Source organism: Poecilia reticulata, chromosome 19 (assembly GCF_904066995.2).
Source record: "Poecilia reticulata chromosome 19, P_reticulata-male-v2, whole genome shotgun sequence".
Lineage (NCBI taxonomy): Eukaryota > Metazoa > Chordata > Actinopteri > Cyprinodontiformes > Poeciliidae > Poecilia > Poecilia reticulata.
The window spans coordinates 11,459,588-11,695,821 of record NC_088848.1 but is presented as its reverse complement, the minus strand read 5'-3'; the positions used below and the strand labels follow the sequence as shown (position 1 = coordinate 11,695,821).

The 236,234-nt window shown below is 39.6% G+C and overlaps 15 protein-coding genes and 1 pseudogene across 28 annotated transcripts; 10 read left to right on the top strand and 6 right to left on the bottom strand.

The window, feature by feature from the left end:
* Window positions 1-806: 806 nt before the first annotated feature.
* ccr10 (chemokine (C-C motif) receptor 10) lies at window positions 807-5,406 on the bottom strand. Its single transcript, XM_008437595.3, has 2 exons — window positions 5,180-5,406; window positions 807-2,530 (listed from the first exon to the last, which is right to left on the bottom strand). Exons 1-2 carry the CDS (start codon window positions 5,358-5,360, stop codon window positions 1,374-1,376), a joined length of 1,338 nt encoding a protein of 445 aa, XP_008435817.3. The 5' UTR covers window positions 5,361-5,406; the 3' UTR covers window positions 807-1,373.
* Window positions 5,407-12,103: 6,697 nt separating this feature from the next.
* Window positions 12,104-19,985, top strand: LOC103481605 (receptor activity-modifying protein 1). The gene is made up of 5 exons (XM_081600508.1): window positions 12,104-13,520; window positions 13,712-13,789; window positions 14,789-14,899; window positions 15,119-15,272; window positions 18,559-19,985. Exons 1-5 carry the CDS (start codon window positions 13,484-13,486, stop codon window positions 18,791-18,793), a joined length of 615 nt encoding a protein of 204 aa, XP_081456634.1. The 5' UTR covers window positions 12,104-13,483; the 3' UTR covers window positions 18,794-19,985.
* A 729-nt stretch (window positions 19,986-20,714) lies between these two features.
* On the bottom strand, window positions 20,715-25,144 carry LOC103481604 (UDP-glucuronosyltransferase 2C1 pseudogene; annotated as a pseudogene). The gene is made up of 2 exons (XR_014085035.1): window positions 25,007-25,144; window positions 20,715-23,955 (listed from the first exon to the last, which is right to left on the bottom strand). The product of XR_014085035.1 is annotated as a UDP-glucuronosyltransferase 2C1 pseudogene (transcript).
* A 2,421-nt stretch (window positions 25,145-27,565) lies between these two features.
* On the top strand, window positions 27,566-31,399 carry LOC103481831 (endonuclease domain-containing 1 protein-like). 3 transcript variants are annotated; one of them, XM_081600506.1, is made up of 3 exons: window positions 27,566-27,759; window positions 28,697-28,911; window positions 30,363-31,399. In XM_081600506.1, exons 1-3 carry the CDS (start codon window positions 27,732-27,734, stop codon window positions 30,969-30,971), a joined length of 852 nt encoding a protein of 283 aa, XP_081456632.1. In that variant the 5' UTR covers window positions 27,566-27,731; the 3' UTR covers window positions 30,972-31,399. The 3 variants fall into 3 exon arrangements, with proteins under 3 accessions (XP_081456632.1, XP_081456633.1, XP_081456631.1); XM_081600507.1 differs by lacking the exon at window positions 27,566-27,759 and adding an exon at window positions 28,021-28,330; XM_081600505.1 differs by lacking the exon at window positions 27,566-27,759 and having other exon boundaries at window positions 28,337-28,911.
* A 703-nt stretch (window positions 31,400-32,102) lies between these two features.
* Window positions 32,103-33,092, bottom strand: LOC103481603 (DELTA-stichotoxin-Hmg2b-like). 2 transcript variants are annotated; one of them, XM_008437187.2, is made up of 3 exons: window positions 32,965-33,092; window positions 32,749-32,871; window positions 32,103-32,649 (listed from the first exon to the last, which is right to left on the bottom strand). In XM_008437187.2, exons 2-3 carry the CDS (start codon window positions 32,850-32,852, stop codon window positions 32,199-32,201), a joined length of 555 nt encoding a protein of 184 aa, XP_008435409.1. In that variant the 5' UTR covers window positions 32,853-32,871; window positions 32,965-33,092; the 3' UTR covers window positions 32,103-32,198. The 2 variants fall into 2 exon arrangements, with proteins under 2 accessions (XP_008435409.1, XP_081456635.1); XM_081600509.1 differs by having other exon boundaries at window positions 32,749-32,894; window positions 32,965-33,053.
* Window positions 33,093-33,447: 355 nt separating this feature from the next.
* Window positions 33,448-34,909, bottom strand: LOC103481602 (DELTA-stichotoxin-Hcr4a-like). Its single transcript, XM_008437186.3, has 3 exons — window positions 34,786-34,909; window positions 34,477-34,602; window positions 33,448-34,001 (listed from the first exon to the last, which is right to left on the bottom strand). Exons 2-3 carry the CDS (start codon window positions 34,578-34,580, stop codon window positions 33,572-33,574), a joined length of 534 nt encoding a protein of 177 aa, XP_008435408.2. The 5' UTR covers window positions 34,581-34,602; window positions 34,786-34,909; the 3' UTR covers window positions 33,448-33,571.
* A 2,857-nt stretch (window positions 34,910-37,766) lies between these two features.
* On the bottom strand, window positions 37,767-42,285 carry plaub (plasminogen activator, urokinase b). Its single transcript, XM_008437185.3, has 11 exons — window positions 42,150-42,285; window positions 42,017-42,071; window positions 41,832-41,936; window positions 41,603-41,762; window positions 40,563-40,660; window positions 40,326-40,367; window positions 40,032-40,230; window positions 39,800-39,951; window positions 39,528-39,668; window positions 38,574-38,722; window positions 37,767-38,486 (listed from the first exon to the last, which is right to left on the bottom strand). The coding sequence occupies exons 1-11, from the start codon at window positions 42,255-42,257 to the stop codon at window positions 38,292-38,294; spliced, it is 1,404 nt and encodes a 467-aa protein (XP_008435407.2). The 5' UTR covers window positions 42,258-42,285; the 3' UTR covers window positions 37,767-38,291.
* A 3,158-nt stretch (window positions 42,286-45,443) lies between these two features.
* Window positions 45,444-56,167, top strand: hid1b (HID1 domain containing b). Its single transcript, XM_008437184.3, has 19 exons — window positions 45,444-45,635; window positions 46,471-46,620; window positions 47,954-48,124; window positions 49,202-49,324; window positions 51,220-51,326; window positions 51,674-51,790; window positions 52,254-52,482; window positions 52,775-52,831; window positions 52,919-53,059; window positions 53,187-53,277; window positions 53,407-53,558; window positions 53,827-53,905; window positions 53,976-54,140; window positions 54,217-54,441; window positions 55,102-55,250; window positions 55,322-55,393; window positions 55,484-55,575; window positions 55,771-55,929; window positions 56,015-56,167. The coding sequence occupies exons 1-19, from the start codon at window positions 45,507-45,509 to the stop codon at window positions 56,076-56,078; spliced, it is 2,472 nt and encodes an 823-aa protein (XP_008435406.1). The 5' UTR covers window positions 45,444-45,506; the 3' UTR covers window positions 56,079-56,167.
* A 742-nt stretch (window positions 56,168-56,909) lies between these two features.
* fads6 (fatty acid desaturase 6) lies at window positions 56,910-76,287 on the top strand. Of its 2 annotated transcripts, none has more exons than XM_008437182.2 (7): window positions 56,910-56,993; window positions 66,016-66,529; window positions 69,870-70,036; window positions 71,446-71,626; window positions 71,789-71,976; window positions 74,533-74,712; window positions 74,912-76,287. In XM_008437182.2, exons 2-7 carry the CDS (start codon window positions 66,289-66,291, stop codon window positions 75,059-75,061), a joined length of 1,107 nt encoding a protein of 368 aa, XP_008435404.1. In that variant the 5' UTR covers window positions 56,910-56,993; window positions 66,016-66,288; the 3' UTR covers window positions 75,062-76,287. The 2 variants fall into 2 exon arrangements, with proteins under 2 accessions (XP_008435404.1, XP_017166466.1); XM_017310977.2 differs by having other exon boundaries at window positions 65,733-66,529.
* Window positions 56,930-65,265, top strand: ush1gb (Usher syndrome 1Gb (autosomal recessive)). Its single transcript, XM_008437181.3, has 4 exons — window positions 56,930-56,993; window positions 57,155-58,229; window positions 61,936-62,383; window positions 63,515-65,265. The coding sequence occupies exons 2-4, from the start codon at window positions 58,066-58,068 to the stop codon at window positions 64,334-64,336; spliced, it is 1,434 nt and encodes a 477-aa protein (XP_008435403.1). The 5' UTR covers window positions 56,930-56,993; window positions 57,155-58,065; the 3' UTR covers window positions 64,337-65,265.
* A 2,147-nt stretch (window positions 76,288-78,434) lies between the features above and the next one.
* trim16 (tripartite motif containing 16) lies at window positions 78,435-84,548 on the top strand. The gene is made up of 6 exons (XM_008437180.3): window positions 78,435-79,359; window positions 81,154-81,249; window positions 81,523-81,756; window positions 82,569-82,740; window positions 82,985-83,080; window positions 83,740-84,548. The coding sequence occupies exons 1-6, from the start codon at window positions 78,655-78,657 to the stop codon at window positions 84,336-84,338; spliced, it is 1,902 nt and encodes a 633-aa protein (XP_008435402.2). The 5' UTR covers window positions 78,435-78,654; the 3' UTR covers window positions 84,339-84,548.
* An 853-nt stretch (window positions 84,549-85,401) lies between these two features.
* tvp23b (trans-golgi network vesicle protein 23 homolog B (S. cerevisiae)) lies at window positions 85,402-91,633 on the top strand. The gene is made up of 7 exons (XM_008437179.3): window positions 85,402-85,508; window positions 86,579-86,652; window positions 87,630-87,774; window positions 89,172-89,261; window positions 89,435-89,560; window positions 90,979-91,107; window positions 91,195-91,633. Exons 1-7 carry the CDS (start codon window positions 85,500-85,502, stop codon window positions 91,219-91,221), a joined length of 600 nt encoding a protein of 199 aa, XP_008435401.1. The 5' UTR covers window positions 85,402-85,499; the 3' UTR covers window positions 91,222-91,633.
* A 1,451-nt stretch (window positions 91,634-93,084) lies between these two features.
* On the top strand, window positions 93,085-109,527 carry exoc7 (exocyst complex component 7). Of its 8 annotated transcripts, XM_081600197.1 has the most exons (22): window positions 93,085-93,308; window positions 93,458-93,523; window positions 94,288-94,472; window positions 94,548-94,653; window positions 95,168-95,390; window positions 97,382-97,549; window positions 97,828-97,839; window positions 100,358-100,450; window positions 102,240-102,308; window positions 103,445-103,590; window positions 104,351-104,503; window positions 104,595-104,693; window positions 104,793-104,855; window positions 105,246-105,312; window positions 106,537-106,575; window positions 106,697-106,759; window positions 106,837-106,957; window positions 107,069-107,164; window positions 107,246-107,309; window positions 108,558-108,599; window positions 108,692-108,825; window positions 109,289-109,527. In XM_081600197.1, the coding sequence occupies exons 1-22, from the start codon at window positions 93,231-93,233 to the stop codon at window positions 109,389-109,391; spliced, it is 2,190 nt and encodes a 729-aa protein (XP_081456323.1). In that variant the 5' UTR covers window positions 93,085-93,230; the 3' UTR covers window positions 109,392-109,527. The 8 variants fall into 8 exon arrangements, with proteins under 8 accessions (XP_081456323.1, XP_081456324.1, XP_008435397.2 ...); XM_081600198.1 differs by lacking the exon at window positions 97,828-97,839 and having other exon boundaries at window positions 93,086-93,308; XM_008437175.3 differs by lacking the exon at window positions 100,358-100,450 and having other exon boundaries at window positions 93,086-93,308.
* A 3,886-nt stretch (window positions 109,528-113,413) lies between these two features.
* LOC103481593 (galanin receptor 2a) lies at window positions 113,414-118,701 on the bottom strand. The gene is made up of 2 exons (XM_008437172.3): window positions 117,330-118,701; window positions 113,414-115,668 (listed from the first exon to the last, which is right to left on the bottom strand). Exons 1-2 carry the CDS (start codon window positions 117,668-117,670, stop codon window positions 114,999-115,001), a joined length of 1,011 nt encoding a protein of 336 aa, XP_008435394.2. The 5' UTR covers window positions 117,671-118,701; the 3' UTR covers window positions 113,414-114,998.
* A 65,940-nt stretch (window positions 118,702-184,641) lies between these two features.
* kcnj16a (potassium inwardly rectifying channel subfamily J member 16a) lies at window positions 184,642-192,775 on the top strand. The gene is made up of 2 exons (XM_008437171.2): window positions 184,642-185,480; window positions 190,671-192,775. The coding sequence occupies exon 2, from the start codon at window positions 190,681-190,683 to the stop codon at window positions 191,950-191,952; it is 1,272 nt and encodes a 423-aa protein (XP_008435393.1). The 5' UTR covers window positions 184,642-185,480; window positions 190,671-190,680; the 3' UTR covers window positions 191,953-192,775.
* A 4,840-nt stretch (window positions 192,776-197,615) lies between these two features.
* On the top strand, window positions 197,616-202,695 carry kcnj2a (potassium inwardly rectifying channel subfamily J member 2a). 2 transcript variants are annotated; one of them, XM_008437169.3, is made up of 2 exons: window positions 197,616-197,811; window positions 199,548-202,695. In XM_008437169.3, the coding sequence occupies exon 2, from the start codon at window positions 199,773-199,775 to the stop codon at window positions 201,042-201,044; it is 1,272 nt and encodes a 423-aa protein (XP_008435391.1). In that variant the 5' UTR covers window positions 197,616-197,811; window positions 199,548-199,772; the 3' UTR covers window positions 201,045-202,695. The 2 variants fall into 2 exon arrangements, with proteins under 2 accessions (XP_008435391.1, XP_008435390.1); XM_008437168.3 differs by having other exon boundaries at window positions 199,545-202,695.
* Window positions 202,696-236,234: the final 33,539 nt, after the last annotated feature.

Genomic DNA, 236,234 nt, shown 5'->3' with positions numbered 1-236,234 from the left:
GAACATGAGTGCAAAATTATTTACTGACGCAAAATAGAAGTAGCAGAGGACACAACGGCAACACGCTTTAATAAAATGGAGATACAAATTAATAAGAGAATGAACTGAGGGTGGCTGTAGCTCAGTGCGTAGTTGTCAATTTGCTTCCAAGTTGCTTACTGAATTGCGGATCTTCGTGTACTGGTGAGGGTGAATGGGTAATTGTGGGTTTAGTATAAAACAATTTGGGTGGCTGGAATGACTAGAGCAGAGCTGCATAAACTCAATCTATTTATCGCTGCCCTGGACCATCATAACCAAGTTGTAGGTTATAAAAAGCCAGGTCTCTATGAATGTGGCTTGTCAGTTGTTGTACACTTCAAATGTACAACTAAACTAGTTTAGTTTTGTCTTGCATCATAGCAATCCATTTACTATTGAAATCCATTCAAAAATATGAGGAAATATGAGGAAATAGTAACTTAATAGTAATTCAAAAAAAATGGCAACCGTTTATGTAAAAGCTGCTTTATGTATAAAATCAGAAAGTTAGCAAAAAGATGACTGTAGTTATTCCAGAATATAAAATGTAATTAAATTATAAGAAAGTTGATAAGCTTCTATGTTGAGACAACTGCTGTAAGTTTAGATAGAGTCTGACTTTGAACCACAATATACAACTTTTACTGCACCAAGCCAAAATGGCCAAGATTACAATGAATTTGCTGAAAAATCAGAATTTTTATTTTCAGGTGAATATTTATTATCCTCAGCAGAGACTGATAAAAAAGAAAACAGGCAACAAAGAAGAGGTGATATATCACTGGTTTATTTGAATTTCAACAATAAGGCATTTAATGGTTCTTCATAGAAAACAGGACAAACTTTGTACAAAAAAAAACGATGTATAATGCAATAAGTTACAAAAATTGAAAGCAAAGCCAAAAATAAAACATTTACAGATTGAACAAATCACAAGGCTGCAGTGAATTTCTATACAATAAAGCAAAAGGTTATTTTCTAATACTTGGGTATTAAAATGTAAACTGGATAAAATGGGTGTATAAAAATTAAATGCTCTTTTTTTTTTTTTTTTTTTTTTTTAGAAACCAACATCTGTGTCCTTATGCTGAGTGGAAAAATCTGTACAATATATTAGCTTTTATAAGAAGCTCCTTCTTGACACATGAGACTGGAGTTTAAAGATCTAAAAGCAACTGATAAGATCTGCTTTGTTGTGACGCAGTCAGCTGCAGATGCTTAAAGTCGTGCTGCCAGAAACCAATACAGAAATTGAGGAGAGGATCCAATGACTTCTAAACTGATTTCTAATGTCCGTTCATTATGCTACATGACATGTTAAAGGCAAATACACTTATGTTCTACTTTCGAGATTATTCGCTTGTTGGAAACTGAAACTTGAGAGAGGTTAATCCATCCCTACTGGAGTAATTGCGATCAGGTGATGTTGGGGAGACAACCGAGAGGACAGTGAGAGCAGGAGAAGAAGCAGAGATTGATGTGGAGTGGACACTGTGCAGCTTCAGCTGCAGTCCACATGGGCAGCCAGAGTTATGCATGAGCTGCAGTACGTCTTTGCGAAAACGTACGCCAACCAGTGCATACAGGATGGGGTTGAGGCAACAACGTGTGTATGCCAGAGTGCAGGTGATGTACACCCCCATCAGATCGCAGAATTGCCCCGCTATTTCCCGAGACAAAACCACCGTGTATGGAAGCTGGAAGATCAGGAAAACCAGCACCAGGGCAACCATGAGCTTTAGCGTGCGCTGCCGGTGCCACTGCTTCCCACGGCGATGCCCGTGGCCTTCCCACAGAACCACACCTATGGAAGTGTAGCATACCACCATGGTGAAAAAAGACACACAGAAGACGGCAATGATGGCTCCATTGGTGGCCATCTTGACGTGCCCACTCTTTTGCATGACACAGTATGCCTTGTTATTAAACTTAGAAACCCCAGAGTAGAGGATTTCAGGCAAGCTCAAGAGAATGGCAACGATCCAGACAACTACAGCAGCAACTTTCCCCGCCGTTAGTATCTGGCTGCGCAGTCGTAGCATCTGTTGGGCTCGTGCCACAACCATGTAGCGATCAATGCTGATGCAGCCGAGCAGCAGCAGTCCGCTGTACGTATTGATGGCATAGCATGCACGCATCACATTGCAGAGGGCGTCAGGGAAAATCCAACCCAAGTGAGTGTAGGATGCCTGCAAAGGGAGAGTGAGGAGCAGGGGGAGATCAGCCAGCGCTAGGTGGAAGAGAAACACATCGGTCATGGAACGAAGCCGGAGCCGTCGGTAGAGAGCAAAGGTGGCGATCACCAGACAATTTCCCAGAACTCCCACGAAGAAAATCAGGCAAAAGGCGCATGTCTGAAACATTAGGATGACATACTCCTCATTTGTACTGAGGCCACAAACGTCGGTGTTATTGTCGTAGTCGTAGTCATATGCGTTTTTGCTGACGTTTTCCAAGCAGTTTATAAATTCACTGTCGTTGAAAACATTGCAATGGGAGTAGTCCATCTCTGTGGGGAAACAGAAAGAAAACATGTAAATTCCTTGTGCAGTGAAGTTTGGTGACTAAAACACAATCACATCCTTAACTGAAAACTCAAAGTAAAAGAAACATATCGTCTAACCAGAGTACATTCAGTTGTTTATCCTATATTTGTTCCTTTTGCTATTTAATTGGTAGGACTTGAATTTGAAAAAATAAGCTTAACTGGAACCATTTAAAAATTTTGTGTGTAGTTGGTAAAGCTAAGCTGAACCCCAGAACCTCCTGCACATTTAAACCATTAGCTTTTTGATCAGCCAGTGGTGAATATTGTGAGTCATTTCAGATTTGTGCAAAATGCCATGCCACAACTAAATTGCGTGAGGACGTATTATTGTTCTATCGCACGACAAGTTCCAATTTACATGAAGCCTGGATTCATTTTGAGAAGAGTTCTGCCCACTCCGTCAAGAGATCAGGAAATACAAACTGGTACAAGCAGACTAAAAGTCAAGGAGCTGCAGCTCTGCTGTTCAGTTTGAGTAAGCAGCAGAGACACTTTAGTCATACTGAAGCGTGTTGCGTGACACTGGCATCAGGTCGTTGGCACAGGGGAAATCGTGGGTAGCTAGACGGTCGACAGATCAGTCAGTGTCGCGTGCTAAGAGCCTTTATAGGCAGTTTTCACAATCACTTTTTTTTCATTTCATGTTTCACTGCACCACTCTGCTAGCAATGAGGCAGATAACAGTGTTAAATTGTCCTCTTTACTTGTAAGAATACATTTCATTACTAAGAGATCAAGTCTGTGTTATGGAGGTTTTCTGAAAAGGTAAGCGGAACATTTCTTTCTGGGTCGGTTTGTGTCTGGTAATTTGAATGTATTATCTGCTCGAAATGATTTCTAAGGTTTCTTAAATAATCAGAAATAAGTTAAATGTTACATTGAAATTAATTCTGCCCAAGTTCTGCTTTTAAAAATCGGAAATGAGTGGAAAACATTAGTTGTGTTGCAAATTTTAAAAAAAGGAATGAAATACAATCTGTGTACAGGTTAGAGGACTAATAAAAATGGTCAAAAGGAGAAAATGAATCTGAATTATATGTCTTCCAAAACCATCAAATGCGAACTTATTGTATTTTTGTCACATCCGCAATGCAAAGCAGTAACTTTATGTAATTAAAAAAAAAAATTCTGAAATGAATTCTTCAAATCTCACAAGATATTCTTAAATATGCAGTCCAAATACTCTAAAATAGTAAAATAGCAACGTAGAATATCAGGGGTTTTCCATCCAATCTACACTCCAACTCTGAATGCACCGACAACGTACCTATGTTGTCATACGACAACGTACAAGAATGACAAATTTGTCATTCTTGAGAAACTGAAATTTACCAAAAAACCCCTGCTTCATTTCATATTTTTGTTCATTTATTAAAGTGATAGCACTTTATGTTGCATGCCACCAAATGTCCTTCCTCTCCCGCTCTGAGTCATCAGCTACTTCACTTTGCTTTTGATGTTTTCCAGATTTTAGTGTATTTCTCAGTTGGTACTAAATCTACTCCAAAGACGAGTCAAGTTTTTTATTTTACTTTTTTAAACGTGCTCAGTAATACTAACAAAATGTTATAATTGAAATTTAAAAATCTACATTTAAAAACTTGCTGCTTTAACGGTATAAGATAGCCGGTTGAATCATGACTCTGCTTAATAGACCACATATTTGTCGGAAGAACTATCGCACATCTCTTCTAGCTTTCCAAAATAATCATAAAATCAAATTTAACTTCTTAACTTTTATCTTAATTAAATTGAACAAATCCAGAATTTTGTACAATTTTATTGTATTTAAAAGCAATAAAATTGTTTTCTTTAATTTTTGAAAATACAAAGCTAAAGAAAAAAAATAACATTAATAATAAGTGTTTTACACATGAAAACTCTGGCTTTAGAAATGTGTAGTTTGGATTTGGAATCGTTCTCAATTTTTAACAAATGATTGTCGGTGGGTTCTTTATTTAGCGGCCTGATGTTACACACTTCACTGTAAAATATTCAACAAAGCATAGCAATATCAGGAAAACCAGCACCTTTTAAATAAAGCTGAAAGTGAGATTGTTCCCCCACTGACTAAGGGATGTCGCCAAGTTTGAGTGGGCAGCAGTTATTATTTCAGTCATTTTTTTTTGCAGCTGCGTGTAACGAGTGTGTCATGTTTCTGTTCAGGAATGCCACCGCAACTTAATTGATTTCTAGCTTTTTTTGCTTTTTAAAAAAAGTATCCATATCTCAGATTTCCTTCTGAATTGCACACACATAGCATTTTAATGTGAAAAGAAATGGGAACATAAAAAAACTCCCAAAACAAATCACATGAATGAGTCATGAGTGAGCTAAGATTGTGATGAACCTCAATCAGACATCCTGAAAGTTTACGGTTGGTGGATTTATAGTGGCAGTAAAACTAGTAAATGTTTCATTTAAATCAACTGCTGGGGCTCAACGTACTATGCAGGTTGATAAATAAATAAGTAAGTAAAAAAATAACATAGATATTACTTTACTAAATCCAGCATTTTGCTTTGGTCGCTATAAATATCTTCCTGCTTAAAAGCAATCACTTTTCAGTCTACATTAAAACGTCCACTTTCCACAATTGAACGTACGTACCTGTGATGTTTGAGGTGTTGAGCATGTCCCAGGTCGTTTTCCTGTTCCTGCACCAAGAGCTCTGAGGAGCTCGCACTCTTAAAAACAAGGCTGTGGGCTTAACCTCAGCTACCACGAGCCAATAAAACCAGCTCTGCGTTTTGTTGACCTTTGTATACCCCTGCATCGACGATGCCAACATGCAGAAGTCCTGCCTTCTTTTTTGATGACAGTTTACATCAGTCAAACAGTTTTACAGTCAAACTCTCTTGTAAATGTATCTTTAGCCAGCAATGCTAGAATAAAAGTGAAAACCATCAGATAAAGACCTACAAAACCACAATTGGATGTGACTGACTGCAAAAAAATTGCAAAAAAACAAAGTAACTGCAGTCGAGAGTGCCCACTGAAACTGAGCTTGAGAAAACTCAGCATGAAGATGATTTACTAAAGTTCATGCAGTAAGTTCAGCTGGCGGACAAAAGGTGCCATCACACTGGGTGTGACTGCCAACTTGGACATGACCCGGTTCATAACCTCTCTCTCACTTCTGAGGTTATGATCGTTAGGGAGTCGACCCTCTTTCACCTTTAAAGGCTTCTCGTGCCTCTGAGTGTCCGTTGTACACAAGCTGCTCGGACCTCAAGTTCACACTCCTATTCATAGCATTAAGCTGAACAACTGCCTTCCGTAACTAGATGAGAAGTCTTCACTGCAGCCTCTTAGGGTGAAATTATACGTTAATGTTTTACACAGTTTACCAAAAAAAAAAAAAGGGAAAATGAACAGAAGAACCGGAAAAGGATGAAGTGATTTCTCACAAAAATGTGAATGAATTTTTGGTTTCCTTGCTGTCCGTAAGAAATGAATTATCTACACTGGGAAAAGAGTGGCACCGTCGTCTGACTGGACGTATCGTCACTGTCAACACAAGGAGCCCACGCAAACATACAAATTTGGACTGCATGTGCCCATCTTTAGTCAGGCACTCAAAAGTTACAAGACAGACACAAGACCGTCACGAACTGGAAGATAAACTGAAGTTTCAATATGTGACACTTTGCACATTAAGGTGTATTTATAAGAGTTTAGTGTCAGACTAGCAAAAGTAACACATATTACAAAATGTGAGTATGAAAAGTTCGGTTTTTACAGATAAAAATCGCTCTTGCATTTTGCTTCAACTCATATTATCGTTGAAAAAGGAATCCGAGCTGGAGAGCGCTGTGTTGGAAGCATCATGCCTACTGAGTATAAACTCAGCCTGCTGGGCTCTGCAGCATGCAACTTTCCAAACCACTTGATGTTTCTTTTTGCTAAAAATAGCACTTAATTATCTGGTCTAATAAATGCAATGGCAGCCTAAAATATTGAGATGGTCAAGACCTAGGGAATCATTTTCTAAAGCACTGCAAGAACGAAGCAAAAAGTTATAGTTTGCTCATTCTTGTCGGATGAGAAGCTTTTATGACTCAGACATTTTCACTGCTGTAATTGTGTAGAGAGTTATTGAAATTGGTGTCTGTCGTGACATCAAAACCAGAAAATTTTAAACATGTCAACATATGTTAAACAAGCTCTACAGTAAACGACAAACGTGATTAAAAAGTTGCTTAAAATTTAGCCCAAATCAATAATTCAGAGACCAAAAATCCCCTCTTAGCATTGTGGGGTTGTCAGATTTTTGCATCAGATCAAAAAGCATGAAATAAGTCTATAGTACATTTACAGCCAGTGTTTCGGTGCAAATCAGGCATCTAGGTGCTGCAGAGACGATCACAAGCAAACACCAGACCACACTGGCTTGTTTCCAGACCATGAGAAAAGTGCACAATGCGCCGGTTTGCTGCGCTTTTGCTCATGGGAACTTTGGCACGCTTGACAGCTGTGCTCAGATGTTGACGATCCTTGATCCACATTGCGGTTGACATCTGATTTTATACTTGTTTGTGTGTGTGGTAAATGCAAACTGGTGTGAAACTGGTGACCTAAACTTCAACCTGTGTATGCCACTTGGGCTCAACTGTCAACACCCAATAAAAATGCAAATCAAGAACTGTAAATGTTTAATATTTTAAGGTTTCAACAATGTGAACTGATCTTCCGTATTACTGAAATATACCTGTTTCTGTGTTTTGCAGAATTTCAGCCCTGGGTTCATTTAGCTGTCATGAGAACACCAGTGTCCTGATGGATGCATTGACTAACATATAAGCATTTTGAGAATGGGAGATAAAAAGGAAAAAAAAAGCATTTATCCACAATGTATTTTCCTACTAAAAAAAGTTTTGAAAATTGCAAAGAAAGTATGTTTTACTTTTGAAATTGAAAACTAAGTATGATCTGTAGGTGATAACTGTAAGTTTGTAAGGAAATGTTTTGCTTGTGTCACAATACCCACCATTTTTTCATGGCAAAAATCTTTGGTAATTTGTAAAGCTTTTAATGGTTTGAGTTTGAGTAACAAACAATGATCGAAGCTGGACTAAAATATTGTGGGGAGGGGGGGGAAAGGATTACCTCTGTGGCAGAGCAAACGTGGACTGATTTTAAAACACTATTGTTGGCAACATTCTCAATAAATTACCATTTTATTGAGATGATTAATAAGTGATGCCCCAGTCAGTATTTTAAACTAGTTGAGTGCCGAAAAATGAAATGTTTATCAGGGGACTTACTACCTCGATCAAGAAATATGCTGCATATGTTTTGGTTTTATTTCATATAATTAATGTTTATTTTATTTGCACGTTGAACTTGGTGAACTAAAAAATGGTGCAAAAAACGAGGTTGGATGTTTTACGGCCAAGAGGAAGTATAATCCGAGTCAGCAGGTCACACCTCAAAGAAATCCGGAAATCAGTATCTGCCAGTAAAAGAAATCTCCTTGGTGCATCTGCAGGAACTGCTGATGAATGCCAGATAACATCAGTCATATCCCTTACCTCAAATTACCTCACATTAATATAATAACAAAAAATAAAAATTTTTAAAATAAATTGTTGATATTATTATTATCTTGTTTTTGTCATAATGCTCAACTATTATACTTACCTGGTTCTGGGTCTTGATTTCTTTTTTGTTTTGCAAAATTTCAAATGAGAACTCAAGTCACAAGTAAATATTGTTTAAATTGTTCAAGCTGCAAAATCTCTCCTCTTTTTATTTTATTTATTTTTTTGCTTAAGTCAGTAACTTCCTCGATTGTCTTGTTTGTTTGCAGACATCACTCTCAGGTTGCATTAAACATCCGGATTGGAACGCAAGTGGAACGCAAGATCAGAAGTCCCCGTGAAGTAAAGCTGTTTTCTTTTCAGTATTATAAGCACGCTTTTGTTGATGCAGCATTTTAGCTGTAAGAAGAAATGGTATTTTACACTGTCATTTAGTAAATAACAACTGAATCTTCTTTTATCGTGCCTGTTAAAGCGTGACTGAAACTGACTAAACCTGAAAGTCTGTTATATTTTCATAAAGGGTAGTTCTCCAAATGAGCTTCACATTAAAAAAAAAAAAAAAAAAAATTAAGTAATTTTACATTTTTTTAATTATAGTTATACTTTGCAGACATAATTTGTTTAAAATATATTATTTGTATCTTCATCAAATTACAAAAAATAAACATAGTTTTGCTGTTTTTAATACTTGGTCCTATATTGAGCTAATATTGAGCTAATAATATGAATAACATAATCACATTTCAACCATGGTGCTAATGATGCATGAGATCATATCAAATGTCAAGCTATGCTTATGCATAACAAGAAGGGAAATGGCAGCAAATAAAGAATGCAATGACGCATTGTAAACAACAACTTGTTTGTAAAGGACAGATTTAGCTTATGAGCTACTGCTGTGTGAACAAGCACATCAAACAAAAGCTTATTTTTAAATTTGAGGACTGCAAGAGATATTTTACCACTGCATAACGTGTCCTTGAAATTATGTTAGACGTCTGTTCGACTCATTACCAGATAATATGTAAGCTGATTTAAATATATTATTTACAGAAAAGAAAAACTTAATAATGGCTGCATCCTGATCCAAAAAGGTTACAGATCTTCTCAGCTGTTTACTTTTCTCCTTACAGCTGAATTCTAGAATTAAATAATAAAGAAAAAAAAAATATTTCCTGCTCTTATAAACAAAGGTGCTTCAACTCTACACTAATTGGTCTTTTTAATAAAGTAACTGCCTTCTCTTTCTAAGGACGTCATCTGTAGTAAAGAAAAAAAAAAACAAATGTTCTTGGGAGCTTTTTTGTCGTTCCGCACCCTTTAGTCGAAAGCAACTGTAAGCAGACTCTACCTACGGGCATTAGTCAGTGCAGTTGTGAAACAGGAAAGGCAGCAGTTGTGAAACTGTGAGGGGAGAAGGCCTCTGGTCAGGAACAAAGGAAACAAACATAAGAGTTTCATACAAATGGGCGAATTTCTGCTTCGCATCTGCTCATTTTCACCACTAGAGGGATGATTTATAAACATTTAGTTTCACCACAGTCTGAGAGTCAACAGCGGATACTTATGTATTTTGAGCAAGGAACCTGCCACTAAAAAACATTCTTCCACTATAAGAGTCCAAACTATAACTTAACTTAAAAAAATAGAAAAAAAAAGACCTGTCTAAAATTTAAAGAAAATGTCAATGTAATTTTCTCTTTCAAATAAAAAATAAAATAAATAAAAAAATTTTACTTGTATTGAAGTTTTTATATTCCAGCTCTACAACAGACCTTTTTGCCCAGTTACAAAAGCCCTGCGTTCAGCACGCAACATGTGTTTTCTTTTTGACAGTCGTTTCAAACGCTAACAACTTAGTCACGACAGGTCTATGTGTCAGTGTGTCTATACATTTGCAGAGGAGTGGTGGTTTATTTGATGTGTTGACAGACTGCAGACAGTTGTTTCTCCACTTCGAATTGGGTGCTATGAGTCAATCTGACTATCTCATACAATGTGGTAGTTTTTTTTGTTGTTGTTTTCAAGGTGGTGATTTTACATAGAACTCTGACTACTGTATAGCTGAAAAAAAACACAAAAAACACCGTCTGAATTCTGATAAGATTATGCAACTTGTACGCAAAAAGCAAGCTTCAATGTTTGGGGCAGAGGGGAATTAATCAAAGTTAAAGCTGTGAACAACTCGAAGGTCAGCAACTTCTAATTTCTTCCACATTCTTTAAAATGCATGTTATGGAAAACGAATGACTGTGCGCAACAGAAGATACTGTCTAGGAATCCGTGTTAACCTCAAAGACAGACAGATGAAATATTCAGTATTAGAGTTGCTAAATAGATTTAATCTTAATTTAGTTCTGTTCTGCTTATCTATATAGCACAATGATTGTAATTACTTACATTCATTAAATAATTAATGAATGTCATCAATTGCTTAATGTCACTAAGTGTCATTATTGCACTTAATGACACAAATCTAATGTATACAGATAGAAATAGATTCAAATTAAGTTACACACACACAAAAAAAATCATCATAAATTTGTACTAAACCTTCCACTGTCTGCCAACAGAACCCAAAAAGTAAAGTGGAAACTATTCACCACCACCACAGGAGACTTACAAGAGACACCCTGAACACATTTGTATCAGCTGATGCCCATTTCTAGTTTTCCCTGGAGCTCTACCTCAAAAGATGGTTAATGAAAATAAAGGAATTATTTGCTGCAGCTTCTTTGTTCTGAAACAGAAGGAGACAATAAGTTTACGTCAACTTCTATACCAAAGCACTTCTAACTATAAATTTCTTTTCCCTAAACAAATAAAAAGTGCAAAGTGTTGGTTGTTGCATTTATTTATTTTTTTGACTCAAAATGGTGCGAGTTTTGCTGCATTTAATAAAAAAAACCAAAAACTCTCTGAGCAAGTTATTTGACCTGCCACTCCCTGATCAGCGCTGACCTAGTTAGAACTGGCCGATTCTAATCTGTGGCAGATACTGTATGTTTGTTGCCTCCTCTGGAATTTCCAGTAACACTTCAGCATTTATGATTTCTAGCTATAGCATGCGCTCTCACAGCTCGAATAAATCACAAGACAAAAAAGCATCTCTCGACTTGAGAAGTGTGCTCTCACGTCAGCAGATCTTCAAGTTACAACCATCTGAAACCACGTATAAAACATATAGAACTTACAGGACACCGTACCTGCCTACAAGTACCATACATGATCACAAGAATGTCGCTAAGAACTGTAAATTTTGTTTGTGATTTATTACCATACTTCATTAAAAGTCTTTTGTAGCCATTCAAGTAAATGGAAAAAAAAAAGTCCCCTGACGTTTCCTTATGTTTAAGTGCTATTGATCAAATGGTCACTCCGGTTTTTAAAGTTACAGCTAAAACTTAGAAATGCTCACAATGCACACTTAACCAAAACTAAAGGATGATCAGCTAAAAGTTGTCAGAGTATGACTACTAACAATGTTGCTTTTCAAAAACCAAAACAAAGCATTTAATATTCTGAGGGACAATTCCAGCTAATTTCAATTTCAGCAGTTTACAATTTTCTCAGTTGCTGACCATTGAAAGTACAAAGTCCTGCAAGTTCCCTGACAGAGTTTTTATCATCAGGCGTTAGAAATTAATTACAAAAAGACCACGAGATGAGGACATGCTGCTGGTGTTGTGTTTGAGGACCCAGAAAAGTGGGAGTTTTAGAATTAGATTCAGCCATTAGATAATTAAAAGGAATGTAATGGTTATATGTTTTCCATAATGACGCAGTCTTTACATTTTCTGCAAAGAGAATTTTGTTTTTGTCATCTCAGTTTTTAGGACATTTACATTTTCTTTCAAAACACAGAAACAAATGACTAAAATACATTTTAAAAGATATTTATTTGAGCAAAAAAGCAATGGCTGCAAATTAAAACATTTTTACAGATTCAAAAGCAAGCTGTTTGATGCATAAAATAAGGAAACATGCTTCATTATTTCTGTTTTGCGCAGGCATTACTTTGCCACAGGTTCACAAACCATCTTAGTGTAAAGAAATTCTCATTCTTTTTTTTTTTTCTGCATCATTATCACGCTTTGCGAGAAGAAACGCAGCTAATAGTAAACAACACATTGTAACTAGGATACTGGTGTCAACGCTCTTTGTGTCCGTAAACATCTGTCAGCAAGCTGTGAACCATTGAGTGGCGGAGAGAGCAGCTTCCTGTCTCACGGGCAGACATGAAAACAGAGGCCTTTACAATAAGCCTCGACGTGCTGTGCATTAAAAACCGCAAAGAACAGGAAGTTGTCGTACTTCTGGCACAGAAAAGTGACGGCTTGAGGAAAACGTATATGATTTGCAAAATTATAACAAGATTGTACTTTTTTTTTTTTTTTGCAAGTCCACAAAATGAGCCGGCGCGTTGATAAAACTCTCTCATGCATGTCCCGCTGCAGACGTCCACACAGAAACTGTTTCGTGCTCGATTTTCGTTCTAAACCAGCTGCTGGTTTGAGTCTCGTCTTCTTCACGCCGCAGTGAAATAAAGAAGGAAACTCCTTAGGAGAACCTTCAGTAAGAATTTTAGCAAGCGACAGGAAATTGCAGCCTTGTTTGCTATAATTTACGGAAACATCAAGATAGCAGCAATATCGCTTGTTTATATCTGAATTCTTTGATGTACTGGTGCATAAACAAAGCAGCGCTCTGTCTTGTTTGCTAAACACAACTGTAAAGGTTGTGTGATAAATCATCCAGTCAGATGCTCTGGAAAATTACATTTATTGATTTAAATTTGCTGGCAAAAGCAAAAAGAAAGTGACTTTTTTTCCCCATAAATATGAAATCTTTCTGTTTGAATCTTAGGAAGTGGAGACCAGACTCCAGCGGACACTTCTCAGACTGCAGGAAGATTTCAACAACTCATAAAAGTTTCATATTTTAGTATTACTTTTTCATATGTGGACATATTTAGGCATTTATTTGGTTTATGACTTGGGAACACAAAACGAAACTACATGTTTAATAAATCAATTAGTGTTGTCATAACTTTATGGTTACCTGCCTATTTTAGTCGCCATATTTGCAGCTGTAATTCAAAGAAACCATTCAGGTTTTTTGGGTAACTCGTCGTGCTGTTTTGGTTCTGTTTGCTACCAGTGTCAACGTTTTTTTTTTTTTTTTTTGGTATTTTTCCAAAAACGAGGCTATGAAATGCTTGTGTACATCAGCAGCGAGCAGAGCCAAGATAAAGGGGGCTGGGCTGTTTTGCAAACATACCAAAGGACTGAGGCATTTAGCCTCAGCGTTTCCTTGGGTCACAGATCGACCTCAGAGATTCCTGCTGCTCTGATCATCTCTGGCCACCATGATCGCCTACCTTCTCTTACCTGCCGTCATTCTCCGTAAGCGTGTGATTTAACAATACCGGTTAGGCACTGCATAACCTGATTTTTTTTTTTTTTTTTTTTTGCTTGTTTGTTTAGCTTCTTATAGCAGGAGTTAGTTGTGTTTTTCTTCCCTTTTGGGTAGGCACTGATAAAAGGCAAAAATATTAATATGGATGATGTTTAGTGCTTAACTTGTGTGTTTGCAGGTGTTGCCGTGTCACAGCAAGGTACCGACACCGATGAGCTGAACAACCAAACGTTCAGTGTTTTCACACATGGAAACAGTAAGGTTTCTCCTACGCTTTGGTTTGTAATTGCTCAAGACTACTTCAATATGCTATTAATTATATTGATTAACTGCTGTTTCCATCAGAGAACAGCAGATGACGTTTCTATTTTTTTTTGTCTTGGAAACAATAGATATACTGGGTCATTAGCTGCTTTATATACTGGAAGCAGCTAATGACCATAATAACTGTAAATTAATTCAGTTTTTCCTTTATAGAATAAAGTAAGTTGATTTAATGTGCTGGTAAGACATTAAGAAGTTCTGTTTCTAACGAACTGAGGAAAATGTATCTAATTCAGGGCAATTCAACATAGTTTTGACTCAAAGATTTCAATAGCACAGATTGGAAAATTATCTAAAAATGAATATTGGAGTTCAGCCTGAGCTATCAGATTTTTCATTATTGTTGATAATAAACTTTTTTAAATATTTTTTTTAAAATGGCAGCCAATGTTTTTATGTAAATACTTCAACTTGGATAAGAATTATTCTTTAGAATGAATTTTAAATATTTTATTTTGTCAGATTTTTATCGGGCAGATCAGCTAACCACTGCTGCTGAGCTTAAACATGATTTTACAGCAAATAAAAAACATTTATTACGAAAAAATGCATTAAGAAATTCAATTTGTTCAGACACTGCTATTGAAACTGTTCGCTTTCTTTATTACTCAGAGCTTCTGAGCATTTTGCTTTATCAGGCAAGTTGACAAAATGTGCTGATTATTACAAAAGTAAAACTTCTCCAGTTTGTGGGTCTAATTCACAAAAAGGTCACAGAATAAAGAGTATTTCTCTGAACGTTTACCTGCAGTGAAGTTAGATAAAGAAAAATCTCCTTGCAATAGCAAGGAAAATAACTATGATCAGCCTAAAGGGGATACATTTTAAAGATAAGCCAAAGAAAGCCCAGAAAAAGAATCTGTCCAACAAAGCAAATTATTTTAGCAAGACAAATTGTTACTGCTCACTAAAGCAAAATTATTTCTTTCAGGTACGACAAACCCAAACAACAAGACAACGAGTTTGTACGAAGACGAGCGGAAAGAGATTGAGGATGAACTGGAAAAACAAAACACATCTTTAATTATAACGGAGGATAATGGTGAGTGGAGGACCGTTAAGGACACTTTACTAACTTCACTTTATAAAAAATATAAGCAATCAAAAGGTCACCAAGCTTGACCTTTCATCTAAATGCAGAATATCCTCCAATTCATCCAGTGAAAAGGTTTGTCCTTTGGTGTAGTTTGAGTCTGATTAGATGAACCTGTGGCTGTCTGATTGGCAAGAGTATGTGTAGAACTTTTTTATTTTCCTACAGAACATTTCCAGGACCTGGAGAATGAAATGTCATACAGAAACTGCCACCGGGGTAACCTGAGAGAGTTAAGTCACCAGTACTGTGGGAACATTTTTCATGCAGAAATGCATGATATCCACAAAGACGACTGGTGTGTCCTGGAACACATTGCCAGGTATGTCAAAAGAGTTTTGAGTTCTTTCATAGATATTTATTTCCACCTACTCAATGTCACCTATTTTGGTCCATACGGTGGTGACGAGAACAAAAGCAATGCCTGAACATTGTTTTTTTTTGTGTGTGTTTTTTTTAACAACAAATTTGTAACATTTTGTTTTTTAAAATTAGCTCTAATTCTCAGTTTATTTAATGTAATTTTTCTTAGTGGGTGAATGTATAATTGGTAATTACATTATAAACATAAATAAAACATGGATTATCCACGCACGCTTTAATAGACGTAAATAGAATTTGTAAACACAACAGTTGGGGTAAAAAAAGAAGAGAAAAAGAAAAAAATGGGTAGCCTACTGTAAAATTTGTTTGAGTGGCAATATTTTCCCACCAAATACAAATATTAAAACATTTCTTCTTGCCTGGAATCATCTTTTTTTATGTAGAATAACTGAAATAATCTAATCCGTGTTATCTTATTTAAACTTGGAGCGTTGCCATTTTCTTTCACATCCATGATGGTCCTAATTTATCTCACAGTCTTCATCTTAAGAAAACATTTTCTTAAAAATGTGTCTTGTAAATTCATAAACTCTTCTAAAGTTAAATGTATTGAGTGCACCAACACGACAGTTACTACTGTTAATCTGCTGTACCATTAATGACCATCTATCAACTGCAGTTCCAGCACCAAACCACACGGGGGCGCTGTTTTCAACGTCAGTTCCAAAATGAAAGAATTTGTACTTGATACATGTAGCCTGCATTAGTTCATTTTTATCAGACTTATATTGAACTGTGAACATATTACAGACAATAAAATAATTTACAAGTAGCATTTTAACAGAAGGTGAAAATGTAGAACAGATGTAAAATTGGGTTCAAGAACAATTTTAGCTACTATTGGAATGATTTATACATTGAAAATGTATTTTTTTAAAATAAATTCCAAAATAATAAGTTAAGACCAGCCCTGTTTGGTGAGACTGGGGATGTAAGTTGTTTGATTTGTACTTAGAGGGCATGACGCAGGGTTTGATTTAGAAAGATGTGGGCCCCTGGGGCCAAAGCCAGTCTTGGTGCCCTACCCACACAATTTTCCTTTACGCATGCAAATTACAGATGGCTCAGCGTGCATTAGCTTTAAACTGTTTAAGCCTTGATTTCATAAAAATGGTTTTGTTGTTTGTATGTTCGATTTTACCCCTTCCTCATATACACAACAGAAATTCTTGAGATGTCTTTTGTCCATGCAAAAGGAAGAAGACATGTCATAGTGACTATGCAAAATCTGTATATATCTGTGTATCTGCACATGCTGAATCTGGCATAGTCAGTTTTGACTGTCAAATCTGTGCATATACAGTGTATGGTTGTGGATCATATTTCACAACCACAACAAACACACAAACCCCCCTGCATCCTACGAGTTGTTCCACTGAGATCATGTGCCTCGAGTCGTGTGCTTTCAGGTCTGCACCTGATTCTGCTGATCATCGTATTTCTCAGCTCGGACGTGCAGCATAGGAGGATAGTATTTCTTCACCTTGTGTGCACAAGCAGGCTTGCTGCAGCAGCTGCTGTTTGTTGTGCGTTGTATTACGTGTCACAGTTAGTCTGAAATCTCTTTTTACTATTAGCAGGTGACAGTTGTATTGGTCCGTGGAGAGTCAGGGTTGTAATATTGGTAAATTGACTTCAATCTCTCCCCACCATTTCGTGTCTGGACCTTTCAATTGATTGCCTAAAAAGACATGTGTAAATCACAGTATTTAAAGATGATCCCAAAGGGACTACTACAAAATACCAAAGATATGAAGCATACATTTGAAGTTGATGTTCATCTAACTTTAGCATCTTTATACTGTAAGCATACCACATTCTATGCAATCTTATTCACCCCCATCTCAGCATTCAGCCTTGCAGTTTTTGCTCCAATTCAAGCTTTCTATCATCCTTTAATAACTCTTTAGCAGCATTCTTGGCCCCTTCAAAAACAAAAATGACAACTACAAAAAAAAGAAGAAAAACACTTCCTTGCACAAAGCTGCAATAAACTGAAGCAAGAGAGTTAACTGCAAACAGGCGTGCTCATTATATGCAAAAAAATTATTGACTGTGGTTTTGCTAGATATTTCTAGTATTTATACCTTTTTTAATTCACTAATATATTCAAACTTATTGAGCATAATGTAGAGTAGCTACATGCTGAAAGTCAAACACTCAAACCCAAGACATCGTGCATTGTAAAATCCTTCTCAATTAATTCTGAGCACCGTTGTTTTGTGGAAAGAGCTAACAACTATTCAATTCAACCATAATTTAAATTTGTTGGAATTTTTACCCAGACATTGTGGAAGGACTGGACACTCATAAAGTGGACTAACAGCATTGGTGTGGGTGTTCATGGAGCTTTGGTTTGTTGGTTCAGTTCTACTGGGAAATATCCGTCATTAGAACAGAGTCTGAGGAAGTTCCTCCTCTTCCTGCTTTACAAATAGTTTCCTCCCTCACTCACCCAACCCCCAGTTTCTATATTCTGCTCTGTTTATGCGCCATCAGGAAATAGTTTAACCACAGCAGTTTTAGTTATGTTCGCTGTGCCACAATATTACAGAGCTTCAGAGTTTAGCTGTAAAGTTTCAGTTGTTGAGATACAAAATAAGTGTCTCAACAGAAAGCAAAATCAGTCCAAATAGTCAGAATAGCATCTATGAGGGTTAATATTGTAAAAGCACTTTTGATTTAGTGCTGTCCAAAAACAGACACAGTATCCATCCGTTGCTCATGCCTGCATAGGCCATTCATGCACTCAGGCCTAATGGTAATTTAGAAGAGCCAATTCACTTAACAGTCCCATTTTTAATATTTGGAAGGAAGGTGCTGTACCCAAAGAGTAAATAACTTACTCCATGCAACAGCTTAATGAATACATACATACATATATAAATACATTTTAATTCTGATGGTCTTTCCATTATATGGAAAAAACATTCACATGATTTCTACACGTGAATTTCACATGTTTTTCGGGGTGCTCTGTCATTTCTATTTGTGCCACGTCTTTTCTTTAAATTTCAGTTTGTCTTTTTGAATATTTTGGTATATAACAATCATAAGTTCTTCAGTTCTACTTTTTTGTACATAAACATGCAACTACTGCTGGGGAAATCAACAAACCTGTTTCTTTTTTCTATCACTCCACGGACCCAGAGAATTCCTATTCTCTTCCCTTATTGTTAATAAAATAGCCGTCTTACACAATAATTTCTTTTTATCTGCTGCAGAATCTACAACGAGTTGACGCTATGTGTGGAGGTTGCGACTAGTGTAGCTGGCTGCTCTTTTCCAAATTCTGATGTCCATGACTACTTCTTCTACATCCACTCCACCTATTTCCATAACTGCACGGAGAAAGAAGAGCCGCTTAAAGATGCCCCTACCAGCCTGGTGGTGGCACTCATCATCATCGAAGTGAGCTTTATCTTTGTCCTGGTTTGTCTGGTACTTCGGAAAAGTTAGGAACTGACTGATCCATATAAAAAAAAAAATGTACTTAGCTTTGAACATTTTGGCCACCAAAGCTTTAAGGAGAAGATTCTTTGATTCATATATGGATTCATTTGTGCAAAAAAAGTGAGCTTTGTAAAATGTCTTACAGAGGTAGATGGATGAGAAGAAAAAAAACATACTTTATTAGCTCTCCTGGTTTTATCTAAAACAGGATTTTTTTTCCGGTTTTTATATGTATCTACATCTCAGAATCTGTTTTGCTTTTCAGGCACAATGATTAACACGACACATAACTTTTAATTTTAAAACATAGTCTTATTGAAATATCAAGACCACACACTAAGCAATAAAATCAACATTAAAAAAACTAATTCTCGTAAACAAACACTTTCTGAAAATAATGATGAAAAATATTACATTTTTGATTTATAAAAAAAAGTGAACCTTTGTCAAACTTTACTTAGAGAAGACTGATATTTTCTATATGTACCACTAGAGGGAGCTCACTTACTCCTTTGAGTCCATGCTACACAGTTGTAAAGCTACACAAACACGTCCATTCTTGTCTGAATTTATGTTGACAAATATATATATATATATATATATATATATATATATATATATATATATATATATATATATATATAATCAGTTGTGGAAAAAATATCCCTAACTTACTATGTCTAAATCATTCAATAGCAGATTTGTAAAAGTTCTCCAATTCATTTTCAGTTTTTCATTTTATTATCTAAATATATTCTTTTCTGAGTAGCTTTTAAAACTTGAACCTGATGTTTCTGTGCATTTTATTCTAAATAATTTGGAAAGGCACAATCTCCCCCACCCTAAAAAGTTTCTACCACACAGCTCTTGTCTTTTTTGGAAGAGTTTTTTTTTTCTTCGTTTTTCTTTTTATGCATAACACAAAAGCAAAATAGCAAACAATTTTCCTAAATGTCTCTTTTGTTGTTGTGTAAAGTAAAATAAAATAAAAAATTAGCATGGCAGAATAGTATTGATCAATTTCCTCTCTGAACAAGAAACACTAGTCACACACTGACGACTGACAAATTCTACCTCAGCCTTGCTAAACAACATTGTAAGTAAATCTTGCATCAGATTTTTGAAAATCAAGTGTAAAAAGGCACATTCCATGTAAACTATCGCTGTTTTATTTTTGAAAATAAAACATACAAAATTATTTTATTCTGTATTTTATTGATGTGCAATGTGAAAATTGTGTCAAATTCCTGCTGGTGACAAAATATGAAACTGCGCACAATCGGACACACTGTAAATCTGATAAATAAAAACCTGTCATCATATTAAAGCAGTTCAGGTTCAACCAAACACAATTTCCGTTTTCACACCTATGCTTCTCTGAGCTGCACTGCCCATCAAAGATTTGGGTTTCTGGTGGCTAAAGGGTGCTAAAAGTTTACCGAGCCATCAGGGATACGTAGCTGACAAACATAACCTATTTTCAATTGGTTTTATTTTTGTTGTTGTTTATATGGACGATATAAAACAACAACAATTGTTGCTTGAACAGCACCTAGCCCCTCTTTCAGCACCCCCAAAACAACCTAATTTGGTCCATCTATTGTCTATCTTGAAAATGTGTTTTGGTGGGTTTTCAAAAAAATATGCTGAGGAGGTAATTCAGTCAGTCAGGTGATGGAGCATCCAAAGAACTCAGTTTTGATGACACCTGATGTGAAATGGGACACTGCCATCTTCTGGATTAAATTAATAAAACTTACTTAAAAATTAAAAGCAGAGAAACTAGTGCTCTCATTAATACTATATATGTTGCAGTTTATTTTAACATCAACATGATTTCACTTTATGATACCTAATTAAAGTCACACTAAGACTAAACACATTAGGAATTAAATAGATATATAAACACACACACACAGACAGCAAATCTGATTTGTTTTTGTTTTATGTCATTGCTTACTTGCCAGGTACATATTGTTGATGGTGAGTAAAACAGTTACACAATTACACTATAAAGAATTGCACAGTTTTTATTAAATGAATGCATTAAGTATTGCCAGCTTGCTTACAATTTGATTATTAAAGTAAATCACTTAAAGCTTCAAGGCAGCTGTGACTGAACAATAATAATGTCATTTATTGTAAAGCAAATGTTTCTAACACAGAATTAAGTAGCATTTGTTAGTGGATTGTTATCGATCTGCATCAGCAGCACAGGACATGACATTTTAATACAGGGAAAACTTTAGTTTACAGTAAAGTTCACGCAGGGTTACTGGTGTGTTTTGGGGGCACTTCTGAAGCCGTTCGGAACAAATCCTTTGGACACAGGATTTTAAGCTAGGTATACTTTTGAACAGTTGCATAAATGAAAACATTAATAATCCAGCCAACCTGGGACTAAAAGAAAACTAGTGTCTTGATCCTGCAATGACACGCTGTCAGTTTTAGGTGTTTACAATTCATGAGATAACTGACCTGGTCATTCAAGTTCGTTCAAGTTTAGTGTACAAAAAAAGAAAAGAACACAACAGATTAAAATCGGCCAGTGTTTGTCAAACTCTGGCACAGAAGTGTTGTAGTTCAAATAGGTGCAACTTGCTCAACGATGTTCTCTTCCAAGAGTAAAGGTTTTCTCTTTCATCCAATTCAAACAAGCCGTAGTTCTTCAATGTTTTTTCTTATTGTCCTCTCATGAAATCTGGCATTTAATATGCTAAACAAAACCTACAAGAGGTTTTGAGTACTTTCCAAATTTCCTGAACATTTCACAATCTGAACGTTAGACAAATTTGCTGAGATCTGACAGTACTTTTTTTCTGATGAACATTTGATTACATTTTTCATAACACCATAGTCTGTACAAGTGATGTCAAACAGCAGTTACCTCGGCACAGCAACAGAGCAGTGGGGAACAGGCACTAACAGTAGACAAAATTGGAGAGGGCTGACAGGAAGTGAAAAATAAGTAAAATGAATAAATAAATGAAGGGGAACCCTGTTCACATACTTGAAAAATATTTACCGGTAAACACCATCTGGCCAGTTTTTATTTGTATGGGGCATAGGAGAGGGGCATATGGAGCACTCATTGCTGCTAGATCAAACCCCAGTGGAGCTTTGTGTGAGCTCTGCCAACTTTTGAATAACTATTCTGCCTAGTAGTCTAGAAATTGCCCTACAATCCTTCATTATCGGGATAAACAATATGCTTCTCCAAGGTCATTGTTGTTTGATGCTTTTCTAGCTTGCCTATGTTAGCACTCACCCGGATGCTCTAGAGCAGCAAAATGCCACATTTATAGGCTCTCAATAAGATAACTGACTAAAGAAGTGCATTTCCTTTCTACGATGTTGCTACTGCTTCTGCCCCTAAAATAAAAACAATAAATACTGACATTCTTGGATCTATTGTGAGCTTTTGCATATTTGAGAATCGATTCAATCATTTTAGAATTTGCCTAAGACTAAATCATTTTTATATGTAAAACCTGAAAATGCAAAAGTGTATTCTTACATCAGTTACATCACTGATCCAAGTCAAGTTTGAGAGCTCTGACTTACTCTTGCTTAGATTTTCTCTTCCTGCTCAGCTGAAAGCAGAGGAATCGTATGAAACCTACCACGGTTGCTGTCAGCATCAGCAAAATTGCCAACAAGAAGACAACAACATCCACAGAATAATAAGAATACCAAGGCATCTTATAAGACTCTGTTCGTAAATGTGCGGCTCCTTTGTGCCTCATGACAAACTCTATCCAGTACACTGCAGTATCCAAAGGATGCATTGGCTTATCCCGATGGAGAGAGGACAGGTGCTTCATGTTCTTTCTGTAGGAGGGATTGTTAATGACATCTTGCACTGCTTCCAGGAAGTTTTGTCGCGTGAGCTGTGTTGCGTCCACCACCCTCGCTGCTCCTCGAGCTTCCAGTCTCAGGATGTTTTCAAACTGGTCAAACAGAAGGGGGATGCCGATGATGGGCACTCCATGGTAGATGGACTCGTAGACACCGTTAGTGCCACCGTGGGCCACAAAGGCTTTAGTCTTTGGATGACCCAACAGGTCGTTCTGTGGCATCCACTTAACCAAAAGGGTATTGTTGCCCAAGTTGCTAGGCCGCTCACCAGCATGCCTCCATATGACTTTCTGAGGAAGCTGGGCAAAAGCAGCAGCTATTTCTGAGGTGATGTCTTTTGCCAGACCTTTAATCATTGTACCCAGAGACATCAGGAGGACACCATGCTCTCCTGAACTCTGAACAAACTCTTCCAGCTCTTTGGATAAAGGCTTGGAGGGCTTGCACTGAAATCCACCAATGTAGGCAACATTTGGCATGGTAGGTCTGGGGAATTCAAAGACAAAGTCTACCCTCATGAGCCAGATGTCTGCACCTTGAAGAAGGTGATAGAACTTCACGTCTGGACCAAAGTACTTGTACACCAGTCTATCATAGTGAGGGCACACAACGAACTTGTCAACGCACGTGTTTAGGAAATAGAGCAATGTATTTTTGACTCTTTCGATAAATGTCATCTTGTCGGTCACAGGGTGTGCAGAAGTTGGAACATATGAAGTCGGAGAAGGAGCCACAACAAAATGGCCCTCTCCACTGGTGATCCATCTCACATTATAAACTGTTGGCAGCTTTAGTTCATGAGCCACCAGAACTCCAACAGGTAAACCTGGATCAACCAGGACCACATCAAACTGAGTATTCCGAATACTCTGCATAAGAGTCTTGTTCTCAAACATTTCCACTCCCATTAAGCTGGCCTGTTTGTGAATATCCGACAGTGCATTCAGCATCTCCCAGTAAAATTTAACAAAACCGGTTAGTGATCCTTCCTTCTTTATTTCCAGCATTTTCTTGAGAAAGTTCACAAAGAAGTCCTCCTTTTCAATGACTATGGCTTGTGGCAGTGTGACAGTAATGGTGCGATAATGTGGTGAAGATTCTTTGACATACCAACTAGTGGCTGTTCGAACAACAGTGACCTCATGGCCCTTAGCATGAAGATTTTGGATCAGTAGGTTCATGTTGACCCAGTGGCTGCCGTCCACTGGGAACACCATAATCTTCCCTGCCTGGACACTGGTACCAGTGAGGAGGGGCACACACAGCACCAGAAAGAGAGACGCTCCTTGAAGACTCCCCATTGAAAAGCCCTGAAGAAGATAGTCGCATATAAGAGTTTAGAGAAAAGATGCAACAGTGAAGGTACAGTTTTATACATTAATCCTTTAGCAAAGAAGACAGAAGAAGACATTCCTTCTTTTTATGCTACTTGAAAGTGTTAAGGTAACATGTAGACAATATTCCATTAATATTACCAGCCCCCCCTTTTTTTTAGAACCTACTTTGCTGGGGTTTCATTCATGCAGAGTTGGGCTGAAAAGGTGGCATCAGAAGCCTGTCGGTCACTGATTGGCCAGGTGTGTAAAGGTGATAGAAATATTCCCCCAAACACCATCAGACAAAAAACTTCACTTCAACTTAGGGGCTGAATACAAATAGAAACCAACTTTTTAGACCGTAAACCCACTGAAATACATTAAAGCTTTTGGTGTTTAGTATAATAAAAATATGGAACGTTTCAAGTGGTCTGAATACTTTCTAAAAGCACTGTACAAATCAGTCAGAACTAACAGTGTACATTAAATGAAATGAACAATTACACTGCAGAACTGAGATCAATGGACATCTGGAAATTATTAGAATGTTTTTTTTCCCTGTGCATGAGAAACATTTTAGTAGCATAGGCTTAGTAGCATAGGAATGCATGATTTTCCTTAACCTTGACTCCTCCGTAAAAAGCTCAGCTGCAGTTTCTCAAACCCTTCAGACATAATTGTACCAAGAAAGTTGCAGTTCTGATTTTGTTTCAGTGTGAGTTTCAAAATCAGGATTTTTACACAAAACAGACATAGCTTTGAGGTTTTACATGGGAAACACACAGTAGTTGCTCAATAAATCAAAGTCCAGTGGAGCACATGTTCTCACTAATGCCTGGTGTTAGTTTAGTCTCTAATCTCAAAATGTGTCCTCAAGAAACTTGATATGAAACTATTACATTTAAAACAATTATTCCCCAAGAACATATTTTTTTTCTGTTTGCAGGTCTGAACTTTAGGAAGCTGGAAAGAGGAAACTCTACTCTGAATCTCATCTGTTGTAGTTGTTATGTTAACATGTTGCAAAGAAAGAGTTGTAACCTACCTCGCAGCTCTAACACAGCAGAGGAAATGTACGTTTTGTTCTCTCAGGACAAAAAGGTCTCTGCCTGTGTTGTGCAGAATTTAAGTCCTGATTATTGTGTTGCATAAGAAATGTGGGAGGGGTCTGTGAGGACTGGACTTTAAGTTCATCTGTGTGAGTTTGAATTCAAGGAAAAGGAAACATTCTGCCAAGAGCACCCGCCCTCCAAGTATCAAAGGCTCACAAAAAATGCAGATTCCATAAAAATGCTATGGTTTTCCTTATTGAAACATTCCTTTTCTCAAAAAAGGGAATTATTCTTCAGTTGGTAACAAAATGTTCGCACAATATTTCTTGGAAGTTGCTAACGCTATGGAACTCTAATTATTAACAGATGCTAACATAGTTCCATACCATATGAGAAAGAAATGTCCTTTTTTTCCCCATTTTAGGAAGCTACTATTTAGAAAATACAGGAAATAATACCCATCAAATTAATTTTGTCACAGTAAAACCAATAAATACACGTTTTAGCCAACTGATTACAGAATATTTCAAAACCTGCATAATACTAGAAAAAATTTAATGTGGAGAAAAACCGGTGTTATGTTAATTTCAGGACACCAGAGGGCGCTGTGAACCAGTTAGGGATGAGTGTTTTCACTTACAAATAGTTGGAAAAATGCTTCGTGGTGTGTTAGAACATCACATTTGACCAAATTTGACTCTTGGAGTTGCAAAAGTAATTAAAATGGTGAGTAAATATAGATAACTCCCAACACTTAGCACCTCTACGGTATAACAGTCTTAAAGGAATAGATCAGTGGTCCCCAAACTTTTTCCTGTGAGGGCCACATAACTTTTCCCTTCTCTGGTGGGGGGCCGGAGTCAGTTTGTAACAGAAAAAGTGTGACGACTGTAGGAGTTCCTAAATGTAAAAAATATATTGTTTTCCAGAAAGCACAATCAAATAACCCCCTCTGGGTTCTTCACAGAAAAAAATCCAGGAAGGATTATAGTCATATTTTCCGAACTATGAGCCGCACTGGACTATAAGCCACAACCCCAAAGTTTTTTGTTTTTCTTTTAGCCAGTAAACATACACATATAAGCGGATATCTCTGCCGCTCCAGGTTTTCCACAATGATGCAGCAGCAGCAGAGGGGGGCGGACACCCAAAATCTGAGTCATAACAGATCAATTGAATATCACATTTATTAGGGTTGAAAGTTGCCAAGATTAGATTTAACAGAACTGATTAGTTTCCGAACGGTAACTGTAACAGTAAAAGTGCTGATCCTTCGTGTCTGCAACTAGCATGTGCTAAATCAGTGGTCCCAAACCTTTTTATTACCGCGGACCGTCAAGACTTGGAAATTTTGATGCGGGCCGGGAGAGGGGGAGGTGGATGAAAAGTCAGATAAGGCTTCTGCCCAATCTGGGTTGTCTTGGAGTTTTTATCGCAGCCTGTGGGGTTTCCCTGACTTGGAACGAGAATCCGACCTACTGAATGTGACAGGTAGCCAATCAAAAAGCGCGGTGACGTAAGAACAGAGGGGAATCCCAAACAGCTGACATATCGCGCAACTGAGAGTCCGGTAGATATCGAAGATGATATGTGGAAATGTTTATTATTATATGTAAAGGTCATTATTATGTATATTCAGTTAAAAATGTTAACTATGAAAAAACATATTCACCTTCAAATCATAGCACAGCAATGATTCCACCGCCTTTTCTTTTTGTTACGTCTTTTATTTCTTAAAATGATTCCACAAACTATCACTACTGCATCTACATAGTCATCCGTGTTTGCTTATTCTAAATTCCAGCTATGTTGGGGGTTTTACTGAATTATCCTCTGGAATCGGGATGTTCGTGACTGGAATCGGTTCGTGTTGCTCCTGCCTTGGACACACGAACCGATCGAACCTGTTGTACTTTTATCAGCTCTGTGGTCACAGAGGTTTGGAGAATCGGCTGACAATTCTTAAATCTTTCCGTCTAAACCAGACTTAAGACTCACTCCTCTCGACCACTGCCCAAACGCTCTCACTCTGTTCGCTATGGTAACGTTTATATATCCCTTCAAAATAACAGAAGCGCCACAAAAATGAACATTTTACTTTCTTGAAAATTTTAATTCACGATACTGACTAACGGGAGCCCTGAGCTTGTTTCTCTGCAACGAGACGGTTCCATCTGGGAGCGATGGGAGACAACAACACCCGAAGTGTAGCTTATATCCACAGCCTGCTTGGTCTCTACGTGGTGAAGAAGTTTAAAGCTTCATTCTCTCATTATCAGCCGGCCGCAGAGCGGTCTTGTAATGTGGGACTCACCTACCGGTCCGGGATAAATCCATTCTCCTGTCTCTTCTCTGGGCCTTTTACCCTTTGCAAAGAAACTTTCCAAAGACATCTGATCTGTTTCTTACTCATTTTGCTGCTTGTGGGCTCAGTGTTGGCGCGCAAGTAACCGAGACTTCTAATGATTCACTTCCTGCTAAAAAGCCCCCTGGTGGTTGAATAAAAAATCCACATATAAACGGTTTATAGTCCGGAAAAAACGGTAATGAAAAAAAATCTGAATGCTCTCTGGTATTGTTCAGGGGGCCGGACCAAATGTGGAGGCGGGCCGGATCCGGCCCGTGGGCCGTAGTTTGGGGACCCCTGGAATAGATCGTCTAAGTCACAGACGGTCACAAGGTACACCAGGACAGCAAAAGAGTTAGAGGTGAATTTCCATGATGACGGGTGGTCATAGCATTCAAGGTATGTTTAAATCCACATCTCCGGATCAAATTACACCTACATCCAATCACTCTGGGTGCCAAACTGTTTTGACTTGTCCAATGTCAGGTGCTCACTGTGCTCCTTTCACAAAGCATTTAAGTGCAGGCACATAGTGCAACTTTAGCACAATCGGCTAACTATTCATGGAGGAACAAAACTGAAATGCCACATATAAAATTGACTAAGTAATCTAATGTCTTAAAATTAGGCCTCTGTCTCTTTAAAAACTCCTGCTCCTCCTGAAACTCTGCCTTCAGGAAGTCACCATAACGTTGCTCCTCTATTGACCTTTTAACAACGCTTTTACCAGCGTGGTGCTGAGAAGTAGCTCATATAATGAGCTTAGCAGGTGTGCAGTTGCGTCAGGTGTTCGCTAATTGCTGCTGACTTGTTTAAACGGGCTGAGTGGAGGAGTTGTGTGGAGTCGCGAGGAGACATGCTCTGTGAATCGGAGCTGCACCTCAGAGGAGGAGCTGCACCTCAAATTAGCCCTCGGTCCAGATTGAAGGATTTCTTAAGCATTTTAGGAAGAATCAAGGCAACACCGCAGGTATATTTTTGATGCGTGAATAACGTTATTTCAAGCTCCAAAAAAGTTGGTTTTACAAAATACTGCCCCTTTAAGGCACCTTCTTGGAGTCTCCATATTTCTTTTTTTGGATTTGTACAAACGTCCTAACTAATAAAATTTTATGATTTAAAGTGGCATTTACACAAATGAATTCGTCATCTGTTCAAATAAAAAGGCATTTGAAGAAAGTCATTTTGAAACTTGCTTCTGCTTTCATTCAGAAGTCATGTGTTGGTAAAACAGGAACATGCTCTCAGTTGATTCCTAACTCTGTGTGAAAGCAGATGAAAATGACGGGTTTGTGCACATCTCTGCTTCTTCTGGCCTCCATCTCTGCCTCTGTAGCTGATGTTGGGGACTTCACCCCCTGCTTGCAATTTTTCTACAAATCCTGGCCCCCGAAAGGCCTGGCTGGCACCCCGATCTGCCAACGTTACAACAACATGTACCAGTTTGCCACGTTATACAGTCGACCTCGCCGTTCAGCGTGGTTTTCAGCTTATTTATACTCCGTACCAACTGGGAAAAGGCCCAAAGCTTCCTGGAAATATGAGCCACAGGTAAGTCGAATTCCCATTTTCAGTTCTCTGATTTTGATAGGATGAGAAGTTGAATGCTGTACAAGTAGTGGTGTCCCTAAGTATCAAAATATTTTATTTACAGGAGAAACGGGTGCCTCCTGATTTACTAGTTTAAAACTCGTATCTGAAAAACCTAAAAAAAAAATTCTTTAGTTTCTAAAGGTCTAATTTTAGTTCACTTAGGTAATAATTTTCAGTGTTTTTCAGAATCTGAAGAAAAATAGGACATTTCTAAAAGGAGAAGTGATATTCGTGTTTTCACGGTCAGCAAGTTTATGCAAATAAGCCTGTACTATTTTTTTTCTGTTAAACTGCTGCACTGAATGTTTAGTTATTTTATCTACAATGGCCCTAAAATGCTAGAATGCTATTAGTCTTTCCTTTTGAAGATTCTAACGTTTTAATAAATTAATGCTTTCTTTTCTAGTTATTAGCTTCTTTTGAGTTTTTTTCTTAAACTTTTAGCTATAATGCCTTTATTTTGTGAAATAACACACTATTTTGAGGTTTAGTAATCTCAGAGATTATTACCAAATATAAAAGTGTTGTTCCAAATAATAAAAAATGTAAAACAGAAACCAGACAAGTGAGTTACTGATACTTTATACAAAAACACTAATCAGCAAAAACACTGGTGTGGTGCCATTTCCTTTAAAAAAAAAAAAAAAAAAATAGCCAAAATTCTGGAATCAATAAATCATTAGGATAATAAAATCAAATAACAGACAAATTCAAATAAGTACCTTTTTGATTGTGTACATCCAGACGAAAATCTGATTTTAAAAAAGGGAAAGTGGACTTTTTGTGGGTCAGTGAATGGTAAAAAACAGTCAACTATTTCATTTTTTTTTTATTTTTTAAACTGTTGTTTTAAATCAACCATTCGCAGAAGCTGAATCTAGACCAAATAAGTCAACCCAGACACAGTTAGCAGTGCAAAAATGTAGACGTAATTGCAAAACTGAACATAAAACTTTTGAATTTTGTCTCATTTGGTGATTTGTGCTGATCAACTTGGTGTTTCCAACAATGTTGTGGCTACCTCTGAAACCATCCTTTAGTTGTAGGATCTATGCACATATATATTTTGTCTCACAATCAAAAAATGGTCCTGACAAAGAATGTGAAGGTTGAAGTTAACCCATCAGGATCCCACCCATGATCCATCTCTAGAGGTAGTAGCAAATGTGTATCTACCATTAACTGTAAGGGTTAATATGGGGTTGCAGAAAGTGTGACATAGTAATATGATATAAAGCAAAGACAGAAGCAAGAGTCGAAGCATGGCCATCACACCCTAGAAATGGATCATCAGAGAGTAAAGCAGATAAAGAAAATCCAGCTTTACTTGCATTTGAATTACACATTCAAATATATCTTATTCATGTCATTTTTCTGAAACATTTTTTCCCCTTTTGGTTCATGAACAGTTAGCCTACCCTTCAGCAGATGGCAACATGGTCCCCTTCTTGCCTGGACCAGTGGACATGAACATCGTGGAGAGCCAGGCAGTGGACCTGGACTATATCAACTCCACCTACTCTCGTGGCCACCTAAACCCTAGTCTTCATCACCAGACCTACCAGTGCCGGTCTGCCACATTCACGCTCACCAATGTGGTTCCGCAGAAGAAATGGTCTAATGATGGACCCTGGGAAGTCCTAGAGCTTACTGTCAACAAGACCTTGGCAGCCTACTGCCTTGGAGAAGCCTACATAGTGACAGGCATCATGCCCTACCAGAAAGAAGAGCACTGGATGAAGAATCGGGTGGCAGTGCCAGAATACCTCTGGTCTGCATACTGCTGCCCAAATTATAACCAGAGTATTCCTGACCGACTGAAAGATGCCTTCCCCACCTTCGCTGCTATTGGACGCAATGACCCCAACAGCACAGAGGAGATTGTTCCAATAGACAAGACGGCTAAGAAAGTGTACAGGGGATACGATGTGAAACAGATGTCTCTGGACTCGCTTGAGATGTACCTGAAGGACAGATTCGATACAGTCATCAGTGTTTTTAATGAGCAATGTGGTTAATCAGATTACGCGTAAAAATTATTGTTCGGATCTGAATTTTATTCAACTGAAAGCTATGAGACATTTTCTGCCTTGTAACCTAAACTCAGTTAACTTGAGTGTCAGAAACTCCATCAGCTGCTTGTGATACTGTGGTTCCACCTGTAATGATACCACAAAGTCCTTCAGTACCTGTTCCAACCATGCCAACTCCTTATCGCATGTTTAATTTGCTGCATTTTGTTTTCTTACGGAAAATTGCTACCTTATAAACGGTGTCTGCAAACTTACCCCTTTTGACCACTAGATGGAGTCGTGGAGCTGTATGTGTGAGGGCATTCTCGCTCATAGATTTTTTTAAATATAATTTTGTATTGTACTATAACTTACCGATAAAATGAATAATTGAATGAATAAACTTTCTGTTTACAGAAAAAATGTCCACTTCATTATCTGTGAGCCTTTTTTCTACTTTAAGAGTTTTTTTTATTATTATTGGAAGAGAGGCGCAGATGCTGCACTCAAAATAAACATGCAGCACCCAAAGTTCAGTATGGTAGTACTGAGGTGTTATTTAAAAGAAAATATAAAGCAGAAGTATCCTGTTTGGAGAAGTTAACTTTTTTTATTGTTCTTGAAATACAAAGGGGTAATTTGGTCATAGACAGGCAGGTAGCAGACTTTTGAAGAGGTAATGGATGATAGTTTTTTCTTTGTTTTTAAATGCATTTGGTGTTAAAATGACAAATTCTGACTTTGAACAGTCATGAATTCTTTAAACCGTATACTCCAAAACCAAAGTAGTTTTTGTTTGTTTTAGACCCCAAAATTTGCACATTTTTAAAATTTTTGATCATGCAACCATTTGTTGGCATGTCTGGATGCAGCTACACAGCATAACATTCAGATTGGTGATACATTATTATTTGCCTTTAAGTTGACTGTTCAGACTGGCTTATTAAAAGGGCTTTAATTTTTAATTAAAGAACACAACTGGAGGAAATGTACTTTCACACTGAAAGTATTTGTTTATTTGATTGTTTATATATTTTTTAAATATGCTGGAGAGAACTATGTTGACAGAAATAAACCTGTTAAACTTGATTTTTTTTGTTTCTTTTTCCCGTTGGCAGCAATAAATACAACTGATGCTTTGAGTAATTATGCTTTTATTGCATGAACTGGCTTAATATTAGCACAGGTTTACACAGAGCTGACCATGTCTAACATGAACTTTTTTTAATACAGTCAGTTAGGACACTGTGCCATTTGGGTGAAAAGCTTGTCCCAGATCTCCACCTTCATTATGGCCCTGCCCATGGGGGACATGGTGGCCTTGATGTTCACGTTGCTGCCCTCAAAGTTGATCCCACAGCCATTGGACTCCTGCCGGACAAAGCCTTTCTGCTCCTTGTTGTAGTACATCTCTTTGTAGAGGCTCTCATTGCATTCTTTGCCCACATTGTAAATTCCCACAGCCACCCAGTTTTTGTACATGTTGTAGTCATATGGCACTGAGAACATTATTGCTATAATCTCCTTGGCACTGTTGGCTGATCGGCCAAACAGCTCATAGGTCAGCACTCCTACAGCACCTGTCGCTTTTCCGGTGTCTTTGGAGAAGTTGCAGACTTCTGTCTTCTGTGGACGGACAGTGGGCTGGGGAGGGCTGTGGACGTTGCCACTGTCTAAGAAAACCCTTTGCAGAAACAAAAGTCATAAAAAAAAAATCAGATTTTTTTTTTTTTTTTTTTTTTTTACTTTATGGGTAGGAAGCTATATCTATTTTTGCACTTACTTGGGGTTAATAAGGCAATACTGGTTGCTAAGGTTGGTGATCTCGATGGTGACATTTCTTCTGCTTTTGAGGGCGGCAGCCACAGCCTCTGCTGATTCACTCATTTTGTTTTCGAGTGTTTAACTACAGATCAAACAGACATGCAGCTACTAATAATCAACGCACTGACCAGAAAAAACAACTTCTCAGTTAGTTCAAGAAGCAAAAAGGACTTACCTGTCTGTGCCACTGGTGTGTTGCGCGCTTGTGCGATGCCGTATTTGAATCCCAGACTCTAGTGCTCAGGTAAATCTTACTGGGGAATGTGAGACAACCCACAGTGTCTCCACCCACAGCAGATTCCCAGCTGCGTTCCGCCCTGTCTCAAACTTCATCAATCAGGTATTTCTAATGATGCACACAGAAAATAGGTGCAGCTGAACGTGGTTTTTCTTGTTATAACTGTATTTTCTTGCCAAGGTATGAGACTGTTGAGTTTGCCTCACAGTTACTCCCTCTCAGACGAGTAACCACACCCTTTTCTTTTGTGTCTTACTTTATTTTTTTTTCATGGTGATCATCTTATAATGCATTGCAGTCATCCTGTCAAATGACTGTGTTGCACACTGCTTCTGATTTTAATGCATTAGTTTGTATTTGTTTGTCAATTTTTTTGTCAAAGAAGAAAGGACTGTCAACAAAGCAAAGTAGACAAGTGGATTAGATTCATTTTTACTTTTATTTTTTCAAAGCACTCATAATGACAGGAATCAACAATCATGAATGTCAACTATAATGCTTTCAGATGATGTGAGCTGTTCATTTTGACAGCATTGCAAACAGTTCATCTGCCCATCTTGTCATACAGCTCTACTTTGATGATCGCCTTTCCAACATCAGACATGCAGGCCCTCACGTCCAGATCCTTGCCCTGGAAGACCACTCCGGAGCCATTGGCCTCTTGGCGCAAAAAGTTGGTGAAATCCTTGCCTTTGTACATCGTGTCGAACAGCTTGCCATCGCAGGCGCGCGTGTGCTCGAAGATGCCCACGGCAAGCCAGTTCTTGTAGATGTTGTAATCGAATGGCACAGAGAACATGATGGCCATCAGCTCGCTGCAGCGGTGGTCACGCATGTTAAACAGCTCGTAGGTCAGGACGCCCACGGCTCCAGAGGCTGTGTTGTCGTCCTTGGTGAAGGAGCACACCTCTGTCTTGGTGGTGCGCACGGTGGGCTGCGGGGGGCTGAATGGGAAGCCACTCTCCATGTGAACCCTGCAAGGAGTAGAAAGGAAGTCATGAGCCATTTCATCAAGAGTAATAGAAAAACTATTGGAGCTCTTTAAGTTGGAAATGTGGCCCCTGACACCTCAAAGAGAAATTGGAGGTCAACTTGGTGAGATTATAACAAAGAAGGCAAAAACTGGAGATAAAACCCAGCAAAGGATGGAAATGAAAAATGAAAGATAAATCCTAAATTCTCATAATTTAAAAATCCCCCCCAATCACTAATCAAAAATATATAAAAATAATAATTAACATGCATATGAAAAACTGAGAAAACACCCCAGATTTGTAAGTCAATAAACAGTTGAAACAAAGATATGCAAAATAACTTGCAAAAAAAAAACCCTGCTAAAAAACCCAAGAAATGAGACCTCCAGATTAACTGAGCCATTAACAAATGTTTGATTGTATTTCAGATGCAGATCTTGGAGGAAACTACTGGCTGTCTTTCAGAGGCTCTTACTTTGGATTGATGAGGCAGTAAATAGTACTGACGTTGGTGATCTCTATGGTGCAGTTACGGTTGGTGGTGAGGGTCGCGGAGTGGGATTCTGCTGTCTCAGGCATGGTGGTGGCTGTTCAGGAACGACTACAAGGAAGCAATTCAGATGAGAAGCTGAAGCAGAGAGCAACCAGGATGCCATACATTACAGAAAGTTATCCAAAGAGAGCCACAAAAAGCTCCACCAGATATTACCACCAGAGCATGTTTAGTGTTTGATAAATCCGATAAAAGAAAATAGAGTAAATATTTCAAAATAAAAACACTTACTTCAGGTAATATGGCACTCGTGGGATGGCAGAGAGTCCTCTGAAAAGAGATTCATGCTTGGTTTAGAGACGAGCTTGAAGTCACACCCACTTAGACACACCTCATCTGCTGCAAGGTGTGTTTCTGTAGTCCTGCACTGCCGCACCAGGAATGTCACTCCCAGTGTTGCTTCTGTGAGAGTTGAGGACAAAAATGCATTTTAATCATTGGGGTCTTGAAGGACATTTTGCAACAAAACATTACAGATAAAGCACTAAAAGTTAGGTCAATAAAGTGGACAAAATGCTGTTTTATTATGTTGAATGCAAATGGAGTAAAAATTTGAAAGAGGGGAGAGTATTTGTTTAAAAAATATCTGTGAAAGAAAAACATTAATTCTACCATTTTAAGGAATTAAAGGTAAAAAGATTTGGCCCAGAGGATGGGAACAGCTAAACAAAATAGTCTGAGCCCCACCCAAAATGTCCAGTGACAAAGTTAGACTAGTCACCCAGACGAGTTTGTCTAGATAACCGTCAAACTACCGGTGATGAATATTGGTTTTCAGTGTGTTCTTTCTCTGTCGGATTAACTTTGTTTAACCACAAATGAATCATAATGCAAAAGTAAATTATGAATCATGAAAACTACTACGGTTTTTTAAAATGTTGAATGGATGAACTGATTATGTCGGATGGGTGTGGCAGCCTTGCAAAATCTAGAAATCAGCAAGGAGTCACGAGTTCATCTGTCTTTGTTCTGAAACTTGTTCTGATCTCATGGAAACTTTTAGGATCCTCTGCAAGCACCACAACTCAAGAGAAAATAACTAGAAAAGCAAAACAGCAGAAGTTCTCTGTGCAGTTGCATTACAACTGATGCAAAATAAACATGGACAAATACAAAACCAGACAAACCAGAAATCTCCATAAAAGTATTCAAAAATACACACAGGAATAACGCATGCACAGAGACAAAAATCTGAGATATTTTTAAAAGGGAAAAGACATGAAGGGATGCAAAAAAGTCGACACAAAACAGGCAGGCAAAAGCAAGATAAAAAGATGCAAAATTTGTAAATGTCACAGCATGGAGTAAAGCCTTGACATAAAACAAACCTTTAAGAGAAGAAATGCATCAGATAAAATACTTTATTTAGGCAGAAATGAGGACAGGAGATTTAAAATGGTCAAAAGACATAAAAACATAGGGACAAATAAACTACAAGCAGGAATTCACAGCTACAAACACACAGTAGAACTGGAAAAATGAACGATAGAACCTCAATGTGATGGGAATAAAATCCCAAATATATGACGGTGTGTGAACACATCAAATATCTTTATGTGAAATGTATCCACCTATTCTGCACACACAGGTGACAACAGCTAAACCTGGCAACAGACATAAACTAAACTAGCAACCAAACTTGTGGATAATTTCGATATAACAGACATAAAATACAATTCTGAGAAAATTTCTGATGTAGCTTAAATATTTGCCATTAAATTGTTAATTTGACATAAAGCAACTACAGTATTAGTATTTTTTTTTCAATAACTGGATTAAAATGGTTTCTTATTGTGGGCTTCTGCTCAAACTATTACTTCCTGGCCTTTTGTGTGTATTTTGTTACAACTTTAGCACCATCTTGTGGCACTATTTTTCTACTTGTCAATTCAAAGAAAGTAGAACGTTTTATCCCACTGCTTCTCCATATTTTCCATGTGCTGATGGATCCTCGTGCTGATCCTGGTTCTGGTTTTGCTCAAAGGGAGTTGTGACCCTCGACTGCTACTGCCCTCTTGCACTAGAGTGCATTAAGCTGATCGAATCACATAACACGGTTTCCCCCAGATAACTTGCTGTGTCCGGTGGTAGAGGTGTTAGGGGCGTCATCCAGCAGCCTTACACATTTTTAAAGTTGACAGAAAATTTGAGAATATGACGAAGTAAATATATGCTATTGGAAGACACTCAATACCTAAAAATCAACTTTAAAGTCTTAACAAAAGGACAAATAAATAAATACACATTTTTTGTACTTCAGTTGTTTCATCCTAATTTAAGTGTCACTTTGTTTGCTGAAGTTGTTGGTGTGTAGACTGGGTAAGATGGACAATAAAAAAATACACCGCATTCAAAATACATACTAACCATTCTATTTTGCCATTGTGCTTCCAACCATTTGACCTACGAGACTCTTTAATACTGTTACCGGTGTAGAGAAAATTATTTCAGAAATAAACAAATTATGCCTGGCCTGATGGGGGGCCAAGTATAGCCTGGTGGCCCGTCAGGCCACCAGGCTATACTTGAAAAATCTCAATGTATTTAACTGCTGTCAGCTCTATGTAGACTAGCTGCACAGAGAACTGGACTCTATTCCACAGAAGACACAGACGTTAATTGTGAGTGAGAAGGAAAACCAGAGAAGTTTGTTTATTTAGGTTTGAGGATGTCTAAGGTGATACATTTATCACAGATGGATTCCATCTCGTCGCAGAAAAATCTGAAGGATGATTTGATTTACTTTTTTTATTTTCTCATATTTTATTGAATAAATAATTTACCCCTTTATTAGTAGATGTTATTCATTTATATATTTATCAGTGTTTTGAACTAAGTATTGTACAAATTGGAAATAACACATTAATCAAAGGTTCAGAAAAAAAGGAATCATTAATTAAAAGGATTCTTCTTGTTCATATATGGGCATTTGATTTAAAAGTGTTTTTTGTATTAGATTTAGTTTTACAGTTTTAAAATCCCCTCTCTTACCTCTCAACATTCAGCTGTCCCTCTATGACCTGACTACTGTCTTAACTGAAGCCATCACTTTCAGTCTTTGATGACCTGCTGTGCTTCGTTTTGTATTTTGACCACAGGGTGGCAACGTTGTGCAACGAATCATTAAAATAACAGACACCGATTCCTTGATGAAGACACCAAAGAAGATGTTTGGCTTTCATTTTGTTTTTAAGACAGAAGCAGTAACTCAATTCATTTCAATTCAACTTTATTAAAGCTACAGTACCCTGATTCATTTACAGACATAGACAACAGCAAATTATCAGTGTAAAAACTGTATTTGCTTAAAAAAAAGATCATGCCATGAAGCAAAATTACAGGCACAATTAAGAAAAAAGAAATACACAACTTGTATTCCTCTGCACAGGTTTAGAAGTTAACACCAACACATTTTATCACAGGTTTGTTTGTAGCTTTTCATATATCAGGAGAGAATTTGTTCTTGCTTTGTTTCTATTTTACATAAAATATATAAAAGACAGAGAAAAACAACACTCCGTGAACTGAGTTAGCACAATTGCTAATTAGATGGAATAATAAAAACTGATTATTAAAAACAGAAACGTAAACGTATTTGCTATATCATTCAGTCAAGCTTATAAGGTAGTTCAGCTTAAGTTGTTTTACAGCTCAGAAATCCCTAACAGTTGTCATTTTGCCTTATCAACAACAATTTCTTTGTTATTCTCCAAACAACTGGTGGCCTGAGCTTTAAATCATTTCTGAGGGAACATGCTTCCAGTAGTGATGTTAGGCAGATTTGTCTTTTCTTCTATCCATTTGTTGTAATTGGTAACTCTGGTGTAAACACCAGGTTTATTTTCCTTTGCACATCCGTCTCCCCAGCTAACAATTCCAAAGAGGAAGAGCGTGTTGTCGACTTCGCAGACCAGCGGTCCTCCCGAGTCACCCTGTCAGAGAGAGGCAGAGAGCTTTAATGGGAACAAACATCATGTGTGGGAGAAATTCTCGAGTCAGGTATTGACATGCTCAAATACCTCACAGGCGTCCTGGCTCCAGTCGGGATGTGCGGCACAAAACATGTTGTTGTTGACCATATCTCCATAATAATCCTTCTGTCGACACACATCATCAGCGAGGAGGTTCACCTGAGCCTTCCTGAGGAACTGAGAGTTGTACCATAACCCTGCAAAGAAAAGGAACAAATAAGACATTCCACAATAAAAACTGTATATTTTTACAATAGTACATCAATCTTGTGTCTTTGTTTTAACATGCGGCCATGCAAAAAATAGCATTTCCATGACTGTCAACACAATCTATTAAGAAATATTAAGTTAATTCACGGATGCAAGTGCTTTTTAAAAAAAAAAATTCCTGAGGTCATACTATGACTATCCAAAGCTATCCATAAAATCTTTAATTAAGATTTTTGGACACCTTTCGCAAGGTTTCATTATTTTCAATCATTTAAATCAGGTTGAGGTCTGGACTTTGACTGGGTCATTGCGACACCTTGATTATTTTCTGCTTCTTTAGATATGCTGTTGCATGAGAGTCAGAGGTGGTGATGTTGGGTTTAAGAAAGGTTCCTAAGAATTGCTGGGTGACATTCATGGTGTGAACGGTTTTGGGGACTCTTTCCCTAGAGATGATTGGCAACTGTGTTAAATATTGTCCACTTGTGTCACATGGATTCTCCAGAATTATGGAGTTAAAATAGTTTGGTAATTAAATTAATATCCCTTCCCAAATTGATGCACAACAAAAATGTCTTATTTAGATGGTTTTCGATCTTGGCGTGATGGACCAAATAAGTAAAACTGATGAGAATGACCACATGCGATTGGACTCATGATGACCAACCAATCAAGTGCTGATTGACTTTTCAAGTAGAAAAGGCAAACATTGTTTTTCCATGGCTGTTCTGACAGCCTCACAATTGTTAGTCTTTACATGAAGAAGAACAAGGTATATCAAACTTTCTTCACCAAATTTCTCCTTCCCATATCCAGCAATCTCACAGGTGGTCCCTGGCGGGAGGCTCTGCAGAGGCGGTGGGAGACAGACAGTTTTTACCGAGTCAGTCTCTTCAGCACACTTTCCATATATGGCCTTCAACTTCAGCAAAGCTGAGGGAAATCAGCACAAAAAAGACAGTTTGTTTTATTTAAGCTGGTAAGCTTTCTTTAGGTAAGTCAGATTTTATGTTGTTGGCTGTTTTTCTTTGGGAGGTCTTCGTAGCAAATAGATCCGTTCATACCAATGTCATTGTTATAGTTCTGTTCACTGTGGTTGAATTGTTCATGGATGAAGATTTGCTCCACTCTGAAGGTTTGCTCCACAGTTGAATCACTCTCGTTGATTGCATTTTTTCCCAGCGTGACAGACAAGCGTTGATGCCTCGTCTGAGAGCTAAAACATGAACATACAACAGAAAAATCTGTCATTTCTTGGCACCGGCTCTGTTTGCAGTAACTGGCGTAATGTCCTACCCTTCAGGGAAGCAGTGGGCAGCTGTGATGACCCAACAGGCAGATATCAGACTGCCCCCGCAGCGGAAAACATTCTGCTTCGATTTGCTAAGCCAGAATATAGCAGCGATCCACGGGTGAGATTCCACAGTAGAAACTGTTCCGCCCACAATCTTTGTCTGCTTTCGTATAGTCCGCTGACCACATGTCAGCTCTGCAGCTGGAAAAGAAGCCAAATTCAAAACTGTTGTTGGAAAACACATACAGTACATGACCAGAAAACAAAACAAAAAAACATTTGCATTAGGAGCTTACATGCTTGTGGCATGATGGGTGAAGTTGAAGGTACAGGTGTAGCTGTAAGATTGAAAATATTTTTTTTCAAACCTTTGGAGCATGCATGGTGTGTACCTGAAACATCCCTAATTTATTAAGATATTTTCCAAATCTTTCTTAGAAAAAATAGAAAAAAAATCTCAACTTGTCTAAGAGATTCAAATCTGATGCATGTGAATAAAAAAAAAAATCTTATTTCAGGAAGAACATACTTACAGGATTCAATGTCACAATTAGGGATATCACAATATTCCCGGACCAGCTGGTGGTTTTGTCGAACGTTACACCATGGGCGTAGTCTGTACCGAATATTTCTGAAAGAAAAACACAGTCAAGAACCAACAAACAATAAATATCTTTGGCTTAAAATTGACAGTTTGACTGTAAAGACCACATGGAAAAAGCATGCATCCTCAGTAGGTATTTGGATGCCAAGATCTTCTCAGAAAGTTTCTAAGTTCTTATTGAATATGTCATGTGGCTCCTGGATTAAGCCTCTTGGCTTGGTTTAGATCATTTTTTGCCTGACAAATTCCAGTTTATTCATGTTAACACTAATCCCAGTGAGGTATGTGAAGCACAGGAAATTCTCCAAATTATACATGCCTCTACATGATGAAATTGTGTTCCAGTATTGTGGTGATGGTACGCAAACATATTAATCAGGTATATGGTGATATATACAAATATATTAAGCCATAAAGCCTAATCCAAACATCCACTCTCACCTGACATTGCTCAAGAGAAGGGATTGCTGCAAATTTATATCATTTGACTGCAATTGACCTACTTTCCAAAGATAGATAACCTTTTTACCACCAGACATTACAAACACAACTGATTTGCATTGTATTATTATATAGGACCGAACTGGAACGTCTATAACTGAATTTAAATCTGTATCATTAGATCGCATTCATTTTATTAAATCAAACAGTATATTTCTGGGTACGACATATACTGTTGTGAGGTGTCTTGTTGACATGACATCCATTATTAATTAGTGCTAAATATGTGAACTGAACTAAAACATTAAATGTTGCAAATAAGGCCAGGTATGCGACAACATACATGCAGATAAACTGCTGTGTTTGACCTATATTCTACCAAAAGTGATTCAGTGAATCATGACAAATCCCTCCGTTTTGTTAGAAGTATGACTAATTGAATGACAAAGAACTGTAACACACAATTTCCTTGTTTTGCTATCGGTATGAGAACAGAGACAGATGTTTAACATTCAAGCCATAGACCACCTGCAGTAGTTGTGTCGTCCAGAGTGAAGGTCTGAGGACAGGTAACGCCTCCTGGTGTGTGAATCCCAGATCTCGCATGATTTTCCGCTGACTGATTTCGAAACAGTCCCTCTGTAGAGTAATCCGATCCCTTCATAGCAGCTGTCACCTTTCTCTACGGCTACAGACACAAGTGATTAAAATGTGAACTGGCATCACTGAAGTTTAGCTTGAAAAATCAGCTTCTCACCTATTTCACAGCGTCTCCCAGAAAGCCCATCAGGACACATACAAAACAAGTGTTCACCAGTGACCAATGAAGGGACAGACAGGCCACCGTTGAGACAGAAAGTACCTGCAAGATGAAATGACACATTTAATGCTCAGGAAGCAAAATCAAGAAATCTTAATAAAGGATCTATTTACTGAAACTACCAGAGGAAGGCAGGGAAGCAGCAATGTTTCTTCTTCTTCCATGCCTCGAATGGCCCTGAAAATATTTTTCAATCAGTCGATGCAGAAAAAAATAAGTGAAATTTGACTTCAGATATATAAAAAATGTCCTTACCACTTCAGCTAAAGAAAGAGTTATCAGCAAGCTTAAGAAAACCCCTGGACTCCTTGTGTTTATCATGGTTCTCGAGTGCAGTGGGTGAAATCCAAACAGGCTCTGCATGTGTGTTCTTGCAGAAGGCTTTGGTTTTCTCTGCTTTATGCCTGAAAGATACTGAACTCTGATTGGCTATCAGCTGTCAAACAGCTGGCTGGCCCATTAGATTTTCTGGTGAAGAAATCACAGTGTACAAGGTTTTTGAATGAGTCACCAGAGGTCACCCACATAGTTTCTTCTCAATATGACCGAAACAATCCAGCACCTGTTTAAATGACTAAACAAATTACGGGTCATATGAAAATAGGTTGGTAATTAGGAAACCACAAAGTAGGATTTTATTCATTTAGGTATCATTAGTCTACTGAATGTAGGTTTCTATGCAATGTACAAACAATATATTGGGTAACTGTGACAACTACAGTTACCCAACATAACTAATGTAGTCATTACATTATTCCTAGTGTAATGATATTAGAAATATATAGTTTTGGTCTTCTATGGGTGTGTACTATCCGTCCACTGACATAGATTAAAATCAGAGAGGGACTGATGAAGATGTCTTATTAAACTAACGCTGCTTCATTGAGCAGTGTTAGTGTAGTCGACGTGAAAGAAGTGAATGTGTGAGGCCATTAAATGTACATTTAATATCAGTCCCACTCATAACCCAATGTAGTTACAAAATATTGCATAAGTAACCACTTATGTGAATGTGATTTTGTCTGGTTACAACTTACAACCACAAACCTTAATGCAGCGCACTGAATTAAAAAAAAAAAATAGAACAACACATAGCACCATCTGACTGTGATTTGGGAGAAAAAAATTGAGTTTTCAACACCTTTAAAAAAATAAAACACTGAAAGGTGTGTCCAGTGTTTATCTCAATTCCCTTTTACCCTTGAGGCTTATAAATAAAAAGTAACCATTGTACCTCATTCAAAATACAGACATTATTTGAAGGCCTCGGAGGGTTTTTAGAGAACATTAGTGAACAAACAGCATCATGTAGACTATATAAAGCAGCAGACAGATCAGGGATGAAGTTATGGAGAAGTTTAAAACATAGCTGGGTAATAAACCAACCCAAAAAGTGCTGTTCAGTCCATCAACTGAAAATGTAATGAGTGTTACACAACTAGAAACCTACCAAGACATGGTAGGCCAGATAAAAACAGTATTTTAATAAGTGGTGGTTTCTGGGGCGACATCTTGTGGGGGGGGGCGGCGGCATGAGACACCCCTGTCCTCTTCTTTGGTCCTCCAATTAACCACCAACCACCTGCTGCCCGTCCCTCACCAACAATTTCCGCCTGGGAGGGCAATGGAATGGAATGGAGCACTACTTGGGATGTTTTCCCAGGGCACCAAACCGGCTAGAACACCGCCTCACACTCTAATCATGAAAGGAGCAAGAAAGGACGTGGGGATGCTGGTGAAGCTACATAGAGCCACAGATTAGCTGATTTAATCTAACATTTTAACAGTCATGCAAATAGTCGCATAAACCGATAGGACCGCATTCCTTAATTAATTGCTAAAACTCACCTTCTCATAGGAGGTCACATTGATCTGTGATAGGCTGTGATTTAGCTGCATCGTAGTTCATGCTGATCTTTCTTTCCTTCTTGTTTTTAATTACGGTAACTAATGTTAATATGTTCAAGTATTCCATTTTGCTTATGCTTTTTATTTTTCATTAATTTGATTTGATCCTTTGCTTATTCAAGTCTTTTCCTTCATAGATTGCATGTAGGTAGCTGGAGGTAGAAGTTATTGATGGTGAAATTCAACTAAAGAAAATTGTATAAATAATTTATCATAATTAATAATTATATGACAAATATTAATGCAGTCTGCAGAAAGTCAAATTTGCAGCATCCTATAAGCCATACAGAAGGACACAGCCAACATGTGGAAGAAGGTCATCTGATCAGATATGACGAAAATTAACCCTTTTGGTTTACAGTCAAAACGCTATGTGTGGTGGATTACACACCAATCTCATGACAAAACATGGTAGTGGCAGCGTCATGCTGCTGCAAAGCTTTTCTTCAGCAGGTACATGGAAACTGGTCAAAATCTACTGAACAATTTAACAATTTTAATTGCAAATTGATTGAGTGTATGTGTTGTTTTAGAAAAGCTTGGGAAATATTTACTTACTCCCTTCTATAGAATTTGTGCTTGTATTAAACATACAATAGTTGCTTCAACACATAAAGTGTACTGCTAAACCAAAGTGTATTGTTGTAGTGATTGTTCAAAAGTCAGAACTTATAGGATATAATGTCAACCTATCAAGTTTATATGTATAGCACATTTCAGCAGCAATGCAGTTCAATGTGCTTTAAGTCATGAAAACATAAAAACGTCATAAATGCATCAATTATAGGGGGCTGGACATCAGTGGTTTTATTCATTGCTGATTATCTCCACCGGCTGTTGTGCTTGGTGACCTTATGGTGCCATCTAGTGGCCACTTCATAAATGTATTCACCTGCAGTTGAACTGACAAGGAGAGGAAAAAAATCTCTCTTTGTAATGTTGCATTCAGAGATGATCGTGCAGACAGTGATTATTTATACAGGTCATCATGACGTAAATCTTATCTGTAGAGAGTTTACCAGGAGAGTCACATGGTAACACGGGAAGATAAATATGTGCATGAAGTATCCCGGAAGTTTGCTCATCTGGATCCTGCTCAGCATGTGCTGCTTTCAGGGACAGTCAGAATTATCCCAAAAAAAAATGAAACATTTGATTTAGGTTTGCCATTGAAGCAACGGCGGTTTATTACCAATTCAATGCATATATTTGGAAGCAATATCATTACTTTTGATATAAGTGTTTTATTTTTATTTAGTCTACTTATACTTTATGGTTAAACTATATTTCTATTTGTTGTTTAGATTTCTTTTGAGAACGTGGCTGATATTGATTTGTATGTTCGTTTTTACTTCAATTAAAATTTTGAATTATGTATGGCTTTTATTTATGAGAAAGAAATATTCTCTCAACACGTCATGTCCCTTTTCTGGCTAAAAATTGTTTGATTTTTGGTATTTATCTTTTTAAAATTTATGTTGTTTTTTATTTTATTTCCGTAGATAATAAGATTGCAATTTTTCCTGTAAAATTGTATCCTAAATATTTTTTGTATTTGCAAACTTAGAATGTTTATCTTAACACGGGTAAGTTAGCCTTTTTTTTCCCCAGTATAGTTTCTTGTCTTCCCTTTTACAATTTTACATGGACTTGTAAAATTCGAGTTTTAATGAACGCACCAGCTGCGCTGCGCTCTGAGTTGAGATGAGGAGAAATTATCAGCAGAATCCGCAGGTAGGAGGACGCGGCTGTTGGACACAGAAAAAAATGGGAAACGCTGACACTAAGCTTCACTTTAGGAAAGCGGTGATCCAGCTGACGACCAAAACTCAGGTCTGTTTCTGTTTTCTTCGTAATAAAACTCTTGAACGCGAAAGGGGGGGAAAAACGTGATTCTGAACGATATTTGCTTACGACGATAAAAGTTGGTGTGCCAGATGGTAGCGTCAGGTGCAGGTCTTATTATCACAAGTGGAGTGGAAACAAACCGTTAGTAACTACACTTTTAGATTTGAAATAAGGATAGGAAGTTAAGACAAGGAGCAATTATGATTTTATTATTTGCACTGTTTTGCGGAAGTAAACCCATCATTCTGCCAGTTTTGCATCATTTGTTTAATGCAACTTTAATATATGAAAATGTGTTTGGCTGAAGACTGGATTAGCTAAGGTCTACAGAAATTGTACCTTGACCATTTCTTATTTTAAGGTAGAATCGAAATCTCAGAAAAATAAAATCAACGTTTTGGTCTTTACTTCATGAAAAAAATTATTTGAGATCATCCCAACTGCTGTTATCTGTTAAAGTTTATTTATCATCTTTTTTTTTGCACATTTACTAAACATTTCACCTATAAATTATCTCAGTCATATATATTAAAAAAAGTATAAAAGTATAAAGTACCAGTGAAAACATACTTAGTCATAAATTCTAAGAATAGATTTTTTAATTGCTGCATTACTAGCAGAACTTTTTGAATGTTTTGTCAGATGCAAGCTTCTAAGTTGAGTGAAAATTACTTCAATCTAGCTGGGTTTATAAGTGTGTTTTTATTAGCAGTTTTGTGAATACCATGTCTGCATGATTGGTGCTGCATAGCTGGTGAACATTTTTATGAAAATGAAAACTTGGGCACACAAACACTTTACAAAGTTTCCTGTACTGCAGCCTGTTGAAGCCACAGACAACGTGTTCTGGGATCAGTTCTGGGCCGAGTGCTCCATCGCCGTCCAGGATGTTTTTGCTCTGGTGCCCGCAGCAGAAATCCGAGCTGTCAGAGAGGAGTCTCCATCCAACCTAGCAACCCTGTGCTACAAGGTAACCTGTCCTCCTCAGAATGTCTTATTTAGATCATCTTTAGCAATATCACATGGTTAGATTTAAGTGAATTTCTGTTCCTCAAACATTTAATGGAACTGGTTTCTTTCTTCAAAATGGGAAAGACAAGTTGTCCTTTCACTGTTAATCTTCAGAAGTCAAAAAAATTACTTTCTGAAAATACTTAATACCTTTTTTTTTTTACTTTGTAAAATTATAATTTCAAATGTTTAAAACACCTCCAACTGTGACAAACAAGGTTTAATGAGAGGAAAAATTCATATTCTCAACATACAAAAATTTCTAAAACTTGCTGCTGGAGCTCTACTGCAAAAACTGACAACCTTGTGGTTACCAAGTTTAGATAGTGATTCATTTTAAGGCTTTCTTAACATTTTTTATCAGGGGACGCCAGTAACCATGCCAGATGAGAAATGCATTCTATTGGACAAGCACTCTAATTTAGGAGCCTGTACCACTAAAAGTGAAACTACTGTATTTCTAATTACAAAGCATGTCATTTTTTATGTTTTTTTTAACAGGGTAACGGTATCAAAAGGGTTAAAATCAATAGCTTAGTTGGTTTGTTGTGAATATGTTGTCCCTTTTGCGTGATCACGCCTGCAGACACTGCAGCCAACTCTCCCTTGTTAATCATCCAACCTCTAATCTGATCTTCCCACTGAAATATTTGACCCCTGGCTGAGGCTGAAGGATGAGGTCTACATCTAAAACACCCTTTACTCGATCTAAATCTGCAATAAAATGAAAATCTTCTCAGCCTTCTCAGAGACTCAGACTGAAAATAATGCATTGAGTTTTGTAGTGAATGAATTGGTCACTAAAACACAGAGAGTTGGTTTACAAGGTAGTTCCTACAGACAGCCAGGTTTGCTGTGTTTTACTTGACTGCTTGTATTGTTCATCCTGGATACAGTCGGAAACAAAGGAATGCAGGTGTTTGTTATTCCCACACTAGGAGTTCAAGAGGTCAGTTTAAAAGAGAAAAAAAAAAAAAGATGGGAGAAGGAGAAACCACTCGTTAATCAACAAAACAAGTTATCAATAAAATTAGAAAAATACAGATAACGATCTAAGAAGCCAATTTTTGCTGTTTTTGTGTTTTTTCTTCAAATCTTAGCTTGTTTTGAAGAATCCATTAACATATATTAGGTCAAAATTGCATTCATGTCCTCTATTTTTTTTAAATAGTTTCTGTTACAATCGGTAATCTACATGTTCTGCCATCTTTTTAATAAAAATAACTTAATTTAACTCTTCCAATAGAGAACTTTATAGTTTAATTTACATGTTTGACGTGGTTTGTGTCCAGGCAGTGGAGCGGCTGGTTCAGTGTGCCGACTCTGGCTGCCCCTCGGAGAAGGAGCGTCAGATCGTGCTGAGCTGCACTCGCCTTCTCACCCGAATCCTGCCGTACATTTTTGAGGATGCTGACTGGAGGGGCTTCTTCTGGTCCACCATTCCTGGCACGAAAAAATCCGGGGTACGACGCATCGCCTGAAGGAGCTGACACTCTGACAGTTTACCTTTCTTTTTACTCTTTAGAGGTTTATCAGTTATACTCAAGTTGAAGAAAGAGCTAAATGACATTTTCTGGATATTTTAGCTTTAATAACCTTAAATACATATATTTTTTTTGAACTTGCAAAGATATTTTCAAGTTAAGTAGGTACATATGGTTAATTCTTGGTATGTAATCTGTGGAAGCTGCTGCCGGAGAAATCCGTTCTGTCCGCAGACAGGAGTGTTCGACCTATTAGCTATCCTTCCATCACACAGTTTGTAGCCCTTTGATTGCTTCAGCTACAATAATCTGGCCTGGCTAGAAAAGATGCTGCTCTTTGATTTTCAGAGCTTATCCTGCATTGTAAGATAAAACCACTGCTGCTGTGGATGCAAAGGTCTCCATCCAAAGCTGGACTCTCTCTCCTCTCCTCCTCTCCCACCCCGCCCACCTGCTGCTGAGTCTCTGGTTACCTGGTCAACTGGGGACCCTGGTGCAAACACTGCCCATATTGTATCTCCCACCGTCTACCTGCCAATGGTTGAGTTAAGGAGGGATTGAATGTCTGTTAATGAAAGTATGGGACTGAGGAGAAGAAGGGCTGCTGCAGGCGTAAAAGGCTGATGGGCTCCTTGCAATGAATTCAGTTATGCAGAAAAAGTCTTTATTTTCAAGAAACAAAACCAATCGAACCTTAAATTAAATGTCTGCCTGGTGAGTGTGAAACTACATTTTGGGATGGAGATCTGTAAATACAAGGAGTGAAAGATGAGCCAGAATAAAAGTTTCTTTAATTGGTCAGTAAACCATATATACTGTAGATTTTTTTTGTCTGATACAACTGAGTCCTCTTCACTCTGCAAACAAAACCACACCAAAGAGTAATGCTGTCTTGAGTATGGTGCATTCATTGATCAGAAAAATTTACGGTTCTTTAGTTTTTGACCAGTCAGAGGGAAAAAAGATGAAAATCGCTCAGTCGGAAGCACATTTCTTGGTTTATGTCTTTATAAAAACCTGCAAGAGTTGTTTTCAAATGCTGCATTTGTGTTGCAGAGTTTGGACGAAGATGCTGATGAGAATGAAGCTCGGCCGCTGGCTGAATCCTTGCTGCTCACCATCGCTGACCTGCTCTTCTGTCCAGATTTTACCGTTCAGAGTCACAAGAAGAACAACCCGGTCAGTGAGTTGAAAGAAGAACATTTATAGCCGGTCATTACAGATTAAGGCAGAGTTGAACATTCTCTTAAATCCTTGGTAACATTAAGTGTGTTACTGTGCTGTGTCCAACTAAGGCTGGTACGTCTATTGCTCCAAACTGGTGTGATGGACAAATTTGATATTTAACTTGCACACACAGAAATAAAATGATCTCAGACATGTTGTTCTGAACTCCTTGGTAATTACTTACAGGACATCATACCTATAACAGGTAGGAAAACGGAGCTAGCCAGCGTTTTCTCTAATGAAAGGTGTCAGGTCTTGTTTTCTTAACCTTCCTGTGGTACAAGTCTGTGCCGTTATCTCCTTCATGCAATCCTCTGAGGTGATTTGCTGGAGTTAATGAGTGACTCCATGGCGCAGAGGGAGGCAGGCAGGAGTGGCCGTATTTGAGCTTGGTGGACACGTCTTAACTGAGCTCTGCAAACATTTTAGAGACTGGGGAAGTGATCTGTGCTGCCATCAGAGGAAGTGGTCAGTGTTTATTCCCACCTGCCTCTATGGTCAACCTAGCATGAAGAATAGCTGAAAGGAAGCTGTGGGGAGAAAATAAAGTTTTCACTTTTCCGTCAGTGTTTGTTCACCTGGAGGTCAGTGTTTTTTTTTCTGGAGAAAAAAAAAACACTACTTAAATTGGATTCAGTGTCTTATTTGCCTTCCAGTGTTCAAACCCTCCTAATTTCTTGAAAAGTGGTCTTGGTCAAGATTTCTCAAGGATTCAAGCCAAGTGTTTAAACATTTGGCTTGGACTTTGGTCATCCTTTTTAGCCAGTTTCTGTCAAGTATACTCATGATCGATATATAATGTTATCTACCAGCAGAAAGTTATGTCATAGATATTTCGGTTTGATCAGGTGTCATTTTATAAGAGTCAGCTGGACTGTGTGGGGGATCAGTACCACTATCTCTATAAAAAAGTCTAATATTAAGTCTTATAATTACAATAACTTTACATGCACACTTTTAGTAAAAATTTTCCCTTGTTGTGGTTATTTGTCTGTATTATTTATCAATAAGACTAAACCATCAAAGGAAATAAACTGATATGCAATTGGAGTGGAAAATGTTTTGTTTATGGATCCAACATGAAAAAAGAGGGAAACAAATAACACCTATTTAAAAATTGTGGTTCGAGTTGGTGAAGGGTTGAATTAATATTTTAACTGAAAATAAATGAGAATTTAACTCTAACAAGGCAGTTCCTTTAGAGATATATTAGCTTAAATGTTGCCATTCTGAACGTCTAAATGAACTGAATCGGCTAAATTGATGGATCATTCATCTCTCAGGTCATGTGTCAGGTTGTTGCCTTTTTTTTATTTTGGTATAAATTAACTTACAGTATTTGTTTTTTAGGTTTCACTTATTGGACAGCATAATGGTGGCATAACAGTTTCTGTTTCTGTTGTGCCACTGGAGAAGTTTAATACAGCATGCGGCTGTGTGCCCTTTTGTCAGATAACTTACAGAAACACCTCATCGCTTCTATTCTTAAAGCTGCAGTTATCTGTGCCGAGGTGTCAAAGCCAGATAATGTCAGCAGAGTGCACTCGGCTCATTCTGCTTGCTGATTAACGTGGACCAAGTGTCCAAATGCAGAACCTTCTTAGACCTACTTTTATTTCATGTTATGACTGAGTATGACAGAAAGATGATACCACAATTAATTATCATAACAGCACTTTTGCCAAATAATATCGTAATGACAGATTTTCTCTTCTCAGTGATCAAATCTGGTTTGTTACTAGATGTCACAAGGAACACTGTACCTTTGTTAGAGAATCGTCTTTCACATATTACTTCAGCATATATCTCTAACTATATATATTTTTAAAACTCTTGTTTTGCTCCAGGATGCCTCAGAGGAAATGCGATCCATAGATAGCTGTGAGTACATCTGGGAGGCCGGGGTGGGCTTTGCTCAGTCGCCTCCCCCAAATTACATCCATGACCGAAACAGGTGAGACTGAGAGCTGCATTTTATCTGTTTAGCTGCTTTCCTAAACAAGTGATGGATATTTTTCACTTTAAACCGGGGGGAAATAAGGCACTAAAATTTTGCTTTGGGTAAGATGAACCCACACAGTCAGTATAAACTAATAAGGCAATTTGTAAGAAATTAGTTTAGAGATTATTAACAGTCCTTAACCATTAAACTGATTGCTTTCATATAAATCTGCTACATTGCTCAGCACTACAGGGATTTAGTAAGTTTAGTAATGTGTTATTTAATTATTATTGCTTTTTTCCCCACTTTGTAATTTTTCTGACTGCTGTTTTGATGGTAGATTTGTTGTGTGTTTTCAGGACAGAGCTGCTGAAGCTGCTTCTCACCTGCTTCTCTGAAGCCATGTATCTTTCTCCTTCGTCTGACAACCAAGTGCTTAACCCCTGGGTCTCCTTTTTCTGTTCTGCAGAAAACAGGTTGGCATGGCTCAAAAAAGCCACATCAAGATATTTTATGCGTAAATATGTGCTTTTGGAGCATTTACCATTTGTTTTATTTGACTACAGTCCAGAAGAAATCTGATTGCTTTTGTTTATTTTGTCCTAGTGGATTGTTTTTGCAGGTGCAGTAAAAACAGTTAGTGGTTTTAAGTGTAAAAATGCAAAGAACTTTCAATTCCTCCTGGAAAATGTCCTTCAGTTCTTTTATATTCTTAGCTCTTCTTGCATGAACTGCATGTTTAAGATATCCCCAAATTGACTCAATAATGTTAAGGTCCAGAGGCTGAGATTTCCACTCCAGAACCTTCACCGTTTTTCTCCTGTATCGAAAAACAACTTATCTTGGTCTTGTACCATTTACAGTTTCCATCTCTTAATCTCTTCAGTTTATAGATTCTCTGTTGTAAACACCAGGATTATCTGTGTGCCGTTGCTTCAGACATGCCTTGCCGCTCTTCACATCCCTGTTGAACGTGGTCTGTTCCTATGACCCGGTGGGATACGGTATCCCGTACAACCATCTGCTGTTCTCAGACTACCGAGAGCAGCTGGTGGAGCAGGCGCTGCAGGTTCTGATCGTCACCCTGGAGCACGAGACCGGGTCAGCTGTGAGCGCTGCCCTCCAGGCGCTGGACTCCTCCTCATCCAATCCATCTGAGGAACTAGAAGTATGATGGATAAATGTTATTGTTGCCATTTTGCTGGAAAAAAGTTATACTCTAAACTATGCAGCAAACAATGTGAAAGAAACATGTCAAAAGTAACACTAAAGAAGTATCAACACAGCTAAAAAAAAAAAGAAAGAAGATTATGACTTAGTTCTACCTATTTCTGCAAGTTTATTGTCAATCTCTCAAATCCTTTAACATAAGTCAACAGAAAATCCTGTTAATAAGTGCATAGGTTAAAATGAAGAATTCAAATTTTTTAATACACCGGTATTTTTTTTTTAATATACAGCCAGCTGGACCTGACAACCTCTTTGTGAATTACCTCTCGAGGATCCACAGGGAGGAGGTGCTAAACTGTAAACCTTCAGTTTCATCCACAAATAGAAGATTTCTGATTGGAAGCTTTAACATATTATCTGTATTGGTTCAACAGGATTTGAGCTTCGTCCTCCGAGGTTTTGCTCAGCTGCTCAACAACCCTCTGATCCAGACGTACCTTCCACGATCCACCAAGAAGATCCACTTCCACCAGGAGCTGCTAATTCTGTTCTGGAAGTTCTGCGATTTTAACAAAGTGCGAGGCTCCTTGCATTTTTAAATTGCATTCTTTTCACTTTTTAGTGTAACTTTTTATGTCTTGGTAGAACCTAACAGAGCACCTGTCTTTAACTCACTAACATGACTGTTTCTGCATGTTGCAGAAATTCCTGTTCTTCGTCCTAAAGAGCAGCGACGTCTTGGAGATGCTGGTTCCCATCCTGTTCTACCTGAACGATGCCAGAGCAGATCAGTGTGAGACGCTTTCTGTGACATCTGAGCAAAAAAAATAAAAATAAAAATACATCTCTGTACACAGACATTGAGGTAAGGGTAAACCGCACAAACTTCTAAAAAGCCCTTCATGTTTGTGTGCGTGTGCAGCTTGCGTGGGCCTCATGCACATTGGCGTGTTCATCCTGCTGCTGCTGAGCGGAGAGAGAAACTTTGGTGTTCGACTGAATAAACCGTACACGCTCCGTGTCCCCATGGACATTCCTGTCTTTACAGGAACCCACGCAGACCTGCTCATAGTGGTGAGAGACCTACTTTACTCGACTAAGAGATTGTCAACCTGCTAAAGCTTAACAACCTGTGCTTTACAAATGTTTCACAACATTAAAACAGAAAATATAAGAACATGCTTAAAAGGTTGGTTTTCTTTTGAAATCTGAAAAGCTCACTGAAGCTGCACACAAACTGGCAGAGTCTACAAATTATTATTATTTTTTGTATTTTTCAGCTTTAGATTATAATACGCTCTCAATAGTACCAAGAGTCATATTTGTGTCCCTTCTTGTTTAGATTTTTCACAAAATAATTACCTGTGGACACCAGCGTCTCCATCCTCTGTTTGATTGCCTGCTCACCATAATTGTAAACAGTAAGTATGCCTGTAGACAATGCTGCCCCTTAGTGGAGAGTTGATGTAAGCACATTTTCTACCTCTGTAGTTTCACCCTACCTAAAGAGCCTGTCAATGGTGGCTGCCAACAAGCTGCTCCACCTGCTGGAGGCCTTCTCCACGCCCTGGTACCTCCTATCTGCACCTCAGAACCACAACCTGGTCTTCTTCCTGCTGGAGGTCTTCAACAACATCATCCAATATCAGTTTGACGGTTAGAACAACAATGGGATCTTGTGAGTGCAGCTGCATTTAGGGCAACATTTTGACGTCTGAAACCTTCCCCACAGGTAACTTCAACCTAGTGTACGCCATCATTCGTAAGAGGAACGTTTTCCACCAGCTAGCCAACCTGCCCACGGATGAGGCATCCATTCAGAAAACTTTGCAGAAGAAGAAGAACAAGTCTGGGATCTCCCGCCTAAACTCCACAGATGGCGAGTCCATGGAGGGTTCCAGACCTGCTGCACCTGCTGAGCCCGGGACACTCAAAGCCACCTTAGAGGCCACTCCAGGTGGGGAAGAAATAGATAATAAGTTAATAAGTTCTAAAATACTCTTTTCTTTTTGCAACTTTGACAAATGAGAAGGTGAAATAAAATGGCAAAAAAAAAAAATAACCCAAGAAAAGCTCTAGTGACAGAAATTTATTTAAAAACAAAACAAACCACCAAAGAAATGTATAATGGAAAGCTAAAAACTGCCACGCTGGGACCTGTAATCTGAAAAGAACAAAATAATAAACCAACCATAAAAGTGTAAATTAAAATGTAACCAAGCTAACTGGAGTCTGAAAAACATTGTGAAAGAATGGACAAATGTTAAAGTAATATGAACAAAAAGAGGCAAGTTAGAGCACTAGAAGCAACAAATTAAAGTGAACGTTGGAAGATTAGTGAGACATGGGTTTTAAACTTTTTTTGTGTGTGTCTGAAAAGTGTGGCTTGCATTTGTATTTAAAGCCCCTGAGGTTATTTAGAAACTCTGCAATCACAACTTCAAGGCCATTGTTGCATGTCTTCTACAAACTTTACATATCTACTGAAATGTTTGTACCCTCTTGTTTCCAAAATTCTTCAAAATACTAGTCAGGTTTGATGGAGAACTTCCATTTTCAAGTCAGGCCACGGATTTCCAGTCAGGCATCCAGGAAGTAACAGCTCATGTTGTTTCAGGAATTGATAAGATTACGGAGAAGTCTCAGGTAAGCGAAGACGGAACAATGGTTGCCTTGCCTCGTTCAAGCTCTCCAGCAACACCGCCTCACCACGGTGCCATCAATGGAGCTAGCGACACGGAGTCCAACTCAGAAAGAGACAGCGAGGTACAGCAGATGCCTTGCTGCTCCCACTCTGTTTATTTATCTGCTTTCTCACAGTTTCATCCTGTCATCAGGTCTTCACGAGGTCAAGAAGCCGAATGTCGAGCGTCTCATCTACTGCCGCCTGGACCGCTAATTCAGGCTGGGTCAGAGGTTTTTTTATTTTTTATGTTTATTTACGCTGCTTGTTGGTTTTTGTCAGGTGATTTTATGCTTTATTTACCTGTTCCTGTTAGATGTTGTCATGGAAATCTAGACTTCCTCTGCAAACCATCATGCGGCTTCTGCAAGTCTTGGTCCCTCAGGTGGAGAAGATCTGCATCGACAAGTAGGAGAAAAGTTTGAATTAGAAGCCAGATGGATTTAATAGTTTAACTGATTTACAAGAGATTGCTGTAAATTCTGGCATGGCTCAAATTACAAATAAGCAAAGAGTTGATGTTTTGGGAATTTGATTCTTAAATCTGAGATGTTCCAATTGGTTAGAGCTGGATCAAATGAGGAGGTTTTGTTTTATCTTCAGGGGTTTAACAGATGAGTCGGAGATCTTGAAGTTCCTGCAGCACGGCACGCTGGTCGGCCTCCTCCCAGTCCCTCACCCCATCTTGATCAGGAAGTACCAGGCCAACTCTGGCACTGCCATGTGGTTCCGGACCTACATGTGGGGAGTCATCTACCTACGGTAAACATACCTGATGTAGATTCACAGTGGATTTCAGTTTGGCTGCTGAAACTGTTTTTTTCACTCTTCCTTCTGTTCTTTGAAGGAATGTGGATCCTCCAATCTGGTACGATACGGACATAAGGCTTTTTGAGATTCATAGGATATAGAGGAGCTGTTGGAGTTGACCTCAACAACAAGCTTCTGCCAGATTATCTTTGACCAACTTACTCAAAAAATAAAGATTCTCTAAACATGCCTTGAAAGTTCTTCATTATGCAATAAATCCAACATGAAACCATTGGTTGAATATAATGTTCTTCACTCACTTAAATACTTGATTTAAGAGCCAGTTAGAATACACTACAGAAGATTTAGTACACACAGTAAAACCCAGCTGTAGCAAAGATTTATGCTGCAGCTAGATAAAGTCTAAATCAAATTGTCAAAAATATGTATGTCCTTTAAAAAAATGCTCATCAGAATTTTTATTTATCTTTTAAAGGACATTTTTTGTGTTTTATTTCTTAAAAAATATAAAAGGAACTGTAAATGATTGTACTAATACAAACAATCTGCAGCTTTAAAAAGAAATAAAATATAAATATTTGTATGTGAAAGGGGAAAAAATGATTGGCTCAGAGTGGGTGGACCTGGGTAAACTGGATTTACCAAATGATACCTTTGGAAACATTTAAAACGAATGGATAAAATGCATAAGTTTTAGAGCTGTCAACTTTCTGAATCAATTGGCTACATTCAAACTAAAATGGAAAATAATTTTTGTACCTACTGGATGTGTGACTGGGAGGCCATTCTGTCAAATATTATATAAATTAGTTTATAGTGAAAATAAATTCGTAATTGTGTGACAATTCTGAACATGTTTTAAAAATTTTGTGTTTGGAATTTTATCCGAGTGTGACATTTGCTACAATCTTCGTTTATTTGTAGAAAGATGACCGAGTGAGCGCTCTTAGGTGCAAACGATATCTGATGTATTTTTCTTCAGTAACCTTGGCAACAAGAATTTAGGCCGTTGGGGAGGCAGTTAACGTTTATGCGCTTGGAAAACTTTCGTCTTTGTAAGTATTTATGTGTTTGTAAAATGTAGAGCAGTGTGCATCTATGAGTGTGGATTTGAGAGGAGTGATGCATTTTTTCTTTGTTATATTTTCAGTTACAAAAACATTTTGAATGTAACAATATGAGTGCATTAGCTAATGTATGTTTTTTTTTCCTCCAGCTAATAAAAAACAAGGTTTTTGTGGATACACGTCAACGAACAACTATTACTAGCTGTTACTAGTTGTCAGCGAACAACTAGTAAAAGCTTTTACTAGTTGTTCACTGACGTGTAGCTAATGACGTGTTGTGAGGACAGTGACCTCCTGGTGACCCCAACAAGGCGATCTCTGACTAGCAAGGGATATAAAGTAAAAGGTTTTAGAACATACTGAATATGAATGCATGCGACTGGATCAGACTTTCAACCATTTTTTAAAGAATCTCACTGGTCTAAAAGAAAATACATGGTCAGAAATGAAAAGTCGTGTGTAGGCGGCAACCTGTTTCACCCAATACATATAATTTGAAATGTAATTCTACCAAATAATATAAGGAAATTTATGTCAAAGGTAAAGGTAACATCCGAAAATATCTCATTCCAGCATTTATTGTTTAATCTATTTCAAACGGTAGGGAAGGAAAGGGTGTTTGTCCTTGCTCCATTTCTTGTTAATGGAACAAGAAAAGATCATTCGAGCAGTCGGGCTGTTTTGGATTTTAATGTTGTTTGATGATTGTACACCTCAGCAACATTTAAACGTTGTGGGGTTTGGAACTAAAAAAACAATTATGTGAAAACAATGACAGTAAAGAGGAATGCTTAAATTTAACTTGTCGGGATTCGAAATCATCTTCAAAACTGAAGGATGCTCCAGGTTTGACTTATACGTGAAGCGGGGCGCGTCTTTACGTGGAGACGACTCCGCCCATTCCTGACTTACAGCGGGCAGCCGTCTCTAAGCAACCAGCTGCCCAGCAAGTGGGCTGTGCAGGCCGCAGGACCAAAAGCGTCCCGGAGCGAAACGAGAAGTCAGCTCTTCAAAGGATCTAAAGGTTATGGACTGGAGCTCAAATTGAGCCAAGGCCGCCATGAATGACCGGTACCACCGGGCGGCCCGGGACGGTTACCTGGACATCCTGAAGGAAGCCACTCGGAAGGAGCTGAACGCCCCGGACGAAGATGGAATGACGCCGACCTTATGGGCCGCTTACCACGGCAACCTGGAGGCTCTGCGGCTCATCGTTGGCAGAGGGTGAGTCCGTAAAAATTGTTTTATTGTTTGTTTATAAATAAATCTGTTATAGAGTTTGAAACGTGAAATAAGAACTATATTTAAAAAAGGTAAATTAACCAAATCAAAGTCTAGTTTAAAATAGAATTATTATTATTATTATTATTATTTAGAAAACTAAACTAATCATAAGAAATAAAATATTGAGAATAAATGTTACTTCCTTCCTTAGCAGTTTAATCAGTGGAAGGACATATAGAAGGATTTACAGCCCCATTACATAGAAAGGTCAGGTTAAACAAGTGAATGCACAATGTGACAGCTTCATGTTCACTTATGATCAATTTTAGAATAGACCAGCCTGGTCAGCAGGCTAGCACTCTAAATCTTATCCAGAAGCAATCAGTAATAATTTCACTCAACTAGATTAAAAATGATCTAAGAGTGAAAATCCATTATGTTTGGCTGAATGTCTATGTTGAGATGCAGGAAAGATTTTAGGATCAACATCTGCTGAGGTTTTCAAGCTACAATCAAAGCAGGATGCTGATCAAAGAGGCTCCTTGTTATCTGTTGAAGCAGAATGAAACAGTCTGGGTGCCCTTTATCGTGCAGCTGACTACAGGTTTATAGGGCATGCAGTGATGCAGAGGACAGCCGACTCTTGGAAAGGTCACAGAGATTGATTAATAGAAACAGACGGGCAGAAAGACATACATTGCAATGAATGTGACAATAACACAGGAATTCCTGGAAGACTTGTATAGTTGCTTTTTTACTTTTTTTTTTTGCTAACATTTCAGTATAGCAAAAAATATTCTTTATTTTTATACTACAGTGAGAATGTCTATTCAGCCATGTCTCCAAATTGGGCCCTGGAAAAATATTTCTATGCCATTAACTTTTCCACCTTTTGTCGCCTTGCAATTAAATCTTAGAGTTTACTTTATGTTATTGGGATTTTACATTATAGACCGGGGTACCCAGAGAGAACCCACACATTCACAGGGAGAACATGCAAACTCCATGCAGAAAGACACCGGGCTGGGAAACCGTCATGCTACTAGGCAACAGTGCTACTAACTGTGACACTGTGCAGCCGTTCAGCTTCATCTCTTGTATTTTAATTTACATTTACAAAGTAGCATGTGCACAATGAAAGTTATATAATTCAAAATGGGAAGTGTCATATTGTTTATGTCTTCAAGCTTGTAGCTCATGATGTCTTAAGTCAAAATATTTATCGGTCACCGCAGTGATGGGTAATTTGATCATTTGGATTACAAGAAAGGTGACTTAAATTAACATAAAGAATCAAATGTTTTGCTGTCTTAAACAATCTATTTTAAGTCCAAAGCACCATAATTAACAATATTAATTATTAATGAACCCCAGTGCTTTCTATGACTGATCACACCAGTAGGGAAAAGCTATGTTTTGAAAATGCTGGAGCCCTGAGCTACATTTAGCTTAGCTACCATTACCTTTAAGAAAGGGGACATGCTTTAAGGGTAGTTTTATCTAGCTTAGTGTCTAGAAATAAAGGAAAAATACCCCTTAAAAAAACAGATGATACTAAGACCTGCTCAGTTTTAACAATTCTAAGTATTAATAATGCAGAAGCAGGACAATAATTCAGATTATGTAATGTCCTCCCTGATGTTTCCCTCATGATTGACGCATGAAAGAAAGCATATATTCTGGTCATGGGCACATAATCTCCAAATGACATGCAGAATTTCCTTCCTGAAGCAATTCCTCTTCCTGCTGCTCAAACCAAAGTGGGTTAGTGCAGTGCACTGATGAATCAATAGTTATACTAGCTCCTATAATTAGTCAATCGTGTCTGAAGGTCCAACAGTGATTTAATTTTATAACACAATCTGTGAATATCAAAATACATTTTGTATTGGTACATAAAAATTAAGGGCTGCACAGTGGCGCAGTTGGTAGAGCTGTTGCCTTGCAGCAAGAAGGTTCTGGGTCTTTCTGCATGGGGTTTGCATGTTCTCCCTGTGCACGCGTGGGTTTTCTCCGGGTACTCCGGTTTCCTCCCACAGTCCAAAAACATGACTGTCAGGTTAATTGGCCTCTCCAAATTGCCCCTAGGTGTGAGTGTGTGTGTGCATGGTTGTTTGTGTGTCTCTGTGTTGCCCTGCGACAGACTGGTGACCTGTCCAGCGTGAACCCCGCCTCTCGCCCGGAACGTTAGCTGGAGATAGGCACTAGCAACCCTCCCGACCCCACTGAGGGACAAGGGTGTAAAGAAAATGGATGGATGGACATAAAAATTAAGCACAATGGTATAGCAACATATTTTCTTACCTTAAAAAAGCTATTTGCCAACAGACAACACAGACTCCACCAGAGTCTTCTGTCATTGTCATGGCAGGATATTAGCCAAACATATTTTTCTGCATTGCAGGATCTTTGAGGAAATCTGGAAAGCTCACCCAGTTCTCTTGTGTTGTGCATAAACAGCTACATATTTTCCAGTTAGCAAAGCGCTTTTTTGTCAAGAAATCAATCATCTTCTGTTTACATTTATAGACGGTCACATTCCACTGTAACATACGTTATATTCACACTCTGTATATGGCACTGGTGTTTAAGTTTTAGAGGTTAAATCATTTTAGTTACATTTGATTACACTTAGAATAATAACAAGGAAACACCTAAACTATTCTGTTGCATCTCATATCCCATTCTTTTCTTGGGATTAAAGGAAAACTGAGTGCCAAAAACAACTTGAGTTGCATTTAATGATTTTAAATGACTTACAAATAAAGTCTCACAGTCAGAGCTTCCTCGGAACAATTGCTCTTGACAGCAGCAGAAAACAGATTTGTTTTTTGTTGTTTATCTCTGCTTTATCACTTCTAAACTGGAGCTACATGTGATCAGATTACTGTCTGAGTTACGTAGGTGTGATTCCTGTTGCATGTTACTACAGTGATACATTTCCCACTGCTGCAACTGGACCTGCGTTACACCTTTTAAATCAACAGCAGAACGAAGAACTTTAAAAAGGTCCATCAGGGTCACAGGCTGAAAATAAAGCCAGAGGAGATGCTGATGAGGCCGGTGGAACCTGTTGGGGTGACTGCGTGTTCGTGGGTGTGTGTGAAAAAAAGACTTTGGGTGTGTGGGATGAATAATGCAACGTCACCTCTGTCATGTTTAACCTGCAGAGCTTCAATTATTGATCATGGACTGGCCGTGTAAGAGGAGGGAAAAAAAAGAAAGTTTGTCGCTGCTGCAGCTGAATGCCCCTGTTTATGTTCTTGATAACGATACAGTAACACCTGGGGGAATAAACTGCATATTGGGGCTTATTCTTATAATTCATTAATATTGGGAGGAAGGAGAAAAAAACTGGATTTTCATGAAAATCAGTTCACCCAACTGTTATTATTTTAAAATTAGAATTTACTTTTTGGCTGTTTCTATTCTATTCTGTTCTAACTTTAAAATTAAGTTAATCAAAGAACAAGGGTTAGTTTATTTTAGCCACTTCTGATCCTCTTAATGATCATCATATCTAATTAATTTGAAGAAAAAAATCTTCCCCTAGCTGACTAAATTAACTCATACTCACAGTTAAAATAGATTCTTGTCTTTTCTACAAGAAATCTCCCAGTGTCTACAGCCAAAAAGAAAACCTTTAAGCTTAGCATTAGAATCAGTTCAATAAATTTAATTAGACACCTCCTTTCCTGTTTCTTAGAGGTGATCCAGACAAATGTGACATCTGGGGGAACGCGCCACTCCACCTGGCAGCTGCCAACGGCCATCTCAGTTCGCTCTCCTTCCTGGTAGCTTTCGGTGCCAACCTTTGGTGTCTGGACAATGACTATCACACACCTCTGGACATGGCAGCCGCCAAGGGCCACATGGATTGTGTTCGATATCTGGACTCCACCGCCTCCAAGCAGATCACCCTCAACCCAAAGCTGGTCAGTAAGCTGAAAGACCGAGCATTTCGGACTGCTGAGCGTCGCATCAAAGACTGTGAGAAGCTCCAAATGAGGCACCGGGAGCGCATGGAGAGGAAGTTCATGAAGGAGTCAGTGGCTCTGGACAACCTGGATGCTATTAGCTTGTCCAGCTACACCAGCAGCAGCACGCTAAGCCGCAAGTTCAACACAGCCACCTCCAACATGCCATATTCACAGGTGGTTATGAGTCAGATGTAAATATCCAATATGCTGATGTAAATAAGCATAATATTATATGTCTTCTATATATTAATAATAGTTTTTATGAGACAAATTGAGATTATAACCATTTTTTTTTACTATGTACTTATTGTTACTACATGACACCAACTTTAAGAACTTGAAGACGTAGCCCACACACCCAAGGTTTTTGTTTGAGCATGGAAACTGGTTGTTTTTGACTGGTTAGCTTAATCTTTAACATTTCACCTCTAAACTCTCCTGGTAAGGTTAGTTGTTGATTAAATAGTTAAGGAAGTGCTAATATTGTTTTGAAGCGGAGAGGTAAGGAAAAGGGGCAGAAAGCTTACCCAAGGGTCTTGGAAAGGAGGCTCTGAATGATTGCAAGGAGCAGGTCCTTACCCTTGTAGAGTTGATGAGGAAATCATTGTAGTATGGTTTTCCAGGCTGTGTTTGGTACTTGGTGTGGTGTTCAACAGTAATATAGGAGGAGGATGGTAAAATCAAATGAGGCCTTGTATATAGTAATCTATGCCCTGCTCTGTTCTGCTCTTGCGTGGACTCAGCTTTACAGACACAGTAAGGAGCTCCATCAATAGAAACAAGCTTATAGTAGAAAGGCTACCCCTCTGTATCAAAAGTGTTTAGATGTGTGGTCAGGATGTCAACTAGATATCTCATATTGGAGGTTTTCTGAGCACATATTGGAGCAGGCTAAAAACTCACTGGGGGGATTTTTTAGAAATAATGTGAGGATTCTTGTTCTTGGATAAGCAGAAGACATGAAATGGATAGATGATATCATGATGGCAGAATGGATCAGAAAATCGATGGGTTGGGTCCTCATCTGGTCTATTGTGGTAGTAAATAACCTGAGCATAAACAAAAGCTTCTGCCAACTAATGGCCAGACATACTTTCTGTATTCTTCCATTGTCAGATTGAAGTGTAAAAATAAACATCAGAGGTTGTGAAGTGGAGTCTTTGAGGTCTTTATCAACAGTGTTTTCTATTGATAGACTTTTTATTGAAGTCTTCCAAAACAGAAGTTATTTTGAAAAGAGTGCCTATGTTTGCTATTGTTTTAAGACCTTAAATTTTGTTTTAAGCAAGCTGGTTTTATTTCCAGGCTACGCTGCATTCAACAGCCAAGGGCAAGGCCAAGATTCAGAAGAAACTGGAAAAGAAGAAGCAAGTTGATGGAACGTTCAAAATCTACGAAGATGGGAGAAAGAGTATCCGCTCGCTCACTGGCCTGCAGCTTGGTAGCGACGTCATGTTCCTCAAACAAGGCACCTACGCCAACCCCAAAGAGCGGGCCCGTCTCAACATCCGGGACATGTTCCCCCGGGAAAATGATGACGATGTTGAAACAGTTTCTCGTGCCATGAGTGACCCAGGCCTCTATGAAGCTGCCTATTCAGAAATCAGCGCAGACTCTGGGCGGGACTCCCTTTTCACACGGCCTGGGCTTGGCACCATGGTGTTTAGAAGGAACTATATGACAGGTGGCATGTTCGGGATTGGAGGACGAGATGAAGGAAGTGTTGTAGGAAGTGAACCTGTTGGTCGAGCACCTAACGTCCGTCTGCGTGGACGCCTGCCTCAGCGCTCTCCTAGCTTTGATGAAGACAGTATCGGAAGCGCGTTTAGCCTGCAGGAGAGGAACCTGCAAGAATTACCTTGGGAAGAGGTTGACATCGGGTTAGATGAGGACATTGAGCCAGAGAATAACAATCTTGAAACCTTTCTTGCCTCTCAGGGCCTGAGTGAATTCTTGCCGATCCTCAGTCGGGAAAAGATTGATTTGGAGGCACTGTTACTATGTTCAGATCAGGACCTCAGTAGCATTCATATCCCATTAGGCCCCAGAAAAAAGATGCTAGATGCCTGCAAGAGGCGTCTCGATGTTCTCGAAGAACCAGAAGCTATTGAGGACTCTGCGCTTTGAGACTTTATCTGTTTTATAGCGGGATTATCACCTTACATCTTCATTCCCAGCAGATAGATTCATGACAGACTTTGGCTCATATTACATATTATCATGGGGGAAAACCGAACATGTATTGTTTTTGACCATTTTAATCACTAATCAGCAGGAAATGGTACTTTTTGGTTCCAACTCAAAATCATCAAAGGTAAAGCATGTCAACAAACTCGATTATGGCCCTTTAACGGTTCAATCACTGGTGTGGGTTTGTTTATCTCCAAAAAATATCATTGCCACCATCTTGTGGCTACCATGTGTAACTGCACTCAATTTCATGCTGTAGGTTCTCATTCTAACTATGTCAAGAACATAGTTTATTTGTATTTTGTGACATGCTATTATATATACATTTACATAAATCTGTCTCCATATTATGAGTCTACACACACAAATATTAACGAACTAAATAAAACTAATTACAAACTTTACAATACAATACAGGTTTTGGTTTTAAAATTTTTCCACAAACAGGTAAGTTTCTATTGATTCACCTCCAATAAATTCTGCTTTATTGTTACTGTACATCTCTATTGCTCCATTTAAGAAAAATCAAAATACAACTATTGTACTTTAAAACAAAAATATTTCTGTTTGGCACATGTACATTAATGACCATACTGTATGTTCGTGATAGAAACTAATCTGAGACCGCTGCAGACATGGTGGTAACAGTAAGACGATGTGGTGTCAGGTCAAAGTTACGTGAGTTTGCGTAAGATAAAGCTGCAGTTTCAGGTTGCTGCATGTCGCATCACCTTTCAGCTCTGGATGTATCTGCACCAGAGGGCATGACCCTGCATGTATGATCATTTTTATTTTTTTTGTAATAACTGCCTGAGAATGTTCACACAAACATTATATCTTTTAATAAAATAAAGTTAAAGAGTTCATTGGGAGCTTGTTGTACTTATACATTGGCATGAATGCATTCAGGCTGTCAAAATTCAATTTATCTGTTAGATTTATGTAATTGGTTCTCAGTACACACCTCCTCTCTTAGGGGTACAATTTTCTGTATTTTTTAACTTTTTCTTAGAAGCCATTTTCCACTCTTCTCTTTTTTTATTTATCTCCATTAGCATTTATCTGCAAGATTTTCTGATATTTTATGTTTTTTTCTCCCTCTTCTTTGTTGCATTTAGCTATTTTGTCATTTTAGGTATTGTTTTTATGATTTTTTTTGGCACCTCTTTCCCTTTTCTTGGACCTCTTACTAGAAAGTGTTACAGTGTTACAGTTTTGTAACACTTCTTCAACATTTTTGTATTGTTGTTGAACCCAGTCTGAAAAATACAATTCAATTTAGAAAAACACAAGGACAATTCTAATTTTCACCTATTTTTTTCCCCTTTCCAAGTCAGGTCCTATTTATCCAATCATCCAGATTCCAGAAGGATGCAGATTAATGTGAATGAACTTCTAAAAGAAAAAGCTATCTTCCTACTTTGAAAAAACAGAAGTGGACGCTGTTACTCAGTCGTCGTCTTTCCCAGAATGTTTGCCAAGGTTACAGCAGCAGAGGGGAGGGGGAAGAGGAGAGCACACAAAGGCAGAGGAACAACGAAGGGGAGAGCGTCATGCAGAATGCATGAGACACCAGAGAGGGGGAACTGAAGCAGATGCATTTTTTTTTTCTGCAGGATTTCTGAATCCATCCTGTTAAATCTTCAGCCAGTGCCTCATTAGATTCGAAGTCGAGGCGAGGAGGAGGAATGACATAAAAAAAAGAGGTGGGACGGGAGGATCCAGAACAGCTACAGGAAGGGGGTCGGGCTTCTCTGACAATGATCCTCACCAACAGGGAGTTTGCCAGTGTTGACTTTCCTCAGTGGACTTTGCGTTCAGTGCTGCAGTGTTTTGCTCCGGCTGCTCTCAGGGGGAGACTGTGACTCTGTCCTGAGCCGGTCCTCAGCATGCAGAGCGATGAGTGCCAAGAAATCCAGAATGACCGAGGATGGGGTGGTGTGCTAAAACTGAGAAGCGGAGCGCTTTCGGAGGTGACAAACGGAGGAGGAGAAGAGGATGTGGGGAAAGAGTCTCTGATGATGGAGCTGACCAGGCTGGTGCAGAAGGTGATGAAAGAGAGCAGCTGGTGGGAGAAGAGGGGAGTGGACTGCAGCATCCTGACTGCAGCATTCCTGTGCCTGGTACCTGGTAAGGAATAACTTGACACATCTGTAAACATAAGAAGATAGCGATCTGAGGTATTGAAACATTTCAAACTGACTAAAATGACTCATTGTATTCAAAATGTTGATAAATAACATAAGCTTTAACATGTTTCATTACAATTGTATGGTCAACACAAATTTCAATATAAATCCAGCTGATCTGGTAAGCCAACAAAGGTTTGTTGGAAAACATTTATGAATAAACAGAACTAGTATGATCAAGGTACACAGCAGACAGGTGACTCTGGAGGATCAACGGTGATCCGCAGTTCAGGTGGAAGAAATCTGTTGACAGGACATGTTTACCAATGGTCATCTATGGGAGTAGGTGATCCAGTCATATGAGACCAGGAAATGGTCACTGTGCAACTCCTGAACACAACATTTCCACAGCAAAAGATGATGATGGCAGAATCATGCTGTGAGGAAGCTGGTAGGAGTTAAATGGATGATGGTCGGAGTTAAATATAGGGCAATCATGGGGGAAAACCTGTAGCAGCAAATCTTAAAATGGCTTAGTTAAAGTCCAGTCCTCCATCTAAGCTGACTTACCTTGATCTTTTTTTGCCATGAATGTGTAAGGCTGTTAAGAGACCCTGCTTTTTTTGTAACCTGCCTTATTATGACATGTTGCGATTTGGCACTAACTAAATAAACTGAAGTGAATTAGATGTTCTCATTTGTAAAAGAATTTGTAAATTGTGCATCATTCCACTTTTATCTGAAACAGTGGGGTCTGAAATCTGAAACCAAGCTGCTTAGCGCAGGTTTATAGATTTAGAATTTGTAGGGGCCAGAGACGTTAATGAAAATCCCATGTGACTGTGTGTATGATCAAGAGCACACACTGCAGTCTGGATTTTAGGTCAAACAAAATATAAAACAAACCATTCTTTTTACTTCAGGCATATAATAAGCTGCTGAATTTTTCTACATAATGGAGATGTGTAAATTTACATGTAGATTAAAGGATAACCTTTAATCTACATGTGAAGTGATGTAAGGAATGTTGTACGTGATGAAAAGGTGTCAGATGCGAGCAGCCCTGCTGTCTCTGGTGACGAATAAGGTTTCATTTTACCAGTAGAGCTGCCTGCTAATTTATCTCAAGCTGGAGATGCGCCTAACTATCCACCACTTCTTTAGATTTTGTTACCAAGTAAGGTAAAAAAATATATATATATATCCTTAAACGGAAACATGATTATTTGCTCTGCAAGTTTTCTAGAACTTTTTTAAAGCTTTCATTTAGACTTTAGCAGATTTTTTCCCCATTTTGTTTCTGGTTTCTGTAGTTATCAATCAACAAAATGAGGGTACAGGGCAAATGGAGAACAAAAGGGGACGATTGAGAACTTAAAAAAGCTAGCTGGAGAAGATTAACAGAATCTGACAGCAAAGACCCACTGGAAGACCTTAGTGATTGATCATCTTTCAGTTGATCTTCTACTTTGTGTTAAGTTCTTATCTATTATTTGAGGATCATCTTGTTGGAACTTCTTTCTGCCTATGGAACAATATCTTCTCTGGACTGAATGATGTTATATCTGCAGCGATTTCAATAAAGCAATTGGAAACAATTGTGTCTTTTTGGCAGGCTGCTGTTAAGATTTATGCTCACTGTCCTGCTTTGACACAGCAACACCAAAGTTTAGGAGTACTGCCATGGTTCAGGTTATCATATATCAGAGTTGGCTTAATTAAATAGCATATGTAAAAACAACTACCAGGTACTTGACTAAAAAAGTGAATCAAATAACATCCGGATTGTATTGCCAATCCGGATGGCAATACAATCCATCCGGATTGTATTGCCATCATAGAAATGATGATGTAATGATGATGTTATCATCATTTCTATCATCAAGAAATGATGATAACATCATCATTTCTTGATGATGTTATCTGCCAGTCACTTAGCAACAGTTCAATTCATTTAGGCTTGTAGATGTGGCGAAGGCGACTTGCCATAGTTTAAACAGAGCTTCTCTGCTTTTTGTCCAGAGTCACCATGGGTCTCTTGGTTCCATCTCTGATCAGTGCTCTCCTTGTTTGGCCTTTAAGTTTAGGTGGACAGCCTTGTCTTGGTACCTGTACTCTTTCCATTTCCGGAAGATGGATTGAGCAGTGTTCAGTGAGATGTTGAAAGCTTGGTAAATCTTTTTATAACCTAAGGCTGCTTTAAATTTTCCCACATCCTTATTTCTGACCTGTCTGCTGCGTTCCTTGGATTTCATGATGCTGTTTGCTCCCTAATATTCTCTTAACCAACCTCTCAAGCTGTCACAGAGCAGCTGTATTTGTACAGAGATTAGAATACACACAGACGGACTCTATTTTGCAGTCATCAGGCAACTTCTGAGGGCAATTGGCACTGGGAGAAACTGAAAGGTACACACTGCACTTTTCAGGGTTTTTTTGTAAAAAACTCTTTTGAATCATGTATATCTTTTCTTATACTTCTCAGTTGTATACCACTTTGTATTTTGGTCTTTCACAATACGTCCTATAAAATATATTTAGGTTTGTGATTGTAATATGACAAAATATGGAAAATTTCAAAGGATATTAATACTTTTGGAAGCCACTATATGTTAATTTATGAAGATAAAGACAACATATTTAAATTTTTAAGTTAAATCAGTCAGGACCAATTTCTATATCCAACTTTAGTTTGTTGAGTTTGTTAGTTTTTAGACATTTGTTTCTTTACAGCACTCCCACAACGTTTGAGTCAGCTCTGTACTTTAACTGGACTCTTGATGCACCTGGCTTCATTTCTTTTTCAGCCATTCTGTTGCCGATTTCCTGCGGTGTTTGGGATCATTGTCCTGTTGATGGCCCAGTTTGGGCCAGGTCTCAGCTTGGTTCATTCAGATGCATATTTGCAAACCTAAACCATGCTGCCATGTTCTCTTAGGAGAGAAGAGGCTTTCTCCTTCAGCCCTTCTGAACAAGCCACACTTGTTCAGGCTTTTTCTAATCGTCGTATCACAAACTTTAACATTTGACATTTTAACTGAGGCAGCTGGTGTCCGAGGTTGAGCTCTTTCTTAGGCTTGTTAGAAAACCACTAGAACAAAGACTAAAACTGACCATCATTTTTGTTTTCTTTCTTCCTTCTTTTTTAGGTATTTAGTCTATCAATCAGAAGCTGTTTCAGCCTTTTAGTACAGAAACTGTAAAACTAATGTGACACAGCAGGGATAAAAAAAAATTAAAATCCAGTTTAAAGCAATGTTAAGAAACAGAGAGTCGAGAGTTTTAAGTCAATGCTAAAACAGTTCTATAGACGCATTTATCTCTTGTTATCTGTCTTCCAGCCTTCCTGCTGCTAAGCTCTTCTCAGCTGCTCTGGTTTTCCTTGGGGTTGCTGTTGATGGGCTTGGCTCATGCTATCATCACCGTCAAAGGAGCACATCTGGCCAGTCACGGGGCGCTCTGTGAGTCGAACACCTGGGCAAAGTTCTGGGCCATCTTCTTCATCGAGGTATGAAGGGGAAAATAAAATCTGCTGCCATGTGAAAATTTAAAACAAAAATAACTTTTAGAGCTGGATAGTCTTACTCTCACTTCTTTGGCAAAGCTAAAGCTAAAGAAGTGAGGGTAAAAAATATCAACTATAAGTTAATATTTTATGTGAAGGGCTTTATTTATGTTTTTCTTTGTCTACGACTTTTCACACAATCATGTTCGTCCCGACAGAGACATATGTTTCCATAAAAACCTCTCAAAGGCCAACCAGCTCCTGATTGGTCACTTCCAGAAATCTGAAAAGCTTTCCATCTGAAATTTAGCATTTAAAATTTGCTTTAAAAAGCTTTCTGATCATTTTACATTAAACCACAAACTGGAATATCAGTAACTGTCTGCGATGATTGTTCTTTATTCAGTTTGACTTTTAGGAAGCTCAGAAGACACACGCATGATTGATTAAGTGTTCAGTTGAGCTTAGAATGCTAGCTCAATATCAGTTGGTTTTTTTTATATTTTTTTACTTTACTCAGTTAAATAAAAATAATGTTTTTAATACCAGGGCCATAGTTTAAGCATTACCAAAATTATAGTCCAGCTATTACCCAATGACGTCAATATTTTGGAGTGACCATCACAAATCCCTAAAAAAAAATATGTGGACAAGATGACCTGCAAACTTGACCAATTTCACACCAGTACTTTTAGGAGGAATGGACCAAAGCGCTGTCAAGCTGCTAGGAGCACCTTGTAGAAAAATAGCTAAAACCTTTGACAAAAAAGTCATGCAAAAAGGCAATTTGTTAAACAGTATAGAAATGAGAAAACATCTGATTTTGCAGAAAGTTTAAATTAAACACTATATCTCTCATTATCCTGGCATTTGGAAACTATAATTAATTTTAATTATTCTAACTGAACTTTTTTGCACTGCATGAAAATATCTAGTGTCAGTGTTGTAAGAGGTAATTGAACTGAACTTGTATCACACTATCCTCGATGCACTCATTACTCGATTGACCATTACAAAAACCTGGAAAAACCCTCACAACCACAGAAAGAGCAAGATAAATTCCAGTTGAGATTTAAACGTGTTATCTTTCTGTGCTGCAAAGCAGAACATGTTTTTGCTTAAACCATTCAGTGACCTCAAAAAACCCAAGCATCCAGAAACTCAGTTCACTGACCTCGCCTAATTAAACATGGATATTTATTGAATATGCTGGTATTTACATAAGCAAAACACTTGTATCATTTCCTTCTCTCTCTTTTAACCTTTGACCAGATACCTCACAATGTAAACAAAAAATATAATAGATTCATAGCCTGTATCCGATCTCTACCTAAACACATGTGCATAGACTGAGCTATATGTGTAGTTTTAATGTCTGTTTTTTATTGTATTACTTTTTTTGGTCTGCTCAGATCTGCGGCTCATTCTCAGCCCAAGCAGGCATACATGGCCACATTAAGATGCATCACGCCCACACCAACATCATTGGACTCGGCGATTCCAGCGTCTGGAGGGTTCCCTATCTGCCTCGCATCATCTACTTGTTCATGGCCCCCCTATCTGTGCCGGTCATCACTCCACTCGTTGCTCTAGGTTAGAAAGTTTTTTTTTTGTTTTTTTTTCACTGTAGGTTAATTTGTAGAGTTTCTAAAATGACTTACCAGCATAAAGTTGCGATAGTTTTTTAGCTCTTTGGTGTCCTACATGTCTCTCTTATCAGTGTTGATTTAATGTGAGTGATATATTTGTTTTCAGCTCATCTTAAAGGAAATTCTTTAGGCATGGTGGTCCGGACGGTCCTGATGATTGCACTGGGCCTGTATTCACAGTATTGGCTCCTCATAAACGTGTCCGGGTTCAGGTCGATGCCCGGAGCCTTGTTATGCATGCTGGTGTGCAGAGCCATGTTCTCCATTCCGTACATCCATGTCAACATTTTCCAGGTGACAACACAGTGCCTGCATTTGCATACATGCAAATCTTATGGAGACAAAATGTCTGCTTTTATGAAAGACCGGTTTCAAAACTAGCATGCGAGAAAGCATTTTTAAAACAGATAAAAATCCATACAATGCATGAAACAGATTGACTGAAACGGCCAAATAAGAGAAGGTGTCAAATATGAGTAATCAATAAAATCAGAAACAACATATACATTTTAAGTGTCCTTTTGCTGAATTGAGTTGCAAAACTTCAAATCCAGCCGTAGTTTGTATTAAGTGAAAGAGTCAGTAAAAAACATGTTTTTTTAACAAGTTGTGTACATATTAAAGGAACAATTAAAAAAAGGTCAAATTGGAGAGTGCAGGTGCTTTGTCAGATTAACATTTAGGGATTTTCTACAGAGATAGCAACCAAGTTATTGATTTATAAATGACAATGAGTGTAGATAGTGTAGATATAAATTACAACAAGAAGGCAACTTCTGAGTGGTCCTTTTACTGTTGAATAAAATAATATGATTCATTTCTAGAATCATAGCTCTTATGTTGCCTTTTTTAGATATATATTTTTCAAAGAGGGACTTAGAAGAAGGTTTGTATGGAAATATTATACCACTAGTTATTTATTTCAGGATTTAGCAGCGTAAGAAGGAACAAATTTTACTGAATAACATCAAATGCAAACAACAGAGGATCAACTGGGTGACAATTTTTGCATGAGATTAAATGTGTGTCATCAATATAAAAAAAGACCACACATTTAACAACTGACCAGTAAGTTAACCATATTTTCTTTCTTTAAGGTAATAAAGGATAACTCAAAAATTAATAAAAAATTAACAGTTATATTGGAAACACATCAAAACTACACAAGAGTAATTATATTTTAGGGTAAAATCATATATGAATAAACTAAATTATAATACATTTGTCAACAGAGTTAATTGTTTGTTTTGGCTATTTTTTGCATGTTCTGTCTACATGTTTATGGACATTTTTGTTTCAAACTATGTCAACTTGTTCATTTTTTTTTAGTGCTTGACTTAAGGCCATTTGGAAAAAAATACTCCACTCACAAACCAGCTTCTTTTCATTTCATGCCAAATGTTCACCAGGAGCTTTTTATTACAGGCTCTGTGGGAAGCTAACAGACACCGGCATTGTGTTGCAGTCAGAGAACTAAAGGAATAACAAGAACAATCCAGGCATGATTTTCCAAGAAAAGATCCAGGTCATTGTACATTGTTCAGAACAAAGGGTGTGAAGGTGGATTAGAGAACGCAGGTTTCAGATGTTTGTTCTAACTCAGAGGTCAGACTGGAGACCCTCTCTCCAGCGTCTCCTTGATGTGCGGATGCTGTTGTTGGCTGGTTTCACCTTACCTCCCACCTCCCTGGGTTCAAAGCTGTTCGACTGAGGTTGACCTCTGGTTTTAGTGGGTTCATCAAGCTGAGGTTGCACTGAATGTATTCCGTAAATCTTATATTTCTCGGTCAATAAGTAAAATCTTAAAACCAGCAACAAAAATACGTTGGAATTGACGGAATTTGTTTGCATAATCTCCACAGCTCTAGGATCAATTTACTTGTCCCTCTTTTGAGTAAATTTAAACAGTGACACACCTGAAAGGGTAAACCACAGTTTTAGATGGAAGTTAAAGAACTACTGGAATTTTCTTTCCCTTCTGTGGACCCTGTGGATTAGAGAAATTGCACCATAAATTCAAACTTGTGCACCCAAGTTGTTTGTTTTATAAACCACAGAAGATGTTTGTAAGATTGTTCCACTCTTTTAGGATTTCACTTAAAAGTGAAATCCTAAAATGAAGATAAAATTATAGACGTGATGACTGTGTGTCATTTTTAAACTGGGTCTTTACATAATTCATTTTTCCAGTAAGCAGAAGAAAGTCACTCTGAGACATTGACTTTGTGTTCCTTGTAGTTATGCACAATCAAAAAAATGTCTTGTTTAATTGGGGTTTATATCATTAAGTCTGGCACCATTTGTAGGTTATTCCAATTCGTTTCAACACTTAACCTAATTTTTACCTCCTATTTGTAATGAAGTGAAACAGCCAAACATTCCATGCATAGTAAAGTTTAACCCTTTCACAGACTTAAAACATGAGGTCCATTCTAAATCACAAGCTTTTTACTCAGTGCACGGTCCTATGTGCTTTTACGAGGGTTTTTTTCTGCGGTTTTAGGAGCTCGCTCTCTGATGGGACACCCGCCTCTCCAATCCCCTAATACCCCCACTGTCTGACCATGACATCTGCAAGGCACATCTTGAGCATTGTGCTAAGACAGTGGGAGGGTTTATACAAAACCATCTCAAATTGTTCAAAATCAGGAATGTTACAATCGTTTAAAAATGTACCTGGTAACGTAGTGATTAAGGGATAAAAATAAGAATATAATTTTAAGCAAACGCCTAACTAGACAGTCATCAGGTCAAAACACCTGCTGCATTGATCAGATGCAGCTCAAATTACAAAGTGGTTGTATCAGATTAAACTGAAACGTAATAAAAAAAAAACATGTCTTGTTGCAGCACATTGGTCTACCGATGTTCTCTCCAACAAAACGGCCGAAGAGGATTTACCAGATGACCCACGGAGTTCTGAACCTGCCCCGTAACCCTATACTGGACTGGACGTTTGGACACTCTCTGATCAGCTGCCATGTAGAACACCACCTCTTCCCCTTCCTGTCAGACAACATGTGTTTAAAGGTGGAGTCACCATTACTGCCTCACGCCATTTTTTTTCCCCTCACCATTTCTACTGTTTGGGATCATTGTCCTGTTAATGATCCAATTTAGGGCAAGCTTCGGTTGTCTCACAGATGGCCTCACATACGACTGTAGAAACGTTAGGAGTTTTATGGTCCTGTGATTATGCATAACTGCTGTCTTGCTTCTTTCTGTTCAGGTGAAGCCTGTTGTGTCCAAGTACCTGACTGAAAAGAAGCTTCCCTACCAGGAGGACACCTACCTGTCCCGTCTTCACCTGTTCTTTACCAAATACCAGGAGTTGATGGTGTTCGCTCCACCCATCACAGAGCTGGTGGGAGTGCAATGACTAAGGGAGGATGATGTCATCTTTACTTAGGACTTATGACATGTTTCAGCTTAAATTGTGCTAATTAAAACAGCTTTAAAACACAAGAAAGGCATTAAAAAATATGTATTGTCGATATCTTAAATTATAAGAGGTTTTTAAAACACTAACAGACTTTAAGAGATACAGTTTAGCTGTTGATTTATTCAAAGACACCAATATTTAACCCGAGACGTTTTCTCTAATTAGCAGCATTGCTCTAACACTTATGTTTTGACGTGGTTTCTGTCTTACAAAGGTTCTGTCCATCATCATCCTGACTTACCTCGAACATGTACTGTCTACTACCTCAGCTAAAGTTAGAAAGTCACGTTTCCACTTTGACAAAGCTGCTAAAGGTGGTGAATCTTTAGTTACTAGGCAATGATGGAAGACTGCTGCATAAAGAGTTGGCATGGTGTAAACAGGATAGGTTTTTATGTCCAAAAGCACAAATCTTTTCACAATGCAGACATCAAATTGTTCTCTTTTGCCTTGTTTAAGGGCATGTACCAGTGCTAGAATGGTCAATGACATAATACCTCCAGTAAAATATTCATTTTGCTTGTTTTAAGTAGAATATAATGAGTTGGCCAAAAAATGGCCAATGATGTAATATTATTCTGGAGCCAATAATGTAACATTCTGCCCATAGTATAATAAGTTATTATGGTATCGCGGTGAACCATAAGAAAAACATGTGATGTTATATTATCCAAAACTTTATTACATTATTGGCAAGTTATTTGATTTATTTCACTCAAAATTCTTATGTTGTTGGATAACAGACTCCATTATCCGATAACAGAAATAGTGGCTACATCTATTTTTTTAGCCACCACACATTCTGTTGAAACCAGCTAATCCCATCTCTCTTTATCCTTTAAATCTTTAAAGCACAAATCTTCCTTAAAAAAAAAATCCTGGAATGTGAGATTATGGAACCTTATTTCAGAGGATTAAGCCTTAAACTCAGGCTTTTAACCAGTCATATGCTAAAGTTTAAAAGTTTTAATCCAATTCTGCAGATGTCTGACACGGTGCATAGTACTGCCGTGATTTAGTTTCTTTATGTCTGTTTTGCTGTGGAGAGTTTGTCTGCACTCTTTCCATGATTTTCACAAGTTCTTGCTTTGTTCGGTCATCTGTAATTAGGTCTTTTACCTTTGGATTTAAATGTAATAAACTAAAAGCTTAATTTCTGTCTATATCATTGTTCACTTCTTTTCATTTCTCACTGAGTAAAACTTAGTTGAACATGAAAAGCAAAAAATGAAATAAGCAAGCTAACTGTTGGAGCAGACCGCTGTTAAAAAATGTCTCAGGAAAACCTTAAGCAGCATTACAGGACTTATAGTAGGCTTCAGATGGTTTGGATGTAAAAGCAGATACCTGTGTGTGTCATGGTTTGCGAATGTTTTGCTGAAATTGTTTTAAAAAAGTAAAGTGAAGTAGGATGGGATCCCATTTAACGTGACAATAGAACAAAACATACCAGCAAATCAAGGAGTTGTCTATAAAAGAAGTCAAAAGTCTTTCTTATTCTGGGTCTAGTCAAAGCCTGAATCCTGATCTCATTGAGAAGCTGTGAGGTGACTTGAAACTGGCTGACACATGCAAGAAACCCCTCATACATCTCACAGATGAAAGCAAGCTTTCTTTAGAGCAATACTGACTGGTAGAGGCATGGCTTAAAGCATATTTCACTGAAGTGAGATAAGAGATAAAAATGTGATTAAACATCGCTATATGAATATTTCTTAAGAACGAACCAAACATGTATTGTTCTTGCTGTTACATGATAACAGCAAAAAGCCACGTTATCATGTAACTGCAGCTTCTTGCTGTGGGTGTGCCACAGCAAGCTGTGTGTTCCTTTACACCTATCTAGCACTGAAAGCCTATATGGACTTGTGCCTCTGTGTGAGGTCCTATATGCATACTGCAGGAGCACCCTACAATGGACTGAGTCCAGATCTCAGCTTGTAGGCAACAGACAAAAAAAAAAAAGACAAGAGCACAACTTTGGGACATTGTGTCACTTATAGCTTAATCTTCTTTTGCTTATCAAATTAAAAGCTGAAATTATGCAACAGAAGTTGTCAGAGGTCAGGTTTTGGTGTATCCGTATGGGCTGAACTATATAAATAAACGTTCAGAAAAAAAAACAACAATAGTTCTGTTTTGTTTATACCTGCGCATGAAAGCTCAGCCACATGTTTGCTGTTTAACTAGGAATGTCAGTGAGAAATATTGACTTATGAATGTTGGCGTAAATGTTTTGATTTGAGTTCTTTTTTTACCACCTTCAGGTATGACCTTTGTGTTAAAGCCTGTAATGAGTGTTTGAATTTTACATTTTATTACATTCTGGGTTACAAACAAAAAAAAATTACTGAAAACAACATTTATAGAGGTGTATACAGGGCTTAAATTGGTCACCTTTGTTGTGGAAAAAAAATTTTTCCAACCAATGTTAGGTGAAAATCAGCGCTGGGTTTATTTTATACCATGTACATAAGAGCTACAAGATCAAATAGTCATGGACAGGTCAAATTAAAGTAAGACAGAGGCAGACAACATCTTACTTTTATAGCAAGAACAAGAAATTCTAAACATTGGAGAGACAGTCTGGCTCCCGAGCAGCTGCAAAAAACGACATCTAACCTTGGGTATGCAACCCAGACAAGTTAATTGGTGAGAGTTCATAAACACTCATAAAATAAAGACATAGCATAACATGAAAATCAGATTATTAAAGTCACACCTTATTGTAACATTTTCCGCCATACTGTTTCAGACTATTTGTGAAAACAGGACGACGTACAAGAGCACTTCAAAGGGAAATCTGTTTGGTTTAATTCACAGTCCAAGTCAGTGGTGTCTTTCAGGAGCTGATTCAGTGATTTGAGTCAGCTGTGTTGGAGCAGGGACACATTTCACGCGCGCAGGACACCGATGCCTGGGGACTGGAGTCGGACAACAATTACATAAATGAACACAAAGCAGTTCACAAACACAATGATGTCATCTATCAACTTGTTCATTATGAGACTATGGATTTAGAGCAGAAATTGACTTGGGAAAAATCATGGCCACACCACTGCTGGACACTTGGTGGCAGCACGGATCAACTCAAATTCCTGGGAGACTCGGTATTTGCATCTGCTCTTGATTTTTAAGCAGCAGACATTTGAGTCTGTTAAATTCCTCAGCAGGCCCGGTGAAACATCCCGCATCATGGCAGTCGCATTTTTTAGTTGAACAATGTCATAAGTCCCTAGTCAATTTGACCATAGTCTTTGATCTTTTTCTTCAAAGCTAAATGAAGCTCTCAGATGTTGTGGGGCTTCTGTTGCTGGATTGTGAGCTCCACCCACTGACAAAGGCGAGGGCTGTGGGTGTAAGTTTGCATGTGAGTGTTTAGTGGGAGGTTTCTTTTAGACTGAAACTATGAGCCCTGAATGAAGGTGTGGTTTTCATGCTCTTCAGTTTGAACCGGGAACTGAGAGCTGATAAAAGCGGCTCAGCCTGTTATTTTCTGAGGGTTGGGAGAGAAGCACGCAGGCAGAGACATGGCAGAACCAGCAGCGGTGGAGGCAGCTGTTCCCAAACAGCAGAACCTGTGCGGGGTCTGCTCAGGTGAGCTGAGCGAATGTAAGCCCACAGCTTGTGGTCACTCCGTCTGCGAGTCCTGTCAAGGAGACAAAACTAAAGGATGTCCAAAGTGCCTTCAGAGTCCTGTTGTCAAACCAGCTCCTGACAATGGGCCTAAGCAGAATGGAACAGCTGCTGCTTCTCCTGAGAAAACCAAAGAAAAGCAAAGTCAAGACCCAGAGACTGTGGAGCAAGTTAAAGTACAAAGAAAGCTGATGGAGTCTGAGGCTCCCAAAGCCCCGGTAGAGAGTGAGACAAAGCCAGAGCCACAGACAGACCAGGGACCAGAACCAGAGGAAGCAAAGGAGAAGCCACTGGGTCCCAATGATGTGGTGTGTGACTCCTGCATCGAAACCCCCTGCCGGGCCTTGAAGTCCTGTCTCACCTGCATGGTGTCCTACTGCGAGGCCCACCTTCGGCCTCACCTGGAGAACCCAAAGTTTCAGAACCACAGGCTGGTGGAGCCGCTCAGGGACATTGAGAGGCGTACCTGTGAGAGTCACAAGTGGCCCTTGGAGCTTTTCTGCTGCGCTGATGCCTGCTGCATCTGTCAAGACTGCTTGAAAGAGGAGCACCGAGGTCACAAGACCGCCCCTGTGGAGGAGGCTCGGAGACAGATGGAGGCAAGTGACCATCTTTAAATCTCCAGGATTTGTGACTAAATTAAGATTAAATTCTACATGGTAACTGTAAAAATTGGTTCTCAATAAAACATGGGAGTTTAAATGGATCCCAATCCCAATTGTTTGAAAAAAAAAAAGAAAACAAAAGCTACTACCATGCTTTGTTGCATTTTAGTGTGTTAGATGGTTTTTCATTATAGTTTGAGAAATAAAAATGAGAACTTTAAATACAGGAACTGAAAAATTCCTTCAAACATTTCATGGTAAAGAAGAAGTAGGATTTAACAACACATCTGTTTCTAAACTTCCCCATTCATCAGGGAACACTTGTTCTAATCACAACAGTAATCCTATCTCAGTGTCCGCTGTGAAGGCCATAAGATATCTCTATGTCCGACCCTCAGCTTAAGTCAGATTCCTACAGACACCTTTTATTCTCACATGGTGGCGTTGCAAAACCTCAAACTGTTTATTAGCTGTTATTGAAGAGAAAACAATTACATTTCCCGTTTGAGAAACGGGGAGAAAGGTGATGATGCAGTTATCAGTAGATACGAAAAAAGATACTTTTTATTCTCAATGTTCTGCATGGATTGTTACCAGAGTAAGATGCCCGAAATCTGCACAGCCCCCCCTCCCACACCATATCTTAAAGTTTCTCTGGGTGGGGGGTTAGAGTCACAGGAAAGAGACTCCCTGTTGTTGTGCACAGCCAGAAGAAATCCAAGGATTTAAAGCCCCCTTATCCAGATCAGGCTCCAGGAGGGGCTCTTGGTTTCATTTTTCTAGGCAAGGTGTGAAGTTTTCTCTGGTCCTCTCACCTTAAAGTCTATAATTGTTGGCCTGGGGAATCCAGCTAGATAACCAGCTGAAAGGTAAAGCTTCAATATACTAGTCCACCTTCACCGATGGCCATGTGATATTTAAAAATAAGATCTTGCACATGGGCCTCTGATGACATTCCTGTATTAGCAGAATAGATTAAGGTGAGAAGCTTCTTCTTCTGGGGTAGCTGATTTCTGCGCCATCTCCGTTCTGAAGCTTTTTAGAGAAGAGGATGACGATAGAAGTGGGGTTGGAATTATACGATGACAATAAGTAGTGATGTTTTGGGTGATGGGTTTTACGACACTTATCTTTTCCCCACAATATACATATTTGAAAGATGACCTATAGAATACAAATGTGTGAATTGTTGTCCCTATCATTTTAGAGACATTTTTTTTTACCTCTTAACCTAAATTTAAAGAACTAAATGTACTCGTAATATTAACTGTTTGCTAGTTGGAACTTCTGTGTTCCTCAAATCAGGACTAAAAATGAATTTGATAAACATATCAAAGCCCTTTCAGACTTCTGGCTGCTGTGTCACTGCCATGCCATTCCTGTGTTGGGCCCCTTTTACAGAACAAATTCCACAGGCAATGAATTTCTGCACTAGTTTAATACATTTTTAACTTTTAAGGGCATGCCTACTCAAGAAAAGGAAACTGAGATTACGGTTTCCCTCGGGGTCTGAATCTTTTTGGAGACGAATCTCGGAGTAGCTTGATCTCCTCTGAGTCGTCTGGACCTGCCTGAGGAATTTCGACACGTCTTGCTAGATTTTCAATGAATGAAAGTTTTGAAAGAAATGTGTATTAGAGAGATGTTACATGAAGTCACACCGCAACAGAATGGAGAAAACCAGAAAGAAATGTCTACATGTTTACGTCTGCATATTTTCAGTATGACTGCTTGTATCACGGCTTTGATGAGACTTTCTCAGATCTGTTTTCCTTCTTGTGATCACAGAAAGAGGTCAGCGAGAAACAGATGCAGATGATGAAGATGGTTACGGCAGGAGACAACGCCATCAGCAAACTCCAAGACAACAGAGTTTCTATCGAGGTAAAAATAACACATGACTAATCTGTAAAATGATTCACAGGGTGTATGACGAAAACATGTCGTAATAGATTTGTTAAATATATGGGTGAAGCAGCTATTTTTGGTGTAAAAGTTTCGAAGCCGCCCTGAAAAAACAGGTTTCTCTGTGAGGTCAGAGTAGCAGTGTAGTAGCTGTATGATAGTGAGGTAACAAATATTTGCCTTCTGAGGTTGGGTAGGTATGTCGCATCACCGTGTTGCTTCACTGCATTTTCTGCATGTTATATTTCACAGCAATCAGTGACAAAGGTACGAACTGTGATCGAGAGCCAGTTCCAGGAGCTTCAAGTGATGGTGGAGAAGGCCAAGAAGGAGGTGACGGAGATCCTGGAGGCTGAGGAGAGCCAGGCGCTGAAGCAAGCCGATGGCATCCAGGTTCACCTGGAGCAGAAGTGCACAGAGCTGAAAAAAGCTCAGGCCCAAACGGAGAAGCTGTCCAAAAATAAAAATGATGTAGATTTCCTGCAGGTGAGGTCAAGCACCTTTACAAAAATAATTTTAAAAATCTGATTAATGTAGGTTTACAGAAGAACATTGTAAATCCGATCATATTGACAGATTCAAAATCAACTACATTTGTTCCAATTTTATCCCAGTTATAAATCGGTGCCACCAGTTTGTCATTCTCATTTGAATTTTCCATCTAAAAAAACCCAACAGACTGCATTAATTTCAGACTTCAGCAATTACTCTCCCTGAATTAGCACGTAGCCACAGTGGATAATTGATCCAATTGTGTACAGCTACCCAAATAACAATTATTCATTAGCAATATCAACTTAAATGAACTGAGAAGTAATTTCTTCATGAACCACGACACACTCAAAGCAAGGTACCAGAAGGACATTAATTTAACCCAATAAAGCTAAGTGCTACAGGAAGTTAGATAGCAGCAGTTTAAAAGGACAGCAAAGTGGAATGAGCAAATTGTACTGAACTTCAGTACCATATATTTAAAGATGCGTCACACCATCAAGACAGACAAGTTTCCCCAATGTTTGGACAATGTGCTTGAGATGAACAAAAATAAATCTTAAACTTTACAAAAATTTGACCACGTTATGTGAAAGATTGAAGATTGTTTAAAACTGTCAGAGTGAATTGACCTTTTAAGTCAGCAGGAATCATTTAAAATTTTGAGGGATATTTACACAAAATGTGTCATTAAAGTCTTTGAATTCCTGCATTAGTTATCCAATCTTCATGGGTGAAACCATGAAGACAGAAGTCCTCAACATCCGAAGGCCTTGTTCATTTCTGAACTGCTCTTTATTTCTCAGGAATATGCTGAGTGGAAGAAAGAAGCCACTGATAATTCTCTATCTGGTATCTACGTTGGCCTGGAGGATTGTTTGGACTCCTTCAGTCAGGTGATCCAGGAGTCCACAAGCAATCTTTGTGACATGCTGGTGTCTACATACATTCAGAAGGTCAAGGAAAAATGCAACAATGGTGAGTAAACCTAAAGTTAGCACCAGAGAAATCGCAGTGCAATCAAATGTTTCTTTGGCTGCTTGAGCGTGTTCACACATGCAAAGAATTTCTAGCTAAGGAATGCCTTGGTGCATGCTTGAGTGCAAGATGCATGACAACTAGGTCACTGGTTTTTGCACGTTATTTAAATAAGATCATCTTTAGGAGCACGGAGGCTTTGAATACTTGCTTAAATGGAATGTTTTTGGTTGTTTTGTTTCAGACGAAATAGGAATAAAGATAACAGTCCAATCGAATACCGCAGCCAAGCACGACGTATCCAAACCCGACCCAAAGACGCGTGCTGACTTTCTCCAGTGTAAGTGACATTTAGTCAGAGTACATAGTTATGATTTCATACACCACATTAGCGTTAAGAAATTCACTTTCTCCAAAATCCAGCTCTCTCCCCACTGTCCAATAACATTCAATTTAGAATTGCTATCTACTCCAAATTGTCCTTCAGTGTAAGTGTGTACATCTATGTTGGTCTTTCCTATATGTCCCTGGGATGATCTGGCAGTCTTTCCAAAATGTACATAATGTCTTGCACTTTGACTGCTGGAAGTAGAGACCAGCCCCCACTAACCATGCTAGTATAATGAAAAATGAATGGACAAATATTTAATATCGACTTCCTATATAATATAGACTTCCTGCTTACATTTATATGCAGCATGAATGATATTATAGATTCCAACTATAGAACAGACTGTGGTTAGCTAGTTATACCTTTTAATCTGTCATTCAATTTTTTATAACTGTTGATGGTGGTGTAGTTTGGTTGAATATTTTGGGAGGGCAGATCTCCGTTTGTGTGCACTTTGAAAACTTGTAGGACTTGTAAACTCTGCCTTGCACATATTTTGAACACACAAATAGTTCATGAATTTACCCAAGAGTCTAAGCTCTGTTCTGTCAGCCCCTTTATCTCAACTATTTTGCAAAACAACTAACTTGCTAAGCATTTCTTTCTAGATGCCGCTCAAGTAAGTTTCGATGCCAGCACGGCCCACAAGTTCCTCCGCCTGACTGAGGAGAACAAGAAGGTGACCAACACCACGCCCTGGCAGCATCCTTATCCCAATGTTCCTGAACGCTTTGAGAACCATCGGCAGGTCCTGGCTGCTGAAAGCTTCTATGTAGGTCGGCACTACTTTGAGGTCGATGTTAGCGGTGACGGCACGCATGTTGGGGTCACATACAAGAGCATTGACCGGAAGGGGGATGAGAGCAGCAGCTGCATTACAGGAAACAACTTCTCTTGGTGTCTCCAGTGGAACGGGCGAACCTACTCGGCGTGGCACAGCGACGAGGAGACACCACTGAACGTGGAGAGGTTCACTCGAATTGGTGTTTACGTTGACTATTCCCAAGGCCTTCTTTCTTTCTATGGGGTGGACAATACCATAACACTCCTTCACCAGTACCAGGCCCAGTTTCTAGAGCCTCTTTATCCGGCTTTCTTCCTGCCCAAGAAGGATAATATTGTAGTTCTTGTGGCTCCTGGGGAACCATTACCGCTGAAAAGCCCCTCTCCCTCTACTTCACCTGAAGATGGACCTTTTGTTTCATAATCCTAAACAATAACACCTCAAAAAAACTGAACTGGTCCATGATTACATCTGAAAAAGGGAAACGTGGGAACTTTTGACATGTTCAACCTGTTTGCTTAATTGGAAAATCAATGTTCCTGTGTTTATAAATTATAGTTTTGGCTTTGGGACTACTGTTACTGGAGGATTTTCTGTTACTGTTTTGCATGGAAATAAAAACTTTGCTTATCAGTTTGTAGTAAAGGAAATCTTTGTTCACATAGATCAGTGTTTCAGTTTGCCATGTTTATTTCTATAAACAAACCTTGCTTCACATCATGTTACTCTAACATGACAAAAACTGATCTGAACCATCTCAGCTTTGCAACTTTGATACAATACACCACAGCATTTATCACTACCATGTTGTAAATCTTCCTGTTAGTTCTTTTGTCATAAATCATCCTAAATACTGGTCTCCATTCATGCGGCTTTGTCCTCACTTTCTTCTCATTCATTCAAACTCATTCATCTTCACTATATGTGGCTTCACTGTTCCACTTTCTCTCTTTCTCGCATATATTCTCAGTCTTGCTCCATGCCGTCTCTGATCTTTATTCTCAGTATTCCTCTACCGCTCCAAATTTCTATAGCTTCTAGCATCAATTTCAATCTTGGTGTGGAGAAGTGAACAGAAACGGTCATTGTAATAGTTCATAAAAGGAGGCAGATGGAAAAGTTTTCTGTACAAAGAAAGCACTGCAAGCTGCTCCATTGTACAGTTTTTCATATAATCCTAAATTGGTGTGTTTTGTATTCACCACTGTGAACAGATTACACATGCCTTTCACGAAGTATGTTGCTTTTTTATAGGTTGCATCTACTGTAAAATGAAATTGTAAATTCAGTAGCTTATTAAAAGCTAATACTAATGACATTTAGCCCTGCTGAAATCTATTTTGTGTTGTACAGAAGAGAGGAGAGGGAAATTATCAGTCAGAAAGAGGTACACTATTTACTACTGTTAATTATTAACAAATAATTTACCCGATTTTGACTTACTGTGCAGAACACATTCCACAAAAAGCTTTCGCTCGCATATTATAACCTCCATACTGACGTAGTGGCGTCAGTCACGTAACTAACGCGTCACGTAATGTGACGTGTCACAGACTATGTAACCAGGAAGAGCTAAACTTCATCATGCTAACAGTAAGTGGAAAATGCTCACTTATTTTATTTAAATTTAGACATATCACACAGTTTATGCTTGTTCTGTGATATTGTGAAGAAAACTGTTGATAACGTTTTTTTTCTTATTTCCAGTGAAGGCGAACAGCTTACTTGCTAATAGTCTTAGCATGCTAAACATAGCAGCTACATGTTAAGTTCTGAAAATTTTTGTCTGAAATCAACATTTGCTTGTATTTTGTATTAAGTCCGTGAAGTGTGTTCTTTTCGTCTGTATGTTTTATAATGTACTCGACGTTATGTATTATGTTTAGTAATGTCTTAAAACTAGAATCTGTATTTCAGCGAAAGGTGGCTAACGTTAGCTTCACATCTGCCAAATAAAAAAAACATTCTCCTATATTACACTGACAACGACAGTGTAATATAGAGAACAAATACTTTATTCGTTATCTATATTACAGAGAACATGCTTGTTCTCTGTAATACACAAATATACTAAAGTGTATTTGTGTATTTGTAATACACAATTAGAAGATAGATTAAAGTGTTTTTTGTTCTCTATTTTTAATTGCGGTTAACGGAAGCATAAAAATGCTGTTAAAACCTCCAATATTGCTAACATTCACTTAAAAGTTAGGAAACTGGCGCGTCGTGTTTTTATTAAAGGACTTTGTTAATTGTAAAGTTAATTTACAACATTAAAGCAAAATCTTGGGATCCCTCCAGTTTCTTTGTATCTGCAGTAGTTTTGGTCAGTATTTTTCAGATTTTACGGATCAAAATTATTTGCTCTAGTTGTATACTGCATGTTGGTATGCAGGTTCATTTACAGAAAACAACTCATTTAATAAAATGATAAATGTTACTGTTGATTTCTGACCTTCTTTTTAAAACAAGGCTAAAATTTTAGGTGCTCTTACAAGCTGCAGAAAGTTCCACCTAACGGTGTGTGTTAAAGGTACAGCTCCAACAGGGTTTTCACTCAGACTCTTGTGACCTCTGATCAGTCCATTTGGACACGTCTGAGTTTTATTTCAAATTAACAATGTGTCTCTAAGGATAAAGCCTCTTCCTTATTGATCCCTCAGGATACCAATGATGAAGACGTGTCTCTGTTTGATGCCGAGGAGGATGCAGGGAAAAGGTCAAAGAAGAATATCAAGTAAGTTTACAGAGTCCTGATGGGATTAACTTTCTGTGTGCGTGTTTGAGTGTACCTAGCAAATATTGTCACAGTTTTTTATTTCAGTGTATACAGCATTCAGGCAAATGAGTCAGTTGTTTGCCATTTTATGGAGACAAAAAAATAGTAACCGACAGTTTATGTTCTACGGAGCTGGTTTTTTTTAATGGAGTAGAAGAATAAAACATGTTCCACCCTACTTATGGTAATTTATCAAACAGGTGATCATTCTGGCTTACTTACACAAAGCTTATGTTGTTAGAGATAAGATTTTTTTTTTGTATCAAGAAGAAAAAAAAAATTAGTCATAAACATTAGAACAAATTTTTTGTGTCATTTACATCTTGACGTTTTGAGTCATGAACAGTCTTTTCAATAAGCTGTTACATCAGTTAGTATTACTTTTTTGCATAGCAGCTCAGCTTTACAGGATGGATCTTTTCCTGTATTAACCATCATAAAAAACGTTTCAGATGAGTCTTTCCTGGCCTCGGTTGAGGAAAAAGTGTTGCACAAACTTAATCTACAGTCAATGACTGCTTCTCCTTAATGTCTAGTGATGGTTTTAGTGTGGCTTTTCTTTCAGCTGATTTCTAAACAGATCACTCACAAATACCACCTTCTGCTTCTGTCATTTTTTAATATCTGCAAAAGTATTATCCTACATGTTTTTAGGCTGTATTGCTTTGAGTTTTCTCTCCAGACACTCTGGCTTGCTGAATTCCATTTCTGCATCTTTGTTGTTAGGTTGTCAATAATTTTACCTACATGGTCACATTATTGAGCTTAGAAATAAAATAGTTTTTAGCCATGTCTTGTCTAGATTATCTTGATTCCCCCCCCCCCCCCCCCAAAAAAAAAAAAAAACAAAACAAATAATCTTCTGTAACTGGCAGTAGTGGATGGAGTGAGTAGATTTTAAATTATGCTGTAATCGTGCTATAAATCTGTGGCAGGCATCCGGTGGCATCCTTCTTCCACCTCTTCTTCAGAGTCAGCGCTACGCTCGTCTACCTGTTCTGTGAGCTCGTCAGTGGAAGTTTCATCGCCTCCATGGTCACGATCATCCTTCTGCTCTCCTGTGACTTCTGGACTGTAAAGGTGGGCATTGTTTTACTGTCCTAGGGTTATGCTTTAAAGTAGTTAAATAAAATGTTCTGTTTCTGTAATCAATGAGGATAAAAGCTCGCCTCTGTATGCTAAAGACGTCAGAAATGCTACTTTTTTTGCATCACTTTGCTGAGAGGCTTTGGATAAACAGCTTGGTGGTAAATCAAATTTTCTTTGATCAAATTAGAGAAAATGAAGATTTGTTAAATTGTCAAAAATTATAAATAATTTGGTTGATATCTATGTTAAGCTGAACCAAAATAGTTCCTGTACATGGCTGTCCACTAATCTTATGGCTGCAATTCAATTAAAAATGTCTTTATTGTTTCTAAAGGGAAATTGCCGTATTTTCCGCACTATAAGGCACACCAGATTATAAGGCGCATAGAATAGACGCTTCAGTCTGGGTTGCCAATTTGTTCCATACTCTTACACATCCACATTTATAAAGAAGTGGTCCCAGAGTACTTTATATAGTAGGCTGCCCCAGTCGTTGTTTCACTCACGGTGTTGCGATATTGTGCCCAACTGCTTTCTGGGTAACACAGACCAACCGAAGCGCTGCCTCCGCAGTCTCTGTCTCTCTTCCCCCACCCCTCCGCCCCCCTTGCTTTAAATGTATTATCAAACTTTATTAACAAACCAGCGTTCTGACAAATATCCCAGCATGCACTGCGCACTTCTTCTACGGGGGAAAATGAAGTCGGCGGCTGCTTACCGTAGTTGCTAGGCCTGTTGTGGCACAATATTGATCCATATATAAGGCGCAGCGGATTATAAGGCGCACTGTCGGCTTTTGAGGAAATTGAAGGTTTTTAGGTGCGCCTTATAGTGCGGAAAATACGGTAAGCTGCATGTTAGACTTGTTTAGTATGTATTTATATGTATTTTATTCTTGGGAAAATAGAAAGCAGGAAATGCCTAAAATGGGTTAAGGTTTCTTATTGTCTTTGACATCAAAAGTCTCATTTTCAGCAGATATTTTGACAGAGTTACATTACAATTAGATTTGCACCATTGTAATGAGGGCTGCATTCCTCTGCTGTAGCCAAGCATGCTTTTTATCTGTAGAGAATGAAGTTTTTACGTCTCACCTGAGTTTGTCCTACTTAACCTAAATCATCAGCTGTGATTAATGAATCCCTTTGCTCGTAATTGAAGAACTGAAAACAAGGATTAAGAATGATAAACTATCAACCACATTTAAGAAAGGCTTCGATTCACTTTGGTAAGAGTTATCTCCGTTTCTAGAGACTTAGATTTCCAAGAAATACTAAAGTTATGTCAAGAATTTCAGTTTCAATACAGCGGTGGAGACACACCAACAGAAGAGTGTGTTTTCTCTTTCACTGTGTTAAAATGTCTGTGTGTGAAATGTTGGTTTCCAGAACATCACAGGCAGGTTGATGGTTGGTCTGCGGTGGTGGAATCAGGTGGATGACGACGGGCAAAGCCGCTGGGTGTTTGAGTCGCGGAAGGTACGAGGTTTCTCTTCTTTCTGCCGTTTTACCCAGTTCACTTCCAGGCCTTTAACCTCTCATGATGCTGACATCTGGGGCTATATGAGTTTGATAAATGGCTCCGTTTACTGTCAGTGACCCTTATGGTATTCACAGATGGTGTAACTGTGAGAATATCCTGTTTCCTTCAGGGTGCTGGGAAGCAGCAAACGTCGGATTCAGAGTCCCGAATCTTCTGGCTTGGACTGATAGTTTGCCCGGTCATCTGGGGAATCTTCGCCTTTAGCACATTATTTTCATTTAAGATTAAATGGATGGTAAGTTGCTTCATGGAGTAGATACAGATTCGTTCAAAGTTCACATCCACCCATCATGTATGATTGTCAGTAGTTTTTGGCCTTTAGGATTCATTGAAGCCATTATTTTTGGAATGGAATGATTATATAACACACGACTGCAATTCAAAAGTGTTTTTTTTTTTTTTTTACAGACCCAGTAATATTTGGATAAATGTCCGTTAGCAAGTTGCATCTCAACCACATCATGTTTTGATTACTATACAGGCCAGGTCCTGAATGAATTCTGGCTTGATATTTGACCACCACTCTTTTTAATCACAATTGGTAGAGCTCATTTAAATCCACCCATTAAATATGCGGTTTTGTGCCATTTAATCATAGTTTATGTTTCAATAAGCTTGAGGTCAGGGTTTTAGAGATGCCATTCAGGAGGTTTAATAAAGGCCTCCCAAAACCAGTTTTAATGTGTTTTGAGTTTATTATCCTGTTGGAACACCAAACTTTGTCCAAGTTTTTAACAATTTGACCCAAACTGTCTCCCTAGGATGAAAGGAAATTAGAAGGGTCATCGATGCAGGACTTTTAGATGTCCTGCATCTAAAAGTTACAGGACACCAGACCCTCAAGAACTGAAGTTTGACACTTTTGGGTCAGAATATTCAGAAAACACTTTGGAAAGTCACCAGTTCATACTGATCTTAAACTTGAAGCCAATGAAACAGTGATGTCAGTTTAATACAACCATGGACTCAACTAGATCGTTGAACTTGGACATAATTGGTTGTTCCAACATGGGAAACTTCCAAGAACAGTTCAGACGTACTCATCAAATGGATAATGACACTTAAAATTTTATGAACTGATATTTAAATTTGATCTCTGTCATAAAACCACCTAGTTTGTTAGAACTCTGTCAATTTTGCAGAGAGGGCTGTTATCCATCCAGAATGATGCCAGAAGCTTGTTGATGGCTAAGGAAAGTGTGTATTTGAAGCATCAGTGCAACTTAAGGATTATGTAACTAAATATTACTGGGAATGAACTATATATATATATATATATATATATATATATATATATATATATTAACCTGCAGCTACAGTTCTGAACTTGTGTTATTGAGAGAAAACTTGGATTGAACTGAAACGTATGAACCAAATTTTATTTCATTTTTTAAAATTTCCTTGAAGTTATCATTCCAACCTGAAAAAGTCAACTGCAAGTAAATCATTTAAAACCCAGAATTAATGACTTTCATGTCAGTTATGAGTGAATGTAAACCTCTGACCTACACTGTACAAAAATGATCACTGTATAATTACTGTATAAAGTACAAGTTGCAATATTTTGATAAATTCTTTTTATTCTCAAAGGAAGAAATAATGTGGACATTAACACTGTTAAACCATTAGTGACATGACTGTGTTGTTCTTCAGCCTGTAGTGATCATGGGTTTGGTGCTGCAAGGAGCTAATCTGTACGGATATGTGCGGTGTAAAGTGGGAGCAAAGACCAGCCTAAAGAACATGGCCACTAATTATTTTGGCCGACAGTTCTTGAAACAGGTGAGGGGACTTCAAATCAAATGACTCTGAAGATGTCCTTTTTCTGTTGTTTTTCTAAAGTAGCACTGATATTTTTGTCATCCATAGACGCTGTCTAAAGAAGAGGAATCGTAGAGTTTTGCACGTCTGCAATTTTCCTAATATCGTAGAACAAGTGGAGACAGGAATCTTTCCAAAATGGACTAAAGACATTGGTTTTGTTTTGAATTTAATGTTCAAATCCTCCAAGTTATTTTCATGTTTCATTCAGAGGTTTTGGTTGCTGTTTTTCAGGAACTGAACCTGCGCAATAAACACTCTTTACTAACACCTCAGACATGAGTGACAAAAACCTGCAATGTTAACCTGACTAGTTTGTGTTGTAGTCTCATAAATATACCTTTAGTTTGTGTTTTTGTTTCTTATTTTTCAATAATTTAATGCAACTTTAAGCAATTTTTCAGATGTTTTGTAAAGAAGTTTTCTTGCACAACAGGCTGTGTAAAGTATTCCTTGTAAATATGTAAGTAAAACAAACTATGTGGAATATCTTGTGGGCAAATGCATTTGGGACTTTATTTTCTGACTAGTTCCCTGTTTTTATTTATGCAATTTTATTATCCAGAAACAAAAGTAAACCTGCTTTTAGTTCAGGTATGTGCATGTCAGGAAAGAATAAAAACAAAGACTGTCATTGTCTTTGTTTTTATTCTAAACCCTAAATTTAAATTTAGGGTTTAGAATAAAACCCTAAATTTAAATTCTAAACCATAAATTTAAATTGAATAGCAATGATACAAAAACACACAAGGTTTGCAGCTTTGCTTGTTTTTAATTACATTTGCAGATTTTTTTTCTACGGCCCAGCACTTTAAAGGTGCCACCACAGCATCTCATTTATGTTGAGGTCTGAGCTTTGACTCGGGCCACTGTAACACCTGCTCTCTTTTAGTTTTCAGTTATTTATTTTTGCTTTGTGTTTGATTATTATCATTTTGATGATCCAGCATGGTTTTTAAAAGGCTCAACCTTATGAAAGTATCAAAGGTGAATGTTTTTCTCCGCAATCTAATGCCATAAAAACCACAGTGTGCTTTTGTACACTTAAGGTTAGATTTAAATAATCAACCTAATGGAGATCAGATCATTTTTATTAGGTTCTCATGTGTATTTTCAGTGAAGGTGTGCTTTCTTTTTGTGTGTGTTTAGTTTAACTTTTTCCATAAGCAAATACTCATTGCATTAAAATGCATATGACTCCGCCTGGTTGTGAAACCTTAACTTAGTCTTCTGCTGTTGGGTTTAATGGCTTTAGTTTTTAATAAAACAACGCCCTCTGGTGTCTATTTTAGTATGTTACATAGTTGTTTCTTTATATATAAATATTTCAGTGTACAGTAACTGACAAAATAAAAATTTTGAATAATATTTCCAAAATTGTATTCGAGACTATATGAAGTCTGGGGTTCTTTCAAAAAATAATTGATTCTAATACGGAAAAGACAACACATCTCGATAGGTCACTTTTCAAAATAAAAGCTCAAATCATAGTTGCAGGAAACTAACAAATTCTTAAAATGTGTAAAGAATGTCACATCAAGGACATTATCTTTTTCCTCTTAAGTTGCTGTGCTTATTGCTGAAAAACGTTCAACTAAATAATACTGCTGAAAGTTTTTCAGCAATAAGCAAGGCAACTTAGGGGGAGAAAATGTCTTGGTTTGTCGCGCATGTGAACATGGTATGTGGACTGGCTTTTCGAAGAGGCGGCTAGCTTTACTGCGGTCTTAGACCGCGTCTAAGGCCAAATTTTCAATAGCCCCACTGTGATATACATAGATAGTATGTCTCTGATCTTTTGATCAGTCGTGACAGTAAGAAATAGAAAACATGTTCAATTCCAAATTGATAGCTTTTTTTTTAGTTGATGTGCTTAATGTCCCCAGAAGCGTACGTAAAATGCTTATTTTAAGTTAATTTATTTTATTCTGGAACTTCGCCGGAAGCTACTTTTCTATAACGGCTAACCAATCTAGCTAATAGTAGCTTCCTTTAGCTCCTAGAAACAGCAGCTTTGGTTTATTGTTTTTATGATTTAAACGGTCCAACGAATTTGTTTTTCTTCCTCTGGAGACCGTCCTTTGATGGGAATTACATCCAGGATGATTCCTACCGAGGATGCGTCCGCCAGGAAGCGAGAGATCGAGGAGAAACTGAAGCAGGTCAGTTTGGCTGGACAGGAAGAGGAGATCTATGCTAAATTCACGGTTTAGCTAACAAACAGGATGTTTAAATACATGCAGACTGTAAACTGTAATGTGGTGTCCGATAATGTGTGACGACGGGATTATTTACTGTGGGAATTTTACAGGAACAGGAGACCCTGTCATTCATCCGGGAGAACCTGGAGAAGAGCGATCAGCTGACCAAAGGCATGGTGAGAAGATCTGTTTACTGCTGTCCAAAACATAACAGACTGCTACTTCTACTAAGTACTACTACTAATATTATTAACAATAATACCCTGATCTTGCTTTTGCTATGTTGTAAGGATTATTATTTTTACTTTCAGTCTCTGAGTTTGGTCTATTGTAATTTTATTTTTAGATACTAAAACATATAGTGACATTTAAAAGAAGAAGAAAAAAAAAACATCTTTACAGAGAGGTCTATCCACACATAATAATGAAAAGCTGTGTTGAAGACAAACCGGTGAAAGGAAACGGTTGACAGGCAGCCTTAAGAGAGATTTACAAATTAAGTCAAGTTAAAGTTCATTTATAGAGCACTTTAAAAACAACTGAAGCCAATCAAACTGTTGAACAAGTCAGCAGGGGCTAATAAATGCACAGCATATAGAAAACGTACAATATTGGTACGATATGGTCACACACCCAGATTGGCTAAACACTGTCTCATGCCAGGTGTTTGCCAATCTTGAACCGGAGGTAAACCAGAAAGTCGCCTTTCTTCTTAAATTAAGAAGAAAGGTAACTGGATTGTTTCTCAGTGGTCCAAAGTTGGAAATCATGCTACTGCAATAAAATATGACATTTCATGGCCATTTTACACATCTGTATCACGGGTTCCTGTATGCGTGCTGTATGTTGGCTCCATTTTTTTTACACACAAAAACTTCAGTTGAACCTCTGAAATGTTTTTTTTTTTTTTTTTTTACCTGTTCCGTTCTCGTTTTGTAAGGTTTCCATCCTGTCTTCGTTTGAGAGTCGGCTGATGCAGCTGGAGAACTCCATCATCCCCGTCCACAAGCAGACGGAGAACCTGCAGAGGCTGCAGGAGAATGTGGACAAAACTCTGTCCTGCTTGGACCATGTCATCAGCTACTACCACGTGGCCAAAGACACCGACAGGATAATCAGAGAGGGGTAAGGAATTAGCTCCACCTTTTAAATTCTGCCGTAAACGGTTACTGAAATATCATGTACTTGCTTTTTCTCAAGACCTTCAGGCAGACTGGATGAATACCTCGCCTGCATTGCAAGGATCCAGAAAGCTGTGGAATACTTTCAGGACAACAACCCTGACAGCCCGGAACTTAACACAGTGGTAACTATCTTCTGAAATCTGTGATTATATCTTTTTTTTTTTTTTTCCCCAGTTCAACAGTCTGAATCATACCCATCACACAAATCCCACACAAGTCTTCAAAAAGCTGGGAAGATTTGATTTGGTTGAAGCGTTTTTTTTCAAGAATGGATTAGTATAATAAAATAAACTGCTAATGTAAAACATTAGATTTTTTTTAAATTAATTTATTTTTTTAGATTTTATGTTTTAGCCTTTTTACCAAAATGGTAGATATTCGAAAATCTACCATTCATCCATCCTTTCGTCCATCTATCTGTTTTTTCAGCTTGGGGAAAATTTTATATTTCTTTGAAATCTTATCAAAATTCACCATAAACTGTGTAAAATTTAGTTTAGAAAGGTAATTAAAATAAATTAAATAAAAGTGGAAAAAAAATGTAAGGAATTCCTCTGACCTCTGTGTCTATTTCCATTTAAAACACCTTGATTAGTCTGGTTTTTACTTTGTTTTTGTTTGTTTTTTTCTCTTCAGAAAGCTCGCTTTGAGAAAGGGAAAGAGCTGCTGGAGGCGGAGTTCCGGAGCCTCTTGACCCGCTACAGTAAACCCGTTCCCCCCATTCTAATCTTGGACGCCATCAGTGTGGACGAAGACATAGAGCTGCAGGAGGAGGTGGTCCTGGAACACCTGCCCGAAGCCGTATTGCAGGACATCATCTGTATTTCCGGCTGGCTGGTGGAATACGGACGCAACCAGGGTACGGCGGTTTGTCTTAATGTGTCTGCTGTTTTTATATCACTTCCACCCCGGTTCTCCCAACTTCTTCTTAAATTAGATTTAATCCTTTAGAAGATTCATTCAGCTGTTCATCTCATTCTAACATAATACGGCTAAGATTACATAGTGTTTTCGTTCCTTTAATATAAATGCGTTGTATGAGATCTTCTGAATAAACATCTCTCACTGAATGTGGAGCTGTAATGCAAATAAATCGGAGCCAATTTGGGCCTTTCTAATGTGCTTCTTGTTCAAGAGATTCAGAGAAGTTTAATTTTCTTGACTGATGATCAGCATGGAGGCGGGTCGGGATCAAACTATATTTAGCTTCTGTGTTTCATTACAACATCCATCAAAATATGTGTCACAACATACAAAAATGTGTTCCTGTTTTGTGCTCCAACAGATTTATTACAGTCCACATGATTGGAAGGTAAAGTTATTAAAGGTTAAGGGTTTAATTCAATTTAGTTAGAAGTCTTTATTCCACAAGCCTTGCTGACGTATGTATTCTCAGCAGGAGTTGCCTCATCACTCTGAACTTCTTCTAAAAATAAGATTTCGAGGCCAGTTAAACAACCAGTAGCTTAAGATAAATGAACAAATATGTTACAGGGGAAAACGGAAGTAGCCCACCTAAAGTTGCCATCAGGGGGCAGCGTAGCATTAACAAGAGAGCTCAGCTGTATCCGAGGCAGCACAATGATTTTCTGCTAAAAAGTCGAGCAGTTATCAGAGCCCGTCTGGATACTTCACAAATTTATTTCGGAGACAGGCCAGGAGCGATTAAGAGGATGTGAATGCTTTTGCCTGTACGCATGAAGAGTTTTATGAGCCACAAAACTGGAAAGATTGAGCTGACTGAGCAGCCAAACGATAAGCCTGCCTTCTGGCTGTTGGTGCGCTTTGTAATTTATAGTAATTGTGGTTGTTATGTGAGATAGAATAAGTGATTGCTAGGTCTTTAGGAAATAGTTTAATTTTATATGGTACCTTTATGGTTAGAGACTTCATTATCATTTATAATTGATCATTTGATCACTCTATCTTTTATGACTACAAATTTAACAAGAACTGGACGAGAGCATTTATCGTCCTTCAGTTTTGTCTTTTTTTTTTATAAGAGTGTTAATGAAGTTAATGCTAATGCTACACAGGTTTTAGCACAAACTTTTAAACCTAATCTCTCTGTCCATTCCTACGTAACGTTTCCGTTTGAGGATAACATCACAGATTATTTATATTTGCAAGTATACTTATAGCATATTTGTTTACATGGATTTGTAGCTGCTCTGTGAGCTGAATCTGGAGTAGACACTGGGAGTGGTGGAGTGTTGCTTCAGGCGCAGGAGACGTGACAGATACCCATCAGTTGGTTTATATTCAAGCTGCTGTTTAATCTAAACAAAGCTTGGTAGCACAAGGATTTGTCATTTTTCATCAAAAACAAACAGTCAAAGTGGGGAAGAAAATTTTTCTTGTGGATGGTAATATCTCTATTTATACAAACGTCTGTTTTATTCTGCTATATATAATTTTACGTAGATGGTAAGGATGGGCATTTTCACCATCTGACACAAAACACTATTACAAATTGAGTTTTTAAAGACTTGTCTTTGTCCAAAATTTGATGCATGTTCATTTGATTTGTTCCTGATCCTTTGTAATTGTTTTGTGGTAAAAAAACAACAACAAACAAACAAAAAAAAAACAATCTTTAATCTAGGAATCGTCTAAAAAATGAAAACCTAACAGCCTGACTTGCTGATTACATAACACCTCCAAACACATTTGTGTAAGCTTTGACACAAACATGACCCATATGAGAAGAAATGTGCTGCAGGAGATGAACCAATTAGAGTTGTTTGCTTAATTTCTTCATTTCCTAAATGTAAGTAAAGACTGAGAAATTTTTTTATTTATTTTTTTTTAAAGTCATGATGTAATCTTGAAAATGTTCTTCTTCCGCAGATTTCATGAATGTCTACTTCCAGATCCGGTCCAGCCAGCTGGATCGCTCCATCAAAGGCCTGAAGGAACATTTCCGCAAGAACAGCGCCTCTTCTGGTGTCCTGTACTCACCGGCAGTCCAAACCAAACGCAAGGACACGCCCACCAAAAAGGCTCCCAAGAGACCAGGTCAGCAGCAGACGGACCTGCTTCCAAACATAATCTGTTAACGGTCCTCTCCATTCGGCAACCGCAGCTTCTGTTTTACAGATTAATGTAACAAAACACGTCCGAATCTGTGAATAATGACACTTGCATTCAGTCTTTGTTGGTTACCATCCAGCCACGTTATTCTCCATCTCTTTTAAATCATTCCTCACCACATGGTGTGATTTTAATTTTTTTTTTAAATGCTCTAACCATCCTTCATCCTTTCCTCCTTCATAATCCCTGTGTTGTGATGACAGTCTACATCCCAGGTAAACACAATGCTTCCGTGTGTGTGTGTGTGTGTCTCGCACTTGCTTGTGTCCGTTTGGTGCCACGTGTCGGAGCGGGATTAGAGTCTCTGCTAGGGTTTATGTTTCAAGGTTCAGTGTTTGATCAGACGTGGTCGGTTAGCGTCAGCGTAGCTTCAGCGCGTCGGCCTTCAGTTTCACGGCGAGGTTCAGCACGAAGCGGCAGTGATGGCGTGAGTCAGCCGCTCTAAAGGTGGAACTGATTAAAAATAATAAGCGCCGTGCTGCGGATTGTTGCTGTTCCGCACAGACGACCTCATAAACCCCCCTCTTGGTTCGTTCGCCGTCGTCAGATCCTTGGTGTTCTGTGTTCAGACAGAAACACTTTTGCAGAAAAGAAAGCGGCACATTTACGGAATGATCTCTGCTGATTCCCTGAAACTGAAGGCTGCGTTGACTCAGTGATGTGGTGGTTTGTGACTAGAGCAGCTTGCCGCCGACACACGGCTTAACTGATTTGTCACACAATGTGTGCAGATAATTGGAAAAACCAGGCTTTGTAGGGGATTCATTCACTGTGCAGTGTGACTGATAAGCAGTTTGTCCTTCTAATTAATGCCAGGAGATGAAAAAGACAAAAAAACTAAATAAAACATTTATTAACCATTTCAGAACAAGGACAAATTCATTCACACGTATGAATTGGTAACCTTTCTTTTGCCTGTTTAAACTTTTGTTCGATTAAGTTTTCTCTGCTTTCACTGTTCAACATGTTTCTGTAATGAGGCAGAGATGAGCTTTGATTTCTGAGTATTCAAAAATATCATTGCAGTGCGCTGCTGTTTGCAAAACTGCCTAGAGGTGGAAGTAATGAGTTGTAGACCATCGGCAAAATACTTTTGCAGCCAGAATTCTCGGCTCATTACAGCTTAGTAGTAATTTTGTTAATCTTTTGAATGTAAAACCCATAAACGAATCACAAGTAACGGGAAGTAGACTCTGTTGCAATCTCATCCACAGCAGCCGTCGTAACTGAATGTCTGTGGCGACTAAATCTATTTTACGTTATTTAACCTTGCTGTAAAAATATGTCCACCATTGGCTCTTTTCTTGGCCTTTTCTTGGTTGACTTACATGAGCGTCTTAAACATTAGAGCAACACATTTTTAGGGGAGGCATCAAAAGTTTGACTCTACTCAGTTCTCAGTCAATGCTGGTAAGAAGGTTGCTAAAAGCGATGCTGCGTTGATGTCCTGAAGGCGGAGTTTTGGAAAGATCAGGAGATTTTAAAGAGACGGAGACCCAATTTCAAAGCAATTTCTTTTGTCATATTTGATATACACTGCTCAAAAAAATAAAGGGAACACTTTAACATTTAAGTGAACACTGAAGTGTTCCCTTTATTTTTTTGAGCAGTATATATATATCGACTGAAGGTTATTTTATTTTGCTTTAAAATGACACTATGTGCTTTGAAAATACATAATACTGCCCCTTTAAATCTTTTGTCGATTAGCTTATTTCTAAATTAATTAATTCATTACTTAATTAATTGAATTAATTAATTTCTAATTGAATTAATTAATTAAATTTAATTAGTTGTGCATCTCTTTTATGCTTGTTCATGTTTATCTGCATTTTTCCCCACTTTGTTCATATTCCAATCTGGACAGAAATTATAAAGTATTTATTTCAGATTTTTTTTTGGTTCTGAATATGAACATTGATTGCCTGGAACCACCAAGCAATAGAGAAAAAAAACAATATTCTACTGACGTCCACCATCTTCTTATTGTTAAAGTGCTGCTATTTTCTTACCTCCCTGATGGTTCTGCAATGTCCGGTCGACGTTAAAACCTTAAACACTGGTTCAGAGCTTTTCCCCACAAGTCTACGCGGAGACTCATAGTGTGTGTTCTGTCGCCGGTGACGTAGAACTGAGCTGAGGTTGAAGTCGGCATGTCGTTGGACGTGGCTGCAGCGCTGCGCCCGCGTCTCTGTGTTCGTTGCATGTGTGATTCTGCTGATGTTCTAACCATCCCAGCTTTGTACGGTTTGTTTTGTAAAATGTGCCACACGCTCACTAACCCAAGCCAACACGTCACGTTTAACTCTAAAACCTGTTGAACATGTTTCATCTGTGTATCTTTAGAACTTTAAAAAAAAAAATTATTAGTAATAATAATGATGCTGACTGTATTAATTGTGAAGGCTGTGTACCTAACCTGTGTATTCTCTTCCATGACCCTGGCGCTGTGTGTTTCAGCACAGCTGTCCTGTCAGTGCTTTAGTTTGTCTTTCACCTGGTTGTCCTGTTGTGTAGCTGTGGTGGTGGGCTGCTCCCACCCCCCATAGATGCCTCTGCTGGCTGTCTTGCGGTGGAGGGATGTGCTGTCTGCTTTTTCAACACTCACTTCCTAGCTCTCCTATCTTTTCTTCTCCTCCCTTATCGTGTTTCTTGGCTGTCTGGACCTCGCTGCCTCCCCCCTCCCCCACCGCCCCGCTCCTCTGGACTCTTTCTGTCTGTCTATGGGACCAGGGACCATTCGCAAGGCCCAGAACCTTCTGAAACAGTACTCACAGCATGGGCTGGATGGGAAAAAGGGGGGTTCTAACCTCACTCCTTTGGAAGGTAAAGCACCTCGGTCTTCTCTTCGCTCTGTTTTCCTCCTGCAGCCGTTTCAGACGCAGAAAAAAGACAGGCCTGTCACAATAGCGCTGAAGGTCTTAATTGGCCATGTTTGATTGGAGAATAATCAGGTTCCACCCAGAAACACGTTTCCAGTGTCGAGAAGCCCACCAGCTTAAGCACAGACTGAATGTCAAAATGTTTTCAGGAAGTTTTAATGAATGAACTTCTTGTTGGTCTCCATGACCTTCATAATCTGTTTGAACGTTCCTGGATTGCTGCAGATTTTAATATTCTCCTTTATTAAGAATGCAGTCATACATTGCTGCACTTTTCATTTGCTCCATCGCATATTTTTCACTGAATTCCTCTCTTTCCTAAGCAGGCTGCCGGTAGCAGTCATATGAGACTTCTGCCACTTTAAACCTGTTACTGGAGAAGCAAACATGCTGTGAGACACTTGCAGGCAAATTAATGCTCAATTATTAATTAAATTAATAATATTTAATTATTAATGGTTTACTTTTACACCATAAAAGATTTAATGCTACCATTTATTGTATTTTTTTTTCTGCTTGGTCGTTTTTGAGTGGTGGCTAGACTGTCTAAAATGCAAGCTTTCTGCTGAGATCTGTTAGACTCTATAACTTGATTCTTTAAAGAAGAAAATCTATTAACAGTAACTCATTTGTCCTGCAGTCACCATTTCCTCCTGATATGAATAATTAATGACTTTTTGTGGCTGGAGGCCTAGATTGATCACTGAAGCCCCTCCTGTCAGAGCACCTTTGGGTTGGAAACGGATAGACTAATCCTTTTTGTTGAGGCTGGAGCAGCTGCCAGAGAAAGCCTTACTGTAACTTCACACTGCCTTATTATAAATTATTTGGAGTTCTTGAACCAGTGATGGCGATATGAGGATTTAAGTTTGGTAAGAAGCCACAACAATACAGGTCAATACCCGCAAACTTTTTTCATTCTTGTGTTCACCTTTTCCCGATTTAAACAGATGTTTATATTTTCTACATGTGGCTCCATCTTTAATTAAACTTTCAGGCTATTTTTTTTTTACTTTTTAACATAATTCCACAAATTTACAGAAACAATTAACTTCATAACTGGTCTTTTATTATTAATACCAACATTTTTGCACTGCTTATTATTTCAGTTTGATCTCACATTAGAAACATTACATGGTTTTCATTCACCCTTATTATACCTTAGATTTCAATGTAATAAAGCTATCAGAAGATTTTTTTAAAATTACATTAAAATATTAGAACATTGTTGTAAAAGAGGTATAAATTATTTTTAATATTATTGCGCAGGGATCAAAATAATCCCAAACGACTGTGGCATAAAGAGATGAAACAAAGAAAAGAGATCGTATGAAAATATATTTTACTTTGAAGTGAGACGGTGCGGTTTTTCCAGAGTAGCGATAACCTGCAGTGGAAACGTGTGTCAGGATGTGGTTTTTAAAAGGTGAGACCAATCTAAAGCTGTTGTGAAACTCGAAGCCTGTTTCTGTCTTGTAGCTTAACACACTCATTGATTTAGACAACATGAACCTGTGGGCCCCCCCCCCCTTACCCTCACCCTCACCCTCACCCCTCCCCCTGGCCTTCATTGGGTCTCCCCTGCTTCTTTTCTGGTCCCTGTTCTGGTGCTTGGTGGTGGTCGGAACAGCTGATCCAGGGTCAGGTTTGTCTCCCCTCTCCCCCCCCTCAGTCTGGTCAGAGCCCAGGTGGTTTTTGACCAGTCTCCCTGCTGTCCCGTCCCCACCCACCAGGTTACGATAATGACCTGCGGGTCAAACTCCACTCTGACGCCCTGAACGAGAAGCACGGGGCCGCCACAGGTGAGTTGTGAGAAAAAGCAGGGAAGAGAAAGAGAAACGGGTGGACCTCGGATTACATGTCATTGTTTTGTTTTTGTTTTGAATACGGAGCATTGTTTCGGCCTGCAGACGCAACACTTATTGTCGCCATAGCTCAACACAGACTGCTTCACGTAATTGTGTAAATCCTGATCAATCCCTCGTGTCTTTATATTTTTCTTCCAAAAAGGCAGACATGCTCCATTGTGGAGCGATAATTCGCCAACTTTTCATATTAGGGTATAACAGGGTATAGTATTCTATGATGGCAAAAACAGAAGTAGAAAAAAATGCACAAATATTTCAAAGTTTGTTTAAAAGACAAATGTTGCATCATGTGCTACAGTGCAGCCATAATAATTATACTTGCCTATCTAATTATATAGAATTAAGTCAGGTTCAAATTAGTCCGCTTTATATTGCCAGATTCAGTTTTAATTATATACTTATGACTAACTTATTATAATACAGTTCAGACAAATTCAGATCATCATTTAATGGCTGTTATAATAATATTTATAATGATAGCATAAATTGTGTGTAAATCCAAAATAAAAGCAATATTATAACAATTGCCAAATTGTAAAAAAAAATAAATGGATTTAAGTAATAAATGTTATGTAAGACTATGCTTATTTTGACTATGTTTTGGTGGTGATAAAACTACTACCAAAATGAGTGTTCATAAAAATTACACTGAACGTTTTTTCTTTTTGCTATCATAAACATCATCATGTTATCTCATTAGAACTGATACATTTTTTCTGAGGGCATTTTAAAGTTTTCGTGAGTTTTTTATTTTTAATGGCTCTTTGTTAATTACCTTACTGGAGTTAAAATCACCCAGTTAAATAATAGTAACAGACTATATGAATAATTCATTGGTGAGAGTAAATAGCTGATACTATAACAAAAAGAAAATTTTTCTAAAAATGGTGAAATGTCACAGACTTAAAATGAATGAAAAGCAGCCAAAGTCCCATAATTTATCAAAAACCTGCAGGAATCAGAACTTTTAATGTATGGGAGAAAAACATAAAGTAAAAAAGGGGCAGCTTTAAAATGCTCAGTATTGTAAACCAGACGTTTTACTAGAGCTGTTGTTTTTCGCCTCTCAGGGAAAGACGATGTCCTGGACATCGAGATCGACTCGTACATCCACTGTATCAGTGCCTTCGTTAAGCTGGCTCAGAGCGAGTATGCCCTTCTGACAGAAATCATCCCTGAGCATCACCAGAAGAAGACCTTCGACTCCCTGATTCAGGTCAGAGACGCTAAGATTTGATCTGCTTTTATTGCAGGTTTGGTTTCTTAAGAGTGGCAAAGCTTTGTTCCCCGTTAAATGAGAGCACTGAAATGAAACTAAGAAGAGGAAAACTTGTTAGTGACTGCAGAAATGTGGAAAAAAATTACACAATTGTTAATTAGTTTATATTTATCATCTTGCATTGAATATTTTTAGATAATCTGCTTACTACAATTGGATTTTGATTATGACATATAAATACCTATTTTATCAATAATTCATTTACAGTTGTATTCGCTCTGTTTAAGGACCATAACCGCCGCGAATAGCTGAAATCTGTGAATACTTGAGACCCCCTCTGAAAACACTGACAGCTGCCTGATTTAATAGTTCAAACATAAAATATGCCTCAGTTTGCATTAAGACACACAGAGGAAACCGTCTTCGCGCTGCTACTCTTGGGGGTCAGCAAATCAGTGTGGCACTGCTGGATTGGCTGCTTTGCAAATGGCAGTAGTGTGTCAAATAGCATTGAGTCTCTGTATTTCAGCTTTCCAAGCCGCATTTTCTTTCAAATATTTCTCTAAAAAAATCGCTAATAGGCAAGTTTTGCGTACATAATTCTAGCTACATTCCACAGAAAAAAAATCTGTGAATTTATGAATTCGCAAATACTGAACTGTGAAAAGGTGGGTTTCCACAGCATTGGATTGCGATACCGTTTACTGTTGCCGGGAGTCCGTAACATCCCTCTGGTGTTTCTCTCATCTGTCCACAGGAGGCGCTGGACAACCTCATGCTGGAGGGAGACAACATCGTGTCTGCGGCCCGCCGGGCCATCATGCGCCACGACTACTCAGCCGTTCTCACCATTTTCCCCATCCTCAGACACCTGAAGATGAACAAGTCCGAGTTTGACTCAACGCTGCAGGTTGGAGCCGTTTTAGCACCGTTGTTCCGACGATGGAGGAAAATTAACGTGTTTCTTGAGTTCGATTAATCGTACGCCCCGGTGTTTGCAGGGTACGGCTGCAAGCACCAAGAACAAGCTGCCCACTCTCATCACCTCCATGGAGACAATCGGAGCCAAAGCTCTGGAAGAGTTCGCAGACAGTATAAAGGCGCGACAATCAGATTATTTCCATTTAATCAGGAACCCCTGATTGATTGATTGATCTACCAATCTTTACTCGCTCTCCTTTCTTGTTTCCTAACAACAGAATGATCCTGATAAAGAGTACAACATGCCCAAAGATGGAACAGTCCACGAACTGACCAGCAATGTGAGTAGTGACTTTTTTCTTCCATTACAGATCGAAATGTTGCATGTCTGTCTAAGACCAGTGAAACCTTTTCATTGTTGGAATTAAGCAACTTAAAAATTACTTTGCCCCACATTTCCTTACTCTCTCTTTCATTGTCATCCTCACTCTTGCTTTTGTTTCGAAGCAAATTCGCCCTGGGCACGTAGCTCGTTAGCCTGTTAACATCCTTACATTAGCAGCATCATTGTTTCAGCAGCAGTCATCAAAGCGCGTGGAAACTATTAGCGACTTATTGTCCTGAAATTACGGTAATCTTCCGTAACGATGTGACTGCGGATGCTGGTTTTCTGACGAACATTTCATCACTGGTTCATAAAGCTGTGCTGGTGCTATTCTTCTCCTCCGCAGGCCATCCTGTTTCTGCAGCAGCTGCTCGACTTTCATGAGACGGCCGGAGCCATGTTGGCCTCCCAAGGTACCGTCACTATGACGACACGGACAGCTAACTGTCTTTCATCTTTCTGCTTTGCTGAAACAACTGACCCCTCTGCCGGACAGCGTTTGGATACTGATGTGCGTCACCTATGAGTCTGTTTTTAATAAATCACTCTGAAAGGCAGCCTGTAAATGTAGTCAGTAAGATTAAAAAGGAGTCTGCAATATTTCTTCCAACCTTGTTTATTTTAAATGAAATATGAAATTGTTTACATATTTATTTATGTTACCCTTAATTTGAAGTTCTTAAATCTTAAGTTAATAGAATGGTAAGATTTCTATAAATTCCAGCATGTAACTTCCTTATGTAGAGCTTTAGAGCAAGCGATTAGTTTAATTTGTATTTAATTTAAATTTATTTTAAAAACATTTCTGTTAATCTTCATTTTATTTTGGGTTTTTTTTCTTGACAAAATTTCCTTGAAAATATATTGTTTTATAGATTTATGTATTTTTTGTTGATTTTATTTAATTTCCATATTTTTAACTGTCTCGCATTAGATTTCACACATGCTTTCCTACTCATATCGACCACTCAGAGCATTTTATCATTATCCAACTTTTTAAAATTTTAACAATAGAATACATTTTATACAACGCTTTTTTAAGGGTATTAAAAATATATATATATTTTCTACAACCACTCAAAATCAAGTTAGAATACTACCGTCGAGTCATTTGTAAAATCATTTCAGCTTTGTTGTTCGTCAGTGAATAACGCCTGCTTTTCTGGAGTTCCTCAGCTAAGGCAGTTCAAGTGTAGCATCTGACTAAATATAAAATAAAGGTCTGTCCTCTTTGACTGGGATGTTTTTACTCATCACTCACAGTCAACATATTAGCTTAATACATCTGACCTTTTCAGTGTGTTTCAGAGCTAAACTCACAAAGATTAAGAGTTCTTAACCAAACAGAAACCAGAGGGGTGACATCACTCTCCAAACACCTGTTCTGCTACTAAATGTGAAGCCAGTTCAACAGTCTGGTTAATAGGCCGGTTTCCCAGTTTCTGCTTGTTTTTTGTGCTACTCTGTGCAGCTGCCTCATAAATCTCTGATAAAACGGTGAAAATGTTCCTCTTTAAACCCTCGCTGCCTGGCTGACGGCTGTTTGCCTTTTCTGCTCTAACAAATCTCTTCTAACCTCGTTGCTCCTGCCTCTTTTTTCTGTCTCTTCTCTTTTTGCCTTGCCTCGGCCTTTGTAGTTCTGGGGGACACTTACAATATCCCTTTAGACCCCCGAGGTAAGCCGGAGACTATCCGTGTGTGTGTAGGCTTGGTGTTTTCTGTCTTTACTCTTTTCTTATTTGTGTAGGATCGCTTAGCTCTAAAGCCGTTGGTTAAATATTTCCGCTCCTTTTCCAGAGACGAGTTCAGCGAGCAGCTCCACCTCAGACTTCAACAAACGTCTCCTGAGCTCGTACATCTGTAAGGACACACTTTCGCCCATTTAGTGTGACAGCTCCTCTTGTGCCGACTCATAATCATCCTCTGTTTGTCTTCAGGTAAAGTTTTAGGAAACCTGCAGTTGAACCTGCTCAGTAAATCCAAAGTTTACGAGGACTCGGCTCTCAGCGCCATTTTCCTGCACAACAACTACAACTACATCCTGAAGTCGCTGGAGAAGTCAGCGTCTTTCCCGTTTTTTTTTTTCGCCGCCTCATTTATCAGTCACTTTGCAATTCACTTCACCACCGAGATGTGAATATTTGTCCATGTCATTTTGGGCGGCTGCAGGTCCGAGCTGATCCAGCTGGTCACGGTCACTCAGAGGAAGGCGGAGAGTTCTTACAGAGAGCTGATCAAGCAGCAGATCGATATTTATCAGCGCAGGTAAGTTATAGTTTCACGGAAAACCCGAGGACGTTTAATACATTTTCAACTTTCTGCTGAAGTTGTTTCTTTCCTCTGCAGCTGGCTGAAGGTTTTGGAGCACCTGACAGACAAGAACATGCCCATTTTCCAACCAGGTGCCAAGGTCAGGACTTCATAATCTGTCGCTCAGAAAACGGTTCAAAGCATTTGTGTGATCTGTAGTACTGAAAGTTCAGCACAGTTTCCAACAGCAGCTGACACAGCACGTCGATGTGATGGGACGGAAATAACCCGCAGCCTCGGCGCAAACGGTGCCAATCATAATCATCATTTGCTTTTAGTTCTTGTTTAATAAAAGATAAAAAAAAAACAAGTTTTAACTTGATTAGCTTTTAGAAAAACTCAATTTGAATTGAGTTTTTAGTCATTAAAAGTGGTTAAGTATACATCTTAACTTGGTTTTGAAATTTTAAATAAATAAAATCACAGGCAAAAATCATTTTCATTTACATTCCTGCACAGGCAGTCTTTGTAAATTGTGACTGTAGGCGCTATTAATCTGTTGCCTTCTCACCACAAAACAAATCAAGTTGGACAAGGTCATACAAGAAAAAGCTTTTTTTTTTTTTTTATTCTCTTTGCTGTGGGTTTTAGGTTTTCATTATTTTAGATACGAGAAGAAAAATCAAATATATCAGTTTAACATGTCAAACTAAAACAACCAGAAATATCCTGCTTGTTTTTTGTTTGTTTCTGATGAGAAAATCTAATTACCAAAACTCACACCAACCCTGATAGCATTGATATGTTCCCTATGCTGTTTGATGATTTTAAAGGTGGACTACCATCCTGGCCTCATGCGATGGTGCTCCTGTTACAATCAGTAATCTCTATTCTCTAAATCAACAAGTCCTACTACGCATTCAGGCACCACACCAACAGAAATGGGAATCAGCTGTGTTTCCTGCCTGACAAAAGCTTGCAGCTGAGGAGGAGCGCACACACCTCCACATTGCGCCCAGGTTCTGTTGTGCTGGTTGCTAGGACACTGCAGCGTGTGGTTTTAGAGCTGGACTTTACATGAGGTGTAAAAAAGTTGGGTTGTTAAAAATATGCTCAACTAAGCATCATCGTTAGTGATGAGGTGAACGGAGGTAGAGGATGAGCTTCGACTCCCCTGCATCCCTGAAGAAAGAGGAAACTGATGATGGAGATAGTGAAACCTCCATAGCTATATATATGAGAAGCAATTTCACAGAAACAAAAATCCTAATACAAATGTGACACTTGTGCTACAGTGGCAAGTAGAAAAAAAAAGAGGAGTTTGCAGCCAAGCTGAAAACTTTGGGAGTGAATTTATGTAGTTTTATATGTAACTTAATGTCGTTTGAACTTGTTTTTTCTCTTTTAGCTGAAAGACAAAGAGCGACAGGTGATTAAAGACAAATTTAAGGTGAGCCACAAAGGAAATACAAACCTTTGGTGTGAACATATTAAAGCAGATTTTTTTTTTAACTGCAGTTGTTACCTGTGTGTCTCTCTCAGGGGTTCAATGACGGCTTGGAGGAGCTGTGCAAGATCCAGAAAGGCTGGGCCATTCCAGATAAGGAGCAGAGAGACTACATCCGACAGTCCCAGAGGAAAATCGTCTCGGATGCTTACAGAGCCTTCCTCCACAGGTGAGACACATCCACTTTATCTCCCCTGGTAATCTTTATATGGGGAACGTGATCTGTTTGAATTCAGAAAACTAAAAGGAACTAAACTGTCATGTTCCAAAATGGAAGAGCTGAGTTTAGGAAAACATTAGACCCTGTTAGTCCTCTCTTTGCAGAGCCAGCTTTAGCCCCGCTATCTGTCATTAGCCATATTTTATTTGACTTTATAAGGAAGGGTTTATTCCCCCACCCCCACTCTCCTTTACAACATCGCACAGCAGCCAGACTAAATCTTTTCAGACCCCACCGTAATATTTCAGTCAGGTAGAAAGGTCTACACTTTGTCTGGGCCATTGCAGGACCTTCAGACTGTTGGTTTTAGTTGTTTGTGCCAAAGAACTGCATTTAGTTTTCTCCCGAAACGATGATGAGGATTATGGTCTACAGAGATTCTGATGTGGAACTTCTTTGGTTTCACCTGCAGGTGTGCCAACATCTCCTTCACTAAGAACCCTGAGAAGTACCACAAGTACCGGTCAGAGGACGTGGAGGAGATGATCGAGAAGCTTTTCGACACGTCGGCCTGATGTGCAGCTCGTCTCCCTCATCCAGAAACGCGCGCCGCCTCCTCCCTTTCTGCACCTGAATGTTTTCTGTCATATATTTATCTAACTTTGCCTCTCTAATGTCAAGTTTCTGATTAATAAACACTAAATCATCCTGCTTTATTAGTTTGTCTAATTATGTTCATTACAGATAATTAAAACAAACGAATATGGAGACGGATGACGGAAAACATGCAGATGTTGCCACTTAACGAACATTCAGCAATTAGAGAAACCCCACAGAGAGATCGCCCCCTAATGAGATGAAGAGGCTGCACACAGGAAGACGTTCAGACCGTGTGTTCAGCTCCACAGCTGAACACACGCCACACACTCGTTGACGCGTTTTCCGCTCAGCAGGCCGGAATAAGTTTGTAGAAGTTTAAGATTTGCTTGTTTTAAAGGATAATTTCTCACAGACTAAACTGGATTTACACAATGTGCAGTACAGAGGAGTTTTTTTAAGTTTACTTGACCAAACATCTGCTCTATTACATTCTCCAAATTCAACTAAAATTTGAATCTGGCCACATGGACAAGCTAAATGTCTTCAGCTGAACTATTTTATGACCAGAAAAGAAAAAGTGTTTGACCTCAGCGCAGAGATCTACTATAAGCTCGGATGATTCAAAGAGAGGCTTTTAAACATAAACGTGCTGTTCCGCTTTTAAAGCATGGTAGTGGCAGTAGCATCCTGAGGGCTGTGGGACTGCCAGTGGTGCTGGGGCACCACATGGCGACTGCTGGAATTCATCAACAGCAGGTGGTTAAGTCAGATTGGGTCCACATCCAACATGCTTTTGTGCCATAAATCCAAAATCTACTTCTCTTGTTCATAGTTGTTTATCAGCTTTAACATTTAAGATAATTGTTCTGAAATTTTTCTGAAAGCTCCACAACTGTTTACTTACAATTTTCAAAAATCTGCTGTCCTCATTTTACATTGCAGCCCAACTCAAGGTGAGCTTCTGCTTTAATAATGTGCTCAACATTATTGTCGTCACAGAGGTGACGGAGTGAGATTTCAAGCTTACAGCTTGACAGAGAGAGTGGTTTAAAAAGTGCCAAATTTAGAGTAAATGGAGGCTATAAATGAAGCATAACTCATTAGGCTCCTAAAGATCCTCGTTTGGCAGAGAGCTGAACGTTTTGCTGAATGCGTCCTCCAGGTGATGATGACGCTGATGCAGCCCTGGAGCTTTAAAGTCTACTGAGCTGTTTTTATGTTTCCCCCATGGCATTGAAATCATCCTGTGGGTCACAGTGAAAGGTGAAGATGTTGCCTCTTGTCACCAAGACGACTCGACCACCTCGGAATCGGCAGGTCTCCATAGCAACAAGGCAATGCCGATCGATCCCGGTTGCTTGGTTCCTTCCAGGTTTCATTAAAAAGGTGAAGACGGCGGAACAAAAGATCAAGTCTTTCTCTAAATAACAATTTAGTCTGAATTTAGACCTTCAGCTGGAAAATACAATGGCTACAGCCTAGGAATACATATGATGCATGGAAAATGCTTGTTCATTTTCTTATTTCTAAAGCAAATGCTATTCTTAAAAAATATACAATTTGAGTAAAAGAAAAGTGTTTAAAAAAAACAGTGTTCAATGATTTTATGTTGAGAGAAAAGACGCCCAACCTGTCGCCATGTGAGAAACTAATTAGCCCATAATCAGACTACAAAAACTCTGATTAATAATGTATTTTATTCATTTTAATTAGGCCTGATTACCGTCTGAACTGTAGAATCAAGTACCTGGCTGACAATGTAGCTCTTGGGCTAAAAGATCTACAAAAAGCAACATGTCTGGAAAGAGTTAGAAAACCTTTTTCTAAGGCTTTTGGACACAAATGAACAAAATTGAAAGCCATTATTCATGAATAGAGAACATCTGAAACTGACAAATCTTCCCAGCAGTGCCTGACTTACCGAAACATCTGTGGAAGATGAATCCTGGAGTCTCTAAAGTGGTGCAGACCTCATTTACCTTGGCTAAGGTCAGTGTTCATAATTTAACAACAAGAAAGAGACTGGGGGAGGAAATGGTGGGAGAGTCTGAAAATCACTGCTGACCAAAAATAACAGCGAGGCCTGTCTTACATTTGTCATAATCATTGATGATCCTCAGGACTTTCACAGTGGTGTAGGGCTGCCTTGTTTTAACTAGCAAAAGCAGTTTGAACAGATCAGCAGAAGAGAGAAAAAACATCTGCGGCTGGTAGAGACTGCTGTCCTGATTCTTTCTTGTAATCTCTTCAAGCGGTCTTTAGAGGAAAATTAAATTCACTTAAAAACATAATAATAAAGTCTGAGAGCTTGGATGGAAAATTCAAAGAAATCAGGGATAGATTAGAGCTTTTGAATAGGTGAAGTTTTTATTTGTACATCTCCTGGCATGTGTTGTCTAAAAGGAGAACTGGGTTGTTCAGACATTTTCTTTTATCTTCTTAGGCGAGGATTACTAAAAAGCTTATGAGATGAGGAGTTACTGTCTTAGAATTTGCTGCAATTTTAGACTGGAGAGATGGATTAAATTCAAACAACAAAAGAAGATTTACATTACATGAAAGAAGACTCGGAAGAATGAGTATTTACAAAAAAACTATTTACAAAAACAAAAGAAACTTCAAAAAGCCAGAATGCTGTAGCGTGGAAGTCTGACTCAGAACATTACATCTATGCCTTTTAGAATTGAAATTTTCTACGGTTTATGTAATATTCAGCTGTTGTGATCATCTTGGGCCTCATTGAAATGATTGGAACATCCCATAATTTCTGAACTATTTTGCTAGAAATACTACTAAATACAATACTACAGATGTATTTTTCAAATAACAACTTTGTATTTGGAGAAAATTACTAGTGATCACCAAATAAATTCTTTTTTAAATTTTCTTACCTTTTTTTATGCCTTAAGAAAATAAAATAAAAAATTGGACAAAAAATCCCGACACAAAGGATCATAATTCATGCATGAAAGGGTTAATAAGAGAAGATGAAGTTATTGGCTGCGTAGGCCAGGAGATGAATTGGTTAACACAAAAACACCAAGTCAGGTGTGGCTTCTGTGAAGAGGAATAAAACCCAACACTGTTCTACTGAACACAACTTATCTCCATTAGTTCAACAAAACATGTACTTTTAAATTCGTAATATAAAAACTGATGAAGTTAAACATTAAATAAACTCATAAATCTTATTCTGAGTCTCTTCTCGGCCAAACAGGAACTAATTAAGGGCCACAAGTCTGAAATAAAAAAAACACATTTACACATAACATGATTTGTTTCTAATTTTATCCATTGATGCTCTCCAGCCCACCATAACAGCGGTCCAGATTACGCTTTCCCCTCTTCGGTTGTTCCACCTGAACGTAATAAACTATGTTCCTTTTACAATTTCATGTTCAAAATTCTCTTTTTAGGTAAACTCAGACCTAAATCTTGACATTTAATACCATAAAGTCAAGGCTTTGTGGTTAAAACACCACATTTAAAAAAAAACAAAAAAACAAACCCTTTTTTTGGGCATGATCTTCTGATTATTAGAAAATCAGAACAATAACACAGGTGGAAAATACAATTTTTGCTTCAATAAAAATGATTCCTAAAGAGCTGAAAAATGAAAGCCTGGCATAAAATAGACAATCAGCTAAAGAATAAAGTGTCTTTTCCTGTTGAATACTTTTCTGATTTCCCGTTGCATAACTTTCACATATTGCTCTACACTAGTATTTTAATGTTCCGTCAATTTTTTTTAGGAGCACGCAATAACATTCAGCAGCAATATCATGCAGACATTTTGCTTTAGAGGCCTGCTCGCAACAGGCTGATCGCAGCAGATGTTCGGACATGAAGACACAAGGAAATCTGTCCAATTACATAACGTTATGGTTACAGTCCAACGCCGCCTACGTCTACCATCGACCCTCCCTGATGTCGAACGCATCTAAATTCTCTCGAGATGGATCAAGAAAAGCATCACCAGGTATGGATGACAGATGGATGAAATGCAATACGTAGTTTATTGGTCAGTCAGTAGTGAAAGCTGGTCCATACAGGCAATATTTATGCTTAGAACTGCTTTGATTTTCATAAGAATGGATCAGCAGTGGATGTCAGGATGTTTGACCACAACCAGAGAATTATTGCAAGTTTATTTTTACAGATCAGTTACTCACAACCATCAGAGTATCCTGTTTGTAGCGTTGACCAGTTGAACACACGACTCACGGAGAGGCTCAGCGTGAATGCCTAGATTAAAAATATTTAAAGCCCAAGTGCAGGTGAAGGAAACACTGAGTGTCTGTCTGTGTGTGTGTGTGTGTGTGTGTGTGTACTAATATGAGTTTTATTCCCCCACTTTGATGATGCATAATATGCTTAGAGAGATGTAATTTGTTTTCTATATTTAAGTCACAGTGAGATGTTTCACAGTAATCACCGTTTTTTCTTTTGACCGCAGTATGTTCCAGATATTTTAGGCTCTCAGAAAAGTGTCAGAGTAAATTAGTATTAGATCTGCACTCCGCCGGGCAGCAGGGGGCGACTCCCCTGGTTATGCACCGCAGAGGTCTGAAAATGGGACCGTATTATAACTGTATGTCATAGTTATCGGGTTCAGAACTTGATAACATGTATTATTTTTAAATATGTGTAAAAAGACTTTAATTTTTTACTGAAAAGTTTTGAAAAATCAAACATTTAATTTTGTCAACACATCTGTTGTTAATACTTTGCGCAGCCTCTTTTACCAGTAGTGTCCCTAACATTTCGCAAGGTTGGAGCAATACATGGAAACATATGGGCATCTCATTCACAAATCCTCTACATCTTATGGACCCTGTTATATATAAGTTGAAACCAGATATTTTACACACACTAAAAGACTGGACTGTCTTTAGGTACAAGTCCCCAGGTACCTGAATGTGCCACATTTGTCTTTTCAAAGATTTATGCACAAGAATATCAGCATGGTAATTTTCCGCCATGCTGTTTAGAAAATAGACACAGCCAGTGTGTGTAGAACCAAAAGAAAAAAAAAAATCACAACAGAAACTAAAGACTTCATCAGTTCTGAACAAGGATGAGAGATTAAACAGAGGCGAGAAAGAAGTCCAATTACTTTCTTACGTACTTAGGACTGTCATGCCCTGTGTGACTGAGAATCTACACCTGCGTGAGGCTGGTACATGTCAAATGGATAAAATTACATTTGGGTAGGAACGACGTTTTAGTCTTTTGTTCAGATTTTGAAACTCTGAAAGATAATGGCACCAAATTGACTCTATGTTCCTGTGATCTGTTTTTGTTTCAATGTTGAACTCAAACTCTGAACAGCACTCAGGACAATAAATCCCAGGCAGTCAGTAAATTCATTAACCATCTTCTATGATGGATCAACACCTAAGGCTACGCCAACACAGAGAATAATTTCAACAACAGTAATAAATAAAAACTGTCCGCATCTTCCTTCAAAGTTGCTTTTTCACTTTTTTTTAACCAATTATTAATTATTAATAGCAGCAACATCAGTAATATTTACAGAATTTGTCATTTTTTAAGAGATGTTTCTCAGAGTTTCTCTTCTGTCAGGTTGCAGTGGAAGCTGCTTCTTCCTCTGAAGGTCTCGTCTCGATGTTGCTGACTGTGTTCACTGCCTGGATGACGTGCACCCTGTTCTCCTCCCTCCTCTTCCTCGAGCAGCTGAAAACCTTCTGGAAACCCTTGCGGAAGTGCTTGGAGACGAGCGCGTAGACGATGGGATTGAGGCAAGAGTTGGCGTAGGCTACCAAATGGGAGAGGATGCGCAGGGCGTACGTTGTGTGGTTGAGCGGGAATTGTCCGAACCACATGCAGAGGACGATGAGGTGATGAGGGAGCCAGCAGAGACAGAACAGAGCAGCCACAATCAGGATCATTTTGGTGACTTTCCGCTTGGAACGCCTTGACTCTGACTTGTCCTTGACAGGATCTACGCTGGTCCACAGGTAGCGGATGGTGCGAGCGTATGTGAGGCTGAGCACCAGGACGGGGATGAGGTATCCAAAGATGAAGGTCCACAGGTCCATTATGAAGCGAGGTCTGGGCTCCCAGGCAGGAATACATAGCAAGGTGCCATCAAGGTCCATCTGAGAGAAGTAGCTAAGGTATGGTGTGGAGAAAACCAAAGCCAAAGACCAAACCAGGCAGATGGAGATGAGGGCGTTCTTTGGAGTCCTCATCTGCCGGGAGCGAAGTGGGTAACATATGGCTAAATACCTGTAGAAACAGAAGAAAGAACTTCTGAAACGGAGGAACGACTAAGTTGGTTGAGAGGTAAAAGTTTGTGTTGTTCTCAGAAACTTCAAAGTCAACCATTGAGTGGATAAAAAGTGACCAAGTCTGAGCTGCTGAAGCCAGATTAGATGTGACGTACAATGCCTCTGGCTAACACGCGACCACAAACCTCAATATTAAGAATTTCTTATTAAACTGAAGTACATCTCACAATTAGCCATCTGGTTGGGAGGAACAGACTCAGTCTTATGTTGAATCATGACAAGAGACGCTTTCAAAGTCCTAATGAGCCAATTCCACCAAGTAGTAAGGAATTTAATTAAACTACAATTCAATTCAGTTCAATTTATTTATGTTGTACCAATTGAAAACAAATGTCTCAAATATGAAATTAAAAAAAAAATAAAATTACTGGTAGTCTTAAAAATAAAATAAAATTCCAATTGCTAAAGTGACTAAGCCTCATAAAAAAAGAGATTAGGTTGGTCTTTCAAAATAAAGTTTGAAGATGCGCTTCCTAGTAAAATCCTCAATATTTTTTTTTACACTAGATGGAAATAAAAAAAAAGGAATTTTGTTGCTGTTTAGAAAATAAAGCCATATTCTTCAAAAAATAAAAGCTTAAAGATTTATTACAAAGGGGGATTCAATGTCGATGATGGAAGCAGTCATTAAAACATTGTATAACACTTAAAAGTAGTTTCAAGTTACAGTTGCAATAAAAACCTTAAAATGTCTTATTTCAACCTGAGATAACACATGAGCAGTGACGCTTAAAGAGACAGATTTCTCAGCCTGGTCATGGCTGGTTTTTGTTGTTGTTTTTTTTACCAGGCTAGACTTTTTACATGAACTGAAGCTCTTTGGGTGAGCTTCCTTTCACACTGATAAATAAAACGAGTCATGATAGACCTTTAACATAAAGGTTTGTTCTTGAGGATAGGGTTGTTAGACACAAAAGAACAGAGCTTATCGTCGTCTTTGGATTTTGTTAGTTTTTCATAATTTGTCAATTTGTCAAGCAAAAATAACAACAACAACAATAATAATAATAATAATAATAATAATAATAATAATAATAATAATAATAATAATAATAATAAATACATAAAAATAAAAAGATTCCTCAGTATGCCAGACTACAGGCAGCAGCATCAAAATTTCTGAAACTGAAAAACACAAACTTTCACTGTTGATTAACAACGGAAAGCTTTCACGTTTTTATTCTTAGACTGCAATCTGGTTTTATTATTTCCAGCTCCTCTGATGTTCTGCTTCTCCATCCCAGCTGACTGTGGTATCTCTGACCTGAAGACTTTGAGCATTTCCCTCTTTGATGCTCTCAGCTCTCACGCAGGAAGCGAAGGTTATCTGATGCTCAGCTGAATACCGGGAGTAAAACGGAGCGTGAAGGCGTTTGAGAGTCGGCAGTAGATAGTTTTAAGATCTCATTTTTATTTCAGTCAACAACACGTATTTTGCTTAACTTTGTAGTTTTCTGAACTTACGCACGTCATTACGATTTATTTTATTGTATTTTATTTTTCTGACTTGTGCTGAAACTAAAACAGTGTTCTGCGACTAACTCGTTGAAACCTAACATTTACAAGAGAATGTGAAAAATGTGACACGGAGTTGCGCACCTGTCCAGGGAAACGGCGGTCAGTGTGAAGATGCTGGCGTACATGGTCAGGAAGATGATGAAGTGCACGGCTCTGCAAACCACCGGACCGAAGACCCACTGATCCAGGGTGTAGATGGTCGCTTGGAACGGCACGCAGAAAACAATGAAGCAGAGGTCGGCCACCCCGAGACTGAAGATGAACATGTTGGTGGTCTTGGTGCTCATCTGTCCGTTGCGGCAAAGAACTGCAAGGACCAGAGAGTTCCCCGCGATGCCGAGCAGAAAGATGAGAGAAAATCCCACGGAAATCAGCACGGACTCCGCTTTCCACGCAGAGGAGTTCGTGGAGGACAGATTCATGTTTCTCTCACTATTTTGGTTCAGTTGGTTTGATTTGCGCACGGCAGCGTCGATGCGCGGCTCCTGGAGGCGCACAGCTCATTACGCACTGCACCCAGACCACAGACCCGAGTGGATTTAGCTTTGATAAGCCGTATGCCGCAGAGAGAGAGGCTCCCATCTTCAGATGTTCGAAAACTGAAGATGTCTGAACAGTTGGGGCGAATGAAAAAGTCAGGTTCAGTCAGACACTGCTCAAACAAACAGGATATTAGTTTTATATATTTAAAAAAAGTGCTTAGAAAGTACAAATTTGTCTAAAATAATATTGAGAAGACAGACATAATAATATACCAACTAAAATTAATGTTAATTAGTCACTTTACTCAAAGAAGTTGTCTACAATGAGCAGGTTTTGCTTTGAAGAAAACCATGAGAAATCTGCGGCTCCAGCCTGAATTAATCAATGAGGTAAGGCTGCCCTCTTGTGGACAGATTGCGTCTCTGCACAAATATTAGGGAAATTAATAGTTCCAAACTTCGTGAGGCACGAATACGTTTACAGCTATTTGGAAGTATTGACAATAAGTTGCAGACAAAATTATTTAGAAGAAATAATGAAATAATAAGCGAAAAAATATAATGGAGAAAAAAATAATGTGACCCGTGATAAATGACAAAAAAAGAATAGATGAAAATCAAGAAATATGTCTTTAATGACACAGTTGTAAATTTACTCTTAAAAATGTGGTATTTTTTAAACTTTCACTTTCCCTTCATGACTGATTATCACAAGTATTCAAGTTCAAAGAATTTAAAAAAGAAATGAAGTCTTGTAAAATTTGGAGTTGTCATTATTTTTAGGGTTGAGAGCAAAAAGAAACAAAAAATAAAAAAGGGCACAGACCCAAATTTCACTTACAGTGCAATTTGAAAATTAAATGCATACAAATTTAAGGTGTTTGACAGAAGTTTGCATGATGTCTCCTTGATGCCCCCTTTGGACATTTATGAGTCTAAAACCTTGCAGAAGGGCCCAGTCGTAAAGAACTTTGAAAAGACATTTGTTCTAAATTCTAAATGTTCTAAATTTCCCTTTTTATCAAATTGAAACGTTTCAAATGATCAAAGATCAGTAAGTCACCCTCTGAATGGCTTAAAAAAACAACTTGGAGTGTCCTTGTGCTGCGGCATGACCTGAAGCAGGCTATTCATGCTTGAAAACTCTCCAATGTAACAGAAGTAAACTAAATCTGCTCAGAAAAGTTGGCCAAAATTCTTCCACATCGATGTTAAAAAACTCATTGCAAATGCCTGACGGTTTTTCTGTTCCTTCAAACGGTAATTACTTTCTCACATATAGGGCCAGAGTTTTTTTGGAAGGTTTACCTGATTGCTAAAAGTCATCTAAAAATGGGTAATATCACAAAAACAACACTTTTACTGAAGCTAACTCAACCTTTTGAACCCACTGTCACAGACTAAAAAAAACACTTTTTATTTCTTCTACCTCTTGAATTATAAATAAACGTGTTTACATAGTTAATTAAAATGAGATTTGCAGGTTAGTTTTAAAGTTGCCCGTAGGGTTTTCATGTCAGGGAAGTTAATGGAGCTCAGTGAATGTTTGATGTTAGAGCAGAAACACTTAAGTGAAGAATGTAGACTAATCATTAATTTTAATCAGTGATCTAAAACACTTTCAGTGACATAAACTGAAACGCTCAGGGAATAAAATTACACAACAAGACAAAATATTTTACTTGCCATTTGATTTTGGCCTGAATGTGAATGATGTGCTGGAGGTTAACTGATAGGATTCATTTAACGCACACCTTTAATTTGAATAAATTGAACTGAAGCGAAGCTTCTGTTTTATTCCTATAGTTGCGAGTGAAAAAGTGAATCATTCTTCATCATTCTTCAGTGAAGAGATGCGATGAGCTCATTGTGCAGAGCTGCCAATACTCATGAGTAGCGTTTTAGTTTACTAACATCACAGCGACTCTTTAATGGGACTTCCAGGATGTTCCATCAGACTCATTCAGAGTCTCGGAGAAGGAAACAGAGGGGTTGAGGCATGACGCTTCCTCCTAGAGTTAAAAAAAAAAAGAAAAAAAAAAAAGCAGCTCGACAATTTTAGACTAGGTTGTTTCCATTTGTGCAGCTGTTTGGGTTATTGTGTCCTCATCAGTATGTGTTGGTTTTCTGTAAAATAAATTAGGCCTTAGTGGGTCTTTTGGATGGAAACATTTCAGAAATAGACAACCAGCTGCTGAAGTGCAGCTGCTGGAGGCAGATCAGCCAAACTGTTGACAATATTTACCTGTTTTTTATAGTAAAGAAAAAAAACAACTAAATTTTATTTATTAGAACAGCATGTAAGAAGCTCTAAACACTATGCCGTTTTGAAGTAAATCATCCGAAACTAGCAATTGGTAAAGACTGTTAATAATCCTGGTGGTTCATGAGTTAATCCATCGATTTTTCTATATAAAGAATTTTAATAGATTTGATAAATAAATAACACTGAATGTAATTTCAGCCTTTTTAGGAATCTATTTGTAACTTGAAGCTACAAGAAGATTCTAGAGTTGCTGAAAAACATGCAGCAGTCAAATGTAAAGTTGGTTTTCTTCCAGTAGAGTATAAACCACCTCCTTTCATTCTACATGTTGTGTTTTATTTTGTGGCATTCATTCGTGTTTTAACAGCACTCTTGTTGCAAGTTATAATTTGATCAAATCCCTGCATCTCTCATTCAGCGAGGAACAAAAGAGTAAATTATACATTACAGTTGGAAGCTGCACACCAAACGTCTGACTTGTTCATATAGAAAGCACAGCAGGGACCGTCTCATTCATAAGGAGCCACTTGGCTTCCTGTTAATCAGCTGGCGATCAGCAGGTGGCAGCAGCAGCTCAGACTGGGAGGCTTTAAAACTGCTCCGACCGCCAGGTGTTTGAGTGCATGTCATCCGATGGCGCTCAGAGTTCATTCCCATCTCAGCATCCTCAAACCCGAACATGAGCAGCAACATCAGCAGCATCAGCAGCCGTCTGAGGTTCATTGAGTCACCGGGTTCGTCCGTGTGTTGGGCCTGCAAGCGTGAAGTTACAGAGTTTTCGCCATAAAGAAACGCAAACAAATGGAACCTGATGAAAGCCTGGACCAGTTTGCAATTGTTGCAACATTTCGTGTATCACATTGTTCATCGCCGTGCGGTTTTACGCCGTTCAAAAGCCTTTTTGTGATTCCTCTGTATAGCAGGATGCAAATCACTCAGGGGAATAAGATCTAACCTGAGTCATGTTACCTCCTGTGACTACCAACAGAAGGAGCCCCGAGGGAAGGAAATGACATAATTGGTGCGTGCCGATTGGCTTGCAGTTTAGGAATGCTGAAAGCAGCCTGCTGGGTGAGACTGTGAAGCAGACGCTGCAGATTGGAAGTGACCACATGTGGGAGTATTTGAAGCTTCATCTGAAGAAATCATTAGCGTGCGTGGAGCAGCAGGTGGAGGCAATGGGCTCTGACCAGGAATTAAGATCGTGGACGGACTGAATGCGCCATTTACCTTGCAGCTTCTCCAGGGAAGTGGGAATGTCACCAGAAGAAATTGCAGAAGAAAAAAAAAAGAGAAAGGTTAACTTGCAGGGAGCTGTTAGAACTAATCACCAAAGCATGAGGACATGAACGGTGACGGCGTTTGATGCGTCTTTCCTACAGGCTACGGCTCGCGCTTCACGATTCCCTCATCAAGCACGACTCCAAACCACAAGTGTCGACACTACCAAGGAGGCGGGTCAAGACGTGTTGACCTCAAAACATCTGGGGCCTGAGTGGCTAAAAAGACCAAACACCAGAGTGTAAAAAAAAAAAAAAAAAAAATTGCTGATAAACCTCCTGTGATCTCACACACACACACACACACTGCCTTGTTTCGCTGATGGCCCCACACTTTATAAATAGCTTTCAAAATGAGTGTGTGTCCACTGGATAACGTCAGCGCTTTGGGAGAGGAGTGTTTCATTATGAACTCGTACCATTAAAACTTGCTGGCTGAGACAGAGTTTTGGCTCTTGTGTTCCCTCTCAAACTTTTATGAGGCCGGTTATGATCCTAAATCGATGCAGGAAACCGAGGTGGAGGATTTGGGCTCGGTGAGCAGTGCCATGACCTCAGGAATAAAAGGTACTGCTAGTGATGGAGCTCATTTTCTTACACTTGAACGTGAGACCACACCCCAATAATGTTTTATGCTTCAATAATGGAAAAAATGTGGTAAAATAAAATTGTTAAGGACAATAAAGGGAAAAAAATGGAAGCCTAAAACTGATTAAATCCAGGAATCTGTAAAAAAAAAAAAAAAAGAAAGGAAAAAAGAAAATGTCTATTTCCTAAATTATTTTGTCAAAGAATTGAGTTTTTAATTAGGATAAAGAATCGGCACTATCATCCGGTTATTTCAACAGGATGTAAATAAATGGAGAATTAAAGCTATGCAGGGCTTATTTTTCACCAGGACAATGAAAAAGATGTTAACAAGGTTCCTACACAATCGGAATTTCTACAAGAACAAACATTCTGACAAGAAAACACCACGCGTCCGTCTGTCCATCTCTCCATCTCTCCGTCTGGTTTGAGTCTTCCCAAACTACCAGTCGGTCATGGAAGATTATTCCTCGTGCTGAGCCCAGTTCTGCTAGAGTTTTCTTCCTGTTAACTTGTTAAGCCCGACGGACCCAACGGCTTAACAAGTTAAAGATGAGTTTTTCCTCTCCACTGTCGCTGCATACATGATGGATTTCTATAAAGTCAATGTCATTACAAGCTTGTTCAGGAGAAGGGAATGCTGCAAGTCAATAACTTGATGCAATCTGCTGGGTTTCCTAAAATCGAAACTTGAATAATCAACTGAACTTGATGAACTCTTTGTGATAACTACAATCAATTAAAATGCATTTTTGATTTAATTGAAATCACTTTTTTTGTGCCAATTTATTGTGAATTGGTGCTACAAAGTTACCCACCTTCTTTCATTTCTATTTTTTTTGCACTGGATGTTTCATCTTCAATCTCACCATAGAAAAATCTTCAAAAGTTCAACAGTTAACTTTTGCATTTGCACTTTAAAAATGGGATTAAAAACAACTGCAAAAGAATCAAAATTAGTCTGTAACATTATGAAATTTTGACATGCTCATGAGTAGGAAACTTGCAACACCCTCAAAGTTTACTGTCGTTAACTGTAACATTAAGATCTTGAAGCTTAGCCAAAGGAAAACAAAAAACAGCTCAACGCTATGTCCAACCATTCAGCTGTTTGCAGGTCAAACCTGTCTGCTCGGATAAAATCACATCAGAAGACGAGAGGGTTTGCAGCAGAGCTCCGAGGTCAAAAAGTCAGAACCTGCAGGTGCTTCACTGATCTGGGAGAGGACGTTAGGAAGGGAAAGCAGAGAAAAAGCTGTGAGCGAACCACAATCACGCAACCTGCGTGTGGTTTCCAGCTTCTTGCCACGACCTCTCACTCTCTGCATCCCAGACTTTCTCCGTGAGTTATCCAATCCCCCTGTCATCTCCCTACTCCCACTCTCGACCGCACACAAATGGTTTGAATAAGAGGTCTGCATGACTGGGTTGTGGCTGCAGATGAAATCCTGAAGAGTGATAGTTTACTTAGCCTAAATACCCGCGATTAGACAAATTGAAACATTGTTGTTATGCGGTGGAAACTCAAGGACACGGTGGCCAAGTGTGTTCGCCCCCGTTCCGGAGAGGGGCTGCGCGGCGTGGACTTTCGTCATGAGAAAACCGCAGAATCTGGCACAAGCGGAAACAAAACAGAAAGGAAAAAAAAAAAAAAAAACACAAAACAAAACCAAAATTCATCCACCAAAACAGAAATTGTAAAACAGAAAACGAACACCGATGATTCATAACGGAGGCCGGCACACGCGACTCCAGCTTCTGTAACTACTGAAAAACATGTCCAACCACAAACTGAGTTATGGTGTGCCTCATGATGTCACATTTTCCTCTCATTTCGAATGTCTCCGGGATCACAAACACGGATCACATCAACTGAACGGATCACAAACAACCTCTCTGGAAAATAAAGAAATCAATCACAGTGCCATACTTAATGAAGAAATCATTCAGATGCGATTCAAATGATTCGACTTCCGAGTCTTGCGGGCGCTCAGAGTCAGCCAGATGTCATCCCATTAAAAACTGTAATCTATAAGGCCTTTGAGACCTTTCCCCCCCACCCCCTCTTTTTTTGCTACTTGAATGCAACAGCAGAGACATGCACAGCACATGCACACTGTTGGTAACAATACACCAAAATGATTCTAGCAGACTGGAGCTGAACAGCAGCAGAGTCTCATAAAAACAGGCGGTAGCTGCTTCGGCCGCCAGCCGACTCTGTCTGGACGGGCAGTCTGGTGTCAGCGCTCAGCAGCTGGACTGGAAACACAACTGCAACGATCTGCATCGCCATCGCAGCTCCGTGCGTCGGCGCAGAGAGACGGAAAGACGGAAAATGTGTGAAGACTGATTAAAAAGGGTTGATGATACACTAAATATAAACAGTGCAATCCAGAAGTATTCATACTGCTTGAACGTTTTCCACATTTTGTCACATTGCTACCGAAGACTTCAAGGGGTTTCATTTGGATTTTGGATGAACGATCAACACAAATCACCTTAAAAAAGACTTTTTTAAATTTTTTATTATTACTCAGCAAGAGAACATGTGCATGTAAAGAGTCTAATGGTTAATCACCAGAAAAGATCACAAACTTTGGTTTTTCTGTGAAAACTGAACCCACTTGTCCTTGCAGGTTGCCCGTCTTCAGAGGTCATTGGGGCAGATACAAGGTCTAGTCAGATTAAGTTCATGAGAGCTTTTTGGGTATGCTCACCTTAGTTTTAACAAACTGCTAAGATGGTCATATTGTAACTCTCTTAGCATACAAATAAAGACAGAATTAATCGTAAGAACATTTTTCAATGAAATTTAAAGGAAAGATTTTGTGAAAATCTCAAGTGACTTCCTGGCATCTTCACAATGGCTCTTAATAATTTGGGCTATAAATGAAAAAGAACCAACTAATGTTTTGAAATGCAGATACAAAACCACATGCGTGGTTTAGCCAATTTCCAGTTGCATTTTTCTCTTTATGTTGGAAACTACGTGGCATTTTTTAATGCGATTTTCCAACCATATCGATATGCAAAGTTTTATGTTGGGTCTTTAAAAGTTTTGAAATGTTTTTTGTTTTTTTTCAGAGGTTCCCTTAGCTGTAGCCCTCAAAACACTTGTATGTAAGTCAACGGGTTCAGGAGCACACTGCTGTCTTTAGGACAGTAAAGGGGTTAAACTAAAATCTGAATGATTTTAGGGTTAACTGTATAGAAATGAGCCAGTCGTGCTGCAGTGTGACGGATGCTTCTTGAATCAGTAGACCCTTGGACCTCACACACGTTTCCCCCTCCCAACCCAGAGGAAACAAACTCACTCGCTCACATTATGTCACTTTTTTTTTTTTTTTGCACCTGAGGCTGACAACTGGGAAGACTGGAATTACACTGCTGCGATTTTGGAGCGTTTACAGCACTAGAGACCTTTTCTTCAAGTCTGAAGGCCTGCGTACATCTATGGGATCCTTTTGGAAGTAAAAAGAGAAAAGAAAAGAAAAAAAAAACAACAAAACGTTTTCAGCACATTGGATAATGAGTCAGCAGTGCTGTCATACCTCAAGAATGCTGCTTCATCTGACACAGAAACTTTGATAGATGGAAGTGAAGATGATGCAAACACTGTGACTACACACAGAAATCCCCAGGCAAAGAATAGATTTGGGAAAATTGAGGCCTAATGATCAAGATGTCCTCATACAGGAAGCGAGTGCAACTGCAGTTACCTCAGTTTCTTTAAATAGCTTTTCATTAACTGAAATTTTAGCATCTACTGAATCTCACAGATACTGACATGTTTAACTAAGAAATAAATTCAGGAACAGTGTCTGGCCAAAACAGGAAGCTGCTTAAAACAATAACACGGCGACAAAAAAACATGTAGTTAAATGTACAGGTTTTTCTCCATAATCTAAGCTATTGGGATCATATATTTTGAATAAATGCTGTTCCTGAATAAAGCCTTGAGGTAACCCACATGTGATATTTGTTTGCTATGATTTAAAATGATCCAATGACACAAATTAGTTCCAGTCAGTCAAATAACATCTGAACCAGTTTATCTCAGTACCAGACAATCCAGTCCACAGTTGCCTAATGTATCCAGAGGCATCCATTAAATGGATGTTGGACACAACTACATGGTAAACGTTTTAAATTATATATAATTATATATATATATATATATATATTTAAATAAAATTCCTTCAGCTTTGACAGGGTTACGGATTCTTTTGCAAAATATTGTACAAAAAGCAAAACTTGATCGGAATGAGCCTCCCTGCCGATCATTAGCATTGCGACGCAGCAGCTTTGTCAGTTCAATAATAGCTTCTTTAAAAAATAAAATAAAATAAATTAGATATATATACACTGCTCAAAAAAATAAAGGGAACACTTAAACAACACAATATAACTCCAAGTAAATCAAACTTCTGTGAAATCAAACTGTCCACTTAGGAAGCAACACTGACTGACAATGGGGTCAATCATTGTCAGTCATATATATATATATATATATATATATATATTGTCAAGGAATCTGGTATGGGTGTGAGATCTGTCCAGGTATACGCAGAAAAATGGAATAAAGGCCTGGGGAATAACAGTATACCCTGATTAATGATTAAAAGATGATTATAAATGTTAAGTGATTATAAGGTGATGATACTCATGCCAATGAAGCAATGACTGTGATGTATGATTAAAAACATATACTCTGTACTTTTAATCAAATGAATGTTATAATAATGTAGGCTCTGTATGCTTAAATCAGTTAATTCTACTACATTGTGAAGGACTGAAGGTTACATGGTGGAGTTAACAATAATTAACATAACTATGTATGATTACCATATATTATTAAAATTGTGAAGACTGAGGAAAGGAGAAATTCTCCTCACTGAGTGAGAGGCGAGAGGTGGGGGCGAGAATGGAGCCAGATGGCCGGTGAGTAATAGGCCTTGGGAAGGTCAGGCCGCCCGGTCTTGCAGATAAGGCAGATAGGCGGGTTCCAAGTCAGGCAGCCCAGCCTTGCAGGATGTCAGGATGATGTAAGGAAAGTAGGCGGGTTCCAAGTCAGGCAGCCCAGCCTTGCAGGATGTCAGGATGATGTAAGGAAAGTAGGCGGGTTCCATAGAAACACAGTGCATAAATACTGATGGTCGAAAGGAAAAGATCGTACTTCGTCTCCGGCGCAGAAGAGGAACCAGCAAAGGGAAGCAAACTACAGGCCAGCAGAGGACTACACTCGGGACCGAGGGAAAAGCTCAAAGACTTCACGCCGATAACAAGGGACAAGTTCCACCGGCCACCAACTCCGGTTCCAGATTCGACCGATTCCTCTGCTTCTACCCAACGCTCTCTAAAATCATCGCAGCCGACTTGGAAAAGGGACGGAGGTCTTTTTAAAGATAAAGAGTCTGCACGTTTAATGGAAAGCGTGAGTCTTCTCTCCGCTTCTCTTCATTAAAGAGGACCTTGCTCCGGCTGGACAAGGACTCTGACCAAGGACGTCTAACAGATTACAGCTGCCGAGAACAAGGACCATCGGGTATGAGTCGACCTGCTTTCCCCAAAAGCCTCGCTCAGTGAATTTAGTGAAATAGGTTAGGAATGAGAACAAGGAAAGGAGGTGATTAATCCTAGTTGATTTCATTATATTTTTGCTTCTTTTATAACTCTTGGAAATTAATTTGTTGTTATATGCCCCTGCTAAAGCTTGCTTAATAAAATTATAATTCCAAAATTCTAATGAGAATTGTGGACAGTGAGTTTAATTGTGTCAGTCTTAATTATTGTTGGTTCTCCTAGATATAGTAAAGTTAACATACATGATGCTAGAGACAGGGTGGCTTTGTGTTTTCCTCTGGTGAGTGTTAAAATAATGACCTTGGGACTTAAATCTAAGTCACTAAATTTAATCTAGCCGTTAACAAGTGCCGTTATTTTAGGAGAGGAGCTACCGTTAACAGGAGTGGTTGTAGGGGTTATGTCGCTGTGAGGGCTACTCAGCGGATTGCTCCTCAACTGTAAAAGGTCATAACTTCTGGATCGTAGGTAGTCAGAGCTAGACGAGTCCTTTCCGACCCCAGTTTAAACAGATAATTCTCCACAAACTATCGCTAGGGTAAGACCCGAGTTTCTGGGGGTTTTCCGGACCTGTTAGACAGAGAACTGGGCAGTAGTGAGTCCAAAGAAGTTGTGAGGAGTGGGCGGGACTTACTATTGGGAAGTAACAGACATGGCGTCCCTGGGTGGGCCCCACCCTAATGAGTAGGAGGGCCTTACTTTGACCAAGTCAGTAAAAACAGACGAGAGGGTCTGAATAGCTCACTTGGGAGACCAGCTCTTAGGAAATAGAGTTGGGAGCGACTGATGAGGCTTATCAGTCGCGACCCTTGCAGTAACTGTACAGCGTGCAGGCGAGGGAGAAGCTTCCACTGAGGCTGAATAGCTATAGCCAGGAGGGAAGCCAGTAGCCAACCTAGCCTAGACCCATCCCTGCTCTGAGGTACCCTGAGAGGCTTTGGGGGATAGGCGACTCGGAGACAAAGACAACCATGGAAGCTGCAACTGAAGCAGCAGGGCTCACACCAACGTCGAACATGGAGCTGGAGACCGAGGCCACCGGACCTGAGGGGGAGGAACAACCCCCCCACTCCCAAACAATGATATGGCGAAGCCCAGTAAGATTGATACCGTTAGGTGATGGGTTTGACTCCTGGACAATAACGTGCCAGCAGATGCTCGCCGAGGCTCACCACAGCGGGGACCTGGAAATGGCGCGCGGCATAATGGAGGCAACACTGAAGGTTCACCCAAGTTACAACTGCCCCCAGCTCGAGTACGGTCGTCGGCTGGTGATCGTCAAGTGCCCGCTGGGGGTCACCAAGAGGACAGAGGTTAAAGAATGGTTGGAGTGGTTCGCCGATCTCCTGGATAGATGGCCGGAGGGCAAGTTAAAGGTGGCCTACAGCCCGTCCAAGCGGTACGACGGCATAATAAAATTGGCGACATTGGCTGCCGGCGTAGATGGGATCCTGGTGGAACCTATGACCCGACAAACGTCCCGCTACACCGAGTGCGCGGAAGTCCTGCAGAGAATCGGATTATACAAGAAAAAGAAAGAAGACCAAGCCCGGGAACCGGCAGACTCGGAAATAACAGAAGTCCCTTCTCGGCTGGCCAGCCGAGACCCGTCACCTCAGCCGGTATGGGACCTGATAGACCTAGCGAAGGACGACGACGAAGAACCCCAGGACACACGACCTGGGCCGTCAGACCAAAAAGACCATAGTGGATCACCGGTCTGGGCTCCGACCAAGGAGCAGTGGGATAAGGCAATAAAGGAATGGGCCGCCTGGGGTGAACCGGGAAATATGCCCCTGCCTAAGGCCCACAGCACGGAGAGAAAGGCACCAGCTTCTCCGCCGCCGCCATCGGGAAACAGCTCGGACGACGAGGAAAGCGACAAGGACAAAAAAGGGACTTATAGCCCCAAGAAAAAGACTCAGAAATCAAACACCCGGAGGAGGCCTCGAGAACTGCCTCCGCTACCAGCTGACACAATCAACATCAGAGTACAGTCTGGGCTCAAGGTGTATCAACTCATCGGAGAACCTTGGGAGATTGAAGGCGACGGGTTGATCGTATTCACGGATAAGAAGTACAAAGTCCACAACCGAAAGTTCAGGTCGGAACTCAACCTCCAGGCGGGGGACGGGTACAGGAAGGATCTACACCGGCTGAGAACTGCGGACAGTAAAATGACGGATAGGGAAGTAGTCACATTGAATGGCTACAACCTGACCTATGGGGAGATTATCCTGGTCCCTATTGACGCTTACAAGAAGGGAGATAACCTCGAAGATTATCGGAAAAAGATGTGGCACGGCCTGGAGCGAGGCCTTATAACCGCCCACAACCGACGGATGAAAAGGGTTGTAGTGAGCGTGCAAGGACTAAGGTCACCGGATCTGCGGGGAGACACCGCTCAGTCGGTCGCGGAGAGAGGGGTGGTGTCCATAGCTTCAGCTAATGGCCACTTCTTCACCATTCGTGAGGTGGTGGTAATAGTCGACCCCTACCTGCACAAACTTCAGACAGAGAAGGGTGTGCGGAAGGCTGCAGAGACGGAGAGGCAGTACCGCGCCGAACGCCAACCTCCGGAAACCAACGACCACCCCTGGGGGGTCCAGGGAAATGACCTCCCAGATGACACTCCGGTTGGACCAGCTAAAGTCATCAGGACGGCGAGAGTAAGGTTGAGAGCATATCCAGTCGAACCGGCCGACAGGGCAGCAGAATATATCCGGAAGCTCTCGATCGAGCCGGAAGACGAAGAGCAACCAAACCGTGATATGGACAAGCTAAAGAAGGGACCGCCGGTGGACGTTGAAGACGGATTTACAAAACCGGCAAAGATCCAGCCGTTGAATGCCCCCTGGAGCACACCCCTTCGACAGGCGCAGTTTAGCGATATTAGCGACCCAGAAGAGGGGGAAGAAAGCGAGCATGAGAGCGCTTTTTCCGACCCAAGACTCCCCCTGGTTAACTATAAACCACTCCGAACGGGCCAGCATCGAGGAAAGAAGAATGAAGTAGAGGTGTATGACATCGAAAGAACCTCCGAAAGACTGGCGAGAGACGTGACCTGGGGCCCGGTTCAGGCCAAAGATGGGAGACGGGCGTATGTACCAGAGGTCGGCCAAACCGACTATCTGGTACCACCAGAATGGTCCGGCCGCCTGGAAGACCGAGTTACCCTCGGGGTCGAGGCGACCGTGGGAGAGTGGGCCAATATTCTGATGGCACCCTCCCGTTCCACGCTGGCGGTGTACAATTCCCTGACCTCCAACTTCAGGATGAACTACATTGGAATCATGCACGACGTAATGCTGAGGCGTCTAAAGAAGGCCGCCTTCAAGCATTCCCGAGAGACTCAGCAAAGGCTGGATGAGGTGTCCGCCGACGAGGAAGAGCCACCAGAAGCCTCAGCAGGGCCACCGCCACGGAGCCCTGTGACTCCTGGGACGGAGCCGACTCCACCGGCTGCCACTGGTGCCGGCCAGGACGCCTATGCTGAGCTCAAGAACCTTAGAATGGTGATCAGGAGAAAGAATGGGAACGAAAGTAATGAGGAATATTTGAAGGACGTCTGGCCAACAGTATTGTCTACCACCACCCATGAGGGGGCTAAGAAGCTATGGCTGACTAGTGTGACTGCGGACCCGATGGTTGGATCAGAATCCGCCCAGAGTAACTATGAGCGGTTGGTGCTGGAAGACGCGGATGACGAAGAATCTCAAGTGAAAAGAGCCAGGGGACGGCTCGACAAAGGGAGTCGGTTAGAACCCCTCTGGCACACACTCAAGCACACCATCCCCCCAGCAAAGTATGTGAAAGTGCTGCGTGACGTGACAAGAGGCCGAAGGGGAGAAATAGCGTTTGTAAAGATGCCAATTAGAGGCACCACAATCGCCCAGATGGATGTGGCCGTGAAAGGATTCGACCTGGAGCAGCAGTACTACGAGGACAAAAGGAAAAAGGAGGCGAGTCAGCCGGTGAAACCGGCCAACAAAACCAATGTAAGGCCACCATCCAACTCCCAAGGAAGACCATCACCCAGCTTCCAAGGAGGACCATCACCCAGTTACCAGGGCAGGCCGCCGCCCAACTTCCAGAACAGGACGTTTCAGCCAAGACCACAAGGACCGCAAGGGAGACCAAGCGGCCAGCCAGCACCCCCGCGCCAGCCGAGAGGAGGCCCCTACCTCTCGGATGAGGAGTACAGAAAATTAAGCCCTGAGCAGAAAACGGCTCTCCGCGTTGCCCGTGAGAATGGGACCGGAGGGCCGCCACAGTAATGACGTCCAGGTCGCGGGTCACGCTAGAGAATGCCTACTGGGAGGGGGACGAGATCTACGCGAAAGTGGAAGGAGTACCCTACCTAGTGGACACCGGAGCAGAGGTGTCGATGACCCGCAAAGACCTAAAAACAACAGGACACCTAAAAGTTCAATTTGCCAACGGAAAAATAGAGAAAATGCCGTATGGAACCTGGAAAGGAGTGGTATGGATCAAAGGTCCATACAACCTCCTCACCGTCAGAGACTTGGAAGAAATAAGTAAGAAGAAGTGCAACTATCGTGCTCTCGAACGACGGTTGACAAGTCTAAGAGCCAGACTGGTGAAAGTCGGCCCGACACAGACAGGACCAGAAGCGCAAGGCTGGTACAAACCAGTGGATATACCAGCAGTGACGGAGCAGAAAATCGAAGAGAGCGACTTCTCCCCGGCCGGGAAAGAGAAGTTGCTTAAGATCATCGCCTCGGCGGAGGTGGCCAGATTCAAGAACGACTGCGGAGATTTGGGCCAAAGGTTTGTGCACCAGATTGAAGGTGGGGTGCACCCCCCTGTTCGACAATACCCCCTGAATCCAGGAGCAGTCGAAGAAATGGACAAAATAGTGAAGGAGCTGAGTTCCCTGGGAATCATCAGAGAGGAACTCAACCCTATCACAAACAGCCCCATTCAGGCGGTGAAGAAACCCGAATCGGCAGGAGGGGGTTGGAGGCCAGTAATCAACTTTAAGGCTCTGAATCGGAGAACGGTGGCAAATAGAGCCAGCCTGATCAACCCACAAGGCACCCTTAAGACACTACGGGTCAAGAAATTCAAGTCCTGCATCGATCTGGCTAATGGATTTTTCTCTCTCCGCCTCGCGAGACAGTCCCAGGGTAAGACAGCATTTACCCACAAAGGCAAGAGCTATGTTTGGCAGAGATTACCCCAAGGCTATAAGAATTCACCGAACGTTTTTCAGTCAGCCGTGATGGAAGTACTGGGAGACGTGGGGGCAACTGTGTACATAGATGATGTTTTTATTGCCGATGACACCGAAGAAGAACACTTGGTGAGGTTACGGACTGTGATCGAGAACCTCACCAAGGCAGGCCTAAAACTGAACCTCAAGAAGTGCCAGTTCGGACAATTCCAAGTGAATTACTTGGGGTTCCAAGTCACGTCGGACTTGGGACTCTCGGATGGGTACAGGGACAAGTTAATGGACATTCAGCCCCCTCAGTCAGAGAATGATCTGCAGAAGATATTGGGACTATGCAACTATGTCAGGGACCACGTACCCAACTACCAGAAGTATGCCAGACCATTGTATAACTGCCTGAGGAAGAAGGTGGAGGACGAAGACGCAGGGCAGAAGCAATGGGTTTGGACAGCAGCGAACCAACAAGATCTGGAGGAATTAAGAAAAGCAATCCAAGCCGCCGTGAGACTGGAACCAAGGAGTTTGTCAGCACGAATGGTGGCAGAAATCAGCTGTGAAAACGACGATGCTATGATCAAAGTGAGTAACGAGAACGGAGGCCTGGTTACTCTGTGGAGTTACACCCTGACTTCTGTCGAGAAAAAGTACCCGCAGGAAGAGAAAGAACTGGCGGTGCTAGCTCGATATTGGAGTGTGCTAAAAGACCTGGCACAAGGGCAACCGATCAAAGTCATCACGCAGAGCCAGGTCCACAAGTACTTACGCAAAGGCACCGTCGAAAGTACTAAAGCAACAAACACCCGATGGGGAAGATGGGAAGACATCTTGCTGGACCCAGAGCTTGAAATCGGGCCAGCACAGCCCCCAAACAAGAGACGACCGCAAGAGGCGCCTGAGACATCGGAGCAGCCAGAGTGGACACTCTACACCGACGGATCAAAGAAAGGGTCGGACCACGTGGCCTACTGGGGGTTCATCCTGAAACAAGACGGTACAGAGAGGTACAGACAGAAAGGGAAAGCCCCCGGCAGCGCCCAAGTCGGAGAAGTCACAGCAGTGTTGGAAGGATTACTGGAGTTGACCAAAAGGAAAATTAAGAACGCCAGGTTAGTGACGGACAGTTACTACTGTGCACAGGCCCTGAGAGAGGACCTAGCCATTTGGGAAGAAAATGGGTTTGAAACAGCTAAGGGCAAGCCGGTGGCCCATAGAGACTTATGGAAGAAGATTGCTGAGTTAAAGATGCAACTGGAGCTCCAAGTGGAGCACCAACGAGCCCACACGCATGAGGGAGCTCATTGGCGTGGAAATGATGAGGTGGACTGCTATGTCCAACAGAGAAAAATTGTCTTTGTCGGAGCCGAGAAGTGGGACAATACTCCCAGAGGACGGGAGGTCCCAGAAGAGTACGTGGATGAGGTCGTACGGAGCGTGCATGAAGCCCTTGGACATGCAGGCGTACGGCCTACCCGTAAGGAGCTGGATGAGCATGAGCTTTGGATCCCAGTGAAACAAGTCCAACGCGTGCTACGGGGCTGTGAAGTATGTGGACAATACAACGCAGGCCGCCGAGGGCAGCGGTTGGAAGGATTGACCATCAAGAGCACAATTCCCTGGGGCTCAGTCTGCATGGATGTAGCAGGGCCCATGGGAATAACGGGAAGAAAAGGTGAGAAGTACCTTTTAGTGCTGGTGGACTCAATGTCGGGATTTGTAACTGTAAAAGCAGCCAGGAAGGCTAATGGCAACAGTGTTGTCGGCATGCTGGAACAAGTGTGCAGCGTCCTGGGAATCCCAAAGGAGCTACGTACGGACAATGGGACTCATTTCCGTAACGCGCAGGTTGACCAATGGTGCCAAAAGTTTGGCGTGATAAGAGTTTATTCACCCCCTTACACCCCTCAAGCCAACGGGGTGGTGGAGCGGACCATTGGATTAGTCAAAAGCTGGATAGCTAAGAATGCTAACGACAGCAGCTGGAGCACCGTGGCTGTGGAAATAGGGCGGGCCCTGAATGACAGGAACAGAGTCGACAGGCCCGCCCCATCCATGGAACTCAACCAACGACCGTTCACCACGAAGGCAACGGGGCGGGGCTCCAGTGATAAAAAGGAGAAGCTGACGCCCAAAGTGCCATTCAGAGTGGGACAGCGGGTGTGGATTAAAGCAAGAGAACAACCTGTGAACGCAGCAGTGAAACCTAAGTTTGAAACAACAGACACCGTCAAGCAAGTACTGGACAGGAATACAGTACTACTGGAGAAACGGGGGATCCAAGGAGTTGAGCAGCTCAAGCCAGTTCCTGACTAGAGAGAAGTAGAAGCCGGTGAAATGGCCAGTGCATCATGTATCATTCCACCCTATCTCGGACTGGCCACCGTGAAAGGGGTGGTTGTAATTAGGAGAACAACTTCAGGGATCTGGGCAGGACGAGCCCTGAAGAAATTGGATTGGGCCAAAAATGGAGTCCTGTCAAATGAACCTGAAATGCTGAAGTGGAGTAGCACCAAAGACCGTTGCCCAGTATGTCTAACAGTCCTCCAGCTCCCCCTCACCTGGGAAGGACCAGGCCGCGAAAAACCCTGGCGGCAGGAGTCAACGGCAGACGGGCTGCGAAGCCTCCCCGTCTCCCCGGTTTCGGTTATAAGCATTACGTTCTGCGGAAATTGCCGAATAGGATACCTGCCACGAACCCGGGTGATAAATCAATGGGGATGGCGAGAGGAAGAACCAAAAAGATGCCTCTGCCAGTGGGACGGAGAAAAACTGATCTACTGTGCGACCTGCGAGGAACAAATCCGCAGGGACGAGGTGACAGCAGCGGGACAGGCTGATGGCTGGCAGGTGAGAAGATACTACAGTTCCCTAAGATTCTTCCAACCTTGCGTGGGGGCCCAACCTACTTATGGGAGCCCCATACCCTCAGTATATTGGCCTCCGGGACCTTCAGCTCCCCCTAACACCCCCGAGGGGCCCTCGGTCAGGGAGGACTGGATCTGGAGAAAGGCGGAGGGGCCGCATGACTTTCTTTGGGAGTCTGTCCACGCTGCATGGCCCTATGATCCTGCACGAGCAAGCCTGTCCTTCCCCCCAGTGAATACCTCGTATTCCCCGGTCATTTTCCGAGTGCTGCGGCCTCAGGTAGGCCCCAATTCTGTAGAGGAATTAAGATGGCTCCCGGATGACACCTTAGCACAAGCGGTGAATGGAGGCTGGACGGGCCCCTGGGAACTGACTACCTGGGCACATCTGATTTTGGAAACCATCAATGACTGCACCATCCCGATAGTGGATTTGCCGGATGTGCCAAGAGAGGGTGAGATACGCACGTCGGATCTGTACTATTGCACCACTGAGCTGGATGGGTGGGGCAGCAACGCAGCAAGACCCAAGGAGAAGTCGACCCTGTTCCGTGTAACAGCAGAATGCAACTTTCGTGATGGGGTCCTGCAGGTCCCAGGAGGCGTGGCCCATAGAGTGAAGACGCCCTCTGATCCTGACACTACCCGTTCGGTTCAACTGTCAGTGCAGATGCTCACCATTCCATATAAAGGAGTCTATTCGGTGGGAGCAACAATCACCGTGGTCTCAGACGACCAAGTCTACCCCACTGTGTCCTGTACTGAGCAAGAGAAGCCAAGAAGAAGACTCGGAGGTGGCGCTTGGCGGTCGCTCTCCTCCACTTTTGCACGAAGGAAGAAAAATTAAAAACTGATGGATACACCGGCAGAAGGGGGTCGGGTCGTCAAGTCTACAAAAAAGCGAAAAGATAAATATCAGAATGGAAAGAAGTATTTTATAAGTAAATTATTTAAAGTAGGCACGGAAGTCTGGTCTGGACTCTCGGACAGAGGACCCTTTTTGAAGCTCCCGAACGGTTCCATTTTACTGGACATGCCTCGAGAGGATTATACTGTTTCCTACCCGCTCTCGGAAGCCTATTTCCTCAACCACCTCATCTATATTCGACCCACCGACTGGCAGGAGGCGAAGGAAGTAAGAAGAAGCGAGGAATCAACGCCACGGCCGTGGCATGATCCGTTTTACTTTCTCCCCGTGGAATACCCGATTTGGAAAGGGAAGATGTCACCGGATGCAGTCAGTCATTCGGGAGGTACGCCAACCTGCCCACAACGGCTCCCTTGGATTTTCAATGCAGTGTACCTGACCATAGGAGGGACAGAGGTACGGGTTCGCTGGGGGCCCCATTATCTGGAACCCCTACAGGGCCTGTACTGTGAGATATCGATCAATGACATGATCATCTGGACTACATCACCGGGTATGGCCAGAACAGTGGTAAAAAAGGAGGGGGACCCCGAGGAATACATTTTCAATAACACCAGGCTTCCATTAAAGTTGGAACTAGACCGAGTCTATCCCAATCCACCGCACCAAAGGATCTTCGCTCCTCCACCCTGGGGGTACCGCACACGACTAACGCTACATGGGCAGTCGTTGTGTATGTACATCACGGTACCAGCGCCTATAGGCTACTCGCAGGCCGCCTGGAACGATTCAGTATTGAGACGAGGTGAGAGCCAAGGCCCACTTCCCCGACCGGACTGCTGGAGAGTATTCCTATGGAAATGGGTGTGGAGGGGGTTGGAACCTAAGTTGCCCTACCCCTCTCCAGTATATAGCTCACTACTGCGAGGACGAGCCGTCAGACGAGCTGCTACAACCACTGGCTCTTGGCGGCGCCCCAAAGCCTTAGCAAAAGTCGGCGAAAGGCCATATACCGCGGATCCCAGAATACCATTAACCTACACTCTAAGGAACCCAAAATGGACGAAACCCGCTTAAGGAGGGTGAAGACAAGATCCAGCTCGCTGGATGACTTTACAGATTCGGATAACACCACAGACGACGAACCGGACACCCCTGAACGACCCTTGCTACGGAAAATGACTAACGAAAAGAAAATACCACTTTGTATTAAAGCTTTGCTTACGCTTTTGGCTTACAGTTACTTGCTAATTATTTCTCTCGCCCATCCTACTATTTCATAGGAGTTGGGCCATGGCACCTTACGCATACAAAGGTTACCTATGGTCGCTCCAAGTACTTCACTTTCAATTGTTGGAATACCAGTACCACCTCTATTTTTGTGCCATGGGACAACGAGTCTTCTGTTCAGAACCAAAGTCAATTATTCAAGAAGGAAAACGGAAAAAATATGTGGAAAGCAGAGCTTATAATCTAAATGACTCCATGATTGATGACCTCCTAAACCGCACCTGGGAGTTTACAGCTACAGTTCCTCAAAGAGGAGTAATTTGCTGGGTAAGGATCATGCATCAGAAAGAGCGACAGACGGCCCGATGCAACTGGATCCATCCAGACCACGGCATGCCAGAATGGCATTGCAACAGAGCCTGCCGACCCCTAGCGCTGGCACCGTCCCAAGGATACTGGGACACCGAGGTGATTTATTCGGCCCCACATAGGTCCTCAGGCTGCAGGACTTGGCTCCCACGAAGGAGTTTTGGGGAGATTATCATCTGAATTGTGAAGAAGACGAAATTGACACCGAGACCCTGTATCAGAACCGAACTGCTAGTAACAGCACTCGGATACGACCGACGGGCAACCAACAGCACGTCTGGGAAAACATCACAGCCTTCCTGATTAACAAGGATCCAGACGGTTCATGTTCAGTGACCAGCAAGAATGTTATAAGACTAAATTTGGTATCCTAAATGCATGCCTATGGAACAAATATGTTAGTTGCACCGGACAAAATCACATAGTTTTGGCTCTGAAGGAAGATTGGTCATTCTCGTGGACCCGAGCCAGAACCGTGCAAACAGAAATAGAACCTTGGTTGAATGACTCATTTCCCTGGACTGGTATAGCAAACAGATCAGTATTCTTCATAGGAGATTTCCCGGAGGGGGCAGTTCGCTCCCCTGCCGGGCTGAAAGGACCGCACTTTGCTGACATGCGCACACAACCTTCCAACTCCAGATGACCTCCTAAATGCCCCTAAGGACCAGTTTGCACAAATTGATGAGTGTGTAGCCCGACGCATTTTTGATAGCCTTAACGACACAGAATGGGTGAAGACGATGTCCTCCCCGCGATGTGACCTTTGGCAAACCAGCAACACCTTCCACGCTGCATGGAAATACCACTGCTCGAGTCCTGACACCTTCAAAACAGCGAAACTCGTCCTCCGTGCCTGGTACGAGGACTACCATCGTGCCCGGGATTGGGAGTGGTGGGGACTCAACAAGGAACTGCAGCTTGGGTTCTGCCTTGCCTCAATGCGTCCCACAATTATTGGATTAAATACCAATACATCGCCACTGTCTACTCTAAAGATCGGATGATTTGGCCAGGTATTTTTTGGAGACCCGACAACTACGTCCTCCCAAGGCCCTGGCGCATGACTTGCAATGAAAACCGGACCCAATGTACTATTGGACTGGCAAGAAAACCGTGTCAGACAATCCCAGGTTGGGAAGATTACTGCAAGGAACATTATTCGGATGAGTACGACACCCATGCATCTGATGTGGTTTGGCGGAAGATTGCAGGGAAATGGCGAAGAGCGATTGTAAGGGCAAAAACCTGCACTGATGCGATTTTGGGATACCAGCTACAAAAGCGCAAGAAGATTGTAGATCTACCTGTCCCTGCCATCCCCGACACTCTCATAGCCATCGCCGAAGGCCATGCATTCCGGAAAAGTCTTTGCGACGGAGAAGTGGACCCTGGATTTGACTGGGTAGGCCCTAACCTTCTCTATTCTAACCTCACCTGCAACAGTTCCAAGGAAGTGTGGCAGAAATGTGGAACGGGTGAGCAACAGCATGCTGTACTGGTACGAGACTTTGGGCTCCACCCTGACTACTACCGTCATGGATGTAGTTGAGGAGGTTGGAAATGTGGTTGGTGGAGGCCTCAGTATTATCGAACATTGGTTGCTGAATGCTTTGAGCATGTTATGGCCATATTTGCTGGGCTTCCTGGGCGGAGCCATTGCCCTAATCCTGGGAGTGGTTGTCGTGAAGGAGTGGCTAAAAATGCTTTGTAATCGCGAGAGGAAGGCCTACCGGCCCCTCCCCCCAGAGGAGCCTGTTTCAGCATAAAGGAGGCTGCCGGGAGCCAGCGAGCCATTCGCGATCTTCACCACTGCAATCAAGACTGGACCTAAACCAAGGGACAAGAAGGGACGACATGGAATCCAATTCTTCAACCAACTTCTCTCTTCCCTCTACACTTTTCGCACCCATCCAAGTGAGTACCACTGAGCAACTCGGGTTCATCCTGGCCTGGGTTGTCTACTGCCACACTGGGTCCTGGTCCACCGGACAGCTCCTGAGGGTGCTTGTCTCGGTTCAAGGGCTCATCAAGATCATCCTACGCCCAATCTTTTTGGGGCGATGGGATCTCGCACCTTCCCTCTTCGCCTGCTACCTAATGGGTAGGACCCGCATCAACTGGCGACGAGGCGCGGTGGCATGCCTTTGGCTTTCCATTGACACCGCGGCCTTCCTGATGGAATTACTCCTCGGAGGAACCCATGCTACCCGAGCGGCACCACTCAAGATCCTGGCCGCTATCGTCGAGGGCATTTTGGCCGTATCCATCCTCATTTACCTAGCCTACCAAGCCCTATCCATCAAAGGCAAGGGTAGGCTCCGCTGGCTTCGTAAGTGGGCTGCACTAACCCTCTGGGCAACAGGATGGGGAGTTTTTGTGCTTTGTATTGGTTAGGGAAGTCGTCCCCTGCCCATTGCCGTATGGCTCATGACCCACGGGGCCATATTTCACGATCCAACCCCGATGTCTACTCCCGGGTCCCCGGAATATGAAGATCCTCCCCTATCATTAATTCCCCTTGGCTCGCGGCTCAACGAGGCACATCAGTGTAGAACCAGCCTTGATCCCTGCTCCTGCTTATGCGCATTTAGCTTCTTTTTATCCATTTATGTATGTTGATCGATCGATACCTACTAATCATGAAAATTACCTGAGTTGCTGTTTCTCCTAGGCTCCAACTTGCTGTGTGGGATGCGGAGCGTCCGTAGAATCCTTGGGATTCATGTGGGTAGCATCGTCTACCCGATGGTGTAACGCTTGCGTGCACCTTGATAACGTTACAGCGATCCTCTGCCTCAATGAGCAACGGGACCTGCCGTACGTCTCGGCCTCTGCATCTCGATCCCTGGAACAAGTACATAAAGTCGTGTGGACCTCTGCGTTGAACCAAGACGACGACACTCTCCGAACATCATACTTGGGGAACGACCGGATATTACCCATAGTCCAGAAGCTATGGGAGAATCAGATCACTCGTCAATGCCTACCCACTCTACACCTTCTGGATGGCCGAGTGTTGGCGGTGGGAGACCCCCGTCCACTGTTTGTCCGGCGTCTCCTGATATGTACATCGACGTCGGGTGCCAACCAGCATTGCAACTCACGTACAGAGTACCAAACTGAGCCCCTCAGTTCATCTCAGCAAGCATGCCAGACCGACGATATACCTGTCCCATCACCCCAAGGCCAAAATAGCAACGTCAGCTCCTCTGTCGCCTGCATCTGCCAGGCACAGTCTCCTTCGTTTGCTATTGACTTCGAGAACCTGCTGAAGGAACTCGAGGAAAGTTGCAGTTTTCCAGCGGCCCCGCCACAGGATTTGGCGGCCGACGTTCTTTCTCCAACCTCACCACCTCAGTTGGAGCGTCAAGACCCCCTTGGGCCGTCTGGGTCTACTGTGGAATTGGGACTAGACACCGACATCTGGTCTTCTCCACCTTCCCACCTAACGGAATACGAGATCGTGGATACATGGACGCCTTCGTCTTCTCCTGTGACCTGCTACGAAAGAGACATTTTAACTCTCCATGGTGGTGATGAACTGGACTTTTGGTAGTCGGAACTTATGTTTTCTGCGAAGCCCCGTCCGATCTCACGGAGGGGGTGTCGAGGAATCTGGTATGGGTGTGAGATCTGTCCAGGTATACGCAGAAAAATGGAATAAAGGCCTGGGGAATAACAGTATACCCTGATTAATGATTAAAAGATGATTATAAATGTTAAGTGATTATAAGGTGATGATACTCATGCCAATGAAGCAATGACTGTGATGTATGATTAAAAACATATACTCTGTACTTTTAATCAAATGAATGTTATAATAATGTAGGCTCTGTATGCTTAAATCAGTTAATTCTACTACATTGTGAAGGACTGAAGGTTACATGGTGGAGTTAACAATAATTAACATAACTATGTATGATTACCATATATTATTAAAATTGTGAAGACTGAGGAAAGGAGAAATTCTCCTCACTGAGTGAGAGGCGAGAGGTGGGGGCGAGAATGGAGCCAGATGGCCGGTGAGTAATAGGCCTTGGGAAGGTCAGGCCGCCCGGTCTTGCAGATAAGGCAGATAGGCGGGTTCCAAGTCAGGCAGCCCAGCCTTGCAGGATGTCAGGATGATGTAAGGAAAGTAGGCGGGTTCCAAGTCAGGCAGCCCAGCCTTGCAGGATGTCAGGATGATGTAAGGAAAGTAGGCGGGTTCCATAGAAACACAGTGCATAAATACTGATGGTCGAAAGGAAAAGATCGTACTTCGTCTCCGGCGCAGAAGAGGAACCAGCAAAGGGAAGCAAACTACAGGCCAGCAGAGGACTACACTCGGGACCGAGGGAAAAGCTCAAAGACTTCACGCCGATAACAAGGGACAAGTTCCACCGGCCACCAACTCCGGTTCCAGATTCGACCGATTCCTCTGCTTCTACCAACGCTCTCTAAAATCATCGCAGCCGACTTGGAAAAGGGACGGAGGTCTTTTTAAAGATAAAGAGTCTGCACGTTTAATGGAAAGCGTGAGTCTTCTCTCCGCTTCTCTTCATTAAAGAGGACCTTGCTCCGGCTGGACAAGGACTCTGACCAAGGACGTCTAACAGATTACAGCTGCCGAGAACAAGGACCATCGGGTATGAGTCGACCTGCTTTCCCCAAAAGCCTCGCTCAGTGAATTTAGTGAAATAGGTTAGGAATGAGAACAAGGAAAGGAGGTGATTAATCCTAGTTGATTTCATTATATTTTTGCTTCTTTTATAACTCTTGGAAATTAATTTGTTGTTATATGCCCCTGCTAAAGCTTGCTTAATAAAATTATAATTCCAAAATTCTAATGAGAATTGTGGACAGTGAGTTTAATTGTGTCAGTCTTAATTATTGTTGGTTCTCCTAGATATAGTAAAGTTAACATACATGATGCTAGAGACAGGGTGGCTTTGTGTTTTCCTCTGGTGAGTGTTAAAATAATGACCTTGGGACTTAAATCTAAGTCACTAAATTTAATCTAGCCGTTAACAAGTGCCGTTATTTTAGGAGAGGAGCTACCGTTAACAGGAGTGGTTGTAGGGGTTATGTCGCTGTGAGGGCTACTCAGCGGATTGCTCCTCAACTGTAAAAGGTCATAACTTCTGGATCGTAGGTAGTCAGAGCTAGACGAGTCCTTTCCGACCCCAGTTTAAACAGATAATTCTCCACAAACTATCGCTAGGGTAAGACCCGAGTTTCTGGGGGTTTTCCGGACCTGTTAGACAGAGAACTGGGCAGTAGTGAGTCCAAAGAAGTTGTGAGGAGTGGGCGGGACTTACTATTGGGAAGTAACAGACAATATATATATATATATATATATATATATATACTTCTTTTATCAGAGATCCTGTCATTGTTTTAGTTTCTCCATCATCCTGAACAACCAATTCGCATTGATGCAAAAAAGAGGGAACTGTTAAACAACTCCTCTCGTGGGATAAAGTTTGAGGAAAGTTCAGTGCAGCCACACAGAGGACAGCCAGAAGTGAGGAAGCGGGAAAGAGATTTTCTCAGATGGGGGATTTCGTGTGGACTCTGCACTGTCTCCCTCAAACCCGGAAACCACAAGACCTGCTGAGGAGCAGCGCCGTTGAGCATTGACGTCAGAAAAATGCGCTAAACCTCATATCACCGGGGCGGATCCATCCGTCTCCTTTTCGCATTATTACCGTCTCATATCCACAACTTCCATTTTGCTCTCCAGCTTGATGATGTGCTATCAGCTGTTTGTTGTGTGCATGTGTTATTGTGTCCATATGTCTCCAGATTCAGGAGACAGACTGACCCGAGTCAGACGTCTCTGTTGCCTGGACCATGAAAAAATACTTCCAGTCTGTGAATACCTTTTGGTTGAAAAACGACACAAACCATAATGTTTTACCAGAACGCTGACAATCCTATTATCTGAACTTCCTCCCTCAACTTTATGACAGATTTTCGGCTTTATACTGAAATGAGAACAACAAAAGCATCTTTTGTTGTGTTAGCCAGTGAGAACAATTTTATTGTTTAAGTGAAATATTGTATTTATTATGATTGTAAGTTAATATGTACGATAAATGCATGGTAAAAGTACATACTGGGCAGTGTTTTCTGCTCGTCTCAGGTAGGTACTGTTTGAAAATTGTAGACTCTGTGACTCAGGATTACAGAAGCTTGTAATCACACCACCAGACTCAATTTAAAAGATGATGAAAAGAAACATTTTCTCAAACTTAATCTCAAAAATCCAATCTGGTTTCAATGGTAGCCCACAACTCCTACAAGTTTAACAAAGGCAAATTTAAAATAAGAGTATTATTTACTCACTTCAAAATGCCTTCCAAATTTATTTTGATCTATAAACTATTTAACTCAACTGCAGATATCCATGAAAAGAAGAAAAAGCCAAAATAGCTACAACAACATTGTTGCTTTAGTGTGCAAAAAAATAATACTTTGCTAAAGTATCCTTTGACTCAATTACAGCAACAAGTTGAGGTTAGACTGTGACATCACAGGAAATAAGAAAACCATTGTTAAAAGAAAATAGGAGACAGATACGTTTTCTGTTTGCATGCGGTATGTTATGTGTTGCTCCTTGAAGACACCTCCATAAGTAAAACCAGGTTGACTTTTGACGTTTAAGTGCATCCAAAGTACATTCTTTTCACTAGATATAAAATAATAATTAAAAAAAACTAGTCATGTATGTAAAAATTTCTTAACTCAGAACTGAATATCTGATGGAGTTGTCCTAGTTCTTTCATGTTTCTGAAAAAGCTAGGACTGAAACCTCCAGCAACAATTCACAATTAAAAAAAACACCTCAGATGATGCCAACGACATCTTAACAGCTTATTTATTTTTCAAAGATATGTGACACCAAGTGACTCTTTTTATGGAAGGAAAGTGTCCTGAAAATATTTTTTGGTCAAAAATGAAGAAGAGAAGACGCTTGAGGACCCCGGTTGCAACGCCAGAATGTCTTCATGGGATTTAGGCATTTGTATTTGATTGATTTATTTCAATTTTATTTTTGTTGTTATATTTTCACTCTGTGGTCTGTATTGTGGGGTTACTATCTTTTCCTGTGGGGCAGTCTGTCCCTCCAGTGCTGCCACCCAGTTTGTGCCCTGTTGGAGGCCATGGAGAAAAAAAAAAAAAAAAAGCAAAGCAAGGGGCCCTCAGTTCCACGCAAAGTGGGCAGATTTTCCACTGGTTTAATGAGAATCGCAGAACGGAAATTTGCAGGGTATTTATAGAAAAACGAAAGGAATGCAAGCCCCTTAATTGTGCTTAGTCTATCGGTGTGCTGCTCGCCCTGATTTTCTCCATGCATTCAAAGGAAAAACAGGAAAAATGGGTCCCTGCGATAAATTAGAGAATGGAAACTCCATAGCATGAATATTGCTTTCTATTTTACTGTTTGAGGCAGAAGAAACTACATTGTGTAACAAAACAAATAACCTTTTTTTTTCTTGGGCTGACATCAAATTGCATTAAAGTTTTCTTGTTTCAGGTCAGTTAGGATCTCCAAAATTATTGATATCCTAAATGCTTTAGATCATTTTGTCCGTATGGCACCTGCCTCAGGAAGCCTTGGTCCTTTAAATACCACTCTTTGATTTGTCTAATGATCACCAGCAGGAGGCTTCACCTGCCAGTCGGTCACGCCTCGAGAAGGAAGAAGGTAGAAAAACAGCACTTACAGCCTCAACCCCAGCGCACGAGCCTGTGGATTCATCTTCACTCTGGCCTCTCTGACTTTATCTCTAAAACATTTAACATGAGCTGTCCTTCTGATACTATCCATGCTCTTCATTACCAAAGAGAACCTCAGCACGTCGAGCTCCGCTACATTGAAATCTACTCGTCTTTCCATGCGCATGTTATCGTAGGATGTCTACTTGTTTTTTTTTTGTTTGTTTTTTTTCATCTAATCAATGTGGCAGCAGTCACTGATGCCGTTTCTAACTAGTCACAAATATTTTAAAATTCGGAGATAAGTTGATGTTGAGCTGAAGTGTTTTTCTGATATTTTGACAGGGAGGGGAGTGATGAGAATCAGGTGTTGAGCTGAACTCAGTGACCTCGAGATGAACCTTGTCAAACAGGGCTTCGGTGGGAAACGCAACCAATTATGTCGAACCGATTTGTGAAGTCTGGCTGTCCACTGTGGCTCTGTTAAATTGTATGTTTCAGTCATAAATTTCCAATTCAAAGAGAGACTTCAGTGAGAAAAAGTATTTCTGTTAACATACAGGATTTTTCAACGCTTACACACGTTTCTCCTCAAAAGTATTGTACGGGGATGGAGCATCATGTCGGGCTTCTTTCTCATCCTCCTCAAGGCTACATGGGTCAGCCTTGAAGAAAAAAAAACATTTTAACCCAAAATAAATACAAATAACACTCCTTATACACTTTCACTGATTGGACCTGAACGACATGCTCTTTCAATAATTCATTTTTTGAGCAATTTGTGTTCCACTTCTGAAAGGTACGTTCAGGGAAAACAACAAAAAAAAAAAAAAAAAAACCTCAGGTCAACTTCAAAGTGCATTTCAAGCACAAGTTGCCCTAAAAAATGCAAAGTGGAATCAGACTTAAGTCAGTGATTAAATACATTAAACAAGTCGAATTAGGAGGGTAATACATCAACAGGATGAGCAGCATGGAAAATGAGGGTAATCCACTTCAGTGAAAAGCACTCCCAAACACTGGAACGGGACGTAAGAGCATGTGTCGTCAATGTTATGTCATTTTGCATGCAAGCGGGCGCTCACAGCTCACACATCTGCAAATTCAGGGCTGGCGGTGTAAAAACACCAAAACACTGGGTGTTTGACTGTTTGGATTTCTTCACAATGAGGAGTGATGACAGAGTCAGCGAGCGCTTGCGGACCAAGCGGAGCGCTTGCGTTTTGCTCGCTGCAGCAGTGCCGCTCCGTTCTGCAGAACCACATGGTGGTATTTACCCTCAAACAGTCAGTGGGGCAGGAAGAGCCATTAGATTGGATCTCACTGTTTACCAAACAACTCGGTAATACACCTGTTTTTACCCTAAATCTCAGCCTGACCCTGTGTTGTCCTTTTTATCTTTCCTGTTTTTTTTGTTTTTTTTTCAGAATGCTGGACCTGAACTGAGGTAAGATGTTTCCCCTCGTTAAAGATCAAAGGTCCATATCAGTGACAAAAGACATGCACGTGAGCAGCAAGAAACATGAAGTTGTAGACTGATGAAGAAAAGTCTCTGGGTTCACACAGTCTACCTAAAAAATAAAAATAAAAAATCATGTTTCAGTCTGAAGGCATCAAAACAGAAAGTCAGAAACGTGCACTTGATTGATTGATTTTTTTTTTTTTTTTTTTTTACCTTTTCTTCCATTTATTTTTTTCAAGCCTTCATTCAGAGAATTCACTTTGAAAACTCAGGAAGTCAGCGGGTCACACAGAAGAGCAGGCAAAAAAAGCAGCAGCTATATTGGAGTAATTGGGTCAACCAGGGTCGGAGGTGGGTTTTATTATGTCAAATGTGGCTCCACGGAAAATAAGCCTCGATGTGCAGAATTGAACTTGAATAACAGAAAACACAGGTAATTTAGACTATTTCTCAGTCAATATTATCTGATTTTGACAGCTGAGGCAAATACAGTAGGAACCAGATATTTGCATATGTAACCTGGGTAATCGTGATCGATCAGTTCGAATCAGTTCTGCGTTGTGTTAAATAAGGGCCATACGCTGCATTAAGATGGACTGATGACTTGTCCAGGGTGTACCCTGTCTCTCGTTCCATGACTGCTGGAGATCAGGTTCACCAAGAGGTGACACAACAAGTTCTGGACCATAGTAAGGCCTTCTGAATCTTCTGATGGCACAATCAGGAGCAGAAGAACTGACGTGTCTTGGGCTACATTCACACTGCACGTCAATGAGACCAAATAATTTTTGCCCCTAAGCAACCCATAGCCAAATTTTTCATGGCTGTCTCAATGGCCCGATTCCAATCTTTTCATCCACCCCAACAAATATGGTTTGTACCGCTTTCACATTTTGTGCGAAATTGGTTTTATATCCAACAGTTTTCAAAGCGTCTGCAGTCGTGTTTCACTTTATCCAACTTTTATGTCACCAATGTGAGCCATGCGTCCTAATTCTGCAACAAAGGAAGCTCGATGTGGTAAATACGAACATAAACAACGGCTGAAAATTATAATTAAGAAAATTATGAAAGGAATTTGTCAGTAAAGCACATCACATCACAGTCCCCCCACTCCTGGTTCGAATTATTCATCCAAACAAACGTCTCTACTAAAGTTTCAGCCGGCGCTCCACAAAAGACCATCGCTGTTAGTTGTGCTTTCTTTTTATTACCGTAGTTTCCTTCATCTTATATCTTGTGACAATACTGCTATTGCTGAACAACTTTAAAATCAATCCACAGATGATGGCATCCATTATTACTCCCGTAAACAGTGTACTGCTGTGTGAAGTCTAAGTTCTTCTTCTAGACATGTGAGTCGCTTTGGGGTTGTAAACCGTTCACACGGAAACCTGATTGTGATCAAATGTCATTAGTTGTGTGAAAGACAATTTCTGATAAAGGTCTTAATCTGAAGATCAGTGCCTTGCTGCTCCTGTGTTTTCTTAATACCATCGGCATCAAACAAATGCAGAAAAATTCCCCATACGCTGTCGTCATCAAAGTATGGATCTTCTTTGACAGCGAAGGTAAAACATTATTTTGCTAAAGCTGTTTGTGTGGGTTACCTAAGCAACCAGTCATGTTTCCACTCTTAAGTAAAATGTTCCAGAATTTACCCCCAAGCCCCTCTGTGGTAAGTTGTTGCGTCTATTTTTGCACAAAGCTGAGGTTTGACCTGAAACATTAGTAGTACTGCATCCTCTGTGAAGCTTTGACAGGTTGGTTTTCCATCCACAAACCGCTTCCAACCTGCACTTTGACTCAAAAACTCACCCAAGCAACTCAATAGCTGAACAAATTTATGAGAAAATGTTTGATTGTAGCATGTGGAAAAAAAGGTTCAAAAATTTGTATTTGGGAAAAAAAAATATATGAAAATGTTCCTGAATTCTCCATAAATGGGTTACTGTGAGTAACCAAGACAGACATGTAGTCCTGCACCACCCTAAACTGATTTTCTAAATGCTTGTATAGCCCCTGTCAGGTCAGTATGAACAGAATATGGAGTTTTCATGAGTTTCTTATTCAGGGTGTTGTCTTAATCATGTTAATGCTGGAAATATTGCAGTGGGTGTAAATGTTATGTCTGTGAACTGCCGCCAAACAAAGATCTGAGCTCTGGCCAGGTGTCTGTCATGTCCAGGACATGCGATGGGAAGTCATAAAATAAGCAGAGGATTTGAGCCATCGCATGTAGAAAAGCCTTGAAAGAGCAAAACAAGCCTCGCTCTGAGATCATAAGAAATAAAATACTTAGAGGAGAATGTTTCTGGGGTCTTTTGGCCTGTGTGAGGTTCTGTTATTCAACACATTTTCTCCAGAACTCACAGCTGTGCAGGTCATTAGCAAACGGTTGCACGGGAACCTCGGAATCGGCCAAAACCTCAGCTGAAAGTCCTGTTTTACATCCTGAGGTCACGGCAGGCCTTAGACTCCGTCGCAAATCAGATAAGCCTAAAAGTGACTATTCCTGCTTTGGTGAAGTAGCACAGGTGACTCTAAGCTACAGAGGTAAACTGATCACATGTAGAAAAAGGCTTCTGAACTCAAGGGGCAGCTTTGCAAACGACCAATATTAGAACACCTTCTGTTATTAGCATCGTATCAGAAATATACTATTGTTCCCATTTTATTGGCTCAATTATTTAAAAAAAAGTCCCACAGAAAATAAGTTTATACAGAAGACAGGATTTTAGCACCAATAAGGTGTTAGGCTGAAAACCTGTGATAAAGATGAAGATTCAATGAAGGGCAATTCACCTGTCAGGTCCATTATATATATATATATATATATATATATATATATATATATATATATATGTTGTTGTCCTTTTGGAACTTCCCTCCATATGGGGTAGCTACAACACGGCCGCCTCCCCCACTCCACAGCTGCGTGTGCACAGATTTGGCAGAGGTTTTTATACCGGATGCTCTTCTTGATGCAACCCTTCGATCATCCTCTGGAAGGGAGGGAGCCGGGATTTGAGCCGAGAACCTGCGATAATCCTGCTCTACCATTCCATTGTACGGAAATACATATGGATGGAAAGTATAAGGTAATGTTACTCCATAATGCATTAAAAACAGACAGATTACAATTTGCACTTACACTCAAGAAGCGTTTGGCTATAGTGAACATTTGAAGAAAAAACACCGTCCTAACTGTGAGTACATGAGGTGGGGTGCATGTTGTGGGGTGTTCTGCTAAATGGACTGGATGGTATCATCACAAATGAACTCTGCGTGGAAATACTCAACCTTTGGCACAAATTAATCTTCCAATAGACAGTGACTGTGAGTAAAGTACAATTCAAGGTGACCAGAGGTGGATGTTCATCCGGGTGTTGCCACAGTACACAAGAAGTGTGTCGTGTCACTATGATTGTATTAAACAAAAGCCAACACGGCACCTGGGCTGCAAAAGAAACACCATGACTTGCTGACCGTGTTTCAAAAACAGACATCAAAAGCATGAGCAAAGGAGCATTGTTGGGGTGATAAATCAGATGGAGATATTTGGAGTTCCTTGAGAAAGCAACACTGTATTTGCTCTGTATGTAGCACTAAAACCAACAAAATGAGCACAGCTTAAAGCCAAAGATCTCTGTGTGAAAAAATGAAGAAGAACCATGCTCCATTAAAGGATTTATTAGAGTAGAAAGCAGCCTGGCGACGCCGATTTAATCAGGAGTTCTAGCATTTTGCTAAGTGTGAGTTAGATTCGGAAAAATGCATCTGAATGAACCACAGGACGTCTAGATAAATGGAAGCAAAGAAGAGATACTTGAACAAAATGCATGTTTGCAGAATACCAAAGACACCAGGCCAGAGCAAAGGCATGCTGGCTATCAAGCACTCTGATGTGGAGGGGGGGGGGGGGGGGGGGGAGGTTTGTCATCCTATATGTTTGTTTTGCACCCATGGGACTTGACCCAGTGAATCCACCATGAACTTCTCCGTATAACAAAGAATGCTATAGTAAAATGTGAGACAATTTGTTCAACAGCTGTCATCAACAAAGATCCGAAACTAAAATACTGACAATATGTTATTTTTAAGAACTTTCTGACATCTACGTGAAGCACTTTGCTTCAGCTCCTGCATTTCTTAGGCATTACTCTCTTTATTTGGAGCGTGCAAAATGAGTCACAACACAAAGGTGTTGTATGGTGATGTCATTAGGTTTTGGCTTCAAGTCGGATCTGAGTCATCTTAAGACTGTCTTCACTTTAAGCTCGACTTGTTTTGCTTTCTAGTTGCAGGTGCTGAAAGTGAGAAAACAACGAAATGAGCACATTTTAATCTGTATATTTAATACATCGAGTTAATTTAATCATGTTAAATCGTATTTGAACTAACGCCAAGAGCCCCCATGTGTGCACATGTGCAGGGCTACGCTGCCTGGATTTGAAGCATTCTTTCCACCATTTATGAACTCCATCCACAACCCTAAAACGCTGCTCCCCGAGTGCGAGAATTATTCAACTTCTGCTGTTCTTCCCCGTATTTACTCCGCGCGCACTGTTGGCTTCGGTGACCACTCAAGAGGGGTCCGGTTGAACTTGGCCACATGAAGCCTCAGATTGTGTTGATACAGTTGCCTACCCTGAGGCTTGATAACAGCCCACGAAGAGAGGGGGCCAGAGAAATGGATTGGGCCCCCGGCGCTGACCCACACCACTCCCTGGACTGGAGAGGTTGCAACCCTCACAGCTGAGCTCCGAGTCCGGTCCCAGTATCGCTGGTCACTCTTGGCCCGCAGTCTCCAAATGGCCATTGATTGTTTTATCTGTCGTCGCCCCACTCATGTGACCGGACCAGCGGAGGGACGTCACCTGAGATGTGCAGAACATCTTGTTTTGCTCTCGCTGAGAGGACTTCTGATGAAATGTTTGAATGGTAGGATTGATACACCTGGGTGGGTGCCATGGAACGTTTTCACCAATCAACTGGAATTACACAACTCATAGACCACCCTCCTGCAGATATCTCACACAAGAAGGAAAATCTGAGTCACTTCTAATAAATCTGTGAAAGAAAAAAAAAAAAGAAAAAAAATCACATCAAAGTCCAAGTCCATTCCCACTGTTATGATGGAGAATTTAGCTCAATTTCATGAGCAAATATATATTAAAAAAACACTGAGAATATTGAGTCATAAAGAGACAACAGACTGATAATCTAACTATAAAAAGGGAGACAGTAGTCAGAAAGTACTCTTAGCTTAATGATCAGCTGAAACTTGTCAGTCACATATCCAAACAACATGTGAAGTCAAAGCTACCAGGAGTTAAAGTCTTCCAGCTTCTTACAGTCTGTTCTCCCCATTAAACTCATCTAATAAGAGCTCTGGCTGCTTGTAACAGACTTTCTGCTTCTCCGTGTTGGCGCTCTGCAGTTCATATGTCTCCAAAACAGATGAGGTGATCGCAACGAGAGCGGTCAGTTAATGAATAACAGTTGATTACTGTGATTTATCTGCATAAAACTATGTTTTAACTCACGGAGGAAGCCATATATCAAGTCTGCAATGAAATTCAGCCAATTTCAAAGCTTTGCTGTATTTACAGACTCGTAACGATAAAAGCTGATAACAAGGACCTGAATATATATACACGAGTATTACATATTATCTATCATGAGACTCTTTTATATGTTTGGCTCTGTCAAGATGAATTGCTTTAGTTTATTCTGACATTTCTCATCAGAAAATAGTACTTTTAAACATATTTAGTCTATGTTTAAAAGAAGAGCCCATGTTTTTTTTTCTTTCTTTTGCCTTTTAAGGAAAACACATGGCCACTATAAACATTGCTGTATGTTGCTCGGGAAAAACACTGTCAGGAAGTTGTTGCATTCACAAAAATACACTCATTTAACCTCATGTCAATCATTTGTTGGCCTTGTCTTGTTTTACAGCTATTCTTTTTTTAGATTTGCTGCCATGTTTTGACCCCTACTGGACGCTGTTTTGATTTCTAGAATATGTTGTTGTACAGAAATACTCATGGTCAAGTTAAAGAATGTAAGGTACAAAGGTCCTGACTCTAAAATAGACCAACATCACCAGTCCTTCAATGCTATACTTGACAGCTGGTACGAGGTGGAACTGATGTGGTGTCCATTATGGCCAAACATTCCCACATTGGTCACAACCATCCAAAGGAAGTTGTTCTCAAAGTCTCGTGGTTCAGTCAGATGTAGCCTTGCAAACGTAAGTCGTGCCGTCATACTTTTTATAAAGGGAAGCCCATATCGTGACCCCTCTGTAACCTTTAACAATTAACAATTAGTATAACATGTTGAGGTGTATTATTAAACATCTCTTCTTCATGACTTCTAGTTGATTTTGATGCAGCTGTGCCTCTACATGCTGTTCAGGAACAGAAAAATGTGTTATTTTTCTCAAGGTGGTAACAACATTCACACATTTCTTTCTGGCCAGAACATTTCCTGCTCCATGAGGATTCTGTTGCTGAACTCTTTGAAAGTCCCTGCAGTTTGGGAACCATGTTCACTTCAAATTATATTTCTCAAACAGTGCAAATAGAACAAAGCTCCACCCCAAATGTGTCAAGAACAAGAATACAAGGACAGAATGGATTTTGTAGCTCTGAAAAAGAGAACATATTTCTCTGTTCTCGCTGAGGATGTACAGTCATATTCAGTAAATTAGAATATTATTGAAATAATTTCTTCACTTCAGTAATTCAATTCACTAGATAAAGCAAATAATTCAGATGAATTACAAAAATAAGGCTGTCTTAAATGCAATTATGATCATTTTCCCTTACAGCCTATGAAAAAACACCAATTAATTTCTTAGAAAATGAGTCATACATCAGATCAAATGTTAAAAAAAAAGAAAAATGTGTTTTTCACCTGCCAAAAAGTTATATTTCAAATGTATTTTTTATCTGACAAGCGAGTCTCGTCGAAGCGCATATTCTATTCTAATGAACAGAACCGCAAACTCCTGCAGTTGTGGGGTTTCAATTCTTTTTAGAGAGCAGATACCTTTTCCTTCAACCCTCCCAAAAATTCCAAACTTGGTCAGACTTTTTACATTTTCTGTCATGAACTTCAACATTTAACAAGTTGATGAAGACACACTCTGAGATGAGGATGCAAGGTTTTTTGTTTTATTACGGGGGCAACAGTGGCGATGGTGGGAGGAGTCTGTCTTTAACCGGTGGGTTGAACCTTCACTTCATCTGTCTCACTCTGTTTTTTTTTTTTTTTTTTGAGCAGGACACTTCACCCGTATTGCCCGCTGGTGGTGGTCAGAGGGCATGGTGGTGGTGGTGCCGGTGCATGGCATCCCTGCTTCTGTCAGTCTGTCCCAGGGCAGCTGTGGCTAAAATGTAGCTTACCACTGTTGGTGTGTGAATGTGTGTGTCTATGGGGGGATGACTGATTGTAGTGTAAAGAACTTTATCTGGACTAGATTAGCACTATGCAAGTACAGGTCATTTAATTAATTTTTTTTTTTTAAATGTCTGAGTTACTTTCCCTAGAATGTTCATTCCTAGAAAGTTTGGCAGCTATTTTGAAAGTTTTTCTCTTTTTTTGTGGGAAGATGACTGACTGGGCAAAGCAAAAGCAACGTTGCGATAAATCTGCAGCAGTAATAAAACAGAATATTCAAATTCATGTGAGATTACTTTCTTGATGAGCTTGTGCGACGCTCTCTTACAGACAATCATTACATAACTGGAGCAAATTTCAGTCTAACGATGTTTATGACGTTTGAGCCAATGTTTCCTTTCAAAACTTCAACCTGCCAACAGCAATAACTCAGCACATTGATAATAGTGACGGTCACTTTGTTTGATGTATGAAACTTCTAAGTTTAGCACAAAAATAATTATTAATCCAGGAGTTGGACCTCCGTTTCTGCTTTTACAAGCAGCCAAACATCACAAACCACAGGCCTGTCTTATTGGGTTGAAACAATCTGCTCGGAGAATACAATCCTTCATTCTTAGAGCTTCAGCTCAGATAGAGACGAGCTCTCCAAACAAAACGAAGAACTCGGTCAGGGTATTGGAACTGTTTCCAAATCAAATCTGCAGCCTTTGTTTTTCTTTCCACTAATTATCTCCATTACACCGCATTAGTATGACAAATAAAGACAAATCCACCCAAAGTGTGATGAGCTGAAGCTATTCTTGACTTAAAAACCAAAAGGTCGCTCTTGTTTTATCAGTCCACCCTGTAGGAGAGCTAAAAAGGTTTCCACAACACCTTTAAAGGCTGAGAACAGCTCTGTGTGGCGATGTTGTAACATCTGAGGTCATATGTCACTGTTACTACAGTTGTGGCTTTGTTTATTTGCGTTCTTTGTCTTCTGCTCGTCTTTATTTTCTTTCCCTCCGCTGCTCAAGGTCACAGGTTGATTTCCTATTTTGATCGGGAAAACAAGGGCAGCATTTTCCACTACTGCTGCGTGTCGTTAACTCTGAGTCAACAGGAATCGTGTTTATGATACCTCGGAGCTGCTTCGGACGACTCGACTCTTTCACATCTTCATCGTTTATTGAAAACAGCTCGGCAGGTGGGGCAGAGAGCGTCGGCCAGGCTGAAGTTTGGAGCGAATCTGAAACAGAAATGCTTTTTTGCACGCTTACATTTGAACCTTTATCTGTGACTCACAGGCTGCGTGCACTTACTGTTTAACTGTCAAGGCCCCATGCCTCAAATAAACGAGTTTGTAAAGGTTAATAAAGGTTTAAAAAAAAGCCTTAATGTCTGCAGTAGATTCTTACCATCAAACCTGCATTTCAAACTTCTGAACAACCTCTTGCAAAAGTATTCACATCTCTTAAGCTCTTTCATGGCACAGCGACGAAACGTCAATGGGATTTTATGCAATAGACCAACACAAAGTCATGCATAATTGCGAATTGGAAGGAAAATGATGTTTAATGCCAGATGATCAAAAGGCCAGAGCAACTCCAAAAGGAGGAGAAATTCATCTCATTCCAACTGCTAAGCAAGGTGGTGGTAACTGGGTAATGGTTTAGGCTTGCCAAGATGCCACAATGACCATATCAATCAGAAATGTATTTAATTCCAAGAAAAGACTCTGAAATACTTTTGTTAATTTATAAATCACTGAATGATGTAGCTTCAAAACACATTAATTATCTGTCGTATCACTTTCCAGACCAATCAGGTCTTCCAGTTCAAGTTTACTTTGCGTCCCCAGAATAAAAAACAAACATGGAGACACAGCATTCAGGTTCCAGCAACCTTTGAGAAACTTTTAAGAAAATTACAAAAAAATAAATAAATAAAATTAAAATATTGAAACAATGAGTTCCTTAGCGCTATCAATCACCAAATTGACATGTTACTGAAATGTCAAATAAACTTGGTCATTCCTCTCACATTTGCAGCTCAGTCCAAATAGGATGATCTCAAACTCTAGTCTTAATTTTGATTAAAAAAATGTGACAAAATAGAGACATTTAAAAACATGCTTTTCTGTTGAATGAAATCAGAATCTCAGTTTAAGTTGGAACTGAGAGCCATACATTACTTTACATGAATGAGTGTTTGTAATGTTGGTAATCTGCAGTTTTACCAGTTCTGACTTTACTCGCATATACCACACAGACATATGCCATGTGCCATATGTTTGTGCAAAAGGCGCTTATTCTACAGACACGTGCCCTGAGTAGCACATGCTATGCTTGTCCCGAGTTGTCACAGAGCCCCTGATCAGGTTGATCCTCTAGGAGATGGCACAGCAGGTCAATGACCCAATCCCTACAGCCAAAAGCAATTGTGCTCTGCAGCCAGTAAACACCACTCACCTCAATTTCCAGACAGCTGTGCTGCAGAGAAGCTCCAGGTCGGTCTGTTTAGCTTGAACTCTTTAACTGGCGGGCGACCACGTTGGCAGTATTGATGAACTTTAAAAGCTTGGAAATGACCTGCGTTTTATCCGGGAGCCGGCCTCATCAAGTCTTCACACCGTCTAGGGAAGACAATGGCAAACACTAGAACACCCATCCTATCAAAGAATGTGTTCATATCAATTTGATTTATGATCTCATTAGCAACTATTGCACATTGTTCTCTGTGTAAGGTGCATTTCAGCAGCGTGCCTTTCAGCTCAGATCTCCTCCCAGGGAGCGAATGAGGTCATGGTGTTCAGGAATCGACTCATCTATTGGGACAATGGAATACACGAGGCTTCCCAGCATGCACTGCTGTGGCGCGGCAATCAGATGCCTGGGAATCTGAGTTAGTTTTTTTTTTTTTTTTTTTTATTTCCTAAACTGTTATAAAGCTAGAACTAACCTTCTGAATCACGGTAACTGCTTCCTTTGTTGCTGAATGTTGTTGGGAAACCATAAGAGAAAACACCCAAAAGTAAGCTGTGGCTCTGCACTGCAACAATGGACCTTACTATTACTCATACATTTATGTTCTCAGAGGCAAATTATTAATAAGTACACACATCACAGTTAACATTTGATTCCTATCTAGAAAACTTTAAAATGCTTTTTTTTCTTGTGATGCCGGGATCAAACTCCTCATCAGAGCACCAAATCAGAGTTTAGATAAAGGTTTGGTTGTTCATTCATCTCCAGTCATGGTTTGTATGCATTATTCAAAACTTAGAAAATATAAAAAGTATTCATACCCTCAAACGTATTTGCATTGTGCTAGGCTGCAATGCATTTTATTGGGATTTGAGAGCATAATTGTGAAAGGCAGGGAAAGTCATAAATCTTTCTTTTAAACAAACAAAAAATAGTCTAATATGAAAAGGGATGCAGGTAGTACTGCTGCCTTTGGTTGAAGTCTGTGGTATTTTGCCTTTTCATTCAGAGTCCCGCTGCTGAATCTTGGTGTGAATCAGGAAGTTATCTAAAAAACATGACACAGTTGTTCTATTTGGGGAATGCCATGCCTCTTGTCAAATGACTGCTGAGGGTAGGCGCTTCATCCTTCACAACCCTACATGGAACAGAAAGTTGAGACGACAAATGGGTAACAGATTCAGTCCCTTATTCTTTGATGTCTCTAAAAAATGTTCAGAGCCTAAGTAGTACATACAGCCCACTTGTGTAACCTACGAGTTTAGTCTCGGTAGAACTTCACAAAAGCTCTTGTTAAAAGAAAGCGATAAGAACTCCAGTTTGCGATAGCAATATGGAGGCAAAACTGCAAATGCGTGGCAGCACCGTGCTGTGAGACCACTTTTCTTCAGCAAGAGGTGCATACAGAGTAATCCTTAAAGACAATGTGTTTGTGTGGTTCACCTTCTAGGATGGAAATGACCATACACATCCAGCCAGACCTAAAATAAATGCTTTATATCAAAGCATATTCATGTGTTAAAATGACACAAATCAGAAATATTTTTGGCAATCCTATCTGGCATTGTATTTCAGACCACCCACCTATGCAAAGGTTGAGAGAATACAGAGAATACTGACCCAAGAGTGTAAGAGCAAAGAGATTTAACCCACTTAGCATTCCTTATTTCTGTAAATTGTACAGACAGAAAAACATCCATATATTTACACTGGACGTGTCTCTCCTCTCTCATACCTGCCATCCTGAATGCAGCCAGGAGTTTTGCACTAAGTTGAAGTGGAAGAAGGACGTTGCAGCTGTGGTGTTGATCTGACTAAACAGGAATCTCAAGTTCAACACATCCAAGACCAATACAATGCCAAGTGAAAACGTCGAGGCTGAAATAAAACCAAGAAAAGGAGGATCTAGTCAGACGGTGAGAAAAATCCCAGCAGAGCACCAACTAAAATCTACTCTCAGTGGCAGGTCGGAAACACGAGTGCAGACTCACCCAATGCCGAGGCTGAGCAATTTTGGAGAAAAAGTGAAAGAGGAAGCAGCATTCATCACATCATTCATCCTAATTGGAGTTTTAAGTTTAAAGGCTTGGACCAGGCTTGGAAACGATGGAGGCCTTCTAGCCAAAGCCCATGGCAGCTTTCTGTGACTGCCTGACAAAACAAATGAACCTGCTATAAATTGATGGGACTGAACAGTCAGACAACCCTGATCAGAAAGGAACCCAAGAAACAGACCTCCCCATCAACCAAAAATCTCCTTTGCACATCAGAATATCCTCAATGTTAGGCAATGTAGCAGTAGAGATGTTACCTAACTTTAGTATGCTGTTCAGCCCTCAAATGTAAGAAAGAGGACTGGCGTGCAGGGAGAGCATTCAAAATACTAAATATGACAGCAGAAGTAATGATCATGATCGGAATACTTAAAAGTCGTAAGGGGGCATGAAGAAGTGAGAACAAACGACACAAAGAGAAATCTGAAAGCTTCTGCTGCTGAACACAGGCCAGTAAATCTCCTTTCTTTTATGATCATCTCCCTAACATCTCTTGCAGACAATAGGCAATCATTCAAATCTGCATAATGAGATCACCGGCACCGAAGGTTTTACAAAGACCCAGACCCCACCTTCATAGCCAGAGTACAGGGCAGGCAGCGGCCAACTCTTAAGTTCATCACCAACATTCCAGCTACAGTGTTTTGCAAATATATTATTATTTTATCATAGCCATTTCCTGTTGCAGTTCTGCTATTATCTTGAAATGCATTCCCACAGCCTCTGATCACTCCGCAGTGTTTGTCCGGTGTGTGATTAGGGGGGCCAGGCCACCCTGGAGTCCAGCCTTACTGCGTGGGTAGACTCAGACGGCAGCAGTGGCAAAACCTTCCAGGAAAATCTCACATAAATCAGGTGTGATAGCTGAACGGAAAAACAGCCCCTTCTCCAAGCCCGCTTCCCAAACATCTCTCCTACCAGGAAATCCAAAGTTTAACACCTTTTGAGAATGAGGGGGGAAAAAAATGGTCCTTGAGGATAAACAATATTTTTTCCAGGCGTTTGTTGTATTGTCCCAGGCAACAAGAGAATCATCCATTTATGCTTCTCTGTCATGCTATCATCTTTCCCTCCCAAAGCTTTTCCAATACATTCTCAACAACACACTTGGAGTAATTGTAGTGGTCAACGAGGCAGGCCAGATCTCCAAACAGGAAACATGGGAAAAGGGGCTGAAATTATTCTGATCAAATGAGACTGGGTTATGGAAAATAATGTTAGATGGAGGTCGGAAAGTTCACTCCGGAGCCGTTGCACACACTCGCACTGCGGCTTGTTGTGATTGCATTGATTAAAAGTGGACAGCTGAAGACGTCCCCAAACATCCAGACTCATCTTGATTTAATCACAACACCGATTTATCTCTCTGGAGTTATTTTTAGCCAAGTTTCCCAGTGACAGCACTCAGCTGGGTGGAATTATGTTTGGGGTGAGAAACGGAGCCGTTTGCATGCAGACGTCGGGTCATGCAGAGGTCGTTTTTCCTACGTTGGGGCTGCGGCTAATGAATCGTGCTCACATCTAAAAAATGTCCATAAAAAAAAGTACGTTTTGTGATTATGAAACCATGTTGTTTTTCCTTTTATCATCTGTTACCTGTAAACTAAATCTAGAAATTGGTCAATGTTGTGTTGTGAAGTATCATAGAGGAAATTATTTGCATATAACTCTAAATCCTCCTTTATTGATGAGAAGAAAACATGATTATATCCAATTTCTGTCCTATTAAAACATAATTAAGCTAATTTCAGTATCAAAAACTACATATATCATGCAGTCTAAATCCACAAATAGATAAAACATGAAGTGGTAAGAAAACCTTATCAGGAGTGTTACAAAATGACTTCAACACTGCATCTACGTCTCACAGGAAGTCACAAAACAACCCAGAACAACATATAAAGCACTGCAAACCTCAGTTGCATCAGGTAAGTTCAGTGCCAATGATGAAAAAAATTCTTTTTAAATTAAACTGGGGAAAAGTAGAATCGATGAGAGAGTTCTTTGGCTATGGCCAAGTCAAAGTCCTGAACCTTAAACAAGTCATTCTTGTTCGAAATACTTCTATGAAAAGAAAAATAGACCAAAATTACTTTAGAGAGACATAAAAGACTCATAGTCTGTAATAAAAAAAGTCTGAGGACTGTTCACTGCTGTTGCAGTGAAGCGAGCCAAAGAGTTCTTAATTTTTAGGCTTTTTCACATAGAGGAAGACTGATTAAGATAACTTTGTTCAGTAATAAATATTCAAAAATTGCACTTGGTATTTAACCAAGTTTTTATTTTTGGATGATAAACTTTTTTGATGAACGAAAACATTTAAGTGTGACCAAAAAGCAAAACCAGGGGGAAATCTTTAAATGGGCAAATATTTTTTTTAACAGCACTCTATGAGGAACTAGCTCAACAGTAATCTTATCAAAGTGGTTATTTAAAAGACAAACAACTTCCAAGATTTGGGTTGAACCGCCGTTTGCCTTCAGAACTTCCTTAATTCTTTATGGCGCAAATTAAACCAGGTGCTTGAACCCTTTTCTGCAGAGAATCTACCGATAACGTTGTGGTTATAATCAATTTAGATGTGAGGACTTTAAACAAAAAGCACATTTACATCGTAGCTGCTGTTCCAATGTCAACTTTATGGAAAACAATGAAAGAAATTCCCCTTTAATTCCACTTCCAGATGACTCAACTGGGATAAAACCTAAATCTGTTTTGCAGTTTGAGTTTTTCCACAACATGGTTTTGCAATGTCTGTGGTTTACCAGTCAGTCTGATCTGAAATACTTTTAAAACTGAGAAGCCAGACTTGAATTGCAGGTGAGAAGTTTGCCAGCTGGTAAAGCTTTTGATGATTAAACTCCATTTTAACAAATTTACTTGCTTACCTGTTTCACTACTCCGTTCATATGTCGGGGAAAACGACTGCAGGTTGATAAAAAGAGGCCAATTGCTCCTGACTTGTGAAATTGCGACAAAATGAGATAAATTTAAGGAAAATAAAACTCTTTCTCATGATGTACAGATTCAGAAAGTTTCCCACACGACGACGCACAGTCAAAGATGCACCAAAAGCACACTTAGAAGCACAGTAACAAACTCTTGACAGATTCAGCAGTCTTATCTCTGTCAAGCCAAACCAAAAATAGGTGTCCCCAAATAATTTTAGCAACAGATTCAAGGAATTTCTTTTTCCTGTTGAATGTGGTTGTGATTCACTGTATTTACCCAGAGACTTTCCCCACAGAGTGGCTTCCGCAGACCGGCCATAACAGTCCATGAAAATACAGGATCGGGACATCAAAGACCATCTCGAGATTATTCTAGGCAGAAGCATGAAATAACACTGTGACAAATGCAACATGCATGGCAGCACACAATGTCCCTCATCCGTTTACTTTCTGTTCTCAATCAGGTTGCTTATAAACGTTCAAAATAAAACCAGGCCGCTCCCTGGAATGTGGCTTCACAGTTGAGCTGGAGCGTCACACAAACAAGTCAACACTTTGCACCACAAACACATTTTTCTGTCCTTAATGAGTCAGGTGGTTTCATTCAGAACAATCAGACTGGATTGTATCAATGGCAGACCTAGAAAATCAGTAAAAACATAAATACTCAAATCTCAAATCGTGCTATTTCTAATACAGTGTGGCTAAAATTAAAACAGTTTATTTTAATGTTGTACCTGTGCCTTTGTCTCAGTGTCTTCCTAAAACACACAAGTCAAGAGACTGTTTTTTTCCCCCTGCATCAGGTTTATCATTTCGCACTTCCCTTGCAACATTATTTATAGCCTGGATGATATTGTAGAAACATTTATTAAAATATATGGATTTCGTATTAGTTGATATTAATAATTATTGATTAGCTTTTTGTTTTAAATATCTGATATATTGCCAAACTGGTGATGTGACCTGTCTTTTTTTAATGCAAAATTTTCCCTCAAGTTGTAATTTTCATTTTCTCTCTTCACTCCATGCTACTGATTTTTTTTAAGGCAGTAATGAGGCACAGTGGCAAAACCAGAAACTGCTGCTGTGCAAGTTACTCATCAGACTGTTGCTAGGCAACGAATTAGCGAGTTAGACTTTGTTGTTGTTGTTGTTTGTTTTGTTTTATGTGAAAGTGAGTTAGTCGATGCCACCCACCTTACTTAGCTTTTGAGAGTTTGAGCGGCTAAAGTTTTCCTCAGGGTTATTTCCTCAGAATAAAGTTCTGGACTGGAGTTCAGTGAAATTATTCATCATTTTCAATAATGGGCATATTATCTATTGACAACAGAGCTTTTCCACATTTTATCATGCTACAATCACAAATTTTAAAACCTCTATTTTTGTGTCAAGTCAAGATAAAGTAGTCTAGAATTGTGATACAAGATCTTCTTCTGCTTTCTGAAAAGTGTAACATGCATTTTCGTTCAGGCCTTACTTTTGGAATTCATCTGTACCGGCTTTAAACATTGCTACAGAAAAAGATTTTGAACCATTCTTCATTTCAAAGCACCTGAAGCCCAGAAGCCTCTTAAGTCTTCTAAATGGGATTGAGTCTGGACCAAACACATGCATATGCTCTGATTTGAGCCATTGTATCTCTGACTGTAAGGTCATAGACCTGACAGAGGGTGAACCTCTCCTTCAGTCTCAAGTCTTTTGCAGCCTCTAACAGGTTTTCTTCCAGTATTTCCCTGTATTTAGCTCCCTCCATCTTCTCATACATCTCACCAGCAGCCACGTCCCTGCTGTAGAAAAGCACCCCTACTATGTTTCACTACTGATTAACTAATTGAAGATGATGTGCAATGTAATTTTTTTTCTCCACACAGTGTTTTGTGTGAATGTCAACAAGGAAAATCAGTCTTTGTCTCATCTGACCAAGGCGACGTTTTTGACACGTTTACTGTGTTTTCTATAACTTGTGGCAAACGAACAGGATTTACAACATTTTTCCTTTCTTCAAAAAAGGAACACATTTGTCGAGTTCATGGCTAACAGTTGTCCATTCTACCTGACTTATGGATCTCTGCAGGTCATTCAGTGAATGTAATCAAAGGCTCTCTTGGCTGCTCCCAATTAATTATCCATCTCTATGTTTTGCTCCATCAAATACAACTCTGCTACAACCGTAAGCTACTTTTAAAAACCTGGAATATGTAGCACTGATAATACTCTGGCTTGAACTCAATTGTTGACACAATTACATCAACTATACTCAGTGCTTTCCTAAAAAGTGCACACCAAAACCCTCTTCACCTAATTCCAGTCCTACATGTCGGGTTCATAGGGAGGACGAGTGCTGCATGAATCAGCAAACCGCGATGCCATCATCATCATTATCAACAGTTTAAGCTCGTGTTTGGGAAATCACTTTGAAAAAAAAAAAAAAAAAAAAAAAAAGCAGTTCATGACCATCCATTCATTAGCTGCAGATTATTCTGAGTCGGCTTGCAGATTGGTAATGATGCAGTCGAAAATTGTGATGAGATTTAATAGGTCAGAATGGGGTTTGGAGCTTTTCCCCCCACAACTCTTATGTGTGTTGGGATGTTGAAAACATTCCTCCAGATCATCCACTCCCAAAAGTGATTCATCCCCGATTTTAAAAAGTTGAGAGTCTAAAAATGTAATGTAATGCAAAATGCAAAAAACACTTAAGTTTGGCCAAAGGTAAAACAAGGATTCATCTGACAAAGACAGGAGGACGTCCACTGGAAGTCCCTGCTGGGGAAAACTATGTGCCTAATTGCTAAAATAAAGAAAAATACAATTTGAACGAGAGTATTTGAGTGCAGAATGGGAACCATTTTGAACAAATCACAGGCTGCAAATGTTAATGGACCATGTTTATGGATCAAATGTTAATGGGTCATGTTTATGTTAGTGATATTGTGAGAAATGAATGACATTTATTTTTCTTTTGTTCTTAAAATATAACAGAACTCATTCGAACAGCGTAAAAATGTAACTCAACTTAAAAATAAGTAAACGTGTCAAGGGATATCAAAAAACGACAAAAAGCCGCATCTAGCTTGATGCATAAGACTAAAGCAAGTTAAAAGCAGAGTGGAAATGTCCGAGCTAAATGCACAGCACCATGTGTGGAGAAAATCAAGAAGATCATATAAGAAAATTTATTCCAAATGGACTTAATAACTAAACCAATATTTTGGAGTCGCCATCACAAAGCCCTAATTTCAGTGTCATAGAAAATTTAAGGGCGAAGCTGAAGGGATGTGGGAATGAGGCAGCATAAAAACCAAACTCGGTTACGTCAGGGCTGTCAGGAAGAACAGGCAGAATTTCACCAAACTAATGTGAGAAGCATATTTATGTAAGGATACTGAGTCATTCAGTTTAAAAGACAGTTCTACCCAATGCTAAGGAAACACACGTAAACGCCTGAATTTGAAGAAAGATATGAAAAAAACATGATCAAAAAACATATCCGATCATTATTCTGGGATTTAGCAAATAGAAATCATGATGTGGTATTAAATCTAGAATATAAAACCTTTGTCTGATTTAATCGTAGGCACTGAGGAATAAAATGTTATGTGTGCTTTTTTTTAATACAGAGAATGTAAATATCTGGTTTCATGTACAAATGCAAATACTTGAGTCGTACAAAGAGGCGCTGGCCATATGTTCCAGCAGGGAGGGGATGAACGCTGGCAAGCCATGCTGGAGCAAAAATTGGAAATCAAAACCTAAAATCTGTGTGGTTAGACTTGTAGTTGCAGCTTGTTTGGGTTCTTGTTTTGCAGTCACACCATTGACAGCTTTTGCCCTTTGCCTTTTTCCATTTGAACTTTTTCTTCTCAATTTTTCCAACAAATTTGATTTATTTAAAGAAACACGAGCAAGGCTGTGGTTTTGTTTCATGAGAACTTATTTCAACTGTAAGGAGTCTGTTCATAATAAAAGATAAAACAAGTTTCTTGCCAATCAAAATGGAGTTCCGTCTGGAAGCACACTTTAGTTTGAAACATCTCGGGTGCAGCAAGTGTTTTTTTTTTCCCTCCCCCAGTGTTCTTGTTATCTTCAGAAGCAGAGAGCAGTTGCTTTAATTCAGTTTTAACAAGAGTTTTTGGGGCTTTTAACATGCCGTCTGCAATGTAATTAGTGTCTATGGCTAACTAGTTCCCAGCAGGCAGTTTTAAACACTTTCCATTGCTGCACACCACAAGACAAGAAGCATCTGCAAAAAGAAAAAGTAACGTCCGTTGCACAAAGCACACACGCTGATTTACAGAGCCTGAAATGTTCGTTGCAGGTGCTCTAGGAAATCTCACGCTATCAAAGTGAAATTTCTGACAGATGAAGCATTTGCAGGTTTCAAAGCTGGGAATGATACAAAACCCAAACTGGAGTTCACCAAAGTGCTCTCAGGAGAAACAAAAATGGAAATAAGCACCAATGGACATTATTACAGATGTGAGGAAGAACGAGTTTCCATACGTGAGAGCGGGAAAGACAGAATAAGATAGTATGTCTATGTGCATGCAGAGGCATCTGGTTTTGATCAGCTTTTCCCACTGAACTGGTTGTGTGGCCATACACACACACGCACCCCCACGCACACACACGCACACACACACACACACGCATACACACATGCTCACAGCGGAGGAGTCAAATGTGTCAGTGTGCTTAATGAAAGCGGGGTGACATCTGCGCGCCGTCCGTCTGCGTGCGGCTCCGAGGAGTTCTGCATGTCTGAGCACAAACAAAGACACGCGAGAAGGTGAGAAGATGAGAAGATGACAGGGAGCAGCACACTGCGATGTTGTGCTGCCGGATGATGCAAGAGAAGTCAAACAAATCTAAAATGAAAACCGTCCTCCTCAAAACAAGACACTTAGTGGAGACAGACAAATATTTGCGGGTAAAGTAGCTGTCTTTTCCCATGTGTTGAGCTGGAGAATGAAACCGCCGTCAGTGAGAACACATTTACACATGCGCAGGAATGCCGGCCGGAGCCAGGTTTGTTGGGTTAAGCACTTCACAACCACTGATACTTCTACTCACTAACGTGTGGCATGAATGGAGAACACATGGCAGCGACGCCCTGGAGGATTGCCTTGGCAGCGTTTTTTTTTTGCTGCAGAGTGTCTGTAAGTGACTGCTGCCTTTCATTTTTCAACACTAATCTGCCAGGTCTGCAGCTTGTGAGCCTCAACCCTTGTCCACCGGAGCCACAGATGTATGCTAACTAGCAGCAGAAGCGTCCCTTTCTCCCCTCTAAAAAGGTTTGGCTGAGGCAGCCCACCAAATGCAACAGCCCATACCAGACGAGTGCATCATCTCTGTTTGGAAAGAATGAACACATCACCTCCTAATGCCTTCAAAATGACTGCAGGTATTTGTGAGAGAGTCATAGGTTTGCAGCATAACCAGTTCTCAAACTGCACCACGATGCTCTGCAGGCGAACCTTCCCTCGGCTCTGACATCCGCACATAGGAAGAGGCATAACAGCAGTTTGTAAACACTCGACTTTGTAATCACTCCTTAAATTTGTTGGAAATAATAATAATAACAAAAAAAAAAAGATTTGCAGGGAAAACAGAGAAAATTATTTTCCCATCATCTCGAAACAATATCTGACAAGGATTTTTTGCTCATAGCATCTTGGAACTTGCTTTAGGATCCAGTGACCTCTGTTGCAAAAGGGTCAGCACTGTTTGTTCCTTTAGCAGTTAGTGGCCTAACTTGATGGTCGCTCTGATTAGAGTCCAGCTGAAATCAGACAGCAGGCTCCAGCATGAAAACTCTAGGGTCACATAGGAACCCCTTAAGAACATGCCCTTTAATTGTTTTTGTAAATGTAAACGAATGAGTGAATGCAGAGTGTGGCCTAGCTCTGTAGGAGGAGGATTGTGTCCACAAAGGACCAGAAGAGTTTTGACCGTGAGGCGCAGATGAGGCTTCAACCTGATGCACCTGAACTGAACTGTGCAGGTGCACATCATTACGTGACCCATCAGTGGAGGTCAGAGTTATATTTATACATGACTCTGTCATATGGAATTTAAATAACTTGATGCCAACACAACAAAAAACACACAGCAACACCTCTTTACTGTTGTGTGCGAGTGGGGAGCACAACACCTGCACAGCGGTAGAGTCCAAGTTTTTAGAAAGTGACCTGGGCTAGCTTACTCTAGGGCTTGGGGTCTAGAGCTAATTAGCCTATTTGATTCAGGTGTGTTTGACCAGAGACATAGCAAAAGGTTACAGGTCACTGGCCCCAGAGCACTGGAGCCAGTGAGGTTATTGCAAAAGGTTATTGCAAAAAAAGAGGCTCTGTCCAGTATCAGATTTATAAGAATCGGTTTGACTTTCATTCAGCCTGTAGACCGTTGGATCAGATCTATCTACTTGCAGAACTGCTGATTGGCTCGTGTTAGTTTGGTTGACCGGTCCACTGTGTTCTGAAAGAGACTTACGAGAATCGAGAATCAAGCAATGCTCGCAATGCTCGCAATTTCTGTTTGGAGCAGTTAGATTTTTTTATTATGTGACCCAAAATCCATCTATCCATCCATTTTCCTGCACCCTTGTCCCTCAGTGGGGTCAGGAGGGTTGCTGGTGCCCATCTCCAGCTGACGTTTCGGGCGAGAGGCGGGTTCACCCTGGACAGGTCGCCAGTCTGTCGCAGGGCAACACAGAGACACACAGGACAAACAACCATGCACACACACACACATTCACACCTAGGGGCAATTTGGAAAGGCCAATTAACCTGACAGTCATGTTTATGGACTGTGGGAGGAAACCGGAGTACCCGGAGAAAACCCACGCATGCACAGGGAGAACATGCAAACTCCATGCAGAAAGACCCCAGACCGGGAATCGAACCCAGAACCTTCTTGCTGCAAGGCAACAGCTCTACCAACTGCGCCACTGTGCAGCCCGTGACCCAAAATAACCACATTTATATGCAGTGATCTGTGAATATATGTTAGCACTCTGCATTTGCATACCATCATTGTAATCATAGTCCAGAATACTGGCTGCTTCTTTTGTCACAGGTTTTGAACACTGCAATGCGGCTAACATATTGGATTTTACTAAGATGAAAGATTTGCTACTGTTTTTGTGTTCGTGTTATATATTGTTTTGTTTTTCTAGCTATGTTTAATTGACATCCAATTTTGGGATCCTTTATCTCCATCACAATTTTATTGATCACCTACAATTTATTGTGTGTTCTCGCTCTAATGTCTCCTTCATATAAGTGAACTTTAATTCCGTCCTGTTTGATTTTGATGTAAGTACAGCTGAAAAAGATGGATGAAATAAAACACACTAAAACAATCAAAGTTGTTTCAGCTGCAACTTTATAGATCGTACCGTGGATATTAAATATAATGCCTCCTATTTCACTCAGTATCCTCCACTATCACGTCACAGTGTATGTCTGGCTTTTTTTATTATCACCTCAAAGACATTTCTTTGATTACTTCTAGTCTCTTCCTCTTCCTGCTTCCTTACTTTCCCTCACCTCTGGATCTTCCCTGCACTCTGTCCCGGTCAGCCTTTCATTATTTTTACCCACCAGAATGTGGACCAGCTCCACTTCATGCGAACGGAAAACCACAGGTTTTGTTCTGTCTGGCCAGCTCCCAGCATCAGCCCATCCACCAGCATCTCTATTCAATGGAAACAAAAACAAGAGGATGTAAAACATTAATACTTTTGAAAAGGTATCACAGGACCACAGGACATACATGGTTTAAATCCATCATCTCTGAGTCGGAGAGAAAGAGAGGACAACACAGTGCTGCCAGAAACCAGGAAACAGAAATCTTCTTTTCAGACTTTAGTTTTCTCCTTGTCAGCTCTCTCAGGATGCTGGCACACTTCCATCGCTTTCTGAACTTCCTAGCAATAAGGAGTCCTGCCCCTCAACCTAGCAGTGACCATAGTGTTATCCTGGCTGAATCTGAGGTTCAGAAAATATCAGACATTTCCAGCACGCGCCTTAGTTAATTGTTGGCATGGCTACGTAAGGTCTTAAGTCCAGATAGGTAACAAGTTTTTACAAAGGGAGTTCCCACCAATGTCAGCTCAAAGTCAGTTCACACTGTGATTATCAGGCATTATATCACATCTTTCAGACTAAAAGAATAGTGCGGTAAATGTCAAACCATATTTCCAATTAGAGAAAATCTTGTTGTGTCTCCTGCAGTGACTGACATCTGATTATCATTCTAAATCTGAACAGCTGTTCATCTTTTCAGCTTTTGAGAGTTCATCTCTGAAAGAAGGAGTTCTGACATCTGCACCTCGCTGCCTACTTATTGTTTTATTGACATCTCTTTTGGGCTTTTTGGGATGGGGATTCTCCCATGTTAGCAAATCCCATCGTTGGTAACTTGTTGGTAACATCGAGAGTTACCAACAAGATTTCAGTCGGTTTGATTTTGCTTCAGTCTTTCCGGAGGATTAAAAATGAGTTGGTTTAAAATAAAACAGAAAAAAAACCTGAAACAATCTTCTGATCGATTAAAATCAAGTGGCTCAACACGTATCCATTATTTGTGCTGGCAAAATGAATATTTTTTTACCCTCTAAAACATTTCCTTTGAACGCACCTCTAATGACAGCTGCAAATCCACTTAAAAGTGTTAAGAAATGGTTGTCCTAGCAAATCAATGAAACATATCGAACCACGAGCAGATTTCATTTTATTGTTTTGTTAGTGGGCTTTTATTTGTCTAGTGACTACATGAGCAAAGTATTTGCTGTTCAGCTCTGCTCATGCCAAAAAATACATAACAATGAAGAAGGAGAGACTCAGAGCGAGTGGTCAAACAAAATGAAAAAAAAAAACAACAAGAGGTTGTATCAGTTTCTCTAAAAATACATCACATTAGCGAGGCAGACAAAGCTCACACTTAAAGGAGTTACAGGTTCATATAAAAGGGATATGTTTTTCCATGTCATGTCTCATTTGCTTATTCAACAATCAAAATCAGACCCACTAGGCTGAATAATTGAGTCCAGCCCTGCAGAGTCTGTGTGAGAAAAAGAAAGCTGAATTGATTTATACGCCGTAGCATTTATAATCTTTGAAAATGCTATTTAGCTGCAGCAGAAGGAAAGGATTCAATTAAAATGCACCCTTGTGAACTATTACTTCACACAATAATGTGTCTGTGGCCTAACAAGAAACGCAACATAACAAGCGCCGCTCACTTTCTTCCCTGCAGGCCTCCTTAGCTTTCCTCTGAGGGGGAGGGCAAGATTTACAGTTTGGTCAAAGTCATAACAGTAAATGCCCTAAAGGACAAGAAAATTGAACTGTACGTTTGTTATGACTTGATTTTCCTCCACTTTGGTCTTTATTGCAGAAGATTAATAACCGAGGACCTGGAAAAGCTTGACTGTTCTACCTCCCACATCCAAAGAAGAATAAGGAAATAATTAAGACACATCAAGGAGCTGCATCATTGCTCTGAAGATCTAGGAATCAAATCTGAAAACATGCTGTTGTACTAATATGCACAGTGCCTTGAACAGGTTTTCATTTCCCACAATTCTTTATGTTCCAACCACAAACTTGTTTACTATAACTTTTTTTTTCTATTGCAAACACAAAGCTTTACAAAATTGTGATGTTCTAGATAAATGGGAGCCAGCTTATTGTAGAGACATACGCTGAAGGTTTGACAGCTTTTTTTGGGATGGATACAAATGCACGCCAAAAAATAAAAAAATAAAATATTTGCAAAGCATTTAAAGAAAACATGAAACATTTTCCTTTCACTTTATAGTTATGCGCACTCTTTTGTACTATTATTATAATTTATTTTTTTTAACTATACATTCAGAAATTTGGAGCTGCAGCATAGCAATATGGGAGAAAGTTCAATGTGTATGAATGCAAGACACTGAACACCTTATCTATATATTTTGATGTATGTTTCACATTTCTCATCCTCGGTCATTTGACCAACAGCGAGCACTGTGTCACACAATGTTGGAGCTGCAACATCTATGTGTATAAACACTAAGTTAAGCACAACTTCAGACAGAAAGTGAAGAATAGTACAATGCCAGAGAGCTCTCTCTCAACTGGTAACATTCCTCATTAAAGTCTTCACAGGTGAGGTGTTGCTTGCATAAAGACACGTCCATAAACCTGTCTTTAAACCTGCTCTTACATTAATAACCACATTATGGGGGCACTCATTTGGACCACTTTATGCCATGAATAAATATTGTGCAAGCAAAGACTGGATAATGCGTGGATAATGTGTTGGGAGTGATTGAGTGAATGTGGGAAAATATCATGGAAAATATTAGCAAATCGGAAAATGTTACAGGTAGTTGGAATAAGAGAGATATTATAACAATATAATGCATTCTGAGCTTGTGATGACAATTCTTCCAGAACAACGTGAAATCTCACCCTTTACACTCTCATTTGCTTGTCCAGACATACACACACAAACCAGGGTGAGGATTGTTTCACTAATGAGCTGGTTTGGCCGCGGTTGAGTTATGGGCATGAGCGCATGGTGGGACGTCAGTGCAGTCTGGGAGAGTGTACTGAGTGCACCTAACGCCACGCGTTGCCAAGGTCCTGTGCTGACTGATTTCTCTGCCTGGAGCTGCCTTCTAACAAGGCAGAGCTGACACTGGTGCCATGACCTGACCACAAGCAGTTTGTAGGAAATATTCACATCCGTCACATAAAGCTGAGCTACAACCGGCTATATAAACTGTAATCACACTCCAAGCCGTTGAGGTAGAAAGTGTCGCACCAAACTTCTCAGAGGCAGTTTAAAACGGCTGGATCCAAAAAAAACCTGAGTAAAAAATGGCACACGAGACAAACATTGTATTACGCTCATGTTGTTTCCAGGTAATTTTGGTTTTGTCTGTTTACAACATGTAATATTTAAAAGAACGCCATGAAATGTTTGGTTTGATTGTTGCTACAGATTGATCTCTCTTTTTAAGGCCTCAGAGAGGAGAATCGTGTACCGATGCCAAGGCTGCTGATTGCACCCTTAGGTCCTCCTCATTGATACATCACAAAAAGCCAAACTAAAACCAGAACTACTGAGTCCCGGGACCTTATTACAAATCATAATTAAGTGTAGAAACAAGATTAAGTGCTTGGTAAACTAAAAAGATTTGATGATTTACGTGTGCAACAAGTAGCTCCTGAATTTATCATCAATCCCTTTGATGCCGCTTAAGGTGGCAGTTTGACAAAATGCTAATATTCAGACTGTTGTAAGTCTGCTGTGTTTTTATCTCGGAAAGTTTGGAAGACGTATAAAGAAAGACGGGGGTTATAAATCTGTAACCACATCTGAAATGAAATATAAAAGTGACAATTTAAGAAACCCTTGTTTGTGGCCATTTAATACTCCTTAACCTACAGATCTGTTTTTTAGTTGCTTCGGAATTAAGGCAAACGCTGAATGAACATGAAATCCCAACCACATAATACAATCGTCTCACGCTGTTAAGCACATTTTTATGGATGAAGACTCGCAAAGACAGCATTATAAAACAAAAAAGTAGAACATACTTCAGATCAAAAGAACAGCCCATCATTGCACATGGGCAGTATGCGAGATGCATCAAGGACACATTGTATTTCTTTCATTTTTGACCCATTCACTAATTTAGCCTACAATTATGATTAAAAAAAAATTATAACAGAGTAACCGTTTTCTTAATTGAAATATTAAAGTATTGATTTGTACTTAATTGGTTTGTCTACATTAGCGTTGCGTAAGGACCTTTAGGAAATTGATATAAATATTTCTGCAGCAGACCAGGGGATTAGTTTCATGGCTTTTTCCATCAAGCTGTCATGGTGCAGCGGTCAAATGTCCAATTGATTATGCAAGTGGCCTTAAAGCTCAGGCTGAACAACGCTAGTTTCTCCAGCTGGGCCTACATCCTCAGCAGCATTACACTCTCTGCCCCACCTGTGACAATAAACAGCTTGACTACCACCTCCCGTCCGGTGACGCCATTTAATGCTCTCTCTCGGATCGTCCTGGGGGACAAAACAACCAAAAATGAATTTATCTCCCGTGCATTTAAACGGTCCTCCTATAAGCTAAGTGTGTACACCATATTTTCCATCATGTGTTTCACCTGCAATATCTTTGACTTGGACTTATTAAAAAAATAAAAAAATAAAAAAATTCAGAAGAAGATATATTCCCCTTATTTTTGTTTTAACTTGACCAAAATTCCTAAGTCTTTGGGTTCACAGAGTTTCTTTTGTCTGTTTTCCAGCTGCCTCATACTCTACCTCTCATCTTACAGTTCTTCAGAGTGCAATTTCTAAAAAATGACTTTAAAGCTCTTATTGTTGCAAAGGAAGATGGGCATAATCTTCTGGATGCCTAAGATTCTATTTCCATCGTCGGAAGTAGCAAAATCCTGCAGTAAACATTATTTGGATATTTACAGTCAGAGATCCTGCACGAAAGGATGAAGTGCTGACCCTTTTTCTTGATGACAACTGAAAGAAAAAAACAAAAGAATATGTATGTCTTTAAGGTGGCAAAATAACCGAAAGGGCAGCAGATTCCATGGAAAACCCCAAATGGTTGGAAACACTCTCAAGCCATTCTCCTCGGCTGCTCGATCTTCAAATAAACTCAGGAGGTTTTTCCAAAGCTTTGCAGAAGTAAGAAGAGGGAAAAGGGAACGAAACACTGACCTTTAATTTGTCTTTCTCATGCTATGTACATTTAAATTGGTGTTCTTGGAGTGCAACATTACACGTAAAAGTGAATAGAGATAGACAATTTAAAAAATGTTAATGACTCATTCCCAAATGATTCATTCATACAGAATGTGTGTTTCAAATTACTGAACAGTGTGGAAACTCGCACAATCTGTCTTTTAAGACAACCACAAGCTATGCTTTCTTTTATTTTGGCTATTATGCAGCCGACTAGCACATGTTAGCATATGAGCACAAAGGAATTATATTACTGAAACGAATGCATGGTTTTTAAAAATATTTCAAGATTAAAAACGTGAAAAACTGTGGCGGACACTTACCTCTAAATGAAATGTTATCCTTCCAGTAAATAGTCTACCAAAGCCAACGTCTGGTTTGCGTTTTGCCTCCAGGCACGTAGGTGACACAGGAAAAATGAAGGAGTTTCTACTCGGATGAGACAAAATTGTACTTTTTAACCTGAAAAAACTGGAATTTAGCACATCACCCTGAAAACGCCATCCTCACCTTGAAGTGCAGTGAAGGTGGGATCATGTTGTGGAAATGCATTTCCTCAGAAGAGACAGAGAAACAGTCTCTGCAGAACGGATTAATGAATATTACAAAAACAAAAGATGATTCTACATGACTTTGTTTGCAGAATAAATATAATTACAGTAGTTTGTTTTTTTTCATGGCAAGTGTGAAATCCACTCCTCATCCCCTTACAACAGGGGTGTCAAACTCCAGTCCTCGAGGGCCGGTGTCCTGCAACTTTTAGAAGTGCCTCTGCTGCACCACACCTGAATAGAATAATTAGGTCATTAGCAAGGCTCTGGAGAACTGAGGAGGTAATTAAGCCATTTGATTCAGGTGTTTTGCACCTGTGGCACATCTAAAAACTGCAGGACAGCGGCCGTTCAGGAATGGAGTTTGACACCCCTGCCTTACAACCTAGCTCACAGGTGGAAATTCAGTACTGCATGGTAATTTTTTTGATGGCTTCAATTTCATCTCCTTCCAAAGAGACTAAAGTGCAGAAGGAAGACACTACAACAGGGGTACCGGTGTACTCAAACCCCTCTGCAAATAAAGTCCTATAAAATAAGCTTCCTTCATAGGTTAGCTGGGCTCCGCCTTAGAGAAAAGGTGATGAGCTCTGATCAGGTCGAGGTGGTTGAAGGATGAACTCTTGTCCACGTCAACAGGAGGCAGGATGTTTCCCTATGGATGTTTTCTGGGAATATCTTGGTGGGTGGAGAGTAAATCCAAAATCTCCTGGAATGAGTGTGTTCCTTCTGATTTGGTAATGAGAGTAAGGATTCTGTCAGATAAGGAGAAGGGAAAGGAAGACGGTTTATAGATGTATTGAAAAGTGAGAAGTCAGACACCCTTTAAGTAAATGCAGCTTATATTTCGTATTTTGTATTTCTTCCAATGGAAAAAGCGAATCTCTAAATGGAAACATAATTAGAACAATCTGTAGCTTTCCTGGATACACCTATAAATAATTGGTTAAAAAAAGGACTAAATCTTTCCTTTCCTAAATGTCAGGAAATGTCTATTCTGGACATTTGACCTGCATGTAAATAAATAAATTCTCACAGTCCTAGTGTTTTCAAGCAGATTACTGGATCCAAATATGAACGATATGAACAAATTTTACAGATTAAAAAAAAAAAAAAAAACCTGTGGACTTTGTGCAGACATTTATGAGGGGTGCTAATGGTCGCATCGTAAAGAAAAGTTTCATACCTTTTTGCTTTTTTGTTTTCACTACACTTGACCACAGAAATATAACTCGCACTGCAATAACGTGATCGAAATGATAAGGAAATAAATTTGCGGTAAACTGTTTTTCCTCTCTCAGCATCAGTTTATGAATGAGCTTCAGGTCTCATTAAGCTTTCTAAACAATACTCCAACCTCTCTGGTTGGCTATTTTTGACTTTGGGAGAGAGTTTGAAGGGAAATCCAGGATTTGTATTATTTTGACTCCTGATAAGAGACTGTGGTTGAATCTGGGGCCAAATTAACAAGCTGCAGTCATATTGTCAAATGTCAACCTCATGCGAAGATCTGAACACTCGCCCCGGCAGAACGCTGTCAATCTGATTGGAAACTTTGTAGCTGATGTTTAAACCAAAGGCACTTTCCCCAAAACCACAAGACAGCTCTTGATGTTGGTGATATTTTTAGTGCAGCTGGAATGAGATTGTTTCAACAAAAAATATTTCCAAGAGAGATTCTGAGAAGCTGAATATGAGAGAACGGAACAACATACAACAACAGCATTCTATATCACCATTTGTATTTCCTGAATATAAAACCAAGTGACAACAAAAAAGTGCAGATATAGTACAAAGGAAATGCAGAAGCTCCTTGGTGAGGCCAGGCTGGTGAATCGGTAGCTCCTCCGCACTTTAAAATGAGCTGCGTGAACAAGGGCCTATTTTTATAGAGGTAACTAAAAGCTGTTTTCACTGGTTGTATATTAGCCAGTAAATAGCACAAACAGAAGAAGCTTTAATTTTTATTGATCCAAACTCTGAAAATGGTTCCATAAAAGGGGGGTTTATAAGCCATTTAATCTCTGATTGAAACGAAAAAGGTAAACAGAGCCTTTAATCTTTTCTAAGCATGCTTGATTAAATTTATGTCGAAAAGGAACAGCACCTGTGGAGTGAATGCTATCCAACTGCTATGACTTTTAAATACAATAAACTGGTGCACAAGTGTGAATTTATTGTGGACTTTCTACCTGTCCAAAGTACATAATTATATGCATATAGGCTGAAATGTATACCTTGCTGCACTAGTGTTCAGTTAAATGTGCATTTGTCATATCCTGGGTATTCACATGTACTTTCAATGTCTTCCTCCCTTCTAGCTGCCGATCAGCAGCACATCAAGTTCAGTGCTTAAAAATGCGCAGGATGATGTCATCTATTTGCCTTTCGATTAATGGCATTATCAGGCAGGTTACGAAGCATCTAGCAGACACAAAAAGTGCAAAGAAAGACCGCAGGAGCCAGAAAATGCTCGAGATAGCATTATCTGCATTTGACTGACTGTTTGAATTATGCCACATGTTCGTACCATGTAATGTCAAGTCTTGTGCAGATTTTAAAGACACCTGATGTTGAAATAAGAGGGTATGAGACAGCCAAATATGCTGAGAAGGCTCCAGGAAATCATACAGAAGGCACACTGTTATAAGGTGAGATCTACGGAGCGCATTTATTGGACGGTGTCATCGTACCTTGCCAGGTGCAGGCACCCAATTAACACCATACAGAAATGCTTACATTTCAAATGATGTTGTTGATGATTTGCATTCTGTAATTATCAGCAACAAATAACTCCATTCAACATTAGATTACATTGTTCAGGAAAAAGATGGGTTCTCTGTTTCAGAGATGAACAAGTTTTGGAGGGGAACAGCGAGGAAGAAGCCATTACTTCAAAAGAACCACACAAAGCCAGCTTACAGTTTGCTAATGGATTCAAGGACAAAGACCTCAAAATTTGGAGACATATCTGGTGGTTTGGATAAACTTAAATTAAAGTGTTTCACCATGATGACCATGAAAATATCCCAATTCAGAAGTAGCACACTTTACAAGATCGATGGCACGTTGACAAATGAACAACATGACTCGGCAACATCTCAAGAATGCAGCCAGGAAGTCAAAGGTTGGGCAAAAATGTGCCTTGCAAATGAAAAATGAGCCTTATCATCCTGGTAAAGTAGTTACAAAGTGGTCTAAGAACAAGAAAATAATTTTTGGGGGATGGCCATCACAACGTTCTGACATTACTTCCTTAGGAAATGTGTGGGAAGGGATGAAAAGGTGTGTTAGAGCAAGGTGACCTCCAAAGCTGAGTCAGTTATGCCAGTTTTGTCAATAGTTTCGTCAACTATTCTAAGTATCTTGTGGAAGGATAACCAAATGGTACTACCTACAAAAAGCCATTTAAGGGCATACATACATACAAGATAGAAAAAAATACAAAACTATGTACTATCTCTGCCACTATAAAGAAGTTAATTATATAAAATTATAGAACTGTTAGCTGCTATTGTTTCTGGGAACTATTGCTCTAGATGAAGAAACACATTTTCTTTCACTTTTTAAGTGAATGTACATATCCTTTCTTGTTTAATAAGATTAATAGATAAGCAGTCAGTTTTCTGCAGTATTTCAGATAAATTAAGGAACGAGTGGTCTTCTAGTTGTGCTCGTTAAACCACTTTTAAAGCTCAGCTTTGTAGGCTTGATTAAAAATCTCTTAACACAAATGTTTCTATTGTTTGATAGAGCAGTGCTGAGAAATTACAAAGGAAGGAGTTGAAAAAGTGAGGATGGAAAAGCTGCAAAGTTTGCCAACTGTTCTGGCGTGGCTGAAAGCCAGTTAAAAGTAGCAGTTTCCCCCAACAGTGCTGGGCTAGATTAGCGTCACCTCCCAGCCTCATGAGCCATGACAGAAGAATGCTTATGAAACTCACACATGCAGCACATAGCAGCAACTTCTGAATGAAACAGGAGACACAATGAAATTATTGGAACCTCACTGATCTCCGGCCAGTGGACCGAGTCAGAAATTTCCCTCCGAGCAATTTGTGGCATGTTTCAAGAGCAAACATGTATGTGTGCAGGGAGTTATCTAAGAACACTGAACATTTTTGTCGTTGTTGTCTGTACAGATAAGAGTGGAAACTATGAATGTGAAGGTCTGTAATCAAATGCAAACCTTTAAATTCATAGAGTTTAATTTGCTACAGTGAACTATAACTGGTTATTTTGGGGAAATATTGACCATAGATTGAAAAGGAAGAGAAGAAAAGACAACTGCGCAAAATTTAAAGGAAACGGAAAAACAAACAAAAAAATATAAATTTCAGGACCACTTTTAAACTGATTAAATAATTAGTGACAAGAACACCTGGAGAGGCAATACATTTACTTGGGTCCTTTCTTTTAAACCTAAAGAGACGTTTAGGAGCTTCTCATAGCCATAAGACACACCACTTTTTTTTTTGCTTTTTTTCCATTTGTTTTTTCAGTTTAAATGACCAACAAGCTTCAAGTATTTGGTTTGTAACCATGCATTGACTTATAACCAGGCTGTCGTTCAAGCTTTAATGCAAAAAACAAAAGAACAAGAACCAAAGCCAATACAGATGAAATGCAAAAATTATTGAAAAAAAGCTTTGATAGGTTCACCTGATCAAATGTTAAATACCAAAGTGGAAAAAATGAAAAAAATAAATAAATAAATGCAGCTGAAAGCTTCCAAAACGATTCAGTGGAGCAGCACCCACAATGCTCTTGTTGATAACTTAAAAGGGCAAAATGCTTGATGTGAGTATTGTCAGTAGGTAAAATTGCTCTATTTGATGCAGTGGACTTCACACAGCTTGTTTCTGTATGGTATTCTCTTTGAAGAAGACCTTTATACAGCATCATTGCTTTGTTGAAAAATGTGATAAGCAACACAGGGCCAATGCCTGCTGTAACATTTGCGCCACTTAAAATCCCTGTATAACCTAAGTAGCCATTGTTTCATTGAAGGAAAAAGTAGTCGGATGACATTGTGCAATGCAAAAATCATGTCCTATGATCGCCTTCTCATGCCAATAGCGAGAGCCATCAGACCCTTCAAAATGATTGTTTTCCCCTCTGATAATAAAATCTCCTTCCAACTTTCAAGGTACCATGTTTGGTGCTCCTTTAGAAAGTTAAAATGGGTTCATTTGGCATTGAAGGCCGTTGAAGTATTTTTTTTTTCTTTTTGTTATTTCAACCATTCTCTCTCAAATACCCTTCTGAACTGTTCAAAAATAGAAAACCTTCTGGTCTTTACTATCTAAGGAGTGTCTGACAGTACATGAAATTAACACCAGATTAGTTTGCAGATTGTGACTCTTCAAGGCCGTGAGATTAAACTGAAGACAGCTGTTAAGCACACTGTTTGAGTTTAAACGGCATTTTCACTTAGTTACCTAACCTGTTTTGTCTGGGTTCTCTTTCTTTCTTTTGCATGGTGAAGTTCTATGTAGAACTTTGTAGCATTCTATCAGCACAAAATTCAAATATTTGCCATTTCTTCCCTGGCTGAAAGCTTTTTTTTTTTTTTTTTTTTTTTTTAAATCAGGGGTGTGTGCTGTTTTTGCAGAGAACCCAAAGTCAAGCAGGAAGTAACAAGGATAAATGTTATTAATTTAAAACAGTTCAGACTGCTTAGGTAGACAGATTTTAACAGGTTTATGTGAAACTGGCAATGATTAACATTTCTAAAGAACATATTTGTATTTCAGGTGGTTACATTACGTTGGGCATACATGTAGACGACTTATTTTTTGCGTTTTCGACGATTGGGCCCAACGACTTTGTCGCAATTACAGCAATACCACTCAGACACTCAGGTTGAAATAGTTCAGTTTGTAGTTTTAATGCATCAAACAAAGTTTAAAGGACATGTAATTTCACTATACCATTATTTTGTTCTGTTGCACATAGAAGGCAGGTTGCTGCAATCAGGTTGAAAGCAGCAGCAGCAGGATGTGCTGCATCCTGCTGTTATTATCAGGCAGCTGAACTGCAGTGAACCTCAGCAGCTGTTTAAAAGCTTCCTACTGCAAAGCTGTTTGTTTGCTGGTTCTGCCTTTCAGGAAAACATACACTGAATCACTTCATGCCAGTCTCATTATCGTAGACATACACACTACATGCACGGAATCTCTCGTTCCCTGTCTCACACACACTAGCTCTGCAGATGGTCAAGTGGTATACACACGCACACACATGCACGCATTCAAATGGAGGAAACAAATGTGTGTTTAAGAGATGGCTGGTTTTGCCACCAGGACTTCCTGAGTGGACCCGGAGAGGAGGTTCAAAGAGTTCGCAAATCCCAAAAGAAACAGAATGCAGTCTAAAAATAAGTTGGGATGAAGTCTAACTTTAATGGAGGTAAATGTTAAAAAACAGACTCTTAATGTAGTTAAATTTAACTAACTTGTTAAAGAATCGGGTCTCCTATTCCTAATACATACTTTGCAGATTGTGTTTGAAGACTTTACTTTCTGGTTCCACACTTCGTGCAGCAAAGCAGGTTTGAACTTTGATATTGTGAACTACTTGCCTGGACTTAACATGCACCTCAACGAGCTACGACTTTAATACAAACTACTTATCTAAAGTAATAAAATGTGCTTGTTTTTTTCCACTGACTGTCCATATTGTTTTCCTGTAACTGTGTTTGTTAAAGTACTACAGGGAATATAAGAGCAACAAAATAACACTGAAACTGGATCAGCACCATATCCAGATTCAGAACCTGCAAACTGACATCTTCTCCAGTGGGTTTCACTCCTAAGGTATCTTTCCTTTACACTTTTAACCTTGGCATTTGCAGTCATTGAAAAAAAAAATTGGACTAATGTAATATGTCCATCGGAAGTTTACTACTTAAAGTGAAAAATCACCTGTTTTTAATGTTGTTTATATTTTTTTAGATATCAGGGGTGAGAGCCACTTTACCCACAACTTTTTATTCCACTCATCTCATTATTCCTCCTCTAGATTCTCCTTCAAACTCATCCTTTGTTAATGATCAGTTCATCAGACTTTTCTTCATCCTTATGCAAGATCACCTATCCCACCTCTTCACAGCCACTTCTTTACAGATCATCCATGTTTTTGCTATGAAGTTTTTACAATCCCCCTCTTATCCCTATAAATCTCCTATTCTTCACACTTGTCCTCTTGATTTCACTTGACAATTCTTTCTTTCCACTAATTCTTCTCATCCCTCTTTATGATTCCTTCCACACAATAATCTTCATAATCTTTTTTTGGTAACATTTATTTCATCCAACTATCTTTACTCTCCTTTACAACCCTTGTTATAGTTATCTTTAGACCATTTTATGACCTCTTTTCATTTCCCCAGTTCAGCACTTCCCTTTTCTTTACTCCTTCACTCTCACATAACACTTCACTATTTCATATTTATCACCCAGATTTCTCTATATGACTATCTAGTCTTGTCAACATTCCAACTAACGTCGATAAAGCGATTTAGTGCAATGCTCTCTGCCCTTCCAGCCTACATCTTTTTCATTTATTCTTATTTTGTCTGTCATTTTTCCTTAGATTCAATCTCAAGTTAGCCAAGTCATTTACCTGGTGAGTAACTATGTGACTCCCCAGATAAATAAAGCTTAATCTTCCACCTGATCTTTTGACTTTTAACTTTGACTAAACCCAAAGCTCATGCCCTGGTCCCACTATATGTGAAATTGGTTTAGAAATAAATATTTTTTCTAGCCTAACCATGCCCTAAAAAAACCTAAATGACCGAAACCTCAGCTGAACTTTTCAATGATGTAACATGCCTGTCCATTAAAAGCCCCAACAATCATTTGCTGTTATGAAACTTTTTTTTTTTCCTTTTTTTTTATTTTTGGAAGAGTGAGCAGCCAGTGTCTGCACTTCACACCCACAAATCTGGCCTCTTTAATTTTGTGCCTTGGCTTTACATCCAAATGCTTGATCCGAGAACTGTGCACAGTGTGCTCATGTATTTTTGTGGATTATTTTTATTGTGGAAAAATATATTTATTTTTCCTGGAAATGGGAAGATTTGTTATGGGTCCATATTTATTGTGACCCCCATTAACCCACTAATGGCACACACATGTAACATTTTCACACACGAAAACTGCAAGACACATGCTAAAAAAAAATGAAGTCAGGTTCATAAACATAAAAACTGGCGTTTTTCACACATAGTTTTAGACACCCAAAGGAATTTACTATGATGGTTTAACTAGAAATATAAAACCTTTGACTCATTTCATATGCTTAGGCCTCTGTGCAAACTTTCTAATGATGGCGAATAACTCGCTTAACTTTTTTTTTTCCCTGCAAGAGGAGAAAATAAACACTAGGTGCTGTCACAGTAAAATGGTAAAATGTTTTAAAAAGTATGTTTACCCGATGCAGTTTTTAAATTTTTTTTATTTTAGTTGTCACTCTTTAAGTATTAATGTTTCAGAATATCAAACACATTTTAATATCATACAAAAAGAAACCCTGAATTAATATAAAACCTGTTTTTAATTAATTCATTAAAAGCAAAAGACTATTGAAACTAACAATTTCAAGATGGTATTGGGCCTTGAAAATTATCTATCAGTTCCAGCTTTGTTTCAGAAATAATCCAGCCGATCATGTTTTATAAATATGCTGTCCTTTGGTCAGATGAAACTAAGAAATTAGCCATAATTAATTATTTAGAGTAAAAATGTTAATTATTGCAAGACTGGAGTTGGACTGACAGAGTTCTGATCGCAGTCTGAAAGAAAATGAATGGGCCGAGTTAAAAAGCAAAGTTACCCAACACAAAGGAAATGTTAGCAAGTTTTTGTATTTGAATAAAGGCATATAAAATAAACGCTCGACAAAAACATATTATTCTGGTAAGTTAATTTGAATGATTTTTGTAATTCTAACCGATCCTAAACTTTGAGGCTGATTTAACAGGTATACAGTAGGGACAAAGAGTTCAGCTTCCTTGAGCTGCACAAAAAAAAAATAAAAATACAGACCATGGCTTGTTACTTTTCTGGTTTTCAGCTGTACTTAAGATCACCATTCAATAACTAAATCCAAAGACAAAATAGACGAAGGAGAACAACTCAAACGCTTATCTCAACACTCGAGCAACGACTTAGAGGAAATACTTTGTGAAAACTTACCATTTTGACAACATATTACATAGGAATCAACAAGGATCAACAGCTACAATAATTCCTGCATGAGCACAAGCTTCTGTGCATTGTCATCTTCTCACACATGGACCAGAGAACATGTCCAGGCCTTCTGTTCTCCATCTCCTGTTTCAATCGTCCCAGATCGGCTCGTGGATCCGTGAGAAAGTGCTGAGTCACAATAAGTCGGACTCCAGAGTCTGAGTCTCCTCCTGCAGCAACAGACAGAGTGAAATATTTCCAGGTTAGAAACTGCAGTAAGGCTTTATGTTTGGGACAATAAGCAGAGTTTTGTTGCACAGCGGTTTGAAGGTAAGAGGGCAGATATGAGTGTTGACCTCTCTAAGGAGTGTCAGGCAGGGAATTAGGGATTTCTATGAAGGCAAAGACACAAAAAGCAGGGCAGAGTCAGTCAGTTTATCTGGTGCGAATGAAGGTGTAACTCATGCATTATTCTCACAGTCTGGTTGCTTTTATGACAGAGCTCGTCAATATGATGCTATGGGTCTAATGTGTAGATAGTATAACCAGGACACACCAGATCAAATAGCAGTTTTTGAATTTTAATCTCAAAGTTTATTCAAGTCAACCTCCCATCTCATTGTTGCGTGCATAAATTGGTCAGATTATTGTCATATGGAATAGATTTGAATTACAAACACGTCATATTACAAAGGTCTTTTGACAAGATGAGCCGGCATGCACGCAGACCCACAACATGCATTCCCGCAGGCTGACACACACACACTGACTGACACCTGCTTGACAGACACCATGTGATGCTGAAGGGAGGTGTTAATCTTTAGTTTTGCTGTGACGTGTGAGGCGGCTCATTCCTCCAGGTGACTGCGCTGAGAACCTCTGGAACCTGGGACACAGAGTTCTGCAGCTGGCTGAGAATTTCCCTGTGCAACACGGTAAGAAATGATGATGGATATCTGTTGTTTTTGAGGAACTTGTGTAGCTTCGTATGTTAAGAAAAAATAACTGAGGTGAGACGGAATGCGAAGTGTCACGTAAAGACATTTACATATTTGCGTAGACCAACAAATGCCACTAGTTTGAATGTAGTCATTGGGGTGAAAAAAATTCAGACACAACAAGTGAGCTGAACAATCAGTAATCTGAGCTACTGTATTAACAGCAGGGACACAAAACAATATGGGATGTGGTCAGGGTGATAAGTACAGCTCATGGGAACATGTTATACTGAGCAATATGATCTTGGAAAAAAAAGTTTAAAATAGCTTCAGGTTGCATTTCTGAAAAGCATATAGATGTTTGCAGAAATGGTCTTTATGATGTGCTTTGATTTTTTTAAAAATGATTTCAGAAGAGTCCTGAACATGTGAAAACATGACAAGGTATAGTAAAAAAAAAACAGTCTATTAATGAAAATAGAAATAGAAATAAAACCGATGTGGAATAGATTTAGAGGCAGGTGTGCAGTGAAAATAAGTTCCAAGCACATTAAAAAAGGTTCAATTCTGAAAGTGTGAATGCAAAGCTGAAGTATTTCTGATGGCGCAAGTAGAATTCTGGTCACTTGGTACTTTGAAGCTTGGATAAACCATTAACTCCCAGGAACATGCTTCCAAAATATAATCAAAACACTCCGGTCTGCCGACCTTTAACCCTTATTAAAAATACATCTGCCCCAGGACTTTTCAGTGCTCAGCTAACAAGTTGTAGACGTCTGTAGTTCATCTGGTGGCAGAGCTTCAGGTGAAACGGCACACTCGCATTGAGGTTCTGAAGGTCACCGGAGGTGGCAGAGAGCCTCAGGGAAAGCTGCGACCTGCCGCTTGTGTACTCGGTTCTGTCCCAGTGAACCACATGAGGGTGGCACGGTGTCATTTGCAATAAGTGAGCATGTAATAGGGTTGTAAGTGTAGCGAAGGAAACAAGACAAATTGTTCAAGTTCTTTCCAGAGTTCATCTTCTAATTCTTAGTAAACTGTGGATGCAAGACATTCGGTTTGACTTTGGGAAACAAAAGGAGACTTTGAGAAAGTGTTGTGGTCAAAAACAAAGACAGGAAAAAAAAAAAAAGCTATTTCACTTTGGAGTACAGCGGAAACTTTATACCAAAGGTCATAAAGTGTTTGTGCTGTAAGCGCTTGTCAAGTGTGGTGTTTAGTACAAACAGAGGCTAGCTGCAAGCCTGATCTCCATAAATACATCAGTTGATGTGGTAACAACAGTTCAGTCTGTACACATGTGTTATAAAACCTGTCTTTGTTCAAAATGTTCTGATTGTTGGGAAGCAGACGGCCCTCACAGGTCACCGTTCTGCATGGTACATTCGGTGGAAATTCCTCTGAGGTTTTGATCCAAGCTGAAGTGATTTGCTTCGAAATTGAGTTTTCTGTTTATTTCTGTTTATCTTACAACTGGGTTTTTCTTCAGCAATTCCTTCGCTTGCCTTAGGAAAATTTAGATTTTCAGATTTAATGTTTAAGATCCTGTTGTGTATATATGTAGAAATCACACATATAAATAACCTTGTTTGTTTTATAACCATAACAAAATTCCCTTTTTCTGCAGGCTACTGAAGGAAATAAGAAATAATACCACCACCCATGTTTCCCTACAATATTTGCTGTAGTAAAACAAATAGACTTGATGCTTCAACAGGAAAGCTCAGCTGGCACAAACGTGTAAATATGCAGAAATGACCAGAAAAGGAAAACTAAAATGACCCTTGTGCAAACACAGAATTTCTTGGAAATCTGCTTTGAGCTTCTGTTCTGCAGTTCTCCACACAACCTTCAGACACTAAACAAACAGAAAGAAAACATTTACATTGCCTGCACCAAACTGTGACGGCGCGGCTCATTTCAATCAAAAAATGAGATCCTACCTGCTGAACAATGATTTACGAAGCAGATAACGGTGGCCCAGATGAATTCAGCAACAGGGGTTTCTAGACTTTTTCTAAATCTAAAAAAAAATCAGAAACATCAATCTGTGAATCCATAAGCAGACACTAAATGTAGTTCCCCTCGTTTTTATTTATTTTTTTGTTTTTTTGCTGTAAACTGGAAAACTTTTCTTCCCATTGATCCACATCTGGGCTGCACAGTGGCGCAGTTGGTAGAGCTGTTGCCTTGCAGCAAGAAGGTTCTGGGTTCGATTCCCGGCCCCGGTCTTTCTGCATGGAGTTTGCATGTTCTCCCTGTGCGTGCGTGGGTTTTCTCCGGGTACTCCGGTTTCCTCCCACAGTCCAAAAACATGACTGTCAGGTTAATTGGCCTCTCCAAATTGTCCCTAGGTGCGAGTGTGTGTGTACATGGTTGTGTGTCCTGTGTGTCTCTGTGTTGCCCTGCGACAGACTGGCGACCTGTCCAGGGTGTACCCCGCCTCTCGCCTGAAATGTTGGCTGGAGATGGGCACCAGCACCCCTCCCAACCCCACTGAGGGAAAAAGGGTGCAAGAAAATGGATGGATGGATGATCCACATCTTCATAAAGGATCACTGGGCACTACATAGATGTCCGAATCTGTGCACAACCCATCACTGTCTGCATGTGGACCAAATTAAAACCAAATAAGATTATTAGATTTAGGGTTTTTGGGGGGAGGGTGCTTAACCATTTTGGTCAGTCAGTCGATATTGCAGTCTTCCATTCTTGCAGCTATAAACTGTCAGTTTGTGGTAATATAAATTAAATATAAATGTACAATATTTTTTCTTCTTACAAGTATGCATAATGCTTGAAATAACAGTAGCTGCTGGTTTGAAACTCCAGAAAACATTAACTCAGATTCTGCAGATTTTCATTTGGATAATCTGATTATTTTAAAACATATCAGGGCATTTAGGATAGGATTATAGGAATATATTTCCATGACCTCACGGAACGAGTTCCAAATTCTGGCAGTGTGAATGTTGGCTGTGGCCAGAAAAGAGTGGAGTCCCAGTTCACCCAGTCAGATAAGCCGTGATTCAAACTGTGTTTGTTTTGGGCGTGGAGGATGCTCTCAGTGGTTTGGCTGTGATTGATCCTTCCTCTGCCCATGATCGCACCGTGACACCATTCCAGTTTCCACATTTTCTTTTCCCTCTGCTCACTTAGACCCTTTTAGTCCTGGGGTTGCATTAATATTTTTCAAACTGGGCAACTGATAACTTTCTGACCTCTGTCCAAAGAGTGAAAAAGGTTCTTGGACGGCTACTTTCGGACAGCCAACCTTTGCATGTCAGAAGTACTGTATTTAAAAAGTTTTATTTATTTACTTATGTTTATTAACCAATTTCATCCATGTTTTCATTATTAAAAAATATGTGCCAGATTTTTATGTAATCAAAAATATATTGTCTTTAATGAAAGACATCCACTGTTTTATTTAATCAGGTCCATGCAATCTTTATTTATGAACTACACAATTTTGTAATGTCTGATTTATATCAAATAAAATACATCTAAATTTTAGGGGGCGTGTGGGATTCTGAGGCCACTTCTGTTTGTTCATTTTCCACAGTGACATAAACAGTACCGGCTTTAAAATCATCATCTCTTATGCATTTGATTTTTTTTTTAAGACCAAAAAGCGAGATTATTGGCAAAAGAAATGAGCAGCAAACCAAACATGAACTGTTATGATGAGTTTGTCATCTCCAGGCAACTGCCCCATTAAGATCAAACCTATTAAAGTACAACCAGGAAGAAAAGGGAGAATTACTCAAGTAAACATTTCCAGATTGCAGTTTTGAAAATAAAAGTAATTTGAGGTGAAAAAAACTAAACAAAAATGTGATAGTAAAACATGCGGATGACTTGAGTGAAGCAAATTATCCCTGCCAGATGCTCTTCTTGTCAAGAAAACTATCAGCACATTTAGTTTTAACTTGTAGCCTTTGTATTATGGAAATTGATTTAGTTTTGTGAAAGTATTGTTCCTTTTGCAACCCAGAGTGTGTTATAAACTGTTCCTGGAGCAAACATTTAGCAATATCATACAGATGAAACCAGCGATGGTAGTTTTCAAGAGCAGGAGCCTCAGAAACCCGTTAAAAACCTTTATTTTCATGTCCCGTTTAGAGACGCCTAATTTGGGTCAGGCTGGTCTGGCCGTCATGACATTACTCTGACTTTAACTCTGACAAGGTTTGGGGTCAGTTAAACTGTAAACCAACAAATTACACTGCTGTAAGACAAACAACCATGATTGTTGGATGATAGTTTCCAAATGAAACTGTAGAAGGCACAAATATCTTTAAATATTGTGTTTAGTCGATGATGCAGGAAACAATACACAGAGACCACTAAAGCTAACTTCACAAATAAACTTGACTGACTGATTTTTCCATTACTACATTGACTTATTATTGCACTACTTTTTCTGAGATTGATATAAAGATCAATGCAATCAATGTTTTAGTAAATTTCCACATAGTCAGTTGTTTGGATCTTTCCTACCACTCCCCCCCCACCCCCCACCCCCACGTCTATTGTGATTTTCACCCATCCTGGGATCAGAAAATCGTCAGAATAACTGAAATAAGACTTGAAAACCTGTATCAAATTAAATTACTGAAAAAATATAATTTTAATAATATTCTAAACTCTGACTATGACTACATACAAACCAATATGTATGATTTAAAGCCTATGTGAATTATGTGATTGTGAGTGACTGGAAACCTCTCTCCAGATACTTGTAGTGGAGTGGATACTCTATTACAAGTACATACTTTAATAGTTCTTCTGTAAATGTAAGGCTGTATTTACGTTCTAAGCTCCTTAACTCTGGAAAAAAAACTCCCTGAAAACCTGAGATGTGGAAAAACACAGTTGGTTCCTTTAACTCCGAACTTGAAAGATTATTGTTTTACAGACACCTTTTGATCGCAAATTGACTAATGAACAGTTTAAAACATTTGCTTTTTCTATGCCTTTAATATTTGTCTTACAAATATTCACCTTTACAATGCTTTCATGCTTATGTTTTCTTGTTTTATTTCTGTCCTTCCTGTGATGTCCTGTAAACACTTTGATTTATCTTCTGTATGACTGGATATATATGTAGTAAGTAAACTTGCCTTACAATGTTAGATGCAAGTCAGCCAAATAAATTCACACCCTTTTCTGTATTCTCCACAGACTCTGAAAAATGCCTAAATATCTATCCGTGAACCCCTTTGAAGACATCAGTGTGAAGACAGAAAATGGACATCGCTCGAAGAAACAACGCTACATACGCAAAGAGGGCAGTTGTAGCGTGATGTTTCGGCATGTCCCAGAAGAGTGGGTGCTCTTTGTCAATGACATCTTTACCACCTTAGTTGAGATCAGATGGAGGGTGATGTTCCTGATATTTGCATCGTCTTACATCCTTTCCTGGCTCTTTTTTGGGATACTCTTCTTCATCATTGCTTTGGCTCATGGAGACATCAAAGACCCTAATAATGACCCTTGTGTATATGAGGTGCGCAGCTTCACAGCTGCTTTCCTCTTTTCTCTGGAAACCCAAACCACCATTGGTTACGGCTTCAGAGGAATGTCTGAGAACTGCATGATCGCTATCATCATCGTCACCATACAGGATGTCATGAGCTGCTTCATCGACACTTTTGTCATCGGGATTGTGGTGGCCAAAATGGCTTCGGCCAGAAAGAGGGCGCAGACAGTTGGCTTCAGCAACCGTGCAGTTGTCAACCTCCGTGACGGGTATATGTGTCTTTCCTGGAGGATTGGGGATTTCCGCAGGCACCACATGGTGGAGGGATCATCCTGTGCTCAGATTCTCCACACCACTGTGCACACAACCGGGGAAATCAATATTACCTATGAAGACCTGGTCATCCAGCAAAAGGACATTATCTTGGTCACACCGACCACAATTTCCCACAGAATTGAACCAGGAAGCCCATTGTACAAGATGAGTTTGGAAGATTTGCGAAAAGCAGACTTTGAACTATTGGTGTCCTTCACCTATACAGATGACTCCACCGGCATGCTGCATCAGTCACGGACGTCGTACACAGTAGATGAGATCCTCTGGGGTCATCTTTTCCAGGAGATGATCAGGGTGAGCAAGAAACACTACAAGGTGGATTACAACCTGTTCAATAACACAGCTAAAGTGCTGGTACCTGTGGTCAGTGCTGAGGAGTATGAGCAGAAGAAGAACAAAAATGAGAAGCAGCTTCGGCTTTGCGCTCAACCTTCTCCTAGACATTCCCCCAGATGTTCCCCACAGCCATCTTCACGATCACCGCAGAAATGTGATGAGGAGAATTGTCTGAATGACCCAACAGTAACGGTGGAACTTATGCAAGACAACCAACCAGAACCAAATCTTCCCACAACGGAGACCGAAAGTCAACATCAAGAAACTTTGGCTGTGCCAAGAGACCCCACAATCACAGAACAGGAAACATAAAAATGTTACCAATGCACCCAACACCAACTGCAGACAGTGTGTATGTGACAGAATCCATCCATCCATTTTCTTTACATCCTTGTCCCTTAGTGGGGTTGGTAGGGTTGCCGGTGTCTATCTCCAGCTAACATTCTGGGCGAGAGGCGGGGTTCACCCTGGACAGGTCGCCAGTCTGTTGCAGGCCATGCGACAGAATGCTATCAGCAAAACTTAAGACATCTCAGAAGCTCAAAATACATTTCATCACTCAACCAAATTATGTTTGTGGAGCAGATCATTTTCACCAAGGGTGAACAGAGGTTCTAGTGACTGACACCATTTCTTTTCCTTTTTCTTTTCCTTCTTCAACAAAGCCAATCTGGTTGTGGCACCGCACTGCACAATAAATTCAGGCACTAAATTCAGGCACGTAAATACACTATTTACGTTAGTGTACACACAAAATGAGAATAAAGATTAGACTTTCAAAAATACTTTCAATTTGTTATTTTTGCATGCACACTCAGCATGGACTAGTTTCGGTACAGATCAGTTTTTTTTTTTTTTTTGTTTTTGACACAAATATTTTCTGTCACACATATGCCTAAAACTGCTTTGAAAAATATTAGAGTGCTAAGTTTCTCAATTTATGCAGGATGTAGATCAGTGACTCAACCAGGTCTTTAATTACTGTGTAAATTAGATTTTTTTTAATCAGAGTATATTTTAAAATGGGTTGCTGGTTTTCTCATATTTTATCTGACATTTATTTACTCTATTAATGTTGTCAACCAAAACATTTAGAGCAGACTCTAAAATTAAAGTCTTACTATTGACGCCTTCATATGCCTCTGTGTATTTGTGGTTATTATATATTAAAAATACAAATATTGATAATCAAATTTGCCATGTTAAGAAAAAAAAAAAGAAGATAAACAGATGAGCTCACATCATGAGGTTCATGTGAGATGGAGCAGAGCAGATAGAAATTGTAAGTTATTTGTCTTGTATAAGGGATTTACTTTAAAACATTTTTAAAAACAACAAATAGATGGTAATTTGTCTCAGACTATTTTACAATTCATGGCATTTTTAGAAAAATGTTTCTAAAAATGTTCATCAAAAACCGTTCTAGCATGAGCGGTTTTGATAAATACGTGTTTATTTGGTTGCATCTTTACTCTTAGCAGTCATCTAAGATTGATTTAAATTCTTGACGGCCTGAGCTTAAAATCCATGCCAACATCAAACAACCAGACACAACCTTCATCTGTGTTTTGCACATTTTTTATAATTCATTTAAAACATCAGCAAAGAGCTTGTGATGTTGCACAGGAACCTGTTTAGTGACAAAATCATGTCATATTAACCACAAATGAATTTAATCTGCCCCAGAGGTTCATGAGACTAAATCTTTTCATCCAACACATTGACGTATCAAAGTCGTAAACTTTGCATTAGAATTGATTAGAAATAACAGTAATGTTTGTGGAACAAACGGTAATAAACTGGGAAGTTAAAACTGTCACAGATTTTTTAGATATTGTTGGTGAAAATATTTTACTATGATTGTTAAAAAAAGAAGTACTCCTGAGTACATCCTTACCTTTTCTCAACAAAATGAACACGTATGCATGTTCATGTGCATGTAGTGATGCCATGCTCACCACAGGCACAATGTATACATGCAGAAATTATTTCTAAAGACTAGTAAAGCCACAGACTGGTGTTCCAAATAAATATAATCAAAAAGTTTAATCTGATTTCTGCTCAGACAGTGAGAAAAAAAAATGTGTCTGTGTCTTTTTATTCGGCGGGTGTCTGATTTCAAGTGTATGTTTTAAATTGGCACTATATAAATAAATAGAACTGAATTAAATTGACTCTCGGGGAAGCAGAAGTTCAGCACCCTCTCCACCAGTTGAATGCTTTCATGAAATCCACCAAAGGTCTCCTCGGTCTGGGTATGTGACTCATGGAGCAGTCAGCTGCTCCACTTCATATATGTAGGTGAACTCATCCTCCCCAGAGTAACATCAACTGCAAATTTGACAATGGTGCTGCAGTGTTGGGTTGTAACATAGCCATATGTCTAAAGATCTAAAATACCTGAAGAGCATCATGCTGACACTGATGGCCGAGGGAGCTTGAAGGTCATATGTGTCTGGTCACTCAAAGTCAAAGTCCTGTATCCACAGGTGCAGGTGGAACACTGGAGACACACATAACACAATACATGTGCTATTAAAAGTAGAACTAAAGTCAGTTAAGATGAATGACTGGTCCTCCAGGTAGCGCAAAACAGGTGAAGACCAAGAGCAATAGCATCCTCAGTACACCGTAGACCATTGTTTCACAATTGAACAAGTCGCTTTGAGTTATTTACACATTCTGAAAGCATAGATCCTAAACTTTCCAATAAAAAAAAGTTATTTACTACAAGTGTGTGCACTAATAATGTGTTAGGGCTATTTGTACTTTAGAAGGATATAAAAGAAAAATAGACTCATGTTGCGTTGGCAAAAACAAACATTTTCTTTCAGCCAGTAGATAGCCTGACATAAATAATTTTATTTTAGGTGTTAAGATGCACCTAAAATAAATAGTGGGGTTCAGCTATTCAACTGCCTCGTCACCATCATATCACATTCAACACAGCCATAGACCCAGATCTGCCTGCCTTGGGCAAGCTATGTTCAAAAACAAAAGTTCTTCGACTCACTCTGAGAAACTTTCCATCGGTATCTTAAGGTTTTCCTGTTAGTGGCCCAGTCTTACGCCATTTCTCCATTATCTTCAAACACAAACCTTTGGTACGCTAACTGTAGCCTCGCACTTTGAGCTTATGTCACCGCAAATAAACGGTTGTTTACATTTACTCGCGGGCCACCAGGGGGAGCCCGCGGACCATAAGTTTGGTCCGGTGATCACAATTTGAGCAATTCTGCGGTAGACCCATGAGCTCTGTAATCTCAAGGTTCTATGTTTCTATATTCAGGCATAGAACTGTAGGGGATCAGATGACCTAGTTCACCAGCCGTGAAGTATGTGGAGCAAAATGACCAATAAAACAATAATGAGCCAAATATTACCAAAACTTTGAGCATATAAAACAAATTAAATCTCACTTGGTTTTCTTGGCTGTGCCTTCTTGTAAATAAAGAGTGACTTCACATTTGGATGATCGTCCGGAGCCATGGTTTGCTTTTTTTAAAACGAAGACTTCCTATCTGATGCTGCCAGAACACCAGTGTTTCAGTTTTCCAGGTCTGTCTGACCTCCCAGAGCAAATAATGATGCAACGAGCGGTTCACATCTGCTGGGTTTCTGCTAAGGCGCTGAAGAAGCTGGCCTCAGTCTGAAAGGAACTATTTTTTTTCCCAAATAACAGAAGAATCATTAGTCATGATTGTCTTTAAATAGTTCTGCACTTACTTTGTAAACAACCTGTTTTTGTCTGGCCACTTCGAGGTTGCGTGACTCCTTGTTGCAAACAAACTGAATATGATGAGCAGATACAGAAGGTCGGTGTTTATTTCTAAAGCTTACACTGCAGCTGCTCAAAAAAAAAAAAAAAAAAAGAAAACAGGAGGTGGATGTTTTGCTACTGTGAATGGACATCAATCTGTTTTCTTTCCTGCATTGAGGATAAAATTTTTTGCACAACTTGCAAAAATTTAATTCACTGGTACTTGCAAATTTCAGCATAGATCTCTGCTGTTGTCCTTTTTGACGCATTCAGCTTCGTACTCAATGATTTGGGGATTGAATCTAATGTAGCCGTAGGCGAGGATGATGGCTGACATTCCAATGCAGGATTCAACTTTGAATTTAGCTATTTTAACCATTGTGGCTGGATGTGTGTTGAGGACCATCCTGCTGGAAGGTGAACCGCCATCTCTTGCAATCTCTTATTAAGTTTTCTTCAAATATTGCCCTGCATGTTTTTAACTCCATCTCACCCATGAACTTGAAAAAAAACTCCCCTTCACCATGATGCTGCTACCACTGTGTGCCACCATGGGATTTGGTGGTAGTTGGCAGCACATTTGCATAGATATTTTTAGAGAAAAAAAAAAATCAAGAAAAAAACACTTCTATGGGAAACCTATATTACTTGCATAAAAATCTAAATTGGAACCTTTAGACTTGCTTGCTGTAAGTAAACAGTGCCGGCTCTTACAGCTTCCATTCACCTCTTTTTATTACAGAAATAAATATATTTTTCAACCACAAAATTTTACGTGTGTGCATTTTATTTGTAGTATTCATAGTTGTGACTATTGCTCTTATTTGTACATTTCCAGTTATCTTATACGTTATTTATTTATTTGTTCTTAGATTTTTGACATTTCTGACATGGAAATGGATATCACTGTCACGAGCTGTCTATGAGGTGAAAATGAAAATTTGTAGCAATAGCTATTATGTGGCCGTTAAAATCTCCGAAACGCAGATATGTGCGCACAAAAGTACTAAAGTTTATTGCACGGTCCTGCCTTCAGTCTGTGTTTACACATCTTGATCCTCTAGATGCTGCTGCTGCTGCTGCTGCTGCTGCAACCTGAAAAGTCGGACTGAGAAACCTCCTCCTGTTTCACGCAGTGTTCAGAGCCGTGTGCGTATCCGTGGGAGAAAAACTCACCGGTTCAAATCCAGCCTCCAGCCCTCCACCTTGTGGTCCACACGCAGCAATGGATCCCTGCACGCATTGCTGGAAATTGGGCATGGAAAACAAACACACACACACACACACACTCTCACGCACACAGTTCACTGACACAGGTGGTTTGGACTAAATATATGTGCTGCTATAAATAAGCCTGAGCTAAAAATAATCCGGACTGGGGGAAAAATGAAGGCTGTGTGAAAACATGAAGCTTGTGGGGTTAATGTTTGGAATGAATTAGGGAGCAGGAAGAATGGTTCAGCTGGAAGACAACATGGTTAAGGACCGACCTAAAATTACAGGGCAACAGATGCACAGTCTAAACATCTAAAGCAACCCGATAGCTCAGTGGAGAAAGACAGTCATATCATAATGCAGGCATGTAGGCCCTGTATTGAGTGAGTCAGTCTTTCCGACAGAGCACTTTTTTTCCCCCTCCCAAAGCCTCATTTTAACAAACTCAAAGTGCAAAGAGAACATACATCACCAAAATCACCTTTTGTTTATTTGCGATTCAAATATATATATATATATATATATATATATATATATATATATATATATATATATATATATATATATATATATATATATATATTTGTAAATTAGTTTACACGGAGCCTAGAAGCAGCTGCACTACTTTTCCCATTTATGCTAAATGAATAAAAAACAACAACATACAGGTGATATTGTGCAGATTTTTAAAAGCATCCACTGCTGCTCTCCTGGTAATTATTTTTATGTCTCGGTTTCCTTTCAAATCCCTGATTTGGGTTTAATTTGTCGTCGCCTAATTTGCTTCACTTCCACGCTGTGACCTGCACACATGAGTGGTGTCGGTCAAACATGAAAACACGATCACTCAGCCAGTTCCACGGTGCGCGCTCCCCAAACTCCCACCCTCCTGCCCCTCCATCTAACCCTCAACCCCCCCACACCCCCACCGTCCCCCTCCCGCTTCCCCCTGTCCCTCTGCCATTGGTTGATCGCGGAGCAGGGGGCGGGTCCCGCCGGAGCAGGCGATTTAAAATGGTTTGGGGGAACTCAGCGCGAATCACATTATCAAGACCGGTCCTCCAGAGACACGAGGGACGTCTCAGCTCGTTAGTGCCAAAGTAAATAATAAGCGGAGCGGTTAAACGGAGGCCACAGGAGCGTCTGGATTATATTTCAGACAGCTTGATCCAAGCCGGTCCACAGATGTGCAACAGGTAGGAGCAGTTTATTGCACAAACTGTTTGTAATAAGACCGTAAGCAATCGATGTAGTTTTAAAGTACTTTCATTTGAATTATTTTTGATTCAACTCCTGACTTTGATGGGTTCAGATGTTTCTCTTTGACGCTCAGCCTTCCTGCTGCCTTTTACACTCCAAATGCGCGCGGTCACATCTGTCTGACAGCCCGCGAAAAAGTTTTTAATTTTTTTTCCACTCATTCCTTTTTTTTAAAATTTATTTTATTTATTTATTTATTTTTTTTAATGGGTAAATTGTGGATGTGGATCTCTATGTGCAGGATTGCTTCAGATTGCGGCGCATTTCGCCCCCAGCCCTGCACCTGTTAAAATGTTTCCTGCGGGTTTGGTACGTTCTCTGTTAGACAAGTAATAAATGTTTCAAATTATATGCAAGCCCGTATAAGATGGAGTTTTGTACATCCGTTTAACTTTCTGCGTGCAAAACAACCGGGAATAAAAATGAAGCGTGTCGCTTAGATTTGTGTGCATTTAATTAATATTTAATAAGTTAAAGCAACATCCAACAGCAATGTGCTGTAAAATAATCAGACTTCATCCATCACGCTAAGCAGCCTGCATTGCATTTGACTGTGCATGCACATCAAAATGCGTCTAAATTACCCACTGATATTTTACCCAGCTGTTGCTTTTGATGTTTAACGCAGCAGAGAAGTTGCGTCAGCCATATGTTGCGCCGGTGTGAAACTTCACGTTGAATCAGCAGAGGTGGCGCAGTGTACACAGCCTGCTTGTGGTACCGGTACATCTGAAGACGTTTCTGGCTCTCTCTGCCCGATTCCTTTTCACAAGCAAGATAGAGAAGTTCACTGCGAGTTAAAAAGATAAATACATAAATCATAGTTCAACTGGTCGGTTATGACTTTGTTGCCAGGACAGCCAGACCTAATGAGAGATGCTTTGGTTCTGCTGGGAGAAGCACAGCAGAAAAATGAAATCCCTCCTGCGGGAGTTTGTTGTGAGTCAACAAGCTGTGCATCATAGATGGAGCTCATGCTTCTGCTCCAAAGAACAAGTGCACAAACCCTGGGAGTGACATTAGGTCACCGACCGAATGTCAACAAAATGTGCAGCTTTGAATGCCGACTAGACACAGACATTACACATTTTATCAATTGTGCACAAAATTGATTCCATTACACAGTATTTTGCAAACTCATGACATTATGCTTTATATATTTGTGTAATTTTACAAGTTGTGTTGTATTTTGTATAATTTGTTGCATGTTATGTATTTTCTGACAGAGAATGACACGTTTCCTTAGTAAAGAAAAAAAAAACATTAAACTATTTACCTGATCCAGTATTTGCCATATAAACTCTGTAATGCTAAACTGAATTGGAAGTTATCAGATCACGAGGGGCATCTAAGAAAAGTAAGACTGCTTTGTAAATGGGCAAGAACTGGACTTAAGTGCAATTACTGTGCAACCTCTGTTAGTTCAAGCTGCAATGCAAATTAGAGTTAAATTTTTATGCCTGTCAAAATGGGGTAAAATCTGAGGTTGAGACAAGTTCCCTCATCTTTAGGCTTTAGGTTCCTGACTGTTTTTCTCAGGCTGCATAAACGCTGCATAAATCCATCTCCAGTGATTTAGTGTTGTTTCATGTTTTCTTATTTGAATAAAGTTTACCGATTCTGTTTTCACTAGTTTATCTAACAGATCATTATCTCTGTGTTTCTGCAGCAGACGTCGTTGATGAGGTCCATTGCTCCAATGAAAGAGGAGTGACCACTTCATCCTCCCCCTGTTGCACTCCCACCCTGAGGCGTCCCTTCTGCCGCCTCATTTTGTCACCATTTTCTCCCTTAGTTGGTCTCCCGAAGCGTTTCAAAACTGTTTCTCCAACGCTTTTTCCAGAAACTCAGACTGTTCTCTAAAGCAGAAGCAGCACAGCCCTCCCAGACTGAGGTGATGGGAAGTGTGCGAGCCAGCCGCTACAGCACCGTGTCATCAGAAGAGGACAGCATGAAGCTCGCCACCACGGGGGTACCAAACGGCAAGGCTAAGGTGCACACGAGGCACCAGCTGCAGAGCCGCTTCGTGAAGAAAGACGGCCACTGCAATGTGCAGTTCATCAACGTGAGCGAGAAAGGTCAGCGCTACTTGGCCGACATCTTCACCACATGCGTGGACATCCGCTGGAGGTGGATGTTCATCATCTTCTGCCTCGCCTTCCTCCTGTCGTGGTTGTTCTTCGGCTGCATCTTCTGGCTCGTGGCCATCTTTCACGGGGACTTGGAAAGTGATACCAAGAAGTGCATCTCCAACGTGAGCAGCTTCACTGCTGCCTTTCTCTTCTCCATCGAGACCCAGACCACCATTGGCTACGGCTACAGATACGTGACGGAGGAATGCCCCGTTGCGGTCTTCATGGTGGTTTTTCAAAGCATTGTTGGATGCATCATTGACGCCTTCATCATTGGTGCGGTCATGGCCAAAATGGCAAAACCCAAGAAGAGAAACGAAACTCTGGTGTTTAGTCACAACGCCACAGTGGCCATGAGGGACAACAAGCTTTGCCTGATGTGGCGTGTGGGCAACTTGAGGAAGAGCCACCTGGTTGAGGCACACGTTCGAGCTCAACTCCTCAAATCTAGAACGACAGCGGAGGGAGAGTACATCCCTCTTGACCAAATGGACATAGATGTGGGCTTCGACAGCGGAGTCGACCGCATCTTTCTGGTCACCCCGATCACTATCGTCCATGAGATCAATGAGGACAGCCCCTTTTACAACATGAGCAAGCAGGATCTGGAAAACTCAGACTTTGAAATTGTGGTGATCCTAGAGGGCATGGTGGAAGCCACGGCAATGACCACGCAGTGCCGCAGTTCATACGTCGCCAACGAGATCCTGTGGGGCCACCGCTTCGAGCCTGTTCTCTTCGAGGAGAAGAACTACTACAAGGTGGACTACTCTCGCTTCCACAAGACATACGAGGTGCTAAGCACTCCCCTATGCAGTGCCAGAGACCTGGCAGAGAAAAAATACATCCTGTCCAACACCAATTCCTTCTGTTATGAAAATGAGATGGCACTAGACAAAAAGGAGGACACGGATGAGGGGAACGGGGGCAGCGTCGGTCCCGACGGCACCCAGATGGACAGCATCTCAGAGACTGAACACAGCCAAGCCATGGTACCGCTGGAACCAAGGCCTCTGAGGCGAGAATCAGAAATATGACGACTCGGATTTCTCATGAGAGACTGAAAGAAAAAAAACAAAAAAAAAATCATCTCCTCTCTGCTCTGAAGGCTTGACAGGCCAAGTCAGGAACAAGGGGAAGTCAAGTGGTACTGCTGTGGGAAGCCGGAAAAGGTTCAGGACTCCGTGTAAGGGATCTGTCTTAACTTTGACTACACACAGTATGATGAAACACAGCACTATGAAGCATGTGCTCAATGCAGAACTAATTCTCCTCCAAGAACTCCCCACTAATGTGTGCTCCATCTCTGCAAAGAGGAAGCAGGTTGTTGTAATGACCTCAGAAGTGAAGAAATGTACCCGGTTGTCCCGTCTAGCAAGTACAAGGCGCTTTCTGAGTTTTCTTTAGATTTTTAGTGCTGCTACAGGATAGAGAAATGACACACTCACATCACTTTCATTTTGACGCTTTTACCTAGAACCAAAGAGTTAAAAAAAGTCGGAACAAAGAAGGTACAAAGCAGAGTATTTGTTCGTGAGCTGGTCTCAGAGCAAGAAGATATCACAGATCACTGTCTCTGTATGCAATAAAAAAAAAAAAAAAGAAGTGTCCTCTGACGTGACGGCGCTGATTCTCTGAGCTTATGTTTTACAGCAGTTGATCGTAACGTCTGCTAAGAGCTGCTCAAATCAACTGAAACCTCTGAGCAGAGCAGTGTTATTCCCTCAAAACTGACAGAAACCATTAATTTAAAGAGAGTTAAAGGGTTTAACTATGGGGGATGTGAATGTTCCAAAAGAAGTGCTGCTATGGTGTTGCTTCAGTTGTTTTCTTTTCTTTTTTTTGCAGTTTGTTACTGAAAAATACCAAAGAGTATTATTATCATAGTTATGTTTGTTTAAACCAACACCTGATTAGATTTTGGTACAGAAAAGTAGAATATTCTAGGGAATTTTAATAATGTTTGTTTTTAAAGAATGTGTGTACAGTTTCTTTTAATTTTTTTTTTCTTTACAGTGATCATCCTTATCTTTTGAGCCACTTCATCAAGCCTTAATCTGAGCGGTCAGAATGACGAGAGACATATAAGTTGGTCTTTGTAGTTTTCAGAACTAAAACATTTTTTTTTTTTTTTTTTGATGATTCTTTTTTTTTTGGCTTCAACTTGAATATAAAAAAAAAGTCGATTACTAAAGACAAACCTACTTCACAGGTTTTAAAATATGATGAAGCAATGCAAGATTAGAAACTACAATCTCTGAACGAAGATTGTGTCATAACCTCTAACTGAATCCACTTCTTTTGTGCTGTGAGAAGACTAAAGTTCATCTTTCAACATCAACACTACCTGAGTCTTCGTTCTGTGTTGAGAATGTAAGACTTGAAAAAAAAAGTTCAAAGCCAAATGTACTGTAACCCCAGCACATGAAGGTCTGCTGCACAAAGAAAAACACATTTATATCCTGTATGTTTTGTTGAAAACAAACAAACAAAAAAAAAACAGACGGAAAGCCGCTCGGCTACACATGTAAATACTTGTCCTCCCTGTTGCAGTTGTTTTTGTTAAGAGTCTTCCAAATGTACTGCAAAGTCACAGAATGTACAGATTTTTTGTATTGTTATTATTATTATTATTGTACATTATATTATATTGCTATTTTTCAATAAAATGTCAATGGACAAATAGAATCACTGTGTCAATTTCTCTTTCATTTATCACTATTTTTTATAGGGACAAGCATCTGGTATCAGCAAAAATCAAAAACTCGAGACATTAGCAGCCTAAGCAAATTCACAAGACCTGCCAACAGCAAAGCCTTTGATTACATAAAATATACGATTTAAAATGAAATACAAAGAGTAAAAAAATAGCAGCCACTCGGACACAACAGTAGAAAACAAATAAAAACACAGAAAGGCTGTAAATTACATGAGTCAAAGTGCTTTACAATTTCACCAAACACTAAGATGAATACAGTGCAAAATAGTTGATGAAATGCAATAAGACACGAGCCAATGTAAGGAATAAGATTGATACAAAATCATTTTAAATCTCACTTTTAGTTCAAAGCCATTTAAATAAATGGTGACTTTCATGGCAAGAGGACATATACCTTCAAAAAGAAACTGATTCAGCTCAAATCAAAATGATTCTAAGTTTCAAGGTCAATTTTGTACCTCTTTGATCAGGGCAGCACAAAATCATAGGGGCTCCCTGAGCAACACTCTGGAGACCCCATAAGTACATGGAGCGTTTCCTCTATAAGCTTTTCAGAGAACCCACTTAAAACTTAAACACCAAGATGGAAAACTTTCCAAAAAAACTTAGAATATATTCTCCATTGATGAAGAAGAAATCCAGGCCCAGTTTTCCCCACTGACATGCAAGGGAAGATAACTTACGTCTTCCACTGCATAACCCCCTGAAACTTCACTTTTAACTGAGTGACACGTTTCTTTTTAGCGAGCCGCACTGATGGTACTGACGAGCGATGTAACACCAACCAGCTACCTCACCTTATTTCACTCCATGTAGGAGGGATTAACACCTTCTTTTTTTTCCTCCATCTGCTCTCAGAAATGCTTCACTTTCATCCACCTTCCATCCCACCTTAGACTGTTTCTGTCATCCGTCTCTGGAGTTATATAATGGATCCAGGAGATGAAATCCAACAATAAAGTTAAGAGAAGATTTGATTTAAAAATTAACTTTAATTTTGATCTATTTTGATAATTGCAGTGTAAATGTGTGAGAAGTTTAAATGAGTCCATGTGTCAACAATAAACATTTACTGTAACATTTTTTTATTAGTCCTGCATATATCAAGGCTATGTAATATAGTATTAAATACTAGACTTTAATTTGCTTAAATATGAAAAAACAGGATTTTCAATTTCACTGTTTTGAAATTGGGAAAAGCTTCATATGTGAAAGTATTGGATTATGAAAGCCACACTGTTAAAAAATCTTGTCAATCTCAGCCGTGGTGGCGATGGGAGCTGCCAGCCGAGAACTGGAATTTGATCTTTGTCCAAAAAAAAGCAAAAAAAAAAACACTCAAAACTTAAACTATATAATGCAATTTTGTAATATCATTTCACCTGTTGCAGAGGACAAATACTCAGAGAACTTAAATAAATGTAATGCATTGAAAAGAATATGAGGCTAGAATATTGCCACCTTTCTGAAATAATGGCCAAAGTCAGTTCTCGAAAAAGTGATTTTTTCTTTTTTTTTTCTTTTTTTTTTCCTAAATCATCTCTGGCAAAAAAAAGAGGTGTTGACTTTTTTTTTGTCATAATCATTTGTGGCAAAAAATGACTTAGGCCATTATTTTAGGAAGATGATAATATCTGAAAATTGAATCATTTTATCATGTGTTTTAGACTCTGTCGTTTATAAGCAATTAATCAATTCAAAGAAAGAAAACATCTGTTCTGCACGATGCTCTTTATGTCTACAGATAGAAAAGGAGTGTCATTGAAGCAGCTGAAAGAAAAACCTCAAAATCTACGTTTTCTGAGAGGCTTTCGGGTGAGTGGGTGTGTGATCTTTTCTTTTCAGATAAGCTACATTATCTGACACATCTTGATCATGTTAAAAAGAGAGAGATACAATCTCTCTCTTTTGTAATCTATTCTCTGTCTGAGACCTTAGTTTTAAATCCTCACAGCGTAGCATATATGAAATGTTTGAAATTTTTACTTGGAAAAGAAACAAAGCTTCTTTATTGCTATTTTGGTAAACAAAAGCACTTTTTTGTCTTACATCCAAAACTTGGCTCTATTTTGTCAATGCATGGTGGGAAAGTAAGGAAGCACTTTCCGGTCACACCATTTAATATTGCTTTTATTTATTGGATTATTAATATAAAGTTGAGAGCAGGAAAGGCCCATCCTGCTAGGAAGGAAGAATAGTAGCACATTGTTAAGGCGAGAGCAGCAGAACCTCACTGCTGTAGGTGAACGGCTGTTTCTGCTGTGCCGTTTATAACAATAACTGTGAATCGGTTCAGCAAACAACCAAAGGTAAATGTTAAGCCAGCTCCCATTATTTCTGTGTAAACATCTGACATATCAAATATCCAAGCCAATTACTCGTTTTATCACTATTTATTTGTGCCCAGCGTCCGCTGAGCCCCGGTCAAGATTTAAGCAGCGAGTGTAATCTGGAAGTAACAATGCAGGAGTTAACGCGCTTGGATCTGCAACACAAACACAGCCTGTGCTCCTGAACTATAACCGGAACGCCGGGCTTTTGCGGAGGCTTCTGGGAAAGCTGGTGTTCAAACAGACTCAGTTTCCCTGCAGACCTGTGATCCTTGGTGTTTTGTCTGCGAATATAGTAAAGTCTTCCTGCTTCACATGGACCCCTGCCTGACCAGACAAAACTATCAGTCCACATGGTGGCTGGCTTGAGGAGGCAGTAGCCTTTGGGGGCTGTGGTCAGATCACTGTGTTGACCCAGATAACCTTTTACTTACAATGACCCTTTGGTGTGCTGCCCACTTAAGATAAACAGCTTGATTTTATATTTTAAAATAGATCCTTTTGTTTTAAAAAAAAAATGCAGCTTTAATATTTCTGACCAGCTTTCCTTTGTCATAATAAAAAATGTTTTTTGTTCCACCAACTCAGCAGACAGAAACAAACAGAAAACGAAAATAGCAAAAGATCAAAAATATAATCCTCATGTGAAAAGATTTTTTTTTTAATTCAGTCAGCAGGAAAATTCACTTCTTGATGATATCAAGTGTAGCTATAAGTTCAGACTATATTTGCCACTTTACTTTTCCTTCAAAGCTACATTTGGACATCGTCTGTCACTATTTAATCACACTTGTAATTCTTTTATTATAAAGTCCTGCATTACCATGTCTAGTCAAATACCCATATAAATTACAATTGCATTCCAATTTATCATATAACAAAACAAAAGGGCAAAGAAGCCATTATCTGCCTAGCAGATGAAAATACTTTTGACTAACATCAGAAACTGCATATTTCTAATTAAAATATATGTGGTTGTAGCAGAATGTTCATGTTGAAAGGGCAGCGTTTCCTCACGTTCACATGATGTCAAAACTTTGTACACGCGCATATCGACGCTTGAGCAATATTTCATGTTGTCCAAGTACAAAATTTCACAGCAGAAATCAGAAATCACAGAGCTTTTCACAAAACTGTGCCAAAATGTGGCACAGTGGCTACTTGAAGTTCTCTGGATGATTTTCACTTCATATTTCTGCTTGAAATATCCCAACCCATTTTCTTACTCAAACATAAATTTTCAGTTTTCAAGAAAACCGACCTAGAGTAATCAGAAATACATCAACACAAAGCCCTGATGCTCACGAAGGACTCTGGAATGTCAGAATCAGAAGATCTTAAATGCCTTGTTGCCAATTGATTTAAGTTGACTTTAAAGGCCAACCAGCTGCAGCTGACAACTTCTTTGGGTGACTTCCAATAATTGTCACCATCAGAAACAAAAGCATCCATCATCATTCCAACACATTCTCCCTTGAATTTGTGACCTGTACTTTGCATTAAAAAATAATCTTCTTTACATTCTTATCTTTGGTAGCAAACACATCCCTTCTTTGCATAGCCCTCCTCACAGTTCCTGGACAGCTGATTAAGGAAGAAGTCACCTTGTACTGATTGAATTATTTGCCTTGGGAGAGCAGTTGACAGATTGGAGTTTTCTTAGTTCAGGTTTCTGCTCATCAAAAACGAGCCACAACCGGTTCTATAAATCCAGTTCTGACTACCTTAAATTCTGAATGACTCAGTTAGGATAAATTTCTCTACTTCCAAACTGATTTAACAGAAGGCTTGTAAACAACGTGTTGCTGAATAATTCATCAGCCTTCTCAATACCTCTTTGCCTTGCTGTGTCCTCTTAGAAGGCAAAATTGGATTTCACCCGGCTCACCAGATAATTCCTGTCCCTAAAGACGCGTTTCCATTTCCTGCATCTGTTAGCTGGCACCTTCTCAACAGAAAGGGACAGAAGACTGCAGGTATGATATCAAAAAGCATCTCCACTGGAGCTACATTGTCACTGACAGCAGTAGTTGCTTGGTAAAGCCATGAGACGTCCTTGTGTTTGGGCTGAAGCACGAACGTGAACCCCGCAGCAGAAAACCCGGCAATTTGTTTCACATGTTCTTTCTGATTAATTGAGAGACATGTTCTTCTAGTTTTTATCACTTCTCTAATAACATTTCATTAGAAATAATCATATAAAAGAAGCAATGTTCCTCTGCTTCCACAAAGTAAAGAGACCAAAGCATTAAATATCCACAAAAAAAAAGTTTCCGAGTCGGAGCACAGGAGTTTGTTTAACAGATTCCAGCTCTGATCCTCCTATTATATCAAACCCAGCAGAATGTCATGTTGGCAAAAGAGCTAAAGAATGTGAGTGATGCGAGAGGCCATATGATTTAGCGCCGTAATGCCACAGTTATTTGGCCTTTTGTTGCCAGTCACAACAGGGCGACAATGTACAGTGCAGGTTGGCACACCTTGTGGTACAGTGCGATTTTGCTGCCTCATCTGATAGCACAAACATAAACACACGGGTAGCAGCCAATTAGGAAGGTTTCCCATCATCACCACTGCTATCACCGTGAGGCAGAATCGCTTCGTTAATCCAATCTGGCCTCACTCATTCTTTTTATAGAGAGCATGACACAGACAGCTCAAACATCAGTGAGCAAGCAGCACAAACAAATCAAATCAAAGATTTGACTTTCCTTTACAGGTCTATGGCTGACAAGAAGAGAAGAGCAAATCATAACAGGATTATAAAATAAAAAGTAACATTAGCATCAGAGTCACGCAGACTTTTACTGTATCCTTATCTAAAAGATGCTTCAGTCCCAACAGTAACTCATCCAGGTGTTGTTGTAACTGGATGAGTCAACTATAGACAATAAAATATAAAACAAGTGATAGTATTTAAATATTTCAATGAGTGAAATATTAATCTGAATAAATCAGCATTACCCACCAAGGGAGCTGAGGCCAACAGACAAATTCACAAATCCTCATTCTGAATAAAATAACTCGAATTCTTAATGACGTTATTTAAATAACACCAAAACTGATTTTGCAATGCATGTTCAGAGTTTCTAAAGTAAAGTATATCCCAAGGTCATCAACTATTTGACTGCAGGTGAAAGAGCGCTCATTGTTTTTGCTCCTGTTAAACAACCTCACGGTTTGTATCCGGTGTAACAGCTGCTGGGAGCGCACTCAGATTGTGCAATGTTTGAAGGCTGCGGCTCAGCTGCAGTCGGAGCTTTAAAGCTGGCATGTAGCAGACGAGGATTGCAGTATTTCTGCCTGTGGCGCCTCATGAAACAAGGTTGTTGGTACTGGAGGGGTCGATTTGAGGGTACAGAAGGCACTGGGTTCAACAAAATTATCATTTCTGATAGTTTTTGGTCCATTGTGTGGACCAAAAACATTTTACATTTTACTTTGTAGCTCAGGTAATATACTTTTAATTGGGTGCCTCTACATATTTTACCAGTTTACACATCAACGTATGCATGGCGCTGCAATGTTGTTCATCGTGCATATGACAGAAAAAGCTACAAGGTGACAACATGCGTGTTGCTTACAGTCATGCTATCAATGTATATGTGTCATTGAAGCATATTTTAATTTAATCAGAATATCATCCAACGTTAAAATTCCAGATTCACTTCACACAAAACATGTTTAATGCATTTATTTTAATTACTTTTGAAGATATTGTTTTACATTGATAATTCAGTTTCATAGAAAATAAGACTATGTTGTTTAGACCAAGGAAAACCTTTTTATTAACAGGAATGTTGTGACCATGTTATAACCTATTACTGTGTATCACATATTTGAATTTCGACTTTCTAACCAAGTTTCTGAAATGTATTAACTTTTGAATAACAATCAGCCTAATAGATATTTGGGGTTTGCAAAATTTCAATTAAGCATCTCCATTAACAGCCTGCAACTGCAAACCCCAGCGGCCGTTTGGAGCAGATGCACACTTTAAGATGGAAGAGCTGAGGTCTGTTTTGTGGGTGTCTGCGCCTAGACAAAGGTTTAGTTTGAGCAGTCAGTTGGATATTAAACAGATATTAAAGCTAACAGTTTCTCTTGTATGTCCAACCAGTAATATTAACCAGTGGTAGTCATGGTTGCAAGACTCCGCCAGAGTTATTTCATGGGTCAAAAGGTGAAAAACTTTGGAAGCCCTCGTCTCTGACGACTACAAAGTAGATGTGTTTTTACTCCATAAGCTACACCAACGCTTCAGTGGACTTTCGGGCATCTTGTATATTCTGTTCAGCATGTGCCATGCAGCATGCATATGGGATAGAATGACTATTTACCACGTTTTTGCACAACTCACACTGAGGCACAAGTGAATCAGGGTTCAGGCAGATCCCTGTTTTGTCCTCCCAGAGTCTATTTCTGTTTGCCAAACACTTCACAGCTGATATCTTACCCTCCCTATTCTGGGTGGTCAATTTGAGGAGAAGAGGTTTCACTGTGACCGTCACAGAGGGTCCAATCTGGAAGGAATGTTCGATTTTAGATAACATTACGGAAATAAAATGCATTCAAACCTTTGCTTATGTAAAAATATTCATAAAATCTGATACATAAATCATTTTAAGAAACTTTAAGAAATGATCATTGACATTATCATTTATTGTTATGGGTTTAACAAACAGAACAGTTTAATATTTTTATTTTGATCATAAATTATAATAATACTACACTGATAAAGGCTTCAAGCAATAGCAGGGAGTAAGAAGTATGACAAAATATGGAACAGTGGCCAGGCAACCAAAATGTCTCCGAGAGCATATCAACAAAAGAACTCAAAACAATATCTAAAGCCCTGCAGAGCAAAACGTTCTTCAATTAATCTCAGTGTTCATGATTCACCAATATGAACGGAATTGACTTCCACAGGATAGTTTCAGGGCGAACAACACTGCTGGCCAAGAAGAACTCCAACGCCCATCTCATATTTACCGAAATATGAGATGGGCCAAGTCTTTCTACTCTTTAGGAGGCATGTGTGTCCCATTGCACTTGGTTTAAAACTAAACCAGCTGTTCAGAAAAACAATGACATACTTACAGTGAAACATGGGGCTGGTAGAGCGATGTATTAGGGCTACACTACAGCAGGTGATCCAGATCCTGAGCAGCGGTCAGTCACATCCGATTGTCCAGATTATCCAAAGCACAGAGCCAAGCCTTCCCCTGAATGGTTAAAAAAAGAAAAAAAGGTCTTACAGTGGGTTAGTAAAAGTTTCCGACACTGAACAGCTAAAAGATATGAAGCTGAATACAAGGACAGTTGTGGTCAGGTAATTTTCTACAACTTCACTGTAATATTTAGGACTTTATTTTGATATTTACTTCAGTGTTTTTCTGGGATTTATTTTTTCAGATTCTATAGATTGTATTTCAAAGCCAATGTATTAAGTTAAAAAAAATAAATAAAGACCTTTGCTTTGTTCAGAATCGATGCCTTGAAGACAAACAGTTCAGCCTTTATCTATAGGTTTGTATAGAAATGTATAAAACGTTTTACTATGCAACATGAATTGAGCACATTTGCCTATCTCCACTCCTGTTGAGTAGATCGTCTTTTATAGGTGCAACATAAACAATCCCATTCTTTCTCAATTTGCCAGACAACCTGATGGCCTAGTTATCCTGTTGATTTTATCTTGCAGGATGCACAGAGACATTGTCAGTGATTAAATGAACATCACAGAAGGTTGGGATAAGGCTGTGTTGTCTTGTGTGTGTGCCAGATATCTAGTGACAAACAGAGAGATTAACAACTCGGAGTGAGGAAGTAGTAGGTGGAGAGGAGAGGGACTGGTCAGTGTGGCTAATCAAGGACTTGGAGGGCAGAGACAGGGAGGAAGGAAAGCAACAGCTGAGGACAGAAAGGGACACTTTTAGTTTGAGCTTTGTGGGGACAGATGTTGGTCAAGTAGGGCAGTGCTTTTCCATTGCCTCTTTTGAGAGAGGCAGCAGCAACTTATGCATCAGCTCCCAACGAACCAGAGTACATCACTTCGTATTGGAGACGGGACAGCATATAAAGGTGAAATGTCATTGTCCCTTTTGTGATATAAATGAAAAACTCTTAAAATTCAACAGATCAATCTGCTGTCATAAAAGAAGATCCCAGTGATTAGTTATCCTGGTATCAACAGTATACCCAGGTTCCTTTGGTCCTGTTCTTTGTAAGCAACTTAGTTTTGACATCTGCCCTTTGTGCTATTGGCTGATCTTTATCACTTTCCAAAATGAGTGGCAAACATATTGCACAATTTCACTATATTCCAATTATAGACATAACTGTACAGTACAAACATGAAGATTTCAACCACCTGTGAATCCATGTTTATAATTGTGGCAATATATGTATATGTTTAATATGGGGGGGGGAATTTTAATATTGGACAAGAACTAAATCAGTTAAAAAATTTGTGGGTGTTTATTTTTTTTAAACACCCACTTATAATTATAGGGACAAAGTAGAACACCATAGACAAGAAATTTGGAGTCTCTGGATAACTTTTAATGCAAAAAGCAAATGGAATCACAAACACAAGCAGCACGGTGCACAGAAAACCATGAGGGTTGACCCAGGACAGGAAGCAAACTGGAGAATCCAACATGGTCTGACTGAGAGTGAGTGGTACACATAGTGGGGAGCTTAATTACTGAACAAATGGCTGATTAGAAACAGGTTGCAGCTGGGTAGAAACCAGCCAGGTAAGCTGAGAGGGAGAAAGAGAAATGGCTGGAGAGGAAAAGAGACGGCAGTATACAAAACTAACAGCGATAGAATCTGAAAGAAAGACCAAAGAATAAACAAACAGTAAAAAAAAAAATTACATAATAAATAAACACCAGATAAGGAGGATTAATCAATAACTAAGAATGAGTAAAAATCAGAAAGTGATTGGAGATGCAAACCCAAGACAAAACCAAAACAACCTGAGATTCTGACAGTTGCATCATATTCAAAGAGGCTTAATGCAGTTATTGCTGCAAAAGGTGGATTAACAAAGAAGTGGTTGTGAATTTATCCGTTTTCTATTTTTGATAAATTTGCAAAAATATCAACAAAAAAAAATCATCATTGTCCTAATAGGGTATTTACCTAAGAGTAGATATGTCCCACATGTTTTGATTTTTTTTGTGTGTGTTTTTTGTTTTTTGTCCCAATAATTTCCTAAAGCTAACAAGGTAAACTGAAGAAAACCATCGGGAAACAGTATATTTAGAAAATGTCTACTCTCGGCTTCCATATTTTTGTGCGTGGAATTTTGAGGAACTGGATTAATTTAATAAAGTTTGGAATAAGGATATGACATAACAAAATGTAGTAAAAGTAAAGAGTTTTGAACACTTTCTTGATGCACTGTACCTTAAGTGATTCATTTAGTACATTTCGTTTTTTGATTTTACTTTATTTTGTTAATTTTTTTTTTTTTTCACCGTGACATTGGGCAGTGTAACTTTTGGTCATATTTTCTGTTTTAACGTTCAGGCTAAAAAAAAAAAATACTTATGCAAGAAAACAATTATCTAACCTGCATTTAAGTGGTTTTAGGATAAGTTGAACGAGCCAGACGCAAAACAAGTTTTTCAACCCATCTACATGAGCTTTTAAGGGAAGTGGAGCAGAAAATGCATCCAGGCTTTTAATATAATGATCTAAAAGTAGCTTGCGATCCGTACAGTCTGCACAGAGCTCATTTAAACACCAGAGATGTGACAGCCTCCCTGCTGTGAGCAGCTGTTGCTATAGGCGCACGCAGTCTGGACTGGGAGGATGCTGACAACCAGCCACGTCAGCTCGGGGTCTAAACTCCCTCAGGAGGGACCGGTGTAAAGGGAACAGGTACATACAAGCACAGACGGTAACAACAAATTGTTACAAATAATTAACCAGACAGAAATACCATGTCGGCTCAGAGAGTCCAGTAAATGATTATTGCGGAGTTGGAATCGCAGCTGTTTGATCATTCACTTTTCAGCTTAAGCGAGACGTAAAGTTTTATGCTGAGGGATCATTTCTTTCTAAAATGTGAAGTAACTTTAATGGTTTCATAGCGTCAAAATCTCAAGGTGAGTTTGTCAAAACATATCAGAAATTGAGCAAGAAAATCTACCCGACTTTCTCTGTTCACCCAGATTTGAAAAGATAAATAAAATCATCTCCTTTTTCAAACATGGTTAATGTCAACTGCTGGATATACTGGTTTTCTACTCGTTGCTAAATGTGAAAGCCAGTTCAACCTCAAGATGTAACAATTTAATAACATAAATATAGTTAAATGTGGCCATGTTGAACGTAATTAGATTCTGCAAGTTTTCATTATTTCATGACCTGACCATTCTCCTTACATTTTAAAAACATATTTACTGTTTACATATTGCCCAGAAAGGGCTATTTAAAACAGTTTCCTTAATAAGTCTATAGAGAAAAATAACCACTGTTGTCATGGTCAGCCTGGTTAGATAATGGTATTGCTAACGTATTATGGAAGGTACAGTTTGTGAATCACTTTGTCTTTTTCATGGGAACAATGTTCAGAGTTTTATTAATAATGTGCAGGAAAGGACAGCAGCACATTCAGCAGAAACCGGCATCTGACTTGTCTTCAATTAGAGGCCTAATTTAGTTGTCAGTGCCTAGGCAACCAACAAATAGTCTGTATTTACTGAATCAGAGAAAAATCTTTTTAAAAGGCATAATGGCTCAAATTAGTCAGGATCCTCTTTAAAGAAGAGATAAAAAGGAAATGGGGTCACACCCATAATTAATGCTTAAAGGGAACCAGAACAGTAAACCCACAAACAAAGGGCTTTTCTTTTTTGAGTAGTGGGTGACACTGAAATAGATCCCAAACCATACAGCATTGGGTTGACTAGAGCAGGATGAAAGAGCTGGAAAGCACAGAGATACAGCAAATAAAACACAAGAACAAAAACAACAACACAAAAAGTAGAATGGCTCTGGGTTGGTTCATCCTCCAGGATTTCAAATCCACATTTCTTTTATCATGACATAATTATTGCAAGGTGATCTACTTCCTTCGGTAAATATACAATTTCTTTCTCTATCTTTCTCACTTTTTCTTTTTTCTTTTAAATTAAAAAAAATTCTAATCTGACATACTTACATTGATATATATCTTTTTTTAAGATAGGATAGTAATGTTTTTTTTTTTCCCCAACATTTGGTCGGTCCATAGTCCTTGGTCGTGGTAATGCTTCTAAATCAGAAATATTGTCTCACACTACAGAATAAGCAAAACACGGATAATCTCAAGGTGAGTTTGTCAAAGAAATCTTATGAATGCATGAATGTAACTACCTATTGTGGCATAGAGTCACAGGCTTCTGCTAAGCACTCAGATTCAAAGTCTGACAATTGGCGTTTATGTAAGTACAATCTCAGGTTTACTAAGGAAAGAGTGAATTTATGTTAAAAAAGGGGAAAAAAAGAGTAAAATCTGGTTTTGTAGTGAAGCTTTTGCTGAAGACATATCAGCGACTTGCAAAATTGCTTCAGACTTCAGATCAGCTTCACGTGTGCAGCCAGATAACTGGCAGTGCACAGTACTAAGTTAGGTTTGAAGAGCAGTACTGTTACTCTCCATACGCCTAGAAAAACTTTCCAGTACTTTCATTGAACTCTCCCTGAAAGGGCGTGGTTGGTGGAAAAGTTTTGTGGTTTTTGAAATCGCAACTGTTTAAAACCTTTATGGACTGTATTACTGGAACCTGGACCTGGAGCTCAGGCATAGGAAACCAGGACAGTAGAATTAGTGATTTGCTTTTGCAAATTGGTGTTCACTCCATGCCTCCCCCAAAACCCCTTTTTTCTTTTTTTTTTTTTTTTAAATCAGCTCACAAATTCAAATCTGACCCTACCTCCATGTGTCACTGCAGCCTCAAACAGGCTGATAATCAGCCAGTTTTAACTGGAAAATCAAGCTGAAGCCTTATGGTGTGATGGAAAAAGACGGTGTTTTAACTTTCCTGTTGGAAGAAAACAACAGGGCACAAGGACCTGGTTGTCCTTTTTGATCACATGGCTTATGCACACACAATGATGAGGGAAAACCTGCCGTTCGGTATCCAGGAACACATCGGCTAAGACGTTCACAATAACAGGCTGGGGCTGATTAATGCTGACAGGGTCTGGCCTTTCATGGAGCCTAATGGTGTCATGTGTCTGCGTGTGTGTGTGAGTGCATGTGGGCGTGTGTGTGCGTGTGTTTGCCACTGTCACCTGTCTTGGTAGTCTTGCTCTCACCACAGTCTGAGTCTTTAGCCGCAGACACTTCAGTTTGCAGCTCCTGACTCTCCATAGAAACCGGGGGTGTGCGTGGATTAAGTAAACACGACCTTGATCACATTATCTCCACTTTTCTTCTGTCTTACACAAAGCAAATTATTTCTGCCTATACGTGTGCCGATTATGTAACAATAAAAAAAAAAGAAGGAAAATCTGGGTCTTCCGCACCACAAGACAGTCATGTGGTTAAAATGAATTTATGTCAAAGATATTTCTGAAGAAATGCTAAAATTTGCTTTAAGTGGGTAACTTTTTATTTGCGTTCTTCTGTCTGAATCCAATATTTATTGTGTAATGTCAGCCAACAATTGGAAAATGAAACTGAAACAATGAAGCTAAAGTATCATCCATTCAATTTATTTATTACTTAAAAACTGTCCACACACAGATTTCCCCTCAGGATTGTGGATTATGTGGCTTTATTTTTTGGGGGGTCATTGTTAATCAATCAGTCTGCTTACAGCAGGCAAGTGGAAAGTAAACACAGCTGCGTGCAGGAGATACAGGTCAGGTCAGCGTCTCATTGTAACTCAAGGAAACCCGTCTAAATTCAGGCATCCAAAACCTTCTCTTCTGCCTCTTTTCCTCAAAATCCAAACGACTTTTGATGTCCGCCGTGTATTACACGTAGCTGCAAGGTGATCAGTTCGAGATGATGCGATTAGGAGAGGGAAGGATGAAACAGAGCTTTGTCTCCACATCTAATCAGGATGGCAGGTATTAGAGGCCCGAGATGCATCCTGAGATAGAGATTCACAGAGCAAGAAGTACCTCTTATTTAATCATCAATGGAGCTATTTGTTTGAGCAGAGCTCCTTCCACGTGCCCATGAAACGCTGAGTCCAACAAAGAGGAAAAGCTGGAGCCCTGTTGGCCTAAAAATGATGCTATCTAATTATTAGCCCCAAAGATTTTCAGGTTAAAATCCTGAAGGTAATCATTAAGACGCTAAGGTTAAATATGAGGTAAAAAAAAATTGTGTCAGTTCAAAGAGGCATAAGATAATAATCTAATCAGAAAGCATGGAATGTAAGGCATTTGCATGCAATTTGAATACATTTCAACTATGCGTTAAAATGGCATAGTTTGTTGATGTAAAATATTAGTCCTGATTGACCATTTTGTGTGACGCATCCCGTAGACGTCACCTGGAAAAAACACAACAAAAGAAACTGTTAGAAGGAACAAAATAAAAAGATTTTACTTCTATTAAGCACTTTTAATACACTATCAAGGCAAAGGTGTAAAAAGAGCTTTGCTGTTTTCACTTTTACATTAATTCCAAAATGAAGGTAAGATACTTGTGACTCATGGAGAATTCATTTTGTGCATAGCGGCTCTTGAAGCAACGCCTCTAGCCTCAGTCGACTCGTACTGAAGCTCCTCAAATTCTTGAATGGATTTGGCTTAACAATCCTCTCAAAGCTTCTGGTTTCTCTTTTCTTACCACACCTTTGCTTCAACTCAGCTTCATATGGATATGCTCGGCTGCAGCACTATGTGAACAATCTGCTTCTTCCTCAGTGACGTGCTGTGGCTCAGCTTTCTTGTGGAGGGTGTCAGTGACTGTCTTTTGGACATCTGTCCAGTCAGCAGTGGTCTCCATGTGCAGTCAACTGACCCAGATGGGAGCAAACATTTAGAGGCTCAGCAAACCTTTGCAGGTGCTTTGAGTTCGTAAGCTAATTACAGTATAACACCATTAGTTTTTATGTTGTTGTTTTTTTTTTGTAATATTCTGAGACACTTAATTTTGAGAGTGATCAAAATGATAAGAAATAAAGGCTTGAAATATTTTGTTGTATGTGAAATTAATCTATGTAATATAAGTGAAGATATATATTTGGTTGACAATGGCTCAGGAGGTGGGAGTGAAATTTCTTTTGTGTCATTATCGTGATCAAACAAGTTATTTGAGTTTTTCCACGTGTACTTTGACTATTCACATTTGGTGAGACTGGATGTCTCCTTGCCATCACTATAATCTTTAGTTCTCTATTTTTTTTATCTCTTTTGAGCTTAATTGTACCTTAACATTAGCAACTATCTCATAAGGCGTAATGCTTTGACAATAATAATACAAGGTGCAAAATAAATGTATACAAAGTCCTCAAGATATAGCAGATTTTGAGCTGGTTTATGAAGAATAATAAATATTCACAGTTATCATTGTTACATACTGAAAGATTCCTCACTCTAACCAGAATCCTTCCCAGTAATAATGATTATAAAGATTACATTAAAATATCCCTAATAAAAATATTATCAGAGGACTTGAACCGCCAGCTACATGTGTCGTTTTTAAAATTGTCTCATTGGATGCTTTTCAAGTCACCACTAATGTCACCAACTGTTTGCATTAACCTCCTGCACAATGCTTAGGAGGAAGTTGAGGTCGATGGCAGCATTCCTTTGAGCAATTTTTTTCTTCTGGGAATTCATTTAGAAGAAAAGACGTTGCAGACGTTATTTTTATCAGCATTGCTTTCATTCATTCACTCTATAGTTTCAGTTTCCTTCACTGTTTATCCAAAGGTTTCATTCAAACGGTTATGCAGGTAGCTTGGATTTCTTGGATTTCCAGTTAGGCCTGTTAAGTTTGAGATCAAAACAAGTTCAAGGTAAGAAAGAGCTGACAATTAAGACTAAAATACATACAATTTATTAAAAATTATTTAGTTTTATGAAATCATGCTATTATATGGTCTAAAGTGACTAATACATTCCCTAATGCCATTGAAATGATCTACATGTAAAAGTTTTGTAAACTTGACTGTATTACATTTATTTAATCTACATTAAAAAAGGATGTAAAATTATAAAATTATGAAGTTGTCGAAGTCTCTCTTCAATAGCTTAGCTGTATCAGGAAGCTTCCATCCATAGAGTATTTTTAAACACAAATGTAACTTTACAATAACATTTACAATCAGAATTTTTAAATCCGAAATCCCAGTTTGAAGTATTCACACAAAGTCAAAAATGCCACAAGTCATCAATGCTGGGAAAGCAGAGCAAAAAGCGTGAAGCAAATCTAATTTCCTACCTTTAATCAAATGCTCGTCCTGCTGCAGAGTGGTGTTTATGTCTGCCTGTTGCTGTCACTGCTGACCATTCGGGGCTTTGGGTTTGTTTTCTGCGAGTTCTTTGTTTCTTTGCTGTATATGTACATTAAAACCACTGGGCCTGTATGAGCACTTAGATGTGAGCTGGTTGTACTTTTCCACTCATCCCACACCTCAGTGGTACTTGTGATACATTGCGAATGTGTGCTCAAACCAAATTAGTAATTAGACTGTAATAAAACAAAAGCAGAAAAACGCCAGTGGGCTCCATCAAATATATACGGAGAGTAAACCTACAGGACTAAAAATAAAACTACAAATATTATTTAAAAAAGCAGAGTGCTGAGATTTTTTAAAGCTTTGAGGGGAAATGACCATTTTTTGTCTGCACAATCTCACCTAATGAATCTATGATTCAGATCTTATGAAAATTGGCTACATTACATTTTTGGCTATAACTTTCATGACGAGTTTTAAAAAGTGCACATTATTGGTAAGCAAAAAGTTACAAAGACCTTTGAATAATACTGCACTTAATTCACTTAAGAACTATGAACAATAATGTTTTGCTTATGTCAGAGGCAGAACTGAGGTTGTACAATGATGCCATGCTACCTATCGTTTGTCATTTTCATTTTCTGAAAAGTAAACTCAAGCTGGAAAAGATTGTTTCACTGCTACATATGTGATACATGCTTTATAAGACTTCTGGGAAATGTCAACCAACTATTGAAAAGCGTCAGATCAAAAGACAGGCAGATTGCATTACTTGCGGTTTGTCAGGATTTGAAGAGGTCTGTTAAGCAAAACGCCCATTCTGGAATGTACTAGAAAAACCTGTTTTTACAATTACTTATGAGTTACGTTATCACTCCAATGACAACTTCCCAAACGTCATCTTGTTTGATCAGTCCGGTCGGTGCCTGCACAGGTTTATAGTTTTGTTTTACTTCTGAGTTTTTTTTACGAGCATTTCAGTGTCTAGTAGATGGCCCTTTTTTTTTTTTTGACTAACCTTACGGTTAAGCAGCAGTCTTCACTTCTTCATCATTATGCAAACATTGCAACTTGAGACTTACTCTGACAGCTTTGTGTGTAATTCACAGTGACAGCAGCAGTTGTCTTTCCATTCCCATCTTCTTCATGGATCCCAAGCTCTTCACAGCATCCAGTCAGGCGGAATATGCTGAACTCAAATGGAAAAAGATCATCAACTTATCAATCCACTGTTAAACATTTATATGCTTTTGTTTTATTGCATATAGAGTCATTAGCCTTCCATTTTTCTATCAACTCTGAGTACTTAATCTTGTTGCCTTTATGTTTTTTAGTTAGTTTTTTTTTTTTCATTTAAAAGTTAAATTGTTTAATATAGATCATTTACACACGGTAATAGTCAAACAGTTTAAAAAAATACTGTTAATATAATACACATGGTATTTGTGATATTGATGATAATGTTGCACAAACTACTGCATAAATAGAGGTTATTGCACTGTCTAGAACTTGACAAAGGCATGTCAAGTGTCTCTGCCTTGGGAAGATGCACAAACGAATAAAATAGCCCACAAATCTGCTAATAGATTTTCTGGTTATTTTCCATAAGTTGTAAGGTGATCTGCACCTTTCCTGAACCAGATGCCAATGCAGACACACACTCTGGTGGTGATTTAAGCTCCTCTGAACTTGTACAGGCCAGCTGACATTTGACCTTGTGATTCTACACCCATCTCAAGCTCTCAGATAGAGTTTGTAGCTTTGACAAACAGGGTTTTTTTTCCATTTTGTTGCAGGAGGTTTCTCAGTTTGCTTCTTTGGATCTTTCAGACTCTTCCTTATAAAAAGCCTGAAGAAATTTGCAGATGAAAATGTCTCCTACAGGGAACAGATTCGTCTTTTTTGACCGTCTTGCTCTAAAATGTGTGAATATGTCAAGAATTATTTATGACAAGGAATTTTTTGGATGAAGTCTGAGTTTCCTTTGGCATTTTGGATTCGTTTCAAAACGTTCTGCACAGTCATGGAAAGAGAAGCATGGCCCAGACAATTCCAGGAAGACTGCAGCATGCAGCCTCGCTAGCCACACACACGGAAACGCCTTTACTGAAGGATAAAATATATATTTTCAGGAGCTATCTGAAGTATCAAGTAGCTGCACAGTTGTCCAGCCCTTCCTGTAACAGTAGTGCAAACTCTCCCAGCCCAAGTGGAATCTTTGGATGACACCGAAAACGGGCCATCGGAGTCTAAAAACGGACGTCGGTCCTCCAGAAGTCATTGTCTGTTGTCCGTCACACCCTTTTTCCCTTTCGCACACAGCTGTTTTTACACGAGCGAGATGACAGCTGGCTGCGGGGAACGTGCACAATACCAAGCTCATGATTGTGTGGAACCACAAAGAACTGTGGGAAATTCCAGGCGGGAGTTTTCTGAAGTGATGATGAGCGGTTGATGAACACTCGGTATCTGTCAGTTATTAAAACAATGAAGATTACTGATAATTCCCTTTCTGTTCATATCCCTAAAAGTCCCTGATTTTTTTAGCATTTTCCATCTTCCTACTCCTTGCTTTTTAATTTTATAGACTGGTAATTATGAAAGATGCAAAAGCAACACCTGGAAACCATTCTTGCTGATAAAACAAGATTATTCTAAAATGCCTTGAAAAAGTAGCATGATTCCTTGATCACATTTTATGTACAATCAAACATTTCATTGTATTCCACTGGGATATTGTGTGATGGACCACCATAACGTAGAGCACAATTGTGAAAAAAAAGTAATTAGATATGATTTTCAAAATCCTCATCAAATAAGAATCTCTACCATGTGGTGTGTACTAGTATCAAAGATTTAAGATTTTGCAAGAGCAGAAGTAGAATCGAAATTCACATTGAGAAATAACCAGTTCGACTTTTTCCTGGTTTAGGTGCAAGACCTAAACCAGGAAAAAGGAAAGACAAAGTCATTCTAGAACCTGTGAATCTTTTAACGTCAAAAATATAAACAACAAAGAAATGCTGCAGGAAACCAGAGCTGCTGGATGTTGGTTCGTTAAAAGGATTCATGTGATTAGTCTTCCCACGTTAACACTCGTAACAATTCATAACTTCCTTCTGTGAGATGATCTTGGGGGCCTTGAATATTCCCATAATGGAAAGCTGTGGTCTAATTATACATATATTTACTAACTTCAGGAAAAAAGACAGAAGGAATGGCCGGATTCAGATCCTCTTGCTAATTTCCTCTTAAATGGTCCCTCGGTGGCCAAAACTAAACAGATGGCAAACAAAGTGGCAACATACAATATGGCCACATAAGGTCAGTTGAGGTGGAGTTTTTTTTTTTGGGGGGGGGGGGGGATTATCTCCATGGTCACAGCCTAAAGCCACACGGGGCTCCTGTTATAAAACTGTAACATGCTGTAGGCGTGTTCATCACGCCTCTGGCAGAGATCTGTCCACCTGTTTGAGATTTATTCACTCTCGGTTGGCAAGGATCCAAGTCGCTGCAGGTACAACGCATAGCTTCACAAACATACAACGTATATGAAGGGACTTAATCAAAAGTAGTTCCTGGTTCCTGCAACTTACTTAACATCTGTCCTGATGTTAAGTAAGTTTGACCTCCATCAAAGTGCATTGGTAGCAATGTTTCCAGTTTTGCTATAGTCAGTCAGTAAAAGCAATTTGCATAAAACGTGTAAAAGGCCCAATAAAACCAAGCTAAATAGATAAATATTAAGCTAGTTGCATATAAGTGGTATATAAAGAGAACTGCTTTGATGAATTAGTTAATTTTTGAAGAAGTGCAGATGTTAATATAGTTTATAGCCAGAAAAAAACCTAATAATCTTTTCATTATACATGTAAATAACTATTAGCCTTTATATTGTTTTTCACAGCAAATGAGGAATTTTGGTTGTAAAATACCTGCTCATCTCAACGTGAGAATATGTCATCGTAGCTGCAGTCTGAGTTTTCTAATTTACTTTTAAGTGACTTTCTAGAGCCAAGATTTCATCTGCTGCTGATGGACTAGTAGATTTTGAATGACATGATCAGAATATCTTAGTAATAGCATTTTTACTGCTCCATTACTGTGGTGCAGCTTTACTAATATAAAATATTCTGGTGCTAGTCATTTAGAAAACTGTAACTGAAGTACTACATGCTCATCAGAGTAAAAGTGCTTTTTAGAACCAGGGGACATATTATGTCTAAGCAGTCTTAATTCTTGTGTTTCAAATTACAGTTTTCATTGTGAGTAATCACTTTCCTTTGTGTTAAAGACTGGTCACATGTGGTCAGACTGGGCTCACAAGAGAGTGCTTTTAAATTATTTTGTAGGGTTCCAGTTTAATAATTCTCCAAGACAATGCACTCACATAGAGTTTCTTCCGACTTTCTCCACTTCACTGGATTTGTCTTTAGATCTTTTTCGATGCATGTTGAAATTGTAGGATGCACTAAATGTCCATTTCTAAATTAGTTAAAACCGATGATAAAAGAGGATCACTAATTATTAGAAAAAACTTTCAAACATTTTTCACATTGACCTGTAACAACAGCGTTTGTGTCTAGTTCCTCCCTCTAACATCAATAGCCGTCTACAGACCTTTCTGACTGACAGGTTTCTGATTGATATCTTCTGTTTTTTTACATTTCATCGCCTCGGTATCTTTGACTTCTCCATTACCAGCTCAGCATCCATTTTCCTGACATAAATTGAGATGAATTGTGTGAAAAAGGCGCTCCGGGTCGCTCTGAGGACACCCTTGAGAGGTGTTGCTGTTCAGCTCATGACGCTTTCTTCTGCAGCAGGGAACAATGGAAGGAACCAGCTGCTGTGGGAGTTGGTGTGACACAGTAGAAAAGCTGTTTACATGCAGTAGGCCACTCAAATCAGGCCGGACGTTGGCCTATATAAGGACTCTGAAAGTTTATTGCTGTTTGGTCCTGCATAGCTGAGTGTGATGCAGAGAAGTTCAACCTTCTTCACATGTTCTTTACATTCTTTTTTAAGCTTATCAGTATGAATGACAGCTGTAGATCATGACCCCTGTATGTGACCCCACAGTTTCTATGGTACGTTTAGTTTTGGATTCAGGAAGGGCAGCTCAGAAGCTTCTAAATCTTCTCCAAGAACACACAGACAACTTATCCAGAAGGTCAAAACAATCCATAGACACCATCTACACACTCCAAGCCTCACTTGCATTAAGGTAAGTGTTCGTGTTTCAAAAAAGAGGAGGAGACTTCGAAAAAAACATTGCAACAATATTTGGCTTCAGAAGCTAAAACAATTTCTACAAAAAGATCCATCTGCCCAAAAAGTTGGTCTTGAAGACTTTTTAAAATGTGCCTTGATCCCGCAAGAGTAAAACTTTTTGAAAGGCGTGTATCCCATTACATCTGGAAAAAAGCTAAAGGAAAATTCCTGAAAAGATCATAACAGGTGTCAAAACTGCTGTCTAGGCTGCTCTCTGCTTCAGGAAATGGAGGTAGTGGTGTAATTAATGTAACTGTGAATCATGCTCTCTACCAGAAAATACTAATAGCTCTTTAGTTCAAGCACACTTTGGTCATGCAGCAGGTTCAAGGTCCTGAGAACGTCAGAAAGCCTCTGAATTGCTCGAAAAATACATAACTAAATGATTCAAGGTTTCTGACAGTCTATTGAGATGCAATATTACTGAATAAAACAATTCCGCAAAAAAGAGTTTTGCATAATTTCTCAGCAGAGATGGAAAAGATGTTTTTCATAAATTCTTGATGGTTGTTGTTGCCAACAAGGGCTTCAAAACCAGTTATTAGGTGCTGAAGGAATGGCATTGTCAATAAACACAAAACTGAAGCTGAGCCAAACATGTGATGCAGTTCAAGACGCAACAACATTTGAATAATAAAAGATCTTCCTCTCTGGTAATTTTTCTATAATAATGTTATGTCTTTCAAAAACACTCATCTTGCTCAATTTTGGTAAAACCAAACGACAATTGACCAGTGACTAATTTATCCGCTTCCTCCCAGAAGAACATGCAGCAGCCCTCTTCTTTGCTGCCCTCGGTGTTTGTTTACAGTTTGTTGTTTGTCGGCAGGCAACCGTCCCGCTTTATAGTAGGTAAATATTGTTTGTCACCTTCCTCTTCAAGGTTCAATTTAAAAATAGTTCCCTTTAAATTGGTCTCACTTTAAGCCCAGAGTTAAGAGCACAAGCCAGAGATACCCAGGCTTCAAATGCTCTAGCCGGTGTTTCCTAACCGCCTATTTAAAGACTGATTGGCATTAGGAATCTCTGAGATTGCAGGCCTCCCCGAAAATGTCCCATCTTTACAATAACAAACATGTGTGTGGTCTCCTCTGTTTTCCAATCATCACTCTGTCAGGGGAGAATTTTGGAGAAAGATCAGAGTTTGGCTATTAGGATTACAAATCAATAAAGGCACTTGTAGCGATCACACAGAGGGTCGTTACTATGAATAAGCAGGATGCTGGGTTCACATGCAGAACAAAGCAGCCTGGAGAAGAGAATAGAACAGAACAGAAATATCTTGTTTCACAGTGGGGAAATCCAAGTGTCACAACAGCAATTAATTTAAGTTTAAGGAACATGCATACTCACACATAGGTAAAAATAAATAAATAAATAAAATGAGAATGTGCACTAGTGGCAAATTCACATCATAATAAAAAAAATAATAACACTCAGATTATAAAAAAAATGTGCAACTGAGTATGATGAGTTAAAGAAAGAAACATACTGTATATAAAACATACCCAGAGCTCAGAGACCTCCAGTTGATGTAGACCTCCAACGTTTGCGAAGTGCACAGTCACATTGGCATTTGGATTTAAGTTTACAGACACTTTACACTCTTGAATCCTGATTTCAAATTAAAAAATACTTTTTTGAATGAAAGGGAAATTAAATGTTGTTGTAGCTCATTTTGATTAAAATTCAAAGACTTATTGTAGGTAGTGATGTCCGTTGGCATGAATGATCTCTTGTAGAGGTCTGGTACAGAAAACTGAAATATTCCTCTGGGTGTTTCAGGAACCAACCAGTTTGACTAGCGATGTCTGTTCAGCAGTAGAAACCTTGAAGAGTGATACCCAAAAAAACCATAAGTGGAAACGGTGGTGAACCTTCTCTGGAGCGTCCGACCTACCGGAATTACTCCAAGAACACATCAATAACTCATCCACCAGGTTATAAATTATGGCTGATAGTTAAACATGGTGGTGGCAGAGTGATTGTCTGGGGCTAATTTGTTTCTTCAGAAACTAGGTGTGTTACAGTTATTAGCTATAAAATGAATTATACATGTTAGCAGAAAGTCCTAAAGTAAGATTTGTGGTTTGCAACCTTAAAGTGAAGCACACCTAGGGTGTGCAGCAGGACAATGATCCAAACCACGCCAAAAACATGCATAACATTTTTTGTTTCTGTGCAAGTGTATATTTGGTATCTACATACAACCTGCATGTGTGACATGCACATGGTTTTTTAATCCATATGGTACAGCATGGCTTATAACGCAATATGCTAATATCATTATAGACCTGTAAGTACTCATGATTCCTTTTAGTGATGGGTTGCTACATTGTTATCCTTTTCCCTTTCATTCACTGACAACCTCTAAGTCACCCGCTGATATGGTGAGTTGTTTTAAAGCCTCATCAGCTGAACTCTGTGTGATGATGTTGATGAAAGCTGCCTCTTAATATTGTGTCAAACTCATTCATCAAAAAAATATCATTCCATCTGTCTTTAATGCCATTTGCAAGACATTAAATAAAAAAAAGAAAAAGAAATACTCCAGCGGATTCAAAAGAGCAGTGTCAGATTCAGTAAATCCAAATTTAACTTTATTTTGCCTTTCACAAGTAGGAAACAAAGTGTAAACAGGGAATATGATCAGCCCCGGCTTTGCAGATGGAAAAAATGTGATGAGTCAAAGCAACACAAGTGTGTGGGGGGGAGGGAAGAAATCATCTCTAGTCCCTTTTTATCCACTCAGCAACTCCAGTTCGATGTTTCAATTTAGCCCTGAGTCGCAGCCAGTTGTGCTGTGTGGTCCCGAATAAAACAGAGGAAGCCTGAGTGGAAACAAAGCACGGCAGCAGACATACGATACTGTGGAGGGACAATGGGGAAAACCGTGGGAGGCTTCCAACACTTTCCCCCAATTCACTCGTTCCACAACTAAAATATCAATGTGGATTCTCTGCATTAAACTTAGAATTGAAATTTCATTTTGCTTTCAGCCACTGTGAAGTTCTCATTGAGATGATGAATTTTAGCTTCTTTTTAGGCCTTTGCACCAGGAAAATTTCCACGTCTGGGATTTTGCATAGTAAGTATGCAAACACAGTATAGTAGTATTGTAGTATGGTAAGAATAACAGCATGCATTTTTAACTTGAATTTTAATTTAAAACTTTTTTTGTATATTGCAGTTTGACAACCTTCCATTGTCTTATGTAGACGTTAGAGCTTAAAGCGACGGCGCAACATTTTCATTGAGACAAAATTGTTGATTGTCTGAGAAGACCCCCAAAAAACTTAGTTTAGTAAATTTCTGGCCTGTTGGCAAAAACTTCCTTCTTAATTTTTTCCCCTGATAATTCATTTATGATTTATTGCACTTTTGAACTGAAGGAGGGCCTATGCCTAGTGTCCTATCATCATTAATAGCAGCAGAAGCTAAACAGATATTAAGTATGTTTTCAGGAATTGCAGTTTCAATTTTAGGAGAAAATGAAAGCGCTTTGGAGAAACTATTTGGCTACTAAACAAGAAAGTATTGAGCTTTGTATAAGTTACAACTGACACATTGTCATAGCAAGATTCTTGGCTGAGATACAAGGAAGCAGTGATTTTTGATTTTTGATGCTTCTTAGAGATCTGTCACCGTCAAAAAACATAAGACGTTTTCAAGAAGCAGACCAGGAAGTTCATAATGGTTACGGGACGAGGAGGAATTGGTAGAAAAAGATAAATTAGCTAACTTGTCACAGTGAGAAATTCAAAGAGAAGTAGTTCTAAAATATCTGTCTTTTTGAAGACAAAATGTAATATTTTCAAGCAGATTCAAAGCGCATTAGTAACTCCCTCATCAGAACTAATATTTTTGACTTCGAACTTTTCACTTTGTCCAATCCTTATATTGTATTCGAGTTAAGAGATGGCAACAATATCAAGGGGACATTTATTAGCAAAGCTGTTTCCATGGTAACAGAAATGAGAAAACAACCCAGGGCACCCGGTTTTAACCGCTGCACCTACGTATAACAAGGTGAGCTGGCCAGCAAGGGAACGGTTACAGTACCTGTCAAAACAATGATGGCAGTTTGACACTGAGAACGGTATGTTGAAAAAACGCACAGGGAAATAAGAATGGAAAGAAATGGAAAGAAAAGTAGAGACACAAGGATGGATACTGTTCTGGTATAGTTACAGCGAATGGTAAGAACAAAAAGGCCTGGTATTTATTTTAAAAAACTGGTTGAATTATGTTTCTGAGGAGTCATTTTAACCCTTATGTCCAGAAATGGGGTCCAACTGACCCCACACATGTAAAATTTGTATCATTTGCCACAGTCCTCTACGTTTGCCTCAGTCCTCGCACACACAAGGGTTACGGGTAAGACATTGAATTTTAATTAAGTTATTGTGTTCATTAGCACAAAATGATTTAATGTCTTAAAATATAACCTGTTTGGTTTTACTCTTGTTTTTGAGCAAGTCGAGACTGCTGGTCACTATTCTGCTTAGATTAGAAATGTACATTTTGTCATGTTTGGTAGTAAACGAGGACCCAAGTGCAGACGGCTTGCCAATGAAAGTGACTTTCATTGATGATGAACAAAAGGAAACTTACAATTATCAACGCTGGAGGTCAAGGAGCTAAAGCACAGAGAACAAAGACGATAAACTTCAACGGAAGCAGCCAGAGGAAAACAACGAAACCAAAAAATAAGTTATAAATACACTGATCAAGGAGTGGAAAATGACAGGGGAACCAGTAAAGCTTATCAGAAAAGAATATGGGAAAGCTGAGGGGGAGTGCATGGGGACGGAAATTAGTAAATTAGTAGATGGATGTCTACTAATGGAGTTTCAAGCTCTGAAAACTAAATGTGCAAATATCTGCTTTTCCATCACCAAAAACAAAAATGACAGCTTTTCCAGCGCTTATAAAAGTTACTATTTTAAACACTTAAGCTTCTGTTAAACTACATAATGCCATCCTCATCCTCATCCTCATCATCATCATCATCACACTGGCTGTCATACTCCATTTTATAGACAGCAGAGAATGTGGAAGTACCAGAACGACTTGTTTAGCTTGCGATCAGCTGTTTGCATCAGTAAGTCAACGGCTGGATTTGGGTGAAAGGTCTCTGTAGTGAGCTGGACTAAATGGTGTGCAGGTGAGAGGCGAGAGTCAGACTGACAGGAGATATAATTGTACATTATGATATTAAAATATGAGAACCTTCTTTCACATGCAGCACTACTCAAGCATAGTGTAAGGAACTAGTGAAAGACCTTCTTAACGTTGAAGTATTTTGGGAACACAACTGTGCTTTATGTTCCGATGTTAAAAGCAGTTCTGACCAACCTTGTCTTTTACTCCATCAAACAGCAGTTTCACAAGCCTGCCAACAATGGTCCTGTGTCATTTGATTGACCTCCTGTTTACATAATCCAAGGAAATCTGACTTGATATGTCCTCATTGGTGGACACAGAAACAACGTACATCATTTCCTCTTTGCTGAGCCATCAAAGAGAGTACTACAAAATTATCCTGTCAAAACTGACATTTTTCTCTGTATGATGCACTAGATGATGCACATTCCACCTTCTCGAAAATATGTTTTCCTGACGTTAACTCAAAATCTTTTCATTAGCAGAATATCTTCCTCGTATAATCACGTAGGATGTCCATATTTTGCTTGTGAAAGACTAAAAAGAAAAACATTACTCTGTCAGGGCTTGATGTTCTTCCTTTTAGTTCCTCTGTCCATTTGTTGTGTGGACCACTAGGTCCTCCGGTCCTGGCTGCATATGTTTTCATTATCAATTGCTTGCACTACTCCCTGATGCTATTGGTTTGCTAATAAAAACCTGGATGACTGACGTTTTTAGTGCCTGCATAACAGGCACTGTTTTTCTCCGCCAGAGCGGGATTGTCACGGTATATTCTGCACCACATCTCTGCGTTCATCAGTTATTTGAAACCAGCTGACCTCCAGCAACCACTTTCCTGAGAACGCTGACTTCTTTTGTGGCTCAGGCTCAGTCTAAGCCTTTCTTTGGAGGTGGAGGAAAACTAAATTAATTGCTTAATGGAGCTTGCTTTGTTGACATTTTGATGAAGCTCTAAAACAATGGCTCGTGGGTTTGTCCTGCACCCATCTGTCCTCAAATTTTAGGTATCCCATTCCATCTGGTACCTTTTTTATGTTTGTTTGTTTTCTATTTTTTTGAATGGCACATGAGCACCTCCACTTATTTGCATCTCTGGGTACAATTTTTGTCAGTTCTGAGTAGAGATATCTCTATACTTTCTCTCTTTTGCTCTGCCTGTCTGTGATGTTTTGAACTAAAAACATGCCAAACAATCCATCACACCTTTGCAGACTGCATCAAACTGTTAAACAGTTCGCATCCTGTTCATCTGCAGGGCAACGAGAGACTAAATATATTGACCTGTTAATACTGATGTTATTGTGAACTAACAGCTAGTTTAATTTTAATAGAGCCTTATCTTAGCCATTTATGTTTTACCCGTGGTATCTATGAGTTGATGAATCAGTGTTTCCTTTAAACCTGCTTGCACTCACTTTCTTAACAAGTAGGAAAAAAAAGAAAAGCAGTGTTTGTGCTCCACGTGCAAGTCTACTTACATTTCTATGCTTCCATAATGAAATGCAGCCTATAGGATACCCCCAAACCCCCATCACTCCCCGCCCATCAGGGGATGCCAGCCTAGATCTATAAGTTGTTTACATTTCACAGCTAATAGGGGGGTTATTCAGGTCATTGACCTGCAGTGACACCGCACACGTAGCGTCCGGTAGGTCATTCAAAGACACTTTCATGTTGTCCCTTAAAACACTGAGACGACCTCTTGTTACCGGGTAGGGTTTCTGGTGCATCTGCATTGTTGGACAGTGGAGCTAATCCTCAGTTCCTACACCGATGACCCTGAGAGTCCCCAGCGTCAAAGCAGCCCCTTTAAGCCAGCTCATAGTAGTGGATCAGGTTTTCAGCACGTACCGAGTCGCCTGCGTGAAGGTCAGCACGGACAGCCGGTGTTTACCAAATGCAACGTCGCACGGGTCATTTTATGCAAAAGAAATGCCAAACCACACCAAAACATTGACACATTTAGAAGTCATCCTGAATGTGTTGATGTTTGGATTGTTCTTGTAATTTAGTCAGCTAAAATGAATTCTTTGAACAACAATTCCTATGCTAATACAAACGAATAAAATAATTATTTTATTAACACTCAAATGAGAAGATTCAAGCTCTTGTTTTTAACAAATCCTACATTTACCTAATGCAGTGGTATCCTAAAATTGCGAAAACTAAACATTAGCAACGGTGTTAAACATCTGTGCAATAGCTGAGCTGATTAAGCCATGTTTTGAGATCCAAAAGTGGGGGGGTGGAAAGCCTCAAAGGGAGCATAATTAATAATTAAAACACTTCCTCAAGCAGTTGCATCTGTTTTTATCAAACAGATGCAGTAAGACTACAAACTTATCATCAGGCTTAATGAGCCTGATGATAGTTCTTTGTGCTTTACATAAAATTGATATTCGAATGTTAAGATGGCTTTCTGTGCTCAAACCAAAACCAGTTGAGCCGTTTGTGTGTATTTTAAACTTCTGTATAGTTTTGTCACGACTGTTCAGCTTTACATGTAACTTGGAGAGATATGACTGCACCTCGAAAACAGACTGCGAAAAGGTTTCTAACAAAATTCTAGGTGTACTTGGCCAGTTTTTACATTTTGCTGTCAGTGTCACAGCATTTTGGATTCAAATCCCACAATTTCAGGTAAAAAAAAATATTTGCTAACCAGAGTATGCTAACTAGGGTGCAAGATTATTTTGCAAATATTTCTTTAATATGTTTTAGAGAAAACTATACCTGCATTATCATAGCAATGTTATATTTTAAGAAACATGTCTCTAATCTCCTAATGCTCAGCTTCAATTGAATATTATTTTGTCATCTTTATCAATTTGCCATTGATGTTTCATTCTTTCATTTTGTGGTTTTATTTTTTTTAATCAGTATTATTTGATCCCAACACAATGAGGAATGTTGTCTGTGTGCAAATTTTTCAGATAAAAATTGTTTTTATTTGTATTTTCTTTGTTCCATATGTCAGTGGAAATGTCTACTGATGTCTGCAGATTATGTAATTATGTAAATCATTAACTTTATAGAACTAAATGTTCCTCCTACTCAAAATATTTAGCTGTAGCAACATTTCCCCCTTTTTTTGAGTGTTTGAGCCAAATGAGGGTCAGCAGCTAAGATATCTTACATGTAGCCCAACTTATCAACAGAGCATTTGTAGTATATATATATGGTTTTTTTTTCTTCTTTTTTAACCATATAAAATAAAAACATAACAGGACATATTGTAATCACTTTCTTCTAGATGGGTCATTGTGTGGTGCATTGATGTCTGATTTACATCTTCCTTATGTAATGGTTTCATTTTTTTTTCTCAATTTCAGGATTTCTGCTTGGCTGCCTTTTCTTTTTAAGGCATTTCTCAGACATACAAGTTAATATAATTGCAGTGAGCTACAAGTTGGAAAAGTTCGCATATTTTAAAAGTGCTTTAAAGATATTATGCATATGCATTTTTTTTAAAAGAGCAAGTGCCATGCATTTATTATATATTTACCATGAATTGTAAACCAGTTCAATCATGTGTAGCATTCAGTGACATGAAATCATTTTTGCTGCAACTGTGATTTCAGGTAGCTGCAGGATCCAGCTACAAGCTGACTATTACTTACACGAGTGTGAAGAAATGACTGGTCAGAAGGAGGCGGGGTAGCAGAGGCTGGACATGTCATGTGCAGGCCAGAAGACGGCAAACAACAGCTGAACTTGCGGGTGCCAGATTCAGACACAATAGCAAGGAGGCTGGATATAGGGGATGTGGCCTTTTATCAGGGTGGGGCATCTGTTTGGTAATGGGGCAGATCACGTAGGCACAACAGGAGCATCAACAACTTTGGAGCAAGCAAACAGGTCTGGACACGTTTGGGGGCATGCAGAGTTAGTTTCTAATATAGGCTTTTTGAAGGTGTGTGGTGCCAGAGCTCTCCGTAACATTAGAAAAAAATAAATAAACCTGAAAAAGTAATTGAACATTTAGCCAACTTAACCTAGCCTATTCCAGAGAGAGGGGAAAAAAACCCAATAGATCTTAAGTACCTAAAGATATGGTGAGGTAAAGAGGCAGAGTCTAGGCCAAGCAAAATTAAAAAATGGAAGAAGTAGGCCCATGATTATAGTTTTTAAAGTTTGCATTGTCATGGGCTGACTCTGAAGATGCTCAATTGAAACAGTGTCGTCTCCAAAACTCTGGAGGTTTGTTTCACAGGAGACTAAACTGAACTGCTGCCACATCAGAAAGTGGCTCAGACCTTTCGTAGTTTGAGCCACTACTACAAGTACCTTCTCAGACTACTATTGCACTGGAGTAAAGAGCAGCCATTTACTTCCGTTACACATGTTAACAATTTCAACTTTAAAATTGTGGTAAACCAGAAAACCAACAGCAAGAGAGAGGTGTGTTTGTGCAAATCCAGGGATTAAAACTTCTAACTCTGATCATCCTGATTTCGATGAGCCTCATCAGATCACTGTCGAGTTCAGGTCCAGAGCCGCTCATCCCTACGGCGGGCGCTCAGCCAGGAATCCGGCTTTAGTTGGCTCTGCCGCTGTTGCATCACACATTGTTTTAGTCATTTCATAATAATCTGCAGATCTTTTAAGTTTAAAACGCCTTCCAAGCTGTGTGTCAGGAGTGGGCCTTTGGTGGGTGTATCTGTGTGTGAAGGAATGTGGCAACTAAAGTGAAAGGAATACAATTTTCTACTTAGGAGTTTGATAGGGTCTACAGTAGCTGGCTGAATGATAAAGAATCTGGGTTTTCCTGCAAGTGTTGCAGTTTTTTCCACTCATATTTAGTTATTAGCAGATCTAGGAGGCTTCAATTCTTTGTTTTCCTCCAGGCTTCATCAAGCACCCTCTTTCTGGCCGTCGGCGACGGGAGCAGGAAGCATTTTGTTGTGCACAGGATGCTTCCTGAATGCGACCCTCCCACTCGGCTCGTAACTTTAACACTTCGTCTTCCGCTCACAGTCACTTCCGTTTTTGTAGTCACTTCCTGCGTGGACTCCCTTCCTGCGTGGACTGGGGGAACAGCGTGCCCTCTGACAACGTGGCAAGATTAAACATGTAAAGCAGCACGACCTTCTGCAAGTTACAGGTCACCAGAAGCTTTTACATTCAAGCTTTTGTTGAAATTGTCAAAAAGTAATCACAGGACGAATTATTTAATCTTAATTTTTATGTTTATCTCCTAGCAAAGAGTTCATAATCTGAGTTCAAGGTTTACTTTAACAGAAACTATCATCAAAAGGTCTGGGACAAAAAACAAAACAAAACAAAAAACAACAAAACAATTCTGATTAAGTAAAATGCAGAAAAAAAAGTCTGAGCTGCATTTTTTTAAGTGCCACAGTAAGAATAACAACTATGAAAGTGTATACAAAGAGTTGCTTAGAGTATGAACAATAGTCAGTCTAAAAATTTGGGCAAGAACCCCAGAGATATCCAATCATATTGTTTATATTCTATTATATATATATATGAATATTTCACATTAGGCTATGAGGAACATTTAAATTGTACTGTTTATTTTTTGTGAATACATAAAATGACCAGATTACGCTACATTTTTCAGATGTCGCGTAATCTGGTAAATCTGTGCACTTCTCTGGAAATATATGGTGCAGGACGGTCAGATTTCAAGAACAAAAGAAATTGTCAAACTTTTCAGTGGTGCTCACAATGGAACACACCAGAAAAACCAGCCCCTGATTTAGGCCAAATGTGGGAAAAGGAAGCTCCGTGAAATGGCTAAATAAAACAATTCCCAATGATATTTTGGGGTTTATTTTGGGGAATTCCCTCTATTTCTAAACTTCCTGACCGGAAGCCGGTTCTCAATACAAGAAAAGGAGTCACGTTTGTCGCTACATTTAAAGATGAAAGGAAGCGGGCGATTAGTCATCATTCTTTGATTCAAGTCCATCAAGAACTGATGAGCTGTTGTTGAGCAGAGAGACGACTGAATGGCACGTTTGAATGCGGACGAGCAGGAAGTGGCTCCTCTTCCACCTTAGCCTGACTCATCTGTCCTGTTTCTGCAGACGGGAGCAGGAAAAGCTACATAAACACTTCTGGGATGAGATGAGGGAGGGCGGAAACAGGATGTTTTCTCTAAGTTTTAGATCCTGTTTTTTTTACCCTTCCCCCCACCACTCATCCCCCAATAATCCGGACTGTCACAGGTGTACGGGCAGGTTCCGCCTCCATGCTTCTCCTCCTCCTCTGGACACAAATCCAGGACTTCCCCCTCATGAAGCCTTTATTTCGTTTGGTCTTCTTGGCACGGTGGATTTATTGGCCACCTGAAGAGATTTACAAAGACAGGGCAGATCAGAGATCTTCGTGAGGAGTTTTTTTTTGGCTTATATAACAAATTTTCCCCCCATTATCAGGAAAGAAAGTCCATCCATCTGCATGTCAGGCTGTAGAGCTGGCGGCTTGAACCGACTGCTATTTTCTGGAGGGGTGAAACAAAGGGTCAGGTGAGATTTTATGGAGTTGCAGTCGCCATTGGAAGCTGCGGAGGTAAAATAATCCCTCGTTTCTGCAGGCCGGACCTGACTAGATGGAAGGGCTGCTTATTGTCACAAAGAGGCATAATTCTTCCCCCCCAACCCCCACATCCAGCAAAGAACCTGAAACTCACATCCCCTCCTTAGAAGAAAGCACTAAAGAGTGGTGGAGCTGCCTTTCATTATAAATCATTCTCTAGTTTTTAAGTGCACTGCTCAGAAGAGTTTCCATTACATCATCAGCTGTCGGTATGGAAAAGCCAGTCGCTTATAGAAAGAAATTCAAACCAGCACAGCAGCAGGGTGGCAGGCTTGCAAGTGAGGAATCTCGTGCTCTTGTTTGATAAGACCCCCCCAAATCCTCCAACGTCACCGAGCTTTGTAAGAAGTTTAACCCCGGGTCGGTGGTTTTTAGCTTTTATAAATGTGGGCAACAACACATCGTTTTTTTTTTGGTTTTTTTACGTATAGTTTCAGTCGTACATTTATATTTAATAGAGTCATTCGTGTGGAAGTTAAAACTTAGCATCATCCAGCTGTTTGTGTGAAAGTTTCAGATGTTTGTTAGAGAACAGCATAGAGAACAAACGGCACCGTTTGTACCTGGGTACCTGTCAGACACATCAGGGATAAAGGTGTGGAGAAGGTGAAGCAAGCTGCAAATTTAACACAATAAAAAAACAAGACATTATCTTTGCTTCCTGTACACCACATGCGCTCAATGGCACCGAAGCTCAATTTACAGTTAATTGTACGTTTAGTGCGATCAGACCCAGCAGTAGTTTCCGAC

What these genes read in the sequence shown, in the direction of transcription:
- ush1gb (XM_008437181.3), top strand. Translation starts at nt 58,066, where the DNA reads ATGAATGACCGGTACCACCGGGCGGCCCGGGACGGTTACCTGGACATC. An exon ending in CGGCTCATCGTTGGCAGAGG is followed by an intron (nt 58,230 to 61,935) that starts GTGAGTCCGTAA and finishes CCTGTTTCTTAG; the next exon opens with AGGTGATCCAGACAAATGTG. An exon ending in CCAACATGCCATATTCACAG is followed by an intron (nt 62,384 to 63,514) that starts GTGGTTATGAGT and finishes TTTTATTTCCAG; the next exon opens with GCTACGCTGCATTCAACAGC.
- LOC103481602 (XM_008437186.3), bottom strand. Translation starts at nt 34,580, where the DNA reads ATGCCTGAGACAGCAGAATCCCACTCCGCGACCCTCACCACCAACCGT. An exon ending in TACTGCCTCATCAATCCAAA is followed by an intron (nt 34,002 to 34,476) that starts GTAAGAGCCTCT and finishes TACTCCTTGCAG; the next exon opens with GGTTCACATGGAGAGTGGCT.
- tvp23b (XM_008437179.3), top strand. An exon ending in AGGTCAAAGAAGAATATCAA is followed by an intron (nt 86,653 to 87,629) that starts GTAAGTTTACAG and finishes AATCTGTGGCAG; the next exon opens with GCATCCGGTGGCATCCTTCT. An exon ending in GGGTGTTTGAGTCGCGGAAG is followed by an intron (nt 89,262 to 89,434) that starts GTACGAGGTTTC and finishes TGTTTCCTTCAG; the next exon opens with GGTGCTGGGAAGCAGCAAAC.
- hid1b (XM_008437184.3), top strand. Translation starts at nt 45,507, where the DNA reads ATGAGGAGAAATTATCAGCAGAATCCGCAGGTAGGAGGACGCGGCTGT. An exon ending in TACATCCATGACCGAAACAG is followed by an intron (nt 51,327 to 51,673) that starts GTGAGACTGAGA and finishes GTGTGTTTTCAG; the next exon opens with GACAGAGCTGCTGAAGCTGC. An exon ending in CGATGCCAGAGCAGATCAGT is followed by an intron (nt 53,278 to 53,406) that starts GTGAGACGCTTT and finishes GTGCGTGTGCAG; the next exon opens with CTTGCGTGGGCCTCATGCAC.
- LOC103481605 (XM_081600508.1), top strand. Translation starts at nt 13,484, where the DNA reads ATGATCGCCTACCTTCTCTTACCTGCCGTCATTCTCC. An exon ending in CTTACCTGCCGTCATTCTCC is followed by an intron (nt 13,521 to 13,711) that starts GTAAGCGTGTGA and finishes GTGTGTTTGCAG; the next exon opens with GTGTTGCCGTGTCACAGCAA. An exon ending in AATTATAACGGAGGATAATG is followed by an intron (nt 14,900 to 15,118) that starts GTGAGTGGAGGA and finishes ATTTTCCTACAG; the next exon opens with AACATTTCCAGGACCTGGAG.
- kcnj16a (XM_008437171.2), top strand. Translation starts at nt 190,681, where the DNA reads ATGCCTAAATATCTATCCGTGAACCCCTTTGAAGACATCAGTGTGAAG.
- kcnj2a (XM_008437169.3), top strand. Translation starts at nt 199,773, where the DNA reads ATGGGAAGTGTGCGAGCCAGCCGCTACAGCACCGTGTCATCAGAAGAG.
- trim16 (XM_008437180.3), top strand. Translation starts at nt 78,655, where the DNA reads ATGGCAGAACCAGCAGCGGTGGAGGCAGCTGTTCCCAAACAGCAGAAC. An exon ending in AGGCTCGGAGACAGATGGAG is followed by an intron (nt 79,360 to 81,153) that starts GCAAGTGACCAT and finishes TTGTGATCACAG; the next exon opens with AAAGAGGTCAGCGAGAAACA. An exon ending in ACAACAGAGTTTCTATCGAG is followed by an intron (nt 81,250 to 81,522) that starts GTAAAAATAACA and finishes TATATTTCACAG; the next exon opens with CAATCAGTGACAAAGGTACG.
- plaub (XM_008437185.3), bottom strand. Translation starts at nt 42,257, where the DNA reads ATGCAGAGCCTGTTTGGATTTCACCCACTGCACTCGAGAACCATGATA. An exon ending in GAACTATAACAATGACATTG is followed by an intron (nt 39,669 to 39,799) that starts GTATGAACGGAT and finishes GATTTCCCTCAG; the next exon opens with CTTTGCTGAAGTTGAAGGCC. An exon ending in ATATGGGAAGGAGAAATTTG is followed by an intron (nt 38,723 to 39,527) that starts GTGAAGAAAGTT and finishes TTTTCTTTGCAG; the next exon opens with GGTTATGGTACAACTCTCAG.
- LOC103481593 (XM_008437172.3), bottom strand. Translation starts at nt 117,670, where the DNA reads ATGAATCTGTCCTCCACGAACTCCTCTGCGTGGAAAGCGGAGTCCGTG. An exon ending in ACCGCCGTTTCCCTGGACAG is followed by an intron (nt 115,669 to 117,329) that starts GTGCGCAACTCC and finishes CTGTTTCTACAG; the next exon opens with GTATTTAGCCATATGTTACC.
- LOC103481831 (XM_081600505.1), top strand. Translation starts at nt 28,636, where the DNA reads ATGAAAATGACGGGTTTGTGCACATCTCTGCTTCTTCTGGCCTCCATC. An exon ending in CCTGGAAATATGAGCCACAG is followed by an intron (nt 28,912 to 30,362) that starts GTAAGTCGAATT and finishes GTTCATGAACAG; the next exon opens with TTAGCCTACCCTTCAGCAGA.
- exoc7 (XM_081600197.1), top strand. Translation starts at nt 93,231, where the DNA reads ATGGGAATTACATCCAGGATGATTCCTACCGAGGATGCGTCCGCCAGG. An exon ending in GGAATACGGACGCAACCAGG is followed by an intron (nt 95,391 to 97,381) that starts GTACGGCGGTTT and finishes CTTCTTCCGCAG; the next exon opens with ATTTCATGAATGTCTACTTC. An exon ending in AGTTCGCAGACAGTATAAAG is followed by an intron (nt 104,694 to 104,792) that starts GCGCGACAATCA and finishes TCCTAACAACAG; the next exon opens with AATGATCCTGATAAAGAGTA.
- ccr10 (XM_008437595.3), bottom strand. Translation starts at nt 5,360, where the DNA reads ATGTTGGCATCGTCGATGCAGGGGTATACAAAGGTCAACAAAACGCAG. An exon ending in CAACACCTCAAACATCACAG is followed by an intron (nt 2,531 to 5,179) that starts GTACGTACGTTC and finishes GTTTCCCCACAG; the next exon opens with AGATGGACTACTCCCATTGC.
- LOC103481603 (XM_008437187.2), bottom strand. Translation starts at nt 32,852, where the DNA reads ATGAGTGAATCAGCAGAGGCTGTGGCTGCCGCCCTCAAAAGCAGAAGA. An exon ending in TATTGCCTTATTAACCCCAA is followed by an intron (nt 32,650 to 32,748) that starts GTAAGTGCAAAA and finishes GTTTCTGCAAAG; the next exon opens with GGTTTTCTTAGACAGTGGCA.
- fads6 (XM_008437182.2), top strand. Translation starts at nt 66,289, where the DNA reads ATGCAGAGCGATGAGTGCCAAGAAATCCAGAATGACCGAGGATGGGGT. An exon ending in TCCATGTCAACATTTTCCAG is followed by an intron (nt 71,977 to 74,532) that starts GTGACAACACAG and finishes GTCTTGTTGCAG; the next exon opens with CACATTGGTCTACCGATGTT. An exon ending in CAGACAACATGTGTTTAAAG is followed by an intron (nt 74,713 to 74,911) that starts GTGGAGTCACCA and finishes CTTTCTGTTCAG; the next exon opens with GTGAAGCCTGTTGTGTCCAA.